At 40.9% G+C, this 288,358-nt stretch overlaps 4 protein-coding genes and 3 long non-coding RNA genes across 24 annotated transcripts; 5 read left to right on the forward strand and 2 right to left on the reverse strand.

The window, feature by feature from the left end:
* Window positions 1-33,898: 33,898 nt before the first annotated feature.
* On the forward strand, window positions 33,899-44,080 carry meox2a (mesenchyme homeobox 2a). Its single transcript, XM_028580334.1, has 3 exons — window positions 33,899-34,892; window positions 40,265-40,437; window positions 43,249-44,080. The coding sequence occupies exons 1-3, from the start codon at window positions 34,331-34,333 to the stop codon at window positions 43,465-43,467; spliced, it is 954 nt and encodes a 317-aa protein (XP_028436135.1). The 5' UTR covers window positions 33,899-34,330; the 3' UTR covers window positions 43,468-44,080.
* Window positions 44,081-47,187: 3,107 nt separating this feature from the next.
* On the forward strand, window positions 47,188-111,863 carry agmo (alkylglycerol monooxygenase). The gene is made up of 13 exons (XM_028580711.1): window positions 47,188-47,627; window positions 52,979-53,109; window positions 53,942-54,093; window positions 74,535-74,638; window positions 76,169-76,264; window positions 78,850-78,916; window positions 79,245-79,310; window positions 81,331-81,410; window positions 81,832-81,966; window positions 87,097-87,213; window positions 90,350-90,432; window positions 93,312-93,417; window positions 111,621-111,863. Exons 1-13 carry the CDS (start codon window positions 47,508-47,510, stop codon window positions 111,699-111,701), a joined length of 1,338 nt encoding a protein of 445 aa, XP_028436512.1. The 5' UTR covers window positions 47,188-47,507; the 3' UTR covers window positions 111,702-111,863.
* Window positions 111,864-115,663: 3,800 nt separating this feature from the next.
* On the forward strand, window positions 115,664-229,874 carry dgkb (diacylglycerol kinase, beta). 12 transcript variants are annotated; one of them, XM_028580246.1, is made up of 31 exons: window positions 115,664-115,798; window positions 121,034-121,131; window positions 130,244-130,270; window positions 130,856-131,010; window positions 132,034-132,177; window positions 134,180-134,272; window positions 136,297-136,524; window positions 136,690-136,962; window positions 139,676-139,807; window positions 145,180-145,256; window positions 146,730-146,877; window positions 153,013-153,150; window positions 160,741-160,790; window positions 162,879-162,953; window positions 163,186-163,305; window positions 164,922-165,039; window positions 166,246-166,334; window positions 166,688-166,804; window positions 167,098-167,196; window positions 168,202-168,303; window positions 173,805-173,878; window positions 174,489-174,563; window positions 178,898-178,983; window positions 179,638-179,727; window positions 180,257-180,417; window positions 197,130-197,194; window positions 217,251-217,341; window positions 218,400-218,595; window positions 224,570-224,690; window positions 225,030-225,090; window positions 229,712-229,874. In XM_028580246.1, exons 9-31 carry the CDS (start codon window positions 139,711-139,713, stop codon window positions 229,817-229,819), a joined length of 2,358 nt encoding a protein of 785 aa, XP_028436047.1. In that variant the 5' UTR covers window positions 115,664-115,798; window positions 121,034-121,131; window positions 130,244-130,270; window positions 130,856-131,010; window positions 132,034-132,177; window positions 134,180-134,272; window positions 136,297-136,524; window positions 136,690-136,962; window positions 139,676-139,710; the 3' UTR covers window positions 229,820-229,874. The 12 variants fall into 12 exon arrangements, with proteins under 12 accessions (XP_028436047.1, XP_028436041.1, XP_028436043.1 ...); XM_028580240.1 differs by lacking the exon at window positions 121,034-121,131; XM_028580242.1 differs by lacking the exon at window positions 121,034-121,131 and having other exon boundaries at window positions 136,840-136,962.
* LOC114557027 (uncharacterized) lies at window positions 127,294-128,638 on the reverse strand. Its single transcript, XR_003692761.1, has 3 exons — window positions 128,590-128,638; window positions 127,443-127,519; window positions 127,294-127,339 (listed from the first exon to the last, which is right to left on the reverse strand). It is a non-coding gene; the product is annotated as an uncharacterized LOC114557027 (long non-coding RNA).
* On the reverse strand, window positions 171,714-177,525 carry LOC114557026 (uncharacterized). Its single transcript, XR_003692760.1, has 3 exons — window positions 177,102-177,525; window positions 174,439-174,588; window positions 171,714-172,013 (listed from the first exon to the last, which is right to left on the reverse strand). It is a non-coding gene; the product is annotated as an uncharacterized LOC114557026 (long non-coding RNA).
* Window positions 229,875-238,060: 8,186 nt separating the features above from the next.
* etv1 (ETS variant transcription factor 1) lies at window positions 238,061-261,626 on the forward strand. 7 transcript variants are annotated; one of them, XM_028580308.1, is made up of 15 exons: window positions 238,061-238,171; window positions 238,715-238,852; window positions 239,147-239,379; window positions 239,649-239,760; window positions 240,225-240,315; window positions 240,645-240,692; window positions 245,384-245,437; window positions 251,061-251,190; window positions 252,561-252,749; window positions 253,738-253,985; window positions 256,531-256,602; window positions 256,704-256,772; window positions 256,882-257,051; window positions 258,456-258,557; window positions 260,611-261,626. In XM_028580308.1, exons 3-15 carry the CDS (start codon window positions 239,351-239,353, stop codon window positions 260,830-260,832), a joined length of 1,536 nt encoding a protein of 511 aa, XP_028436109.1. In that variant the 5' UTR covers window positions 238,061-238,171; window positions 238,715-238,852; window positions 239,147-239,350; the 3' UTR covers window positions 260,833-261,626. The 7 variants fall into 7 exon arrangements, with proteins under 7 accessions (XP_028436109.1, XP_028436111.1, XP_028436112.1 ...); XM_028580310.1 differs by having other exon boundaries at window positions 256,534-256,602; XM_028580312.1 differs by having other exon boundaries at window positions 238,062-238,171; window positions 239,147-239,369.
* Window positions 261,627-264,025: 2,399 nt separating this feature from the next.
* On the forward strand, window positions 264,026-278,957 carry LOC114557890 (uncharacterized). Its single transcript, XR_003692860.1, has 3 exons — window positions 264,026-264,198; window positions 274,351-274,433; window positions 278,795-278,957. It is a non-coding gene; the product is annotated as an uncharacterized LOC114557890 (long non-coding RNA).
* The last annotated feature ends 9,401 nt before the right edge of the window (window positions 278,958-288,358 follow it).

A 288,358-nucleotide genomic window follows, 5' to 3' on the forward strand; every position in this document is an offset into this window, starting at 1 on the left:
GGGCAAAAAGATATAGTTAGATTTTTTTTAAAGGGTTCAGTAATTTCCTGTAACAGCTGGTCATTATAGTTTTTTAGCAAAAAAGAGGAAATAGGGGCATTTGTTAGGGACTAGTTTAGATCGCGGATTCATCCACGTGTGGTGCTCTAGTGAGAATTTGTGGCAGAATTTGTGAAAAATGGATGTTTCCTTTTTGTTTTCTAAAGACAGGAACACCTGAGAGCAAGAGGATGAAACTGAGGGAGGCTCAGGTGTTTCAGGTGTTTTCGACCGGCACATAAACTCATGAAAAGACCGGTTTCAGGTTACCATGGAGACTGTAACTGTTGGAGAGTCGGCCAAATCACTGATTACCTGGAGGAGAGAAAAGTCTGGATGGAAGACCTTTATCAATATATTAACTGATGTCTGGATTAATGATCACATGTGAGGCAGTGGTGAAGATGATGCATGGTGTATTTCTTTGAGTACAGGGACACCTGGTGGACATCACGGTTAATACATCTGGTATGATGAGGTGTACATTCTTTCTCCACTAGAGGGCCATATTGGATTTGTCTATACAAGGGCTTTACCTGCTAAGTGTACCTGCTACTTTGGCAGATTTTGGATAGTGTTTTGGTAAGATGGAAGCTTCTTATGATGCTGAAACAGACATTTTCTTTTACTTTTGTTGGGGTGGTATGTGGTGTAACTACACTGATTATTATGTTAGTGAAAGGATGTAAAATACAAATCATTAACTGTACTTTAAATACTTCGGTGGGGGAGTGGGGCTAGAAACAATAGCCCAAATTAGGCTTTATCTATTCTATTTTTCATGTATGGAAGTAAGTTTAGTTTGTTTATCAATACACTTTAAAAGACGTAAGATAATTACAGAAAGAGAAATATAATATATATATGCATGTACATATATTTTTTTGCTTTTTTGCAAAAATACACGTTCAAACAACAATTAAAGTTGTATTGCTTATTTAACAGCTGTTAATAAGGAACAAAACCTAGAACAAGGTAGACATTATAGTTTTCATTTCTAAGTTGTAATTGTTATATAGGCTATGCACTCACATACCAATGCATATTTATATTTATACTACTGCCCACACTGTATATATATGACCTATATACACTGTATTTATATCATACCTCCAGCTGTTTATATTCTCACTATTGCCTTGATTGTACTTATCTGGACTATTTAGCAGACTTATATATTGTATTGATTCATATCTGCCCATAACAGTTTATTCTACATTTTATATATATATATATATATATATATATATATATATATATATATATATATATATATATATATATATAACAGTGGGAAATGTTGACCCAAACTGTCTCCCAATTAATTATGTTACCCCCAGGGTTCAGCTCTCGCTCCAATTTCTTTACTATTGATCCACATTTAGTCTTTTGAAGATATTCTCCCAAATGACAGGGAACAGAGAGGTCATCTCTCCACTGTCAAATCTCATATAAAAGCATACAAAACCCTCTGACCTATGATTGTCATCCTTCCAAGACAAAGCACCAATTTGAAATTCTCTTGGACGTACAAACGTATTACCTTCTTCATTTCCTAAACCTGTGATTAACCCTGAAATGCTGTGGTTGTAGGTGCTGCCAGATGGTTCAGTCCTGGTTGTTGTAGCTGCTGTAATGTCTTCTGTCTGGGGGCCAAGCTAGCTTAAAGCTAACCAGAGCCACGGGCCTTGGCTGATACCTCAGACCCAGGTCCTGTTTAGATAGCGCCACAGCTGGTGCTGCAGGGAGCGAGACCAAAGCCAGATGCCACAGTTTGACTGTCTGTAGGTCTGCCAGGCTCAGACGGCACGTCGTCACCCCGGCCAGCCTGCCACAGCTCTGATTACAGCCTTAGAGTGTGTGTGTGTGTGTGTGTGTGTGTGTGTGTGTGTGTGTGTGTGTGTGTGTGTGTGTGTGTTTGCCTTTCCATAGATACACATTAAATGCACTTTTCCTGGGTTTTAAATGAATGTGACATCCCTAAATTTAGATTCCAGCGTCCAAGTTCATCCTGACCGAAGGATTTCCGAATCTGGATCACAATAAAAGCGGCACGTCCACGCCAGCAACGCCTAACACACTGAGAGAAACCAAAAGAAAGCACTTCTTCCTGGAGACTACAAAACAAACACAGCCTGGAGGTTAAAAAGAGCAGACGAAGAATATGAGGACTTTGGATGGGTCAGGAAGCTCCGTGAGGTGGGAATGCCAAGTACAATAAGGTGGCCCATGAATACAGGAGGGAAGGTGTTCAGGAATGTGACCCTCATGAAGTCATCGCGAGCCCACATTGTCTGGTATCCTGCAGCATGAAGCTCACTCTGATTTTGTTGGACATCAATGGGATTGAGAGTCTGTTTGTGTTGCTGTAGCACAAATGATGTCAGGGTTGGATTTCCATGGATTCCCACCAATGCTAACAATGAAAACATAAATGTTTGCAGCACTGGAAGTCTCTCGGGATTAGAGCGGCCAACAAATGGCACCTGAATTCAGACGGGAACATATAGTGCCATCTGGTGGACATTACTTTTGAATTTCATGCTGGATTTAAAACAAATGCTCAAGAGTCTTAACCACTAAAATCTAAGCAACTGTATGCGCATTTGGTGTCTCACATACAGCCACAATTGCTGCAATAAAGGGTGCTGTAAAATTCCGATTAAGCATCTACCCTAAAGCTTCATCAGACTACGACAACAGATGGATGTTGGAACGGTCATAGTGCAGAGAAGCTGCAGTGTAAACATGTTGGGAGTGATGTCAGTTTGTGGAGAAATTAGTTTATACAGAATTTGGGGGGTTAAACTGTGATTTTGGTGGTCTGGAGGAGGTTTAGAGACCAAGTCAGTGTGGGAAAATCCAAGAAGGGTAATTTAATGACACATGCTCCTCTTGCTGAGCATCCAACACTATGAAGATGTTGAGAAAAGCACCTAAATTGCTGGAAAAGTGAAGAACCTCAGTAGTCTGTGATACATGGGTACATTTACTGACCAGATCAGGTTTTATGCTGCCTTCATGTGCTCCCTAACATCCCGGTTTGAGTTTAGCTGGGACTTATGTCTCAGCAGGATTTGGAAAAACTTGTCCATGCTTTTATCTTCAGTAGACTCGACTACTGTAAACGGTGTCTTTACAGGTCTCCCTAAAAAACCAATCAGACAGCTGCAGCTGATTCAGAACGCTGCTGCTCGAGGCCTCACTAAAACCAAGAAAGTGGATCACATCATTCCTGTTCTGAAGTCTCTACACTGGCTTCCTGTCCCTCAAAGAATTGATTTCAAAATACTCTTGCTGCTTTATAAATCACTAAACTGTTTAGGGCCAAAATACATTTCATTCAGACCTCTAATGTCGTCTGGTACAGGTCTACTTGTTGTCCCCAGAGTCAGAACTAAACAGGGAAGAAGCAGCGTTCAGTTTTTATGCTCCACATATCTGGAACAAACTTCCAGAAAACTGCAGGTCTGCCGCAACTCTCAGTTTGTAACTGCTCTTTAATGTTTTATGTAAAGCACTTTGAATTGCCCTGTTGCTGAAATGTGCTATACAAACAAAGCTGCCATGCCTTGCCTTGCCTTGTGTCACTACCTGATGTGAGTCAAGTGCAGATGTGAGTTGCGCATGCTTCACTTTGCGACAGACGCAGATCTGTTTTGCTGTTAACCACAGAATAATGACATAGGTACGTTACATTAGCCTGACAAGCCAGACTCACATCCAGATGTTGGGTCTGGGGACTCACCACTGACAGGGCTCAATCCAAGGGTTGGGATAAACGGTTGTCTTTCAAATTCTCTTTGCACGTAATAGGATAGCGTTACAACCAGGCAGAGCAACGAAGAAGGTAGCGGAGCTAGTTAATAGATTAAACTTTTGCCGTATCCGGTCGGCAAAACTCCGAACACATCTTCCTTTTTTAAGAACGACTTCAGTGCCGTTCTTTGTTCTTTTCCTCAAAGAAAATCTTAACTCCAAGTCTTCCAGAAGACCGCTGTTCCCAGCAGCAGCAGCTATAAGCCCCGCCCACCAACTCTATACACAATGTGATTGGCCTGACTAGAGTTTGGTTTTTCCAGCTCGCAAGCCAACGGAGATTGCCTAGACCCCCCCTGGCTGCAAATAAAATTTGCTGCCGCTAGGGTGCGTCTAGATTTCTAGGCTAACATTACATAGCAGTAATTTATTATTTAGTGTAAGGCATCACATTTTCACGGCATGATCCCTGACATCAGTTCTAGATTAGAGGCTGAAGTAGCCTAGAAGAACCTGCTGATGAGAGACTTCTGTAATGTAAATACAATACAAATTGACCTACATAACGAAGTTCGTTCACTGTTGGCAACAAGTTAGCAGTCAAACACAACAAAGGCTGTCACTTGAATGGCGTTTTGTGCGAACGCTAATCATAGATAGTTAAAACGTTAGCAATCAAACAATCATAGCTAGCTAAAACGTTTTTGAAATAATTTCCATCTTCTGTTATTGTTTGTAATGAGAAAACTTTATTATTTTATGGATTTCACAATGCAGCCGGATCTGGATCCCTTGGCGTTATGCCGTAAACCGTTCAAATCTGAACGTGCGCAAGTCACATCTGCACTCGACTCACATCGGGTAGTGACATCTTGTCTTAGAAAAGTGTACAGTACATGCAAAATGACTTTTCAGGTCCTATAAATTGTGTGCAAATTAAAGCCTCTGAACACCCACACAGGTATTTTCAGTTATTCTGGCTGATTAGACTCTGCTCAGGTTGTAAGTGGGCCGGAGCTTGAATGGGATTTAATTAGATCACAAATATTTCCTACCAATAAGAATAATAAAGCTGCCATTTGTCCTTACCTAACAGGAACAACCAAGCTAACAGAGACTCAGGAAGATGTCAATCAATCAGTCTATACTGCACCCACACAGTCGAGGGAAGAGGGCTAATCTGATAGATTAACTGGAAACACCTGTGTGGTTGTTCAGGGCCTTTAACAATATTTGTAAGTAATGTTTATGTCTATCATATATCTTTTTTTGTTAATGTCATCTTATAAAAAAATGAGGGAACACACACTCCTGTTGCTGCAAGGTGCTAGATTGCAGACATGAAAAAAAAGAAAGGGAGGGGAGAAAATGGGAGATTTCAACTGAAATACAGCAGTCATCTGATCAACCTGCACAAACCATAAAAAAACAACTTACATTCAAATAAGAACATTGTGTGTATTATTTGTAACACCTGTCATAAAGTTGATCTTTTCTCTTAAGAAAAAAATCAGTTTAGGAATTTCTCGACTGTTGCTTCTTGACATATAATCAGATTTTATGGGTTTTCAGTATGTGGTGTCAGTCAATATCAAAGCAACCGATCCATTTCACGTTGGGTCACATTCTGTACACACATGAGCATGAGACTTTGCTTCTCTGCTGCTGGTGTGTGTGTGTGTGTGTGTGTGTGTGTGTGTGTGTGTGTGTGTGTGTGTGTGTGTGTGTGTGTGTGTGTGTGTGCAGTAAACCTGTTTAGGTAAAATAAATCAAACAGTACACATTAAGTTATTAAAAGTAAAGAAAGGTTTAATGTTTGGTATACTGATGTTACTACTTGGTATTAAATCAACAAAACATTTTTTTTGTGGAATCTGCCCTTAATTGATTTAGTCTTTTTGTAAGCTGATCAAATATAATTTGATCTTTTTTGGAGCTTTGTGAGGACTCCTACATTGCAGTGGAAGTTACTTCACATTTAAACTTTTGTTTTAAACAATGTGCACATTGTTTTGTCTTGGTTTTCAATGTAGGGGTTATGGAGATAAAACTGGTTGTATGGTGAACTATTTGGAAATTTACAATAAAACCAAGTATTATATAGCAGAAACGAGAGAAAATTAAGAAATGATCATGTCATGATTCAAATTTATTTACTGAAACTGAAATAGCAGCGGAAATAGAAATACATATGTAATATGTAAACAAAATACAGATTCTTGACACAGAATGTTAGTATACAGGTATACCTGTAATACTACTATACCTCTCATGTATTATATAGTCTATGTTTAATCGTTGGTTTCTTCAATGTTCTGTCCATGATTTTGTTAGTTGGTGTCCCAAAATCCAAAATTATCTCCACAGTTGTTTTCAAAAACACCAGTAGGTAAGCTGGAGGGGAAAACTTGAATTCAGTCTTGCATGGTTATGTTCAAATATCAAACAACTGTAGAAATTATTTATTTCTTATTGTTCTGTCTTCTCCGGCCCCCGTACCCACTCCCACATATTTCCTCCGTCCCCGATGGGCCAAATGAATTCCACATTTCTCCCCTCTTGAGCTGTCACTGGTCCACACACAGCTGAGGCTCGCCTTATAAATGAGCCTCAGCAGGGCTCTCGCTGACAGCTACGTCTGAAACAACCTGCTGAAAATGGAGATCCAGGCGGTCGACTAGCCAGCCAGGGTGAAGCCTCTTGTGCCCGCTGCAGCCTGGGAAGGGCCCCGGAGCCCACGGTGTGGGGCTGCGGTGGGCCTCAACTGTGTGGCGAGCAACTGGTGTTGAGTGGCAAAGTTGTGAAGATGTGCCGCCCGCTGCTGAGCATCGAGACTTGCATGAGGTTGCATGGTTTGCATGGTTTACATATGTTAAAGTGAACAAATATTCACAGTAACATGCATGCACTTCCAAAATCTACAGTAAAAGTTTTAATTTTGAAGAAGAGTAGTTTTTTAGAGTGTGATCAAACCTTATGTCCACTTTAATTCATGTAAAGAATGAAAGAAGAAAGGTAGAAAGAAAACAAAAGAAAGACATTGGAAATATTTACACCCATATCCAACTACAGCGCCAGACAAAGTAATAAGGATGCATAGTATGTAGAAAGTAAAAGTAAAAAGGATTTCTCTGTGACATATAAGCTGCTGACACACTGACCAGATGGCCGACCCTCGGCAGAAAAGGCAGTTGGACTGATCAGTCTCCCCGAGTTTGTCAAAAAAGTGCCTCAGAACACACCAAACCCACGAGACGTAATACGTCTCCATAACAGCAGGTGGCGCTAATCTGTATTGTTGCCCAAAAATGAAAACCGGCAGCTGATTGGACGAACGCGTCACGTGGCTATTGTTTCTCTGGAAATTCAAAGACAGACTGTCATAGCGGCTCGTTCAGAATACGATCATATTGTACTAAAATAGTTCACCGAAACTTGTTTCTGAGAACATTTTAAGAGAGAAATAGGCCGTGCAGTTGCTGAATCTGTCTTCATTTCAGATCAACAAAGGTCAGTTTAAAAGATTTTCGTCAGATTTTGAGAGACTCTAGTCAGTCAGTTTCCAGGTTAGCACTCTACCAATCAGATGGGTCATTGGAGTCTGACTGCCGGCAGTGCACGCCCCGCCGATTATACATGTCAAATCGGCCAAAATGAAGGCCGACGGCCCCTCGGACGGATGACGGCACGGAACACACCGAACAGACTCAAGTCACTGACCTCGCCAGACTGTCCAACGGCCGATAATAGGTTCTATGTGTCCGGGCCTTAATGGAAGAAGTAGGAAGCAGAAGTCTCTAAAAGTATAAATGCCAAAGTAATATACCTCAATACTGCACTTAAAGCTGCATTCATTGATTTTTGGCCACTAGTCTAATGTGTCAAATATAATATCTATCGAATGATAACACCTGGATACAGCGTTCGAAGCAGAGCCCCGTTCATTCCTATGAGAGTTGCTTAGTGGCGCATGAAGCCAAAAAAGTTTAACATCCACATGTAAAATTACCCAGATGATCGGAGCTGCTTCCGCATTATGGGGCCCATAGAGCAGGCGCACTAGAGATTGATTTACAGACGTCTCTTTGGCCAAGTAAGTCAATGGAAAAAAGTCTTTTTGGGCCCCATTGGCATCAGGTGACGGACACGGAAGTCACAATTCCACTGTTTGAACAGTAAATGTACAATAAAACCAATATAATGAGCTAAAAGAGGCTAAATTATTCAGTACAGTAGATTCATCTCCTTTAACATTGTAATGTAATACTGATATGACAATAGCCTCCTAAAAAACTGATTTTTTTAAATACACTTGAATAATGTACCCGATTACAGTACTTTTCGCCTCTACATAAAAAAGTCTAACATTAGAAGCTTTCTGGTGTTGTAATCTCTGCAAACTCCTTCACTCAGCAGCACTGAGATCCAACCCTTGTCTACATTACCGCTGCCAAAGAAGTGGATTAGATGTAATAGAGAGTTTAGTACAAGGATGAGTTGGTCCAAATTAGGTCCAACAATTATCTACAATTATGGCGCGGGGAGGACACATCAGAGCTGATTATTTGTGTTTGGAGGCGACCGGGTGCTGTGGGTTAATGGGTGCTCCATCATCGGTGGAGAACAGGAGGGAATGACTCATCTGAATTTGAATGTGTGTCTGTTTGAGTTTTCGACTTTGTGCTTTTTGCTGTAATAGTCTTTATAAATGGAGGATGTTCCAAAAGCACATAACACAAGACAGTTTGGAGCGTTAAGGTGAAGAAAGACTGTGGAAAACATTTATTATGTATGAGGAAAGGAAGAAGGGATAAAAAAAAAAATGGAAGTGAGGGATGGAAAGAAGATAGGAAGGAAGTCATTAGATAACAAAAGATAGGGTTGAGGAAAGAGAAAGAAAGGAAACAAACAGGTGAGAAAGAAAGACAGAAATTAATGGAGCATAAAAATAAGAAAGAAGGAAACAAGCAAGAAATGAAAAAGGGAGGATGAAGCAAATAAATGGAATGGAAAGGAAGGAAGACATTGAAAGAGAGAAGAAGTGAATAAAATAATCATACATACAGAAGAAAGGTAGCAGAAAATGGAAGGAAGGAAGGAGGAAAGAAGAAGGATGGAAGTGAGGGAGAAGCATAAAAATGGAAAGAAAAAAGAAAAGTTGGATAGAGCAAGAAAGAAAAAAAAGAAAGAAAGAGAAAAAAAGAAGCACGGTTCAGCTACTGAACCCCTCGCTGATAGAAGCTGATAAAAAAAGGAAAATGAGATTTAGTACAAAAACACTGATGTCTTATCTTGAATTGTGAAATATGACTCTTTGTTGCCAATAAAGTTCATTGAATCGAGCTGAAACTGAGAAAGAGGAGTTAGTTGGAAGCAGCTGTGGAGTTGGCCATCGGTGCAACATGTTGCAGCTCTGCTGGTGATTCAGACGCTGACATGTCAGCAGAGCTCAGCGTCTCCTCTCTGCATCCAGCCTGGCTGCTTTCCTCCGCTCCTCCACTCCTCTGCTCCTCCACTCCTCTGCTCCTCCACTCCTCTGCTCCTCCACTCCTCTGCTCCTCCACTCCTCTGCTCCTCCACTCCTCTGGCGCCGATCAATCAAAGGCCAGCTCCAGCGGGCCAGACAGGACGTCCATCCATTACAGCTCACAGCCACACAAACAGTGAGGCACACACAAGTGAACACACACTTCTGTAAAGTAAGGATCTACAACATTTCTTCATTAATAAATGTTTGATTAGCAATTCGCTGTCAGTGGTGGTCAGTCTAGTGTTCACAGTTAGGCACGAACAGTAGAAGTAGCCTATTAGCTTTTAAAAATTCAGGTTTGACGTTTTGGAGGACTTGCTCGACAGTGCAAACACCTCACCTCCCTCTTTCAATCCTTCAACCACCTTCTTGCCCGAAAGATGACTTCTTAAAGGTACAATATGTAACATTTCGGCATTAAAATGTCTAAAAACGACCATACCGCTACCATACCCATAGCGGCCAGGTGCTTGTTGTGTTGCAGCCATGGAGCACAGTAAGCGGCTCTCTAAAGTGTGGCTGAAGAAGCCTGGTAAAACTGTAAATCATCACTGAATCAAAATGAAATGTTCTTCATATCTGCGCATGTGACCCGTTTCAACTCCACCCTTCAAACAAAGAGTAGAGAAGTAACAAGAGGCGAAACTCAATAGAACGTTGTGTTGCGTTCAGTCCAAGATGGCGGAGCTGCACTCTTTAGAACGTTCCATTGCAACAAACACACTGCCTGATGTGAGTCGAGTGCAGATTGAGAGTCGCGCATGCGTCACTTTGCAACGAGAGCAGATGTGAGCTGCACATGCGACAAGTAGCCTACAAGATACTAACGGTTGACTTCTGTCATGTCAATACAGTAAAAATGGACCTACAATGAAGTTCGTTCACTGCTGGCTACAAGTTAGCAATCAAACACAACAAAGACTGTCACTTGAATGGCGTTTTGAGCTAACGTTACAGGTGTCAGACCGGCTCTGTTTGAGCGCAGACGTTAGTTGCGCATGCTCAGATTTAAACGGTTTACGGCATAACGTGTCATACTGAATTAAACTATGATTGTTTGATTGCTAACGTTAGCTCAAAACGCCATTCAAGTGACAGCCTTTGTTGTGTTTGATTGCTAACTTGTACTGTTCAACGTTGTTGGTTGAATGTGAGCCAAGAAATGTAATACTTTCAGAATTAAAACATTGCAGGACTGCAATGGGGCAAAAACAACCATACAAATTCAAATAGAATAAAATACCCAGCAACGATATAAGATAAAACAATATAATAAAACTGATAAGACCTGTTGGAAATGTGTGATAGAAGCGATTCAAAAGATGTCACTGATCCTGCACTGAATTAGCTTCTTCAGGGAATCCAATCACCCTCCAGCCCCCATGAAAGTACTTGACTTTGAAGGTTGCCAATACCAGTGTTTAAAAAAAAAAAAACTGAACATGTGACCAACTTCTTCAATGAGATAATATTTCGAAAAGATCAGTTTATGGGAGCAGAAATGGAAGCTGAGTGTAAATGTGAATGCCAAAATAAATGATCTGAATTACTGTGAATACATGCTCAAACTCAGCTGCCTCTCTCTCTCTCTCTCTCTCTCTCTCTCTCTCTCACACACACACACACACACACACACACACACACACACACACACACACACACACACACAAACACACAATAAGTACACTGTAGAGACAAATCCCCAGTTGATCTTTCCCATGAACATGTCTCCCTGACTCAGGACTCTCCCCCTTCAGCAGGCCCAAGCCTCAGCTCCCTCTGGGCCCCGGTGAAGCATTGTAACTATTTTCTCCGCAACGAAAACCTCAAACACAACAACAGCAAGTTAGTCATCGCGACCTGCCATAACATCTTGATTTGTGTTATAGTGTGGGAGCTGCGATGCGCGCACACACACACACACACACACACACACACAGCTCTCAGCAGCACCCTTTAAGGGATCAACTCATCAGTTGTGCATGAAAAAGACTCCGGGTTCTGGAAGCTCCCTGCGTCTTTCCCCCTAAAATGATTTATGAGGCCGAATCATTCACCGCGCTCACTTCCTGTCAGTGAAATCTCCAGACGTCCTCCTCTGTTTTATACTGTCACGTCCCATCTAGATGGCTGGCTGTGGAATTTAGTGCATGGCTGGATTACTCTTGTCTGCACATGTGTTTCGCTGCGGGAAGCTCTGTACCATTTGACTGTCCTCGTTCAGTTTTAACGCCTTTTTTCCCCCCTTCTCTTTTTTACGCACAGACTCACTTTGTGTTTTCTTTATATTTCTTAATCATCTCTTTGGCAGTCAGTTAAGCATTCGTACTGACAGAAATACGGTGTCCTGTAAGACTCTCAGGCTCCTAAACTGTTCAAAACTTTGGCTTTGAATTCATGGCTTCATGGGTTGGCTTGATGACTTCCTGTGATTTTATTTTTTTTACAGCCTTCTGCTGAGACACTTGAAGATGCTGAAACACTTGTACAGAAGTAGACAGAGGAGAGAGACAGAAAGTGGCCGGTAATATTTCAGTGACTTCAGCATTTATCCTGAATGAAAGATCCACTTTTGCTTTTTTTTATTGCAAATTAAGCGTTGGCCTCTAGGTAGCGACATGCTCGGGTGATATTTATTGATATGCAACAGCCCCCGAGCGCCTAATTGGCAGTTTTGGAACTGACCCGACCTGCGATGGCTCCCTCAGCTGCCAGCTCTCCTCCCAAAATGGCTGCCCCCGACCACAAGCCTTCGGTCGGCCCAGCACTTTTCATAGAGCTCAGCTGTAAATTTTCTTTTCCCGTCGCTCTCCTCTTTCGCCTCGAACGTCTTCATTACCCAAGTCATTTTGTCAGCACACCATTGAGCGTAACAGAATACCATACTGACCAACATTTAGGTCATTTCCTGCTCTTAAGAACAGATATTGCGCTGCCGCAAAGGTAGCCATGTTGCCAGATTGGAGGCCGGGTTGCCAGATTGGGGACCCGGCTAATCTAATTAGAGAGTGAGGGAAAGAGGCCCGAGGGGCCCGCAGGAGTGGGACTGTGGTGGAGCCAGGACTGGTTCCCCCTTTTGAAAAACTATGCGCCGCAAAATACAATGTGGTAATGTCTGCGGGCCTAATTCTTCCGGAGGGGAGAGAGCCCGACTCTGTCCTGCAGACAGCCACATCCCTCGCTTCAGAGGGGCAGAAAAAGAGGAAGGAGGGGGGCAGAAAAAGAAAAACGGAGCAGAAGAAAGCAAGTCCGAGGATGATTTATGTCCTGCTGTGCAAAGGCAGAAATAAATCCAGCGACCTAGCGCAGAAGGGGGAAACAGGCTATAAAGCACAGGATCAATTCAGAACTGGTTCCCATTTTTTATTTTTTTTTTAAAAACCCCAAATGAGCTAAAAATCTCCTCCCATGTCAAAGCCAATAGCTTTGTTTTATATCATCAAGGCCTTTTATGATAGTGTTGCCATTCTTACGAAGGAGGCGTGGCTGTCCGTCCTGCCGATGACATACGAGGTTCAGTCTTTGGAGTGAACTCGTGGCTCTCGGAGCTGATAATTAGGGTCTTCGGTGGCAAACGTGGTGATAGCTGTGTGGGAGGCCTCTTTTTAAAACGCACTGCTAATTTGAGCCGTAGAAGTTATTGGGGTTATTTCTCCTCCAGCTCTCAGTGGTGCATGGGACCTGCACGGTGTCTGAGATGTCACAGTGCACCTCCAGGTGGCCCAGAGCCGTGCGTATATTTCACACCCACTCTGCTACGATCCATTTCACCTCCTCGCATGCGTCCAGTTAAGTGTGCAACTTTTACAAGGGAGAGAGGGATCAGTTTCAAACTCCCACCGAATTCCCAGCTCCTCTATTAAATGGACCTGATGTTGACCAGTAAAATGATCACTATGCTGTTTGACCTCTTAAATCTGCTCGGACAAAAGGACGTAAAGATAGAGAGAAAAACAGGGGAGTGACAATATTTTATTATAAAATTATAAAACTACAAAATATGAGTGTTAAAGTTATACGATCTTTGAAAAACTGAAGAAAACAAGTGAATGTTAAGAGGCTTTTTAAGAAATTAAAAAGTTCTTTCGAAGAAGAGCAATGAGAGCAAAAACACAAACACAATTACTGTATGTCTGAAACCACACCATGAATACAGTCATCATCCAAAGTCCCAAAAAAGCGTGGCTTATTTTGTCTAGTTTTACAAGAAAATGATTCACATTGTTTTATGTTGTTTGCAAACTATGTAGGGAGAAAATTCATTACATTTGAAGCCTCGAGTTTAGCCATCTTGTTTTTTTTTGCAACCGGATGTGACAATTTTTGACGTGAGGTTGGAGCTGGGGGAGGATGACACGGCCAAGCCAGTATTGTTTATGGTTGCAATGGTGCTGCTAAAGCTCTAAGTATCACTTGGAGAGCAAAAACAGAGCTAAAAGGAGCAGGCAAGGAGAGTAAATATTGGAGAAACATGAGTCTCGCATTGTCAGACCTCCCTCCACAGCGCTGCGGAGGAGGGTCTGGCTAGTCCACACAGCAGTCCGGGATGGGAGAAAAACATACTCTGGTTAATTGGCATTTCTTTAAACCAATCACAATTGTGTTGGGCGGCGCTAAGCCCCGGACAGAATGACGGTGCCTCTGCAAAATAGCCTCTGGAAGGAACTTGTTTTGGTGGAACGTGTGTACGTTCAAAAGTTGTTTTAGTCGTGCAACAGAAAACTCAGATTGGACAGATAGTCTAGCTAGCTGTCTGGATTTACCCTGCAGAGATCTGAGGAGCAGTTAACCATAGTCCTCAGAAATCCACCGGAGTTTAGAACGCCAACACAAAGAAAGCCGAAGGTAACGGACATCCGGCCTAAAAAGAGGGATCCCGGGAATCCCGGAAGTGGAACGTCATCGATATAGACTAGAGAAATGGTAACAATAATATTTAATATTGCACATGGTCCCTTACAAAATAATAAAATCTGCTAATACAACTTCATAAAGTGTCAGATTTGATCTTTTCTGCTTGTTTCTGCTGCCTCCTCGCTAACAAGATCAATGAATGCAGCTTTGATAGGAACATAATATATTTGCATGTTTTATTGTTTGAAAAATGAAAAATGGTTAAGTTCAGCAACTGTATCCAGTTGCATTATCTTCAGGAAAAATCCCATAAAGAAATGAGAAAATGGAAGATTAAACCAGGGAAGGTCCATTAGTTTGCCAAAAAAATCATTCCCCTTCAACACTGATTTCAACACCACGGGGGACATTTCACAAACTTTGATTAAAGTGACTCAAGTAGATTCTAGTTTTTTAAATTATAAACCACACACATCCGTTGTTTCTGTCAGAAAATTGTCAGTTTGCAGTGTTGTGGATATTAATTTACTCATTATAATTTCATTAAACAGGGCCCAAAGGGAAACACATTTTCAGCAGGATACAAACACCCGCTCTTTCTCTCTCTGTCTTTCTCACACGTTGTAAGTCCTGCACAAAAGCCTCCATCTCCTCTGACGTTGACTAATTGTGCTTTGTTGTGATTAAAGCCACCAGATGCTCCGAAAGGAACCAGCCAAAACTTGCAGCTCTTTTTCTATGGCCTGCTCTTTCTTGTGGAGAGCAGCAGGAATGTCGGCCATCTTCCCGTCCTCACGGGACACCACATCGTGCTCGTTTTTAAAAGAGCGTGTTTACAGTGAAACGTTCCGCTGATGTGGGATAGATTTATTACTTATTTACTCTCCGGCTTGGCCCGGGCCTTTTGTTGGTCCCATTTCTGATCACTTTCGATGCCTCACGCCAGACCACGAAGTGATGGTGGCATGTAAACACACCCGACACGAGCTGGAATCCAGGAATGTGTGTGTTAGTGTTTGTGTGGGCGTGAGAACGAGGCAGGGAATCTGTGTATTTATACCCACGCCTAAGTGTGTGTAGATACTTTGTGTGTATCTTTGCAAGGGTGTGTTTTGGTGTGTGTTCATGCATTTTGCAAGAATGTACGTGTGTGTTACCTTTTTAGGCTATTATGTGAACAAATGTGTGTGTGTGTGTGTGTGTGTGTGTGTGTGTATGTGTGTGTGTCCTGTGGTGGGACGTAACTAAGTACATTTACTTAAGTATTTGAGTAACTTTAACTTTACTTGAGCATTTTAATTTCAAGCTACTTTATACTTTTTAGTCCACTACATTTATTTGACAGCCAGAGTTATTGTACAGAAAAATATTTTACAAACAAAACATATGATCAATTTATAAAATATGATACTTTGTTCAAAGAATAATCTAATAATAATAATATAACTCTCTGAAAGGGACCATTCTGCCCAACAAGTACTTTTACTACTTTAAGTACATTTAGTTGTTAATACTTTTGTACTTTTATTTATATATGCACTTTTTTAATGTAACTTAAGTAACAGAGTATTTGACAAAGTAGTATTGCTACTTTTACTTCAGTAAAAGATCTGAGTACTGCTTCCAACACTGTCCTTGTGTGTCCTCTTAGTTGTGTGTGTCTTTTAACTGTGTTCCTACAAGTTTGTATGTGTGTGTGTGTGTGTGTGTGTGTGTGTGTGTGTGTGTTCTGTCTCCCCCTCAGCATCGTGTAATTAGTCGGTTGTAATCAGCGCCTTATAAAGGCTCAATCAGGTGTAAGATAAACACGGCCCGGTTGTGTAACACACTCCATTAACAAGGAAAATGGAGCTGTGTGATCACAGAACATCGTTACAGTATTTACACTAACGTCTGCACTTTTTTAACATTTCTAATGTTGGAATCAAAGACCATTCTACTTTTACACTCTTTAGTTTAATCAATTTTCCAATTGGATTGTCTTAAAGTATAACTTTGGTTTATTACAAATTCAAATTTGGCTCACATTTTCATAGTTTTGGCAACACAGTCTGGCAGGACAATAAATTACTTCATTTATATTTTATTGGTCTATATTTTAGCCCTATATGTTAGCTTGCACTATTTGTTTTGTATAACTCCGATTCTCCACTGGGCACGTCTGGGCTGCGTTCCGGTTTTTTTTCCGTTTTCCGCCACGCGCCATTCCACACCGGGAGTGTCTCAGAAGTGGAGCGTCTTGCTGCCCGACTTTTTATTGACATTTTATTGTCTCTACCATCACTTTACAGACAAAGTACTTAAGCAGGTATCTACCTTCCACTCCAAACACTCCTACAGTTACGCTCCATGCCTTCTCTTTTCTGGCGTTGTCCTGATAAAAAAGATCTGTGATATCGTTATGTTATGATATGTTTTTCCACCTCGACGATGAATCTCTCGTCATCCGTGGTGTTGTAGAGGAGACATATACGATATTGGGGGGGGGGGTGTCTTTTGGTAAAGTGACTGGGTAGCCTCGCTGTCTCACTTCCTGCCCGGCAGTCCGAACGCCCCGTGGCTCGCGTGAAAATAGACCTGTGGGCGTATCTTAGGCCCGTTTCACACTGGCTGCGTGGCGTGAGCGTGTGTCCGTTTTTATTTCGGCCCCCATGTTAACAGGCTCCAGCCGCGCCGAAAACAAGTACATGCTATAAATAGGACCTATTTTTTCAGGCAAAATGGAATACGAAAGATGTTCTTGTTTATATGACACAAATACATTTAACAAATGACATGTTGATGTTTGAAAGTCTCTAGGTTTTGACATAAATGCAGACATAAATGTAATTAAAAAAAAAATAGCAATAAATAATTATCGATTTTCAAATATTGCATCTGTCAATACAGAACGAAATATTCTGTAGCCTATTTTGCCGTCAATACTGCCGACGTTGTCTTTGCTGTAATCAAATCAGTATATATTTATGTTTAACATGAAGTATACTGCTGCTGGAGTGCAGTAAAACACGCTATTATTTCATTTTATCAATGGGAAACATACATGTGTAACGCCATGCAGCCGCCACGCAACTGACACGCAACAGAAAGACCACGGTCACGCCACGCAGGCAGTGTGCAGGGGGCCGTAAGCGGAGCGGAGAGCCGCTTCACGCACCCTTCTGGGACGCGCCGTGGTGCGGCTGGTGGATTATCAAACATTGACTTGAATGGCTGCGCTTGCTCGTGGGGGTCACGACGCCTCCGGAACGCATCGCAGACACGCCGGTGGAAAATAGGGGTTAGATTCAGATTTAACTTTGACTTTTTTTTAGAATTTTCTTTTTAGTTATTTAATAAGCATTGTTGGAGTTGCTTGAAGCCTAAGATTTTCATTGCCAATGACTTCTGCTGTTATTGCTGTGCACATGACCAATAAAGAACCTTGAATTCTATATTATGACCTTATAGGCATTATGATGCTATTTTTAATTTGAGTATATTTCCTGCTCACATAAGACATTTAAAGAAAAGCACAGGTGTAAATAATATAATTAATTACTCATTTTCCTGGTATTGTGCATGCAAGCTCACTGTCAATGTCATGGCTCACTGGGACGTTTAAATAGAACAGAGCCACTGTTACTGTTATTACATGTCTAAATGTCTGCTGTGAAAAAAAAAAAAAAAGCTCTATTTGAAAGAATATTTTTAAAAAGTTGCCCATACCAGGCTCACTGCAGATCAGTCAAGACAAGAAGAAAAGTTTCACTGCTGTCTGTGAACCTTCAGCTGTCGGCACACTGCAGTTTATGTTAGGGGAAGGATTCCAAAAAGCTGTCCATAAAAAATCCTCTTTTTTGAAATGTTTATTCTCTCTTGTAAAATTCAAAGAACATGTGCGGGGACAATCGCATGTTCAAAAGCAACAAAGATCAAAAAAAGGTTTATGGTGAATGTGTTCTTACATCATGCAAACACGTGGTGTACAGTAGGGCCTCCCAATCATCTGAGACAACAGGGTTTTGTAATCAGCCCTGTCTCCTACAAAGTTCCGTTCCTGAAAACTAAACTGCATTCTAGATTACGTTTTTACCGGGATTACAGGTCCCTGTACCAATCACAGGTGAACGTTGTGAAACGTCATAGTTTTAAACACATAACGTGAATTGAAACAAAACTACGTGGTTTGGTTTAGAAAAAGAATGTGGTTTGGTTTAAAATAGGTTTGATTGTTACATTAGTTAAAGGTCCAATGTGTGGGAATTTCTCCCATCTAGCGTTGAGATCATATATCGCCATCAACTCTCTCGCACCACGCAGTTCAAAGTACGTATTACAGCTACGGTAGCCTTCACGCTTCAAAAAGTCGGTCTCTTGCTCTTTTCAATATGTTTTTTTTTTTTTTTTTCTGGGCGAAGAAGAAGACTCCTGTTAATGAAATTTGGATTTTGAATACATGTGGTCCTCTGTGTTTCCTTCTTCAAACTTGCCGGGCCGGGAAGCTACGATACCCATTAGCAGCATTAGCAGCAGCTGTGAGTTTATCATGTGACAGCGAAAATGCGAAAGGCGGAGCAGTATGTCCTGTACGTCCCTTACCGGCTAACGTATTTCACGTTATGTATGTTAGGTAAGTTAACTTACATGCGTAAGTTAAAACAAGTCAAAGTTGACTTTTGGTTTTACACAGGACACAAACAGCCATCCCTGGTAGAAATTCCCCTTTTTGTTTGACCCATCCATCAACTCCAAACTCATCCGTATGTGAACTTTAAACCCGGACTATGATTAGAAACAAATTTGTGATTCGGCAAAAACGATGTAATCCGGGACAATTCTCAATTACGTTTACTGGAAAGGATTTAGAGAATTTAGTTGCATTTATTTGTATGGGAACATGATTTTTAGGAGATAGGGCTTTTGTAATTATAAGAATATCCACAATTTATTAAATAATGACACATTGGATTGTAAAATATCACATGTATCACTTTCTTTTCTTTTACAGTTAATCACCAACGTGTAGTCTGTATCAACGACGTTTCATCAACGGGATAGTTCAGGTGCTGCTGGAGATTCAGCCGGATGCCGCTTATTTTCGGCGGGATGTCCGAACCTTCCACTTATTTTGTGTTGGCATTTTAAACTCCTTTTTACTCCATTTCTGAGGACTATGGTTAACTGCTCCTCAGATCTCTGCAGGGTAACTCCAGACAGCTAGCTAGACTATCTGTCCAATCTGAGTTTTCTGTTGCTCGACTAAAACAACCTTTGAATGTACACATGTTCCACCAAAACAAGTTCCTTCCCGAGGATATTTTGTAGCGGCACCGTTGCTCAAAACATCTGTTTTTCTCCCATCCCAGAATGCTGTGTGGACTCACCAGACCCTCCTCCGCAGCGCTGTGGAGGAAGGTCTGGCAAACTTCTCTACTAAGACACTATAATATCTGAGGCCATGTGTCATGTTCACCAACATATAACTTCTCTCTGTATTTAGTATTTGTACAGTGTAATTTTGGACAAATGGCCTGGAATATTCTTGAATTGATAAACAATCAAAATAAGCAGCCGCAGCTGTTGTTTGTACACTTGGCAAATAGCTGTGAAATACGCTGCAAAAACATCCAACTGAATTTAAGCCATGGAGTTTATTTATTTAGAGTTTATTTATTCAGTTTACAGAACATTGATAACGAAGCCAAGATCGCAATAACCCAAATTTTTGGTTCAAAAAGATCGTACTCTTTGTCCAAATGTGCATTATTTTCTTCAAAACACAATGATTTTACAGTTGATTTCTTATTCAGTTCCGTTCCCTTACTTATAATAAGTCTTTCGAACAGTTACGTGGTGTGATCTGACAGTTTCGTAGCGAAAAATCATTATCATCTCTGGATGTCAGTGAAAGTGTTCCCTTTCTATATCTCTTATTTCACTTCTTTTCCTGTCATTTACATTTTTTTTCCTTGGGATTATTCTCTGTTCACAGGAACATTATCTGTTTTTTTTTCTTTGTACAGGAAAATGTAAATATAAATCAGTTTTATGGAAAACTGTCTCTGGTCCAAGTGGCCGTCGTCCCACACCGGTGCCTGAGTGAGTCTGTTGCTTCAGACCGACAACATCCCTATTGTTTCCTGCTGGATGATGAACTGCACTAATGCAACTGTGGGCTCCCAGGTGTTGTTCTCCTCTTCGCTCTTTGTATCTTAATACCGAGTCATGTTGTGCGATCGCTCATGAATTTCATTTTTATCTAACAAAATAACTGCAAGAGAAGGGAGTTGATGCCATTGTCTATCATCACCAATGACTCACGGATTACTTTTCCCGTGCTGATGTTTCTGGCTCTCCCTTTCTGGCCAGCAGCATCGAGATGCTATCCAACACCCTCGCAAGCTACTCATTATCCAGTTGTCATGCTTAGCGGTGCTACATATAAGCAATCACTGTTGCAACCGTAGATTGTAGAACGAATGTTCACGTAGCAACTGCCATGTCACAAAGACATAAAAACATGGACGCCTGCGGTAAAGAGTATCTTTGGCTTTCCGCGAGCACCAGAAACATAAAAGTGCATCAGTTTAACCATCTAAAATAAACATGAATCAACAGGACATATCAAATTCACAGTAAGAGAACTCATTCTTCTCAATGTGGAGCATTTTAGCCCCTTTCAGTTAATTGTTTTGGTTTTCCGCTCTTATCACTGTTGTGTCCAGCAGCAGTATCAGCTAACAGCTCTTATAAACCTACTCTACACTACCTGCTCAGCAGCAGCAGGCAGACAGACAAAGTTAGAGACTACAGCTGGTAAATTGAATGAAGCATTTAGCAGCTAAAGATACATTTATTGTTCTGGTGTTGGTGGAGGCCAAAACAGAGCTAAAAGAACTGTCTTTGTCTTCGTCACCCATAGGTTTCTAAAAGAGCCAAAATAAAAGCTCAAAGTGGACGGCTTCGGGACGTCGCCATCTTGGTTGTGCCTAGTCTATGTTGACGACGTTCCACTTCCGCGATTGTTCAGTTGCCGCTGGAAATTTGCAGAGCCACCGTCGCTGCATCCGGAGCTTAGCGCCGCCCAAGATGATTTTGATTGGTTTAAAGAAATGCAAACAACCCAGAGCGTTTTTTCCCCCCTCCTATTCTGGAACGTATGTGTGGTGTAGCCAGAGCTTACTCGAAAGCGCCGTGGAGATATGTCTGGCAATGCGAGACTACTTCCGCATTTGCTTAATTTTTCGGCACCAGAGGTTGCCGCTAGATGGAAACCTGGCTAATGGGATGCTGTTGCAGTTCCCATTGGTCACCAATAGAGGTCGGTAACGGTCACAGGTTACTTGAGGAGAGAATAATCTGGCAACCCTCTGACAGCAGGTTTAAATTGCAGTAAATTGCTCAGAATAGACGAGACAGGCTGTTACAGCACTGCTGCGTGATGGAGAACCTCTGTAATAGATACGCATGATATTGCTATAGTGTGACTGTAGACCTTCTGTCCACAATAAAAGTTGCAGTTCCTGCGGGGTCACGGTTGGTCTGTAACGTTCCAACAGGAAGTCCCACCTCCTCCTCCTCCTTGTATTTCAATGAAGCCCCTGGGAGGTTCTGGAAAGCCCTGGAACTGAATATGGTCCATCCCGTCCAAACCGCCGCCTCCTCTTCAGTCCCAGCGAGCTTGGACCAAACCCTTCTCTGCCTCCTGCACACGGACCCGTCGCCACGGCAACTGCAAACAGGGCGGGACAAGGTCCTGCTTAAAAAACAGCTATGATTTCAACAGATGTCACGACACACAGGCAGCAGAGACGCTCAGCTGTGGTCAGTTTATAGCGTGACTCTGCGTGGATCTGATCCACAGGCAACACATTTTATATATTATCAGGGTTAGAGCTCCAGATTTGGGTCATCGTTTATAGTAGCTGGCTGAAGGTGTCACAACATAAAATTCAGGATATCAACACTACACTGTATAACAACTTATCTAACCCTGTCGGCATGACAAAGGGGGGTATTTGCATCCATACAGCATGCGCCTGTATCCTCCTATTGTCCCGGCCATGCGTCATGATGTCCCGTCTCCTGATTGGGCGATGACTTGGGATTGTTCTAATCCACAGTCGGGGGAAATGCTTGGGAACTCCACTTCCCAGCGTGAGAGGAGACGGAGAGCAGAACGGTTCCCCGGAGGCGCAGCCGATGACCCCGCTGAGTGCAAAATATGCAGAGGTCACCAGATTCCTATTGGGCAGAAGCTAAATATGACTGACACCGAGCAGCAATAACCCTTGACTCCAGAGCTGCTGGGGAGACACGCTATTTATTTGCAGGCAGAAAAATGTCAAGCAAACGATTCGGGATTTCAAACATGCCTTCAGTAGAAAACAATCTGGGATGTAAACTGAAGGAGAGAAGAATTTCAGCTCAATCAGAGCAGCAAGTAAAAACAAACAATAAAAGAAGTTGTGGAGGCACTTTTTGTAGCTCTTGAGCCATCTTTAGCTGGACATATTTATTAAAATAACTAATACATCACTGTATCCTCCACTTTTGGAGTTAGTTTACTTTTCTAAGTGGTGGAAAGTAACTAAGTACATTTATAAGTACTGCACTTTTACTTGTCTATTTAAATATAATGCTACTATACTTGCACTCCACTACATTTATCTGACATCTGGAGTTACCAGTTACTTTACAGATTAAGATTTTACAAATCAAATCTATGATCAATTTATAAAACAATGATACTGTGCTATAGATAAAACTATCCAACAGTATATGAATAAGTTAAAATATGCTCCACTTTCACCAGCTGTAACATTAAAATACTGCTTACATGTTAAAGCATCAGTATAAATATTCCAATAATATCATTTATCGAAGAATATAACTCTCTGAAAGGGACCACACTGTCCAGGTACTTTAACTTGAAATACATTTTGATGTTAATACTTTTGTGCTCACTTATCTGGTGCAATAAATGTAATGTAAAATAATAGATGGATAAATAAATAAATACATGATCTCAGATGAGGATTTAATCCAACCTCGACATGTATATCCTGTTAGGAGACAGAAATGACAGTGCAAACTGAAGATTACGCATTCAAGTTTCAAGATAATGGAAAATAAAGACTTAAAGCCAGATTTTAATATTGTACTTCAGTCATGTAAATACTTAACAAGACTGTAACATCTTGGTAATCGTCGTTTGCATCTTTCACGAGTAGAGACCATTTCACAACCTCACAAGATTATCTACAAACCTTTAGGATAATGCCAAAACTGAAGCACGAAAAGTTCCTGAAAAGTTGACATTTGTGAGCTAAAAGTTGTTCACCTGGGAAAGATTAATACTGCATCCTTCCATTACTGCTAGCTTCTGTCACGTGTTTGGTATAATCTTTACTGAGGACCTTGTGTCATGATATTCATAATCATTTTAAACTTAAGCAAGGAGCAGATTTTGTATCTGAAGATAAATTAGAAATTGACAATGAACCAGTATTTCTTTTTGATTGTATCCACGTTTAACAGGTCACAGGTCGAGCAACAAAAATCTATTGCTGCATTAGCTGTTCTTACAGGCTTGTACACACGCACGCATGCACACACACAAACACACACACACACACACACACACACACACACACACACACACACACACACACACACACACACACACACACACACACACACACACACACACACACACACACACACACACACACACACACAATCACACATCCCTCTCATCGCCTACCAGTGGAGGTCACTGTTCTCCTGCTGCACACTGCACCTCCTGTGACCTCAGAAAGGGTGGTAGCAGCACCTTTAGGTGCTCAGGTCACAGTGTGGAGAGCTTCAGCAGCAGAGATAACAGATCACTGCCACAACTTCAGAAAACACCACAAGATTATACAGCTGGTGGTCATACAATGAACACCTGAGTGATAGAACAAGACCAGAGCGGGCAGAGGAACAACATACTAAGGCTAAATCTAAAGCGACAGACACTGAAGCTTTAACGCAGTTATGTTAACAGTGAAATTCAATTATAGTACATAGAATGAATTGGATTTCAGTATTTTTTTGAGTTTGAGAAAATGCTAAGTGAGTATTTCATTGGGTTGGGAAAGGCATCATGTGTCAACATTTATACCAAAGTCAGTGATGGATCGTGCCAATAAAGCGGTTGTTATGGCAAATACAACCCCGACAGGGTGATCAGGACCCTGTCGGGTATATATATATATATATATATATATATATATATATATATATATATACATATATATATATATATATATATATATATATATATATATATATATATATATATATATATATTAGTCAGCTGCAGCCTCGCCTCAATAATCATGCCATGGGTTCTGTTTTGGAGAGAAAATTTGAAAGTTTGTGGAGTCACGTTTTTAGGTAAAAATACAATCTCTTAGTATCCTGATCTGACTTCAGAAAGGTTGAATTTAAAATGAAATCCTGCAGACAGGCTAAATACTGTAGATCAAGGTACCAGAGATGTTCCTAAATCCTAACCACATTATTTCTAATAAAATTACTTTCTAATAATTTCAGTTTTGTGTCATCTGATATTCTGGGAGGTAATTTCAGCTTTGTTGCTCTATTAATTAATTATTATTAGTGGTAAGTGGTGAGTAGTTGTGGTAATAATACAGAAGCAACTAAAGAAAAGAAAATCTTAACAAGACAAAAAGAAAAAAAGAAAGAAATGCATGTGGGTCTAAAAAGGAGTAAAGGTCGATTCACAATCAAAACAGATATAAAACAATAATCAATATATATTGGATTAAAAAGTACTAATAATACTATGGTTACGGACGAACATTTTATGAAATTAAATGTAATGCTCCTCACACCCACAGAGGTGTTTCCAGTTACTTTCTGATTGGACATCCACTCAGGCTGAGATCATGTGAAGGCCGTGTGCTAATAAGAATGATAAAGGTGTGATTTTATCCCGCCCTAACAGGCGCCACAAAGCCAACAGGAAAGTGAGGGAGGTGTCAATCAAGCACAGTCCCGCCCATACAGTCTTTAAAAGAGATTTCAATCAGGTGCAATAAGTGAAAACACCTGTGGAGGTGAACTGTGGCTGTGCAGAGCCGTAAATAAAACCCTGGTGGATATTGGCCTCACAGACAGACAGACAGACAGACAGACAGACAGACGACAAACAATACAAGTGGTCTACTGAAGACTTCTGCAGGATAACAAGAAAGTTGCTTGAACCAAAGCACAGACATTACAAATTACAACCAGATATTAGATAGTATGGTTATATATTACTAAACAGTTTTCCCAATTTTGTTGTGATGAGAAAAGTAATTGCTGGATTATGTCTAGAGGCAATGTTTTCTTTGAGTGAATGAAATGCTATATTTACAGTACATGTGTGGGAACTCTGACACCAGAGTCTGGGGTTTCGCGTGCTGAGTCCCACGTGTGGTTAAGTTTAGGCACCAAAAGCACTTTGGTTAGCAAAAGCTTGTGTTTTCGGTTAGATAAGCAAGTTGTGTCTCAAGTCTCTACAGACTTCTTCTGTATTAAACCAGACCACAATCGAGTGCTGCTAGTGCCTATACATAAGCATGCAAAAGTTTAAAGGTGCACTATGAGTTCCTGCATGGTTTCAACGCAATTTAATTTTTGTCTCAAATCGTAGGCATCTCTCCTTGATCTGCTAGCTGCCTGCCCCCTGACTACACTGTGAAAAAGCCCGGTCTCGGGAGACAACAAAGGGGTCGTAAACGTCAAACAAACACTAGGGGCACAGGCTGTGCACCAAAATACAACAAACCACGTTCCAGCCAATCACCGATAAAATGGTTGGGGGAGGGGGTGGGGGTTAGTGACAATTAGTCAGTTAGTCGTGACAGTTACGGAAACATGGGGGGAGGGGCGAGCTTGCTCTGTTTTGTTTGAAATTTACTTGGAACGTCAACAGAAGTGACCATGCAGGAACTCATAGTGCACCTTTAATAATGCCATGGCCATTACGGGCAGATATTGTTATGTAAGACTGGATGTTTTGGCCAAAAAAAAAATAAATGAAATAGGTTGTCAGGTAACACTTTACTGGTACGTTCAATATCTACATTTTGCAACTTGCCAGATACGTTATTACCATTTCCTCATTGTGTGAATGCTGCAAGCATTCACATTATTGTAATCCGATTCTTTATTCTTCAAAATTCTTTGGTAACCTCTAACTTCAGTTACAAAAACCATTGAAATATCAAAATGATTAGCCTTTTAAGCACATGATGGGACTTCTTCAACTTCTTCCCCGCTATTTATACTACTACTACTAAATATTAAGCTTTTTTCAATTTTTATTTTACATTTAAGTCAATGGAGCAATGTCCCAAAATACTCTTCAGGCTTCTTCCTCTTTGAAATGCTACTCCTCCCACATACTTTTACCTACAGATAGCATTCAAACTTTAAACTGTTCGCAAAACCTTTTAGCTATTAGAAAATGGTTTAGCTTCATGCTATCTTGTAGTTTTTGTGTTATCACTGTTTAAGTTTAGTGTTTCATTCAGGCTTTTTCTGTGCTTATAATGGAGTGTATATTGCATGACAGAGTGGGTGATGTTAAGCTTTAACAATTCAGCTTTTCAAGTATTTTCTGCAGGAAATGCATTTTCTAGTTACAGTATGTTGATAGAAAACGTAAAGTGGGCAACATTACTTCAAAACATATTTTCTGCATATGAACATCATTTCTAGGGGACTGCTCTGCAAATTCAAACACTATCACTGACCCACGGAGGTATAACTGCATGACGACGCTAAGCAGAAATCAAACTGATGACGCTGAGTCTGTATTAAGTGTTAATGAGATTCACCAGCCCCAACACATTGACTTAACACTAGTCAGAAAGCAGACCGGTCCCCTGCACAGTAACCCAATGGAATAAATGCTCTGGGAATCATCCAGAAAACTCCCAGGGACCTAAAGAGAGAAGGAAACCGTAAAATCATAAAAGGTTGACTTCACTCTTCTGAATGATTCGCCTTATTGGAACAGCATGTTGAAGCTGGACCATCAGAGTGATGCAATATGGCCAGAGCTCCTCCAAAGCTATTGGACGGAAAAGTTAAGTGTTGTGGAGCAGGAAGTTCAGCGTGCACGGTGGGTCTGGGTGGATGGTCGGTGGGCGGGCGATCCAATCGAAGAAATAAAAATCACTAATGGTGCCGTTCACAAATTGAGAAGTCTGGAGTTGTTCCCCCCGCCTGGCACCCAGAAGGGGGCGAAGTGAAGGAGGGCGTTCACAAATTTAATCTGGAAAGGAAACGGGCTTAGCACTGTGGCTGGCTGGAGCCAGTGGCGCTTTTGGTTTTTTGGCGGTTGTACCAGGTCCAGATCTAAATGGAGGTTTTAGTGTGGCGACCCCGGGCTGTTTGAGGTGTGGTCTGACTCGGTGCGAGGCCCTGCAAAGCATCAACGCTCGTCTACTCAGGCTCCAATGTCTTCAAGCTGGAGGCGGAGGGGAACCATCACACCAGGCAGCTCCAACCGCCCCCCATTATAGATGATGATCTCACCCAGCTGTCCGTGGCCATTACAGACACAGAAAATGGCCACCTAAGAGCTGTACTGCTGGCTCAATGTATTAAATGACTCTATTAGAGTGGAAAATGAGGCTGTTAAGACACTGATTTTACAAAGATATCATGAGATGAGAGCTGTCATAGCTCTGAAATATCAACTTTTTAGAAAGAAAAACAGCTTGTTTTTGGCTTGCTGTAGATGAATATTTCTACTTTTCTCTATCCAGCCGGATAATCCTTTAATTTACACAGCAAATTACAAATATTGTACTGCAAGGTTTTTAATGATAAGTTAAAAATGGCAACTCGTACACAAATAAAAGAAGCAAAGTGCGATTAAAAAAGAATCTTATTCTCAATTTGAATGTTTGAACTGCATTTAAAAACAAGCCACACTTTAAGGAAGACAAACTTTTCTCACAATTTTAACAACTTCATTTTTTTTACTCTTATGCAAACAGCAGATAGTTGAGTCTCATGCAAATCCCAGCAGAGTAAACACACAAATGGTTTTGTCCATCTCAGGCTGCATGAAGTGAGTTTAAAAATAACAAATGCATTCAAAGCTGTCAACATTTTTCCTTTATGCTTTCATGCTGACACTCCCTGTTCCCCTCATGTAATCGGGACGCAATCAGAGACAACGTTTACTGTCTCCCTTCATCATACATCACTGACATCCCACTATCGTTCATACGGACAATTTTCCTGACAGCTGCTGTAAATCTGTGGCTGAAGCCTGAAAGGAAACAAGCAGTGATGACAGTTTCCTTGCCGCCTGCAGATGTTCATCTCAACACTGCAACACTGTCACTGTTATTAGTCGCAGGATCGAACCAAGGAAACATGTCATTTATCTCTGGAGCTGGTGTGCACGCTCACATATTCCAGAATAGTCACATTATAAAGAATCCCAATTAAATTTTCAAATGTTGAAATTCCCTTTTGCTGCTGTCCAACAGTCCAAATATTTCCTGTTTGTATATTTCCTGTGTATTTTCCTGTGAAATGTGTCTATTCCAGTCAAAAAAAGCAGATTACAGATATACTTTTGTCCTCAAACGCATTACTTGTAGGCAATGCTCTTTAGATGATATCCTCTATAATTTAATTCTAACTTTCACGCCAGCAATTGTTTTATTAGAGCAGACATTTGGGTTTTTCAAAAGGTGGAAATATTATATCTGAAGAGAATTTCCTTCACTTAATTGAAAATCAAATCTCTGCTGTTAAAGGTTTTGGTGCAGATTTCTGTTTATTTACCAGAATGACATTTGCTATTATGCCGGCCATCTAATTTAGGAAATACTGGGTTTCTAATTCTAATCTTACTGTGGCTACATTCTTTATATATCATGAGAGAGGCTCGCTGAGTGTTATACGCTCTGAAATGTTTCCATATTAGCAAAGAGAGAATTTAAATTTTAAAAAAAAGAAGGAAAAAGTCTAGCAATGATTACACACACACACACACACACACACACACACACTGGGCCTTTTTAAAAGCTCATATTATAGTCAGAGGCCCAGAGCTACATCAAAGCTTTCTGCTATAAAGCATAAAACACATCGGCGGCTGTTAAATTTAGGGAAGTGAGTGCACTGAGATTGGCAATGAAATGTCATCATACAGTTTGTCCAAGACTGAACATATTGTGCTATTATGCTGGCGTGATTTTTTTATTTTGTTACTTATCATGGTCATTAATGCCTCTACTTATCAGATGCTGTTTTTTAAAATGTAATATCTACGGTCTCTTTGGGTAACACGCACACTTTTATAACACGCTATAATGTAGTTGGAATATTAGGACATTTTAAGTGTTTATTAATACACAATATTTGTTGACTATTATAATTTCTCCCATGTCGGCATAATTGATATTTTCACAACTGTTTTACTATTGTATTAGCTGTTTATGCACCAGCCTTCACTTACTGGTGCCCACAGGAGTTATAGCTGTTTAAAGTTTTTTTTTGGTCATTTTTAGGCCTTTATTCGACAGGACAGCTGAAGACATGAAAGGGGAGAGAGAGAGAGAGAGAGGGGGAATGACATGCAGCAAAGGGCGGCAGGTCGGAGTCGAACCCCGGGCCCGCTGCGTTGAGGAGTAAACCTCTATATATGGGCGCCCGCTCTACCAACTGAGCTGTCCGAGTGCCCATGGAGTTATAGCTGTTTAACCCTCTGAGGACAAAAGACGCACCGGCGCGTCCAAACAATGTTTGACAAAACTCCTACTCAAACAAAACACTAAATTTAATTTCAGACATTTATTTACTATTTGAATCATATATAACCTAAGACTTTTGGGAAACTCATTTCAAGCACAACAACAACAATTCGTACAACACAGCATAAGTTAAGGGTTGTTTTCAAATGAGAGTTGGAGAAAAGCCAACATCAACGTTTCAGCTTTAGTGGCAAATTATCTCTTTTTTACACATGGCTCTAGAAAAAAAATGCGGGCCTCACTATATGGAAAGCTGAGTTTGTTCTGAACATTTTGATATGAAATACATGGGGATCAGTTTTATGCAAATACCTTAAAAAGGTCAATTTAACAAGATATGTGCAAATGCCCTTAGACCTCAGAGGGTTAGTAAACACTTGTATCTGCTCACATACATTCTAATGCGTTATAAACCATTTATTAAATGTTTATATTCTGCTTATTAATGCAAAATGAAGGGACTTAAAGTAAAGTGTTGCTATTTGTTTCAAGTTTTAGGAGCTTTTCAATACTCCTGCGACACGTTAAAGCCAAGGCCGCACTACTTTTTCTGTGGTATTATCTTTTTCTTAAGCTCTATCGCTGCTGTAAGAGGATTACATCTCCGCAAGAAAAAAACTAAATCCAGGAGTGCATGTTGCTTATTTTCCAAAGAAATCCAAAGCGTGCAGTAAATGACAGTGTAAACTTGATCTTCATGTGAGAAACAGACTAAAGTGGCAGTTGCGTGTTTGTTTTGGTGACAGTGGCAATGAGCTGTGTTTGCTGTAACCCTTCCTGCCTGTGTGACTGACAGCCACAGGTTGAGCAGCAGGTCTACCTTCAGTTTCTGTCTACTGCGGTGAAAAACGCGCCGGCCCGTCCTCGCCATCAGAAACACATAGACACCGGGCGGCCTCTCCTCTCCACTGACTCCTCTTTCATGAGTTACACCTACTCGCCGTCATAACCTCTCCTCTTCATTTGACATGCCATTTACATCAAACTTTTAACCCTCAACTGAAAGTTTCCATTTCAGAAATATGGGTTTCCTTCAACCACACTGCCCAAAAATAACATTAAAACTAATCAAATGGTTTGAGTATCCTGACAAAACTTGTCTGTGATAATCCATCAACATATGTTCCTCTTGTCTTAACTACTACTTTTTTTTTTAAACTCAGAATTAGGTATGATTTCATATAAATGAGGTTTGGTGACCATGAATTCCAAAAATAAGTGTGAAACTAGTGGTACAAAGTTGGAATGAAGTTGGCTTAGGAGATGTTACACAGAATTGGGTGAGAATTTATACTTTATGAACAGACAAAACAGACAGTTTGGGCATTTGGAGGACAACAACAAGTGCATGGTCGAAGGAAAGACAACACAAGGGTTAACAAAGATGTTCTTTTCAGGCCAATACTGTACACACAGAATTATGTCATTGATGATTAGTGCAGAGATATTCACAACATCTTCAAATTAGACCATTTTAATGTCCAAATAAAATATTTCCGAATGGGATTCTATTCAATCCAGACTGGGAAAAGCTTCTGAAACAGCATTTACACCGTAGAGGGACCGTGAAACTCTTCACTGAATCTGAAGTAATGACGTTTATTTTGGGATTAGCAGCTCTTAAAGGAACCACTTGTATTCAGTGGTAGGGAAGACATACAAGGATACACTAACATGACAAATAAATATCCCAAATTAAATTAATAAAATGTGTAAAGAAAATAAAATGTAATTGTTGGATGTTATGTGCAACTTAAAAAATGACTGGGTGACAACCTGTTTTTCACAATAAAAGTCCAGTTTCGGTCCCATATATGTAGTGTAAGCCACACAAACACATGCACACACGCACACACTTATTCACACAGTGGGATATTTTGCCTCATATAGCCCACGAGTGGCGAAGACTAGGATTGACTGAAAACACCCACCCCACAGGCCATCACTGCTGCGAGACCAGCGACAGAATTGGAAACACGTGTGTATTAATACCTGCTCAAGGCCCTGAGAAATATATAGCCTGGGCTAACCTGCTAATCGCCTTAATTTGTAAGGTAAACAGTAGAAGAGTTTGACACTCACTCACCTAAGGTGGCTTTCCTCTGCTGCGCTGCCTCTGCTGCCTTCGGAGGCTTTGGAGGGACTGGGGGTGGGGGCTGAGGGGGGTCGGCAAAGTTACAGCCTGCCTCCACCATGATATCTGTTAAAGTCATTTTCTCTCAAAGAGGAATTAATTTCCTTTCTCAGGCGGCCCACGCCTGTGGCACAGCCTGTCGTCCCCCCCACCCCGGATCCCCAGAGTGTGGAGTTATTGTGACTGTCCATCTGTAAAAACCTGCCTTGAGCCACGAAAACGCTGCAACGGCTACACATTTATAATTTGATGATATATTGTTTGATTTTAAACCTGAACTGTGTGCACTTTTAAATCTGTGCCATACACACTGTACAGTATTAGTCACATTGTTGTTTGGGATTTTAGAGATTTGGAGGAAGAAAATGTGCGCTTGAATGCATATTTACCTTTTAAATTTGAAAGGAAGTATGTATTTACATTACCTTAATTATGTTATCTGTATAAATAAAATAAATGAGATATTTTAATTGCAAAGACAAAACAAATGTCCTCATAATTTTTCCATTAAATTCCACAGACCGTGATCATTTCTCATATTTTATGAGAAGATCAAAAGATATATAACTGAGTTTAAGGGAAAATACATCTTTAGTTTTATTTGAGCTCATAATAATAATAATAATAATAATAATAGCAATAACAAAACTAATAATAATAATAATAATAATAATAATAGAAGCAGAAGAAAAGATGACTCTTCTTTCACTCCCGGCTGTTTAGCTTCTTTTTTTTATTCATACTTCACTTCTGGAAAATGACAGTTTTATGGCCAAAATGATTTAGTGAGACAGTGACAATGTGCGATCAGTGTTTGATGTATGTGGAGGTTAATCCATTTCCGGGGGTTCATTTCTGGTCACTCTCGAGGCTGCCTACAATATATTGTTTTCTGTCTTGTTTTCTTATTTTCAATAATGATAAAGATTAGCCAAAGGTTTTGGTTCCCTTAAAGTATTATGCGTTTTGAATCCATGTTCATTTTAAAGGGGACGCTCTTCTGAACCAAAATGAGTTGGTTACTTCAGCTTCATGACCTCGTATTAAGGGTCAAACTCGCGTCGGCGTATTTGGATTTGACGATGTGAGGTGTTTCATTTCAAAATGAGATAAAATCACATGCACAAAAAGAACCCCCCACTCCTAAAAAAAAAGATTGGTTAAATTAAATGAAAGTGTGGTTGTTGTTTTTTTAATAGTAGGTAACTTTCTCAGAAGATAAAATGTACAGACTTGAATCCTTTATGCATTGCAATGAATGTTTTTTTTTAAGTTTCTGATGGTTATTTCGTAATAAAACTTGTCCTTTAGAAGTGGCGGAGATTCAAAGACGACGAAGTAAAGCTGAGGCAGACGAAAACAATGTGCAAAGGAAACCATTAGAAGCATTCTTTCACAAGACAGTATTTAGCAATAACAGTGTTTTAAAGGGTCAGAACTGGCAAAGACAGGGTGACACGCTGAGTTAACCCCTGACACCTCGCCCACGTATCTCTCCCCACTCCCACACCACCCCTAATACCCCCCCACCCACCCACCCACCCTAGCCCCACCCATGAACCATTAGAGCTGTTTTCTTGCAGGGAAAAAAAAAAAAAAAGATGGCCACCGGAGGTCAGATCCAAGTCCAAAATAAATTGCCCCTCTTTCCTGAGGCTCAGCCATTTTAATAGTACAGATTTATTGTGCTGTGCTTTTTGGAGGGTGATCATATGTATGTGGTCAGTAGCGCGTATGCAGTCTGTGACCCAGCCTCCCTCTCACGTTACACCCTATTTATAACATCCCCTCCGCCGGCTCCCCTCGTTCTGCAGTTCCTAGGAACCACCTCCTGCTTCCAGCCTCGAGCTCCGGTCCCCTGCTCCTCCTAACATCTGAGAGGCTCTGCTGCAGCTTATCCTGGGCTAACTGTTTATCCTGTACAGCCTGGCAACTGGCCGCACGCTCCGGATTACCACAGGACACCCATTTCAAAACACACTTTTGCTTTCTGCTCTGACTAATCGAGAGTAGACTATTTGCATTTTTTTTTTAACTGGAGTTTTGGGATAGTCACAGGAAAAGAGAGAAAGCATCTTGGATATGTGCTTGTGATCTTTTTTTTTTTTTTTTTTTGGGAGTTGATTTAGTAACTTTAACCTCTTTTATTTGCCCTTCTCACCTTTCCTGGAGGGCCGTGTGTGCTTGCACGCGATGGATCACACACTGTTCGGCTGCCTGCGGAGCCCCCACGCCCCGGCGCAGGCCCTGCATCCAGCCTTCACCCAGTCCCCCCTGACTCTGCACGGACGCTCCGACCACGTCTCCTACCCTGACCTGGCCTCTTCGTCCTCCTCCTCCTCCACCTCCTCCCCCTCTCCCTGCATCATCTCCAGCTACCCGGTCGACGACGGCCTGTTTCCCGGGCAGCACCACCACCACCACCACCCTCACCGCGGCCACCTGCCCTCCCAGCAGCATCACCACCCGCCTCAGCACCATGCGTCTTGGCATATCCCACAGATGCCGTCACCTGGCGGTAGCACACGCCACAACCTATGCCACCCGCACTCCCACTCGTCATCCCATGACAGCGGGACAACAGCCCCGGACCTGGGCCACCCTGGTGGGCCAAGTGTGTGCGCCAGCACCCCAAGTCTGGGCATCGGCAGCACCCCTACAGGGGCCTCCTGTGTGCCTGCCGACTTTGGCAGACAGACTCTGTCACCTGCTGAGGCTGAGAAGAGGAATGGCAAAAGGAAAAGTGACAGTTCAGGTAAGAGGCACTGAGATCAGAGATTTTTTTACTTCAGATTTTAGAGCCACTACTCTCTAAACGGCAGAGATTTTATCCCTCAGATATTCCTTTTACACATATTATGAATAAATAAAGCTGTGTGTGACTAAAAAACGTCATGTAACATTCTGTGGACACCTTTCCAATGTCTCTTTGTTCAGTCTTTTTGTAAGATAAATATCAGCGTTTGAAGGAATTCCACGCAAGAGCTCTAGAATTACACAAACATCTGAACATGTCATTCTGAATCTTTCAACAGCTCTTAAGCGTTGAGATTTGTGCAGCTCTGATAGGAAAACAAAAAAGTGTCCGAGAAGCAGTTTGTAGGTGTCGGCTGACACGCGGGGAGGCTGTTGCAGCGGGCGAAATGAAGCGTGGAGCAAAGGCCACATCGTAACCAGTGTGGGCACATCTGACTACTGCCATGTTTTGTTTAAAAATCACATCTGGTTTGTTGCGACGCTCTTCAGAAGGCAGAAAATGAGGCACACAGTAAAGAATTAATGTCATGGATTGTAAAAGCCTACACCGGCGCCTCGCGTCACACTAAACACCCGACAGACGCAGGCTTTTCAGCCTTTTTTCTTAGTCTAACTCTGGTAGGAAAAATAAATTAGTCAGATTTCCTGAAGAAAAAAAAAAAATGATTGCAAAGGTCCATTTCAAGTATCTGTGTACTAATAAGATGTGATATTGATTTTATTGATTTATTTTATCTATAGAATAAATGCATCTTTTTTTTATTATAAATTCTTTTATTACCACAAGTATACCGTAATTATGCCATGTTTACTTGTTGCTCTGAAATACAGATTTATACAATGGATTTATATTTGCATAAATAGTCAACAGTTGTACTCTATGTTCTGTACAGCAAAGTGCACCAGGCTGTGAGCTTCAAGGCCACTTTCTTTGTTTTTAGGAAATTTGTGACTTTGTAAAATTTGTGACTCGGCACTTTGAGGCCGTTGAGGTGTTCTGATCCTAGCCTCTTAAAAGTTACTGACCACTGTGTAAAGTTTTTGAAGATAAACTGCAAAGTATGAAGCTATATTTAAGGCTTTACACTGCCCTCAAATTATATAACATGTAAATTAATGATGTAGCCTACACACATTTTTTTTTTTTGCACATTTATGAACAAATCCCTTATTTTCCTGACTGTACTCAAATAGGTAACACCTTCCTGATGACCTGCGGGACATTTCCAGTCACCACAATAATCAATCACGGCGTGACAAACTGCCGGGGTCGGGTCGTGGGAGTTCTCGCAGGGAACGTGATATTAGTGAGAGTTCTAAGTTTTCCAGGGAAAGTGTGCCCGCCGTTCTCTCTGTCCATTTGAGGATTGTGGGCCCTCAGCGACGCTCCCGTCTTCCCTTTTAAAGGCCTCTTTGTATGCACAGCGTACCACCTGCACTTGACCACTGACTGATATTCCTGCATGTGATTAGTTTTCGCTCAGGATGCTGGTGGTCGCCTCAGAGAGCGTCTATCCCCTCTGACAGGCCGGTTGTTGCTGCAGTTTACAGCCACAGTGTGCAAAATATTCAAGGACTGTCTGTAATTAATAGACAGTGTAACTGCACTGGAAACATGTATTTGTAATAATTCATGTTATGATACCAAATACTGGAAAGCGCAGTTCAAATTTACATTACTCACTGATTTAGCAGGAACTCCAGATGTCATGGTTAAATTAAAGATTCATCCAACACCGAATATGCCAAATTGGTGTAAAACAAGAGCTAATATTATCCTCATGCAAAATGTTGCAATAGTATATTTAAAGGAGAATTCCGGTCGATTTCAACATGTAGCTCTGTTGTTTGTAAATTTGGAGCGCCGTCAGTAGCGAGAAAAACGAAAACAATCGGTGCTGCCGTGTTATCCTCCTGCTACAGTTTGTACCCAGGAGACTGAAACCGGGCAAGTTTTAAACGTGGTTTTAGCCTCTTAACATGTTCAAAATGTCATTACAAGTGCCTGTCCATGTGAAGTGATTCCTTCCGAGTGAAAACGGTGAATGTGACTGCAGTAGATGTGAAAGAAATGCATGAAAGTTGTGGTTATTCAGCTCTGCTTAGTTGCGGTGTTGAGACGGCAGTAAGAGAGTGCTTAGGGACCGTCTACAAACTACAACACCGAAAAGAGATACAACAAAAATATGTATTAATTTAATGATTAAATAAGGTGTCTCCAAACTTGCCTCAATTATAACTTGTCTCCTGCTAATTGTACTACAACACTTACTTTTAAAAAATAAGCATATGCATATTTTTGAAAATATTTTTGTATCTCTTTTCGGTGTTGTAGTTTGTAGACGGTCCCAAAGCACTCGTCTTGCCGTCTCAACACCGGAACTAAACAGAGCTGAATTGGCACGACTTTCATGTATTTCTTTTCAGGCACTTTTAATAACATTTTGAACATGTTAAGAGGCTAAAAGCATGTTTTAAACTTGCCCGGTTTCAGTCTCCTGGGTGCTAACACTAGCAGGAGGATAACACGGTGTAGGCAACACCAATTATTTTCTTTTTCTCGCTACTGACAGCACTCCAAATCTACAAACAACAGAGCTACATGTTGAAATTGACCGGAATTCCCCTTTAAGCCACAAATTCAACACACCACCTCCTATTTCCTTTCCTCCTTTGTCAAATCATTTGGAAACCGAAGCCTCTGTCTCCCAATCCCATTTCCCCTGTAACAATACTTTACTGCATACTCATTACATATGTGCCGTGCATTCCCTCCACGCTAACACCAATCATGCTGATTATTGGGCCTAACTATGTTGCTGACTCAATCAGCTGTCTAAATATCACACCGCTGCCAGTTGCATGTGATAGAGCCCCGATCAGGTTTCAACCATCTGGAACAGAAAGTTGAGAGAAACCTGCATTCAGATACAGAAATAATAACAAAACCTGAGAGCTCATTTCCATGCTAGGTTTAGCTCAAATATGAGACATCTCAACTTTCTGTGTCTAATACTCGGTTGTGATTGTTTCCTCAAGGAAGGCCGCAGGGTGGGCTAATGAGATGAGCCAGCTCCTTGGTATTTTGGGTGTCTGGTTTCTGCGGAACCGGCTCATTTTTTGTGGTCAAGCCGGAGAGTTTTAGTCCTATACAGTGTCGGTTGGTGCACTTTGGTTGAGTTCACGGGTTATATTTGCATAGACTAATGCTGTCAAGGGAGCGGTCGTCCTTTTAAAAAGTTACTAGGTTTTCTGCGTGGAACAATAAAAGGTGCTTGAAGTCTTATTTTGTTGAGGCAGTGTTGTAAAAAAGGAGGAGCGAGGTGCAGAAGGCCTCTCTCTGGCAGACACTTTTTTTTCCTAAAAGCAGCTTTAGAAAAACATTGCGGATGTGTCGGTGGATTTGACTTCATTCTTGTGTGTGCCGCCGCGATATTATTTTACCAAAGGAAAATAGAAGAATCACAACTTTCACTGAGGGAAAACAACGAGCACGCAATTTTTCCACCATGAGGGGAAAAAAAAAAAAAAAAAAAAAGAAGTCCCATTTCTTTCCGTCCATTCTTACTTTCTTAAGAAGAAGACATCATTTTTGACAGGGTCCCGTTCGCACAGAGCTCAGTTCATTTGGGCAAGCCTTAAATGACGTGCCCCGTCTGGCTGCGTGTATTTTTCTCATATTATTCCTCCTTTTTTGTGGAGAGATGAAAGTTACAGCGGGGACCTAATTGCTGTGGTGTAGTGGCTGTGTCATAAAAGCCTGCCGCTCGTTTTAACTTCAGGCCTGCTGCTCTGAACCAGCTGGCTGTGTTATTCTTTTATTTCTCTCTACACAATGTCTGTGTTTACCAGAGAGAGAGAGAGAGAGAGAAAGCGGATAAATACGTCTTAAGCCCCGCTTCAATCAGCCACACTCTGTTTGGAGCACTCGGTTTGAAATTACAGGGAGGGAGGGAAAGGCAAGGTCAAGGGGGAGCCGGACACAGGCTGCGGGTCAAGCAATGATCTGTTTCATTTCATAAAATTCATGTGGGAATTCTTGCAGTTTATATACCCGTTTGTCTTTGGCTCTACGACGGAGCAAGTGCCACACAAATATAACTTTTGTAGAGCAGTTTCAGTTTACCCTATCTACTCATCAGCCTCTCAAGGGAGCCATTTTTTTCAGAAAAAAAACACACACTTAATTAGAAGGAAGATCCTCTTTCTGATAGAAAAACAGAACTGACAGGGCCCCCTCCCACCTCCCCCCCTCCCCAGGGGTGGAAATCTTAGGTGAAGAGATAGTTGTTTCTCTGACGTGGCTTCAGGCTTCGCACCATTTGTGAGCCTGGCTCTGGGCTGCAGGACTATTTACAGTTTGGCTTGACGCAGGCCTGCTGGATTAACACACACTACGGAACAGGACCACAGATGAATTAGCATGCAGTCGCTGCTGCCTTCGAGTGCAATGTGCAAGTGAGGCGCGTCCAACAGAGAAACCACAAAGGCTGCTCACAATAGGAACGTTTCGGAGGGCGAATTAACCGTGCGTGTTTACTTCGGAAAGTTTGTGGAAATAACCAAACTAAAAGTACTTTTTCTGGGGTGATGAGCAGAAGTGGAGACAACACATGCTGGGGATTTTTTATTAACTTTTTTTTCCCAATATGCATTTACCACATTTTTGTGAAGAAAATGCACAATATGTTGCAAGTACCAGCCTTGCATTTGGTGCTCACACGGTTTTTTAAATGGTAATACATCATTAGATTTCCCCCAGCATTCTATCTATGACCCTATTATCACATTTAATGTTACGTAGGCATAGCTCTTTCTTTGCCTGCAATTTTCCCATTTAAAAAATGACTGTACGAAATGTATTATTTTACTGGCGTTCCGACATCTGCAGCGAAAATGTGAATCAGAAGACACAAAGCTGAAAAAGGAAAGAAAAAATAGTGGTACTTTTGCCACCAAATGAGGAGCAGCCTGTGAGTTCTAAAGTAAAAAGAAACTAGGATATATATCATGCATCCTGCAAAGCTGCTTTGTTCCATTTGCTTGGTTGCAGCAGCAGATTCCTTCAAGACAAATTAAACCAATGCTGGCAGTATAAGGGCCAGCCTATTGTAACAGCACAGCTGCCACAAAGTCAGACACACATGTATGTAGCCGCCCGTGAGTCCTTCCAGCCACTTAAAGTGTTCATAAACAATGAGTGAACAATAAAGTGTGATTGACAGCTCCCATTGTTTCTCTTACCTCGCCTCTTTTCTTCCCCTGCTGACTTGCACCTGCCACATAACATTCGCTTTAATTTTTCTTTTTTCTTTTTCTTTGCATATAAATCTGAGTGGAAACAGAAACCTGTGTGGTGTTTGGTTTCAGAGTCCCAGGACGGGAATTACAAGTCAGACGTGAGCAGCAAACCCAGGAAGGATAGGACGGCGTTCACCAAGGAGCAGATCCGGGAGCTGGAGGCCGAGTTTGCCCACCACAACTACCTGACCAGACTAAGGCGCTACGAGATCGCCGTCAACCTCGACCTCACTGAAAGACAAGTAGGTTCCTACCCACCGCAGCTTTGTTTCCCCCTGGGTTCAGATAATATGCCCCCATTAGCACATTAATGCCATGTTGTGAAAACAGAGGCGGCCTCGGGACGACAAGGAGGCTTTTCAGCTCGCTACTGTGTTTTTGTAATTTCGGTGCGAGGCCTATTGTGCTCCAGATGTGGCTGTGTGACGGGACTATCATATTCCAGATGTTCCTGTCTATTCTTTCAAGCAGGCCACAGCAGAGGCAGGGAGAAGGGTTTGAGGAAGTGCTGTCTAGCAAGGCACTTCCTCTCTCCCACTAACCCTGCGTGCATAAATTGGTCTCTGAGCTTGGGCCGGTTGCTGTAAAATGCAGGCACATGAAAAAAATAACAGGAGACAAATGGTTGGGGGAAGGAAACGGCTTACAGCCTGTTGTTCTCTGACACCCGTTTGGAAGCTGTAAGTCACACTTAGTTGACACCTTGCCAGTGATATTTGCAGTGTGATACAGTGTGGATTGAATGTAAAGAACAGACGGGAGTGAGAAACGCGTAGAGAGCTCCAGGTGGTGCCACAGATGTAAATCACAACTTAAGATCCCAAAGATATACATGTGTGAGCCTTAAAGATCATGTTTATGTAGATCTATGTATCTTATGTCACACTAAACTATACAGATTGCATGAGTACAATATATGCAAAACTACATATCATATCTCACTGTGGACATTTTTGATTTAAAAAGAAGAAAAAAGAACAGGCTCCATACCATTTAGTACCAGGGCCCTGTTTTTCATTGTGCATGCTGGTTCTTACTGAGAGACCTAAATGGAACAGAACCATCATTTATTATTATGTTATTAGCTACACCTGCTTTTATGGCAATCACATAGAATGTCTGCCATGAGAAAGGTCAACAGGCCTTAAATGTCTCAAAATAAAATCTGTGGTATCTCAGAAACTAAAACCATTCTGCTGAAGCTGAGAACGTCAGTAATGTTGCCAGAACTTGGTTGAATTCCCACTCGGCTACCCATGCTAAAATTGTTTAGTACTTTGTAAAGGGTTTCAGATAAAAGTGTCCATCTAAGGAATTCTTCCCAGTAAATAAAAATGTCTGCAAGTGTCTTTTGAGGGCCTCTCAAAGTAATGCGAGTTGTAAACCCGCATAGTCACATTTAGGTTCTTACTCAATCTGAGAGCAACTGGAAACGTGTGACATGTAAAGTGATAAATGTGTCAAGTAATCCTCTGCTTTTGCTTCATATTACAAAAGGTGTAAAAAAAACAACAACAAAAAAACAAACATTGAAGGGCTCGTTCTAAATTCCCCCATGTCAGGCAAAAGCCCATTTAACTCCACAGAACCACCAAACACAGAGTTTGCCATCGTAATTCCACTTCAGACTTCTCCCAGACTGTTGCAATTAATCTTTTTGTGCCTCGAAGCGGCATAAAATGTGCATGAAATTTCTTCGGCTCATGCAGCATTAGTGTGACCTCAGTTTTGTCAGGGAAAATATACAGCAGGAGATACTGAGGCAAATATTGGCAATACAAACACTTGGCCACAGCACTTGATTTATGCTGCATGAGCTGTTTGGAGAAATGTGATGGATGTTTTATGTCTTTGTGGGCCTTGACACCTGGAATAGGTTCAAAGATGGCAGAGTTGGAGGTACAGGGCCAAAACTTTTTTGAATGTTTGGAGTTTACAAAAGCATAGGAAAGGAAACAATTCTTTTGACATTTTAAGATGTGTAAAAATATAGCCCAGTTTTAACCGAAATGTATCGACATCTTTTGACTAGAAATGAAATCACACCAATTCAATGCTTGTTGTATTATTTTAAGCATGTATTTCACTTCATATATATATTACACATCACATATATATTTCATATTTCATTATCAGTAGTGTGTTATGCCCATTAGTGCTCCAAGAATGCCTAAACGAGCCGTTTTGAATCAGTGGATCGGCAGTTCCTCGAACCTGTCAAATGGATATAACTGGACGCTGAGGTCAGGACTCCTTGGTGCAATGTGTTGTGATGAGTGTCACTATCGGTGTAATATCAAGCAGTGCAGGTACAGTGCTTGTGAGTGAGTCTGAATAAGTGTGTGTGTGTGTGTGTGTGTGTGTGTGTGTGTGTGTGTTTGCACTTAAGCCTTGAGGATCACATGTTTGGTTTTGACATTAGAGCCTGGCGTATATAAATGAGCCTTTGCTGGCCCCTGGCCCCCTCTCTCCGGCTCTCAGAAAAGGCCCTGAGGCTCGTGAAGAATCCGAAGTGATACTCAGCACGCCGTACGCCCCTGACGTTTAAGACAAACGTTTATGCTGTCAACTAACTTCCTGACCATGTGACCGCTTGGTCCCCTCGGAATGACACTCCCCAAAAATAAACCCACCCTGCCCTGCGTGACAGCGGCGGGCCTCCCCCCCTCCTCCTTCTCCCCCTCCTCCTCCTCTACCTCCCTTTAGGTGCATGTGTCGACACTCAGGGGGCCTCTGCTGCTACTTGACGTGTAAACCGTTTTAAGCAACAGCTTAATCATCAATCTGAGAGACGTAAATACGGTTGAGGCTGTTGAGTCAGGGAAAAACAGGTAGACGCCAAGTGGCAGATGGAACAGTACATCCACACATTATTGCTGCTGTAGAAATAGCTGCCAAACGTTTAGAGAAAGTTGCTGTTAAGCAGGAAGGCTTCCATAATTGCTTCCCTAATTGTTTAACTTTTTGTTCTCACCGTAAGAGCAATGAATTTGACATTTTCTGTCACACCCCCCCCCCCCCCCCCCCCCCCCCCACCCCCCCCCACCCCGTAGGTGAAGGTCTGGTTCCAGAACAGGAGGATGAAGTGGAAACGAGTGAAGGGCGGCCAGCAGGGGGCAGCGGCTCGAGAGAAAGAACTGGTGAATGTGAAAAAGGGGACGTTGCTGCCGTCAGAGTTCTCTGGCATCGCAGCGCTCCACCAGTCGACAGACTCCTTAGCCAATGAGGACAGTCACGACAGCGACCAGAGCTCCGAGCACGCTCACTTATGATGCACACACACACACACACATACACACCCCCACCCTCAGAGGATAGGCCCTGCTCATCCTCAGGACCGTCCTTAGAAGGACTGCTGTTTGCTGATTCGCCATCGTCATACAACGATGCTAAATAAGTGTACAAATATACAGAGGAATGACGCGTGGTAGATAACGGAGCCATCATGCAGGCAAAATGTAAATTTCAACAACTGAGCACATATAGGAGGATGTTGACATAGTTTTTAAAGCGCCATTGGTTAAAAACTAAACTTAAGCGTTAATATAAATGTTGAAATGTGATGTTTTGGCTACACAAATTCACTGAATATTGCATAACATTTTGGAAATCATACTTAGTCAAAATGTTGTTAACATTCCATGTTGTGTGCCTTGAGAGAAGCAGGCTTTGATTTACAGTCTGCACCTCAGTCAGTTTCTACTGTATAAAATGTAAAATACGATGTAATTGAGTTTTTGATCAAATCAAGTGCCAGGAAATCAAATTTGCCTAGCTAATATAAATGATCTGTAAATAATTCTCTGTATTGTCTTACCTTAACAATAATTTTATACCCACACTATTCAGCTCAGCAGCAATAAACACTGACAGTTCTTTAATCAACACTTTTCTGCCTGGAGATGACATTTTGTAAACAAATCTAAAAACCTGAAAAAAGTTGCAGATTGAATCAAATTTTAACCAGTGGTAAATTGATTTCAATATGATTCAATAACTTTTTTTTTCCCATCTAGCCTATACGCCATCCATCCGTACGTGTGTTGCGTCAAGTGAAGCTGAAATGAATTTAAACATTGCACAGAGTGAAGAAAGCTGGTGATGGGGTTGCATGCTAAATTCACCTTAGCCTCGGGGCAGGGTCGGGACTCCTGCCAAGACTCGGAGAGAGAACCCACAAAGGATCAGATTCTCTTACAAAATTCAGTTGAAAATAATTTCTTGACTTGATCTCGTCTTTCACCACGTTGTGATTGCGCATTCTAATTTTTTGAGGAGGCACTTCACATGCCGTGTGAGGTTTTTAATTTTCTTTTTCTTTCCCCTCCACAAAGCAAACCGCAAGATGAATTTGATCCTTTTTTTTTTTTTTTTTTTTTACATTGCAACTGAAATAAGTGCAACGTATTCACAGTTATTTACAGCACACTCACCTCCAAATACAGTCTTCCCACTTCACCTGCAGTGATCAACTGCTGTCTGATTCCTGATTCTTGACTGTAAAAAACAACAGAAAAGTAGGCACATTTAGTCTAAAAACCTTCAATATGTGCATTAGATGTAATGTGTGAAGAGAGAAACAGCTGTCCTGCTTTAACTATTGACCTACTACAGGCCAGTGTCTGAGGGCCTAATGTATTATAACAGTATGCAATAAAAAACTGGGCTATGTTCTCTGTCTTTATGAACTCCATATGATCATCAAAGCCATTAATGTTAGCATTTTCTCCTAAAGTAAATTGACAGTTAACAATCCACATGTGCCAAAAAATTGGTGAGCATTTCATGATGTTTGCTCTTTGGATGCTTTTATACAGACCTTAGTGGTCCCCTAAAACTGTATCTGAAGTCTCATTTACATAGACCTTAGTGGTCCCCTAATACTGTATCTGAAGTCTCTTTTATATAGGCCTTAGTGGTCCCCTAATACTGTATCTGAAGTCTCTTTTATATAGACCTTAGTGGTCCCCTAATACTGTATCTGAAGTCTCTTTTATATAGACCTTAGTGGTCCCCTAATACTGTATCTGAAGTCTCTTTTATATAGACCTTAGTGGTCCCCTAATACTGTATCTGAAGTCTCTTTTATATAGACTTTAGTGGTCCCCTAATACTGTATCTAAAGTCTCTTTCCCGAAATTCAGCGTTGGTTCAGAATTACAGCCACTAGAGCCAGTCCTACAATGAGCTTTCCTTAGTATGTGCCATTTCTGTGCCTGTAGCTACTGAGGAGGAGAGAGGGGGGGCAAGGTGGAGGGTGGGGGTGTGGCCTTGACCAACTGCCACTTTGCTCTTTGAAAGCCATGATGTCTCTCTCTCATGGGTGGGCCAAATTCTCTGGGCGGGCAAAGCAGAGAAAGGGGAGGTAACCTTGCTCCTTATGACCTCATAAGGAGAAGATTCCAGATCGGCCCATCTGAGCTTTCATTTTCTCAAAGGCAGAGCAGGATACCCAGGGCTCGGTTTACACCTATCACCATTTCTAGCCACTGGGGGACCATGGGCAGGCTGGGGGGAACACATTTTAATGTTAAAAAACCTCATAAAGTGAAATGTTCATGCCATGGGACCTTTAAGCCCTGCAGGGTGCATCAGGCTGTGCCATCATAAATTTATAATAACAGGTGACACACTTTCTACCCCTGACCTATCGTACCTTAAAACTGTCCTTCAATCGGACCCTCACACAAACAAACAAACCAGGCCTCATTGCTTTATTGTAGTATCTGCTTAGGCTAATCTACTGTACAGAGGCCTAACTGACTGTATGGGCAGATTCACCTGAATTCCTTGACCTTTACAAAAAAAGTTTTCAATATGAAGTTCTGTGTGTGAGTGCAGGCATGTCTACAGGGTCACACTATCAGGGCACCCTCTCAATAACTGGTTTGAGTTTCCCGGGACCACCTCTTTCTTTACCTGCACCATAGATGTATGATGAGCTGGATACGACTCAGCCTTGCAGACATTCATCTAGCTGAGAAAAGTGATTTAAAAGTCTACGGGCCGAGCGAGAACTCGTGGGCGGGGCCAGCGGGAGAAACACTAGAATAATACTTTGTAATATGTGTAATACATGCTTCACAAGAGTAAAATTACTGCACTACTGCGCATAGTCAGCCATGAGTCAGCCGCATACCCAGGAAGTAAACCCAGAAGCAAAAAACTTTTTTTGGCGTAAATGCAACAGGTGAGCAACTGACTGAATCGGCACCATCTTTGGGTCCGGTATCCAGTTCGTACTATACATCCATGACCTGCACCCACCATGGCACCCACACACTCTACACAGCCCTCTGAAGCGAGCTAACACTGTTTGGCTGAGACATGCTACTGCTAGCACAAGGCTTCTACTTGCCAGCCATCAAAGCAAGTGAACAGGCTTCACACGCCCACAAACATGTCTTTGACGTGGATAAGCAATCAACTAATATAGAACCAAGCTAACCAGCCTAGCTAAGTTAACTACAGCAATGCTATGCCAGCCAAGATATTGCAAATACTGGCAGCACGCAGCCTAACCAACCACAAACCAAACCAGCCTCCTCAGCTACAAAGCATAACCCTCTCAATGGCTAACAACATCAGCTAACAAATATTTTACATAACTGTTGCTGGTCAAAATCTGGCATCTCAAAATGTTTGCACAACTTTACAGTAACTTGGGACAGCCTTGTTTTAGCTCAATAACATGACCTTTAGTCATCAAAATTTCCAATAGGCTTAAAAATGAGACATCCAGTGGGGAGGGTCAGGGGGAATTCCCTGTTGAGTAGCCTGCATTTTATTCTTTTCATACTCAAGCACATCTTACATTTAAATAATTTATGAACAGCACACAAAACAGTAAGAGTGTGTGACCCTGGATAACTGGCTGCCAAGAAAACATTGGCAGTGGCACTGCACTCTGCAAAACTTGTGTGCAAAACACACAAACAGCTGTCACCACAGAGTCTCGCGAGATAAAAAAAAAAAAAAAAGCGACACGAAGTGGGACACCTACCTACCAGCCTGAGCTAACCTCGCCTGCTGTAAAACGAGGCAGGATATGTAGGTAAATGTATCACAGTAACTGTAGCCTGTAGCTTTAATCTGTCACGGACTCGGTTTACTGTATGAAGTTTCCTCCTCAGCTGGCAACGCTCTCCATTTCGCAACTGACTGACCTACTTAACTTACAACAGAGAAAAACAAAGTTTCTAAACGGCGAATAGAGAAATTCAAAGGAACGCCCCTCTCCCGTGAGAGCTAAATACTTGCACAGGTACACACCACCGACCGGGAGCGGCGGTAAACACGGTGCTGTCTGCCAATGGCTGGAGCTGTGGTGCCCGGCTCGGTGTCCGCGGGGCTCCGGGCCATGTTTCTCATGCTCACACCGAACGAATCATCCTTTCAGAAAGTGGAAGATGTTCCTCAGTATGTGCAGCAGGTGGGTACAGCCTCGGTGTCACTCACTTCCATCAATATGTTCATAATTTGTTGTGTTGTGTAAAAGTCAGACGACTTGGAAGCCTTACCACATAAGAGACATACACAAGTGCTGCATTCAAAAAGTCACATCAAATAAGTAGGCTACTCAAGTAGGCTATTAATTAGAGCTTCAAAGATTACAGAAGCAATTTGTATACATCTCTGAAATCATCGCTTCATTTTTTGATTATTATTATTTATTTTTTGACAAAATCGATAAAATTGAAAATGAAAATAGCCTAATCGTTAGTTGCAACCATAGTATCAACAGTTAGTCTACTAATTATTATATAGTGGTATGAAAATGCCCCCCACCACCCCTCCCCCCAACACACACACACACACACACACACACACACACACACACACACACACACACACACACACACACGCACACGCGCACACACACACACACACACACACACACACACACACCATAATTGGAGATACAAGGATTTTGAGCGACAAAGTGAAAAACCTTGCATCTCCAAACAGAGCTGTAATGATTATTTACAATATTGATTAATCTGCTGAATATATATATTTTGTTTTACCCCTTTTTATATGAAATGTAATAACAAAAAGTGAAAAGGGGTCTCCAATTTCTTGTTTTGTCTGACTAACTGACCAAACCAAATTCAGTTCACAATACAATGATATAAAAAAGAGAAAAGCAGCAGATCCTCCCATTGAAGCAGCTGGAACCAAAAATGTTTTACTGGAAAATGCCCAAAACGATTACAGTAATTGATTATCAAAATAATTGCATATGAATAATCTGGCAGCGGACTAATCTACAGCCTTTTTTCCAGACATCCTGAAAAATGTAAATGTTGGCGATACAATTATATTATATAACTATATTATTATATAGGTTATTATTAATTTGCTAACTTTGGTAGGTTAAGCTTTATAGTCTTATTGAGATTAAGATATCTTCAAATCTAAACAAATCACATATGGACTCTGACACAGACACACTCATTAAAACAGTAACAGATATCAATTTCATATCTTGTGGATATAATCTTGGGATTTTGACTATGTTTTAGATACCAGTCGGACTTCAGATAGACAACTAAATGCTCCTGAATGATTTTCCACTTCTACGTAATGCACAATTTAAAAACAAGTTTGGGGTTTCTTCTTCTTCTTACTGACAGTTTACAGTGTCTCAGTTGCCAATTACTTGTAGCACATGTTTGTTATGAGGTTTTATGAGGCACATCAGGGCAGGAGAACAATTACCCTCACAGCAGGAGTCCGTATAATCCACTACCAAATGTGACTAAACAAATTTGTTTTCTGCAGGGCTTGATGGTGATAAAAGTTTGCATGGGTGCGTGTGACTTAGTTTGTGATGTGTCCATTAATTATTTTGTTCTCTGATCCCAACAGATTCCCAAATTAATTAGAAGAAACAAGACACAATATTCTAATTTTAGAGTTGTTCAGAATTATGGGTTTGCTTGTTGTTGCCAGGTCTCTCAGCTATTTAGTAATTTGAACGCAAACCGTTTTTGTCAGACAGCAGTGAGAAAAGTGTATTGTCAGCCTGCATGTTGTCAGCCAACATCAGTCATCCGTGACCTTATAAATAAAAAAGGCTGTTTGGGGAAAATGCAGACATCTGGTTTGCAAATGTCATCTTCCATGCGAGGCCTTTTCAAAACGAAAAGAAAATCAAATAATTAGATGCCACAACAAACGGTCTACACAGGATGTAAGTATGCTGCAGAATAAAATAGTTAATAAAGTTTATTTGTAAAAAGATAAACACAATTTTCTTGCATGCACATTTTCAGTGCAAGCAAGATCAAAAAGCGACTATTTAGCGGAAGATATCTCACCGAAACAAAGGAAAAACAAAGATGGATGACAAATTACTTAAACTAAGTGAAGAGACATGAGCAAATAAAATGTAGACAGTGTTGAAAGCAAAGACAAGCCTTTGTGCCTTGCCTTCCTTTTTTGCACAGCATGAGAATCAACTTGCCTTGCCAATTAATTTGGTCCCGACCCTGTCAAAAAACGTGGGGCTGCGGAGGTAAAACTATCTGCTAGACAGGAGAGGAAAAAACGAAGGGAAGGTTTTAGACTGGCGTCCAGAATGATAATCTCTCTCTCAGCGGGTTTGGAGGAGGTCTGCCTGCGCTGCGATCCCATTTGTTGGCTGCCGCTCTGCAGTCTGCTGCCAGATGTTGGGAGCGTTGCGTGTGATCGCAGGTCCCTGGTGGTGCTCTCGCCTCTGCTTGTGCACACACACTCACATCACACACCTGCATGTTAAAGTGGAAGCATTCACATGTGGATATGCACACACATGGTTATACACATGTACTCTCTCTCTCACACACACACACACACACACACACACACACACACACACACACACACACACACACACACACACACACACTTCCTCCCTCCCCACCTGCAGATGTGCGGTCTCGTCACGCCCTTCATTCCTCGCTCATGGCGGGGCCATGTGTCCCAGTTACGACTGCAGTCACTTGGTCAATGAGCCTTCAAGCTAAAGCTAACCAGCAGGTCCGACACGCCGCTGAAGTCGCAGTCGTGACCTGTTTGCTAACCCCGTTCCTCACTAATTTGTTCCATGTTTGACAGACCCATTAAGAGGTTATTACATGCTTCCAGCACAGTTAGAAAGCGAGGTCTGTCACTGTCTGTTTGCTTAGTGCTTACCATTTGTTTTCTCATAACTAGTTACTAAATGTAATTCATTCATTACAAGTTTTGGAAAGTAGGATGTTGTCATTTGACACTTTTGTTTTCGCCAGAAAAAAAAAAAAAAAAGATCATGCAGCATCTTGTGTGCAAATAGCTGCTAATTAAAATGAAAAACATCCCATGCATGTTTTGATGGAGCACACATTGGTCAGCCATATTGCGCACCATATATATTTAAAGTTGGAAATACAGAAAAAAAAATCTTATTTTTGACAAAGAGGAACTTCTTAATTGAACTTTAATCACTTAAATTAAAGTAATGATCTCAAAGATTTTTTATTTATATAAATGTCTTTTAAGTCACTATCTAGCCTATTACCGAACTAGGTAACGCAATGGCCATATGGCCCACTCATGAAAGCCCTTGCATTTGCAGTATTTCAAACTGGGTGTCAACTTTAGATACCCGACATGTGTCGTCATCCAAAGTTGTCTCTGCAGTTTAATGGGCATTAACTCTGTCTGTTAATTAAACACTTCATTTCCTGCATTCTGGTGAATTTGTATGCACCTATTTCTACCTTTTTCTGAATCAATGTATGCTGCAAATATCTTCATGTAAAGGGAAACATAGATTACAATCCAAACATAAAAACTTAATGGAATATATTGAAGTAAGGCTCTGAGGCATTCTGTATTGCTTTCAACTATTTATTCTCCTTTGGATGGACTTTTCTAATTATATCTGAGACAGCACACATGTAGCCTAGGAATCATTTACTCTTCCCTCCTGTTTTGCGTCTTTTGTTGTTAATGTATTAATAAACCCCTGGACTGTAATATTTCAGATGTGTTTGAGCAATGTCCAAAACTTTGTGCACATTCAAAATACAGTATATCTGTGTTCTCTGTGATTTGCAACAGTCGTGATATTTTGAGAAAAATAAAGTTATAGGCTATTAGAAGAATAAAGTCACTATATTTCCAAAAATAATCTAAAGTCTACCTGCACCATAGTCTGCTGTGCATTACGTGATTGCTCTGCTGATACGGTAGATCTCAGACCTTCTGACAGACACAGAGCCCCGCTTCGGTGTCTGAATGAGACAAATAGTTTAGCTGGGGAAGTGGCTGTACGCTGCTATACATCGGAGGTGGAAACCCAAAACTACTGCAGAAATACACGGAGCACAAACGCAACACATCTACCGCAGCATGTCCACAGCTGAGCGCATCCATAAACCTGAAGCTGCCCAGCATTTTACAGAGAGAGTGGACATTAAACAGGACTGCTTCAGAGCTCCGTGTGTCTGAGTCTGAACCGTAAACTGGAAACATCACGTCACAGGAACTTCAAACTAAATCATTAGTATTGCGCTCCTAAACTTTGTGTTGATGGCGTCAATGTATTAGACTGATTTGGCTATAATTCCTCCGAAAATAACACCTTTCACAGCTTTCCTCACGTAGAGACAGTGATAGCAACAAATACAGCATGGTCGGACCCCGCACGTACAGTAGCTGCCCCTTCTATTCGCCTCGGAAAAATAAACTGGACAAAGTTACATTCGGGGCTACACTCAAAAGATTCGCGGCTGAAGCCCCGGCAAAATCGGCTCACGCCACTCCTGGTGTAAACCGGGACATTTTAGCGTCCCGACAGGCTTTTGTCGGGACTCGGGACAAGCAATTCAAAATCGGGACTGTCCCGGTCAAATCGGGACTGTCCCGGTCAGACCGGGACGTCTGGTCACCCTATGCTAACAACAACTTTAAGCTGAGGATTAAACTTTAGAAACCTGAAAATACATTCAGCAGTTTTAAATCAGTCTAGCTTCGGTTCTGGGTCAGAGTTTGATGAATTTGACAATGTTGCCGCTGCATTTTGTTTTGTTCCCAATTTGAATGACAAAACATTCAAAATTTGGTGGCTGAGGCTCATGCCATTTCAAACTTGCAATTGGGAAGAATTCTTCCAGAATTTCAAAAGCAGTGTGCCAAGCGTAACAGTCCCAGCCTTCTGGAACAAAAAAATGGTAATTAGCAAACTTGCACAGCAGAGAAGGACCTCTAAGTAAAAAATAAATTAAGATAAATGTCTCTTTTTTTTTTTTTTTTTTTTCCTTCTTAGATTTAATCATTCTTAAAAGGTCAGCTAGCAAGCTTTACCTGCTAGAAAAATGTCATTTTGGCTACTTAAGCTAACAGACTAACTTAATGCTATCTCTATTACTTTGTTTTGCTGTACTTTATCAGTGAACATCAGGACAACTAACTTTCATAGTGTGGTTAGCACTGATGTTTAAAGCAACCAGTGAGATCATTTCTTCCACCAGTGCAGTTCTGCTCAGAAAAATGTTTGTGATCGCCAATATGCTGTGGCTTGACCAGTTGCTCCAGTCTGGTACAGTGAAACAAACAGCACGGATCACAAAACATGAAAGTCCTGCAAGCTTTTAGCTCATCTGCCAAGACAAATATCCAAGCTCAACACAACTGCTAAAAGCAACAGTGGACTTGAAACTGTCTTGTTTTCACAGTTTGTAATAGTGCTGAATCATGATTCTTTGTGTGTGTATGTGTGTGTGTGTTTGTGTGTGTGTGTATGTGTGTGTGTAGGCCACTCCTTTCTTTGTAGGGCTGATGGTGCTGGAGCTAGTGGTGGGCGTGCTGAAGACAGGAGCCTCAGTGGTCACCATCAGTGATGGAATCACCTCAATATCTGCTGGAATGATCTCCAGACTCCCACTGTGAGTGTTTAGGCAGCTCATAGTCGGGTCATACTTTAAAAAATAAAAAAATAAAAAAGTAATGTGCTACTCCATTTAATCTTTTTTTATCACACATTTGTGTCTTTATCGTAGCTGCCTTTCCTGTTTCCAATGAAAAATAAATGGCATCTGCGTGATTCGTGTAGATCAGAAACGCTTTTTTTGACTGTTGTAACTGCTGTTATAAGGACCATACCCTTGTCCATAGTGAGGTGATGTGATGTCACCAAGTGGTACATTGTGTTATTCAGTTTTCATTAGTAGCATTATTGTGGAAAGCACCATAACCAATTTCATCATAATTTGTTATTTGCTGGTATGATTTAGATTTATACAGTACGTATGCAGGAAATAGCATACTTAAATGTGTGCTAGAGCTGCAAAGAATAATCGAATAATCGATAAGTTCTCAACTATTAAATTAATTGCAAACTATTTTGATAATCGATTCATCAGTTGAGTCCTTTTTTTATAATTTTTTTTTTTTAACATTCTCTGATTCCAGCTTGTTAAATGTCATATGTTCTAGTTTATTCTCTCCTCTATGACAGTAAACTGAATATCTTTGAGTTGTGGACAAAACAAGACATTTAAGGACGTTATCTCGGGCTTTGGAAAACATTTTTTCTAACATTTGATAGATCAAACAACTAATTGATTAATCAAGAAAATAATCAACAGAATAATCAACTATGAAAATGTTACGTTATTTGCAGCCCTAATGTGCTACAGTACAACTGTAACATGAACAGCATATTGTACTAACACACTGTGGACTGACATAGAGCTCTGACTGTCCCTCCCCCCTCAGTTTGTTAATGAGAGGCTGTGAGCTGACTGCTTACATGTACTTGTGGAACCATTACCGCCTGGTGGAGCTGCCGTGGGACTCTGCCTGGACCTGGTGGTTCACCTTCCTGAGCACGGACTTCTGCTACTACTGGGTCCACCGCTTCGCTCACGGTACCAGCACAAGACACTCACACTGATGTACAAAACCCACAAAGCAGGATATACTGTAGGTATTCACAGTAGTAGTTATGTTGTCAAGTATCAGTCACTGTGTGGTTTCTGCACTGCGTATTAAGCCCAGTTCAGACCAAAGATTTACGCCAAGACAAAACCGTTTCAAACGACGCAGGGAAAAGTTGCAGCGGTCTCAGCTCGACTCAAGCCAGCTGATGGCGTTGCTTGCGACTCAGCTTGTCGAGTCACCAGAGGCTGTTTTAGAACGTAAGGGACGTCACCTGTTTCAACAGCCAATAGCGAAGTCAGCTACTAACCATAGAAATAAAATTATCCATAATCCATGTTATTTCTGTTACAAACCGTCAACTGGTCGAAATCGCAGAGTTTTAGACAGAGGCTCAATGAGCGCCCTTGAGCAGGGAATGTGGTTAAGCGAGTTAGAGAGTGATTAAAGAAAGGGAGCGACGTTAGAACAAAGCCGTGAAGGACTTCCGGTGGCAACATGATGGAGTAAGTCGCATTTCTCCTCACTCCCATCCTCTTCATTTTTGACCTTCTTTACAGTCCAGCCAAAGCACTGCAACTAGCCCTTTATATTTAACTATATTTGGCAACACCTCGCCACGACAAGAGGATGTCCAGCAAGTCGAAGAAAGACGACCCAAAGAAGGGTGATTCGCTGCCGATTGCTGTGGTATCGACACTAACGGCTATGCTAGCTGAGCACAAGGCCTTGCTTTTGGCTGAGTTCAAGTCTTTCTTCCAAGCCGAATTATACTATACTATATTGGATCACCAACAGTATATTTCGTCATTAGAGACATTCGCCAACACCACAAGCCAAGACATGTAACCGTGGAGGCCGAGCTAGCTGAAACGCCAACTCACCTCCCCTAAGGCTGCTCAGGATTTCATCTCTTCTCACTAACACTGGCCCCACTAAGAGCGACAAGATTATGGCCCACTTGCAACAGCTCAAATGTGACGTATTTTTTATCCAAGAGACCCACTTCCGCAACAGAAAGGTCACACGGCTAAAAAGGGGCTGGGTTGGCCACGTTTTTCACTCAAGATTTAATAACAGGGCTGGGGGCACCGCCATTGTGATTCGCAAAAACGTTATGTTTGAACCAGGAAAAACAGTGTCGGACCCTGATGGCTGCTTTGTTGTAGTCGCCGGCAAACTGCAACACACACCCGTCATTTTGGTCAGCGTCTACGGCCCCAACTGGGATGACTGGTCATTTGTATCCAAATTTTTCACATTGCTCCCAAACATCGAAAATCACCATATCATTGTGAGGGGAGACTTTGATCTGGTCCAAGATCCTATACTGGACAGATCGTCGAATAAACTGTACTCTTTAACTAAATCAGCCAAAACTCTGCATGCTTTTGCCAAACGACTTGGGCTCACTGATCATGGAGGCACACGTTTCTCACGGCTAAAATCATTCTCTTTTTTTCCCCATGTGCACCACACCTACATTTATATAGACTTTTTCCTCCTAGATTATATGCTGCTCTCCAAGATCAAATCCAGCAACTACCACAGTATCATAATATAAGATCACGCAGCAACCTCCCTTGATCTCTACTTTCACGCTCAGTCTAACCCCTTCAAACAACGGAGGTTTAATTCCTCTCTACTAGCGGAGGATCACTATAAGCATTTCCTACCCTCCCAAATCACTCTATTCTTTGAGTGGAATGACTTGCCGGACAAAAACAGAGGCGTACTATTGGAGGCTTTGAAAGCTTATATCAGAGGACAGCTCATCTCCTTTGTCTCTAAATTTAAAAAGATTCAAAATGTCCCGAACGGCGGACTTGCTACGGAAAATCAAGGACGACCCGGACCCCACCCTTTACAGAGAACATCTTAGGCTACAGGCAGACTTTGACATGACATGTTATCTAGGAATAAATCCAAGCTTTGTCTGATCAAATCTAGACAGCTCTTTTTTGAGTCAGGGGACAAAGCTGGGAAGCTCTGGCTTATCAGGCCAGAGCCGAGGCAACCTCATGGCTAATTCCTGCCATTAGAGCTAACTCAGGCAAGATCCACACTGGTCCTGTCAACATTAATGAAATATTTGCCAAGTTTTTTTTTCTTCAGATTATTATATTCATCCCCGATGGCCTCACTTCAAACTAACGACACAATGTCACCCCTTTTCTCACTCCAGAGAGGTACTAGACAGGGCTGTCCTCTGTTGCCACTCCTGTTCGCCATTGCAATAGAACCTCTGGCCGTGTGGCTTAGCTCGGAGGAAGGTTTTGAAAGCATCACATGATCTGGCACAACTCATGAAGTCTCACTGTATGCGGACGACCTGCTCCTGTACATCTCTAACCCAGCCGTCTTGTTTCCTGTGATTTTAAACATTCGGATCGGTACGTATTTTGGCTAAAAGCTCAACTTCCAGAAAAGCGAGCTCCTACCAATAAACTCTCTGGCTAGGCAGCTCCCACGCTCTTTATCGTTGTTTAAGTGGGCAGATTATTACGGCCGTATCAGACATGTTCCGCAAAAACTTCTGAAGTTAACTGTTGAGTAACGTCTGATTTATTTTTTAACACAAGCATTCAATCAGACGGACAAAAATACAAAATAATCATATTTAGGCAAATTATAGTTCATCCAATCAATTAAATACATTTAAATTAATTAATTAATTACAAAATAGCTTAAATTAAAATAATCCAGGTAAATTCAAGTACTTAAAAAATAAAATCAATAAAATAATAATACATAAAAAATAAATAAGCACAAGTAACACAAATTTCCAACCTTTTACACTTTTTTTTACCAGGCTCTGCAGGCAGAACTAGGACAAGGTAATGTAGCTGCTTTTTGGCACTTTTACTAAGGTAAACATGCTTTCAATCACAAAGGTGGATCACTTGTTATCGGGTTCAATCCCCGTGGTAACTTATGCTGGACGCCTAACATGTTCGGCAGCATGTTATGTTGGAGATCAGAGATCAACTGGTGTAAAAGCATCGCCTACTGACCAATCACTACTCCACTGATAACGGCTTCACCGTTCTTAGAAGATCAGGTGAAGCTCGGTGCGCAGAGAGAGAGAGAGGGGGAAGGAGAAAAAGAGAGGGGTGTGCTCATACAAAAAACATGTAGTGACTGACAGCCCCGTTAACATTCCCTGATAGGTATATTTGCCGTGTGTAATGCGCTCAGCGGTTTGAATTATGTTTATTATATTTTTTATTTGCTCTCACGATCGCTTCCACTGCCAGGGTTGCAACTGAAATAAAAGGCTAAAGCAACGGCAGTTTATGGAAAGTACAAGTGTAATTATGGTCAGATCTTGTGCCTGACTGATGGGGAAGTGATATTGATAAGAGTTGTGCGCATCTACAGCGTCGGCTATTTTTTTTTTTGCCAGCTGTCCTCCTGTTTTAGGAAGCAGTGACTGTATTGCGTTTTGCCTGTAAAACTGTGTCCGTGTTCTTCGTATTTATGTAGAATTATAGTTTGCTCTTCTTATGTAAAATATGTGGCTATTGTTGGTCATGTTGTGCAAACATCACCTCTTTTATGTGAACACGCGCCACTGGATTGGGAAACCCTGGGTTGATTGAACTAGTTAACCACCGGCATGACATAGCCTGCGGGACCGCGGTGGTTAGGTTAGGTGAAGCCGGGTAACTGAAAGAGATCCAGGTCATGTTGATCTGGCCTCTGGCGTGTTCCTCCTCGGCTGATTCTGACATTGCCATTTTTGTTTTGCTGCGACTGTACCCGTCCCGCCGCTGAGTTTGAGTATGGTGACGAGACGAGACTGCACAACTACGTTTGATCGGTGAAACACAGTCACGTGGTAGAGCCTTTAGCGGAAGTCTCTCTCTCTCTGTCAACATAAAACATTAACAGGAGGCGTACGCGGGGGGATAAAAACAATGACGCGCAGAATACCAAAGAGGTAAAAAGAAAAGTAACGAGCTCGTTGTAGCCTAATGTAGCGGAGTAAGAGTACAGTTTCTTCTTCACAAATCTACTCAAGTAAAAGTAAAAAGTATAGAGATTTAAAACTACTCCTAGAAGTATAATTTTTTCAAAAACTTACTCAAGTAAATGTAACGGAGTAAATGTAACTCGTTACTACCCACCTCTGGTTTCAGAACGTTGCAGACCGGCACATTGCAAGTAGTTGCAAGTTTTACTCGTCTTATCGCGAATCATCGGTCTAAACTGGGCTTTATATAAAAACAGGTAGGCACCTCCGGAGCTTTAGTAGCAAACTCAAACATTTCAAGCATCAGCAATGTAACTTTTGTAATAAACGCTTTTGTTCCTGGAAATAGCCTGGTCCCAAATAGTTACCTGTTAGCAAACGACGTGTATACTCTGGCATTGCTAGGGGACACAACTATGTCAAGGCAGGTGTATTGCTCAGGAGCAAAGGAAGCCCAGTGTCGAGCGTGAAGTTGTTTGCATGAGAAAAGCTGCAAGCAGCAATAATGTGGGCCAAGCAATCGGCCCGTTGTGAACAGACCTGTTTTGAACGGGAATGACACTACTACTAACAAAAAACTACAAAGCCAGCTGATGATAAATGGATGCAAAATCTTGATTTAGTTGCCATCCCTGCAGGGAGGAGCACACAAGATAGCACACACATCATGCTGTCTTGGAAGTTGCGAAGGAAGCAATTATTTTTGAGTTACATGCAGCTGGTTTTGAGCTGTGCAGATGTGAGAGGCCGTGGTCTCCAGAGGGCTATGGTCTTAACCCTGAGCTCTCACAGCAACAAGCTGTATATAGTCACGACTTTAAAGCAGCGATGTCCTGCAGCATCACTATAAAAGCAGGAATAAAAAATATATACCGGATACAGTATTTTGACAGTACTAGCTCGACATCTTTTAAAAAGCACTCTTCCTGTGTGTGTTGGCTTAACTGATGCAGGTGCCAGATGCTCGACTGCCACACAGCACACCGGAAGAGAATTATTTATTTGTTGAAAATTTCTTTATTAGGAGTAACCCCTTGAGATGCAGCATCTGGTTTTCAACGGGGGCCTTAATAATAAATAAATAAACAGTACAATCATCATTAGACACAACAAAATGAAAACGGACACAAAAACAAATATCATAATCAGTCAGTCATAATCAAGTTTGAGGCAGAGTAAGAATGAAACTGTATATTCATAATATTAGAAGAGGTGTTCTCATGGTATCGTAGAGGATTACGGACAGGTACAGTTGGTACTGTAATTGGAAAACAGGGCATTTTTAAAGGATGTTTACAGGTAGATTACTCCATTATTCCAATTTGGGGTCTGCACTGATGTTTATTTGTGTCAGTGGCACATCAAGCCGTCCGCCGTCTAGTCCACATAGTTTTGGCTGAAAGTCCAGAATCTGGCTAAACAGAAGCTGTGTGTTTAAAATATCTCGCCAAGAACTGCCCAACATGATTTTGAGGTGACTGAGAACATTGCCTTAGGATGCTCTGTGAGTTGGAGCCTCTATAGAGAGCCGAAGTCCCTCCCCTACCGGTGGACCACCATTGGACTTTATTTCTTAAAAATATGTGTGGTAGGGAATAGGGAGAGAAAAATAATTACATTGATCCAGTTTGAATAGAGCCATGGATTACACATACTGTATGATGTTGGCAATTTAAAAGATAATTATGCAAGTAAAGAAAGAAACTGTTTGTCTTAAAACTTGAGACTGTGGTAACACGTAATTAAAAAGACAACACATTTCAAAGTCCCACGGGTGACATCTCCCACAAGCTACGATGTCTGTGTGTTTTGTACCGGGATGTAACGGTACTCAAACAAATAACGGATCTTGCTTGTTCCTGATAAAAAGATGCTGGATCGGGGCGGCCTGGAAGCTCACTTTGTTGAGCGTGCGCCCCATGTACTAAGTCTCGGTCCTTACTGCAGAGGCCCGGGTTCGATTCCGACCCGTGGTCCTCTGCTGCATGTCATCCCCCTCTCTCTCTCTCCCCCTTTTCCTGTCTTCAGCTGTCCCATCAAATAAAGGCCAAATAAGCCCAAAAAAAATTCTTAAAGAAAAAGACGCTGGATAAAACACATCAAGTTAGATAACGTTACATGTGTTGTGGAACGTAAGCTAAGCTAGCTAGCTAGCAAACAAGCCGAGCATCAAACAGGGTGACGTAAATTGCGCGAGACGAGATATAGTATGTAGTTCACTGAGCGGTTTCACACAAAACTAAGTGGTACTGTGTGACAAACTTACGCCAAACTGTGACTTTCTTCACTTGCAAAATGTTCTTTTAAATTGACGGACATCCTATGTGTAATTCACGGCTCAATTCAAACAGGATCAGGGGAGCTCCTCCTGTGTCTCTGTGCTGGCCTGGTAATGTCCTTATATGTGTGTATGTGCAAGACAAAGACCAAGGACAGTGAATGGATCACTTGTCGTGCATTGGCATTAACAAATCAATACATGTAGCTGTGCGCCCTTGAAACCAAAACTAACTGAAAGTAAACTCAATATGAACTTTATCGACTTTTCGACAAATAGTTTCAATCATAATAGAAAAGAAAAAAAAGATACCAATACATTGAAGTCGTTGTTGCTAGATTAGAATTAGTAGACTAATTAAGAAAATCCCTGTACTTCCTTTTGCTTATTTTGTTCGTTTTGTGTATCTGCATGTCTTTTTGTTTAATATTAGATGTATTTGTTTTAGTTTTCTTGGTGAATATGTCAAATTGTGTAATGTCTAGGTCGTTTTGTGACAGAATCAAACCAAACGAAAGCCAATACCTCAGTTGGAAAGTAACTTGGCATGCTGCCGTTGAGGCAAACTGGGGTGGATCCCTTTTTGTTAGTCATCCGTCATTAATTTGAGTCTGATTAATCATGTAAACAAAGCTCCAGAGTTTTGATAATCTAGGAAACCAGGCTAGGCAGCACACATTGGTTTTCCATGTGTGTGACCTTATTTTTAGAATTCCAGCTGTAATGTGTGTCCCAATGAAGCGTGTGTTCCTGCCATTCCTGCCCTCATTGTCTGACGATGCAGAGGAATGACGCTCACAGTATCACGTATCCGCTCGGTTTATTTGGTCGGAATTCTTTTATTTTTGAACTGCAGAATCATTTTTACATCTAAAAAAAAAAAAAACGTTCCACTTACTTTCATTTCCTCTCCTTCCAGCCCTTTGCCGTTGTTATTATGGAACTTTTTGGGCTCGCAGATAATTGTCTAGTGCTGAGTGCCCGCAGCACTCACTCAGGATATAAGCTTTTCCCCTTGTTACCAAACTGAAGCGGTTCTCCACCGAACCGCAGGACAGGCTCAGCACGGTCCTCACTCGTCCCTCTGGTCAGCCGAGGTCACATCGGTCAACTTGATTTTGACCTCCGGCTTTTTCTAGAGCACGGTTCAACCAAAACCTTCCAGTGTGTGGGATGGATGTTGCCTATACTGAAGCACTGAGGAATGAGGCAGATGTAGGATGAGGGTAGAAAGTATTTTTCAGCAGTTTAATGAGTGTCAAATTGTCATGTAACACTGCTCTAGGAGTCTTATTTTATTGCACTCATATCTCGGAACAGTTTTACAAGCTTGCCGGTTTTTGCCTCAAAACAGCAGGAACACTGCTTCTATAATCCTTTTGTGTCAAAACATATGCGTTATAAATCTTAAAATTGCATAATAAGGGAAGGATTACGATAGAAAACTGCAAAAAGAGGCAAAAGTGACATCCTCTGCAGGGAAATACGAGCCCTTATTAGCCTCAGTGTAGAATATCATTTTTAGTTTGACCAGTTTTATGGCCCTTTGTTTCCCTCTCATGACTTCCACATGAAAGGACAGCTCGAAGATAATTAAGTGGAAAGTGCTTTGAAAGGTCGTCACGGAGGAGACATTACCGCTTGGCCTCGCTCTTGCCAGACGCTGTGATCTTGGAGATAACGACAGATTGAAAGGAAAGGGGGCTGCCCATGTCTGCAGGCTTTTGGATGGAATTCAGGATTCTGCACTGACAGAAATATTAGCAAAAAGCATGTGACTACACCATATTTGTGGCCTTTGTTTGGCATTAGGGTCTGCATAGACAGACACCAGAGGCAAATGAGGCTCCACACTTCAAACATTCGAATGATCTTTGTGCACACAGAGGCAAATGAAGTGCTTGTTTATCTAACCTCTTTATATCAGTAATTGCTTAAACTCTTATCACTGGTGCATGGCTCAGAATCAATAAACTGCAGCTTTAGTGAGTCCTACTTTCATAATGATCCTTTGTTGCTGCGGGTTCTTTTTTCTTGTGTAAGTTTTCATTTTGCTGACAGATTGCTAGAAAGTGTATCTCCTCTAACCCCTGAAATAATATGACCCTTGCTCGTATTTAACCACCACTTAACCACATTTTCTAAACACAGTGGTTCAATAACCTGGTGACTGACGAAAATAGAAAATAAATTCCTATTTTGCCCACATTTTGTCTGCTGCCTTCCCTGTCAGACAGACTATATATGTCCAAAACGTTCCTATTCTGAACCGGCCTGGAACCAGATGGTGAGCAGGAGGCCGACTTGGTTCGGATGCGGCCATGTTGTTGACAGGCCTGTTGATTCTGTTTATTCTACCCTCATATCGCAAGCGCCACTAATAGCAGCTCTGCTCTCGGGCAGCATCTATATCCAGGCATGCCAGCCAGGCTGAGGCCATTAATCAGCCAGTCAGCTGTCCGTACTCTGATTATATGTGAGGTAATGCAGTTACGCTGCAGTCGTCTCCCCACACTGAATGCTGCTGCTCTGTGTTACACTTATAGCTCAGATTCATCAGAGAATCACTTAAAGGCTAGGGTTGGGCATCGTTTTGATTTTAACAATTCTGATTCCAATTCCGATTCTTCCTTTCGATTCCAGGTCCTTATCGATTCTCGATGCTGATTCTTTGAGGGGTGGTGTGTTAATGGGTCACATGCATATTTCACAGATAAGAGTAGATTTTTAATTTGATTCAATGGTGGTTTACAGGTTTACCGGGCTTTTTCAATGTAAAGTAAAGCCACACTAGAGAGACTCCATGGCTGCAACACAACAAGCCTGGAAATATGGTGACTCCTACGGAAAACATGCGCATGTTCAATTTGGAACCCATGATCGTATTCAAAACCAAATTTTTCCAAACAATTCCAATAAATAAACGATTCCATTGAAATCGTAATTTTTGAAACAATTCCAAGATGGAACCGGTTCTCGATGCCCAATCCTATTAAAGGCCCTGTGAAATGGTAGCATTACTTCCTTAATGTGATGTGTTGAAACTGGATAGTGAGGGATTGATTTAAAGTGTAAACCAATCGGCTGCTAGTTATTGAGAGTAAGGCAGTTTGATCCGACTGGAAAGGCAGAAATCTGGGATTGTTGAAAAGTTTGTGATGCCGTTTTGTTTTGCTTTACCCGTCAGTGCAGATTGTTGACGGTCATGAGAGGAACATGGAGAATTCTTTGGACGACAATCAAACACTGTGGTCTAAGTTTGTACTCGAAGACACATCGGCCAATTTAGAGCTTCAGCGATCAAACCCAGGCTCCATCAAAATTTTAAACCCAAATCCCACACTGTGACTGCTGCCGACCAATAAGAATACAACATGAAATAATGCAGAATACTCTGGAAGTTGACATAATGCTACTTCTAAAAACATTTTCCCTCTTTTCTCGCAGTGACGTGCTTCATAGTCTCCTCATCCTCTTTTAAAGGTCCCATGACATGGTGCTCTTTGGATGCTTTTATATAGACCTTAGTGGTCCCCTAATACTGTATCTGAAGTCTCTTTTATATAGACCTTAGTGGTCCCCTAATACTGTATCTGAAGTCTCTTTTATATAGACCTTAGTGGTCCCCTAATACTGTATCTGAAGTCTCTTTCCCGAAATTCAGACTTGGTGCAGAATTACAGTCACTAGAGCCAGTCCCACAATGAGCTTTCCTTAGGATGTGCCATTTCTGTGTCTCTAGCTATTGAGGAGGAGAGAGAGGGGGGCAAGGTGGAGGGTGGGGGTGTGGCCATGATGTCTCTCTCCCATGGGTGGGCCAAATTCTCTGGGCAGGCAAAGCAGAGAAAGAGGAGGTAACCTTCCATAACGGCTCATCTGAGCTTTCATTTTCTCAAAGGCAGAGTAGGATACTCAAAGGCAGAGTAGGATACTCAGGGCTCGGTTTACACCTTTCACCATTTTAAGCCAATTGGGGACCATAGGCCCACATATTAATGTTAAAAAACCTCATATAGTAAAATTTTCATGCCATAGGACCTTTACGACTCCTCAAAGCGTAGCAAGGCATCGCAAGTGCCAGCGCTATAGCCGATGTTGGGAAAGTTCACTTTCTACATGAACTAGTTCAGTTCATAATTCATACTTCAAAATTTTGAACTAAGTTCACAGTTCCAAAAATGAACTAGTTCATAGTTCTTTTTTTCCATATGTTGCTGCGAGCTATTATTTTTCAAAATTGAAAGGCTGGCCGGGTGCTTCAGTTCAATGCGCCGTTTCAGGTTTTCTGTGGATGTGACTGAAATGTGGATTTTCTTTTTGAAAGCCGGCGGGCAAAGTTTGTACAGAAATATTGTAAGATTTTTCCCATCCTCACCGACCTTGTCATACAACTCGTTTAAATGATAATACGAAGCCTCCTTGCTGCTTCGTCGCCTCCACGCTGCTTTTTGTATTGATGTCACATGCAGCGGTGCGACACTGGTGACTGGTGTTGCCAGATTGGGTGTTTTTTCCGCTACATATTAAGGCCTGTTTACGCCTGGAAGGCTCAATAGAAATCTGGTACCCTATTGAACAAAGTTAAACTGAGAGAGCGTGCCGTTCACAGACACCAGAATGAACGAGTTCACAGTAACGTTCTTCAGGCAGTAATACAGTACGTTCAGTTCACGTTCGCCCAAAATATGAATGAGTTCATGAACTATCGTTCAATGAACGCGTTCAGGCACAACACTGGCTATAGCCAACAATTATTGATTGTTTCCCTACATTTTCAAAACACGGAAGCAGTGCTGATAGATGACTCCAGTTGATGTCTCTGTTTGAATCTGGGTATTATTTTTTTTAATCGCATTGCTACGACAGATTATTTGACATGCCTCTAAATCTATATCGTACAGTCCAAAATTGTTGTTATCACACAGTCTGAAAGGGTTGAAAGTCTGTTTAGTGTATTTTGTCTTGCTGATTCTTTCTTGTCATTCCTCTCCTGCACTTTAGTTCAATTCCTCTTAAGATTATTATTTCTGTTTTGCCTACACAGCCTGATTGTTTTCTATGTTGCCTGTGATCCTGATGTCAATATATATATATATATATATATATATATATATATATATATATATATATATATATATATGTGTGTGTATATATGTATATGTGTAATAGGGGTCTCATGATACCAAAAATTCAGTAGACGGTGCCAATACCAGTAAAATAACACAATTCTCTATGCCGATTTCGATACCATGGTTAACTTGGTACGTTAACTTGAAATTTAATATTTCTTTATTGAAATATTTGAAAAATATCAAAATGTCATAACCAGACATACAAAACATGTGCAATAGAGTATAGAATAACAACTAGTGTCCCCAGACATTCATTCATGTCATTTCAACAGTCGTGTACTCACATTGAATTATATAGCTGGAGTACCCGAGTTGGTTACTTGCAAAAACAATTGAGACACTGCCAGTAAAGTGATCCCGACTGGTCCTGGCTCACCGTGGCTAACATCGCCATGCTAACCCTGCTAACGGCTAAAGTTACCAGAGGAGCAGGCAAGCGAGCCACGGCTGTTTACGACGTGTAGCCTGTTCAGCGGCCGTAGCCGACAATGGTGAGTTATTTGAAGCTAAGACAGGGGGGATGTTAATCAGGAAGAGAGGACTGTGAGTTTGCACTGAACATGCCATTTTGGTTGGGTAGAGTTGACTCTCGTATGTACTGGAAGTAGAAAGACGTGACTTCGGCCACTCGTCTCCTTCTGATGGATCGACTGGAGCACTCTGAAGCGTAACTGCCCCCATCAGTTCCGGAAGAGGCGCAGCACGATGCTGCTAACACTGTCATCGTCGCTAACGGTGCCTACGGTGCTTCAAAAAAATGGCCATCGTCGGTGTTTTGTAATTTTAGAACCGGAAGGTATCGGTAGTATCGGTTCTCGTGACATCCCTAATTTGTAATATATAAATGTATTATATATTGATATATTCGTGGGAATATGCAGTTTTAAATACAACAATATACAACAATGAAAATAGAAATCGGGAAGGTGGCGGCCAAAGAAATTAATATAAAGCTAATATATAATATAAGTGACATCAGTGGCTCCCCTTCTTTCAGAATACTAGCTCTGTATATGATATGTGAATGAGTTAAAGTTAATAACAATTGTGTGACAGTGGTGAAATAAGTTGTTTTGGGCAATATAAAAGCATATGAAAACATGTACAAGGACAGGAAGTTCCTTCAAAAGTTTAAAAATTGTAAAAACCTATTCCAAAAAATTGGAGCAGAAAATAAGGTATATCCACAGAAGTTTTGCAAATCAGTGTGTCCCTGTTGAGATAACCCTCAGCTCCCTCAGGTCCCACTTTTTTAATGCTATCTAGCACCTTACTACATCCTCTATATCTGTTTGCTGATGTATCCACACCCCTCCCAGTCCTTTGGCATTGCAGACAGCAGCAGTTATTAAGACAAACAGATGTGCTCAGCACTCCTCCGCTGTCCTCCGTCCCCGAGGAGACGCAGCCGATGTGGATGTTATTGTTTAAAGCTCCTCCCGGCTGTGTGGCAGGGCGGAGGTGGTTGGGGGCAGTGGGGTTTAACCTGCCCCTGGGCGGCCGAGGCTCCATAAATCTTTACCGTGACGGCGAGTTCCTGGCCCGGTGCAGGTTGCAGTGCCGACAAAAGAATCCGGGCCCCCACTGTTTTTGCTGGTTCTGTCGGCATGGTTGGGTCAGGATGTGGGGTTCTCGCTCACGGCAGCAGAAGAGACCAAGTGAAAGGCCGCATGGGAGGCAGAGATAACATCAACAGTGATCTATAGGTCACTCTGCTCTCACTCTCTGTCTGCTGTGTGTGCGATGAAAGAGAGAGAACGTCTACTGAGAGAGAGAGAGAGAGAGAGAGAGAGAGAGACTGGTCTGTTTGAACCTAGACCACCTATGTCCACAGAGCTTGTGTACACTACATTTAAGCAAAGTGTAGAAAAGAAAAGTGTGTTATGATCATTGAGAGGGTCGCTGAGCTCAGCAGAGGCCGCAGTCCGGCTGTCTGCTGCCCTCGTGTGCTCCCCTCGCTACACGGACAGACTTTCCTCTGTCAACAGCTGACAGACAGACAAACCTCCACTGATTGGAGGGAGGAAGTGTGAATATGAAGGATGAATATGAGTGGTAATGCCTCACATGTGGATTACTTTAAGTTACACCGTTTTTTTTCTGAATCTGTTCTCACCATTCATCATTTAACCTTTTTATTAAGCAATGTTAACTGGTGGGCTCTATGGACGAGGTAGCACTGGTAGAAAGGAAGTTCAATAGGTCAAGGAATTATCACAAAGGTTGTAAACCAGTCCCCAGTTTTGCCAATAAAATCCTAATTGGAAAAAGTAAAATTACCATCAAACTATCTTTTGTAAACATCTATTATTTTTTGTGATTTTGCAGAGCTAAAGTACTTTCTGTTACTGTAATTGTTAGAACATGAATGCACTAATTGTACTGGATGTTTTGGGTTTAAAATTAAGCAGAATTTGGAAACAGAGGTAACTATCTTAAAGACTCCTTATTTTAGACTTTAGACTAATTTTTTTGGTGTTTCTAAACATCACTCTCCAGTACCACTGTGTACTATGACACCTTTCCCCTTCCATCTTCTTTTTGTGAATTTTGAATAGTTTCTGTGGTTTGTTCCGTTTGTTTTGTCTGTTCAACAGAGAGGTTGCGGCCCATGCCGACTACCTGGTTCTTTTCTTCCATATTCTAATGTAACTACTGCTGTCGCCTCTGCTGGAGTATGACAATCTGTTGATTTTTTATCTATATATTTTTTATCTATATATGTTTTAATTATTAGACAGTTATTGGATACAAAAAGCTAAATTATTGCCCTTTTGGCCTTTTTTTTATTTAATTATGACACAGTGAATGCATACTTAAAAAGAAACCTGTTACAATGGGTGTTGTTTTTCACCTTATTTCTTTGTTTTTATTTAGGCATTTTGAATCTTCCATAAACTCTGGGTTCTTATAGCATCAAATGATGATTGCTTCTTTGTCTTTGCAACAGAGAGCAGTAAAAGAGAGAGCAAAGAATAAAACCGTTTCATATCTATGAGTGATTTGGATTTCAGTAGGTTAGAATTATTATAATGGTTAGTGATAGAATGTTGTTTATATCAAAATATAATAGAAAAAAGGCCATTTAACGTCACCCTACATAGTTTTTACACCCTGTTTGTGAGAGCTGTAAGTGGGCCTGACCAGGGTTAGTGTGTTTAGTTTAGTGTGTGTGACTGAGCTGTGTGGACAGCATGAAGTATGGCAGCGGCAGAGGGGAGTTGGCCGACTGTCCCACAAAGTCCAGCGTGCGCTGTTTGGGTTGGCACCCCATCCAAGAGCCCTCCAATCCAAACACTGGAGGGCTGTTCACAGGCCATTAACGCTGTGATTGACAGGGCGGCCCACCACTCAGAGGGCTGCACATGAAGGACCCCGTGTGTCAGTGCCAGGAGTTTGTCGCTGAGGGTGATGATTTGGCAGCTGATTGATGTAAATGTGAAAGCGTTTCATTAGCTTTTGGTGGCTAAAGAGAGTGGTTTTGAACCTTCTTCTATGCTGATTATTTTTCTTTTTCACAAGTCATACTTTCTTTTTATGGCAGCATTATCAAGGCACAGATCGATCATAATCGGCACTCACTGTACTGCAGACCCACTGGAGCTGAATTTATGGAGCTCAATAGGACTTTGCTTTCTTGCGTTTATACGACTCTGGTTATGTAAGCACTGCTCCTGACAGGGTTGAGGTGGACGTAAACAGACTCTGTTAAAGTCTAACTCAGTCACGTAACATGACTGATGATGACTTATAGGCCTTGATTATGTGTCATGATATAATTCAGCAGTTTGACCTGAAGTCTGCTGTCAGACCTCTTCTCGCAGCATGGTGAATCCTGGCGGTGAATACCGGAACAACATGACCAGTGGTGGAAGAAGTATTCAGATCCTTTACTTATGTAAAAGTACAAATATCACACTGAAAATACTCTGTTACAAGTAAAAGTCCTGCATTGAAAATGTTACTTAAGTAAAAGTATGTAAGTATCATCAGGGAAATGTAGTTAGTAAGTAATTATTAAAAGTAAAAGTACTAAATGCAGAAAAATCCTCACATTTTAGAAACTGGGATCAATCCAAACAGTTCTGTCATCAACCAAGTATTTAATCGTCTAATCATTTCAGCTAGTTTATTTATAATAAAACATAATGTTTTTAAAAGTACATGTGTTTTGTGTTTTTTTTCAACTCTATTTTTTTATGTGTTTGTGTCTAAGTGACTGATGGGTACAACAATCTTTGACATTGGTCCAGTATTAAGCGAGGTCGCTGCAGTCTGCAGTAGCGAAACAAGCTACAATGTAAGTTAATAGGGCAATTGTCCTGCTTGTATTTACCTTCACAAAAGTGCTCGTTTTGCCACTGACAGGCAGATTAATATTCTAAGTGTCTGACAACAAGGATTTCTAAGGAGGTCGACCTTTCTGTTAAAGGGTAAGATCCTTTTTTAAAACATAAAAACCTCTGCAAAATTGCGTTCGCTAAACCCACCAGACTCCATGTAAATAAACAATAAAATACACTTCATTCCAAATTGACAGAAACTAAATTAAACTATGAAACGCTGTTTTGGGTCGCCTTTCCACTTTTCTAACCATCACAACTCTAGTTTGGGTTGAAATAAACACATAGTTTACCGATTTACATGTGAAAAGATGTTGGCTCTGTACACGCTAAAAGTATTGCCTTTTTAAATGGAGTCTGGTGGGTTTAGCGCTAGCGACTTCAGAGCTGTTTCTGGTTAAACAGAAAGGTCTCAAGAAGGTTTTAAAGGTCTATCTTTGTAGGGATCATTTCCATAATGTTGTCAGACACTTAGAATATTAATCTGAGCCTGTCAGTGGCAAGACGAGCACTTTTGTGAAGGTAAATACAAGCTGGACAATTGTCCTATTAACGTACATTGTAGCTTGTTTCGACTACAGCAATCTCGCTTAAAACTGGACCAATGTCAAAGATTGTTGTTCCCATCAGTCACTTAGACACAAACACATAGGATGGTTGAAAAAAAAACAGTTGTTACCCTTTAAGTACAGTACTTGAGTAAATGTACTTAGTTACATTCCACCACTGTACATGACAATATACAATGCTTATACTACAGCCATTTACCATAGGAAATTGTCATCCAAATTACCCTAAAGGTATCTGCCCATGCTGGTATTTTTGGTTTATTAGTCTAGGTTTTGAGATATCTACCTTCACAAAAACAATGGAGGTGAATGGAAAAACAACATTTAAAACGTTCAAAATCTATTTCCAGAAACAATGTCCCCGTTGCTCTGGATACTGATGCTTTTGAATTTAAGTAAGTCATTTTTCAATGTCGTGGGCCCTGCTGAATCACCACCCACATTGCCGATTTGTTCAGTGGTTCATATAGGTGTGGTGTTGTACCCATTGACGGCTGTTTTACTCCAGTTAGAGGAATAGCATGCATAGAATAACATACATGTGCATGTACACCTACCGTACATTCATGAAAAATAGCGGAAGTGTGGAGGAAATAGACGCAGCTGTACCGGTTGTAGTAACTTGATTTACATAAATATCGACCCTTAAAACTGACCTATTTTTTCATTGTGGAAAACAACTCAGCTACAACCTCAAGCAAAGCTTCTGTTTCAAATGAAAATAACGTCAGCTGGACACACACATTACTTGCTACTGATTTGGTTACTGGATACTAGATACCCGAGATTGGTTTGGATAAAACAAAATAAATGACCTCTCATTGAAAGTGAAGTGAAACAAAAAAGCAAGACAAAGAAAATTCCAGGATGTTTGTTTTATCCAAAATAGTTTGTCAGTGATTCACACGGCTGTTTTCCCGATCTGCCAGCGCTATGGTTACAATCTGGTTGTTCAGGCACACAATTGGTAGGAAATTAAATGAGAAAAGAATCCTGTAATGTTAAAGTCGCATGCACTGACCTTCTCCTGAAAAGGTTTTGCGTTGCTAAAACAAGGTTACCGCTACTTCCACCTTTGTTCCAGACAGACAACAGTCATAATTCACACAACCACTTGAGGTCCTTAAAATGTAAACACAAATGTAGTGTTTTAGGGATTTGAATAATTGACTAATGCTGTCGTTTTTATTATCAGAAGGGTCTCATATAAGAAGTCATAACTGTCTACCACCTGATTAGCGTGCACTCAGGCTTGTTATTCCTGAGAAGGAGTGATTTGAAGCTCGCTGGATGCCAGATGGAAGTGCCGTCCTCAGCGTTTCTCTGCTCTTGCTGGGAACGTGGACTCTGTGGCATTGGTTCTCACCATTAACGGGGCTTCCCTTCTGAATAGGCCCTGCCAAACTATGCAGTGTCCCGCCGAGTCCAGAGATGAGGACATGGGCTTGCAGTGAAGCCTAGCGGTTTCTACTTCCTATCAATGACATGAAGCATCAATCTTAGCCGCCCTTGGTCCTGGACCCTGCCAAGCACGATTCCAGTGAGAAGTAAAAAAGCAAAAGACTCTGTCGGAATTAAACAAAGGGTGGATTATCCCCGCAATATGTCTCTTAGCAGGACAGTTCATCTCTGAATCCCCCATGGTTCAGAGCGGAAGAAACGTCATAATTTTAGTGCCTCACTGCTGCAGATGCAGTCAGTCTTCTTTTGTTTTTACCCCTCTCCTCTCACACTCATGCCTTGTCTGCAGACCCTGTTGCTTCCATTTCTCCTCAATCTAAAATACACCATTTGACACTGGATGTGACACTTCCAAAAGCATTCCCTGTGACATGTATTCTCTCACACCCGCTGAAACCCAGCAATAACCCCGTTAAATAAGCAAGGTGTGGAGTATATGTCTGGAGCAGTAGTTTGCTCTTGGAGTTCCTCTGGGTTTGCCCCAAACACTTGAGGAAGTCCACCTCAGTTTCACTGATTGGAAATGTGTCCGGACAGATCGTGGTGCTCCTCTGCTGCTCACACTGCACACCTTCATTTCTCAGCAGTGTGTTTGTTCAGGTGCAGTGGACCATCGGCCCATCGGGTCTGTCGACTGCCTGCCTCGATACAGTTCACAAGTTTATTAAACGGCAAGAGAGGAGTTTGAGATGGGGCTTTTGAATGATTTTCTCTAAATAGCCAAATTGCTGGACCCCACAACTTTAAAGGGCTGCTTGAGGGTTAAGACTTGGTTTAAGGATTAGTATTAGGTTATGGTTAGTAGCGGTGGGGGAAAAAATCGATACAGCATAGTATCGCAATATTTTCCGTGGCAATACTGTATCGATACACAGACGCCAAGTATCAATATATTATTATATATGTGTTGGTCAGTTTGTCTGCTTGACAATCCCATTTCGCAGCAATACATTGAAGTGAGATGAACAAACAGAGAAATGTATCTTTTTAGATACAACAGATGTTGACAAAGTTTCCTTTTGGGGACATAATTTGAAATTGGGAAAAATGTAATTAATTGCAATATATCACAGAATATTGCAATATGTTTAAAATCGCAATAATATTGTATCGTGACATAAGTATCGTGATGATATAGTATTGTAAGGCCTCTGGTGATTCCCACCTCTAATGGTTAGGGTAGTTCAGGTAAGGGTTAGGGTTAGGCATTTAGTTGTGATGGTTAAGGTTAGGGTAAGGGGCTAGGGAATGCATTATGTCAATGACGGGTGACCACAAAGATAGTGCCACGCACTGTGTGTGTGTGTGTGTGTGTGTGTGTGTGTGTGTGTGTGTGTGTGTGTGTGTGTGTGTGTGCATGCGTGTGCTAGCCTGACTCCATCCAAAAGTAACAAAATCAGCTAATAAGCGCCTCTCAAGCTCACTAATTAATCAATTGTAAACCATGTTTTTTTTCCGTAAAATGTAAAAACGATTTTTTTTTTTATTGGTTGTCAATCAACCAGTGGATAGTCGAGGAAGTAACAGAACTGGGCCAAGAAATAATCTGGCACATAACCCCCCGCACATTTTTACTCTTGTGTTTTTGTACTTATTGAACAAACAAGATGCAACATATTTTGTGTTACTTTTAGACAGAGCTAGGCTGGCTGTTTCCTAATGTTTTCAGTCTTTATGCTAAGCTAAGCTAACCGGCTGGTGGCTGTAGCTTCATATTTACCGTACTTGCATGCTCTCCTTCAGAAACCGAATGAGCAAACTTCCCAAAACTTCTCCTCTAAAGCAAAAGGCACTTGGGATGATAAAAACCTCATCATCAAGCTAACACACACATTCATGCATGCCATGTGTAATAATAGAAGTTTAATTGCTTGATAATTGACCCCTTAATCACAAATCCCATCACGCATAAAGGCTGCTTCATAAAACTTAAGCCTCATTTAATAACGGGCTGCTTTTATTATAACAAATACATCACTATACATAGTGTATATGGAGCTTTGTGGTTCTGCAATATTCGAAGGTTACTGTTCTCTCTTGTACGGCTGCAGAGGCCAAAGTGGACGGGAGGTGCCAAAAAGCACAGACTAGACGGGGTGGTCCGGAAACAGCCCAATATCCAGTGAAACTTAACAAGCATGTTCCCTTTGGATGTTAAAATGAAGTGTAACACAGATATTAATGTAGCAAGTATCACAACACAGCAGAGGAATGTAAACTGGAGCACTGGGACATCAGGCTGGACGCTAACCAGCTGCAGCCAAATACCCCCTCCGTCATAACAGCCCCCTCCCCCTTCTCCTCGTCCAATGGCCAGCTACACTCAGCCTCAACTTTTCATCACGGCTGGCCAGGAGCGGGACCCAAATGACTCCTTCTGGGGATGAAAGTATCTAGTTACTCATGTGGGGAGGTTGATTTTTGAGATAAATCACTTGCGGTGATGTAGAAGCAGCTGAATGTGTGCGAGGGTTCAAGGCCTGTATATATTGTATATGAACAGTTACATGGCTGCTGTTAGATCTGCAACACATTAATAAGTAGGTGAATGAAGTGATAACCTCAGATGAGATTTGGACTTGTGGACTCCTGTTTTATGTTAGATCTGTGTGTGTATGTGTGTGTGTGTGTGTTTGTGTGTGTGCGTGTGCGTGTGTGTGATTTTTCTCCAGAGGTGTCCATCCTTTGGGCTGCTCACCAGGTTCACCACAGTTCAGAGTACTACAACCTCACCACCGCCCTCAGACAGTCCGTCACGCAGCAGTTCACATCATGGGTAACATATTATTCATTCTCTGAAATGATAAGTCTGTTGACATATTAATGGGAATAATTCGTAAATGACTCCTACTACCAAGTGTTGTGTCAGTGTAGCCAAAGACTGATACATCTTATTCCTCTGTGCCTAATGCCGGGTTCAGATTTCACAATATTAGCCCGATAATAGCCCAACCCGACAGACGTAGGGAGTCAGAAATAGAAATGGACAAACAATTTAATTCAAGACCTAACAATTTCCCCAAGAGCATGCATCATAGTTGACTACTTAACTAGTGTGACAAATTCCACAACACGTCCTCTGACTTTGTCCAATAGGGTCAGACGCCATTGTTTGTTTACATTCTTGTTCCCAGAAGTTGTTCCCTAGCAACTCCTTCCCATTGACGTCAAGCTACGATTGGTCAGAGACCAACGTGTAGTCTGTCATGTCTCTTGGCTGGGTCACGCTGAGTACCACAGACAAGGTAGGACATTATTGAGAGACGGACTAATACATTGTTTGTTTGGCTCTTTCCATGGGATTTGGTGACCAAAACAAAAATATGAAATATTGCCAGCCTTATCCTTTAAATGTACTCTGTTGTGTTTTTGACCACTAGTGGCGATGTAGAGCAATGTTTTAATGAGCAGTTTTGAAGTCCCCATGTTGTTCCTATTAGAGCCCGACCGATATATCGATGATTTTATCGGCCGATATTAGGCATTTTTTAAATATTCATTCATCAGAATCATTTATAATCACAAATAAATGATTCTGATAAATGAATATTTTAAAAATTAAATATAAAACAGAGGAAACCCCCTGTTGGCGTTGCATAGTTTGTCCACCAGACAACGAGTGTTGCCAACGTCCCTGTTGGCAACACTCTTTTGATTTTTTTTTTGTTATTGTGTTTTTGTTCAAAGGACTTTAAGTTTCATATCGTAAGTTTGTATTTTTATACATTTTATTTATCAGAACTAATAAATTTTGATGTTCCTTTGTTCTGTTGTGACAATAAAACAAACAAGTTTATTTTTAAACTGCATTGTCATATTATTTTAGTGAGGACTCATAAATAACTACAAATAACTAATGTAAGGGAAATTGTTTGTTTTGTTACGCATTTCTGGATTTAAAAAAAATATATATATATATCGGCTGATATATCGGAATATCGGATTTTTAAATCACCAAATATTTGTATCGGTATCAGCCTTAAAAATCCTTTATCGGTCGGGCTCTAGTTCCTATCAAGTGCTTTGATCATTTCAAAGTCACATTTCTTACTTGAGATTGTATATGAAAATTGATCTCATAAACCTTTCCTGATGAAGGCAGGATAGAACATGTGTTCCATCAGCATGCTCACACTGTACTAGTGATGGTTTTAGGTTTGTACATCAAAGTTAAGACTTTTAGGATGGAAACGACCTACCCGCTGCACATAAAATTGCTTTGTGTGATCACATTTTATTCAATATGTTAATAAAAGAGGACTTTGTCAGACGTGTACTGCATTTACTTCTCTCCTCTCCTCCTCAGATTTTCTACCTGCCCATGGCTCTGGTTGCACCCCCCTCGATCTTTGCTGTTCACATACAGTTAAACCTCCTCTACCAGTTCTGGATCCACACTGAGGTAAATATTTAACCACATGTTATATATTCTGTAATCCATTTGTTGTGAAACACACTGAAACGAAAAGGGTCAATGTTGGAGGGTGTATGGAAGATAATGGTTTATGTGTTAAAACATTTGATTTGTTGGACCCATGCAGTTAAACTGTCCCCTAATTTGCACATTGCATAGTGTCTTTGGGTGAAACGCTGACTTTTTACCTGCATGTGGAGTGTCAGGAAAAGGTTACGATAATGTGCAAAAAATGAGCAGTTACAGCTTCTCAAGTGTGTGGATTTTCTTGATTTTCTCAATTTTGTGACGCTTTTAAATTTGAATACATTTGCTTTTTTTTTGGACAAATTAAGACATTGTTTATGGCTTGAGTAACTTGTGGGCATTTGCATGCGTTTGCCATTTTTCATGGATCTCTTTAAACACTAATCTAAAAAAAAAAAACATCTAAATCTCTTGGAGCTATTTCAAAATATATATATATATATATATAATATAATATAATTGTATAATCAGTCAACATGTAGCACATGTAGCTGTGTATGAATCTACTCTTCTATTTGTTGTTGCTGTGCAAAGTTAAAAGGTTAATCTGACTGAAGAAAAGTCTGTAAAGTTATCTTTCTCTCTGTGCCAATACTAATCCGTCTGCTAAGTCGAGCCTTTGTGGACTCAGTGTTGCAGTGGAACCTGTATTCAATAAAAAATAATGAGATTTTATGAAATATTCCAAACAGAAGCATGCCCACTCGCTCTGCCTTTAAAAAGACTGTGAGTATCACTTTTACAATCCCCACAATCTTTAGAGGGAATGAATGGATTTGGAACGCCTTCCATATTTTAGTGCACTATTAGTGATCGTAATAGTCACAATTTTCTGAAGGGATGTAATTTATGCCTCCTTTATGGGCTTTTTTTGATGTCCTGTAATTTATTGGCACGCTATTTGCTGCGCCGCTCCAGCCTCCGAGCCGGAGTGAAGTGGTGGAGACCCTTTTCATTCAAGATAAAACTCTCACGCTCGGCTGCCAGACGCAGCCATTACGTGGAAATAATGAATCACTGAGAAATTCTGTCCAGCCGTGCACATTTCTCCAGACTGAGAGGTCTGTCGTATCAAACATCAAAATATCTTAGAGTTGAAGCCCAAAGAGAAACATGAACTGTGTGAAATATGCTCTGTGTGACCTCTGTAATCTTTAATGACTTCACTGTTGCATCTGTTTGATATCTAAAAGAGAACATCATTTTATAGTTGATAGTTTTATGCACAAAATGTACTCATGATGCATTTAACTGCATCAATGTTTATATCAGACTAGATGTGCATGTTTTCTGTATGTGTCTGTGTTAATTGGTTTAACATTATCAGAACTGTTAACGTCTCTGCTCTTGGCACTTTTTCCTCATCCTACCAGTCCATGCATACAGTTCTTCATTAAACAATTGAACTCGTATGAGCCCTAAAATCAGGGAATCAAACATGAATATTTAGAAATGTATGAAGGAGATTTGGACAGCTCACTTTTTGACACCTATGAACTAAAGTGATATAACTAAAACCGTGAAACTATTCAATTCAATTTTTCTATTTAAGTCAAGACCCAACAATTTTCCTAAGAGCATGCATTTGGTGCAACAGAACACAAGGAAAGCCCTCCTTTTAACAGGCAGAAAACTCTTGTTGGGCTGCCATCTGACGCAACCGGTTGGGGGGGAGAGAGAGATACCTAACTACAATAAATATAGAAATATGACAATTTTAGCAGTGGGTAAAATGAAAAGACATGATGTACAGTGGCAATTATAGTAACAGTGAAGATAATAGAACTATGACTAATAATAATAATAATAGTAGTAGCTGTGGTCGGCGAGCCAGGTGCAACCACAATCCAGTACAAGTGTCCCAGTAAAATAAGTGTCCCAGAATGCATCCTTTCAACAGTTATCCATGGTAATCTTTGCTTTTTGTTTTTGTCTCAGAAGGTTGGCCAGTCTAACTTTGGTACAAAACAAGATATGATCTGAAATGATAGGCAATCAACTGGTCTGACTCACAGGATGTAGGCCGCCTATTCAAGACGAAATTCTCTTCCACTATTTTGCAAGGGCACCATCGCTGCATCCTGGGCTCAGGGCAGCCCAAGACAATTGTGATTGGTTGAAAGAAATACAACCGACCCAAAAAAAAGGTTCACTTAATGCGGGATTATGATGCTTTCAGCCAGGCCTTTCTCCAGCGCTGCCACAGCACTTAAACAACGTGTGGAGACAGGACTTGCTATGCGAGACTATCGATCAATAGACATTAAATCGTTAACTAATTTCGGATTGTAACTATTGATTAATCGCTTAAGTCAGAAATTTTCCCTTCTCCAACATTTTTTCCAAGAAAATAAAAAATGTACCTTTTCCTATTCCATTTTGGACACATGGCCTTTCATCTTGTACCACCACCAGGCCAAAATGTCAATTCTGCACATATTATATCTCATAATCTATAAATCAAGTTGTGATAAGATTTACTGAACACATTCTCTATATGAGGTATAAATGTCATCGTATTGCATTTTATTATTATTCTATTTCAGCTGATCAGAGACCTTGGACCTTTGGAGTGGGTCTTTAACACCCCAAAACATCACAGAGTTCATCACGGTAAAACAAGCTTTATTCTATAAAGAAGACTGACAATCAAATGTTCTTATTTTAGTTTAAGTTTTACGGATATATGTTTTTGCCATGCGTGAAACTTTACATCAACATGTCCAGCAAGAGCAACATTAAACATGTGATATTTATGCGATATATTGTGTCTGATTATATTTAAGTTTAATTTTGTCTGCTCAGGTTATCTTTGTGCAGATTAGTTAGAGATAATGCAATGAAAAGGGTATCTAGGGTCAGAGATGTTTTTTTTCTTTCTTTCTTTTTTAAAGAGTTTAAATGATTTTTATGGTCATCTCACAAAATATTATCCCAACAGGGAGGAATAATTACTGCATTGACAAGAATTATGGAGGGATTCTCATCATATGGGACCGATTATTGGGTAAGCTAAAAGTTTAAATGCCTCCTTTTAGTCACTGCTAGCTATAGCTAAATATACAGTATGTGCTTATATTGGTATGTGACAATGTTCTTTACATTTCATTAGATCAGTGAGTTAGTGCTGGCTAGATCAATACCAAACCTGTGCTCACATGTAGCCCCACAGAACGCCAAAGTTATGGATTAAAGTGACTATATGTAACTTGAATGTTTCTGAAACTGTGTAATTTTTCATCTGATGATCATAAATGACCTGTAACAGCAAACTTAACAGTGAAAAGAACGCTATTTTTAAATAGTTTTTATTAATGCCTTTGCCCCAGTCCCATGAAGTCACAAAAGTATTTACGGCAGATAGACGGGGCTACAGTCACACATTCTGATGGGTCACAGATTTTGGCGAAACACTGAAAAGCCTTGGTTAGGAGATTTCTTTATATAGGCCTAATTGTATTTTCAAAGTTATTGTTGTTGTAGTTATGGCTGATACTGGGGAAGGACCATCACAGGAAAGAAGGAAATTAACGAAGAACAACTAAAAGCTAAAAGGGAAAGTGAAAGACGATGGGCAAAACCTGAGTCACACTCAGACGGGCTTTCAACAGATGGAGACAATTGCGGGATTGTAAATTATTCAAAACCGACCCCGAATTAACCCTCAGGTATGTAATATGTCTATTTCATTCATAAAATAACTTTAGACGTGGACGTATTAATCCTTTCAGTCCGTGTTTGTTTTGGCTTACTATTGTCTTTCCCTTGTCCCCCTGTACTTGTGTAAAGCGCCCTTGGGTTTCTTGAAATACGCGATATTAATCTAAGTTATTATTACGTTGGTTGCTACAACAAACTCTTATTGCTTCGGCTCGTGACACAGTGACAGTGATAACGTTACCTGGTTTAGCTCACGAGACATCCAGGTGACCGTATGCAACACATAAAATGCAACGATGTATCCGTAACGTATTCTCTAAGATTTTCTGCCTGAGCAAAACATTCATCGCAACTATATGACCACCCGGTTACACTAGCTCAGTAATGTACAGTTGGTAATACAGCACCGTAAAGAAAAGACCTTTACGACAGCAGGCGTGGTAAAAACACTACCGATGTTGTCCAAAGGAGCCGCTAGAATCAACACAAACTGAAAGTTACATATAGCCACTTTAAGTTGTACAGTGTAAAAATGTATATTTTTTGTTATTACTGATGTTTTGAATCACCTTTATATTAACTTTTTCATAGAGTGTTCAGTGCATAAAACATTGACGACTCAAAGAGATATTAGCAGCCTGTGATATCAAAGCGCTCCGTAATTATACTGGTACAAGTCTCACTCCAAATTTATGTGTACAATCCTGTGTACAATCAGAAATTGCTGTTTTTATCTGTACTGGTGTCTGTGATGCCTGCCCTCTTATTACTTGATATTGAATGGAAACCACTCACAACAGAACGAAGGGAAACAGTGACTCTATAAACTGTAGGTTTGCCTTTAGCCTTTTTACTCAACTCAGCAACTTTGCACCAAACGTCAGCAAGAGGTAACTGAGTAAACTCTCTCTCTCTCTCTCTCTCTCTCTCTCTCTCTCTCTCTCTCTCTCTCTCTCTCTCTCTCTCTCTCTGTGGCTGCAGACAGTTTTAAGAGGTTGATCCCAGAAGCTGTAATCCCAAGTTTATTAATGTTCTTTTGTAGCACGTTTTATGTTTTACTCCTCCGAATATTCTTTTTGGAGTTTTTATGTCACCAAACGTCGGGCAAATGTATATGCTTTGATTAGCTACAGCCAGCTATTTCCCCTCATGAGTTGGTGGAGACCAAAAAAGAGCTAAAAGTAGAGTGAATATTTGACTTATAATTGGCAGGTGGACACAAACGAGACTTCAGGTGAATGACAATGTTACAGAGTGTCGGCTGGATGTGTCAATATGTTGTATTTACAGCTTGTAATGCTGGACCCAAGAGGGATTTATTCATATTATTTAGTTTTGCAAATAAAAACTGTACATCTCCTTCTCAGGTACCTTTGCTCAGGAGACAGACAAAGTGGTGTACGGGTTGGTGTTCCCTATCGAAAACTTTGAAATCCTCTACGTTCAGGTTGGTCCTATCTTCCATCGATGGCGTGACCACCGCCATAAGTCTCACCTCCATCCATCGGAGTATAAACACCTTTTTAGTAGATGAGGCGTGAGCTCATGTTTCCCTTTTGCTGGCTGAGTGGCCATTTGGTAACCATAACATTATTACTCTACTCCAAACAAACTGCCCAGCTGAGGTGAAGAGGGCCAACGAAGTGAAATGCCAGGAGGTGGATGTTACGATTATTTTTGCTGACCCCGCTGTTGGCAGAGCACAGCGTGAGCAACGTCCTGCCCAATGAAAGCAGAAACATTTCTATACTCAGGATTAGTTATTGCAGCTTCATTAACATTGATCAGTTAAATGTACTGTAGCGTTTTGATTGTGTATTGATGTTTAACTTGTGTTTTTTTTTCATTCTTTTTTTTCTCTCTTTAAGTTACACTACTATTGGTCTTTGTGGAGAAAGTCCAACACTTTTGATGGTATCGGCGACAAATTGTCAACTTTCTTCAAAGGTCCGAGTTGGAAACCTGGTAAACCTCGGCTAGGCGACCATGACGACAACCCCAAGGTTAGCAAAAAGAAAATCTGTTGTTTTCATAATTTTATAGGATGCATATTTTCAGAGCAAGGCCCTCAGGCTTCATTACCCATCATTTTGACACACGGAAAACACAGGCCTAAATGACTCAGAGCATTCCTTATTGAAGGATTCACATATTCTACAACTTTTACAAGGGACTGCCACATCAAATAAAATCTGCAAAGCCTTTGTAGAGGGAACACAATAAGTTCATTTTCACCGTCGTCTTTAAAGGCAGTCTGCGGGATTAAAACCGCATGCAGTTGTGTGTGTGTGTGTGTGTGTGTGTGTGTGTGTGTGTGTGTGTGTGTGTGTGTGTGTGTGTGTGTGTGTGTGTGCGTGCGTGCGTGCGTGCATGCTCAGAAAGAAATACAGGCTCCAGTTGAAGGCCCCGGCGGTAAGCTTTGAAATAGCGCTGATGGTGTCACATATTTAGTTCCCTCATGCTTCACACTAAAAAAAAAAAAAAAAAACTCCCCTTTGCCTTTGCAATTAAATTGGCCCCTTAAACCCAGCGGGGCGATTCTAAACACGGACAGAGCTGGAATTGAACCGAAATATCTTAAAAGGCTTGGTGTAGACGGCTGCTCGTTGATATCTGCCGGTGAGGGAAAGAAAGGAAAGAGAGGGGAGTGAGAGAGGACAGAAGGTTGAAAGTGTTTCAGCTCTTTGAGAATAAGCAGAGCAGCGTGCTGGAATACCTACAGGCCTGGGGATGGGATGCGGGGGCAACCCACATGTGGCGGTTTGGTTCCTCGGGATCCTGGGAAACCCCCTGAATGAGAGACAGGCATCTATGATTGGCCTGTTTTTTTGTACTTGATTAGCAAAAAGGAGGCAGTTTCCAACACAAGGCCCTCAGGCCTAATTACTCATCGTTTAGAAGCAGACAAAAACAGGTCAAATGACTCAGGCTTTTCTTAGGAAAGGACTCCTATATTACTGTGTGTTTGGGGGAAATCGCTACACACAATAAATACCGGATGACTTTTTAGATGGAACACAACAAACTAACTTCCAACAAAAGGCTGTTTTTACTTACGAAGCAAATAAACACATAAGAAGTAGAAAGGATTTGAGAAGAGAGAAGTTTGAACATAACTTTTATGAGTTCAATTATGGCATTTTATTTTTATTTTTAAAGGCCCAAAACATTCTCACTGACTCACTTTTGTTTTCTGTTGTTTTTTTCCATTTCCATTACTTCCTTTCTCTAACTTCTGCCCTAACGTTGTTGTTCTGTCATTAGGGCTTTGACTCTGAACTTCGTTATTTGAATATAATTCGAATATTTAAAAAAGTAATGATATTCGAACGAATGTTAGGCAGCCCTTAATATTTATTTTAGTTATGGGCATTATTTTTGTAAATGTGTTTGCTTGTAAACGTTTTCAATTCAGATTCCTTTTTTCGCACATTTCAAAATATAACCACACGTCGCGGCGACGCACGTCGTTCGGCCGTGGCATTCCTGCTACCGATGTCTCACCGTGGTCAGAAAGAACAGGGGAGACGCTTTGTTCCTCTCACTCTGACTCTAGAGTCGCTACTCGCTCTGAAGCTACCGGTAATCACCTTCACTCTCTCACTCTAACACCCCCCCCCCCCACACACACACACACACACACACACACACACACACACACACACACACACCGGCTCGACGCACACACCAGCGCACAAGTATAAACTTCAGACCACTTACGTAGGCTACCGTGAAAGCTCCGAACTTCCTGTCGAAAGCATACCGTTTGTGTTTAATCCAGGGTCTGACTTTTAATATAAAAAAAAAACAGTCATGGCAGTGTAGCCTGACAAGCCAGACCCACATCCAGATGTTGGGTCTGGGAACTCCCCATTGGCAGGGCTCAATTCGAAGGGCGTGATAAACGGTTGTCTTTAAAATTCTCTCTGCACGCAATAGGATAGCGCTACAACCAGGCAGAGCAACGAAGAAGGTAGAGAAGCTAGTTGATAGATTAAACTTTCGCCGTATCTGGTCGGCAAAACTCCGACCACATCTTCCTTTTTTAAGAATGATTTCTGTGCCGTTCTTTGTTCTTTTCTCAAAGAAAAGCTAAACTCCAAGTCTTCCAGAAGACCGCTGTTCCCAGCAGCAGCAGCCATAAGCCCCGCCCACCGACTCTATACACGATGTGATTGGCCTGACTAGAGTTTGGTTTTTCCAGCTCGCAAGCCAACCCCTTAGACCCCCCTGGTTGCAAATTAAATTTGCTGCCACCGAGGGGGTAAGCTTTGCTTCAGAACTCAAACCTCCTATGGCGCCATTTTGATGCTACAAAGAGATCACCTCCCGTTAGCATTTCACTGACTAGCATACATTTTGGCGCCACTTTGACAGCGAATAACTTTACATCTGAAGCGTTTAAAGACTCTATTTGTCCGTTGTTTATTTCTAAAGAAACATGACTATGTATTAAAGGTTCCATTACCTTGTACCTCACGGTATGGCTCCGTAGCAGACGTTTCAGTAAAAATAAACTAATGATTGTGTCATATCCAAGTGACTTACTGTCGTACAGTAGAGGAATTACCGTATAGTACAGGAGAAGCTCGCAGGCAGTTTCGACTTATGTTAGCTGTTTAGGTTTAATTACTAATGTTAACTAGCATGTTAGTTAGCAATAATTAGCCTGTGCCCATGTTATCTCCTTACATATACCTACACTCTCCGTCTCTGTAAGATTGGGAATGATTGAGATTTCTCTTGTCACAGCTACCAGAAGACTTACAACTTTCAGACACGTTGCTCACGTCACATTTACGTTGTCTCTGTCAGTTGGAGGCTGCTCAGTAAAGCAAGAGATCACCGGAAAAGTGCTTCTAATAGCCTTCACTGGTCTCCGTCCAGAGCAACGGGGTCTATTGGTCCATTATACAGTATATATGTCAATGGCTGCCACTAGGGTGCGTCTAGATTTCTAGGCTAGTGGCAGTGTGTTTTTCTTCTGAAAACATCATTGCCTGCCTATTGACATTGACTGATACACTGCCCTCTGGTGGAACGAACATCTACAACTTAAATATAGGTCTTACTGAAGGCATTTAATGGTCAAAATATTATTAATAAATATTTAAATATTAATTTTAATAAACAAACAAACTTCAAATGTGATTTTTGGGCAAAAGTCAAAGCCCTATCTGTCATATAATCTTTCATAATCTTTTCATAATATCAATAAGTAAATTCTTCAATACTATATATATATATATATATATATATATATATATATATATATATATATATATATATACTATTTTGTTCAGCAATCAGCGTAGTTGCATTTTGTCTGTATAGAAGTTATTTATTGTCACATGGGATTAAAGTTGTGTGTCCAAGCACAAGAGATTCACAGAAGAGATTCACAGGGCGGCATGCATGCACACACTGAAAGTGATTTGGAAGAGGAAGTGTAGTTTTTGCTTCTTTATTCCTCTTTATTTAAACAATGTGACATGATGAATTCTCTCAGCTCACAGTTTATGTGGCTGCGTTGTTAATATATACACCTGTTGCTCTTCTTCTGTTGCATTTCTGACAGAGAAGACACTTTGGGTGTTCTTGCTGCCCACAGTGGTCGATACATGTGTCCTTTCAAACAAAACTCTGAGGACCTGCGTTATGAAAATGCACATGCCGTCAACCAGGGCTAAAATCTTGAGGATTATCATTTAAATGTGCTTGAAAGGCAATCATTAGCCATGTTTCCATTCACATATTTTGATATGTAGATTTCATTTTGAAGTATTGCATTAGATTCGTTGAATTGAAATGGCAAAATTTAATAAAACTTCCTTTATAGGGGAACTATGCAGTTTTTTTTTAGCTTAATTTACTTTAACTGAACAGCTTCGGAGTCATTGGAATGGTTATATGACTTTTTTTCGGGTTGAATGGTGGTCGTCTTGCTCCCCCCTAGTGCCTGTGAGCGGAAGAACCACCCTTGCAACTTTCGGCTGGCAAGCCGGCGGCCTCAGCGTCAGGAAGTATGGCATGATATCAGGTCTTGCAATGTAACGAATTGCTTAACGGCACTGCACACATATGCCCATTCAGGAACCGGCTAACAAGGTAGCAATGGAGTTTTTTACACTATTGTCATTGCTGAGCTGGCAAAAAGAAGCAGAAAGCTAGGAAAGCATTGTCGGAGGAACAGAGAAAGAGGAAACGGCAGACTGACCGAGCAAGGAGTCAGACACGAGTAAACATAGGAGCTGCCAAATATCTATCCTGAAGCTGTAGGGGGAGCTCTATAGAGAAACCTGCAAAAGCAAAAAGCAAAATTGCCAAAACTGCATATCGCCCCTTTAATTGCAAAAATGCAAAAAGGTTTTCATGCTTGCTTGAGGTGGTTTTTGCTTTTGTCGAAAAAGAGATGATGTGCTAAATGGGATATTGAAACGCCACATATCCACATATTTTTATTTTGGGGGGAAAGTAAACAAATGAGATTACAAATTGGTGTGAGGCTGATTTTTAGTTTATTTAATGTAACAGGGCACGACTCCAAGTGTAAAACCTGAAGGCCACCTGCTGCGTTGATAGTGTGTGGAAAAGTGAGAAGTTGAAATACTATAATATGTATTTATATGCATTAATGGTCATTAAAGCTATAGTGCATAGTTTCTGTCACCCCCATGAGGAATTCTAACCCTCAATTTCCACCAGGCGTTTCTTCGCTGCATGTCGCGTGCCCTGCGAGCTATCATGGTCATTCAAGTCAATGTTTGATAATCCACCAGCCACGGCGCGGCCCCAGAAGCGTGCGTGAAGCGGCTCTCCGCTCCGCTAAAGATACACGCCATGACACGGAGGATTAAAAAAACAAAAAAACATGATGGACGCTTCAGAAGAGGTAATTATCTTCACTCCAGTTTCTGTGTGCGAAAGTCGCCGGACGACACCATCTTCTGATCAACCATACTGTCAAACTTCTATTACTATAAACATGAGGTTAAACTTGAAGGAGTCGTCGTTATGTAAGCGCAGGCACACTGTCTGGTGTGAGAATCTGTCCAGAAACTTACTCTCCTTACAAAAAAAAAAAAAAATTAGAGGGATCTGGGAATTGAACATGTTTTATTTTCCACATGCAGGTTACCGGACAGGAAGTGCCTCATGATCCCAGCTGGTCGCTGCCTTTACAAGTTTATGTGGTCATACATTTCCTGCTGGCGCTGGGGACTTACCATGATCTGTTTGAAAACAAGATGGTATGTATGGGTTACATAAGGAAAAACTGTTAGAAGAACAGAGGGTTTGTGTTTTATAAACTTTATTGGAAGGTTTACTGCCTTGCTCAGAAGTACTCTGACAGTCCATCTGAAGCAGGGGAGAGCATTTTACATTCCTATAGGGTTGAAGCCGTTCAATTTTGAAGGTCACACGCTGGCTACTGTTATGTTTAGGCTACCGTAATCGCTCATATAATGTACGACAAGGTGGTCCAGGGCTCTTAATTTAAGACTGAGTGCTGCGTGTTTGTTTGCCAACATTATTTCACCCAATTATGCAGTTTGTTGTGGCTGGTCCATGGTCGAGCAGAGTCCTCTACTTAGCCAGCAGGAAAAGACTAACTCTGTCTAACATCATGACAGAATGACTGATCGGCATTCCCCTTTAGAACAACCTTTGTCTATTATTTTCCACTCCACGAGCCAAAAGACCCCCTTCCTCCTCCCGTCAAAAAAAAAAAAAGAAACAGGTCTCCTCAGCAGTTATCTTTGGAAGCCTTTTTTCCCCACGCATAGTTTTGGTTAGCCAAAAAAGTGCTGTCACGCCCAGCCCCTTCAAACTCCCAAATAAAATGGTCTGTCTTTTTCTGATCGCTACCTCCGTGGTGCTCCTTCAGTTGTGGTCCCTCTCACACACACACACACACACACACACACACACACACACACACACACACCTCCCCACCAGGGTCGAGGGTTCCCCTCCCTCTCGACGAATGAAACACCAGCTGGTGGTCCAGCAGTGAACACAAACGCCTTAATTGTCGAGTCAACCATTTCCCAACCCAAATAGCCTTCAGGATGCAGCAATCAGGACTTGGAGGGAAAATAACAAAGTGAGCGCTCTGACCCAACAATATATCATGTCACTGTTATGTATTTATACCCACATGTTCGCTAGGCGCTTATTTGGCTTGACAATTGATGATACACTGCCGGGCAATTTATGGGCTCTGCGTTAATTTCGAAGCCATGAAAACATGAAATGAAGCTACTCTTCAATTACGTCATCAGCAGGCCAACGTGTACGTCTTATTATAGGTTTGCAGTTACGGTTACTATTAGAGGCAGAGAGTGAGACAGAGTCGTCAAGTCTTATCTCAGAACAACTTTCCATGAGTGTGTTCATGATTGCAACATTTAGACTTTAGTACGTGTTATGATGTAAGAGCAGCAAAAGACCAAACATCGCTCTGAAATGGGCCATTCAGCATAATAAGTATTTTAATGCAAATACTAGCAAGTACTTTTATTTAAGTACAATCTTTAATGCAGGACTTTTTAAAGATTATTTTCAAGCCTTTATTTGACAGGACAGCTGAGGACAGGGAAGGGGGGAGAGAGGGGGAATGACATGCAGCAAAGGGCTGCAGGTCGGAATCAAACCCGTAACCGCTGCTATAAGGACTGAGCCTTTGTACATAGGGCGCATGCTCAACCAGGTGAGCTACCCAGGCGCCCCATGCAGGACTTTTACAGATACTAAGTTTACACATGGTATTGCTACTTCTAAGTAGTTCTTCTTCCACCCCTGAGCGGTGGGGGACAGAAGCAGCAAAGATTGCACAGATATGTGATTGAATTATGAAATAATCTGAAATAATGCCAAAATTTCTGTGCAAGATGAATACACATGTATAGTTTTTTTGAAACAGATTTACTTTATAAATTATGAATAGTATAGGCTGTGTATTATCTTTGTAACTTACTGTAACATTTCACCACTGGTGTATTTGCCCCCAGCAGGAACTGTAACTGTCCAATGAGCCCTCATGAACTTCATCATAATACCGGCTGCAATAATGAGTTAATCTGCTTTGTCTCCAGGGACAACAGAATAACACAACCAGTGCGCTGCCACCAGATGTTAACTTTTATTTCTGTCCTCCGCTGTTATTGCTGCAGTTTGACACTTGATCACGTAAAAAAAAAAAATAGCACGATGAAAGAAGCACGGAACGTTTCCCCTTTCCCCCTTTTGTTTTAAAAAAACGTTCTGTAAATGGGACCCCACCTGACGACTCGGAGGGATTTGTGGAGGATTTTCTCTCGAGCGTAGCGTCTCTGATAGTCAAAACAAAAAAATGATCCCGTGACCATGTGCGTCTGGTCCGCCGAGGCCCCTGGGTTATTGAACACAGATAAGTTCACATAACCTTTGATACCAAAATAATTCTGCTCTCATTACACCTCTTACTAAAAATAACTGTATCTGTAGCCTTTGAACTCTACTGCAACGATCATACAGCTTTAATACACTCTGACAGTCTTGTTCCTTCACTTTGATTCACGGAAAACATAATCATATCATCCCTCTATGTTCCCATGTGAGGGGTCAGATAATATAGTTCTTATGGGGGGTGGCTTATGGATTCCAGCTCTTGGATAAACATAAAGACATACGTTTTTATTTTATCCTGTTGATGGGTTGATTTGATGTTTACTATATATGGCCTTCTGGGTCAGTACAGTATGGGAGCAGTTAGTGAGATTTGGCTGTTAGGCTCTGTATTGAGTGTCGGAGAAATATAAACCTAAGCTGACAGCCCACGGCATCCTCGGGAGACACTAGGCTTCCAGTTGCTGCCATCAGCCAAGTCCGTAGGATAGAGAACAGGAATTAGACCGTACATCACGTTCTGTAATGTTCTGTACGGGTCTGTTTTTTTTGTGTGCATCCCAAATAGCTCTGAAAAGGTCAGCGAGAGTCTGCATGGGATTTCTGCTCCGATGTTGGTTGTTTTGGCTCCGTTTAGGGGCTATCGGGATTCAAACTTTCAGTCTCTTCTACTGTGGTCAAGTCCCCCTTCAAGACCCGTCTGGGATGATTAGAGCATCTACGTAAACTAGGCATGTCAGTGTAAAGTAAGAGGCAAATTACATTTGCTGCAGGATACTGCAATATGCCAGTACACTTATTCTGAAGGCCAGACATGTTTTGGTTGGCATTGCCAAGTAAACAGTCCAACAGCCATGCGGTTTATGACTGCTCTCCCAGTAAGGTCTCCTGTGATCATAACTTAACCAGCCATGATATTAATTTAAGGTTTGGATTGTAATGTATTTTTTCCCTGAACAGATTTCTCATGGCATGCGTACGTATCTTGATTCCTAGATGCTGTCACAGTTAACCATTCTGGGGATGGCCGGCTACATTCTGCTCACTCTCACCTCCCTGGGCTTCCTCATCGACCAGAGGTACAGTACTGACGTTTGCTCATGTATTGGTTTTTATGCAAATATTTTGAATATTTAATTAGACAGACTAAGACTAAGCGCTCTGCGGCAATCAGACCAATCAGAGTGTCATCTCCCATTCCCTGTAAAAGCCAGGCGCGTTTGTACCTTAGCGCATTGCTATTATGTTGGTGGATTTGCACCTTATATTATTATCTTTTGCATTTGTGTGTGCTGCTGCGCGTCCCTGTGTGTGTAACAAGCATAGTGTGTGTGCACTGTTCACAAGCCTAGGCACATTTTACTAATGCGCTGTTAAAATAACAATGAAATGCTGCGTTATTACCTTTAGACCAGGTTTCTGTTGGTCAATGGCGCGATCACTTTCTGCTGCCTCAAGATAGCAATACGCCAACAATGCACCTGAACACACCTCCCTGTAAGACCAGCACGCCCATGGGTGCAAAGATGGGTGCGGGTGCATTTGCTATTTAAATGATGTGGACACTGACACACTGGACACTTGTGTCTGGCTTTGCGCTGCGCTGTGCCGCGCCGCGCCAGGTGCAAGATAGGGCCCTAAGAAGGAAGAGACAAGGCTCTGGTTATTTATGTCAGTGGTTCCCAAGCTGGGGGTTGACACTCTCATAGGGGTCGCAAGAGAAATCTGAAGGGCCACAAGTTATTGAAAGCTAGAGTGCGGAACTTTTACAAATAAAGGAATGTCAAGTCACATTTAAGCCCTTGCCAAGCGAATTCACACAATGCTGAATTAGCCTATCGCCGCCAAGGAAAGCTCTCTGTGTTTTTCAGCACAGTTGTGGGGTCTGGTATCTGTGGCAACATTCTCGCACTGGCGCACCGAATGTATGCCGATGCAGCTCATTTGTTAGTTTATTACCACAACGACATGATTATATTAGCAGCACACGGGGTGCCGTCAACCAACTTTGCTCACTCACTTAGTTCTTTACGTCCTTCGTCCGGATGTCCATCACCTTCCACTTTCTTTGTGTTGGCATTTTAAACTCCGGTGGATTTCTGAGGACTATGGTTAACCGCTCCTCAGATCTCTGCAGGGTAAATCCAGACAGCTAGCTAGACTATCTGTCCAATCTGAGTTTTCTGTTGCACAACAACAAAAACTTTAGAATATGCCCATGTTCCACCAAAACAAGTTCCTTCCAGAGGCTATTTTGCAGAGGCACCGTCACTGCGTCCTGCGCTTAGCGCCGCCCAAGACGATTGTGATTTGTTTAAAGCAATGCCAATAAACCAGAGCACGTTATTCTCCCATCCCAGAGCGCTGTTTGGTCTAGCCAGACCTTCCTCCGCAGCACTGTGGAGGAAGGTCTGGCAATGCGAGACTAGTCTAGCTGTATTAACAAGTATGTACCTTAACGGACAGGAAGCGGGGAGAGACCACAGCGACACAGCGTTGTTATGAATCCCACTGCTTTTCTCAAGCACATCGACCATGTTTGTGTAATTACTCTCAGTGCAAGAGGGGGGAGACAAATGGTCTGCGCTCCAGCTTTAACAAGATAAGAAACAATAAAAAAAACAGACTTCTGCTGCTAGTGCTGAACTTATTGTTAGTCAATTAGTCAATCAACAGAAAATTGACAACATATTTGAGTGACTCACCAAGCAAAAATGCCAAATATCCTTTCCAGCTTCTCAAATGTGAAGCTTTGCTTCCTTATAACATTGTAAATTAAATATTTTCTGGTTTGTCATATTTGCTCTGGAACAATTGTAATAATTGAATTCAACATTCTCAGTGTATAACTGCAACAGTCAGTCTGTTTGCTATCTTTGTAAAATGCATCTGCCTTGTAACATTAGCTTGACATTTAAGTGAGGCAGTGGAGGTACTACAAATGAACGGTATCCCCTTTAGAATCAGGATTTACTGGCACACTGAGACAAAAAGCAGCCAGAACACGTAAAAGCGCAGGTAGGGAGGTGAAAATGGAAATTAAACTGGCTGAACATTGGAGAGCCACCCAATTTCAAGTGTCAGATGTGAGTTAAATCTGCGTAAAGGAAACAAAATGTTGGCAAATACTTCTTGCACCCTCCTCATAGAAATGAATGGGCAGTGACATCTGATGTAACGGCAGCCTTACTTTAGGATACAGCTATATGGGTTGTGTTTGAATTAACTCAAACAAATTACATGTTAGTTCAAATTAGTTCAAATCAGATTTTCTGTAAGTGACAGCCCTGCTTTTGGTTTTGAATTGTAGCCTGAAAATATAAAGGCCTACACAACATTTCTCACTATTTTCTTACATTTTATATATTACATGATTGATAGATATTATACATATTTTGAGAAATACAGTATAGATCCATCTCTTTAGGCTTTTAAAGATTACGCAACAATCTGAGAAGGCAAGTCACTCTTTGGTTGAACTGCTCACAAATCTGTAGAAAAAAAAACAGGTCAGAGTCATGATTTGGACAGTCAACTGAAATGTCTGTGTTAAAAAAAAGAAGTAGTATTTAAAAGGCAGAATATCTGACATTATAACAGAAACTTAATGAAAATTAAAATATGCACTTAATGAAAAGAAGAAACATGTAATAAAACTAAATGATCAAAAAGAGGCATGTAATATTAAAACCACATTCACCCGTCTGCATGGGGCTTCAACATCTCTTGCCGTTGTTGTATATTTACCATGTAGCAGTGGCATAATCAATGCCAGGGCTCAAATCTATTTGATCTCAATCAGCTGTGGAAATTGAACGTTCCCCTATTAAATTATTATTCCTGTAACATCATCACAGCAAAAATGGGCCCTAGAGGAGAACTTCAAGAGGGCATTAAAGGTGGAGTTATCCAGCTGAGATGTTGTTAAGCCTCTGTGTTGTGTCATCCTCATGTTCAGGCCAACGGCGGCTGTCTTGGAGATGCTACGTTGCGTCGTCACGGTGACAATGCAGAGGTACGGCTTCATGAAGCCCCTGCTGCCTTCCCTGGCTGTGCCCACAGAGGTAAGACGACCTGTAGCGAGTTACAATGCCGTTTAAAGTGTCGTGATGACGGTCTAGTTCATCCATTGACAAATAGACCTATATATATATACATATATACATTTTAAGATTCAAACTATCATATACTGTCCAAGCCAGTCTTTCTAAATATAGCCCTGAAGTCAAGGGCATAACTTTGGGTTCAACATTGAGATCTCCACTTTTGAGCAAAGATGAAATTTTAAACATATAAAACACTTCATTTCCTGCATTCTGGTGTTTTTTTTCTGCAACAATTTGTGCCTTTTCTGCATCGATTTATGGTGCAAATGTCTTTATTCATGTAAAGGAAATTATTATCAGATATTTGAGGAGGTTGCACTGGCCATCTTTGATTATTATATTTCATTCCCCCTGTAAATTACGAAGTGACATAAGAACCTAAACACCCTTAAATGACCGTTTGAAACCAGTTGCAAATCATTTTTTTATGTAATGTGTCACATAATGACAAATTTTGGAAATTGTTTGTTGCCCTTCCACACTTCATTAAAATATTGTTGAGCGTGAACCAGACAACCAATATGTGTCTAAAATACAACGTGTGCAACATTGAAAGTGTCTTTGTATTTGGTAACAGTTTCAAAACCGACAAGAACGACAAGACTTCATTAGCCTGCTAGTAGCCCAAGTGTATAGATAGCATACAGTATGTATGTTGGGCCAATTACTGAATGTATGCCTTTTTTGAAAAAAAACATTTCACATCTTGGTAACTGTGGAAGGTTAATTAGATACTTTCTTTAAACTGAAGGCAATATGAAGAATAATGCATGTATATGGTGGTAATAAGATAACTCCGTGATGCCAGTAATCATTGTTTGGGAAAAGTGTGTAATTCAGACATTAAAACTGTGTCGGAAACGTGTATATGAAAATCTTCATATATATGACAGCTCATGTTTCCCCAGTGTATGTGTGTGTGTGTGTGTGTATAGCCTGTGATCGTGTGTGTTGTGTGGTCTGTTTTGTTGGTGTGAAATGTGTGTGAGCTGGGTGCTAAGTCCAGCCCTGCAGCCCTGTGATCTATGAGTCCAGATGCGTCGCCCAATTGACCATAAAATTGGCGTGCCTTTCAGGCTCTGGCAGCCCAACTGTAGATGGCGGCTGACCTCTCATTACTTGCCCTCCCTCCCTCCCTTCGACCGCCTCCTTTTTTTTTTTTTCTGCCCGCCCTCGCTGCTTGCCATCTCAGCCAGCGTGAACGAGAGCAACACTTCTGGAACCAATTAGTGCCGTCTGCCGCTAACTATAGCAGGCTGATGAGATTTGCACGTGAGCGCTGAATCGCTGCTTTTATTGTCCTCTGACTCCACATCTGTGCTGCTCAGGTGTTCAGAAGACAACTCGAGGCTTTCCCACCTTTTCACTTTTTTTCCCACCGTGAATTGGAATAAAACTGAATGAATTATATATCTCTTGAAGCTGTGTCTAAAGTGAAGTGCATAGCAAATGAGCTTCAGACCAAAAGACCGTCTTGATTTATGCTGCACGCGCTGCGCGGCTGTGTCACTTTGACAACGCTGTAAGTTTAATGCAGCCGTGTCTTTAAGTGAATCATTAGGCCTCATTTCAAGTCCCAGTACATCAAGGTTGAGCTAAATAAATGTCTCACTTGCAGGTGGGGCTCATTGAAAATCCTTCAAATGTACTTGAATTTGATCCTGACATATTTGTGCCCTTTGCTCAGAACTTCAGCAAAGGAAAAAAAAAAAAAAAAAAAACGTGAAGCCACCCCCAAACTTTTAAGGTACTTTAATGATATATGGGTCTGACGCTGGAGGTGAACGGCCAGCTCTTTGTTGCAGTGGTGTAGGGGGGGTGGGGTGTTTTGAAGTCGGGCCAATCAATTAACAGTCACTCGAAATGGAGGAGGGGAAATTCACATTTAATTGTATTCAGGCTCATGCGACTGTACAGTTGGAAAAGGAGGGGGTGGGTGCGGGGGACTACAAAAAAAAATACAAAAACTAGGTCGGTTTGTGGTCCTTCAAACCCAGTGGTGTGATATACTGCACCCTTAAAGCTCTCAGTGGTATTTATAGTGGCTCTGGAGATTTCCCTTGTAAAGCTGCAGGCTTGACCTGTAAACCAGGGCTGCCTCTCGCTACCAAGCCGCCCACTCGAGAACCTCAAATGAGGTCTTTACAACACAAGAACAAAGCAAGGCTAGTCTGACATTTGGAGAAGTTTCTCAATTGTTTGTGACAAAGGTGGAAACGAACTTTGTTCGTTGTGACAAATGTGCAAAAATACCAGTCTACAACGGACACAAATCCGGCACCTCTGGGTCGAGGCGACACACCTGCTCTGTTCTCCCCGGTCAAAGTAAGCTGCTTTTTTTTCTCATTATTATTAATAGCCTATAAAATGACGTGTTTTCTTATGCGGGACGGGAGAAGACACAAAATCAATGCATCTCTATTATTGTGCGGGCATAAATTCTCAGAGTTTTGCGGGTGCGGGCGGGAGTGGACATACACATTGCGGGAGTGTAAAGGCCGTTTAACAATCGCCGTAGCCGAGCTGGCGCGCGCCAATGTGACGTCAAAATGGCGTAGATCTCGCTGGTGCGCCAGGATTTTGAGTGCTTTTACTCTATCTTTTTTTTTTCACGAGAAAGCAGAAACAGGAAGCATGAACGAGCTCGAGGGTAACCGGATACCAGTACTCTCAGAGTGACTGCAAGTCTGTCTTGTAAACTTACCGGGTTAAGATGAGTTCTTTTATGGCGAATGAAAGGCTTGATCCGATGAAGTAGGTCATCCAATCAAATCGAAGCATTGACGGCAATGCTGCTGCCAGTTCTGGCGTTGTTTACCTTTTTCTTCTTCTTCTAGTCCGTAGAAAGAGCAAAGTTGGTAGCCTTTCCTCATTAGCGCCACCTCTGTTCAGGAGAAGACTGCAGCTACTGTCGCGACCACGCGCGAGTATGAACAGTTACGGCGAGTATACCCCACGTTTAAAACACACGTTGCAGGCGCAGGCGGTAATGGTCAGAAATTCGGCGGCAGCGGGATGAAGAAAACAGTCCCGCGCAGGGCTCTACTACCAACCTCTGCTTGTGTCGTCATGGAGAATTGAATGCACACAACACAAACAATATTAGCTTTTTGGTGCAGATACTGAGATCGATATTTAAGAGTTAGTAAATCTAATATTGATACATTAGTCAGTTATTTTTTTCTTTTTTTTTTACCATAAATACATAAGATGAACAAACATTTTTGTGACCAAAACATACAGAGTGGGGACATTTAAGAGTAAAAAATAAACTTGTCAACTCTCTCTTGTGCACAAACTGTGTAATGGGGACAGTTTCTAAATAAGTTGCTGTACAGCAATTGTTACTTATTGGCCAATATATGCCAATATCTATAAATCAGTGATATGCAGTTATCGGCTTGGCCTATTCATTGAAATGTTTAAAATTTTAAACATTTGTGGCCATTTACCTCAGTTGGTAGAGCAGGCGCACATATACAGAGGTTTGTTCCTCAATGCCGAAGGTCCATGGTTCAAATCTGACCTGTGACGGTTTTCCTGTATGATTTACATGGCTGTAGACCCATTTAATAAAGTGGTCATTTATAGTAAGTATCCTACAAAGATATCTTGGTTATTTATAGCTGTAGTGATACATGCTCAGTTGCCAGCTTGTGAACTTTTATCACTACATTTAACAACTTTTTAGACTTCGACATCAATTCTCTGAGACCAAGGACTGTAGCACATATCTAGAAATGATTGGCCTTTTAAAATTACTTGATTGATTAATTGATTATTAAAATAGTTGATCTTCAACATGGCTGACAGAAGATTAATTATGTCACTTTTAAGCCCACCTCGATGTTAACCAGTGTGTATGTGGGGTTTACAACATAACAGGAACTACAAGCTCAGCAGTTACTTAAATCAGCACCTTTCTGACAATGTGTCAACAACAAATAGTTTTTATTGCAGGGCTGTTGTCCCTGATTGCATAATTATAATGTCTGTTGGTTTACTGTCTTTGTGTGTGTGTGTGTGTGTGTGTGTGTGTGTGTGTGTGTGTGTGTGTGTGTGTGTGTGTGTGTGTGTGTGTGTGTGTGTGTGTGTGTGTGTGTGTGTGTGTGTCGAGTATCAGGGGGGTGCTGGTGCAGTTTGGACTGTAATGATGTAACACATGGTTGTATTACTGTGTGGGCCCCGTTTGCCTGAAGGCACAGGGAAACATGCTGCGGAGCAGAACTGTATATCCCAGAGTAATTAAGCAGCTCTTCTCTCAAAACGGCCACTAACTGCTGGTGAAGTCAGTAATTTTAGAGGAGAGCTCATAAAAATGCACCTGTCTTTGGTAGAGAGAGAGAGAGAGAGAGAGCTTCCTGTTGCCTTGAGTAAAAACTGTTTTAGACATTTTGGGTTAAAATCCACATAAAGAAAAGTATACATGCTATTCCTTTTTTTTTCAAATTCTTTGTCAGTTTTACATTTTTGTAGTTATGAAATAAAGCAAAAAAAATTGCCCAAACAGAATAATAAAAAGCCTGAGTACATTGTCTACTTTGCTTTTACTTTACAATATGACTGGAATGTGTCCTTGTAATAAATGAGTTCAAGAAGTGGTACATTGGCTCATGCAAGTTTGACACTTGAGAAGCAAATCTAAATCTGTGTAATCCAGTCGAATCCAAAATATATATATAAAAAAAAAACATTTGTTTTAACACCCCACTAGATTTTCATCTTTTCATCCCTGTGCTGATAGTGTTTTTCAATCTGAAAAGAGCCCTTTTCTGTTGGACGTTCAATGGAAAAAGAAATGCTCCATGGTCAAAAGAAAAGGGCAGAACAATATTATGAATTTCACATACAAAGGCACAAAGTGGCTTTATCTTGAACACATCACCTGATTTGTCTGGAAACATTGCAAATCCACCCCGTTTCCCGCTGTTGCAGCCATGAGCCGGCAGATAAGACAGCAAAGGGTGAGAGGTCTGCATTATCTGAGAGCGTCGTTTCCAGCCATCAAATCTCAGGTGCGAGAGTTCAGTTGCCTTTTTATTTGAAGCAGGAATGTGTGGTAGCAAGAAGCTGCGCTGAGGTTAACAGGATTGTTTGGAGCAATGGAAACTCTGTGAGCATGACATCATCTGAGAGCTCGCAGGAATGGAAAGGAAAGGAAATCTCCTCCCAGGGAGAAAATGGAGGGATTTGAAAGAGAAACGCTGGGTAGGACTGTTCCGTTGGAGTAAACAGCGGGGTGGTCGACTGTACACAGTGTGAAATATTATCACTCAATGTGCAGGGGATCGTGCCCGTCAAAGAGTAACCGCTTGGTTTATGTTGTCAAACCACTTGCCAGGTAAAGCTATGGAAATCTAACAGCAATTGGCCCTCTGGGGGTTCTCTAGCAGTGTTTAGTTTGGCTTTTGGGGGCTGAGTCTATGTGGCCAACGTTGACTTTCTTTTGAATTTGTCTTCCTATTTGTGCTTTAATTCATGGGTGAAACACAACAGTCATCCAGTTTATGATGCCGCCGCAGAGCCAACACGTGAACCTGATTGAACCTAACAATGGTATTTTTTTTCTTACACTATTATTTCTCCCTCGTCTGGAATGCGCATTACACTCATTTCACAGAACTGTAACGCCAATTTTCAAAATCCAAAACATAACAAATGATAAAAGACTTTCATAAAGCTCAAATATAAATAAGTCAAAAGATTGTAACTGTAAAATCAATCAGAGTAGTTCTGAATGAAGGCTCGCCGTATTCATTTAGCTATCTTTATTGCAGTGCAAGCTTTCATCACTCTCCACTCAGTTTATTAATCTCTCCCTCCGCCACGCTCATTGGCTTACTGGTTAACAATCACACGTCTGATATTGTAGTTAAATGAAATTCCTCGTGGTCCTTTTTCACAACATTTCGAGCTACAGTATCTCGCCTGAAGTGAGCTGGAAAATGTCTACTACTCCCTACTGCCAGGATTTGTGAGCAGTAGGGGGTTTGGACACACTGCAAATCTATGGTTGCAAAATTGGATGTGGCCATTATTACATCAATGATAAAATGTTTTTACATTGATAAAGAATCGATTGACAAGTCCTAAGGAGAAGGTCCAAATCACATATTTCTTGGGAAGACAGGGTGTACAAATAACAAGGTCACATGAGACACAGCCATCTTCTAACCGTATACATACTGGGAACTATATTCTCAGAAAGGCGAAGCACTGCTACTCTCTGCTCTTCACCACGGGGCTTCTCAAGTGCTTCAAGCAAATCACTCCGCCCAAGTAGCAGGAGTAGCAGTGCTTCGCCTTCTGAGAATATAGTACACAGTATACACGCTGTGACTATACAAATCACAACATGTAAATAGGAAAATGTTGCCGTTATTTTGTCACTTTTTGGGAGCAGTAGGCTAGATGGAGCTGGTTACCTCCAGGAATTATACTAAGCTAGGCTAGTGCTGGGGCCTCTGACAGAGTTACAACACGCACGGAGATGAGAAGGGTATGTATGGACTTATCTAACTCTGGGGGATACGGTGAATAAGCTAAAGTCCCAATAAGTTGGCGTGTTCCTTTAAACTGGATCAATCACATCATCCAACCCTAACTAAGCTCAGTGTCTGATACTGATCCAGTGTATCGATCGGTGCATTTCTAGCCTTTCGGAGGCCTTTCAGAGACCTTCAGCTGCTCCCGGACACTATTGACATTATTTTCTTTGTGGAGCTTAATGTCGAGCTCCAGTTTTGTTTGGCCTTCTCTGCCTTTCAAAGTAGCAGAGTGTGGGATTTAGTGGCATCCTAGCGGTGCGGTTGCAGATTGCAACCAACTGAATAGCTCTCCGCTTACCCCTTCCTTTCCAAGCGTGTAGGAGAAAGTACTAACAACATGAAAGGTCCTCTCTTGTCTTGTAGTGTTTTCTGTTCTGGGCTACTGTAGAAACATGGCAGTGCAACATGGCGCACTATGTGGAAGAAGACCCGCTCCCTATGTACTGTGGATATGGAGGGCTCATTCCAAGCTAACTAAGACACAATTATTCTTAGTTTCAGGTGATTATACACTAATGAAAACATTAAAATTAATATTACGGTTTTCGCGGTGGCCACTGCAAACTTGCTTGAGTACGCTCAAAACTCTACAATTACGTATTTTTGGCTGGCTCAACATTTGAAACTTCACAGTCTACAACCTAGATTGCTCTGTTGGTCCATAGTGCCCTTGACCCAGTCACCTGCTTTGACCCCAGCCCAGAAACGCATCGGCAGTCAGATGAACAAGGAGGCGGGTGGCAACAAACAACACACAACGCTGCACAACGGCGACACGCATCCCCTTCAAAAGTTTTAACAAAGAACCTGTGGAGCTGTTCTTTAAGGCCGGTTACGTTTCTGTTGCGTGTCATTTGCCTGGATCTTTCTATGTCTTTACACACCAGAAACACGGCGCTGCTGCTGCTATCCTTGTCAGGACACATGTATGTTTCCCACTGATAAAATGAAATACCATGTCAAACATAAATATATACTGATTTGATTACAGCAAAGACAACGTCGGCAGTATTGACGGCAAAATAGGCTACAGAATATTTTGTTCTGTATCGACAAGTTCAATATTAGAAAATCTATTTATTTTTTTTAATTACATTTATATCAAAACCTAGAGACATGTCATTTATTAATATGTATTCGTGTCTAAATGACACATAAACGTCTTTTCCTATTCTATTTTGCCAGGCATGTCACGCAGGCAGTGTGTAAGCTCTAACCTAACATTGGAGCCGCGGTGACCATGCTGAGTCCTTAAGATTCTCTACCTGACTGTTCAAGAGGCTTTGAGTTTAGGTGCACAGGCATCTGAAAGCTCAGTGATCTGTCATAGGAACCTCTCTTATATACATATTTCGTTCCCTCTCAGAGGTCTTGGGCTCCGGGGCACAATATATAACAATAATATGGACTCCTGAGCAGAGGTGTCAATTCCAGGTCCAGAAAGTAAAAGTCCTGCCATGTGTTTATTCCACCAATGAACTCAGCCAGCTGATTTTACTAATTAGCAGCTGATTTCACTAATTAGTAGTGAAATCAGCTGGCTGAGTTCATTGGTGGAATAAACACATGGCAGGACTTTTACTTTCTGGACCTGGAATTGACACTTCTGCTCCTGAGGAAACTTACTCACACTGCCTCATGTCCTCTCTACTTTGCTCTTGTGGGTCATATCCTGTGAACCTTATATTCTACCTGAATGCTCAAGACCTTATTCCCCCTCACAAAACCATCTCAAGCCTCTTCTTTCCTGACCTGCCTCTCAGAACAGACATCCTTTTCTTTTATAAGCAGCAACATTGCTCATTTTTTATCTCTGCACAGAGTCTGATTGCTGCCTCATGGCCACCCTCCTCAGCCCTGCACTTGTCAACCAGCCTTTTGGTTGAATTATTATCTTTGGAGCAACATTTTGTTGATGAATGGGTTCATCTGATCCTGTTTCACACTTTGCATTTCATTGTGGTGGTCAAACAAATGTAACTTGGTACATTTAGCATGTTTGTTGTTGTGCTAACACCTTGGAACAAGCTGGAAAAGATGGCAATTTTCTTTCTCCTTGCTGAGCTGATTACAGCCATACCACCTGTGCTGCATTACTCGTTGATTACTGCCTCTCTGGACTTGTCAGAACAGTTGGCTCCAGACTCCTCAGTAGGTATTCAAAATATCAGTAGGTAGATGATAGGAGTCTGGGTAAAGACGCACCTCTTACAGGCCTTCTTAGACCCTGTTTACACGTACATGGTTATTTTTACAAACGGAGACATTTCCCTTCGTTTGTGCCCTTCGTTTACACGCAAACGGAGAATTTGCCTCTGAAACCGAGTCTTTCTAAAAACTCCGGCCAAAGTGGGGATTTTGGAAATCTTCGTTTGCACGTTAACTGAGACAAACAGAGGTTTAGGCAGCCGAGAGAGAGAAAGAGGACGTGATTGGTTGCTGTTGTTGCTATTTTGGGGATTCTGATTGGCTAACGTGGGCTTGAGCTTCTCGTTACACTGCCACCTACAGGTCTGGCATGCTCTTGACGGCATTGATGGCATATATACACGGGTACATATAAACGAACACTTTTCTGAAAACGGAGGGGTTGAAATGTCCGTTTATGAAAATAGCCGGCCACGTGTAATGTAGACTCATTCTTCTGTACTTTTCTAAGGAATTCCATTGAACTTATTTACCCATCTTCTCTTTTCTCCATGTAAGTACAAAAAGGGGCTTGATTTTGCAAAAGCAATTGCATCCTCCTGCCCACTATTTTGTGTTTTTCTTTCATCCCTCCTTCCTAGATGCGTGCCCACTGCTCTGCCTTCCATGTTTCTGCCAACTAGTGCGCTCTTCACCAATCGGTCCACCATGGCCACCCAGGGAATTGGGGGTCTGCTGGGGTCTGAAGTGAAGTAAATGGTTACTCTTAAGGGTTTGTCTTGTGTTTTCAGTGAGGCATTATGGTCTGAAAGAGTTGTTGTTGACCTTCCAGCAGACACATGGTAAAAGAGAACAAACACCAGATGTGAAAAGGAAAACCTCTAAACAACTATCATTCTAGACCGCTTTGTGTTTTGCTACACTTTCACCGTGCAGCAACTGCTGTTTCACATGTGTTTTTTGTGTGGCTCAACTGTGTGTGTGTGTGTGTGTGTGTGTGTGTGTGTGTGTGTGTGTGTGTGTGTGTGTGTGTGTGTGTGTGTGTGTGTGTGTGTGAGAGACGCCGATATTTCACATGGCTGTGCTACAGAGCAGGCACTACGCTGACTCTCTGGTGGGACATTAACCTGCTCAGCGTATCCTTCCTGAGTCTGCTCAAACAACCCGCGCACAGAGACTGAATATCTGCTCATAATGAACAGACAGGAAGTCCTTTTTTGTGTGTGTGTGTGTGTGTGTGTGTGTGTGTGTGTGTGTGTGTGTGTGTGTGTGTCGGTGTGTCTGTGTGTGTGAGTTTGTAACATACATATGTTCCTGTGCATGTGTGCAAGTATACTTGTGTAGGATTGTGTGTCAAGTGTTGTGAGTGTGTATGATGTGTGTGCTGGTGCACCTGTGTGCTCTTAATGCACATTACAGTGTTAACTATCTGTGGCTGTACATGCACGTGTGAGTGTGTGTGTGTGTGTGTGTGTGTGTGTGTGTGTGTGTGTGTTTGTGTTTGTGTTTGTGCATGTTCTTGTATCTTGTATTCTTGTATAATGTTACCTGTACTTGTTTATATATTTAAATAAGGCTTACCTTTTTTAAAGGAGGAAATAAGAAAGTGATTTCCCCCCCCCAAAGTTGTTTGTAACTACTGTACAAAAAAATAGTTTCCTTTATCTTTTACAGTAGAGGCCTGTCACACAGGAGCTCTGAATATGTTTCTGTGAACAGAATGGTAAAAGAAAAATAGATAGTAAACACCAAGAAATTGTTTAATAAGCTGCTGATTATCCAGATTCTCTTAAAGAAATGTAATAGTATACAATCAGTGAATCTACAGACCGGTGCTACTTAGTACTTTATTGTCACAGTGCTGGTGTACAGATACAGTAAGTGAGCAGTGCAATTTTCTATCACTGTCTCACTTAAAGTAGCTCCACATTGTATCTTTGGATCAAACACCATAACTTATATTTTGTATGGTTTATTTTCACCAATTTAGTCCTGATGCAGTGAACTCAACCCACTCTGGCGCTGCAGCCAGGTTAAAACAAAAAGTTATTTTCCATCACAGTTCAGTCCAGGTCTGGTGGACTGTAGGCAGCCATATGGAGAGGGAGCTCTGGAAACATCCCATTACAGGTCATATATCACACGTCTGACAGCAGCCATTCTGCCTTGTTTTCATTTCAATCACGAGTGCAGCTGCAGCTTCAGAGCAGCGAGGCTCTGCCATGTTAACCCGCTGAAGGCTGGAAGATAGAAGTCGCCAGGGGCACCACAATGCACTCTGGGTGTTGAATGTTTCTGCTTAATGCTTTTTATCCATCAACAGCACACACAATGACTCAGTTCAGTGTGGAGTTGACCAGTTATGTTCTAAAGGTCATTACATATATTTTTATGTTGGGGCTGCAGATGGCCGTTATTTAATATTTTTATTTTTGACCATGTTTTAAATTACTGTGGATGCCCTGAAAGCCAAGGAAAACATTTAGAATGGTGTTGACACCATCTTGGGACCCTAAAACGTTTTGTTTAGATAAACTAGTATTTTTTGTATTGGCAATTCAACCATATTTCATTTGGGATTGAGGATATCTGAATATTACAGTATATTAGGCTTGAAATGCCTTTTAAATGTCTAATCTGAATGTTCATTTTAAAAAGGGGAAAAAACGTTGCTGTTCTAAGATCTAGAGCACGGCAATATGGCAATATAATAAATAAGTTTTCTCAAGCTTTGCAGTGATTCACTTTTTTAATCGACAAGACAAGACAGTTGAGCAGGAAAAATGGACTGTTAGTACCAGATGCTTCATCTGAGTAGAGCACAGACATCCACTTGAATAATCAGTTTCAGCAGATACAGTCATGTGAAAAAATTAGGACACCCATGCTAAACTTGACTAAAAAGAGGAACAAAAAAATTTGGAAATTGATCTTAATGCCTTAATTTAAAAAATGAGGAAGATATCCAACCTTTAAGGACACCAATTTTGTTTGTGAATGAATAATGTATCGTAAATAAATAAATGTTCTTCCTTAAAATACAGGAGGCATAAGTAAGTACACCCCTATGTTAAAGTGATGGTTCGGAGTAATTTCACCCTAGGGTCCTTTGCACCATGACCTCGAGCCAAACACCCCCCCCAGAAGCTTTTTTCAGCTGGGTCTAGCATTGGGAGAGTTAGCGTAGCAGCGTTATCAGCTGAATAGCTTAGCGCAGGGGCTAATGGACACACGTTTGTATCTCGTAAATGACCCCACTAATAATGCCCAAAATGATACCAAACTTCTACACTAGTACAAATAGGTTATGCACTCATAAGACGATGGATTGGAAAGTTTGTAAGTACACCAGAAGTTTATGAACACTTGCCTGCTCTCTTCTGCTCTCTGTTGCTGCTGCTACCTGCATCTAGACGAGTGCTTAGGGCCGTCTACAAATTACTACACCGAAAAGAGATATAACAAAAATATTTATTAATTTAATGATTAAATAAGGTAATGTCTCCAAACTTACCTCAGTTATTACTTCTCCCCTGCTAGTTATACTACAGTACTTAGTTAAAAAAAAAGTTAGCCCTAAGCACTCGTCTTACTGCCGGCAGCAGCAACAACAACAGAGAGCAGAAGCCAGCAGGCAAGTGTTCATAAACTTCTGGTGTACTTACAAACTTTCCAATCCATCGTTTTATGAGTACATAACCTATATGTACTACTGTAGACGTTTGGTATCATTTCGGGCATTATTAGTGGGGTGATTTACCAGATACAAACGTGGGTCCATTAGCCCCTGCGCTAAGCTATTCAGCTGATAACGCTGCTACGCTAACTCTCCCAATGCTAGACCCAGCTGAAAAAAGCTTCTGGGGGGGGTGTTTGGCTCCAGGTCATGGTGCAAAGGACCCTAGGGTGAAATTACTCCGAACCATCACTTTAAATTCCCATAGAGGCAGGCAGATTTTTATTTTTAAAGGCCAGTTATTTCATGGATCCAGGATACTATGCATCCTGATAAAGTTCCCTTGGCCTTTGGAATTAAAATAGCCCCCCCACATCATCACATACCCTTCACCATAGACTGGCATGGGGTACTTTTCATAAAATCATCTCTCAATGCAAATCAAACTAGCTATTAGGCTAACTGGAATAAAATCATGGAACAAAAACCAAACAAAAACGGCCGCACACTAATTCATCTGCTTCTGCTGTTTGGGTTTCTTGACATCAGCCTGACATCGTCAGACAGCTAGCTAGCTAACATTAGCTACCTGAACACATGCATGGACAGACGCCGGCTTCGTGTCTTGTAAAAGATATGATAACTCACCAACAACTACAAAGCGAGAGTCTGTCTCTCTCGTAGATGGTAGATAGCCAGAGCTAGCTCACCACTTGCAGTCACAACAGTCCTGTAAACTGTGTGCAAACAGTGCATCTATTCTCGTCACAGTTTACGGGACTGTTGTGACTCCAGTCACCTAATATAGCCAGCCAGTTGATTTTTTTACGATGTAGAAATGTTACACTTCCACTCAATGGAATTAATTTAATACATCCAGTCCTACGTGGGTCTTTACCATTAGTGGGATGAAAAAAACATAGAAGTTTGGCCTAAGTGTGGCGAAAAGCACAGCCAGTATCCTGAAGAATGATGTCCATATTGGACGATTCTGAAACCTCACAATTTACATCCAATGCCAACATGCAGAAAGTAGTGTGCCATTTATGGAGCGAGGCAGAAAGTGGAGGTCTGGGTGTGGATGGCTGTGTAGTACTTTCGTTTAGGAGACCAAAGTGTGCATCCCTTCACAAACCTGCAATTAACATTTGCCTTCTTATTACCCGTAATCACAATCACTCCCTAACTTCGATCCAGTGTAGAGTCCTAAACATCTTTTACTTGCCATAACTAAGACCTTCCCCCTAACCGTGACCACACAATAGTTGCCATCCGCGGGTATTGTAGAAAGTGAGAATATTAAGAACGTTGGCATTAGACTATATTGATGTTTTTGTCTGGCAAATAGTGTTATCATAAATCTTAATGACCTTAGTGAACTCTGAGCTTAATTTGAATCTCACATGCTACCATGTTAAAGTTATTTAGAAGAAGTGTTGGCCAGTGAAAGAGCTGTCTCCCCTGAATCAATAAAGCTCGACAAAGAGTCAGAGAAAATCTACAAAAGCCACATGTCCGTGGCTTTTTGTATTAATACTCTTAACAAAGTACCTACTACCCAAAACAAAGTGAGTGTGAGTCGATTTGCTGAGATCTCTACTTTGGGAGCCGCTGCTGTCCAGCCGTAGTGCTTATTTGTAGACGATCAAACCCGCTTCCTTCCACTATGTAATCTGTCCCACATGGATTTCCTACAGAGTCCATTAAAATGCAGTGCAGTGGGACTGAATGAGGAGAGAATGGAACAGAGAAAAATAGGTGCCCTTCTTTTGCCTCAACATGCGGCTTTGATAGAAACTTCTGTCATGTTTCGGTCGGTTTGAGTGAATTGTGATTTGCGAAGTTCCTGCCAAGCCTCTCGATCCCAATCCGTCTCCAAGATAGACGCAATGCAACTTGGAGCATTTGTAATCTTCCATCTGGTTTTCCTCTAATGAATTAAGACTTCTAGCCATCATGTTTAAATTGCATTGAGTGGATTTACCAGGAGCAGCAGGTTGTGAAACGACTTTATCCAGTAAGTTCCAGTAGAAGCCGAATGTCAGTGGGATGTTTACTTTGGGTCTTAGTCCTGATTTTCTTGTTAAAAAACTATACTACCCACAAACCCTAGTAAACCTGTTGGAAAGGTTAATGTTACCAGGCTGTAAAAAACATTGAATAAAATTGATAAATGTCGCTTCACTTTCTGCTGGTTTCAGTCTAAACCAGATTCTCAACTGGTGGGTCGGGAACCTGAAGTGGAACGTGGACCCTTTCTGGGTGGGTCGCGGACAGCTGGTCAAAAAAAAAAAAAAAATATTTAATACACATCTGATTTGGACTTTTATTTATTTCATTTAGAAAAAACATATTTTGACGGACATGCGTCAGATATGTGCTACAGTTTAGCGCCGTAGCCATGGGAACCATCATTTGATTAACGTTCACTTTAAGTTTGTGTTGATGTTCAGAGGCAAGATGGCGAAACGCAAATATGACCCGGAGTATTTCAGATGTGGATTTTTGTACATTGAGGATAAAATGAATGTCTTATTTTGTGCAGTTTTGATATTTCATTTATTTTAGTCAATTTTGTCCATGCAGTTGTCATGTTCCTCCTCAATTTCTTATTAATGTGCTCTGAAATGCACTTTGCACATGTAAATATGTCTATTTATGTTTTTTTTAAAAGATGACGTACTCGTGTTTTCGAAGGATATTTTTTGAATAATGAATTTGCTTTGTTTAAATTCTATAAAAGTGGGTCGCAACCCCTGGTCTAAACAGCCTTTGTCGGGTATATTAACACATGGAGTTGTAAAATGGATGTTAATTGAAATGCTCTTTTTTATTAACTATGAGATAGTGAAATTCACATTCATGATGAATATTGAAAAAAGCTCTGTTGTTGCTTTTGTGTCCTAATCTTTTGCCAGTGTAGTTTTGTTTAAGAAAAGATGCTTCATTGCCTTACTACATTACTATCAGTGTGTGTGTGTGTGTGTGTGTGTGTGTGTGTGTGTGTGTGTGTGTGTGTGTGTGTGTGTGTGTGTGTGTGTTTTCTCTGGCATTGGAGGAAGTATTCAGATCCTTTACTTTAACTTTAAGGAGCAATACCAGACTGTAAAAATATTAAATTGATAAAAAAGTGTGTACAGTATCGTTTGCAAAATATAGTTAATCTGTCAAAATAAAAGTAAAAAAAATTTAAACATAATTGAATTATTAACAATTTAACATTTTTAGGTTGTTGCAATGTTGTGGTTGAGGTAATTCTAACTATTTTTGCAGTTTATTCTATTACATTGCTTACTATTTCATAAGCTCATCATATTTTTATATATGTGAAAAGTAAGTAGTAAATATAGCTTTCAGATAAATGTGGTGGAGTAGAAAGTATAATATTTTCCTATAAAATGTAGTGGAATTGAAGCAAGGAATACAGAGACTAAAGTACCTCAACATTCTGACTGTATTTAAAGTAATGGGAGTCAGGAGGGATGGAAAAACGTACAATAATAAATATAGTAATAATACTGTACGTCATTACTACTGGATGGTTATGGGATCAGCAGTTAATCTCCTCTTTGAAAGTATTAAGGACACCACAGTTCATTGTTATTTAGCATCTTTTCTATGGTGGAAAAAAGTATTCAGATCCTTTCGTTAAGTAATCAATACCACAGAAACTTTCTCAATTTCAAGTAGAAGTCCCGCGTTTAAAGTGTATTAAAATGACCAGTAAAGTTTATTTAAAGTATTAAAAGTACTATTGATACAAGAGGATGTCATTGTTATAATATTGGATTATCATAAACGACTGCGTAAGCAACATGTTAATGTTGTAGCTCGGCTGGCGTAGTGGATCAGTTTTAACTGCTTTATATGCTGTTGGGTAGTTTGAAAATACACATTTTGTAAACGCATTTCTTTTACGTAAAATCTCAGTCTGTTAAGTAAGCTGTCACAGAAGTAGTGTTGTAAATGGTACAATATTTTTTCTCTGAAATGTAGTGAAGTAGAAGTACAGCATAAATTATCATCAAATGGAAACACTCAAGTAAAGTACAAGTTCAACAAAATGTCACTTGTGTGCAGTACTTGAGTAAATATACTTTGTTACATCCCACCACTGATCTGAATACTCTGGCTACTAAATGTCTGGCAACAGTAGAAAGAGATGTAGGTACTTTAATGATCAGGGCCACTAAAAAACCTTTCTTTGTCTCTTTGGGGAGGAGGTTGTCAGGTAGTGTGAGTTAGAAATGCAGAGCAAGGTCTATGCTCTCTCTTTCTCTCTCTCTCTCTCTCTCTCTCTCTCTCTCTCTTTGTGTCTCTCAGAGGAAAACAGCTGCCATGTCCAGGAGGAAACGTTGCTTTTTTTTCCCATCAGGCTGTTCTGCCTGTGATGGACAGCAGTCTGTTTTTGGCTTGGGCCGCGATGTAGTATGCAGTTTATGGGCCAGAACGCAGGGAGGGGTGGAGGCGAGAGCGGTTTCTGGCAGAGAGCACCACCCCCCCACCCCCCTCTCCCCCGATGACGGTGACCCCTTTGACCCCGTCGTGAGAGCATCATGGGAGAAGACCTGCCCATTAACCCCTGAGTCCACTATCTATATCACCCTGAGACTGAAGGCGCTCACTGTTTTCTTTCAATTAGGGATTCACTTTCACCTTGCCGTTCACCGGTCAAACATAAAACCTGTTTTTGTTTTTTTTTAAGATTGTGACAATCTATCTCACTTTTGCTCAGTGTAACATTTTGCAACGTACTAATTCGAGTAGGCTTCTGTAGTCGACCCAGCAGCTGATACTGAGGAGGACAAGTATCCGATCAATAGTGCCAAAATATTCATATCATACAATATGAACATGACGGAGGTCACATTTAGAGGTTTTCAAATTAAATTGAATATCTTATGTAATAAATCTAAGTGAAGGAAACATGTAATTTTATTTTAGGAAATGTCAGGAAGCTCCTAAAGTCAGGGTGAGCCTTCTCTCTGGGATAAATCAGGGCTTTATTCAAATACTTATTTTGGGAAACAATCGATTATAATGAAATGGTTCCACAAATGCAAGAAAAAAAAAGTTCATGTTTAAAAAACTACTGTTCTGTAGGTATAATACGTCACTTGTCTATGTTAAAAGTGGTATAACTTAAAGATATCTTGAATTGAAACAATTAGTTGATTAGTCAGAGAGGTAATCAACATATTTTCTTAAGCAAAAATGTCCAAATTTCACTGGTTCAACCTTCTCAAATATGAATATTTGCTGGTTTATATGATCATAAACTGAAAATCTTTGAGTTTGGGCTGTTACCCGGATAAAATAAGCAATTTAAATATGTTAACTTCTGCTTTGAGAAATTGTTATGGGCTTTTATTTTATATATTTATTTTTTGTACTATTTTCTGATATTTTATAGACGGATCGATTAATCGGTTAATTGGCAGATTAAATGGTATTGAATTTGAATCTAAAGATATTCTCAAAACATTGGTTATTCAATATATTGACAGAGCATTGTCTATCTTTGTACTCGAGCTGTCTGCTCGTTAACACTTTAAACATCTTCTTCTTATCAGATTTTCAGCCTCGCCCAGAGAACAGAGCAGCTATTGTCGGCTTTTAATGCTTAAAACAACACTTAGTGTAACTACACTAACACCTCAGCTTGTATATCTTTTATTCAGAGTCTCTACATGTTGTCGCATCCATCATTATGAAAGACATACTGTATCTGATCCTAACCCCTTCTCTCTCTCTCTCTCTCTCTCTCTCTCTCTGTCGGTGTTGTGCAGGCCTTTGTCTCCCTCTCTCTGCTTTACTGGGTTCTGCAGGGCTTCTCTCAGCTGCTCAGCATCAAGAGGAAGGCCGACTGAGTCAAGACAGAAAGAATCATCACACACAGTCATAAACGTACCTGTTATAAAACAAGTGGTGCTTATACTGATGCCTTTCAGTTTTACTTTTGACTTGCACAACCCTGTACAGTACATTCTTCATTTCTCCTTGCAATAAAACATTTTTAATGTTGTTCTAAATTTCTCCATTTATGATTTGTCTAAAAATGCACACAGTCCAGACAGAAAATAAAGACAAAATGAAGCCCTGAATGTTTGTCGAAAGGGCAGACTGTTCGTATAGATTCTTCCTCCAGATCTTCAATCCACAGCAGATGGTGCTGTTATCAACTGCCAAAAAGTCTTTTAAATCAACATCTTGTTTACAAGCGGCACCTGTGTTCAATCAAACTCACACATCAGCGTACTAGAGAGACATTAGGGCGCATGTTGAAGTTCTGAGATCGAGCAAAAACAAAGGAGACAACTGCAAGAAAATCTCTTCTGAAAAATTAACGGATTATAATTTCAGATTTATGGCAGGGTAAGATTTAAGTGCTAGGTGTAAAGCAACAAATACAATTCTATGTCATTTATGTATATTTTAATATAAAGTATTGAGTGTGAGATCGCTCTCCACACAAAGCATCAAAAGGTCTTACAGAATGCACCTAAATACACTGACCATTATGCAAGTAATAATTTATTAAGAAGAAAAATAAATAAATAAAACGTTTTGGTCTCAGACCTGAAACGTTGAATTTTTCTACTTTTGATCATATCCTACGCACCTGCCCGACAAAAGAGGGGTGCAAAAAAGCTTTCCTACGTTATAATGTAAAATGTAAAAATATGTATATCAGTGTGACCTATAGTAATCATTATGAAAACATTGCATTATGCAGAATATATATGAATATTCATGATGTGTCTTATTAAAGTGATGGTTCGGAGTAATTTCACCCTAGGGTCCTTTGCACCATGACCTCGAGCCAAACACCCCCCCAGAAGCTTTTTTCACCTGGGTCGAACTTTGGGAGAGTTTGCGTTATCAGCTGAATAGCTTAGCGCAGGGGCTAATAGATCCGAAGTGTCTCTTAACATTACCCCACTAATAATGCCCAAAATGATACCAAACGTCTACACTAGTACATATAGGTTATCCACTCATAAAACGATGGATTGTAAAGTTTGTAAGTACATCAGAAGTTTATGTAAATAACACTTGCCTGCTGGCTTCTGCTCTCTGCTGTTGTTGTTGTCGCTGCTGTTACTACCGGGCAGTAAGAGTGCTTAGGGCCGTCTACAAATTACAACACCGAAAAGAGATGCAACAAAAATATTTATTAATTTAATGATTAAATAAGGTAATGTCTCCAAACTTACTTCAATTATAACTTGTCTCCTGCTAGTTATATTACAGCACTTACTTTAAAGTTTAATTAAAAAATATTTTTGTTGCATCTCTTTTCGGTGTTGTAATTTGTAGTCGTCCCTAAGCACTCGTCTTACAGCAGCAACAACAACAGCAGAGAGCAGAAGCCAGCAGGCAAGTGTTGTTTACATAAACTTCTGGTGTACTTATAAACTTTACAATCCATCGTTTTATGAGTGCATAACCTATTTGTACTACTGTAGACATTTGGTATCATTTCGGGCATTATTAGTGGGGTAATGTTAAGAGACACTTTGGATCCATTAGCCCCTGCGCTAAGCTATTCAGCTGATAACGCTACTCTATGCTAATTCTCCTAGTGTTCAACCCTGGTGAAAAAAGCTTCTGGGGGGCGTTTGGCTCGAGGTCATGGTGCAAAGGACCCTAGGGTGAAATTACTCCGAACCATCACTTTAACAGGTCAACAGATGGCATCACTCTACTGTACATATGTGCAGCACGCTCATGGTGACTTCAGAAATACCAGACATCTTATCAAATGTGTTCACTTGACAGATGCTCATAACATCTGTGAAGAACAGTCCACAGTATGAGATAATTTGTATGTGTTTGCCATTTTAAAAAAAAACAAGTAAAAAAGATATCACATCCACAAAATACAATCCTGTGGCCGGGTTAGCTCAGTTGGTAGAGCAAGCGCGCATATATAGAGGTTTACTCCTCGACGCAGTGGCCGTGGGTTCGACTCCGACCTGCAGCCCTTTGCTGCATGTCATTCCCCTTATCTGTCATGTCTGACCTTCTGCTGGCATATGGCATCGACATTGAAGATTTAATAGTATTGCCACAGAATCCTTTATTATCAGACCATTTTCCCATGACATGGTGCTCTTTGGATGCTTTTATATAGACCTTAGTGGTCCCCTAATACTGTATCTGAAGTCTCTTTCATTTAGACGTTAGTGGTCCCCTAATACTGTATCTGAAGTCTCTTTCCTGAAATTCAGCCTTGGTGCAGAATTACAGCCACTAGAGCCAGTCCCACAATGAGCTTTCCTTAGGATGTGTCATTTCTGTGTCTGTAGCTATTGAGGAGGAGAGAGGGGGGCAATGTGGAGGTGTGGCCTTGACCAACTGCCACTTTGCTCTTTGAAAGCCATGATGTCTCTCTCTCATTGGTGGGCCAAATTCTCTGGGCGGGCAAAGCAGAGAAAGGGGAGGTATTGAAGTATCTTCAATGATACAGTTATAACAGTTAGAGATAAAATTCACTTCTAATGGTTCACCTTTAAACTACAAGACCTGACATATACTTAGACTGCTTTTATCCTATAGACCTTCAACAACTAATGTTAAAGGTCTCTTCAGCTAAGCCATCTACCTGTCTCTAAGGCTGCGTTCAGACTGCAGGCAAAAGTGGCCCAAATCCGATCCAAATCTGATTCAGCATGTTTCCTTGAACTAGGGTGGCACCTAAATCATGGTTGCAGCTGCTCCGCGCCCTGCTATGACCCGCTACGTTCTGCAGTACCCTGCTACATCCTGTAATGGCCTGTAGGGCCCTGCTATGCCAGGAACTACTACAACTATTATTTCTGGTCATTTTTCCAGTATCTTTATTGTGACTATTATCGCCACTGTTCATCACACCCCCAACCGGCACCGTCAGACACCACCTACCTCCGAGGTTTCTCCCTAAAAATAAGTTTTTCTCACCACCCGAGGTTTTTTCCTAAAGTGAGTTTTTCCTTACAACTATCGCACTAAATGCTTGCTCTTGGGGGAATTACTGTAATTTTTGGTTCTTTGTAAATTATAGAGTGTGGTCTAAACCTACTCTTTCTGTAAAGTGTCCTGAGATAACTCTTGTTCTGATACTATAAATAAAATTGAATTGAATTGGAAATTGAAATTAAAGGCCTATACAATACAATATACAATATCTGTTTGAGTGTGCCTTTCCTACGTGGAACTAAAGCAGTTATATTGCTCTTTTGAAAGCCACCACAAAACAGTAATTTTACCTCTCAGAACATGAAAGTTGCTGCCTTGATCGGTTAGTTTGTTTGTTAGTTTTGTCATTTCCTAACCCTTTTAAAACACAGAAGTCACACAATAAGACAAACTAACTAATCGAGGCAGCGGTAGACCAGCAACTCCCTTGTTCTGCAAGGTAAAATTACTGTTTTTGTCAAAGGAGTCTGGTGGTTTTGAAGAGAGCATAGATGTACACAAAGGCATCAGCTCCCTGTCAAAAAGGGCTGTCTGACGGCAAGGTAAAGTGGTGAAAAGATTCTAAATATACCTAACACTTGAACAGATATTGATTTTTTTTAATGGTCCTTTTTTTAGGTGGCTAAAATCCATTTAGCTGCTTCCCCGGTCAACAGCAATAAGCTACATTGCTTAGCTTTGGTGTCGGTACTCGTGCCTGCTTCTCCAAACTGGAAGCATGCTGACTTTTTATCTACTGTATGTAATACACTGAGTATGGAAAAGTACCTCATACAACCCCACTTTAAAAGAACTGAACTATCCCTTTAAAATTCAGCAACTGTTTAAACCGAACACCTGCTGTGACATCACTGATTAGGGTTTGGCCAGACATTCAACATGCCCAGAGCTCAAATGTTTGAACCCATGAGGGTATTACCAAAGAATTTCTAATAAGACTGGCTTTGACTGTATACAAAGAAAAATGGAGTAACCAACAGAGAATACCATTAAACAGCATCACGATGTGAGTATCATGACTGAAATTACATTTCTGGTAAGTTTGTTCCTTTGTGTTTAGCTAGCAGCACTTGCTAATGTCATTAGCTATACATGCTAATGAACAGACCAGAGGCAGATTATGTGTTTGCTTGGTGACAGTAACATGTAGAATCTGTCTGATGCTCCTCATGGTTTCAGTATGATAAAGAGCAAGAGCTCACTGTGATTCAGTGTGGACTTGCCCTTCCCATACTAAGTTTTTGGTAGGGGAAATTGGGCCTTTTGAATAGAAAAGTTCATTTAAACCACCACTCTAAATTGATGAACACAACAAAAAACTTAATTGCAGGTCACAAAAGGATGCTTCCAGCTCTTCTGTCTGATGCTCCTCATGGTTTCAGAGACCATAAAGAGAAATGCAGTGGCAGCTTTCTGCTCCGTGTGATTCAGAGTGGTTTCAAGGCATAAAGACCCGAAACTTTGGGGAGACATTAGTTCTTCGAATAGCAAGTTAAAGGAGCAGTATGTAGGATTTAGGTGGATTTATTGGCAGAAATGTATTATGATATTCATAATTATGTTTTCATTAGTGTATAATCACCTGTAACTAAGAATAGTTTGGGGCTGTTTGGCAGCAAATAGTTCATAGTCAACTGTTCAAAACGTCAACCCAAACAGGGTTATGAGTAGAGTCACAAAAAGAAGCTTACATTTATCATATGCCAATATCAATTCTGATTGGCTGTTTGTTTCCAATTATGAGTTTTCTGTTGCACGACAAAACAACGTTTGTACACGTAACGTAGACATGTTCCACCAAAACAAGTTCCTTCCCGAGGCTATTTTGCAGAGGCAGCATTGCTCTCTCCGGAGCTTAGTGCCACCCATGACGATTGTGATTGGTTTAAAGAAATGCCAATAAACCAGAGCACGTTTTTCTCCCATCCCGGAATACTGTGTGGACTAGCCAGACCCTCCTTTGCAGCGCTTTGGAGGAAGGTCTGGCAAAGCAAGACTAGATGTAGGATGACACTGTTTTCACCTGTATCTGTTAAAGGGGAAAAGTTTGTGCTCATCACAAATCTTAGTTTTAAGGTATAGACACATGTGGAGCACATTCACATATGAGCAGGATTTGTGAGATGAACTGCTTTATTTAAAGTTCTCATATTATGCTTTTTGGCTTTTTCCCTTTCCTTTATTGTGTTATATATCTTTTTTGTGCACGTTATAGGTTTACAAAGTGAAAAAGCCCAAAGTCCAACCCAAAGGGACTTACCATCTCCAACAGAAAACCCTGTTCACAAACTGCTCCAAACAGCTCTATTGTAGTCAAGCCTTTACTTCCGTGATGAATGTGGGTCACTTTGTAACACACGTTATAATGCTCGCCTAGCTGCTAGCGTGGCACGCCCTCATGCTCTGCTTCTGACTAGCTTGTAGTGCTTACTTAGCTACTGTGCATGTGACTCCCAACAAAGATGGAACAGAAGTGTGATTCCTCACTCTGTAGCTAAAACAGAGAGCGCAACACACAGGGTGAAAAGAGGAGCTGCAACAATGTGCAGTACAACCAAAAATATGGTGTTTTTTGAAAATTAAACCATGTAAACCTATTCTCATATAACCTCTAAATAGGCCTGTCGCAATAGTCAATAAATCAATTAATCGCATGATGAATAAAACTGAGCTTGATAATTTTTCCGGCCGTGATAATTTCCATTTGCATGCTTGTTTGTTTTCCTCTGCCGCGACGGTACCAGAAATAGAGCAGACGGACCGCTACAGTTTATTAGAAAATAGCATTGTGGACACTGAATTTGATGAATTTAGTGTTTATCAGACCCCAGATGAGACAAGAAGCTAACATTAGCGAACGCCGCGGTGACAATCCCTCTGCTTCTGACTCCCCGCTGCAGGAGACGCTGTATTCCTCCGATACGCTGTATTAACGTTACTGTTTTAAAAACTTTTTCCAGGTTAGTGGGGGTACATACCGCTCAAAACCAACATGAAAACCGTAGCAAGTAATGTTCACTCAGCGTTTTGTTTTGTTGTTAAACTGTGTGTAAAATGAGCGATGACGTTAAATCACCGGTTTCAGGTAACGGCACCGTACAGACTACGGTACCGTCTATTTGCTGGATGGTTTCAAGCTAACGGTCGATAGCTAACATTAGCAGATAAGCCTGTTGACAGCGACGGTATTGTTCATATTTTGGCACAATTTTTCTGACCGTAGTAGTGCTCATAGTGACTGAAAATGTGATGTGAGATGCTAAAAAGAAACGCTGTTTTCAGTTAACGTTAACGTTTTGATTGGGTTTGGTTTTTATTCCAGTGCATTTTTTGTTAACGGAGACTGAGAGTCCATTTTATTTATTGTTTTTGGTTGTTTTGTTCATTTATTGTGGATATTTAAAATGTCTTCAGTTCCAATGTTAAATATTCTTTAGAAATAAAAGTTTATTGATCTTTGAAAAGGTGTACCTGCATTATTATGCCATTACCATTATGTTAGATGAAAATGGTCTCTCAACGACAATATTATTGTTTATCGCAATCATTTCTGGGACAATTTATTGTCCAGCAAAATTTGTTCTTGTGACAGGCCTACCTCTAAATACAATTTATGAACCTGAAAATGAGTATAATATGAGCACTTTAAGCCAGTTGGTGTTCAATATGCAACTTACAGTACAAGTGAGATGTGGAAACCTTCAGTGTCCATTCTTAGTGAAGCATTGTGTCCAGTAGTTCAAATTCTGCATAGCAGTCGTGCACTTCCAAATACCATTGAAGGCAGGTGCCGGGCCCCAATTACTTCTAGAACTAATTACTGTATATTTCAACATAATACTATTGTATTTTACATATTTGATACCAAAAATTGTTTACAAAATTAGGATGGGTCTAAAAATACCTATGGTATGTTTTTTTAAAAGGATAAGTTCAGTCTGTTTTAATCCAATTCTCACATTTTTTGGTTGTTGTAATTATTTCTCCTGTTCATACTAACCATTACGAGATCCTTTCCTAATACACTTCCAGTGTAAGTGATGGGGTACAAAATCCACAGTCAGCCCTCTGTGGAGCCCTTTTCTCACACTGGATGCTCAGTTGACTAACCGTATTAACTCCTTGATATTTTCAAACTCATTATCTGCAGTCCATTTATTATACCATGACAATTTTATCTGTGACCTGTTTTTCTAAATCTTCTTTGGCAAAGATTAACATCACTTCTCTGTGCTGCTCTGCCCATATTCTCTGCTTTTTAATGATCGGTTGGGTTATTGAAGCGATCCAATGAAAGGTTGAAAAGCTGACATACAGTATTGATCTAAGTGTGGAAGGATATGGCCTTCACCTTTTACATGAAATCCTGCTAATAGGCAGTGAGGGAATTCTGCCCAGGGTCTCGCTTAAGGGAACGAGGAGATGTAGCTCAAGAAAGAATCAATGAGACAGTCAGTGTGAATTAAATCGCGCTGTAATATAAAAGGGAGCCAAAACAAACCAGCAGTTATTTCATCCTGGGCAGCTATTTAACAACCTCTGAATCATCTGAAAAAAAAAAATGCAATTGTATTTAAAAAAAAATCATCTAAACATTTCCTGTAATTAACACTGTCACTTAAAGGATAAGGAGGGCAATATTCTCTCAATTAGTCTACCGATACTTTCCGACTTCTCTAACCTGTCAGTGGCACTCAGGCCCAAGCCCATTGGTTCCTAACATTGACAGAATTATTTTCAGCTATATAGTAGAGCTGCACGATATGAGGAAAATATGAGCTAACGTAGTTGAATGTCGCCATAACGATATAACTTGCGATAAATAAACGGATATTAAAATTTTCTCAGTTCTGCCTTTCTTCTGCTTTCAGTATTCTGCTAAAACATGTGAAATTGCTTGTTGAATTTAAAAGAAAATCATTTCCAACATTTTATTGAACAAATTGAATTGAACATAAAATGCGATATGTCGCAGTGTTTCGTTTCGTTTTATTGTGCAAGTTGATATCGTGATAACGATAAAAAAAACCAATATATTGTGCAGCCCTGCTATAGAGACCAAAACCATTTTTTTGTACCAGGCTGTAAACATGTTTATTTCTTCTGTAAAACTGGGCATGTCAACGTGGGGATCTATGGGGATCCCGTTCAGAGCCAGCCTGAAGTGGCCACTCGAGGACCTGCAGTTTTTGGCACTTCTGCATTGGCTTCTTTTTTAGCATTTGGGTTTAACTCAACTAATGCGTTCATTGCAGGGGTGCTGTGTGTGATTGATTTGACACATTTGATGCTCTAGTGAGTATTTGGGGCAGCATGTTGGTGTACTGTTTGTGGGATTGAGTCAAAAGAAACTACAGTGTGTGTGTGATGATTTTTCTGACTTTCCCTTTAGCGCCACTATGAGTTTCACCTTTGTGATTTTGAGTGAAATGTCTCGACAACTATTCAGTGTGTAGCTAGTCTGGATCAACAATGGTTTATTTACTGGATAATCGCTGGATGTCCCTTGCCTTTCAGGAAAATTTAAGCTAACAAGTTACAAGCTCAAAATGGCAAGTTTTGAAGACAATTTGGATCATGCAACAAGGCTGGTCTGCTTGTTTCTTTTGGGGAATGGTTGTAAAGATTTACAAGAATATGTTTACGTAATTTACTCTCTAACTGGGACGTTTTGGAACTGAATAGCGGGGACTTGCTATGGACAAAATACACGCTGCAATGCACTGGTAAGAGCAAATTACATTTAACCATGTATTCAGCTAATTTAAATAGCTCACGTTACTGTATTGTGTGACGATTAACTTAATTTAATATTTTATGGCATTTTCCTTTAGAATGTAGCTAACATGCTAAATTAAGATGGTGTACATTGTAAATATCATACCTTGTACACCAACGCCATGCCAGTTGTCACTGTGAGCATGTTGCCCTGCTAGTGTTAGCATTTAGCTCAAAGTACAGCCTCACAGAGCTGCTAGCATGCCTGTAGACCAGTCTTGTTAATAGTTCTTGGACAACAATGGAGATTTATGGCACAGAGGAATACACTTCTAGGCTTTTGATAGACAGGCAGTAATTTTGGTCTTTTCATTAGATTTGTTGACAATAACAAATGTGGAATGTCACCACACAAACACACAACACTCAAATTAGGAATGGAATAGTGTCACTGTCAAGAAGATGATGGAAATTGAAATGAAACAAAAAATATTCAAAGGCCTCTCTGTTTTCCTTCACACAGAGAGAGACCGAGGATTGCAGTGCCTCTGCTGCTACCCACAAGATGTGAATGAAGATATTCGCATGCCAGTTTGATATCATCACAGCACTTGCGCTAGCGTAAGAATGTGTTCTGCTCACTGGGTCGAGTACAAATCACATCAGCAGTGGTCAGGAAAACCTGCGAACGCCTGAATGAACCAGACAACCACCAATATCACCTTTCATGTGCTGCTACAATAGTGTAAATGCATGATTGTGCTTCCCCTCATTAGTAAATCTGCTATCAAGTGCATCTACAAGATTTTGACGTGAGGTGTCTTTGAGATAAAAGCTTTTTTTGAAAACCGTGGCATTCATGTCAATTAGTCATGATGAGTTGGAGGGGCACACTTTTTAAATCTCCATGTCATGGTTTATATTTACTTACCACAATAAATAAGGTTAAGTAAATCTGTTTTATATTGATCCATGGTAATACTTTTGGTTTAAAGGTGCAATGTGTAATACTGGCAGCTAGCGGTTAAAATAGTTACTGCACTACCAATTCAAAATACTGGAGAGTCGTCTCCCCCGCCCCCTCCTGCCCAGACTCGAAGTTCACGGAGGTTGCCAGGCTGAGACCGCAGCATTCACAACAATGTAGCTGGACGCTTTTCTCACATAGCCAGACATTACTCCACAGCACAGCAGAGTAGCTAACGTTAGATGCTAGTCTCACATAGCCAGACATTACTCAACAGCACAGCGGAGTAGCTAACGGTAGATGCTGGCTATATTGACAGTCATAAAAGCCCATGCTCACGCAGAGCTCTGTAACCAACTGACAGACACACTTTTTCGGCTTAAAATTACAGTATGAACCGCTAAAAACACAACAACCTTACGGTCCTCTCCACACGCCAGTCAGGCACACTTCCCCGGCTTAGAAATACAATACGAAACGCTAAAAATACCACTACCTTGCCGACGGAACACACTTCATTGGCTTAGAATTACGGCAACAATCGCTAAACACACTGCAAACTCATAGTCTCCTCTTTCCGATTTACAGCCCCCCTCTCGTGGCTTAAAATAACTCACCGTTGTCGGCTCCAGCCGCTGAAGAGGCTACACTCTGTAAACAGCCGTGGGCTGCCCGGTAACGTTAACAGTTAGCAGGGTTAGCATGGCGGCGTTAGCCAGGACCAGTCGGGATCACTTTACTGGCTATGTCTCAATTGTTTTTGCAAGTAACCAACTCGGTTACTCTAGCTATATAATTCAATGTGAGCACACAAATGTTGAAATGACAAAAAATGCCCGTCCCTAGTAGCTGTGATAAATTAGCGTGAAGCTAATGCTTACCGGTTCAGGAGAAATAAGCCAACTCTGCGTCCTTTTGGGCTCTAAGCTGTCTCCATCTTTCAAATACATCTCCAATATTTACCAGGGGATTGTTACGTCTCTGGTCATGCAACTGTTAGAAACATGCTGTTTTCTTTTTTTATGTCATGTAGAATATATATCCGTTGATCCTGTTCGTTTGTTTGCTGCTTTCATGGCTGTACTAACGTTACAGCTGTAGCGCGCTGTGTTTGCGTTTTTACAGATATATCTGGCAACCCGGCCTGCCTGTCAAACTGGGCCGTTGATAACAACACACAGATCAAAACATAAACATAAATTCCGTCACGGAATGTAAATTTCAAAAAGAAAAAAATACTGAAATTAGCATTGTTGTCAGAAAAGATAGTATTTCAGTTTAACATGTTTCCTTAATATCTGATGAGGCATTGGTGTCATTTTTGGATTTATTACAGTACAAATATTACATATTGGACCTTTAATACTGATGATAGAATGTTTTCATTCTGATTAAATAACTCTTTTTGGAATAAGAATTTGTGTATGGTTTTTCCACAAAGGGCTTTTCTTCCTCATTGAAAACAAAGTTTGGAATTTATGACCATGTAAAAATAGCAAGAGTTAAATGACATGATTGATATCACACACAGACTAATCTCATGAAGTGGCGTACGTATGCCATTTTTGGCGTGTTATCAAGACGCATACTTGGTTTAGAACTTACCTGCTGGATAGCAATTCTTTGTGTGCATTGGGGATTTTGTCTCGGTCAGAATGGCCATTATGTGTGGAGTTCCCCAAGGTTCAGTTCTTGGGCCATTATTGTTTAATCTCTCCATGCTCTCCATGTTATAAAGAAACACAACATAAATTACCATAACTATGCAGATGATTCACAGCTGTACATATCCTTATTAATTGTATTTATGATATCAATATGTGGATGTCAGAGAACTTCTTACAACTAAACAAAGATAAATCAGAAATACTTATCTTTGGTGCTAAGGCTCAAAGACAGAAAATTGCGGCTCATCTCAGTTCTCTCTCTGGAGAGCAAATTTGAAGCTAGAAATCTGGGTGTAATATTAGACTGATTTAAATTTTAAAGGAACACGCCGACCTATTGGGAATTTAACTTATTCACTGTAACCCCCAGAGTAAGACAAGTCGATACATACCCTTCTCATCTCCATGCGTGCTGTAATGCTGTCTGACGGTTCCAGCATTAGCTTAGCCCAGCACAGATCCTGCAGGTAACTGGTTCCAAGTAGCCTACTGCTCCGAATTGTGACAAAAGTGACAAAATAATGCCAACATGTTCCTATTTACATGTTGTGATTTGTATAGTCACAGCGTGTACAAAAAACAACGTAACATTAGACACAGCTGTCTTCTAACAGTAAACAAACCGGGAACTATACACTGTTAGACTTTTTATTGTATATTTGCGGTAACTCACTGGCAACGTGTTGCCAGTGAGTTACTGTAACTAACCCATTACAGTACCATAACTGTACATGTTATTTACAGTATGATGCCCTTACCGCAGTTCCATTGTACAGTATAATACCCTTACTGTAACTTAGTTTTACAGTATAATACCCTTACTGTAACTTAGTTTTACAGTATAATACCCTTACTGTAACTTGGTTTTACAGTATAATAACCTTACAGTAATTGTACTGTAATTACAATTTCCTAAATTATACTGTAACTGTCATGATATATTATAGTTTTACTGCAATTGTGGTTCACAGTATATTACACAATTTGGCATTGGTAGTACAAACTATTGATTATTTTACATAAATGCTATTGAATTTAATAAATTCCAAATAATTGACTTTAGTCCATGTACAAAAGTAATACATTTTTATTTTTGTATTAAAACAGGTACAAATACCAAGACCAAGATAATAAAAAAAAAAAACAGACACAATTTACACACAAGCAATACTACAACCATGTTTAAGTATCGCTAAACAATGGGCAGCCTTGATGTCTGAGCAATGCAGTTACCATTTGATTTGACTCAAAGAAAACACATGCACATTTTTTTTAATTAATAACCTAGCCATCAGTTCATCCTTTATCTCGGCAGTTGTTTTTTTCTTTGAAATCCTGAGTATGTTTGAAAAATGTGGTATGGTTGTTTACCACAGAGGTGAAGTTGTTGGGCATTTGGTTGGGGAGGGAAGGAGAAGCAGTCTGTTGAGAAGCATTTGTTAAGGACGATGAAGGGCCGGACCCATGATACTCATGCTTGCTGATCCACATCTGCTGGGGTGGTCCGTCCTGGACTGTATGGGAAGCAGAGAAAGGTCATGAGTTTATCTCATCTAAACTGTTAACAGACTTACAATTTCTGCAAAAACATAGAATATGACAGTATAAAAAATAACACATCAGTGATCAGTAGTAGTAGTTTACAGGGTTTTTCCTCCCCAGATAATTCAAAGGTCTTTCTACTTTCTTTTTGCTGTCTGTCGGTCCCAGCACAGTTAAAAAAAATGTTTTGATTAATTTTCTAATTTCAGAATTCATACACATTTTTAATATATTTTCATGACTTTTCCATGTCTTTAAGGCATATCTTTATGACCAATCCTCTCAAACATCTGTATAAACATGAAAAGTAGAAATAAAATAAATTACAAAATTTACCACAGTATACAGTATATCCTAAAGTTTACCTTTTTTCAACCTGGACCCTATTTTCCTATGTTCTTGTGTCTAAGTGACAACAATCTTTGACAATCTTCTGACAACATTATGGAAAGGATTCCTATCGAGGTCAACAGTTCTTCTGTTAAAGAGTAAGATCCTTTTTCTAAATCATAAAACATCCCCAAAATTGTTATTGCTAAACCCACCAGACTCGGTGTAAATAAACAGTAACTTTTGATCGTATGGTGGGTTTGGTGATGGTGATTTCAGGGCTGTTTCTTGTTTAAACAAAAAGGATCTTCCGCTTTTAACTAAAATGTCTATCTCTGTAGGGATCCTTTCCATAATGTTGTCAGACACTTAGAATAATAATCAAGACGGTCAGTGGCAAAAACAGAACTTTTAGTGGACGAAATTGACGACGCACATTTGCCCTATATGATTACATTGGAGCCCGGTTCAAGCTGCAGGTCAGTGTTCTTGCTCAATACTGGACCAATTTCAAAGATTGTTGTTCTTATCAGTCACTTACACAAAAAAACATGAAAACTTTAACTAGAAATTAAAACAACACTTTGTAACTTTTGCTGAGTAACTGTGACCGAGTAACTGTGCATTTAGTTCTGTCAATGTTGGAGCAGGCAGGGTACAGTCGCACTGTGTAATCATTTTTCTGATGTTAACTATATTACATCACACAATAAAATGCTTACGTAGTTTGATGTCTTCCACTCAAACTCGGTGAGCCGTTGGAGGAAGGTGGTGACTTGGGAGCTGATGCTTGTCACCTTTCTTTGGACAACTCCCGTATTGCGGCTTGTACCCACTTCGGCCATGCACTTGCTTCCCTCATCTGGGTTGATCCTTAAGATATATAAGATATATCATAATAATCATCAGCAGTCATATTTAAATATACAGTATATATGGAAGTAAACCTGCCAGCGAGCACATTCGGTTCAGAAAGTCACAACGAAAACACATGACGCGTAAGCCATCCTTCTTCTCTCGGCCTCTCTCTCCGATAGAAAGAGACAGGATTTGTGGGGGAAAAGTGTGGTAATTGTAGGTTATATACAGTATATGTGTCCGTGTCACTCTCTCTGTCCGTCCATCGGTCTCTCCCTCCTTGCGCCTAATCATGTGTCTCGCTGTGAGAAGTCAAGACAGCCCAAATCCCCATGAACCTACTGTGGTCTTCCTGTATGTGATTAATCAAGGGGGTAAGCTTCGCTTCAGAACTCGAACCTCCTATGGCGCCATTTTGATGCTACAAAGCGATCACCTCCTGTTAGCATTCCACTGATTTGTCATTGTTTGACATTGTTTATTTCTAAAGAAACACGACAATGTATAAAAGGCTCCATTACCTTGTACCTCACGTTACGGCTTGTAACGTTTGTAAAAATAGGCTAACGATTGTGTCATAACCAAGTGACTTACTGTCACATAGTAGAGGAATTACCGTATAGTAGAGGAGTAGCTCACAGGCAGTTTCGACTTACATTAGCTGTTTAAGTTTAATTACTAATGTTAACTAGCATGTTAGTGATCAATATATAACCTGTTCTTATGTTATCTCCTTACATACACCTACACTCTCCATCTCTGTAAGATTTGGAATGATTGAGATTTCTCTCGGCACAGCTACCAGAAGACTTCACACTTTCAGACATGTTGCTCACGTCACATCTACGTTGTCTCTGTCAGTTGGAGGCTGCGCAGTAAAAGCTGGCCATCACTGGAAAAGTGCTTCTAATAGCCTTCACTGGTCTCCGTCCAGAGACACGGGATCTGGTGGCCCATTCTTATATACTGTCTATGTGAGTAACTGCCTTGCTTGACACATTCTCCGAATGACACGAAATTATTGCTGCAGCTCGCGGGCCGAAGTGGCCGCTCCGTGACTAGTATGAACGGATCGATTGGATGACATAGGCGCTGAAATAAAAATAGCTGCGCTACGCAGGTATGCGCACCGCTTACATGCCCGGTGTGTTTTCACTGTAAGTTACCACAGTAATAGGGCTCTATATACCCAAGTCTTTTTCTCAGTTGTTTTCTCTTTGTCAGTAAGTGTATAGAGTGCTCATATAGTCCAAATATGTACCATTACCTTTTAAATGCTTTATGCAGATAATTACTTACCTTGTACCAACTCCAGTGTAGTAGATGCTGACTCTTGATATTCAAGATTGAACGATAAAAGGAGCCAAAGAAGACGACAAAAGCACTGGCGTTAAGTTGGTTAGCTTCAAAGAGGACCTTCCCTCAATGCTGACCATCCAATGGGTGGAAGACGTCAAACTTCTTCCTAAAAACAAACAAACATCTTATCTCATCTACAGTGTGTCACAGAATACCAAACATACATGGCTAATAAAACATCCTCCTCTTCTTCAAACTATTTCTCGTACCTAGCATGATCCGCCTTGGTGTGGTGGGCAATGTGACCTCCTGCTCAATTGAAATCTCGGTCGAGGTTGGCTGCAAACTAAAAAAAGAAAAGCATCTCACATATTGGAAGTAATTGGTTGTTGTTCTACATATGAAATTATGAAAATTAATATTTTTAAGTGCATGCATGGTGTTATAAAACACAATTACAACAAGATAAAAAAAATGCATGCCATGCATTAGTATGCAAGGAACCAGTATAATTTAGGTAACACAGAATGTTATGTGATGCATTAAAAGGTTAATCACGTAATAGATAGCTAGATAGCTAACAACAACACTATTTTGTGAAGAAAAACTTAAAGCATAAACCATGGTAGCTAATACGCTCAACTCCTAACATCATATTCTTTGAGTTAAACAATATTTGGCTTAGGTCTCATAAACTAAAAAGGATGAATTCAATGATATCACATTACAGAATGCAACAATACTACTGTAACGTTGGGCACTTTTTTGCTGGACATCTTGATGGTTTTAAGTGGCCAAACTCTGAAGCCAAGGGGAAAAAAATGCTATCCACAAATGCTTCACATTAACATTACTTAAAGACGTCTTCCCTGTCACCCGACATAACTTTTTAGAGTGGGTGTTTTTAAAAAGATGTAATGTTAACATTAGGTGCTATTAAAACTAGATGGGCAACTATAGAGGTAACGATTTAATGTTAACTTTACCTCCACTAATGTTAGGTTAATAATGCGGTACATTTTGCTTAATCATGCTAAAACACTGACAAACCAACCCACAGACTCAACATAAGCATAGGTAATGTTAGCCAAAATGCGGCAACAGCAAGCTAAAAAGCTAGCAGTTACTGACCTTAAACTTCTAGGGTTACATTTTAATTCCGACAAAGATAATGGTGGTCTGACAAGTGAAAAAGATGTCCCTAACAGCGCGTGTAAAACAAGTTGTGTTAGCTTTAGGCTACCGAACGTCGTCATTATAGCTAATGCTCACCATGGGGAAAATGAACTATAGTTAACAGTTTGCTCTTGCCTAGCTAGCTATGACAAAGGTCGGTAAACTAAACCTACGTCTCTGCTTGGGAAGGCTTGTGAGCAGAAATTTTAATGTCACAGAATTAGCAAAAATTGGTCTTACCTTAACGCTGCTCCAGCTCTCTTCGAGGAGTGTGTGTGACCCGGGACTCTGGTGCGTACACGCACAGACCAAACCGGGCGGTAGTCCTTTGAGGTTACTCCTTTCAACGCCTTCGAAGTAACTACGCGCTACTCTTCTGAAGTTGTCAGAGTCTGAGGTCAGAGGTCAGAGTTCAAATCTGGCGGTCAAGCATTTATATCCGTAATGGCTTTCTTGTTTCTCTCAATAAATGATTGACACTGCTGAAAAAAATGTCTAAATTTTTTAATTACCTTCACTGCTAAAAGCAAAACAAATTAAGTGTATTTCATTTTATAGTGATATTTTATTTTTCCATTTCATTGCTATGCTTCTATAACATTAGCTAACAATTTTATTTAAAATTCAGTTAGTCTTATTCAACTACAGTAGCACTACTGCTGTTGTTACAGCAGACTACCGCAAATTCAAAATATACAGTAAATCACTGTAAACTAAATGTTATTACCCATAATGCAATGCATATTACAGTAATGAACCGGAAAAGAAAATGATGGTATTTTACTGGGCATTTTGTGGTAAGTAACTGTAGAAATTACAGCTAAGTCTAACAGTGTATTCTCAGACAGGCTTGCTGCGAGCATATCACTCCGCCCAAGTACTATATTCTTCCGCCTGAGAATATAGTTCCCGGTTTGTTTACAGTTAGAAGACGGCTGTGTCTCATGTAAAGTTTGTTTTTTGTACACGCTGTGACTCTATAAATCACAACATGTAAATAGGAACATGTTGGCGTTATTTTGTCACTTATTCGGAGCAGTAGGATTGCTGGAACCATTCACCTGCATGTTCTGTGCTGGCCTGATGCCGCTGGAGCCGTCAGACAGCGTTACTGCACGCACGGAGATCAGAAGGATATGTATGGACTTGTCTAACTCTGGGGGTTACGGTGAATAAGCTAAATTCCCAATAAGTCGGCGTGTTCCTTTAAGCGTCATATCAATCAAGTCACAAAATCAACTTTCTACCATCTTAAAAATATTTCTAAATTAAGGGTCTCTCTGAAAAATTGATTCACGCATTTATAACAAGTAGATTAGATTACTGTAACGCTCTGTTCACCGGCGTCCCGAAATCAGCTGTGCAGCGACTACAATTAATTCAAAATGCGGCTGCACGCGTTCTTACTGGAACAAAGGAGTTTGAACATATTACACCTGTCCTTAGACTTTTACACTGGCTCCCTGGGAGCAGAACCTTAAAATCAATGCTAGCCTTTACTGAGAGACGCTCCCAGTAAAGGGAGTATATAAATAGTATATAAAGCTCTCAATGGCCTTGCACCTCAGTATATTAGAGACATGCTTGTTAGATATGAACCAGCAAGAACCCTCAGATCCACAGGCAGCGGTCTCTTATCCATCCCTCGCTGTAACTCGAGAGCAGGGGAGGCTGCTTTTTCTGTCTATGCCCCAATGATATGGAACACCCTGCCAGTGGAACTGAGAGAAGCCTCCACACTTAAAAAAAAAAAAAAAGGCTAAAAACCTTGCTTTTTACAAAAGTCTGATCTGCCATCTCTTGATTTTACATGGTTTGTAATGAGAAGTTTTTTCTTACTTTTTTACTGTACAGCTGCCTAACGTCGATATTTTTTTTTTTTCTTACCTTATAGGTCGCTTATCAGAGTGCCTACCATTTGGTGAGTTTGAATTTTCATAATTTCATGACAAAATGTTAAGAGCTGCACAGTGACTGTAAAGTCCAACTGAAATCACATTGAGCCGTCCGTCTATGTCAACATGATTTTTAAATGTATTGTTACTTCTGAAGTAGAAGATGAAGAAGAAAACAAATGTTTTTTAAATGTTTTATGATTTCTAGGATTTAATTATACACACATTTTGTTGAGACTCCACAGGACACACTTGAACACAAGCTCCTACTGACAAGCTGAAAAGAAAAAGAAAAGAAACCTAAAGAACACTAGCTACAGACATTCAATCTGCATCAACAGAAATCCCAAAGAAAAGCATGAGTCCCGCCCCCACCCTGTTTGATTGACAGGCGAGCTCTGAGAAGTGCAGTGCAGCAATGAGCATTTTAGCTGACATTTAGCAGATTATCAATTAAACTTACTTTCATCTTTATTTTAAATCAGTTTAATCTACAGCCCACTCTTAGGATTTTATCTTTGGATACAAAATTAAACTAACTTCACACGCTAGCTAAAACATCTTTTTTTTCTGTACTCCTTTTTCCTCCTCTTTTCCTCATTACATGGCAGATGGGAAGAGCAAACAAATGTGATTTGCTCCCTCAGAGCCACAGAATGTTCCAGTGACTCATGCTATGGTAATATAGTCCAACGCTCTGCACCAACTGTCTGCATGGGGACAGAGGGGAGTCCCACTACACACATGCATAAATGCATAAATATGGGTACGTGCAAGCACACGCTAGACGGACATACACGCTGTATGATGCTCTATAATTGCTGCATTGCCCTGTATACTCAACTGTCTGAACCAGAGGATGGTGTGGATGATGGACATAAATTAACTAATCTATCTTTCATCTGAGAAATGGGTGAAAATCTCTGACCAAACAAAGGACTGCTCACTGACGCGTTATTATAGGTAACTTCTAGGAAAGGCCCACCCTAACAAGCAGCTCGATTGGTTGGGGTTAGGCACTGACCTCGAGTGGTTAAAGGTCCCATGGCATGAAAATGTCACTTTATGAGGTTTTTTAACATTAATATTTATAATAGTTTCCCCAGCCTGCCTATGGTCCCCCAGTGGCTAGAAATGGTGATAGGTGTAAACCGAGCCCTGGGTATCCTGCTCTGCCTTTGAGAAAATGAAAGCTCAGATGGGCCAATCAGGAATCTTCTCCTTATGAGGTCATAAGGAGCAAGATTACCTCCCCTTTCTCTGCTTTGCCCGCCCAGAGAATTTGGCCCACCCATGAGAGAGAGAGAGAAATCATGGCTTTCAAAGCATTGCAGTTGGTCAAGGCCACACCCCCACCCTCCACCTTGCCCCCCCTCTCTCCTCCTCAATAGCTACAGACACAGAAATGGCACATCCTAAGGAAAGCTCATTGTGGGACTGGCTCTAGTGGCTGTAATTCTGCACCAAGGCTGAATTTCGGGAAAGCGACTTCAGATACAGTATTAGGGGACCACTAAGGTCTATATAAAAGAGACTTCAGAACACTAATTGATCAATCAGTGAGTCCACACATAGTGGCTTGAATCTTCCGCCTCTGACTTATAAATAACATTTTAGATATTATAATGAAACTGTTACTATGTAGGTGAACAGCCTTGCAGCTAACACATTTTCATTAAGATTGAAGGCAGCAGTTAGTCTTTGAGGTTTTATGAAAGTCAAAAATAATGTCAACATGTTTTAAATATGTTAGTAGTAGTTTTTTTTTTTTTCGGCTGAGCACCGTCAGGGGAACGAGAGAAAAAGTTAAACTTGTGTTCAAGCCACGGCCAGCATCTAAATGGACCAAAGGGATATTTCCAGGGACGTTTATATGCGGCAGCTGACCAGCTAAGTAGCCTGCAAACTGACATTAGCAGGCCACTTTTCCCTGGTGAATGTTTGGTGAAAATGGAGGGGCACGATCATGAAACCAAAAAAAAATCAAATATAAATTTTCTTCATTTTTTTTCTTGAAGGATTACGCAGGACATGCGATTTATACTGTAGAAGACAAATGCATTTTAAGTTCAGGTGGACTAAATATTTAAAAAGGATGCTGGCTTAAAGCTTTGCAACGATTTTACTTCCTAACCTTACAAAGTGTCTCGCAGCCTAATCGTAGCCATCCAAAACACATTTCGTCCAAAATATATTTTTAAAAGCAAATCAGTGTATATGATTGCAGTCGGTGGAGTCTGAGTTGTGTAGGAATATGTGCTTTACCTCAAAATACAAAACATTTGTCTTGTACATGTAGCAATCTGGAATGAAACCATTTTTCAATGATTAGTTCTCCCAGTGCATACAGTCCAAGACATTTCCTGGAAATGGTAGAAGCCTACAGGCTACTACTGTATGAAGTGTTTGTACATTGATGTCAGTCTTTCTGTACTCCTGAATTCTCTTTCGCTTTATCCCCGGGATGTATAGTAACTAAGGGAGACCGAGCTGTCTGTCATCTAGCCAGCATCAGTGGGGTCTTCGCCCCATGGGAAGGAAGACCCAGAGTCAGCCTGTGTGTTGACGCACCGGACAGGGCCTTACATAATGGTCCCATTATGATACATTGTGTTCTACACTAGATTCCACACTCAGCCTGCTATTTATAGCACAGAGGGCTAGTAGTGGGGTAGAATTGATATATGTGCTATGGGCTGCTGTCACAGTCAGGGGGGTCAGGGTGGTGACAGAGTTGCCAGCTCTCTTCTGAGCAACCGGGTGATTTGATTGGATCTTGGAAGTTGAATGTTGATTACCATCACAGTGTATTTATTCTACAATCCGTCTGCCGCTCACAGGGTTGAGGCTGCGATATGTACTGTATGAGAAGTGCTATAATCATCAGTGCATTAGTATCAGCTCTGGCTAATGCTTAGGGAGTCAACACTGTGAGATGTAGTAATCATGTTCTGAGGTAATAATCTCTGACATACACAATTTTACATTCCAGTTACACCCAACATGATCATGTTTTGGCCCTTCGAGCTCTGTCAGCAGCCTATCCAATGAGCTTGGGCCCCTGTCTGCAAGCATGCATAATGAAGTTACAAATCTTAGTGTCTTCCTGGACACTTCATTGAATTTTAACTAACAAGTCAGTCGTGTTGTGAAAGGGCAGCTTTTATCAGCTTAGAATCTTAGCCAAATTAAAGCCGTTTTTATCCCACCAGGACCTGGATCCATGGTTATCCATGCTTTTTCAACTCTCGGCTTGATTACTGTAATTCCCTGTATTTTGGGACTGTAACCTGACCCACATGCACAACAAAACCCTCAGAAATACAGAGCGCTGTCTTTTAGGTCATATACAGCACATTAATATCCCACATGATAAGTGTCTGGTGTCTGAGGGTCATGTTTTATTCCCTAAATGTAGAAAACAGTGGTACAGCAAGAACAAAACATTATTATGAGAAAGTATTCAGATTGTATTTATTTCGACATTCTAAAATATACTGACTGATCTCCATTTATTTTAGGTGTACATGTTTGTTATTGTTTTTTTAATAAGATATAACTACTGTACTGTATCTGTCATTAAATACAGAATTAAATAAAATTGAAAGGCCTTTGCTCATAAAATGTTAAAAAATGCTGACAGCCGAACTTAAAATATGATACATAATATAAATCAAAGTAGAAGAAAACAAAACATTTTAACTGCATCTGGAGGAGAGAGGAGGCTTGATGGAGAAGCTATCAGTGAGGATGCACAAGGATGCAAGTGTATCCTTTTGTAGAAGTACTTTTGGCACCGACGTAGAAAAGACGATATATCATATTTAATTGACTTTTATTTAATTGACGCTTTAAAATGACAGCTCCTGAGCACAGATGTCATTTTGTGAAGTGCCTGATGCCTCGACTCCTATCTCCTCGTGTTTCTTCCTTAGGAGGTAGACGCGAGGAGGCGAGGAAAGGAATCGAGGATTCATCAAGAAATGAGACGAGGGGATCGTCTTCCTCAGGGGATGGAGTTTGCTCAAGTTAGTCTATATCCTTCGTATTCCACTTCCCGGGATTGCGCCGGTGCTGCAGGAAATTCCGCCTTATGCACACTCCCGTTTCCTTCCGCTTTCTTTGTGTTGATATTTTAAATTTGGTGGATTTCTGAGGACTATGGTTAACTGCTCCTCAGATCTCTGCAGGGTAAATCCAGACAGTTAGCTAGACTATATGTCCAATCTGAGTTTTCTCTCACTTGACTACTTTGCAGCGGCTCTGTGCAGAGATTTCCACTGCCTATGACGATTCTGATTGGATGAAAGAAATGCCATTAAACCAGAGCATGTTTTATGCTATGTGGAGTAGCCAGACCCTCCTTCAGTGCGCTTTGGAGGAGGGTCTGGCAAAGCAAGACTATGGATAAATTTACCCTGAGATAATATTGTTTTGTAAAAGTACGGTTTCAAAGTTCAAGAATAAACCTTAATATTAATCATATCATTTATATTTTAATATTAAAGCTGCACTAATCAATATTTTCATAATAACAATACTTCAAATGACTACATGTAATGTAAAAGGGGTCACCCGTAATGAGAAACGCGCAGATAGTTTTCACCCAATCGGCAGTTTCCCTCCGCTTTAAGGAGCAGTTTTGCGACTTTCAAGCCCATCATTTTGGTGGTGTTTAGCCCAAATGCCCTGTAATTACCCACTGACAGTCACATGTGAGGGACATGTCAATACTTCAAATCCTCTGCCTCTCTGATACAAATGTAAACTACACATCCAAATGACCTACATGGACAGCTCAGAGGCAGCACTAAAACAAAAACCCACACATGCCCCCGATATCTGGGTCATTGTTTAGTGATCTTTCATGAAACTCAATCCAGGCTGAGGCTCGTGGGTCAGATACAGCAAATGGTGTTCCTGTAGGCGGAGGGCTACGTAAAAGGTGGGAGCAATGTAAAGGTTATCTAAAGGTGGGCTGGTAAATGAGTTGAAGACATTAGGTCTGTTCCAGGAAGCAGCATGCTATAGTTGAGTCCTTTTTATCTTTACAGCCTAGTCTGAAAGGCAGAACAGCAGGGCAGAAAACGGTTATTGAGTAACCTTTATGTCTCCTGCAGAAGGGTTTTGCTGTGACTGTATGCTCTACAAAGCCATTTATATTGTACCGCAGTTTCACTATGGCTGAAGGTGAAATGTCTGGCTCATGATCTTCTAGACAGTATTCACTGTGGAGAATATTACTTATTTATTTTTAAGACTGTCCTCTCCAGAAAATTAATTATTAGTGTTTTTTCAACCAAACAACCAACAACCAAACATGTTCAAGGTCTAAGGACCGAAACCTATTTCTAAATAATGGTCTATTGCAAATAAATAGGACATTTGGGAATATTCTTTTCTCTCACATATTATGGTGATAGAAGATGTGATTCCGACGACGAAACGTCTCTCAAAACAGTAGTGGAAACAGTATATTTACAGTACTGGTGTTTTAAATTATTGTGCGGTTATATAATTATTTTTATTGATTTTTTTCTGTGTTACTGATCTACTTTATGTTAATGTGAACTATGCTGTAGGTGGGCGCCTTTTTTATTAAAAACTGAGTTGAGTCCAAATTTCTAAAATGCTGCGGGATTCTCATTTTCTCCTTTGTTCTTATTACTTTGCAATTTTTTAGTCCGTATGATCATTCTGCGTTAACTTGTAAGATTTCTTACATCTCCTACGATGCTGTGGCTATTAGTGTTAATTTCGTCAGACGAGATGAGACTAAATCATGCAGCTAAGGTTTTTGATTCCTATACTGTAAAGATCTAGAACAGAGATGTCTGCACATTTTGATGAATTTTTTGATAAGTGTAGCCTACAGCATATACGGGTATTTCAGTGTGCATTCTCTGTATAGTGCTTTCAAATCTTCATGTCTTTGCGTCCCCGGAAAACTAAATGAAGAATTTGTCACACAACTGCAGCATATTCATCTTCTCTCTCTCTCTATTTGTCCCTATTTGTCATCATTTTCCCTCCGTGTGCTTCTGCCCCCCAGCCTCTCCTCCCTCTCTGTCTTCATCTTTCTCTTTTTCCCGCCTTCTCTCAGGGTAGCCCACAGGTTGCTGCACTTACCGCCTGTCGCGTTGAATGCTAATGCGGCCAGCTGAGGCGTGCCACAGTGACCGGAGTAGTAATGGCTTGAAAGGAGGAGAGAGACGGATAGAAAAGAAGAAAGCAAGAAAGCTCAGGACCTTTTGTTTTTATTCAGTGGAGGGAGGGGAAGGTGAGGACCTGAGTGATTGGGGGGAGGGATGTGACGTGAGCGAGCGGGAGTATGGAAAACTGATCATTGCAGGCAGAGCAGTGTTAAGGGTTAATTCTGTTCTCCCTCTTTCCCCCCACTCTCTCTCTCTCTGTCTCTCTCTCTCTCTCTCTCACCACTCCACAGTTCCGGCGATGCTGCTCTTACCAGAGAAAAACAAACACAATCCACATACTCATGCACTCACATGCAGCGGAGAGGGCTGCTGCTCCTTCGTCTCCTCTTTCATACACAGATACTCTGTCTAATTACAAACAATCCACTTCTGCCTCGCAGTTGACTGAAGACCCGGAGGAGGATACAGCAGGAATGTGACTGAGGCGCTTCATCTGAAAAAACATCTGCCCGGAGGACTCCTCCCTCATCCTCTCTTGGTGGTTCCCTCTAGCTCTGCAGAAGGTGAGCTTCATGTTGATGAAACATCTCATTCATGTAGCCGTATGTCGCAGTGGCCACTGCCTACTGTAGCCTATCTGTGTGTCGTGGCATCAGTGGTGTCTTAGCGCAGGTCTTCTGTCAGCGGGCTGCATAGCACGTGGATCCACGCTGAATATCCTCACTGCATCACCAGAGGACAAAATGAATTGGATCTGATGACATTTGTGGAAATGGATTTTGATTGTTGAAAGGATGCCCAGCGAGTCTGGGCTACAGTTAGGCAACACCAGAAAGAGACAGAGGATGGTTACAGCGTAGTGCCCAGCAGGAATATACTGCACACATCAGTGCTGTTTAAGAAATGGTATCCCTGTGTTGGGATTAGACTCATTGGAGATTTAAGATGAATAACAAGACTTCTATCAGCTCCTTTTTTTCTGCTGTCTGTAAAAAACAATAAATGAGTCCTTGCAGCGTTTGAGCGTTTTTCTAGTTTCAGCTCCAGCAGCAGATCAAAGTTTATGCGAGGGAGGTTGATTCCCACGCACCCAGCGTGTTCACACACAAACACTGGTTGCTGCACATTGTGTTGACTGCTGCTTTCCCTTTACTGTCCCTTTGCTTGTGGTCTACTTAAATAATAATAATAATAATAATAATAATAATAATAATAATAATAATAATAATAATAATAATAATAATAATAATAATGACGCTCCCTTCATAATTTATATAGCTTTTGTGTAATTGTCCTTTCATGCTGTGGTTCTTCAAGGTAAAATGTATAGCCTGCACATGTATTCACACATGGCTACACACACACACACACACACACACGTGCATACACACAGTCACACATACACACGAGTCCAAACAAAATTAGACGGATTTAACCCACACTAAAAAGCACATCAGTGTATATTATTTACACACATGCATTCAAAAACACACATCCGTCCTTCACATGAATGAACATTTCCACTTGTTGATCCACAGTATCAGCAATTGGGGCAAACGCTCCACTGGCGATGTAACACACAACACCCACACAGATGCCTGATCGACATCTTCACAAATATACAATTACTGTACGCGCGCACTCACAAGAGGGAAAACAAGGCCATAGAAATTCCAACAGCTGGTTAGGTTGTATAATTTAATTGGTAGCTCTTATGGTGACCTACTGTATTTGTGTTGAACTGACAAATCATCTCAGCAAAACAAAATATTGGTTTCACACTTGGCTTTTATCAAATGGCAAAATATCAGTGAGGCATGTTATCCATCCTTTTTACATGACGGAGGTTTCTCCGTCTCAACAGCTACATAATACAAACCTGTAATACAAATTCACTTGATTGATGACTCTCTCTTTGATAAAGTGTCTTAAACATTGGCTGCAAATCTGCTGCTAAAATATTTAGTTTCTCCGTGATGGTCTAAATTTTGTTTTAATAGGTTCAGTCAAAAATGCTCTTCTAGCAGGAACACTTGCTGCTTCTAATTTACCTCCAGTAAAATGCTAGATATAGAACTCTGTTCAATAATACAAGTACGGGCCTGTAAAAAGGTGATTTTTAGCTTAAACTCAATCGTATTATCATCATAGCAACCAGTCAGGCTGATGCAAGGTAATTTGGAAAGCAGCACCAACGCAGCTTTGAATGCCCAAATTAAGCTTTTATTTTCACACAGGGACCCTTTCACTTCCCTTCCACTTGTTGCAAACATTTCTATGATGCTTCAGTCTGAGCCAATTAGTTGAACGGACATGTTTTAGTTTTCCCCCGAAATGAAACGGGTACTTCACACTCTCATATCTCTTTTCTTATCAATCCCAAATCTGTATGTATACCATAAATGGTCTGGATAGTGTTATAAGTGCTATAAAAGATAAGATTACTTCAAAAACCAAATGTGAATGGTGGGTAATATTTCATTTTTTTTCCGATGTTGCAATGACATTTCTAATGTGACATTAGAGCGTAGCATTAATATTGCAATTCCTAGGTTTAGGGTTTTATTCTCACTCGAGCAATCTGTGACTTTTTAAAAATTAAACAAATCAAATAAACACGTTTTTTATTCTACTATTATTTATTAATACTAATTTTAAATACAAAATGTTGCACATACATCTGGACATAAACATAGCCTCTCGATACATAATAATGAATACGTAAATAAATAAAAAATGTATGTATATATAGTCAATTGTTATTTCCCTCGTTATATTTTTCTCATACACTTTGCTGACATTTGTTTCTATCTATAAAAAGCTCTCCATCAGTCTCTAATTATGGTACATGCTGTACTCTGGCTTCATCCTAAACTGGCTGACAAACATGATTGCCTGAAATGTCAAGTCTTTTGCAACTACTCTGAGAAATACGGCGATCAGGAGACAGAGGACCATTTGGCCAGCGTTGAGATGACAGCTGCGGAAGAAAAGGCAGGAAACCAGGGAAATATGACATATCGGTGTTATGGGAATTGAGGCAAAATGACATTGTTATATCTTTAATGTAGTGACATACAGTATATCAGTATTGCTGACCTTTTACAATACAGAAACAACCACAGCTTCTAATTGCAAACCAGCGTCTCCAGCTTCAATCTAGCCACATATTTGGTGCATTTAATGTGCTTTGTCATTTTCACAGCAATTAAGTAAAACGAGATGTCTTCAGCTGTGAATGGGGCAGGTGATCTGATGTCTGTTGTTGTTTTCCAGCGTGTGACACCCGGCTGTGTGTTGCTGCCCGGGGAATGCTCAGCGGACGAGGTCTGAACACAATGAGCGGCCAGGACAAATGGGTCACACTGACCCCAGCTGAATTCGCACTGCTACAAGAATACACTCAGTGTGAGTAGTAGAGGTACTCTCTGTTTGTGTCTGACTGTGATAAGGAGAGTCTGTATTTTTCTAGGTGTCTCTCTGTACGTGTGATGTGATTCTGTTATTTAAGAACATGTCCTTTTCCAGATGATACGACACGCTAACTACTCCTCTTCTTCTGGATGGCTACATTCTTAAAGCTGCACTAATCAACACAATGGATCAAAACGTCATGTGAAAGTGGTCACTTGTAGTGACAAACCCTACAGAGAATTATCAGATAAATCTGCAGTTCCGCTCAGCTCTACGACGCGTTTTAGGTTCTTTCAGCTCATTCTTTTGGTTTTTTGCGGCCCGTTGCGTACCGCGTACGGTTTCTAACTGGTCGGCTCGGTTTCCAGCAGCAGCAGGCAGCTGTTTTTAACAAGAAAACTCCAATAGCCTACACCAGCTGTACGCTATCTGTCAAAACGGCGGAAAACGGCCGCCAGACAAAGTGACAAGTCATTTAAATACTTGTTGTTTCCTCAATTATCACATTTTTATTACGAAATTAACGAGAAGTCTCTGGACTGACTCATACAAGTCAGGCCAGGTCTTCCTTTGACCTAACTATACTATAATGCTGTAATCTGAATGATAGTATAGTATAGTTGCTGGGGAAATCACACTCCAGCAGCTGCCTCAGGATCTTTACACAAGTTGCTGTCCAGGTGAACATCCTCCATTTTAACACCTGACAGTGAAACATCGCCAACTCTCTCTGTGAGCCGCTTGACCTTTTTGCCTCACGGATTGCCAAGTTCATGTCAAACCACAATGGGCGTTGACAGCTAAAACTGATTTTCTCATTTCTCATCGAGCCTCCAGAATCTTTACTGGTGAGTGACATTTTTGTAAGTAAAACATGCGCCCAAATGTAATGAAACAGGTATCTGTAACTTTGGGGGGGCGTTGATTGCGTGAATGATCACATTTTACACGTGTGCACCTGCTCATGAACGGATGGCATCCATCAAGATGAAACAAGCTTATTTACGACGGTTAAGAGAGTTTGCTGAGTCTGAGTTGGTGCACTCGTACAAGCAAACCTCCAAAAAAAGTAAGAGGTTTAGGATAAGATTACAGAAAATATTTTGTATTTCAAACTTTTGCATTGTTGGTCATTTTAGTATCAGATCATTTTCTACTGTTTTCATCGCTGCTTAGTGCTTTTCACAGTTGCGAATACACAGAACTACGTAGTTTATCTTCCTTTGAAAAATAGCATTTTGTGAATTATACTTATATTTGATTTGAGTTTTTTGAGGCAAACTTTCAATTCATCAATTTTGGAAAATTGCCATGAGTTGGATCTCTGCTTTCATATCTTCAATAATCCTCACTTTAACATAAGAAGTAATACATTCTCTCTGATAGTATCAATCCACTGAGTTAACAATACTAAGAATGTTCCTCTGCACTATAATTCAATTCACTGTGGTTAAGATCAAACATCCCTTCTTTGTCTAATGATAAAACCTTCACGTTGTAATTGCAAACTGTGTGTTCGTCTTGCTGATGTACGAAGCTCAAACTGCTCAAGCATTTAATCTGTGTGGTGCCACTTTGGCTCTGAATCATTCATTTGCCACCCAACAAATGGCTCCCCTGCTCACCAGACTGTGCTCTGGATGCCTGGAGTTTATGTTACACTCCAAGATGTTGACACATTTCATCATTTGAGTTGGTACCAGGGATGGAAAATATTACGATGCCTGGCAGGCTAACTGCAGGATGTTGCTCACCACCCACCAACTTTTTGATCCAAAGTGCTTTTTGTATCCGGTTGGACAAAGAGCTGGAATATATGTCAGAGCTATTTTCAGTGTCAAACACGACATCTTCGAGCCAACCGCTGCACCAAGCATGAATCTTAATAATTAATGCGTTTCACCCAGGATCTCTTGTTCCACCAGTTTCACATTGTAATGACATTTCTCCCTTTAATTGCTCAGTGCCTGGTGACATTGTTTCTTACTCCGAGGAGCTCCCCTGCTCTCTCCGGCGGATGCTCAAGAGCCAATCAGGTTCTGGCTTTTCATTTGTGTTTTATCAAATGTTTGCTTTGTGTGTGGCTAAGGAGTTGTGGTGTTCAATTAGCAAGATGTTTCGTGGACCGTGAGGCTTAACAATGTAGTTTAGAAGTGGAAATAGTGGAAATAAAAGGCGGAATGAAAAAAAGCAAAGCAACGAGAGAGAGCTAAAGTGTGCATGTGTGCGTGCAGGCAGAGTGTGCACGCTAGACAGATTTGGATAATGTTTCAATAAGCTCCGGGCGACTCTTTGTGCACTTTGCAGCTACAGGTCATAAAATATCCCATTCTCTGAGCAGCAACAATGGGCATCACCTTCACTCCTCATCTCGCCCTTCATCTAGCCTCCTACTGTAGCTCTCCCTACCTTCTCATTAAAGTGAGCCGAGCACAATTTCATAACATTTTAATAGCTGTGAGCTGAGTCAGGCACCTAAGCTCTGACGCACAACAATTAGAGTTTCTCTTTATGTGATATAATCACTAATGTGCGTAGAGTAGCAGAGTGCTGCTTACAAAGGGGAAAATACTTTTAAAGGTAAACTTTATGACCCTAAATAAACATGAAATGAGTCATGTCATCAGATTACTGTGTGCCACACAATGGTTAAATCATTAGCCTGATTGAGAAAATACATTATACGAATGTGACAGGCAATCAATAGATACGTAATCACTCAGAGCATGCTAATAAAGGTGGTCAATAATGATGACACACGCTCAGTCGAATGTAAAACAATTATTTCCAGTCACTGTTGGTAAAATACATCATGAGAAAATCAAAGGTCCAAAGCCATTAGGGCAGGAGGGGAAGCACTGTTACACCATAGACTGTATAAAATAGGTTACAACCAACAAACTGTCAGGAGGAGCTCAAATGCACATTTTAATCAATACAGAGTGAGTATTGTGTTAAAGTTATTAATGGCTGATCATTAATAACTTTAACACAATACCCACACAGCTTATGTCTACTAACTAATGGACCTATAAGAACAGATACATCTGTATAAAGTCTGATATTTTAGGGATATTTGGCTTTCAATATGATAAAAAAAAAAAAGAAAACTAATGTATTGCAATGTATTTGTGTTTTCTCAGTCTAAGATAAGACATAACGTACTGTAACATTTATAATAGTTTTATCAAGTTTGACTGGTTTTAATAAGAAAAAAATCCAGTAACTACACGTTTGTTTTTGATGCCAAACACACTTGCTGATTGTCAATCCGTGACATGTTGAGGGGTTTCATGAACAATGAAGAAAGATAATGGCAGGTTGGAGTTAGCAGAACGGCTCGAGAAAAAGACCTAATTTTATCAACTGTAGGAGTCAAAGATCCAAATTTTCTTGTGCAAATTAAGCCTGTGAAAAGGTGAGAGCCAAGGTAGCTAATATGACGCACTAACTTAAACGAGTATCTCTGTAAAAGATGAACCAGGCCCTCCAGTGCATATGAGAAAATGGTTCTTCTAATTAACTTCTGTAACACAGAACCTGGTATCTGTGGCGCAGCAAATTGATTTAGCAGCAGGGCCCATAAACGCTCTGCAGCATGCAATAATTATCACAGCAAATCTCTGTCTGATCAAGTTATTTTTGTCTATAACTGAGTAGTAAAACCACCCCCTATTTCTTTTCCGTTTAATTTTGCTAGATTATCCCAGTTAGTTAATCCTAGGGTTAGTAGTTGGCCCAAATTCAAATTAGCTGCATTGCTATAGTTAGCTGTTGACCTTCCAAAAAGATCAGTGCCATGTTGGTATTTTTGTCTAGTTTAACATTTTGGGCAAGACACATCCGATAATTTTCAGAGAGTGAGAAGATTGATATCACTCTATGTGTTAAGTCGGGATGGAGTTAGCCTAGGTTAGCATGTTGTCGTGTTGCCAAATGAAGTAAATTTTGGTCTCTACAGGTTGAACAAAGTATGAGATGCAGTGTGTTAATTAGTGAGCTTTAGAGTTATTGGTCTGTGTTTAGTTTTTCCCCACTTTGGGCAGAGCCAGGCTAACGTTAGCTGTTTACCCATGCTTTCAGTCGTTAAGCTAGGCTAACCATGTTCTGTCTCCAGAGGCCTGTACTACGAAGCTAGATTTGGCGTTAACGAGGTAACTTCAGGTTCACCCAGGGTGTTGTGTATCACGACGGTGGATCACTTGTTACCGGGTTAAATCGCCATGGTAATTTATGCTGAACACCAAACCTGCTCGGGAACAGGTTATGTTGGAGATTAGAGATCAACCGGTGTAAAAGCACCGCCTACTGACCAATCAATACTTGATTGATAACAGCGTCACCGTTCTTAGAAGATCAGGTGATTTTGTGCCTGACTGATGGGGACGTGATATTGATATTGAAGCGTTTTTGATTTACGCATTAACAGCGTTGGATATTTTTTTTGCCAGCTTTCCTTCCTGTTTTAGGAATCAGCGACTGTATCGCATTTTCTGTACCGTGTCTGTGTTCTTCATATTTATGTAGAATTATAGTTTGCTCTTCTTATGTAAGATATGCAGCTCTGGTAGATGTTTGCGATTGGTCATGCTGTGCAAACACCACCTCTTTTATGTGAACGCGCACACCGCTGGATTGGGAAACCCTGGGTTGATTGAACTAGTTGTTGACCACCGTCGTGACACAGGTAATGCGGGACCGCCGTTGTTAGGTTAGGTGAAGCCGGGAAACTGAAAGAGATCTAGGGCATGTTGATCTGGATTCGTAGTACAGGCCTCAGATCTCTATTTAATGCAGAGATGTGAGATTAATGTCAATCTTCTCCTCTCACTCATGGAAAGAAAGCAAATAAATATTTACCCAAAATATGAATGGCCTTTCATTATAATTTGATTTCCTTTTATACATGTGTTTGCCTCTTAGCTAACCTGAGCTGCTAACAGCTATTGTTTTTAGCTGCACTTTTTGAAGTTTAAGTAAGCTTACTAATTTTCCAAGCCTCCAAAAGCAGTTGATAAAAACCACTAAATGTTTGAAAGATTATGGATAATATCTGAAGTTATGAAGTTTTATATATGAGGTCCGCCTCATTTACTGACCTCGGTAGTCCGTAGCATAGGCTACTTTCCTACAACTGGTGCTGCATCCACACACCTAATATGTGATCCTGTCAGGGTGCATGCAGCTTCTGCAGCTCTTAGAGGTGCTGACAAAGTCCAGAAAATCCATATCAATAAATAATAAAGACTGAATTTAAGCAAAACAAACTTAATTGAATGTTAAATATCAAATATGCAAGAAGCCAAATATTGGAAGCATAAACAGATCATTAATACACTTACTTGGCCTCAATTTGTTTCCCTCAGACTCAACCAAGAAGCTGAAGGATGTGCTCCAGGAGTTCCATGGAGATGGTGTGTTAGCTAAATACAATCCAGAGGAGGTATGTACAGTTTATATTCTATTACATAACAGTTTATATTCTATTGAATTCAACTGTGGTAAAAAAAAATAGACATCATACTTGTTTTTACAAAAATAGAAAAGCGGGATTTTTATGCAATAAATGAGTTTGATTTTAAACACATACTGTAGCTGCAGACGATTAAACATAAAACTATTTCATATGCGTTTGTTTATGTGTCATGTACATTTTCAATTCCTCTGCACACTTCACACATTTTTCAAGAATATTTTTACAGAGCTGAACTGTAAGCAGCCATTTAGCATTCAAAGTAATTGTATATCCCCATAGTAACAGTATTTCAAGGTTGGCATTTTGTATTCAGCTTTGAAGGTTGTGTGGTAGTGTTGATGGGGTTTGGAAAAGAAATATTTTTCACTACATATAACATTATTCACATATACACACAAACATACAAAAATAATGGATTCCCAATATGTTTTTTGGGAAAAGGGAGTAAATAATTACCAGGATCTCAATTCACAGTAATCAATACAATGTGTTTGATCCACTATGCATGTATTATTAATTGTTGCATGTTATAATACCCTTAATGTAATGGAGGGTAATCAACTAAAGACCTATACATTCACAGACATCTCTTTGTGGTTTTTACATGCACATGTGTAATACGGACATTAAGCACATTTAACCGCATGATTCATCCATGAACATATTGGCTTTCTTTCTTTCTACAATGCTGCGGCTTTAGAAACAGGACATCCTCAGCCAGGTATTTGCTATCTCTCTCTTGTTTTGCTAAATGCTTACATAGTTTCTAGCTGAATTAACTCAACATTCTTCTTCCATTTTAACTGTTTTTTTAAAGTTGCACTGTACAGCACCTTGTAACCATGGTTATGAAAGTTGCTTTATAAATAAACGTTGCATACTTACTGTTGTTCTGACGCAGTGGTGAAGTAATAATAAAAGTTTTTAATGAGAAACTAAATTAAGGGCACTTCACAGAGGATATGCAGCTATTTACAGGGAAATATTACTCATCCAAAATGTGTTTGTTGAACTGGTAATAACGGTGTTCATTAGCAAAATGTAAGACAACATTAACAACTCGCAGATTCAACCAATCAGCCAGCCAAACAATCAAAAGCATGGACAAAGCTGTGAGCCTAAATGGATAGTAGAAAAGACCACAGCACGTACACAGAACGCAAAGGTAAAAGCTGCAAAAACATTGAAAGCACTCTAAAATAGATCTTCACCGCCCACAGCACAAACAACATTTGAGGCATCTTTCTGAGTGCAGAAATCTGCAACATGAATTCTGCAACATTTTCACAAACAATCCCAGATTTCCCCCTACAAAAGTGAAACATACCAACATGCTCTCTGCATATTGAAAATCAACTTTGTTTCCTTAAAGCCTTTAAGAAGATGACTGCAGCTCACCACGACAAACAACACACTCTATTTCTGTCCGTGTTTTTTCAGGAGATTGACTTTGAGGGCTTCAAGGTCTTCATGCAGACGTTCCTGGAGAGCGAACTCCCCGAAGAGTTCTGTCAACACCTCTTCATGACGTTTAGCAACAAGGGACCCAAACCCAGTCCCTCATCTTCTGACAAACCCAGAGTCTCTGGTAAGTGTAGAAAATGAAGTCTTTATCATGACAAACCCTCACGTTGTAAACACAGCGTGTTGGTGTTTTGTAGTTACTGATGCAACCAATTTGTCACTTATTGCAAGCCCTCACAGCATTCCTCAGTGACTCATTCTTGTCAATGCGCTACTTTACCTTCTTTGCTGTTGCTGATGTGTAAAAGCAGCACCATTTCTGTTTATCTGTTTTTGTGCCACCAGATAACAGATTTCCTGCCAAGTTCAGTTCGGTGGCACACAATGTAAACTGTAGTAAAGCGGCTGCCAATTGCCTTGGCAATTGAGTTTGTTTACAGCATTTATACTAATATCTTATTCTGGTGTGGTAATGAGTTGCTAATATTGAAGCCAGCATTCCCCAGCACTGACGCCTGGCTTCACACTTCTCTGACTGCCTGATAACTCAGGTGAATAATAAATCCTGACATCTACCTCATTTGACCTGTGATGTAATGGGTTTTAGATATCAGCATCCTTGGACACTTGGTTGTGTTTTAGGCAATAAGAGCTTTTAACATTTTGTCCAATGCCGGCCTCTGATGAAAGCACATAAAATTAGCGGTCATGTTACAAGTGTCTTTGCATGAATAGATGATTTTGGAAATGGGACACAAGGAAGGCCTGAAAACAAAATGATCATATCTCTCAAAGGCACATGAAAACAATCTTGGAGGTGAGGATTCCTCAAATACCTATACGCAAAACTAAAGCAAGTGTTTATATTTAGCTGAATGGAAATGGATCATACATGACTAAATGCTTGTGTAGGTAAAATTAGTATCGCCTGAGTCATTAAACTGAGAGTTCCATCGTCGGAGATGCCTGGCAAGTTATCAATAATTCTAACATATTGTAGGTTTCTTGCAAACACAGTAATCTTGTGTAATTTTTGCTCATTAGTTTGATAACTGCTGCAGGCTTAATGAGCTACAGCTGAGCATGTAGTGTTCAAACAAACCGAGTAGACGTTGATCCAGGAAAAGCACAGAAACATTAACTGAAATAATGGAATTGCCTTTTTTAATGCTTTTTTGTGTGCATTTACTCAGGGGTTACTACAGCAGAGATTGCCTTGTCTTTGAACAGCAGGATTAAAAGACTGTATTATAAAATAATGTTCCCCAGTTGCTGGCAGCACTCAGTGGCAGGAAATTGAAGAAACTTCCTTGAAGGGATTGAGCGGTACTGAAGCACATTTGCAGTAGTCTATATCCACGACGTTCCACTGGCATTCCAAGCTCTGGTTGATATACAGTATGAGGACTATGGTTAACTGCTCCTCAGACCTCTGCAGGGTAAATCCAGACAGCTAGCTAGACTATCTGTCCAATCTGAGTTTTCTGTTGCACGACTAAAACAACTTTTGAACGTACACATGTTCCACCAAAACAAGTTCCTTCCCGAGGCTATTTTGCAGCGGCACCATGGCCGCGTCCACCGCTTAGCGCCGCCCATGACGATTGTAATTGATTTAAAGAACCGTATTTTCCGTACTATAAGGCGCACCGGATTATAAGCAAGGGGGTAAGCTTCGCTTCAGAACTCGAACCTCCGATGGCGCCATTTTGTTGTTACGTAGCATTCCGCTGACCGCCATTTTCTTTTTACGTCACTTGACTGCGAATAACTCACTCCTGTTTTTTTCTTTTACTTCATTTGTGCCGTTGGCATTATATATATGGCCGTTGCGTAGCTGGTATTCTTCTGCTACTGTGTGTGTAGTAATCTAGCTCATTAGTGCCTCAACTGGACTGGAGTGGTGGTGCTAGAATCAATCAGGAAATGAGCTACCTAGACCCTATCCCAAACGAGACCGAATGTAACCGTGCAACCTGCCGGCCCGCTCGACTCTAATGTAACCGTGCAACCGGCCGGCCGCTCGACTCTAATGTAACCATGCAACCGGCCGGCCGCTCGACTCTAATGTAACCATGCAACCGGCCGGCCGCTCGACTCTAATGTAACCGTGCAACCGGCGGCGCTCGACTCTAATGTAACCGTGCAACGGCGGCGCTCGACTCTAATGTAACCATGCAACGGCCGGCCGCTCGACTCTAATGTAACCATGCAACCGGCCGGCCGCTCGACTCTAATGTAACCATGCAACCGGCCGGCCGCTCGACTCTAATGTAACCATGCAACCGGCCGGCCGCTCGACTCTAATGTAACCATGCAACCGGCCGGCCGCTCGACTCTAATGTAACCATGCAACCAGCCGGCCGCTCGACTCTAATGTAACCGTGCAACCGGCCGGCCACTCGACTCTTATGTAATCAAGCGGTGTCTTGGTTCTCGGCAAGTTTGAGTTATTAACCGAGCCTTGTTTCTGGTGCATCTTAGAGGATTGTGTTCACGGCAATTCACACATTATTGATGGGGAAGTATAGTACATCACATACAAATACACGAATGTTATTTTGGTAGTTATGTTAAAGTGATTGTTCGGAGTAATTTCACCCTAGGGTCCTTTGCACCATGACCTCGAGCCAAATACCCCCCCAGAAGCTTTTTTCACCTGGGTCTAACATTGGGAGAGTTAGCGTAGAGTAGCGTTATCAGCTGAATAGCTTAGCGCAGGGGCTAATGGACCCAAGTTTGTATCTCGTAAATGACCCCACTAATAATGCCCACAATGATAGTAGAAATAGGTTATGCACTCATAAAACGATGGATTGGAAAGTTTGTAAGTACACCAGAAGTTTATGAACACTTGCCTGCTCTCTTCTGCTCTCTGTTGCTGCTGCTACCTGCAGTTAGACGAGTGCTTAGGGCCATCTACAAATTACTACACCGAAAAGAGATACAACAAAAATATTTATTAATTTAATGATTAAATAAGGTAATGTCTCCAAACTTACCTCAGTTATTACTTGTCTCCTGCTAGTTATACTACAGCATTTTTGTTGCATCTCTTTTCGGTGTTGTAATTTGTAGACAGCCCTAAGCACTCGTCTTACTGCCGGCAGCAGCAACAACAGAAGAGAGCAGAAGCCAGCAGGCAAGTGTTATTTAAATAAACTTCTGGTGTACCTACAAACTTTCCAATCCATCGTTTTATGAGTACATAACCTATATGTACTAGTGTAGACCTTTGGTATCATTTCGGGCATTATTAGTGGGGTCATTTACGAGATACAAACGTGGGTCCATTAGCCCCTGCGCTAAGCTATTCAGCTGATAACGCTGCTACGCTAACTCTCCCATTTTTTGAGAAAATTAAAGGCTTTTAAGTGCGCTTTATAGTGCGGAAAATAAGGAAATGCCCTTCTTTTGCAGCGCTGTGGAGGAAGGTCTGGCAATGCGAGACTATGTGTGCAGTAAAAAGTGAGGTTGCTAAGTGCAACTCAAGTTAAACTTTTATTAAAGCAGTTCTTCACCTGCAGTGTAGCACTGAATAATATAATCTAGAGTTGGTTCATCATCATAAAAGCAAGTAATCCATTTATAAATCCATCATTTGGACCAATTTGATCAATTTAAGAATTTTAATTTGATTTAATTAACTTACGAAGTCATTATATTACACATTATATCCAGAAAGAATTTACATGCACAGCAAGTAAGTTTAATTACACCGACACACAAAAGACTGTGACACCTTGATATTTGCTTGACAAGCATGAAAGTGACAAGCAACTTTCTATTTTTTTATATCTTCATCTTGGTGAAAACTATTTAATGTATACATATGCATATTTTCATGAAAAGTAAGATACCCAAATATTCTATGCATTCACTGTAAATTGAATTTAGCAATCTAATATCGGACTAAAAGCTGCAAAGCCTAATGATTCGATGAAAATGCGGGTAAACTAAGGACATCAGCTCACACGATGCGTCCTCATGTAGAAGGTTCTCTTGTGTGCATTAAATATTTAATGCACATTATTTTCCGCCAATTGCCTCATAGAGCATGTGAAGTACTGAATCAGTGAGCCTGCTATACCCTCCCACCACCCCAGATCCTCATCTGAGTACAGATAGGAGAACTAACACATCCTGGCATTCACCATAAACTGCTGCCATCTGCACACCAGAGCCTCTCTTTTTATAACATTATTAAAGGCTTTATTCCCCCACACAAGTACTTTTAGGAGCAAACAGCATAATTACTTGTTTGAGAGCAGAGTTTATGGCTGCTGTAGCCGGATCTATATTGTACACTGACTTTATGCATAGATTACCATGTGGTGCACGCCAAGGTTTTCAGAAGTTTGCTGGCTTTTACCATCTCATAAATTAGAAATAACTGCTCACTTTCCGAAATTTAGTGTAGTAGTAGTATATATTTATACTCCATATCGTTGTCATAGATGTTAGGCCAATCTTCCTTCCATCCATCCATCCATTTTCCAACACTTACATCCTTCTCCTTAGCCATGTCCTCCAGCTGTTCCTGGGGGATCCTGAGGCATTTTCAGGCGGGGTGCAATACATAATCCTTATCGCACCAGCGTGTTCTGGTTCTGCCATTGGGTCTCCTCCCAGTTGGAGATGCCTGATTAACCAACGCAAAGAAGAAGCAGCTCTACCACGAGCTCCTTTCAGTTGTTTGAGCTCCCCAAGGTGTTTCTGAGGAAGAACCCCAGCCAACCACCCGGTGAAAAAACAAACAAATTTTAGTTGCTTTTATCCACTTATCCATTTATTGTCATTCTTGTCCTGATTACCCAAAGCTCATGACCGTAACTTAGGGCTGGAAAGTAGATTGACCACTAAATCCACACCTACGCCTTCAGTCTCAGCTCCCCTCTTCACCATAACGGTCTGCACTGTTTATAGATGCAAAACACTTGCAAAAGCACCCAAAATAAAACTTGCATTCTTATTGTCATGGTCATGTCAACCATTCCTACAATACCCAGTATTCTCTGCAGTTCACCGTGTGTTGTGGCCTGGAACACAGAATGATGGTAGAACATCCAGGTTATTTGTTGTGTAATTGCCACATTGGTCACGAGAGGGTTAAAATTGTTGCAAATTGTCAATATGTAACTCTATACCAATTTACTTTGGATTTTAATTGCCTTAAATTACTAACTTTGGCTGACATATAGCATCCATGCTTGTTTGTTTTCAGGCACTTCGTTAGTGCCCAATCTGATATATATGAGTTTTCAGAAAAATCCTAGTTCCCTAATCGGAATTACAACTAAAATTTTAAATTAGAAAAGTTAGAAGCAGGTAATTACCATAACACCCATCCCAGCTAGGACTGCTAGTCTAATGTTTTAGCATGCCAGCATATGTAAGTGCTACCTTGTTCGTGAGAAAGAGAAAAAACATTTGCGTACTGCATGTACCACTGGACTGGAGGTGCTGGCAACTGCAAGATTGTAATTCCCTTGAATTATTTTCAATGTGTTTTGCTATTTTGCCATTGCTAATTGCCATTGCTAATTGCTATACAGTACAACTGTTTTTCCATATTCAAGTCATTTAAGGCCTGTTGCATGTTTTCATAAGCCTGATGAAGCGCTTGCTCTTGTCCATGTTAATAAAAACATCCTTGAATATATTGGAATGGGTTGAGTTTGCAATCTCTATACCACAAATACTTTGTGATACCTTGTGTAGGTCTTACATTACATTACATGTCTTTTAGCTTTTATCCAAAGCGAACTTACAATTACAAATGTGAGAACACAGTATTTCATATACCAAAGAGCAAACCGAGTGGCCACAGTGCCACTGAAAACACTGCATGTGGTATTGAGCTAGAAACTTGATTTGATTGCTGACAACTAGCTGGTTGGCCAGTTATATCTGCTAACCAGAGTGGGGAATTGATAGCGGCAGCGTTAATGACTTTACATCATGTATTGATATTTACTGTGCTTTTTTTTTTTTTTTTTTTTTTTTAAACCAATGAGATAAGGTTGAAACACTGTAGTAGAGTATAGATGTTTAATCCATTTAAATCACTTGCAGGAATACAAGATCTTTGATAAAAGGCTTAAACTGGACTATTTGTTTGTTCTGCTTGTGTTGAACTGGACACCACCCACCATTGATCAATCTGACTGTTTGACTAATGTCAGGCCAGCTTGTTGTTGGGCTAACATTTAAAGTGTCCTGGGGGATGTTTTGACCTTTCATCTCCATCTCCCTCCAGGGTTGAAGCTGATCAAAGGCAACGCAACCCCTCTGAAGACGGCCGCACTGCCCCAACCTCTGGATACGGTGCAGCTAAAGGACATTGTGTGTTACCTGTCACTGCTTGAGGGCGGGCGTCCTGAGGACAAGCTTGAGTGTGAGTGTCCTCCCCAGATCACATAATTTGTGGCTTCTTTGTTCGTATACTTTATGCTCTACATATGTATTGTCCTGTTTTACGAGGACTTAAAGCAGTGACACACCAACCAACCAACCAAGACTAACCCGGAAATGACGAGAGGCATGAGCGTGACTAAGCCTCTCCAAATCTGACGGAAATCTTTTAAACTGACCTTTGTCTATCTGAAATGAAGACAGATTCAGCAACTGCATGGCCTATTTCTTGCTTTAAATTATTTTAGTAAAATATTCTGAACAAGCCGCCATGCCATGATGTCTGGCTTTGAGTTTCCGGAGAAACCAGACCCACGAGACGCGTTCGTCCAATCAGCTGCCGGTTTTAATTTTTTGGGCGACAATACAGATTAGCGCTGCTTGCTGTTATGGAGACGTATTACACGCTCAAGTCGGCGTCACTTCGGTGTGTTCTGAGGCACTATTTGGACCTCGGGGAGCCGACTGATCAGTCCGACTGCCTTTTCTGCTAACGGTCGGCCATCGGGTTACTGTGTCAGGGGCTTTAAAGGATGTACTTTTTACAAAAACGCCCTCTATTTATGATGATTTCTTCTTGCTGGATGATTATGATAAACTTAGTTGTGCTTCGAGAAAGGAACATTTTTTGTAGCAGATTCCATTTGCCAAGCTTGGGAGAGAGTTCATTAATAATGAACAGTAAAATAAAATGTTTGAACACTGCAACTGACATTTTGGGTTGGGCACTCTGGGTGCAAGGCACAAATATCAATCAAAATCAATCAATTGATATAGAACAAGCGTTTAAGACCCTCTTTACACTTGGTTTTAAAATGTGTCTTGTGATATCGAATCACAAGTGGACAGCGTGTTAGTGTGAACGACCACTAAGACACATTGGGATCCGATCTCTCAAACCACTTCGTCCCCAGTGGTCTGGGACACATTTGACCACATATCTTTTGTAGTGTAAACGCTAATGCGTCCTGATGCGTCGCCGACATCGACATAACAGAAAAATAACATCAATACAGTGGTGGTTGTTGTAGTTTGCCAACACTCTATATCTCGCCCATTTTACAACGTTAGATGAAGTCCATCGTTTTGCCTGTTGGAAGGAGATGCGTTGGACAGATATCTCAAGCTTTACCGACGCAACCGCTAACAAGACTGGCAAGAGTGTGGACGTAATAACTGTGCGCGGGGCCCTTTGACCTTCTAGCGGAAGTGACATAGTCAGTAACAAAATCCAAACACAAAAGGTCAGCTGGAGAAGCATGATAGGTGTGAACGGCAGTGTTTCTCAGCTGTCCACTGTGGTCGGATCACCGAAACCAAACAGGGCATACAACAAACGAATAAATAAAAAGAAAAAAGAAGGAAAATAATGGATAAAGTACACAACCAGCCAACTGAGCCACCAAGAGACAGAAGTAATGTCTCCAGGCAGTTTTTCAGGATCCATCACACTGAAGTCCAGTGAAAAAGACAAAGGGTAAGAGAGGACAAACCATGAATCTTTGCTCTGCTGCTTTGTGGGAAAATGCATCATGCCACAATAGGTAGCTGATCTTTCAAGTTTTAAATAACCATGGTAGCCTTTAACTGTCGCGGTAAGATAATCTAAGAGCTGCCTCTTGCCCTCTTTTTGTTTTAGGAAAAAGCCAAATATCCAGATTTAAGACTCATTCGGACTGGATTTATTTCTCTAAGGGAGGTGGGGTAGTTTTAGCATTACCTCTGATGGTCAGTGGTTTTAATCTCCTCATCTCACCCTGTAATATTAATCTGGTCCAAATGGGGTTTTAGACAATTGAGGTGTTACTGGATGGACAATAAATCAATAATATTTAAACTAAGATCTTTATCCTCACAGGAATCCTTCTTCTTTCTTTGCAACAACGCCCCACTTCTTATCTGTTTGATGTTTAATGTGAGAGATGAGACACGATGAAGAGTCCTGATTAGAGCTGAATTGATAACTAAGTCAATGACTAATGATTAGTCTCTAGACAGAAAATCAATCGGCGAAAAGTTACTAGTTGCAGTTTTTCAGATGTAGATTTTCTGCTTTTCTCTTTTGTATGTGATGGTGAACAAAATATCTTTTGGTTTTAGACTGTTAATAGGATAAAACAAGGGTGACCAGACGTCCTGGTTTGACCGGGACAGTCCCGATTTGACCGGGACAGTCCCGATTTTGAATTGCTTGTCCCGAGTCCCGACAAAAGCCTGTCGGGACGCTAAAATGTCCCGGTTTACACCAGGAGCGGCGTCAGCCGATTTTGCCGGGTCTTCAGTTCCGAATGTTTTGAGTGTAGCCCCGAAAGTAACTTTGTCCAGTTTATTCTTCCGAGGCGAATAGAACGGGCAGCTACGTGTGGGGTCTGACCATGCTGTATTTGTTGCCTATCACCTAGCAACCGTCTCTCCGTGAGGAAAGCTGTGAAAGCCGGGTGAAGTTCTCAGAGGAGTCCTAGACAAATCAGTCTAATACATTGATGCTATCAACACAAACACAAAGTTTAGGAGCACAATACTACTGATTTAGTTTGAAGTTCCTGTGATGTGATGTTTCCAGTCTACGGTACAGACTCAGACACACGGAGCTCTGAAGCAGACCTTTGGGTCTCTTAGTGTCCATTCTCTCTGTAAAATGCAGCGCAGCTTCAGGTTTATGGATGCGCTCAGCTGTGGACATGCTGCGGCAGATGTGTTGCGTTTGGGCTCCGTGTATTTCTATAGTAGTTTCGGTGTTCTACCTACTTCTCTAGCTAAACTCTTTGTCTCATTCAGAAACCAAACGGGGCTCTGTGTCGGTCTGAGATCTACCGTATCAGCAGAGCAATCACGTAATGCACAGCAGACTATGGTTATTTTCTGAAATATAGTGACTTTATTCTTGTAATAGCCTATAAGTTTATTTTTCTCAAAACAATCACGACTCCTACAAATCACAGAGAATACATATACTGTATTTTGAATGTGCACAAAGTTTTGAACATGAGCAGAAATCTTGCTCAAACACTTCTGAACTATTACAGTCAAGGGGTTTATTAATAAATTAAAATGAATTAATGTATCATTGAGGTGAATCATTTTCATATACACATTTAAGGAGGTTAGTTCCCCAACAAAAGACGCCAAATAGGAGGGAAGAGTAAATGATGCCTAGGCTACATGTGTCCTGACTCAGATATAATTAGAAAAGTCGATCCAAAGGAATATAAATAGTTGAAAGCAATACAGAATGCCTGAGAGCCTTACTGCAATATATTCCATTATGTTTTTATATTTGCACTGTAATATATGTTTCTCTTTAAATAAAGATATTTGCAGCATACATTGATTCAGAAAAAGGTAGACATAGGTGCATAAAATTCACCAGAATGCAGGAAAAACTTTCAATAAATCATTTTAATTACTTTGCTGTTATTGGAATAAATAACACTTTAATAAATCTCAACATAAATCTCACACTAAACTGAAAAAGGCTATTGCTGCAATTTTGTTAATTTCACATGTTGTTATTAGATGAGGAGCCTATGATCAAAATAATGAAGTTACTGTCTATGTCTGACCGAGGCTGGCACATGTTCACGTTAAAAAGTGTGTGCGTGCACGAGCACTACAGTACGTTCATGCGCAAAGTGTCCTGGTTTTAGCCCTAGGAAATCTGGTCACCCTATAAAACAAGCAATATCAATAGCAATAGGCTCTGAGAAATTGTGGTGGACATTTATTACCATTTCCTCACATTATCAGGACAAAACAATACATTTCTGAATCAGCAGGTTATTCAAAAATGAAAATAGTTGTTTGTTGCGGTTATAAATGAGGTGGAAGCTGTTAGCTGTCCATTCTTTTCTACATTGGGAAAAGTTTGTTTGTAGTCAGTTTAACTTACGGTTGCGTCGGTATCTGGTAATGCAGCGTCGAGCAGATCTACTGTTGCTATGGTTACCTGCAGTATTGCAGCATTGGAAACTCCTGCTTGTCTCGTCCTGTTACACTGCCAGCCAATCAGAAGCAAGTTTTGTCCATGGCTTTATTTACTATGAGAGATAATTTTCTGTAATTGTTGTAGAGATATTCTGACTAATCTGACCGGACATTGATAATGACCATCTAACATTACTCTTTAATCTGCATCAGTGCTGGGTCTGAGTCCGGAAAAACTCTTAACTGTGAATTACATCTCCCAGGCGCATAGGCGTAATTTACAGGGGGAATGGGAGGGGTAACAACCCCCCCCAATAATCAAATCTGGCCAGTGCAACCCCCCTAAAAACCTTTTATAATTTCCCTTACATAGACAAAGACATTTGCATAAATTGTTGCAGAAACATTCACCAGAATGCAGAAAATAAAGTGACCTTTGTAAAACAACCCCCCCAATGTTGAACCCAAAGTTACGCCCTTGCACAGAGGACTCGCAACACCTCTTTATCCCACATTTGGAGCCGTAATTGTCTCTGCATCAGGTACAAAAGAATAAAAGGACATGAATTAATGAGATCTATGAATCATTCATTTATTAATCTGATAGTCTATGTTGACCTTAGTTCTCCACTTAGCTTTAACTCAACAATTTGATTATTTATGTCTGTTTCTCCAGCCCTCCTGTCTGCGAGGTTAACATGACATCAGTCTGAACAAGCACAATGCCCTGATAATACAGAGTGCTTATAGTAGCCTCTTCTCAAGCTAATGGTAAACAGATACAGGGTTTTCTATGAGAAATGCAACATTGTATGTCCTATTGATATTTATTTGACATTTAAATATTTTCCAGGTATCTTCTTCTTTCTGTATCTCAGTCTCTTTGTGTGTGTTTTTCTCTCAGCTTTTTATTAAAGTCAGAGTTTTCTCTGGTGTATTAATTGGCTACAAAGCACATTCAATCCATCATTGGTGTCATCTTATTCTTTCCCCCTGGTGAAAACTAATACCTGAAATAAGCTCTTTCAGTTTACAGCCAAAGTTAGTATCCATTTTGATTCAATCATCAAACTTTCTACTCTTTTTTTTTTCTGCTTCATCACTCTTATTATCTTTTCAGCTCCCATAAAGCTTCTCCGCTGGGATGCTTGATGCCTCATGGTCGCAGTTTATTGACATGTCTTCCCACATCTCTTAATTGCATTTATCACATCAAAGTTACATTGCTTAATTGGAAATATTTTCTCTGTGTTGATGTAATTCTCATCCATCTGCTGAATTATTGAGTAGAGTAGCACTCATTAAGCACAAAGAAGACTAAATAATTCAACTGATGCTGCCTGTGTGTGAGCACATCATGGATTTAACTATGGATGATGTCTTATGAGCTCTTTCTCTCCCTCTGCCTGCATCCCAGTCTCTCTCCAACTCTGTGAGCCACACTGTTGTCATTTCTCAGGTGGATGCTTCCCTCTGCTGGTTAGTTTAAGAACCGCTCTGGTTTCAATGAGGCTTGTTTCTGAGCTGATGGTTTTCTTTCGTCAGGAGGATCATTTAAAACGAGCAAATTTTTGCAAGCTTGCACTGTCTGCAAAAAACATTTGTTAATCATTTAAAAAGACTCTTGCTCCAATGCAGTTTCCCTTGTTTCCTTTTTTTTTTTTTTTTTTTTTGTAAAACGAGTAACAGTATCTCCATTGAAACGACAGAGAATAAGGGCAAATCCAGCCCTCGATTCAAGACATTTCTTCAAACATTGTGGTTTGTGTTATAAATGAGAAATGTATTAAAGAAATGTCTTTTTTTTTGTGATTAACAATTTTTTATTTTCATTTTTTAACATCGCCACCCACCAGTATCAATCACCAATCTGGCAACCAATCCAACTGTTTATATCACTTATTATATTATTATAACGCCGCCACCCTAGCCATCTCACAAGCCCACTCCTGGATTGACGGCACCCCTTCAATCTTCCATCCTCTTAAAATAATAAATGTATTTTTTTAACGCTTTAATGTCCTGTTAAGATTATCTTACTTGATATTTTTTTAACCAACGTAAGGTGTCACTGAGAAATCTCAGTAGAGATTTGCTTGAACACATTTATGGAGGATGATATGTTTGTGTTAAGCAGCCATAACTGATTTCAACAAATCTGTCTTGTCAAGCTCATAAATGGGTTTTCATACAGTTAATAAAAGTTTACAAAACAACTGGAAATTGAAAATGAAAGGATGTGAGATGTCTGAGAACAAAATAAGATGCATCTTGAAAAGTAATTGGGTTAAATGGCAAAATGAAATAGGAAACTAATGAGCACAAAAAGAGGAAATCCACAAAGATTTGAACAGTTAACCAGAATAATCCAACAGGTATTATCATAGTGTTATATCAATCTAGAAAGACTTCACATTTATACTAATATTCTGTCAATAGTTCACTGTACCAAAATCCATTTTGATAATCATGAGTTTATATTTAACTACCAAGTGAGTAAATACTAAATACAGACAGTCAGTTGGCTTTTACTTGTGAACATGTTTGCATTGTTGGTTGTTTCCAACTTTCCTGAAACACAAAGACATCAGCCCTAAAATGAAGTCTAAAACCAGCCTCTGAATTGTGATATGAGTTGTCTTCTTATCAATGTTCTCTTGATAGCAATTTGTGTACAAATATTGGAATACTGTCTAATAAAATATGGCCGCAGTTTATCCCAATCAATTTCAGGATCTCTTAATTAGAACCCATCAGAAGATTACTGGTTTTCCCTGAAACTAATTTTGGAACTTTCTTATTCAAATTCATAAACAATTTCAGTTTGATTCAATACAACTTACTTAAACCCTGCAGAGACAATGTTATGTCTTATATTTCATCTCAGTTCTAAGGGAAATTGTAAATCTCTTCCTAAAATGATTTTCTTTTTTTCTTTTTCTTTTAGATTTAGGTGATTCAGAAGTTTTCTTTTTCTTTCATGAGTCATAGTCACGGAGAAAACTGTCCAACCCATTTGTTTTTCATCATCTTTAGCACTTCATTACCTCCTGTGGGACCTTTTTGGGTCCCCACAATCACCTCCTTTTGACCCCCCCAAAGACCACACCCCCTCAGGAAACTGGCACTTAGCTACTCATAAGTGGCCTGATGAACCGCCATTTGACGTCAACCCGCCCTATGCTGCACCTCGACTGCACTCATATGGTAGGCCCGTGGGTGGGGGCGGGGCAGCGGTGGGTTGGAGCACCTCTTAAGTATAGACATTTGTAAGGATATGATCTGCAGCCGGGTCACGTATTTGTTTTGTCACGATTCTGTTACGTTCAGACGCATCACCGTGACGTAAGAGGAAGAGCCAATCTCCGCTGTGATGTGGGAGCTGTCTGTTTCCATGGCGACACCTTTGAGTGGTAATTGGGGGACACTTAAAGTTGCAACAATCAGATGCTCCCAACTGCCGAGATTCAGGTTTAGCTTTGTATTTGCATGCAGTGAGGTACACAGTGAAATAAATGGAGCAGCGAGTGCTCTGGCCTCTGCTGCCAATAACTGCGTTTAATGTTCACTTCAAAGGATGGGAAGGGTGGAGAGTGCAGGGTGTGAATGCTATAGCTTGACATTTAGTTTTTTTTTTTTCTCTCCACAGTTATGTTTCGCCTCTATGACACTGATGGAAATGGGTCTTTGGACAGCTCGGTAAATATTTCTCCTCTTTAAGAACATCTTCCCCCTGAAATTCTTTGTTCAAAAAGGTGGAATTGAAGCTGATCGCACCCACAGATATGTTGCTCAAGTCTTTTTTACTGTTTAAATATTTCAAAATCACTAATAAGTCTTTTCTAATGAGCTTTATTTGTATGTGTGTACTCAAGACACAAAGTACAGATATGAGAGGAGGTATAATCCTGTCTAACTAACAGTTATGCTTATTATCTGATGATTATATTCTAGATTAATCAATTAATCATTTGAATTATAAAATGTCAGCAAACCGTATAAGATGCCGATCAAAATGTCCTAAATCCTAAGGTATTGTCATCAAACTGTTTTATCTGACCATCAGTCACAACCCAAAGATATTCTGTTTCTTATCACAATGGAGGAGCTGAAACTAGTGTTTTCCTTCAACAATTATTTTAGCGATTAATCAATCACCAAAATTGCAGATTATTATTCTGTCAATCGGTCACTCGTATCAGCTCCATGTGTTTGTGTATTTTTTATTAAGCACAATATACAAAGTAGTTGTTGACTATACTAGTTGTTGTCAAGTTCAATATGAAACCTACACAATAAGACATGAGGACATGCGTAGTAATAATAATGGGTAATACTTTACTAAAGTGCTGTACCAATGTACAATTGTGAGGTACTTTACTTGACTCTTTCATTTCTGTCACCGTGTACTGTACTTCTGCTTCGCTGCAAATCAGAGGGGAGAATTGTTCTTTTTACTTCACTACATTTATTTCACAGCTACAGTAACTTTTAAGATCACATTTTATAGGTAAACAATTGATCAATTCATGAAATATACACACAGTAGGTATTGGTTAAATTACTATAAACTTCAAATACAGCTCTACCTTGACAACAATGGGCATTTTGCATAATAAGTAGTTGTATATTAAATGCTTTAGGTACATTGTCGTGGAAGTTTCCTTTGCAGCAGGGGGGTAGAGTTTTTCAGAGTTTAGTGAATTGAAATAAATGAGACAGACTGAGACTAGAACCAAGTTGGGTTTTTGTATTTTATTAAAAACATATATATATATATATTTGCAAATATAGGAGCAACATGATTTCACAAAAGGCTGCAGCCCAGTGTGGAGTCAGTTTCTCAAATGAGTGAACAGAAACACTAGGCTTATATGCATCTTCAGAGTGACAACACACACGAACTTGGATTATTATGACGCTACAATTCTTACAGGGTTTTAGGGTGACCTTGTAGCCCCTATCTGTTCAGACAAACAGTGCTCACATTATGTTCCAGACTGGACACCTCAGCAGTTTAAGCAGAAACTGAGATAAACTGTCTTTCAATAATGTGAGAGAATTAAAGTAGAAATAAAACATAAAGATATAAGGAATTATGCTTAAATCTAATTTTTCCCATTACAACATCTCTCTTAACTACTGTATGTACTGCATGTAAGTATATTAGGGGTAAATAATACAAATGTATTGGGCGTTGGTATATTTATGAATGAAAGCCCACTAGTTCTTATGAGTACATGCGTGGGAGGGGGTGGGGGGTTGGAATTAGAGGGGCAAGGGTGGAGTGGGTGGAGGGGTTTTGTAATGTATCCCATTATTAGGTTCCCATTATTGACTGGGAGAGGGAGAGCGAGGAAAAGAGGACAGAGAGCATACAAAAAAGCACATATTAATTTAGTGTGACCCAGATTTCAGAGAAAATAAAACGGTTGGTAATTTAAGTGTGAACTCTTGATTTCTTCTCAACATCTTAAATAAGTCCAAAGTGCATTATAGTGATTCAGTATCCCACTGGATAATAATATCACCCCTCTATCCCCCCCAAAAAAGGCAACCATTGTAATTAAACCATCAGCCTCAGTGCGCTTCCCACGCTGCCTTTGTTTTTCTCTACGCAACTCTTCTGTGCAAAAGAATGACATTCCCAACCTGTTATTACACGCCGTCTATCAGTCTATTCAGGCCAAAGACACTTAGCGACATCAGCTTGTAAGGCTGCAATATACAGAAAGGTAAATACAGTATTTTTGTGCCTGTAATTGACCGTCTGTGGTCTCACCGCAGGAGCTGGAGCACATTATCTCCCAGATGATGCATGTAGCCGAGTACCTGGAATGGGATGTGACCGAGCTGAAACCAGTAAGAGACATTTCACCTAGTCAAAAGAAAGGATTTGAATTTAATAGAAGCAACCCTCTTGGCTTGTTACCGGACACAGGATTGTTTTTCCCCACAATGATGACACTTCTGTGGCTGTACTTTAACACTAAATGATGACCCTGAAAGAAATTGAAGATGGGCCTGAAAATTCAGTATTACAATTAAGATTGTACACTTCTTATCTTGATGTCTGTCCTTGTTTTTACTGTAGATCCTCCAAGATATGATGCGGGAGATTGACTACGATCACGATGGCACAGTGTCACTGGGGGAGTGGATCCAGGGAGGCATGACCACCATCCCGCTGCTGGTCTTGCTGGGCCTGGAGACGGTGAGTCCACAGAGACACCACTTCCATTTTCTGGTGACACCGGCCTCTTGTAACACTCCTAGAAAGACATTTTTCGAATGGAAATTTCAGAGAAAAACTGGAGCACCTTAATTGATTTGCTTCAGGTTTTGACACTACTGTTTCTTTAACAGTCAAAATGAACAAAGGCAAAAATATCATACATGTATAGTCAACCTAAGATATACGTGTACATACTCAACTCGTGTGTAAACAATTGTTACCATATTCACATACTCAGTTTACCGTTTTAGCAACAAAGGCTGATGAGAAACATCATTATTTCTACAGGTTAGTTTTAAACAGAAATATTGGATAAATAAATTTTTTTTGCGCTACATGAAAAGTCAGGGGATCGCTAAAGTTATTCACAATTCATCCTGACTGCAGCACAAATGTATGAACCAAATGCCATGGCAATCCATTGAATATTTTTTGAGACATTTCACTCAAAAACACAAATGTCAACCTCTTGGTATCGCCAGATGAAGTCAGAGTTTGACTTTAGGATTGATCCTCCGGGCATCATGAACAGCTGTTTATAATGCCATTGCAATCCATCTTATAGTTCATGAGATATTTCAATGTGGAAGTGACAGACCAACATTTCATGCCATACTTAGAGCCTAGTGTGGCTAAAAAAGTAACACTACTCTTAAAGTAATCCAAGTCTAGGTTATCCATTTAAGGTTGCTTTCAGTGTCTAAACGTTTTACAAAAGCACATCTGCTGGACAGAAGAACATAAAAAATAAAGTCTGCACACTAGATAATGCTTCCATGATTGCCATTAGATAGGTTTAAAACATACCTGATGATGTCGTCTTGTGTGATTGTCTTGAGGTCTGATAGTTCAGTTCCTCGAACCATTTGGAGAAATATCACAGGAGGGAAATGTCTGAATTTCTCTCCTTGTTTAACAACTGCCACACTTTACTAACGTGTATTGTGTTTTAAAACTAAGGGGTAAAGTGTGATGCTGACGATAACGACGCTCTCTAACAGCTCACTATGAATGAGTGTAGTTCATACTGTCAGCTAGATTACTAAAATTTCAAATGGGAATGTATTTTTCCTTCTGGGCTGTGCTACTGCATGTTATAATCAGAAAAACACTATAGGCAGTGAATATAAACAAAAGACATTCCTCATTACTAATCCATTTTCTGCTATTCATAAATGATCTCAGCGGTTTCCTGAGAACAGCCTTACACGCGTGTGTATCCCCGCTGCTGCTGTGTGATCCCCAAACTAATAAGAGCGCCATCAGTTCTGCCTTCAGTTCGTCTTGCTTCCACTAGATGGAACCATTTGACCAGCTTCAGCAGAGATCCCTACCAAGTGTCATTTTTTATGAATGAATATTACTAAAAAGAGAAGACAAGAAAACATGTCCTCAGTCTTTTACTGCATTTGGAAAACACAGCTGGAAGAACCGAAGTAAAATACAGACACAAATAAAAATACAACTAGTGAGACAACCAACGAGCCAACTCAGTGAAATGATTAGCTGACGATTCTCCCACCAGAATACAAAATGATGTAATGAAGCAGTTAAATTAATCAAGTGAATCATTTGATGTGTTTCTGTGGCTGCAGAATGTTAAAGATGACGGGCAACACGTGTGGAGACTGAAGCACTTCAACAAGCCGGCCTACTGTAACCTGTGTCTCAACATGCTAATTGGACTAGGGAAGCAGGGACTGTGCTGCTCATGTGAGTAATTCACTTACCATTAAGGGTTCCACAGATACATTGATTTGCACGGACAGATAACATACAAACTCATCAACTGGGCCGGTGTTGTCTTTTCATGTGTTACAGTGACGATATTATGGATGTTATTCTGGGGTAACATTTACAGTGAATGCACCCATGCTAAAGTTGACTAAAAAGAGGAATAAAAAAATCATCTGGGATACTATGCATCCTGATAAAGTTCCCTTGGCCTTTGGAATTAAAATAGCCCCACATCATCAGATACCCTTCACCATATCTCGAGATTGGCATGGTTTTATTTCAGTTAGCCTGATAGCTGGTTTGATTTGCATTGAAAGATGATCTTATGGAAAGTACCCCATGCCAATCTCTAGGTATGGTGAAGGTTATGTGATGATGTGGGGCTAGGCCAAGGGAACTTTATCAGGATGCATAGTATCCTGGATCCATGAAATAACTGGCCTTTAAAAATAAAAATCTGCCTGCCTCTATGGGAATTTAACATAGGGGTGTCTATACTTATGCCCCCTGTATTTTAAGGAAGAACATTTATTTATTTACAATACATTATTCATTCACAAAGAAAATTGGTGTCCTTAAAGGTTGGATTTTTCCTCATTTATTTTAATTAAGGCATTAAGATCAATTTCCAACAGATGAGTTTTTATTCTTCTTTTTATTCAACTTTAGCATGAGTGTATTCACTTATGCTAAGCACTGTATGTTCAAATATTGCCGTCTTATTTTCCACCTGGCCATTTAAAGAAGTATGTACTGTAATTAGTCTGAGGTTTAGCCAAGAGTTTCAAGTGTCAAATGATGGTTTTAAAAGCTGTTTTAAAGAGGCTTTTTTGATACAAAATGCTAACAAAGCAAACAATACTAATCACCTCAAAATATCAGCAGTGAAAAAAGATAACCAACTACCACAGTAGTAGTAGTAGTTGTAGTAGTTCAATTTAAAAATTGTGTTTTAGCTATAATCCTTTTTTTCTATAGTGCACCAACTCTACACTCTTCACAGAAGCGTTTTTTCACAAAATATTGGCAACAAGCACCTTCCGTACAGCTTTCACAAGCACATTACTCCAAATCCCGAGTGTATATCCCTTTATAATTGTATGAAAAGTCTGTATTTTCTTCCCTCTGTGATCCGTCTTTTCCTTGTTGAAAGTCTTAAATTGCATTTTTTTTCCCTCCCAGTTTGCAAGTACACAGTCCACGAGCGCTGCGTGGCTCGCGCTCCGCCGTCTTGCATCAAAACCTATGTCAAGTCCAAGAAAAACACAGAGGTGCGTCCAATTGGAGTTTTTACCAGTCAGCACGATTGGATCAGCGATGCTCCACAGGGCTTAGGATGAGGGCTTCTTGTCTTCTAATGAAATTAAAACAACTCAATCTGCTACTAAGCATTGCTAATTACCATGACAAGCCTGGTTTAAAGACACAGACGGCATCATTTGCTTGGCCTTTCTGATTCTCTGCTGTGCTTCTTTTTTTTTCCCTTCTTGCTTGTTTTCTTTCCATCTTGCTTTCTTTAATTGTTGTGTCACTTGTGCCTTTGTATACATCTTGTTTTTCTGCACCATGTTTCTTTTCTCACTTCTTTTCCCTCCCTGTATGCTGTCTCTCCCTCTCTCTGCAGGTAATGCATCATTTCTGGGTGGAAGGGAACTGCCCCACCAAGTGTGACAAGTGTCACAAAACCGTTAAGTGTTACCAGGGCCTGACTGGGCTCCACTGTGTGTGGTGTCAAATCACGGTAAGCCGCCACCCGAGGAGAGGCAGCCACCTTCTCATTATATTCCCACTGCTTCTTTTTTTTTTTTTTTTTAGGGTTTCGTTTTAGCACCTCGGCTACCTCACAAGTCATCCCACCAATTTACACCCAGAAAACACTTGTTTGGGTTTGCAGGTTAATAGCAAATAAAACAGAAGCCATGACCCATGTAATGCAAATAATGCCTGAGCATATAGCTGAAGATGTGCACCTTCTGATGAATGTACTGTTGCTGTCAAAAGTTGACTGTAAATAACGACTTCCATCTCCTCCAGCTCCATAACAAGTGTGCCTCCCATGTGAAACCTGAGTGTGACTGTGGACCCCTGAAGGATCACATCCTGCCCCCAAACTCAATCTGCCCCGTCGTCCTGGTAAGACTTCACTCCTCTCTGGTCAGCGGTCCCGTGGCTGGGTGAGGCTAACCTTGTTTGACACCGTGTTATCTGAGGATGCAATCATCAGCCTGTGTTCTCCCACTGAGCTCTGAAATGGAAAAACTTTATTTTTCTTTTACCAGATAAAAAAAAAAAAATCGTACTAAGTCTATTTCAGGAGAAAAGACTGCACCTAAAATTGCTCATTAAGTAACTCTAAAACATAGATTAGCCACGTTGAGTAATCGTTTTGACTGATTAAAGTTGCCTGGTATCATCATATAGATCAGGAGGTTTTTCAGACATGGCCAAAAACGCGGCATGCTACAATCAGGGCTAAAGCCAAATTCTCTCTTTTTTTTAAAGGATTTATTCATTTAGTGGAATATAGCAGGTCTATTATATTTTCTGCAACTTTTATTTAAACAGAGCAGAAAGTCCTCTGGAAATCAACATCTGCTCACAAACTAAACCGTAATTAAACCCACAGTCTCTGAACTTTCTCCATTTCCCTATAATTGCAGTTGCACCATGCAGATGAAATAGTTATTTCCTAGTAACTTTCCGAATCATTGAATTATTGGGAAATTACAGCCCCATAAAACAAAGTGATTTACTTTCCAACATGATAGTCTTAATGCTGTTTTGAAGCCTTTGTCACGCTGCCGATGACATTTGGTTGGAAAGATACTAAATCATTTATTATTTATTTATTTGTTCATTTTTGTTGACCTGAAAGTAATAGAAAATACCAACATCAACGGTACACAGCCCTGGTTACAACAACAACTACTGTAACACGTGACAAAAAAGCATGAACAATATACTGTTTGAATAGAAATGCACATATTTGAGTTTTCAGAATAAGCCAAACGAAGTAAAAACAGGAAAAAGAGTTATTAAAGTACCATAACTTCCTTTTAGATTTCTCTCATAAATCATAAAAGTGGAAACCACCCTGGATCCTCTAACACCCTCGCTGTTTGACCTTTGACCCCCCAGGAAAGGCAGTCGACACTCAGGAAAGACTCCCGGTCCAGCCAGTCGAGCCGGGGGAAGATGCAGAGAGCCAACTCGGTCACAGTGGACGGCCAAGGACTGCAGGTGAGTCATTTTATTTTTTATTTTTTTACCTCTGTGTAGTATTCTCCTGCTTTAATGTGCATGGATACATTATATCTGTACCGTACTGCAATGCTCCACAGTACACACAGAGATCACTTACATTTCATCCAACCAATATTAATCTAAATATGTTTTCTGGTGGGAAACCAATCGGCAGCTTGGATTTCAGAAACAACTTTTTAAAATTTCCAAAAGCGTTTAGATAAAATAACATTTCCTAAATTGATGTACAGCCCGGACATATTTCACCAGATCTTCTTACGTCTCTCGATTCTTAATTCGTACATTTACGTTGGAAGCAAAAGTTGTGAAATGAGTCACAACTTCTTCAATATGCCATGGTTGGTTAAGTACGTAAACTTAAACCCAGAGTAACGAGGTGCTTCACAGGTGCTCACGAGGTACCGTAGAATACAACAAGAATCTCAGGGACTGAGATGAAATGTTCTAAAAAAAAAAATAAAATTAAAAGGTTATAAAATGCCTGTCTACTGTGCACAGATTGGGTTTGAAAGCTTGTTAAAATGCGGTGCTGACTCAGCTGACCTGACACTGTCCGTAAAACAGTAAAAACACGACCCACCTTTTGTCTTAAGCCTGGACTTTTCACAATATCTGATCTGAAGCGTCTTGTTGCAGAATAAAGGGTTAAAAGATCTAAAAATGTAAAGTGAAGCCAGACCATGCAGGGATTTAAAAGCATTCAACAGAAATCTAAATTGAGTTCTAAAACGTATATGGAGAGTGACAATGACTGGAGAGATATGCTAGAGGCCTTGCTGCTGCATTCTGCACCAATTGTAAACCGGCAACCTTAACAGTTATTTTGAAGAGAGTATCCATGCATCAGACCTTTTTATTTTGAAATCAACCTCTGCAGTTGGTCTTGGGACATATGATAAGGCTCTGCAGGCCCTGCTGGTAATCAGTATTATACAGCAGAGGCCCGTCCCCCCCGATCCTCTCTAATATCTGTCAGCCAGCATGCTGGCGATGGAAACCTGCCGCTGTCTGTGGCGACTGCTCGTCTACGCGTGGCTGGGAGAGAAATATGATGAATCGTATCCCAGGCACATCCATCTATGCCTCTCGCCGGCTAACCAGCATAATAATCAAGATTATTATTTATAATTACAGGAAGTAATGGATCACTCTGGACTGGACAGGGAGCTCATTAATTCACCCTTGGCCTGCTGGGATAGCAGACAGGGGGAGTTAAGCGCTTCATCTGTGTCAGGGAGAGCACGGGGCGAGTTATCGCAGACAAACTGCACAAGGAGCGATTCGTACAGGGGGCCGCTGGATTAGAGCCTGTTTATAGAGCCTCTGTGAGCTCGGCCTCCGGCACGGCAGGTTGTGTCTGTCCACAGTCTCACTGCCGCGCTCCGAGAAAATCCTTTGCCCACGTCACAGAGAGACAAACCGCCCTGCCAATTAGGAAGCGGTGACAAATAACTATTGTGACTGAATTGGGAATCATGATTTATCAGGTTGAGAGTACACTGTCACAAATTTCCCCATTAAATTACAGTAAAGAGCTGGCAGCTACATTTACCTGCTTTTTACTGTAATGTTACAGTGTACCTACTGTAATTTATAACCACAGTTTATTACTGTAAAACATTTTACGGCGCTGCGCTGTATAAATAAGCTTTACAGTAAAATACTGGCAGCTACATTTACCTGCTCTTTATTGTAATTCTACAGTATACCTACTGTAATTTATAACAGTTTGTAGCTGTAACGTTTTTTATGGTACTGTGCTGTATAAATAGAAAGCTTTACGGTAAGATGATGTCATCTATTTGTTTGCCATTATACTGTTATTTTAGTGTTCCTGTCATCAACTTATTACTAAAATAAGTTCAACTACTAAATCAACTACTTTACTGTAAAATGTGTAGAATGTGATTTTTTTTTTTCAGTATAACACGGCTAAACATTTAAAAATTCTACATTTCAACATGAAAACCCTTCATTCAAAATTGCTTAATATAAAAATGACTTAATCAAGAAATGGCCTTTGGCTGTATTAGGCTTTTATTTAAGCCAATCAACAATCAGACACACCTCATGCATATAAAGAGAATGTATGAATGAAAATTAAATCCATAAATACCATGAATATTACTCAGGCTTATATCGCCATACAAAAATACATTTGTTAAAAAACACATTCAGGGGCGCCCTCTGGCTCACACAGTGGGAGCTGGGCTGGGTCCTGCAGCGGTGCGGGTTTGAATCTGACCTGCTGCCCCTTGCTGCGTGTCCCCCCTCTCTCCCTCTTTCATGTCTATCCACTGTCACTATAATAATAAAGGGAAAATACCCCAAAAAAATAATTTTTAAAGGTCCCATGGCATGAAAATGTCACTTTATGAGGTTTTTTAACATTAATATAAGTTCCCCCAGCCTGCCTATGGTCCCCCAGTGGCTAGAAATGGTGATAGGTGTAAACCGAGCCCTGGGTATCCTGCTCTGCCTTTGAGAAAATGAAAGCTCAGATGGGCCAATCTGGAATCTTCTCCTTATGAGGTCATAAAGAGCAAGGTTACCTCTCCTCTTAGAATTTGGCCCACCCATGAGAGAGAGACATCATGGCTTTCAAACGAGCAAAGTGGAAGTTGGTCAAGGCCACACCCCCCCTCTCTCCTCCTCAATAGTTTACAGATACAGAAATGGCACATCCTAAGGAAAGCTCATTGTGGGACTGGCTCTAGTGGCTGTAATTCTGCACCAAGGCTGAATTTCGGGAAAGAGACTTCAGATACAGTATTAGGGGACCACTAAGGTCTATATAAAAGAGACTTCAGATACAGTATTAGGGGACCACTAAGGTCTATATAAAAGAGACTTCAGATATAGTATTAGGGGACCACTAAGGTCTACTGTATATAAAAGAGACTTCAGATACAGTATTAGGGGAACACTAAGGTCTATATAAAAGAGACTTCAGATACAGTATTAGGGGACCACTAAGGCCTATATAAAAGAGACTTCAGATACAGTATTAGGGGACCACTAAGGTCTATATAAAAGAGACTTCAGATACAGTATTAGGGGACCACTAAGGTCTATATAAAAGAGACTTCAGATACAGTATTAGGGGACCACTAAGGTCTATATAAAAGAGACTTCAAATACAGTATTAGGGGACCACTAAGGCCTATATAAAAGAGACTTCAGATACAGTATTAGGGGACCACTAAGGTCTATATAAAAGAGACTTCAGATACAGTATTAGGGGACCACTAAGGCCTATATAAAAGACTTCAGATACAGTATTAGGGGACCACTAAAGTCTATATAAAAGAGACTTCAGATACAGTATTAGGGAACCACTAAGGTCTATATAAAAGCATCCAAAGATTACCATGTCATGGGACCTTTAAAAAAAAAAAAACACATTCAGATAATACATTTTATTTAATGGAACAACAACTAACTAACTAACCTGGAACTGCACAATCTGACTGAACAGAACTTGACTTAAGAACATGAACATCTTGTGGCGATGGGTTGTCGGCTACATGAAGCCCCACTCCAAGTCCAAGAAGTTTTTGATGAGAGTTGCCACATGGGGATTCACACTAGCTGCCATTTTATGGACCAGCCTCCCCGTCCTCTTTGACACCACCTTCCCCTGGGTGGCCTTTGTTCAACTCTCAGGGTTGATTCCAAGGAGGCGCCTAAAAAATGTAATAACAGAGAAAGCATGTAAGATATTAGATAATTAAAGAAATTAAGACCTGGATATTAATTTCTTAGCCTTAGGCAATAAAGATCAAATAATTCGGCATGCGACTGTTGACAGTGGTAACACGGTTTAGCTAGCCTACTACCTAACGATTAGGGTGCATGCTTGCAAAATAAAAAAATTTAAAAAACAGTTAATACGATGCAAATTCAACCCACAGTGACAAACCAGGGTAAAGCTGAATTTTATAAGAACACAATGACCTTGTGAAGTTACCTTTAGCAGCAGGATGGCTGAGGATGTGCGTTGTCTAGTATGTGAGCCAAGTAGGTGACGCACGCCGTCAACCTCTGTGCTGGCCCGGCAGAGTCACTCACAATTGGGGCAGAATTTCTCTTGTTTCTCTCTTTCTCCTATTCTTATTTTTTGTACTTCTTTGAATTAAATCTCTGGTGTAATATTATATTTTTCCGATTACTCTCTTCTTAAAGTGGTGGGGACTTGATGCCACATGATTTTAAAGAAGTTGTGGGACGGACTCAACCTGGCTACTAAAAAAAATACCGTACTGTACAGTAGCTTGATGTTAATAATTAGTTGCTCAAATGCCTCAACACAGTTTACAGTATTGCACTGTATTTAGGCCTATTCTATTATAAAATCACGTATTTTTACGGTCATTTGTATATTGTATCAGTATATTGAGTGGCTGAGAGATAGATGGGTTGTTTTATTGTACTGCAGTATACCCATGGCTGTCTACTTACTAAAACCAGGCCTGCATCTAATATTATCAACTAGAAATACCTTAATATCTGGTAAAAACTGGAGCAGAAGAATGATATTATTGATTTATTGTGATACATTTTGCTGGCAATATTCAAATTTTTTTTTCTTTTTGTCAACAATTGATCATACAAGTGGTATTGTATGTGTCTATCCAAAGCCTGATATATCTTCTCCCACTGTATCAGAGAGATCCATTGTTATCCAAAAAATGATTAAACACACATCAATGAGCCACACTGTTGCACTGGGTGACATGCTCCTTCATTACCGTGAACGCAAACACTGTACTGTAGTTTATCTTGAATCACACACACCGTCCTGCTGCTGTAAATACCCACCAGGGCACCAAATACAGTATGTATAAATCCGCCACTTAAGTCCCCAACAAATGTACATTTACTCTTGTTTGAGTAAGAGAGAGCCTTTTAAAAATATATATATATATATATATATATATATATATATATATATATATATATATATATATATATATATATATTTGTGATCTGTTTTTTTACAGATGTGTCTTCAGTAAGAATGACTCTGGAGATGAGAGCAGGGTAGTCAGAAAGTATTGACGTACGGACTGACAAATGATTGGTTTTGGTCTTTTCATGGAATCCTTTTAATATACTTGAACCGCTGATCAAAAAAATCAACTTAAAAGGGAACATTTATGTGATCTTAGAAATACATTTTCTTGGGGCTTCATCACTGTTCTGCTTTATAATTAGATATTATAATTAACACAAGATTAAATTTGGACTCGGGCAAAGAATTGGTGAGCGCCCACACTTTGCTGTATCCAGGTGCCACTTGTGCACCTCTGCAATGAAACAGGAAAACGATGAAATGGAATCCGATGACTGGCATTGCTTGAAAGTGCAGTATAGACTCGATAAAACGTCCGAGGGATATGGCTTGAAAGTGAATTCCTGTGAAGCATCCTGCAGTCTCCAAACACCAACGGTTTGTTTTGACATCTCCCATTCAGATCACAACAATAGAGGGCACTCATCCTCTGTTAGTGTTTGTCAATCCGAAGAGCGGGGGGAAGCAAGGAGAGAGGTAAGTACACACTCTGTCTCAACATGCTACAAGAGGCCTCTGAAGCCCGGCTCCTCAGCCGCAGAGGGAAGGAGGCAGCGCGGCCTCTGGCTGTCAAGTGCTTTAGGCTTACTTCGTCAAATAAAAACACGACAACATAAACCTAAAACGCCGACCACCTTCGCCGTCAGCTCATACGTCCCCCCCTCTCTCCTCTCCACAAGACACTCTCCTCGCTGGTGCCTGGCTGGTCCCCCTTCTTTAACCCAGGGCTAATTGGGTTATTACTGAAACATATTCATTCACTTCTTATTACTCCGGCCCTCATTTGTTTAAATTATGAGATCAAAATATGACTTCAGCCAGTTGATATAATTAAATGAATTAGTCTTTCTAATGGTTTTTCCTCGAGGGGACTTTGGGTATGTCCCACCCCCCGCTGCCCATTCCACTGCCTTGTCACGCTCTGATTGGACGCCGGTCTGCGTCGGCGCTTACAGGACAAAAAAAAATCGGACACTGAATCCACATTTCTACATAATCTGTGATATTTGAATTAGATGTTTGCATTGTGAGTTTACCGTTTGTTGTCTCGATGTTTTCTGATCTCTCTGCGTGCTCACTCCTGTAGGATTTACAGAAAGTTCCAGTATCTCCTGAACCCGAGACAAGTGTACAACCTGGCCAAGAATGGACCCATGCCAGGGTAGGTCCTGTGTTCACACCATAGACTGTATGGTTCAAACAGGGAAAGATCACTTCAAGGATAGGTTTAAAACAATAGTCAGGTGCACATACAGTATATACATTAATAAAAAGTTTGTGCTTGCTGTAATCATTCCTCCTGTTCATACTGTCAATTAAGCAGTTCTCATGTCTTTTAATTAAAGGCATAGTGAGTTAGCCTGACAAGCCAGACCCACATCAAGGTGTTGGGTCTGGGAACTCACCATTGTCAGGGCTCAATCCGCTCAACTTTATACACAATGTGATTGGCCTGACCAAAATTTGTTTTTTCCAGCTCGCAAGCCAACGGAGAGTGCCTAGACTGACCCCGGCTGCAAAATAAATTTGCTGCCACTAGGGTGCGTCTAGATTTCTAGGCTAACAGTGAGTAGGATTTTCCCAAAAATAACAATGTATACATAAATAATCCCTCTCGATCCACTTGAGTGGCCATTAGATGTGTGTTGGTGGTGTCTGTATCTGCAGAGACCCTGCCCTCTGCCTGTATTTTCTTATTTTGCTGTGTTCGGGACGTTTCTGGGCGTGAACCTCTTTTAAAACTTAGCCACCAGGTGCCAGCTCGCAAGCATCCAAGAGGTAGCTATGAAAATACACAACACCAAAAGAAACGCAAATTTAATGAGGCAAACACCAAGCAGACAACGCTCGTTTTAAAATGAGATTGAATCTGGGATTGGCTTTCACCCGCTGGCGAGGACCTTAACCTACGTTGAGCCAGGACACGAACCCCGGTCTCCTGGGTGAAAGTCCTGTGTTTGTTTGACCCATCCACCACCACAACCTAGCTCCTTACTCTGAAAGTTGACGCTCTATCGGTATCGCCTCCGATACTGCCTAAAACGCTGGTATCGGCAAGTACTGGAGTTTATGCACCAATCCAATACCACGTAATAAAGCCCTAAAGAAAGTCTACGTTGAAGTAGTTTATTTATGTTCTTTTTCCGTTCTGACTGTCAAATTGGATAATAAAAGAAAGTTCTGCGGTGTTCATTGTTTGTGTTTGTTCATGTTTCACAAAGAGTTTAACCTGAGCCAGGCCATAGAACAAAGATAGAAATAATATCAGATCCATACAGGGATAGTAGTATACAGCTGTTAAAACATAATAAAATATACAAGACACTGGTATCGGATCAGTACTCTGTATTGGCCGATACGGAAGTTCAGGTATTGGAATTGGTATTGGGAAGCAAATAATGGTATCGGACGCCTGCTTTGCTCCCGTCATAACTGCTCAACCGCTAGAGACTTATGTGGGCGTTTCTCCAGGGGAGGACAGTCACCGTCATGGCCACTATGAACGGGATAAAATTATTACAGCAAACCAACACAGTTTTAAAGTTTAAGTACTGTTTTTAAAATGGACTTAAAAAAATGTGAACCGATCCTAAGTTTATCGAAGTCATGATGTCCATGTCCAGTTATTTAAAAAATAAAATAAAAGGTGTTATGGGTCAAATTCATTACTGCTTATTGACAAAGGTGTGCGTGTGTTAAACTTCAATTAAAAGATATTCTTATTTTCTCTATTTTCTCAGCGCACTCTTTGGAGATGCATGTTACACATTACATTGATGAGTGGTTTTAGGTTTAGCAAAATACAATCCAAAATACATTTACATTACATTTCCTATACCTTATTTTACTTTATCTAAAATCAAACAAACCAGTGTAGAAATACACTGCAAAACAAACTGCAATTTATTAGGTGGCAAGATTAAAAATAAGTTTAAAAATGAAAAATGTATCTTCAAATGTGACAATTTTGAGGCAGAATTTTTACATAATAATGTTAATTGTTGTAAACATCGAAATAGAAAGAAAGCCAAATCATACAGTATCTGCTAATCATCTTCTGTTCACAAATAAGGCTGCTGTTGTTGTTGTGCTCTCATATAATAGCCACCATCACATGCAAGAGAAGCCTTTTTAATATTAGAGCCTTCACTCGCCTTCCTCACACAGCACAGACACAAATGAGATGAGTTCACACATAACAAATCCTGGAGACGACGGTATCATGCTGTAGCCTCGGACGAGCGGCGGCTCCGTGTGCATTAGCGTGTATGTGAACGGGCGAGCCGGAGACGCAGATGACTAACGGATGGAGAGGGGTGAAACTCTCACCATACCACATGTGATCACGCATACAGACGAGGAGCTCTGTGTAGGTGCAGGCTGCATCGGGTTGCCTATGGTTCACGTCTGTGATTAAGAAAATGAATGGATCATTTACATGCATAAGGCTCCTCCATCACTTTGGTGGTACATAGCATACAGGAATGCCTCTCTGCCGTGCCGCCACGTTGTTTGGCTTTGATTAGATCTGAAAAACAGACTCTTTGTGGCTTATAAAAAATAAATACACAGCGGCACACGCAGGCTGCCAAAAAAACCAAAAAAAACAACAACCTCCACCACGGGGTTTTCGACGTCTGTGCGAGAAACTGGCGCAACACATTGTGCCAACGCAGCTCCCAAGTTTTCGGGGGCTGACCTCGTGTCCACTGTGTTGTCTCTCTTCTCTTGATGTCCCTGCACGTGGCCTGGAACCTCGCCTGGAGCTGAACCCAGAGCTTCTCCTCAGAGCTGACAGCATTCCAGATAACCTTGCCCCGCTGTAACCTTGTTAATATTTAGTCAAGTGTGCGCACGGCCGCACACATTAGAGAGGTGAGCGGTCAGCGTCGGACACTGCAGGCCGAAGCAGCCGCACGCACTGCTGTCAATTAGCTGCTTCACTAATGCAATTACAGCAAATTAAGTGTTTGTTTCTTGGTATTTAAACATCCCCAAAGTTGCCTTTCATGTTTGCGGCCGTCTGTTTTGCGTCTAATATGGTTTGTGGTCCCAGTTGGAGAGTAATTGAGCGAATCATTTACCCGCCATACGAGGCTCGGAGGCTGGCTCATTCAGTTAGGGCTTTGTTATTGTGAAGGAACGGAAGAAGTTGGACTGAACATTGCCTGTCATGATCCAATTAGCCCTCGAACAGGCAGGCTTGCTCGCCGAATGAATAATTGTCAATGCGACATGTGTTATTTTGTGGGATTAGAGGGGGTTTGCGGTGTTCAGTGGCAGTGGGCTCAAAGAAATGCTCACGACGGCGCACAGATCTATTATGTGAACACTTAACACTTTCTTTTATTGTCAAGAAAGTCTGAGAAAAGCTGGAATGTCCTAATTAAGCTCAATTTATAAACACATCTTTCATTTTCAAATGTTTGTTTAGGGCCAACTCATGCCTTGTCATAAAAATGTGACTTGAGAGAGCACAACAACTATAAATACTTGAAAAGGAAGCAGGAAACACCACAATGAAGTGACATTTCAGCAGCAACGTGCCTTCTTCAGAGCTTAAAAGAGCAACACTGTGATTTTAACTTTTGAATCACTTCCAGAGCGACCAGATTTTCAAAAAAACTCAAATGAATGAAGAAACTATAGGTTTATGTAACAATAAAAACACTTCATACAATTTTATATATATATATATATATATATATATATATAAAAGTCCCAATCCTAACCCTGAACAGCTCAAAAACAAACTCAAAATATTATAATATTGCTTTTAAACATGATCCAGTACAGAAAAAGAATCATTACTTCTGTTTTGGAGTCTACATAACATATGTAAAAACATATGTTATTAAGATGGATTTTCATATGCTCCATATGTCCAGTTGATGTTTGAGGGGAGTCTGTTGTTAGTTTTATAACAGTTGGTTACCTGTAACAAACTCTGTGAATTTCTTTTTGAGAAACAACTGAAATATAGATTTATTTCTGCGTAGCCCATAGAACATATAAAAGAGAAATATTCCCTTATCTGGTGTAAATAACAATGCTTTTATTTTCATGTCTGTATTTTGTCACCTTCATCAAATGTGCAAAGTCAGTTTGTGACAGAGAAGAATTAACATGCAAGTACATCTCTACATATTGGGTCCTAATACAGTCAATAGAAGAATTTGCAATATTATTATTATTATTATTATTACAAACACAACAGTGTGTGCGTCTGTGAGACTCCAAACAATGAGGAAGTAAAGCTGTCAACAAAACGCAGGGTTAAACCCTTCAACCTTCTAGGCAGTATATAGTACATTTCAGGCACTATTGAAAATAGCTAAACATAGAGCTAAACATTATAAGGTTTCACCAGAGTGATGAGAATTTGTAAATCTGCATCAAATGTTTCAAAGAAGACAGCTTATTGTTCAATATACAGTTAAACGATAAAATACACACTGAAAGGTAATGTGCAGCGCATACTGTGTTTGTTTGCAGGCTGAACTTCTTCAGAGATGTTCCAGATTTCAGAGTGCTGGCCTGCGGAGGGGACGGCACCGTGGGCTGGATCCTGGACTTCATAGGTACAGCATATATTATACATTTCATAATATTAGATGTTATCGCAACATAATCAAGAATCATGTCCCATTTAATGATTTTACTCATTACAATCCCCCAACCCTCCAGAGGTGCTTTAGTATATTTACTCATACAGTCTCCTGGTGCTGGTAACGTGCAGCAGAGTTGCACTTAAACACTCCATTTCCATTTTTTTTTTTTGCGTGTGGCGAAATTGAATTTGTTTTCATTAGTTTTCAAAGCCAGCAGCAGCTCTTGTTCAGCGTGTTGTATGGTTTGTATATAAACACTTTTGTTACGTACGAGCCTGCGTATTCAAGGGTGGTAAAAATGGATGATTACGCGAGTGGGAAAACAACATGCTAGTCATCATTTGAGGGGTGGGGGGGGAAATCACCTGGTTTCTCTATTTGGTCTTGAAGATGCGTTACTTGTTCTGGCTCTGAAAAATTGCCTCAATTTTTTATCAATCAAAACAAAGAGGTAATAACCGTGTCTTGAAATAGACTGTACAACTGGACGCTCATATTGACTTGGAGTTTTAACAAGTGGAGCTGCAAAATGGATGCTTTCTTTTCCAAGTCTTTGCAGTGAGTTTGTTTTCTTGGTTTGGCCTTGTTTCGCATCATGTTGTGATATTTGTCCCGCTGCTCCAGATAAGGCCAACCTGGACAGGAACCCCCCCGTGTGTATACTTCCTCTTGGCACGGGCAACGACCTGGCAAGATGTCTGCGATGGGGAGGAGGTACTGACAGAAAATAGATGCATTGCAGTGAAATACATGGCTTTAATTCACCTTATTACATTCACACATACAGTAAGTATACTACTGTATACTATAACCCTCTACTATAATCTGCAGATTATTTTCTAGATTAATTGATTGTCTGTAAAATGCCAGAAAATTGTGAGAATGTTCCCTCAAACTCAGTTTCCCAGAGTTCGAGGGGACATCTTCCCAAGTCTTGTTTTGTCCAGCCCAAAGTCAAAGATATCCAGTTTACACTCATTTAAAACAGAAAAGCAGCAAATCCTCACATTTGAGAAGGTGCAACCAGAGCATGTTTGGAGTTTCTTTTTCACTTTTCTGTAGCTTTAACTTGAAGCATTAATCTGATTTAAAAAAGAATACCAGTCCAATAAATCAACAAACCAAGAAGAACTTGGAAGGTAGTTTTGCACTCACGTTATCATAAGTCATTAAAATTCATCAGCCAAGTAGTACAAGCTCTCGACCCATTGTAACACACAACTTGTGGTTTTGTTTTGCTGAGGCTATGAGGGCGAGAGCCTGCTGAAGATCATGCAGGACATCGAGAACAGTTCGGAGGTGATGCTGGATCGCTGGAAGTTTGATGTCACACCCACAGACAAGGAGGAGCGAGGGGACCCGGTGCCTTACAGTATCGTCAACAACTACTTCTCCATCGGAGTGGTGAGTCACACTTACAGTCAGTAGTCATGGCACTGATGAGGCAGCAGAACGAGGGAACGGGAATCTTAAGTTGTATATACTGTATATTATATAGTCCTTGCGCACCAATTTCAATACTTTTTAGGTACCGGCCAAATTGCCTCTAAAGTCTCGAGTATTGAAAAATGCCTTGTTAGGGATCGTTCGGTATTCATAGAATGGACCACCGGAGGAAAATAGGGGAGGGTCATGTCTTTTTATTCTTTGTTGAGGGGATGGTCACCCAACATTTTTTAGTCTAGGGCGGGGTGATCACCCAACTTTTGTATTCATAAAACAGCAACATTTCAGAGTGGCTTGTTTGGTGCATATTTTTCCATCTAGCTCTTAAGTCTCGAACCTCATTCGCTACCAGATGGGTCTGACCCATGAGTTTGGCTGTGGGCCCCCCCCCGATGGCTGAAACGGGTAATTGCATTGTTTAAAAAATGAGTGGAATAATTACGTCTGGCATGACCAGATATTTTATAAATGTATTAAATAACACAAAACAACTAAATGGTGGTAGGTAATACATCTGATTTCATATACTGCTTTAGTAAAAAACATATTACCTGGCTGACGGTGGGAGCAACAGGACGTAAAAAACGAAAATTACTGTTGCACTATGTCTGGACACCTTTCCATGCCAAGGTTACAATAAAGGTTTCCTAAATGCCATGAATATACATTTGATGTCATATTACTAATTGATTGCGGGTTTTGTGTAGATTTTGACTTTTATACGTTTATTCCACTTTGTTTAAACGGCGAAGTGGAGAGGCCTCGTTCACCTGTTTGGAGCTGGCTGGTGAATGTGACGTGTGTAGTACAGGCCTTGCTGGATACACTGTGACCCTTTTTGTGGATCTACTGATCTCTGTGGATTACTTTTTTTTTCGTGTCATTGGATTACAAAATACGGATATTTTTTCTTAACATTTTATGGTGTGATTGCGCTTGGTTTCTGCGTTTGGAGAGGCATCTCAACAGACTGTAGGTCAAACACTCATTATTCACGGTTACATGTTAGTTGAATTTAGGTGTCGGGGCATTCCGCCACCGTCTGCCTATTGCGTTCCAAGACAGCCGTCCGCGATTGGATTTCATATGGGCAAATTGTTAAATTGTTACAATGTAATTTAAAATCTGCTTTAAAAATAAACATATATGTTTTAAATATAATGTTCAACTTCGGCAGCTTTACCTATGTGCTAAAACATACAATGACTGAGGAAGCCTATACAAGTCCATAGCAACCAGTGTTGAATTTATTTCCCAGTGTCCTTTGCTGAATGGTCTCAATGTTTTGTTGTTTTATTTCATGTGAATACTAGTTTACTAGAGGAGTAAGTTACTATTTGAAGTAATGCAGTAATGCAGGAAGTGTGCATTTAGTTAAAATAATAATTACTTTTTACTTACTAAAAAAAATCATGTAAATACCAAAGATAAAATATATAGCAAAGATGAATTACTGCAAATTAAAAGCCAGATTAATATTAAAGAGAAGTACTAGGATGGTCCCATTTATAACAGACAGGCAGAAGTCATTATTTTCTGTTATCTTGTTTGTTATACAGTAATATCTTTGGTATTGGGTTGAAAGCAATTACATGTGGTCCACTTATTAAATAGCATTACTTTTTTTCTTAAACCTATTACCCACTTTCCCCTGCAAATAATCTAAAGTGGACAAAAATAGCACAAAGAAGGTGATTTTGGTTAGTCATAAACTGATTTGTTGTTGTGCTATCTGTGGAACTAAAGCAGTATAGCTGGAGTACCTCTTCTTGCAAGTCCCACTCACAGATTTCACCTCTTGGTATCATATAACCTTGCAGGATTTTTAAAAGCACACTGGTATCACAAACCATACTTGACTGTGACTGCAGGGTTACACTGCTAGTGGAAGAAGCATACAGTATGGCAGCTTTTCAAACCGTTCACACCAAAGTTACTTTTAATCACGGTGACAAAGATTCTCAGTCGCAGAATAGCAGAGGTGTCAGTAAACAGCTTAAACCAAATACAAACTTGAACATAAAAAAGAAAAAAGAAGGATGGACTGACGTACTGACAATTAAATTCCCTTTGTCAATAATTCTTGGTTCTGTTATTAAAGGTTGAATAAAAACACAATACACAGTACCTGCAGTAACAGCATTATCAGTCAATTTATTAGTTTTGATCACATTCTGGTTAGGCCTTTATTGAGATGTGCTCAAGCCTCAACCACCTCTCATTGATAAACAAGCCTTGTTGTGTCTTTGCATGGTGTTACGCAGCCGTTAGCCCCCCCCCCCCCTGTCCATCTCCACCCTAATGACACTGATTTCACGTAGCTCATGTTAGCCATTACTGATAAATGTCAGGGGGAAATATGGTAATTGACATTTGCAGGTGGCAGAGGAGGGAGCCACTCGTGTTGTGCGATTGGTACAGACTGTGTCAGAGACATAAGTGATGCATGGCCTTACAAATGTTAGTTGAATAACACCTCCAGCCTGGGCCCCTAATGACAATGTTGGAGGATATTAGAAGACAGGTCTTGTTAACATTGTGATAGAGGAGAACAATGGCTGTCATCTGTCTACAGAGCTGAATGGCGTTGTGTACAGGGGGAAGCGGTTACAGTGTGAAATAAATCTCTCAACATTCATGTTTTATTGCATTAATTTCACAGTATAAATGTGAAAAAAAACATGTTTCAAACAATATTTCATAAAAGGATTTAGTACATTTGTTGTGGATAAAGTACAAAGAGCAAGAAAGTAAGCGTAGGAAGGAGGTCGGGGTGGCCGGATGGGTCAAAAAACACAGGACTTTCATCCAGAGAAAGCTGTTCGTCTGTCATGTAAAAGCAAAAGTAAACATTCACTTATTTTAACATACCTTGTTACACAACTTATATACTTAACTAATGCCACGTATCTAAATTATACATATGTACTATTTTAAAGTAACTGAGGAACTTTTAAATGTTTCTTAAACTGTTTAATTTTCCATCTGATGATCATAAATGACCTGTAACAGCAAACGAGAAAACGGTGAAAAGAACGCTATATCAGCAAGATGGCGCTGTGTCGTGCGGTAGCCTGTTGCAGCCTTAGACAGTATATAAACTGGACCAACAGATCCCGTTGCTCTGGAGAGAGACCAGTGAAGGATATTAGAAGCACTTTTCCGGTGAGCGCTGAGCGTTACTGCGCAGCCTCCAACTGAGAGAGACGACGTAGATGTGACGTGAGCAACGTGTCTGAAAGTTGGAAGTCTTCTGGTAGCTGTGCCAAGAGAAATCGCAATCATTCTGAATCTTACAGAGATGGAGAGCATAGGTATATGAAAGGAGATAACATAGACACAGGCTAATTATTACTAATTAAAATGCTAGTTAACATTAGTAATTAAACTTAAACAGCTAATGTAAGTCAAAACTGCCTGCGAGCTTCTCCTGTACTATACGGTAATTCCTCTATGCGACAGTAGGTCGCATGGTTATGACACAATCATTAGCCTATTTTTACAAAAACGTCTGCTACGGAGCCATAACGTGAGGTACAAGGTAATGGAACCTTTTATACATTGTCGTGTTTCTTTAGAAATTAACAATGGACAAATAGTCTTTAAACGCTTTAGATGTAAAGTTATTCACAGTCAAAATGAATGGGAGTCAATGGAATGCTAACGTCAGGTAATCATTTGGTAGCATCAAAATGGCGCCATAGGTTCGAGTTCTGAAGCAAAGCTTACCCCCTTGGTTGCAGCAGCTACTGATGTGTATTTTGTGTGTTTTTTAGTCACTTATTGGTCTTTTAAGTGCATTTCTTTTTTTTGTGTTGAAATGGCTTCTGTCAACTTTGAAACTTTTCTCTTAGTTCTGTTCTTACTTTGGTCGTTTTTTGTAACTGCGAGTTACGCACAAGGCAGCGAGACTATTGTTTACACATGCGATCTGCTGATAGGGCTGTGTCGACCTGTGCTGCTGGCGGGGGGCCAAGCCTGAAATCCCGAAGGAACTACAGAGGAGACGCTGGGGTTGCAGACGTGGATTAAAACGTAAGGCAAAGCAGAGAAAACATAAGCCTGCTGTCCCATCGATCATTGTGGGGAATGTACGGTCTCTGGGAAATGAGACGGACAAACTTGCGGCGCTCATTAAGACCCAGAGGGAGTTCTGCGAGTGCAGCATACTGTGTTTTACCGATACATGGCTGCACTCGCACATCCCGGACCATGGTGTTGAGGTACATGGCTTTTTGACTGTTGGGGCAGACAGGCATGTTATAGAAAGCGGTAAGAAGAAGGAAGTGGGGGTTGCACTGTATGTGAGTGAAAACTGGTGCAATCCCAGAAATGTACATGTTAAGAAACTTAACTGTAGCCCAGACATTGAACTGCTGGCTGTGGGGTTGCGGCCGTACTATCTGCATCCGCCATAGTGATCGCTGTTTACATTCCACCATCTGCTGATGCGGAGGCAGCTGCTGACGCCATTCACGCCACTGTGTCACGACTTCAGACGCAGCAGCCCAATGCATTCATGGTTATCACTGGATTTTAATCAGGTTGCACTGGACAAATCGCTCCCGGACAATATATTAACTGCCCCTATAGAGACAATAAAACTCTGGACCTCCTGTATGCAAATGCCAAGGATGCATACGGTGCCACTGTGAGGAGGTAGACTCATGAGGTTGAGGAGGCACTGCAAGACTGTTTTGAGTCTACAGACTGGGACATGCTCTGTGAGCCACATGGGAAGGACATCACTAACATGACAGACTGCAGCACACAGAATACATACAATTCTGTGAGAACATCACCATGCCCTCACGAACTGTACGATGCTTTCCCAATCACAAGCCATTAACACCAGTGACCTGAACGTTCTTCTGAATGAGAAGAAGAAAGCTTTCAGGCCATGGGACAGACAGGAGCTAAGGAAGGTACAGCACGAACTGCGGGAGAAACTGAAGGGTGATTTATGCTTCTGCGTCGAATCGACGGCGTACCCCGCAGACCCCTCTGCATCGCCGTGAACACCCCCCCCCCCCCCCCCCCTCCCCCGAGCCCTCCGCCGTAGCTTGACGTGCACCTCCAAAAACTAACTTGTAACTTTGCATCGGGGCGACGCAGACCGCAAGGACTGTGAATGGTCAACTCGTCCTGTGTGTTGATTAGGGTTGGGTATCGTTTGGATTTTTACGATTCCGATGCCGAGCCAGTACTTTTAAAACGATTCCGATTCCATAACAGATTCTTTAAAAGCTGAAAAATGACATCAAAGTAAGACTTTTCCGTCTGTTTTGGTGAGCCCAGAGTAAAAATATGGCATTTTAAGAGTAGCCTACATTTACGGTAGCTAGCTAACGGTAGACTACAGAGAAAGTGTGATAATTTTATGTCCGTTTCGGAGCAACAGAGGGAAAATATTTCAGTCAACACATTAAGTGGAACTGAAATTTGCGTTCTAATCCGGTCTGATTCCTACCGGTTGCGTAGCATTCGGTTCCATAGTGGAACCAGGTTTCGGTACCCAACCCTTGTGATGATAGTCGGTGTTTCAAGCAGCCTACTGTGGGGAGTAGCAGCATGCTAGTTCACTGACATCAGCTTTGCAAATAAACTCAGACATATTTTGGTTACAATGACGGGGTTATCCATTTGTAAAATGTCTATATGTCAGTAACGTTTTGAAATTAGCTCTTCGCCAGCAAGCAGTTCTTTGAGGGCAGTTGTGCTAAAGGTTGCTTGCTAATGTAACGTAAACTGGCTGGCAGACACCTCGCAAATGACCTCAGACTTATCGCCCCCTGGCGTTATGGCGGTGAAATGCACCGCGATGCAAAGCAACCCCGACGCAGAATTCCGAAAGGGTCACGACGGCGTAGGAGCGACGGCGTAGCTACGGCGTGGAGTTGATGCAGAAGCATAAAACAGCCTTGAGGTAGTGTACAGACTCCTACAAGTTGAAGCTGGAGGCCAGACTGCAACAGAACAATATCAGGGAGGTGTGGAAGAGGATGAAAGAGATCATCAGGCGTGGGGGTAGAAAAAGACCAACACCAGGCAGCCGTGAGAGAGCAAACGAGCTGAATTGTTACTTCACAGGCATAACCTCCCTCTCTTGCTCCCACACCTCCCCCTCACTCCCCAGTGGTCTGCCCACCCCCCGCCACTACAGCATATTTCATCTCCCCCACAGACACTTTAAGCAAATTCCTGCTATTCAATCACACCTGGCCAGGTGAGGAGACAGCTGGAGAGGCTTCACCAGCGCAAGGCTGCTGGCCCGGACGGCACCAGCCCCAGGGTCCTGGAGACCTGCGCCAGCCAGCTGTCTGCTGTTCTACAGCATCTCTTTACCATGAGCCTGAGCCTGCACAGGGTGCCGCTGCTGCGGAAGACGTCCTGCCTTGTCCCGGTCCCCAAGAAGTCGACTTCATCTGGCCTCAAGGACTACCGCCCAGTGGCTCTCACTTCCCATGTGATGAAGGTGCTGGAGAGGCTGGTCTTGGCCTACCTGAGGCTGCAGGTGAGATCTTCTCTGGACCCTCTACAGTTTGCCTACCAGCCTCGTCTGGGAGTGGACGACGCTGTCATCTATCTTCTGCAGCGAGCTCATTTGCGCCTGGATGGCGGTGGCGGCACTGTGAGAATCACATTTTGGGATTTCTCAGATGCATTCAACACCATCCAGCCACATCTGCTAGGTGAGAAGCTGCAGCTGATGTGTATCGGTGCGCCCACAGTCTCCTGGATCACTGACTACCTGACAGACAGACCACAGTTTGTCTGTCTGGACCGTGTCCTGTCTGATGTGGTGGTGAGTGGTACGGGGACTCCACAGGGGACTGGGCTGTCTCCTTTTCTGGTCATCTAATACACCCCACTTCGTATTTTTTATTTTTATTTATATTTTTGTTATCTTCATTGTCTTGAATATTTGTTCTTGTATTCTATCCTATTTATTATTTCATGTATATTGTATACTATTATTTCATGTATATTCTGTACATGTGTGCTGTGTGTGGAATCAATAAAAATCTATCAATCAATCGATTTTTTTTTTTTTTTTTTTTTTTAAATAGTTTTTTATTAATGCCTTTGCCCAGATTTATCCTGTGAAGTCAGAATATGATTTACGGCAGGAAGACCGGCTCTACTGTAACACGTTCTGATGGGTCACAGATTTCGGTGTAACACTTGAAAAATCTGTGTTTGAGTATCCAGACAGGTAAAAGGTAGCAGGAGATTTCTTTCAATCAATCATCCATCCATCCATCCATCTTCGTCCGCTTATCCGGTGTCGGGTCGCGGGGGGAGCAGCTCCAGCAGGGGACCCCAAACTTCCCTTTCCCGAGCAACATTAACCAGCTCCGACTGGGGGATCCCGAGGCGTTCCCAGGCCAGGTTGGAGATATAATCCCTCCACCTAGTCCTGGGTCTTCCCCGAGGCCTCCTCCCAGCTGGACGTGCCTGGAACACCTCCCTAGGGAGGCGCCCAGGGGGCATCCTTACCAGATGCCCGAACCACCTCAACTGGCTCCTTTCGACGCAAAGGAGCAGCGGCTCTATTCCGAGCTCCTCACGGATGACTGAGCTTCTCACCCTATCTCTAAGGGAGACGCCAGCCACCCTCCTGAGGAAACCCATTTCAGCCGCTTGTACCCTGGATCTCGTTCTTTCGGTCATGACCCAGCCTTCATGACCATAGGTGAGGGTAGGAACTAAAAACTGACCGGTAGATCGAGAGCTTTGCCTTCTGGCTAAGCTCTCTTTTTCGTCACAACGGTGCGATAGATTGAATGCAATACCGCACCCGCTGCGCCGATTCTCCGACCAATCTCCCGCTCCATTGTCCCCTCACTCGCGAACACAACCCCAAGGTACTTGAACTCCTTCACTTGGGGTAAGGACTCATTCCCTACCTGGAGAAGGCATTCCATCGGTTTCCTGCTGAGAACCATGGCCTCAGATTTAGAGGTGCTGATCCTCATCCCAACCGCTTCACACTCGGTTGCGAACCCGATCCAGTGAGTGCTGAAGGTTGCAGGCCGATGATGCCATCAGGACCACATCATCTGCAAAGAGCAGCGATGAGATCCCCAGCCCACCAAACTGCAACCCCTCCCCACCCCGACTACGCCTCGATATCCTGTCCATAAATACTACAAACAGGATTGGTGACAAAGCGCAGCCCTGGCGGAGGCCAACCCTCACCTGAAAAGAGTCCGACTTACTACCGAGAACCCGGACACAGCTCTCGCTTTGGTTGTACAGAGATTGGATGGCCCTGAGAAGAGACCCCTCACCCCATACTCCCGCAGCACCTCCCACAGTATCTCCCGGGGACCCGGTCATACGCCTTCTCCAAATCCACAAAACACATGTAGACCGGTTGGGCATACTCCCAGGCTCCCTCCAGGATCCTTGCGAGAGTGAAGAGCTGGTCCGTTGTTCCACGACCAGGACGGAATCCGCATTGTTCCTCCTCAACCCGAGGTTCGACTATTGGCCGAACCCTCCTTTCCAGCACCTTGGAGTAGACTTTACCAGGGAGGCTGAGAAGTGTGATACCCCTATAATTGGCACACACCTCTGGTCCCCCCTTTAAAAAAGGGGAACCACCACCCCAGTCTGCCACTCCTTTGGCACCGTCCCAGACTTCCACGCAATGTTGAAAAGGCGTGTCAACCAGGACAGCCTCCACACCCAGAGCCTTGAGCATTTCTGGACGGATCTCATCAATCCCCGGGCTTTGCCACTGTGTAGTTGTTTGACTACATCAGTGACTTCCGCCTGGGAAATCGACGACAATCCCCCATTATCCTCCAGCTCTGCCTCTAACATAGAGGGCGATTAGTCGGATTCAGGAGTTCCTCAAAGTGCTCCTTCCACCGCCCTATTACCTCCTCAGTTGAGGTCAACAGTGTCCCATCCTTACTGTACACAGCTTGGATGGTTCCCCCCCCCCTCCTGAGGTGGCGAACAGTTTTCCAGAAGCACTTTGGTGCCGACCGAAAGTCCTTCTCCATGTCTTCTCCAAACTTCTCCCACACCCGCTGCTTTGCCTCTTTCACGGCAGAGGCTGCAGCCCTTCGGGCCCTTCGGTACCCTGCAACTGCCTCCGAGTCCTCCGGGATAACATATCCCGGAAAGACTCCTTCTTCAGTCGGACGGCTTCCCTGACCACCGTTGTCCACCACGGTGTTCGTGGGTTACCGCCCCTTGAGGCACCTAAGACCCTAAGACCACAGCTCCTCGCTGCAGCTTCAGCAATGGAAACTTTGAACATTGTCCACTCGGGTTCAATGCCCCCAGCCTCCACAGGGATGCACGAAAAGCTCCGCCCGGAGGTGTGAGTTGAAAGTCTGTTGGACAGGGGCCTCCTCCAGACGTTCCCAATTTACCCGCACTACACGTTTGGGCTTACCAGGTCTGTCCAGAGTCTTCCCCACCCTCTGACCCAACTCACCACCAGATGGTGATCGGTTGACAGCTCTGCCCCCTCTTCACCCGAAAGTGTCCAAAACATACGGCCTCAGATCAGATGAAACGATTATGAAATCGATCATTGACCTTCGGCCTAGGGTGCTCTGGTACCAGGTACACTTATGAGCATCCCTATGTTCGAACATGGTGTTCGTTATAGACAATCCATGACTAGCACAGAAGTCCAACAACAAACAACCACTCTGGTTTAGATCAGGGAGGCCGTTCCTCCCAATCACGCCTCCAGGTGTCTCCATCATTGCCCACGTGTGCGTTGAAGTCCCCCAGCAGAACAATGGAGTCCCCACTGGAGCCCCATGCAGGACTCCAGTCAAGGTCTCCAAGAAGGCCGAATACTCCGAACTCCTGTTTGGTGCATATGCACAAACAACAGTCAGAGTTTTCCCCCCACAACCCGCAGGCGTGAGGGAGGCGACCCTCTCGTCCACCGGGTAAACTCCAACACAGCGGGCGCCAGCCGGGGCTTGTGAGTATCCCACACCCGCCCGGCGCCTCACACCCTGGGCAACTCCGGAGAAGAAAAGAGTCCAACCCCTATCCAGGAGTATGGTTCCAGAACCGAGACTGTGCGTAGAGGTAAGCCCCACCAGATCTAACCGGTAGCGCTCCACCTCCCGCACCAGTTCCGGCTCCTTCCCCCACAGAGAGGTGACGTTCCACGTCCCCAGAGCCAGCGTCTGCTGCCCGGGTCTGGTCCGTCGAGGCCCCTGACCTTCACTGCCACCCATGTGGCATCGCACCCGACCCCAACGGTTCCTCCCACAGGTGGTGGGCCCATGGAATGGAGAGGGAGTTGCCACGTAGCTTGTTCGGGCTGTGCCCGGCCGGGCTCCGTGGCAAACCCGGCCACCAGGCGCTCGCCGACAATCAATCAATCAGACTTTATTTATATAGCACTTTTCATGCATAAACATGTAGCACAAAGTGCTTCATACAAACCCAAACCACAATATTTCCCTAAACCTACTGGAAGTACTTCTGTTGCCTAAACAACAGACTTGATGCACAGATGCTGTGATTGCTTGTGTTACTAGACATTGGTAGGTTAACACTCAAAAAAGTGTGCGTAACATTTCATTCAAACAAGATATCATACAAACCATTGTATGAGGATATGTTGAGAAAATCATTTTTTATTGCAAATGATTTATGAGGAGCGAAATGTATTCAGCACATAAATTATTTAGCGTTAGAATGTAAACAAACGTTTGTCTATTTGGACATCGGGATGACCATTCAAGCTTGTAAAAACAAATTGTACAAGAATGATATGAAAGTCTTGAACTTTAAGAAAGAAGGGGGTGAATTTTTTAGATCCAAGACAAAGGAGACCGAAGATGAAATGCATTGGTTTTAGAATCACTTTTCATTTTACTATTGTTGGCTCGTCCCGTCTTTGTTTGCAAAACTAATGCAGTTAACTAAAACGACAATACCCTAAAAAAGAATGCCTTCATGGGCCCGGTCGATTCCTTCTTGCTGAACCACAGAAAGCAGCTTTGGCCCGGCTGGTTCATAAAGTCACTGTAACCCCTACGGCCTCTGCTCTGTTAGTGGGATTAGCACCTAGCAGGCGTGATGATGACAAATGAAGTTGTTTGTGGGGATTAAGAAGATTTTGAGCTCTCTATAGATTTGAGTGTGATATAATATTTTTACATCAATTTTTTTTGCTTTCCGTTGAATGAAAAAAGAATTACAATAAAGATTACGCGACAAGTCAAGCTCATAATTACCTCAGAGATTATGCAGATGGGGACTAGATTGTTTCTGTAATGACACTGTCAGAATCAAAAGATCAGCAGTTGCCGAGTGTGACCAATGTGTGCTTGAATCTGAAGTCATTTAAAGAGAAGTTCTTTATATCTTTACAATATTTGATTGCACTCATACCTCTCAAATAATTAGTGTCGGCAGCTGAGGAACAAACTGAAACATTCATTTCAAGTCATTTCAGTCCAAGAACTCAGGTGATTCTCCTTCAAAGATCTTTTTTTTTTTTTTTTTTTGTAAATTCATCCAACCTAACCTTCTGCCACGGCCCAGTTGGACTGAGAATTAATGGTCGCCATTCCTTTGGGAGGATGTGGAAGTGACGTGAAGTGTAATGATCTCAATCAGGGCCAGGGGTGAGAGACAGAACTAATCACTGAGGGCGCTCCACTACCATAATGCAGTCAGTCGCCCTAATGACCCCGGCGCTCCTGTCAAAGCCATTACTCTCCCCCGTAGTGAAAGGCACATCAAACCGCTGGGGCCCACTCATAATTGGACTAAACTTTGAGCTATGAGAGGACATTACACATGTCCTGTATTAATTTGGGTGCCAGATTTTTACATTGGTAATTATTTGAGGGCAGCTAGGGGGAGAGAGAGAGTGAGTGAGTTGACGGCGTCCGACTGCCGCGAGGGGATCAAGGCTCCAAGATGTGAATGTGTCCGACGTGTTGATGGTACGACTGACCTGTCCTGTTATTTAGCTTTTACAATTTAGTTTTCAAATAAGGCTCCAGATGAGAGTAAGGTATTTAATGATTTGACTTAAAAATATGTATAGTCCTTGGCCACAAAGGTCCATTTAGTAGATATTTTGAAGCTTTCAATCATACCACATACTCTTCATCAGCAGATGGAGATTGCCCAGTTATGGAATTGCAAAGCACCTGAAGGACTTTTTATCCATGTTGGCTTAAAGGTCCAATGTGTAGGAATTTCTCCCATCTAGATCATATATCGCAATCAACTCTCTCGCACCAACCAGTTCAAAGTACGTATTACAGCTACGGTAGCCTTCACGCTTCAAAAAGTCGGTCTCTTGCTCTTTTCAATATCCTTTTTTCTTTTTCTGGGCGAAGAAGAAGACTCCTGTTCCTGAAATTTGGATTTTGAATCCTTTTGTTTCTCCATGTTTCCTTCTTCAAACTTGCCGGGGCCGGGAAGCTAAGATACCCATTAGAAGCATTAGCAGCACCTGTGAGTTTATCATGTGACAGCGAAAACGTGAAAGGCGGAGCAGTATGTCCTGTATGTCCCTTACCGGCTAACGTATTTCAAGATGGTGCATGAATATGGAGCGTCTAAAAGCTTTAAAAGCTGAGATTCAAAGTTCATTCTCACCCTTCAAAGGAGCAGTTAAGACTCGCCAAAAGGTCCATTTAGTAGCTCTTCTGGAGCTCTCAATTATATCATATCATCTTCATCAGCAGATTCTCAAGAGTGAATTTTGAACCTCAGCTTGTAAACCAACATGAAAAGTGGAGTAAGGACTGATCATTTAAAATCTACAGATTGCATAATGTGATCAAAAGCTCCAGAACGATTACTAACTAAGACCTCGTGGTGATATTATTTTCTCAACTGCTGTTTTCCAGGTCAGTTATAAACTTTGAACCTGATAAATGTTTAGTAGTCATATTAAAAATTTATTTTCTTGATTTGAGGACCAAATTATCATAATACTGGAACCTGATAGACCAAAAGCAGCAATGTATCAAACTGAAATGTGGTCAAATCTTTTTAGTGGACAATGTCAAATTCTACAATCTGTCCTGATTGGACAAAGGTTGGTACATCTTTAGTGAAGAGACTCCGGATGTGTTCTCTCCTTGGAGTTGAGGAATTCAGAGAAAATTAAATAATTACAGTCACTCTAAAAAAAATGTAACATGCCTAAATACTTGAGATCACACATGAATAAACATGAAAAATAATATCCTGCTTCAGAGTTTCTTTCTTTGAAAAGCTCAGTATTACAAATTTCAAGTCTGCACCTCTAACTACACCTAATGATCTCATGATGTACCGACACACCCTGGAGTACACCTCTGTACTCTGTACTTCTATCACTGCAGCAGGGTGAGAAGTTAAGCAACTGGAGGAGAGAAATAACACTATTTTAATTGCTGTCGGGATGTTCTTTATCATGGAGCTGACAAAGAATTTTATAATTTAATTTAAATAAAAGATGTACCACTTATTTTATATATCACAATTAAGTGGGGGGAAAAAAGTTGTTTTGTAATTTATTTTTATAATTTTTTCTCTAATTGTTTTAACTTTTTTTCTGTGATATACTCATCAGTCATTGTGTGGGCTTCTAATTCCAAGCACATGGTAATTAAAAACTAACTAAATAAATTAAGTTTTTTTTTTTCAACGTGGATAGAAATTGATCAATTTTCTAATTGTGTAAGTAATTTGGCGTATCTGCCATGTTTATGGATATATGTCCATATTGAAAGAAAATCATAAAATATTAATCTTGTGTGATGTTGATTTCAGCTACATAGCCGTGTTAGGCTGGTTTATTTGAAAGGTTTTACCACTTAAAGCACACAAACGCTGCATCAATGTGACTTGAAATCGCCGTCTACTGTTGCAAAAGCCACAGCTCCACTTGTACAGATCTCAGATAATAGACCCCAAACCAAATGGGAGACAACCTCTCCTCGCTTTTGCACCTCTTGTTTGCAGCTATTGTCCTGTTTGTAAGAAAATCAAGTTACACTCTCTCACATATATCCATCATCTCACCTTTCTGGCTCGCGTTGGAAGCGTGAGGTGAGTCTGCGGGGAACTTGAAGAATTCTTTTGGTCTTCTGCTTACAGCGTCTTGAAGAGACATCAAGAGAAGCTCCATTGATTTTTTTTTTTTTTTTTTTTTTTTCCTCTTTTGGCTTCTCCTACATTTTTGTACAGAGAGCTAGCAGGGGGTCCTCCCTGTACGTGCTGTTTCAATAGTGCCACTCAAAATGGAGTGGGTCAAAACAGATTGCTTCAGTGGAGGGGAGAGGGGGAGAGAACTTTCCTGAGATATTTTCAGAGCCGGACAACTTTGTCAGAGTTTGGTCTGTTTTTCCACAAAGGCCTTGCCAGCATTTTTGTAAATTTTTGTAAATAAAAGTGTAAATTAAAGGAAAATTTCTCTCTGTAGTTCACAATCTGCATCTGACATAATTGATCTCATATATATTTAGTTTTCATGTTACTGTAAAGCTGGGGTAGACAGTTTTTTGTTTGAAAAACTTCTAAAACAATCTTGATAATCTTCAAGATGAATTAATAATAATTACTAATAATATTCAGCATATTGTAACTCTAGTGTGCTGAAAGAAAACTAGACTTCTGCCCCTCTCTTGGCTCGGTTTTTAGGCTTTAGGAAATCTAGCCCGTGACAGGAGACTTTGACCAATCACAGGTCATTTCAGCAAGAGGCCATTCCTATTGGCTGTATATGTATGTAATCATCCCTCCTGTTCATACTAGCTAATTTTGCTTGAGATGAGCAGGAAGAGGTCAAGTTAGGTGCTCTTGTCTTTGCTGACCTCCAGTGGGTTTACTTAAGACCCTGCTGCTACGATGTACAGATCTACTCCAGGACCACACCCATCAGTGGTGCTGGGTGTGATCAGAAGTGAAATAGGCTTCAAAGCTTCAACCAGAGAGGGCAGTGAAACATCCTGGTGTTAAATTACTCTTTAAGAACTGCTCAGATTGCATTTATACCTGGCTGAGATCAGGAGGCGAGTTTTTCTGAGTGTAAACTTCAAACTCCATAAATCCTCAGTGCAGAGCTGAGGCTGCCGTGTGGCATGGTTCAGTACTTCTGCTATCTCATCAGTCAAAATCGGGATAGTTATTATATATAAATATAAAATATATAGACTGATTGATGGTGTCTTCACTGCTGCATATTTCCGACATGTTCTCTTTAAAAACTCTTTCTCTTCTCATCACTTGCTCCACAACATTGTAAGCAAACCATAAAATTATGAGCCATGGTTTTCTCGTTTTTGTCATCCGGTGCCACTGGTCAGCCTGGTACATTGGAAACAATCTAACACTGCAGACCAGTCTGAAATATCTTTTGTGAAACCTGATCACGACGCGAGCCCAACTATCCATGCAGTCTGCGTGCATTTACACCTCCCTGCCTGATCCCGATCAAATACACAGAAAACATGTAAATAAGATGTACACATCGATGTGTAAACAACAGCATTTACTCTAAATTTACTTTACTCTGTAAGTTAATTCTTAAATACTAGATCTTACAGTCTTACCAGACTGAGATGGTGTTAATACACTGGTGAAGTGTCTCTGTCAATCACACCACCCTAACATATGTTACATGGAGAGAGAGGGAGAAAGAAAACAACTTGGTTGCCGTGGTGTCGGCAGCATCCTGTAGGTTAGCTGGAAGCTGTGATTACTCACAATGTGTGTTTAATTAATTAGCCTGTGTGGAGAGAGCATGCTGTTCATCAGGGTTTCTGTCGATACGTCTCCATCCCAGACTCAACCCCGCTGAAACCTGCTGCACACAGCGTCTTTCATCCTATAGAAATGCTGTATGCACAAGGGACATGCAATGTACAACTGCGCTGTTAGAGAAGTTTGGGAAGTTGGTTAATGAGGAAGTAGTTGCCTTGGATGTAGTCTCCGTCCACAACGCTGCTGGAGGAGGGGTCTGGCTAGTCCACACAGCATTCTGGGATGGGAGACAAACGTGCTCTGGTTTATTGGCATTTCTTTAAACCAATCACAATTTTCTTGGGCAGCGCTATGAGCCGGGCAGAGCCACGGTGCCTCTGCAAAATAGCCTCGGGAAGAGATTTGTTTTAGTGGAACGTGTGTACATTCAAAAGTTGTCTTAGTCGTGCAACAGAAAACTCAGATTGGATACGTAGTCTAGCTAGCTGTCTGGATGTACCCTGCAGAGATCTGAGGAGCAGTTAACCATAGTCCTCATGAATCGACCAGAGTTTAAATATCCAACACAAAGAAAGCGGAAGGTAACGGACATCCGGGCGAAAAGAGTGTGATCTGGTGGATTTCCCGGCAGCAACATAGCAATCCCAGAAGTGGAACGTCGTGGATATAGACTACCTTGGATGTAAAGGCAAATAGTTATACTTGTGTTGTGGTTGGTGAGTAGCTTTACATGTTAGCGTCTCCAAAGGTCTGCAGGACAGATATTTAATCCCAGATATAAAAAAACACATATTTGACATAAACTAAAAACAGCAGATCTCTAACTTTAACACCAGGATCTAGAATAATTTGGGCAAGGATGCCCAAACTGCAGACTTTTAGTTTGAGGAGATGATAATCACTTGCAACGAATTCAATATTGTTCGCAGTACGTGAGCTAAAGATTTGATTCTGTCTTTCAGGATGCATCCATTGCCCATCGTTTCCATGTTATGAGAGAGAAGCATCCGGAGAAGTTCAACAGCAGGTAAGTTTGTTTCTTTTTGCTTTCAGTGTAGAAAAAGTTATGTACTAACCCATTGGTTCCTAACTGCTTTAGCCTCAGGTACTAGCCTGACAAGCCAGACCCACATCAAGATGTTGGGTCTGGGAACTCACCATTGGCAGGGCTCAATCTGAGGGGCGGGATAAACGGTTGTCTTTCAAATTCCCTCTGCACTCATAGCCAACCAGAGCAACGCTAGTTGATAGATTAAACTTTTGCCGTATCCGGTCAGCAAAACTCCGAACACATCTTCCTTTTTTAAGAACGACTTCAGTGCTTAACTCTAAGTCTTCCAGAGTCACGGCCTAAGCCGATTCGAAAGACCACTGTTCTCCAGCCGCAGCAGCCATCTTCTTTGTTTTCAAGTAGCAGGGAATTCACACGGAACCGGCCCAACTCTGTCATCCTTATGTTAAGCCCGCCCACCGACTCTATACACGATGTGACCAATCACACAATCGGGACCAGGATTTGGTTTTTCCAGCTCGCAAGCCAACGAAGAGCAAATTACATTTGCTGCCGCTAGGGTGCGTCTACATTTCTAGACTACTCAGGTACCATAAAACCATAAAAGAATTGCGATAGGAGTTAAAAACTAATTCAGGCTACTAATACTATACATAACAGCCTGATTTAAACAACACATTCTCATTCTCAACTTGTCAAATACTAATGCTTGGTCAGGACCCCTTGCCTTTTTAACACTTTACACCTCGGTGTAATTTTTCAACGCACAGGGTAGGACCACCTAGTAAGGGTTAGGAAAAGATCGTGGGTGGGGTTAAAAGATGTACATTTAAGTAACACGAAGGGAACGAACAGGACAAGAACCTCGGTTTCCTTGGTCAATGTCCTGTGTTGTTTGACCCATCCACCACCCCAACCTACCTCATTATGTGGATTTTCGATCTTTTATACTACTCCCATTCTCGCTCTTCATTCTACGTTATCTTACAGCGCCGTGGTCGAGCTGCTGCTCTGCCCGGTGCGTCCCACACAGACGCTAAAGGGTGCCTTGTGCGTCGGTTTCTGCCACTGACGGCCACGGACCAAGCGTCAGTAGTTTTTGAGTTGGGAGTGAGAACGGCTGGGTTAAAGGAACACGCCGACTTATTGGGAATTTATCTTATTCACCGTAACCCCCAGAGTAAGTCAAGTCGATACATACCCTTCTCATCTCCGTGCGTGCTGTAACGCTGTCTGACGGTTCCAGCATTAGCTTAGCCCAGCACAGAGCCTGTAGGTAACTGGTTCCAACTAGCCTACTGCTCCCAATTGTGACAAAATAACGCAACATGTTCCTATTTACATGTTGTGATTTGTAGAGTCACAGCGTGTACAAAAACAACGTAACATGAGACACAGCCTTCTTCTAACGGTAAACAAACCGGGAACTATATTCTCAGACAGGCTTGCTGCGAGCATATCACTCCGCCCAAGTACTATATTCTTCTGCCTGAGAATATAGTTCCCGGTTTGTTTACAGTTAGAAGACGGCTGTGTCGGAGCAGTAGGATTACTGGAACCATTCACCTGCATGTTCTGTGCTGGCCTGATGCCGCTGGAGCCGTCAGACAGCGTTACTGCACGCACGGAGATGAGAAGGGTATGTATCGACTTGTCTAACTCTGGGGGTTACGGTGAATAAGCTAAATTTCCAATAAGTCGGCGTGTTCCTTTAAAATAACCGAGCAAAACAACTACAGTTGATCTACATATGTGCCTAATGACTTGCTTAAACATATGTATTCTTGTGCCAAAACATGCAGCTTTTCACACAAAAATTTAACTTGAAGGGGCACGTTTTGGTAATTTCTCATGTTTTAGGACATCAGAGTGGCCCATTAAGAATCTGAAATCTTCCGCCTTTGTGGCTGATGTTGGTACTGGCTTTGGTCCAGATAAACACCACTTTTCCAGTGGAATTTATTTTTTTCTTCAGAGTTGAGTGTATGTCACTGAATATAATGCTGGGTAATCCTTAGGATCCTTGCATGACATTAATTCCCTTCCTTTTTATTTTGAAACTAACGACCATGATGGAAAGGAGTCTACATTTTAAAAAATATGAAGAAAAAAAAAAGTACTCCCAGTCTAAACAAACCTACAGTGCATTTGCAGACGTTCTGCTTGTCCCCTTCTGCTTGTCCCCTTCATGACAACAGACAGTGTAGCTGCTCTGGAGCTCAGCGTGACGAATGGACCGGCTTCATATTTAGCATTTGTGATTACCTTCGAGGAGATGCGTTCACCTTTGGAGATGAACAAATGTGGCATCTATGTTACCATCAATATTTAACGTCTCCCATACGTCTCCACTAGCGCCAGGGAGTAATTGCAGGCCTAATTGAATTTGCTTGGCTAGTTTGACATCATGGATCAGTCAGACTGATGACACACAGCCTCCTAATAATCCCATTTGTACTCATTATCATATTTTACCCTGGTCTTAGTACAACATTTAGCCAACTCTCTTTCTGCTGCTTGTTGCTCGATAATGAAGATATGCCAGCGGAATGGTCCAAAGGGAAGTAGCAGGGGTTACAAATAAAAGCAGGCCTGTGGTATGATGTTTACCGATGGTTACGAGGGATTTGCCAATTGTAACATTATTGACTCTTTCTTCTGGCTAAGCAAAAAGGGTGTTCTGTTGTCATTGCCATATTATTACTCCAACATGTCTGCATATCCCTCTTACATGTTGGTAACCAATTTCCCTGTTTTCATTAGTGTTTGACACTCACAATTAGTCACTTTCCAGATCTAAATGCAGGACACACAGACTGCATTTCTGTTGTTTTACCCCCATTTTAAGGCTCTTGTGAAAAATGATTTAGATATTTTAAGAAAATGATTCTGTCTGTTATTTGAATTCAATTAATAATTCAGGAGGGGGAATGGGTTTAGGATCTCTCTATTACACACTATCCTTGGCAATTCAATAATGCATGATTATAGTTTTTCAAGGTAGCATAGATTTTGTTAGATTTGTCCAAAGGGCTCGTGTCCATTGGAAGTGTATTGCAACTTATCAAAGAGTCATTTTCCTGCACCTCGAAGCTCTTTCTCAGGAACTTCAGTGACAATGGAGGCAGCATGTCTCTGGGGTGGGGAGATTTTATTTCACTTTAATATGCAATAAGTATGTTTTTGTCAAGAATGAATGAAATTAATCATTTTTTTAATGAATTTTTAACCAGCTTTAAGCACCATAAAACTCACTTAATAATTATAAATAAAGAAACTAACACTAATATCCAAGCTTTTCCGTAAATTCAATTCAGTTTTATTTGCAGTATGAAATCATAATCAGAGTTATCTCAAGAGACTTTCCAGATCGAGTAGATCTAGACCACACTATAATTTACCAAGACCCAACAACTTCCCACGAGCAAGCATTTGGTGCAACAGTGGCGAGGAAACATTTCCTTTTAGGCAGAAACCTCGGACAGACCTCGGCTTTTTGTCACTGCGGTTTGAACACTGACACAAAGAGGCCTGTAGACAGAGACTTACATAATATCAATTAAAACAACAATGGTGACAATAATGTTAATTATTATACCACCTTGAAAACATTTTTGTCCAGAAACATCCGATGGGCTGCAGAATATAGAAATGAAATCAACAACATAAGATGATGAAAATTCAATTATATCTTAAGGAGGAAATTGTTGAGTTATCCTGCATTTTGAATCATTTTTTTCTCACAGGAAAAACATAGAACAGATAGCAATATCACAGCAGTGACACCAAAGCAAATTATAATGAACAGCTTTTTAACATTAACACACCTTCCCTTGTTCCTTTTCCAGATGTGTAATATTAATGTTAACATTTTTTCAATGGCAAACGGACCATGGCTTTATCTAATATTGTTTATTTTCTGAGCTAATAATGGGAAGTGAAAAGATGACCGTCAATGTATAAGCTCATTGTGAGGTCAATTTGGAGCTATTTTATCTTTCAATTTTTTTTTTTTTATTGAGATGATTACGTAGGCCTATTTTAGTTTGTGATTCTTAATGTAAGTTAATTTCTGGATGACTAATCTACATTTTCTCAGGCAATTTAACATCAATAAAAAGTATTTAATGCAAATATTTTACACTCTCTCCACACCTTAAGAGGGATGGCAGTAGCTCAGTCCACAGGGAGTTGGGTTGGGAACCGCCAGTTCAAGTCCCCCGTATGGACCGAAGTACCCCCCCCCCCCCCAACCGCTCAGGGTGCATGTTCAGCAGTCGCAGCCCACTCACTCTGACATCTTTCCATTAGTGCATGTAAAGGACCTGAGCATGTGTGTGTGTGTGTATTTCAGGCCTGTGTGTAGTGTGTATTATAACAACATAGTTTACATTGTAATTTCCCCATTGGGGATCAATAAAGAACATAAATTATGAATTAATTAAATGATAACAGATCCACCTGACTCTCTGACAATCTCTGCATCGGACAGTTATTTTAATATCCGCTGTTGGATGTTGGATATCTCTCTCTGAGAGTGTTCACAGTGTGCAAACCAAATCCATTTTGGAATAATAGCCAGTGCAGAATAATAACAAATAATTTAGCTTTTTTTCATTGATTAAAAAGGCTTATTTTCTTTAGTATTTTCTTTCATAGTTCTAATGAACCTGTGTACTTTTTAAACCTTTCTTTTGCTCTTGAACATGTTTCAAGGTTGTAATAAATAGATAAACATGTAAGATTTTAGTACGACTTGGAAAAAGAAAAAATGTCAAATTTTGAATGATTATATTTTTTAATATCTGACAGCAGTAATGGCTCTTCACTTCCTATATGTACCAAATCTATACATTCTGTCACTGGTGTGACCTTAATGAAGCTGAATATTTAATGAGCTGTAATTACCAACCAAACATCATGTAGCTTGTTGTTAATTATGAAATGAGGGGATTTTGTTGATGAAATGCAGGGGTCATACACTCTCTCTTCCCCCCTTCATTCCTCTCGTCCTATCCATCTTCTGTATTTGCACCTTGGGGTGATTACCATGGCGAAGGTGTGAAGATTTGACACTCGGCAGATAGATTCATTTACTGCCACTGCCGGACCTGGAGGTGATAATGAGGTTGAGGATTAAAAGCAGACAATCAGTCGGCCCGTGACGAGGGCCGCGCCACCTCCTCCCCCATCGCCACTCCTGCTCCACCGCCTTGTTAAAATATACTACTCCCTTTTTTTTTCACCCCGTTTTTTGCTGATCTCCCATGTAATTACACACTAATCTCTGACTCTGAGGGAATGGGATAGTGAGAGAAATGAGGAAAGAGAGGTGGAGCAAATTAAGAACTTTGTTCTGTTATATAGTTTCATTCTTACATATACAGTGTTTTTTTATATATATATATATATATATATATATATATATATATATATATATATATATATATTTTATTGCCCTCTGATGTTCAGATGATTCTTATCAGATTCCTCTTTTTCATACCGTTTCTAATCAATTCTCAGTTTTGTCATACATAACTAGCAGAGTCACACCACCTCTAAGCTTTTTGGGACATTTACTCTACAGTGTAGTCTTGCATTGTTAGCCTTTCTCCACAGCACTGTGGAGTAAGGTCTGACTATACCACACATACATTCTAGTATAGAAAAAAAAAAAAACGCTCTCTGGGTTGTTTGCATTTCTTTAAACCAATCACAATTGTCTTGGGTGGCGCTAAGCTCCAGGCACCACGACGGTGCCTCTGCAAAATAGTCTCGAGAAGGAACTTGTTTTGGTGGAACTTTTGCACCCTGCAAAAGAAAACGCCATACACAATATTAAATGAAGTTAACTGTTGACACAATACAGTAACGTGAGCTATTTAAATTAGCTGGATACATGGTTAAGCGCCATTTGCTGTTACCAGTGTATCTCCGTGTATACTTCGTCCATAGCAATTCCACCAGTCAGTCATAAAACATATTCTTTTTAAATCTTTACAACCATTCCCCGAAAGAACCAAGCAGGCCTGCCTTATTGCACGATCCATTTTCAGTGTGTAGCTTGCTAGCTCAAAGTTTGTTGTTTCCCGAAAGGGAAGGGACAGCAACACACAGAGCGAAAGGTGAGGGACATCCGGCGCGTGGCTCACACATGGCTCAGGCAGTTATCATGGAAATGTACTTCTGTTGGGCCAGACTACTCTACCATGTAACTCATATCCAATACAGTGACATTAATTGTAGGCAGAGGGCAGAGTAACAGTAACAAAAGACATAACTTCTGTATTTGCATTTTGATTTATTGTGCAAAATTGCGAGACTTCAGTTTCAATTTCCAAAATTATCAAATCAACCCTTTCACTTTCTTTCTCATGTGTTGGTCTGTTTGTTAGTAGTAAGATGTCTTTGATCAGATAGCAAGTAGTAAATCTACTCTATCAATATAGGCAAAACCCGATTTTGGCAAAGCAAAATTTCAGCTATTTTGAATTTTCTTAGATTTTTTCACAATCATCTTCACCAAATTGTATACATAATATACAGTGGTGTGAAAAAGTGTTTGCCCCCTTCCTCATTTCCTGTTCCTTTGCATGTTTGTCACACTTAAGTGTTTCGGAACATCAAACCAATTTAAACAATAGTCAAGGACAACACAAGTAAACACAAAATGCAATTTGTAAATGAAGGTGTTTATCATTAAAGGAGAAAAAAAATCCAAACCATCATGGCCCTGTGTGAAAAAGTGATTGCCCCCTAAACCTAATAACTGGTTGGGCCACCCTTAGCAGCAACAACTGCAACCAAGCGTTTGCGATAACGTGCAATGAGGCTTTTACAGCGTCCTGGAGGAATTTTGGCCCACTCATCTTTGCAGAATTGTCCTAATTCAGTTACATTAGAGGGTTTTCGAGCATGAACGGCCTTTTTAAGGTCATACCACAACATCTCAATAGGATTCAGGTCAGGACTTTGGCTAGGCCACTCCAAAGTCTTCATTTTGTTTTTCTTCAGCCATTCGGTGGTGGACTTGCTGGTGTGTTTAGGATCATTGTCCTGCTGCAGAACCCAAGTTCGTTTCAGCTTGAGTACACGAACAGATGGTCGGACATTCTCCTTCAGGATCTCTTGGTAGACAGCAGAATTCATAGTTCCTTTTATCACGGCAAGTCTTCCAGGTCCTGAAGCAGCAAAACAGCCCCAGACCATCACACTGCCACCACCATATTTTACAGTTGGTATAATGTTCTTTTTATGAAATGCAGTGTTCCTTCTACGCCAGATATACTTGGACACACACCTTCCAAAGAGTTCCACTTTTGTCTCATCGGTCCACAGAATGTTGTCCCAAAAGTCTTGGGGATCATCAAGATGTGTTCTGGAGAAATTGAGACGAGCTTTGATGTTCTTTTTGCTCAGCAGTGGTTTTCTCCTTGGAACTCTGCCATGCAGGCCATTTTTGCCCAGTCTTTTCCTGATGGTGGAGGCATGAACGCTGACCTTAACTGAGGCAAGTGAGGCCTGCAGTTCTTTGGACGTTGTTGTGGGGTCTTTTGTGACCTCTTGGATGAGTCGTCGCTGCGCTCTTGGGGTAATTTTGGGCGGCCGGCCACTCCTGGGAAGGTTCACCACTGTTCCATGTCTTCGCCATTTGTGGATAATGGCTCTCACTGTGGTTCGCTGGATTCCCAAAGCTTTGGAAATGGCTTTATAACCCTTTCCAGACTGATAGATCTCAATTACTTTCTTTCTCAATTGTTCCTGAATTTCTTTGGGTCTCGGCATGATGTGTAGCTTTTAAGGATCTTCTGGTGGACCTTACTGTGTCAAGCAGCTCCTATTTAAGTGATGCCTTGATTGTGAACAGGTGTGGCAATAATCAGGCCTGGGTGTGGCTAGAGAAATTGAACTCAGGTGTGGACAACCACAGTTATAGTATGTTTTAACAAGGGGGGCAATCACTTTTTCACACAGGGCCATGATGGTTTGGATTTTTTTTCTCCTTTAATAATAAACACCTTCATTTACAAATTGCATTTTGTGTTTACTTGTGTTGTCCTTGACTTTTGTTTAAATTGGTTTGATGTTCCGAAACACTTAAGTGTGACACACATGCAAAGGAACAGGAAATGAGGAAGGGGGCAAACACTTTTTCACACCACTGTAGCATGCTAGCTTTTTCTATGATTTAAAAAAAAATCTAAGGGTAACCTACTTGACATGAACTGTCATAACTCTTAAATGCATTGTGCAACTCCAACCAAATTTAGATATTGAGTGCTCATATCAACCTCACGTAGGTCTGCGTAATTTGATGCCATTCTGCCAATAGGTAGCCCTAGCAACATGATAAATTAAACAATCCCATCGCCAGACAAGAACATGAATTTTGGAAAATTCTGGAAAATCCCTGCAATGTATTCTTCTTTTTTTACGTCCAATACCAAACTTTTTTTAAATTCTTACTTTCTACAATATCTGCACATGGCAGTCATGTTATGGTTAAAGTTTGGGAAAGATGGATACGGTGAAGGCTTACACCATGTAACCACAACGGCCCCCGACTAATTTCTGTCTGTGGACCATTGTTGCATGTCTCACACTCTCCCCATGATGTCTGACTCTCCACTGTCAACTTTCCGATAAGGGCGATAAATGTTTAAAAAAAAAAAAAGAAGGAAAAGAGGGGCCCCTGGGTAGCTCACCTGGTAGAGCAGGTGACCATATAGAGAGGCTTACTCCTTCAACCCCCTCTCTTTCCCCTTTCATGTCTTCAGCTGTCCTGTATAAATTAAGGCCTAAAATGCCCAAAAAATAATCTTTTTAAAAAAAGAAGAAGAAAAAAGTTTGGGAAAGATTATAGTAAAATACGTAAATCATTAGGTGTTGAAACAATACAATGTGGATGTAATTCATAGGGCCACTGGGGTGATATAATGCACATAACTCTCGTCATAAATCTGTATCACTTGTAGCACATTGTATTCTTATATTATTAACGCCTTTTATATTCCTGCAAATATAAAAAAAATAGGTGTTGAAATAAGGAGGAGCAGCAAGAATACATAATTTCACAATATTAATAGCCATTTCTTCAACGGTTATTAACCCACATTTATTTTCTGTTAATTGCTATTTGTAGCTGCATCAGAATCAGAATCAGAAGGGTTTATCGTCACAGTACGTTACATTTATGTGGAATTTGCCTTAGTGTTTGTACTTCTATGTACATGTAACAGGGACATTCAAATCCTGACTGCCTCCTGTGCCACTGTACAAATTAATTTGGGATGTTACTAATTTACAGCTGCTCTCCAGACAACGTGAGATCTGTGAGGGGAAAACGTCTGATTTGGGACATTTCAGCTGCAGCAGTTTCACCTGCAATGTTTGTTTATTCTGTGGCATCAATCATGGTGCCTTGATGTTCCCATGATATTTGCGCTGCATACCCAGATCTATTTCTGGTCCCGAGACATCTAACACCGTCACGGCGCTCCTCCAGAGCCGCTCTGCCCCCGTGCACCCACAGCCTCTCGCTGTGCTGTGTAACCATCCCGAGTTAACCTTTCCTGAAGGCACAGGGAAGCCCGGGCATGGAGCACTCTTTAGCATAATGAGTATGTTCATCAAAGCCCTGCGATGTGCTGGATGGGGCTGCCGGAATCACCAACACACGCACCCATCAACACACCTAATGCTAATGTGCGTGTAGGCATGTACGTGTGTGCGTGTTTCCTGCTGAGCTGGGAATGGGGCCACAGGTGTTGGCGCTCTAAATTACACATGCAGACACACTCATTTATACACACACACACACACACACACACACACACACACACGCATGCATGGTGGACCTCAGTAGCGGCTGCCCTCAGACCTCATTTGAGGATGAAATCGTTTATGTGACTAAAGTGTCATTTATAATTAATGACCACTTGTGTGTAATTTAGAGGGATCTCACCTGTGGCCCTGTCCCAAGCTCAGTGGGAACACACACACACACACACACACACACACAAACTCAAGTCAACTAACACACACAAGACTCTGCACATGCAGTAGTATGGCTGAGCAATATGAAACAAATCATCACTATAAATTTACAAGTTTACCTTGATAATGATAAATTGAAGGTCCGCTTTTTAAATATATAAAATTATTATTTTTAATGACATCTACTATATATATGTGTGCTTAAAATAATCTGTTAAAAGACTGATTTAAGTCTATCTGCAGTTAAATTACTTAACTTACTTAATGGTTTGTTTTTGAGCAATTACAGAGAGAGATATTACTATATTTTTGTGGTTACATGCATTCCCCCCCCACCCTGTCTGTGCATATACTAGTCCAAGTGCTCTTGTTTCTTTATCTAAGTGGACAGAGAACTCATTTGGATAAAGCCAATCAAATTATTGATACAAGACTTATTTGCAAGGGCAAATAGGTTTCAAAAGTGGGGGCTACACAATGTAGTGTTTTGTAAAGAAAAACTTCATGGTTTTCTTACCAGTACTTTTTCCAGTCCTGAGTAATGTCTGCAGATCTTCCTCCCAGGCTGCGTATGTCCCTAACAACCACCGCCAAGAACATAGGGCAGCCTGTCTAAGCCATTGTAACACAGTAAACTGCTTAAAAACATACCTGCAAATGTCCAGATTAGTCAGTTTAGATGCTAAATGTTGTGATCGTTATTCTTTAACAACAACACTGGTCCTTGGCTAAGTTTTACAAGGGATTTCTCTGATAAAATTATGATGGGCGCCCAGATAGCTCAGTTGGTAGAGCGGGCGCCCATATATAGAGGTTTACTCCTCAACGCAGCGGGCCCGGGCCCTTTGCTTCATGTCATTCCCCCTCTCTGTCCTGTCAAAAATAAAGGCCGAAAAAATGCCCATAAAAATAATCTTTAAAAAAGATTATGAAATGATTGAAGAATTAATATTCACACTCATCTTGCTACATGCTGCTTTTATATATAAATAAAAAAATGAAGAGCGAATCATGTCAATGATGGGTTTTTTAAGGGGCAAATTTTAAAAGTTAATGTGGAATAAAAATTCTCTCCATTGCACTAAAATCAGACTTCCTCCTGCAGATGTGTTGCTGGAGGTGTCATAACAGATAAACACGCTGCTATAACGCCCCAAGCCTTGTAAACAATATGAATAATTATTTCATTCTTTCGTTAATTAACAGCATTGCTTTGTTAAGGTAATTGCAACAGTTCCAAAAATTAATGGTTCTGCGCTGAAACAGTGTCACAAATGAGATTTTGTGTTTCATTCCAGCTTTTACATTATTATACTTGTTTTTAATTGTTCAACAGCCCTTTCACAACACACACGTTAAATTCAGGTACAGGAATACCTTTAACATTCCCTGCCAAGACGTCAACAGCTAGGGTGACCGGGAGTCGCATTTTGGCTCTTCGGAAACCTATGGGTTACATCAAAAAGACTACGTCCTGATTTATACAGTCTATGGTTAAACCACAGTATTCATTATAAAGTTAGCTTAAAGGTCCCATGGCATGAAAAGTTCACTTTACGATTTTTTTAACGTTAATATGCGTTCCCCCAGCCTGCCTATGGTCCCCCAGTGGCTAGAAATGGCGATAGGTGTAAACCGAGCCCTGGGTATCCTGCTCTGCCTTTGAGAAAATGAAAGTTCAGATGGGCCGATCTGGAATCTCCCCTTTATGACGTCATAAGGGGAAAGGTTACCTCCCCTTTCTCTGCTTTGCCCGCCCATGAGAGAGAGAGAGACATCATGGCTTGCAAACGAGTGAAGCATGGCAGTTGGTCAAGGCCACACCCCCACCCTCCACCTTGCCCCCCTCTCTCCCCTTCTCAATAGCATTTAAAGCAACAGACACAGAAATGGCACGTCCTAAGGACGTGCCATTTCATTTCAGGCTCATTGTGGGACTGGCTCTAGTGGCTGTAATTCTGCACCAAGGCTGAATTTTGGGAAAGAGACTTCAGATACAGTATTAGGGGACCACTAAGGTCTATATAAAAGAGACTTCAGATACAGTATTAGGGGACCACTAAGGTCTATATAAAAGAGACTTCAGATACAGTATTAGGGGACCACTAAGGTCTATATAAAAGAGACTTCAGATACAGTATTAGGGGACCACTAAGGTCTATATAAAAGAGACTTCAGATACAGTATTAGGGGACCACTAAGGTCTATATAAAAGAGACTTCAGATACAGTATTAGGGGACCACTAAGGCCTATATAAAAGAGACTTCAGATACAGTATTAGGGGACCACTAAGGTCTATATAAAAGAGACTTCAGATACAGTATTAGGGGACCACTAAGGTCTATATAAAAGAGACTTCAGATACAGTATTAGGGGACCACTAAGGCCTATATAAAAGAGACTTCAGATACAGTATTAGGGGACCACTAAGGCCTATATAAAAGAGACTTCAGATACAGTATTAGGGGACCACTAAGGCCTATATAAAAGAGACTTCAGATACAGTATTAGGGGACCACTAAGGTCTATATAAAAGAGACTTCAGATACAGTATTAGGGGACCACTAAGGTCTATATAAAAGAGACTTCAGATACAGTATTAGGGGACCACTAAGGTCTATATAAAAGACTTCAGATACAGTATTAGGGGACCACTAAGGTCTATATAAAAGCATCCAAAGAGCACCATGTCATGGGACCTTTAAATATAAAAACAGGAGCACTAAGCATTAAACTTTGTAACATGATCTTGTTTTCCATCTAACTTCTTTCACACTGTCACCAACTGAGGAAACACTGCAGCTGTTTGCAAAACTAAAATTTGTGTTAAAGAAAAATACTTGAGCTGTCAAGCTTATCAGTTCATTTCTGTCATTTTAGCAGTTCAGTTTTTGTATTTGTTCCTAAAGATGGATGTTTTTTTTTTTACCAGTATCTGTAGTTTTGGTATAAAAAAAAGCACCTTGGAATCATTGCAGTGCAACAGAAAGAAATACATTTTTCAAACTGCTCGCTGCATCTCTGAAGGCAAGACGATACAACTCAGGTCATTTCTCAAACTGCCAGTCGGAGTCGGAGCGCTCTAGGCGGTGTCATGTTAAACAAAACAGTGCATTGATGCAATGCACAAAGAGCTGGTTATGTCAATGCGATATTTATCACCTCTGATCAAGAAGAAATTAGTGTGAAAATAAGGTCGTAGATCATTGTGGGTTAGATTAAGTGTCAGAGGGGAAGGAAATCAATAGCTCTGTGCCAGGCGTTCAGTGTGGCCGGTAGAAAGTGCATCTAAAGGTGCTGTGGCCTCAGGACAGCGACGCTGCACTGAAGCTTATCGCCTCCGACATCCTTTAATATGGTGACCCAACCAGTGGACGGGTGATGAACACGGTGTATTGTTCAGATTCAGGCCATATGAGCTACATTTGTCTTTCTGTTGCTCACCTGACTTTTTCCCCTTGGTATTAGATGTTTTCGTGAAGCCATTTGTGTTTTTCTTTTTCTCGGCCACACATTTTGTATAGGTCCTCTTCTTTCAGTTTTGTTTTATGATTTGTTTGTGCAAATGTAACGACACCTCAGTAGCTCTGGAAACCTGAGCCACTGTTTTCTTTTGGTAAGCCAGCTGTGACTACTACACTGATCTCACATGCACACCGCTAAAGTTATTATTGCAGTACACTTTGCATCGATACACTGCAGCTACAATCACAGCCGAGGCCTTGCGGCTACTCTGAGAATTGAAAACCTGCTACAGTACATACTTGCTACTGAAAACACAAATCGTTCCCACAGGGAAATATAATGATGTCATTTCTGAGATGATCCTGGAAGGATGCAGGAGCTTAAAGTCAGGCAACAGTTTAAGGAAATGGGCACTTTATGTTTACATTTATTGCACTTACCGTAGTGAAAAGTCCTCCTAATTTACCTTAAAAGTATAATCTTACTCAAATGGACTCCCTATTAATCCTAGCACAGGCTGGATCCTGTTGAAGTCGCTCGTCACAGTCGATCTGTCAGAGAAGTCCAGTGTTTAGCATCGGTCGGCAGATAACAAACGACAATCCGATCAAGCCAATGGGATGCTCCAAATTACCTAATGAACAGGGACATGAGGTGATTTGTTGCCATGGTGCGCTTGTTAGGTTAAGTGGTGGGAATCGACAGGATGGTCAGATGTTGTCTCTTACTGTATCTGTTCTTACAGTGTGTCTTTAGTTTTCTGCATGTGGCTCCAGTTGTCCTGAGTGCAGGAGCTGCTGTACTGTAAACAAAAAAATAAACCTAGAGGTCTCTGTTTAGGATGTTGCTGTTTAGAAGATGTAGCCATGTTGCAAAATGTGAGGCAAATCAGTGGGTTAGTAGAGCTCTTTTGAATGTGAAGTAGGTAATTCTTTCAAGTATAAAGTCATAACAAATGTCCATCTTATGAATGATGTAGCAGATCAGAGACCGCACATTTTCCCCTGAAGAAATAATCTAAATTGATTCAGCAGAACCAGATGTATCCTTTTTTATTACACACATTCCTCTGGTGCCTACATTACCCACAATGCAACTTGACCACCTACAGTTTGGTTGGATATTTGGGTATGTTATGCTAGTAGTAGCTGCTTGTCGAATGCATATGTGTGAGGAGTGTGTCTGTGTTTATCTCTACCTGAAACCTGGAGTTTGTTCTTTGTCACATTTCTGTAGTTTCTCCTTCCCTCTTGTCTGTACATTCATGAAGTGGAGTCTTGTAGCTGTAGTTGGTATAAGTGAACATTAGTCTTCCTTGAAACGGTTTCAACTCGTACAGATGCGTCTTCACCTCAGTTTGTGGCACCTAGAGACAACTGATGTCTTTTCACATCCGCTCGTGACTTTTCCCCCTCTAAAACTTGCTTTGTGTTCAGTTTAACCCTTGTGTTGTCTTCCCGTCAAACTTGAAAAAAACACTTTTTTTTTACACCTTTTTTTCACATTTTGTTTTTGCTTTTTCCAACGTTTTCAATTGTAAAATGTTTTCTTCTACACATTTTCAGCGCTTATTTCTACGTCCCATATTTTATGATATAAAACAAAAATTGAAAACGGATCAATATGACCCGAAGTCAACACAAGGGTTAAACACTGTTTCAGATATCAGAGGGTCTGTAATGTGACAAAAACATACCAAAATCCACTTCAACACAAAAACGAAGAGTCCAAAACATTCCATGTATTGTATCTGGCTTCATTCTCTCCATCACTCACTGACCAGTAGTTTTGAATATGCTTTTAGAAGTAGCCACCTTCATTTGTTTGTTTGCAAAATTGCCAAGTCCTGTGTTCTTGGGTTTGACTACTGGGTTTACAGACTGATGATGAGGATGATGATTATGATGATGATGATGATGATGATGATGATGATGATGATGGGGGAGATGTAGGGATGTGTTGTTGTGGAAAGCCTCTCAGCGTGGCCCTGTCGCACTCCTGCTTCTTCCCACCTCCCTCTGCTCCCATCCCTCTTCTATTGACCATGTTGCACATTATAAATCAACTGTGAGTTGGGCTACCTTGCAAGTACCCTAATGAAAGCTCATTTATAAAGTGGCTAAATGGTCCTGACAAAAGTCCTAATGAGGAAATCAATAATTCAGTGATTGTTACTCTTCTTATACTAATACGTTCCTCTTGTAGCGGTGTGATTCCAGCTAAGAGAAGGCCATTTTTTACTGTGTTCAGTTCTGCGTGTCAGCACTGTTGCAGTTTTTTATTTTTTCTGTCCTTGAAGCTTTGTGATAAATGGCGTGTTGTTGTCTGTTGTTTCTTGGAAAGATTAAAAGGCGAAAAGATTTTTGCGATCTGTGGGATGCTGTGACGCCGCTTCAGTGCTGTGATGCTGCTTCCCCTGACGCATATTGTGATTTCTGTGACGTGGACAACCGCTGGCTAATCTTTCTTCCCCCTTCTACTCTGTTACTCTAAGTCTGTATCGTATTAGACTTGTACGTTTTATTTTCAAATCTTTCCTAGCATTAGGGTTATAGGATCTGTTTCTGCCTTGTTGGCTTAGCTCAAAGCCAATCATAGCCTAGCCCACAGCTAATGCAACCTTACTTACTGTGTTACGATGGTTTCTGTTAACTGTTCTGTTTTCACAGCTCATCTCTGCTAACGTTACCTTAGATGTCACAGGCCCTCGAGATAGCCACAGGCTTGACAGCAGGCTTGTTAGTGATAGCACTAGCATAGCCTCGTCAGCAGATAATGCCAACAAGTCCTCAAAACCATACAACAAACAGGTTGTCTAATACGACCCACAGGAGCGTTTTGTAACTCAGTGCCCATAGCAGTGGCAGGAAATACGACAGACATGCATTTTCCATCCTCCAACGCTCGTGGTTTTAAAAACGTTAGAGTTTGGTTAGGTTCAGGCACAAAAACTACTAGGTTATGTTTAGTCACCAAAACTACTTAGTTAATTTTGCAAAAGATTGTGGTTTGGGTTTAAATAAGACGTTACTTCACTTCTGGTTATGTATGTGACGCTGAATGTGGCATAGCCCCGATTGTGCCATAAAGTAAAAAACAAAAGAAAGTATTTTCAAACAGGACACAAACCCCGGTCTCCTGGGTGACAGTCCAGTGTTTGTTTGACCCAACCACCACCCCAACCTACCTCCTTCCGCAGAAATTTGGGGCTCTTATACTTTGTCACCTTACTTTCTGCTTTGCTCCTGTCAGTATTACTACGGCCACCAGAGGGCGCCACCATTACAAACGTAAATCTAAAAGTCCTAATTGCTGCATGGACAAACAACTTATGTGGGCGTTTTTCGGGGGAGGATAGACTCGATAATGCAGTTTGTCCCTTATAAACAGTGTGGAAAGGTGCGCAAGATCAATTCATCCATCCATCCATCTTCTTCCGCTTATCCGGTGTCGGGTCGCGGGGGGAGCAACTCCAGCAGGGGACCCCAAACTTCCCTTTCCCGAGCCACATTAACCAGCTCTGACATTAACCAGCTCTGGGGGATCCCAAGGCGTTCCCAGGCCAGGTTTGAGATATAATCCCTCCACCTAGTCCTGGGTCTTCCCCGAGAAGATCCATTCAATTCAATTTTATTTATAGTATCAAATCATAACAAGAATTATCTCGAGACACTTTACAGATAAATTAGGTCTAGACCACGCTCTATAATTTGCAAAGCTAGCCGCATGTGTTGCCCGTCTCCCGACTGTAAACCGTACTGACCCTCAGGAATAGACGCCTCTATTTTGTCCAGGAATATTGGCAGGTGTTTACATCAAGTTTGACATTAGGGACTTAGCACTCGGCAGGTCGCAGGTGACTATTAGAGAGCCTGCTAGGCTCTTAGTGCGTATTTGGAGTCCACTAGCTACTTCACACCTTCACAGACTGCAAGTAAAATGATTCCACCTTGTGGTTCTCTGTGGACCACCTGGCCCGTATTCCCAATCTTTAGAAGAATTTGGAGAATTTACCTCACACATTGTTTCTCATTCTGATGAGATTTTAATTATTGATGACCTTTGATCCTCTAAGTAAAACCTTCCTGGCACTATTTGATACTTCGCTGCAGTGGCAACACCTTGACTTGTTTTCTGCTCTGACTGTCTCTCCTGTCACATCCTTGGTGTCAGATCACTATCCTATTAAATTTGAAGCAACATTAGCCTGTCCTGTAATGTTGATGCTGATGTATTCATAACTGTCAGTTTTAACAGGGTGCTATGCAGTTTTGGTAATTTCTTTCCCTTTTTCGCTCGCAGGTTTCTCTTCAGAGTTCCACCTACAGCTTCGGAATAGATATTTGGCAACACTGTGTAAAAACTTGCTCGGTCAGTCTGCCGTTTCCTCTTTCTCTGTTCCTCCGACAATGCTTTCCTAGCTTTCTTCAGCCATGACAATAGTAGGAAAAGCTCCATTGCTACCTTGTTCTTATAGCTACAGTAGCTGGTTCCTGGATGGGGGCGTGTATGTGTGCAGTGCCAAAAGCAACTTGTTACATCACGTGACCTGATATCATACGATACTTCCTGACAGCAGCTCACCGGCCAAAAGTTGCATGGGTGGTTTTTCCGTTCACAGGCACTAGGGGGAAGCGAGATGACCACCATTCAACCCGAAAAAAAAGTCATATAACCATTCCAATGACTCTGAAGCTGTTCAGTTAAGGTAAATTAAGCTAAAAAAAACCCCGGCATAGTCCCTTTTAACTGCACTTGGTGAGGGATTGCCTGTGGTCCAGGCTACCTTTCTAGTGTCCTGGATTCAGTTGCACCTATTTCTACATATAGATCATAAAGGGGATCTACACAGTGGTTTACTGAAGGAACACGCTCTTAATCAGACCTGCAGGAAATTGCAACACAATCTGCATTAATATAATCGATGAGTAAAGTATTGAGGTTCTGTGATTATAACAATAGAATAAATAAAAGAAAATGACAACTTTTCACGTCTGTGAAAATTATTATTTAATTATTTCATTTATGCCCCCCTTTTAAGTAGGGGTGGGAATCACCAGAGGCCCTACGATATGATATCATCCCGATACTTATGTCACGATACGATATTATTGCAATATCATCCCAATTTCAAATGATGTCACCAAAAGGAAACTTATAAAATATACATTTCTCTGTTTGTTCATCTCACTTCAATTTTATTGCTGCAAAATGGGATTGTCAGACAAACTGACCAAGACATACGTACGGTAGTAAAAGATCTATACTTGCGTCTGTGTATCGATACATTATTGCCATGGAAAATATCGCAATACTAAGCTGTATTGATTTTTCCCCCCACCCCTACTTTTAAGGCTCTTACAATTGCTAAATTGTCTTTATGTTATTTATGCCAGTTATGAACTTGTACAGTCTCTAGGGGCAACCGTTGGGACTTTATGTATGTGATAACAAAGTGCACAGATGAGTAGTTTTTTTATTGGACATTTATGGTCACCTCTTTCTTTTGGCAGAGGAAGTCTTCATTTCTTACTCTTGATAAATCAAACCATTCTCTTTAAAACGGACAGAGCGGGCGCTGCTACCCTAGTTTAAATGGCATTGTTATCAACTGGCCATATAAAAACAAGTGCAAAATCCAATCCATAATTACCCCTCATGGCCTTAATTTCTGCAGGAGACCAATTTTAACTCTTGTTCCCTTTCATTTGTACATGATTTCTTTTCTATTTTTAAGGTTTGGTTTGCGCTGTAAGATGTCTGCTTGCATGATTATCATGAAGACTACACAGACTGCTATCTATAATAAAGGCGGTGGTTGTTTTTGGAGCAAAAGAGGAATGATTGAAAGTGAGCGCTCAGCTTCAATCGGCAATGTTAAAAACAACGGACAAAGCCAGACATCTTTCATCTTTCAACAGCCACATTAAAAAAATTACATAGTCAGCCTATTATCACCTTAAGAATATATCAAGGGTTAAAGGACTTATGTCTCAGCAGGATTTGGAAAAACTCGACTACTGTAACGGTGTCTTTACAGGTCTCCCTAAAAAATCAATCGGACAGCCGATTCAGAACTAATGTTCTACGTAAAGCACTTTGAATTGCCATGTTGCTGAAATGTACTATACAAACAAAGCTGCCATGCCTTGCCTACAACAAATAATGAATACTCAAATACAAAAATAAATTATTTGTGTAGTCATGAGAGAATATAATGTACCATATGTACATAGCAGACAGATGGTAACTCACCCCTGCCAGGTCATTGATCATCAACCTTAGCTATGGGAGTGTGTGCTGTAGGAAGCCCGGGGAGCAGCACCACAGTCCTATGTTAATTGCAGGGGCAGTTAGATTACCCTCTTATACCCCTCAGAGTAAACAGAGGTATATTTCCTGTGTAGTTTAAAAAAATCCTTTTTTCAAGCGTGAATCAAACACACCTTTACAGAGTGGTCTCTTTTTCCTAAGCTCAGCACATAAGAGACAGAAGAGAAGAAGAGAGGCTATGACTTTACAAGCTTCAGATTTTGATGTGGGGAAAACACTCCTATGTTTCCTCTTTTCTTGGTCCCTTTGTAGTTCCCTTTGTCTTGTTTCTTTCAGAACAAAGAATAAGCTGTGGTACTTTGAGTTCGGCACTTCGGAGACCTTTTCGGCCACATGTAAGAAGCTCCACGACTTTCTGGAGGTTGAGGTAAATCAAACCATATACTGTATGTTTGGCTTTTTGAGCCCTATAGAAAAGAAACTAAGGCAAAGATTTTTGAAAGTCACTACTTTTGTTAAATTATTATTTCATAAACTCTTCTATGTGAACCCCAAGCAGTCATACATTATCTGTTTAATTAGAAATATTTGATAAAACCATATGGACACAGGTGCAGATAAGTAATCGTGTAAGAATAATGGTGCTTGTTATAAAATATTCCGGTCCTTCCTTGTTGAAGAAGTGGCACCCATTTAAACCAGTTTTAAATTAACCTAGACAAAGTGTTGATGTGGGATGGCTATCTCTGCACCTCCCCACCCGCTTCTCAGTGAACATCAGTTCAACACACAGGTAATTAGCCCTACATGACCCTGCTGTGTGTGATATTGAGTGATAATGAAGATGGTGTCTATGTAATTCATCTTCCCCCTTCTCAGAGCTATCCACACAGTGCAGAGGTGCTTCATTAATTAGTGCTCAATAAGTACCTACAGTACGGGAGGAGGCATAAAGATCCATACTGGTATAAAAATCCCCTATGTAGAGTGTTACTGGCCTTTTTCAGCTTAATCAGATCAAATTGACAAGAGGAATGGCGGTTCTAGACACAGACCCTGGCTCAGCTCAAAAAGAAAGGCTCATGTTAAGATAGAAAGAAGGGACTCAGACAGAGGGAGACAGATTCAGGCTTAGGCTTAGACAAAGAGAAAGAGAGACATTTTTAGACAGGGTCAGGCTCAGACGGAGAGACGAGTCCATGTTCAGACAGACAGACACATATAAGCTTTGGCTTGGACCGAGGGACAGATTTAGGTTTAGGCTCAGAGAGTTCCAGGCAGAGATGCAGAAACATACAGTATCAAGACTCTAACCTCTGAATAGTTCAGTGTTTTAGTGGATAATGCCTTCCTTTTTCCTTTTTTTTTTTTTTAGGTTTTCGTTAGCCTGTCACTGCTCAAACTCCAGTAAAACGCTAGCCTATCATGAATGTTTGATCAGCCAAATTTAGTCTTTTCCCTCCGTTTTTTTCTTCCTTTTAAAAGTGCGATGGTGTCACTCTGGACCTCAGCAGCATCTCCTTGGAAGGCATTGCCATTCTCAACATTCCCAGCATGCACGGCGGCTCCAACCTTTGGGGCGAGAGCAAGAAGAGGAGGGGTAACCGCAAGGGGGGCAAAAAGAGCCAAGACAAGAGGACACCAGTGCTCGACCCCAAGGAGCTCACGTTTGCAGTTCAAGGTAGCTTTGACAGCATACAAATTCATTCATCACATTAAAGTGCCAATATTATGAAAAAAACACTTTTTCTGGGATTTGGGGTGTTATTTTGTGTCTCTGGTGCTTCCACACACATACAAACTTTGAAAAAAAATCCATCCATGCTGTTTTGAGTGAGATACGGTTTCTGAATGTGTCCTGCCTTCAGTCTTCCAGTGAGCTGTTCAAAATCGGCTCAGACTGTGACATCACAGTCCGAAATGAGCTGGCTAACCACAACCGTTAGCTCGTAGCGTTAGCGTTAGCATGCTAACGCTAATGCTAACACTAGCATGCTACGTCGTTCTCAATAGCAAAGCACTGCTACAACACACACAAGTTCACCATAATCTACAAAAGAACTACTTACATGTGCGCCCTCATTTAGAAGTCTCCCAGCTAATCCTGCCTTGTAACTGACCAAAGTTGGAGAAACAGGCTTTCTTTTTCTGTCTCTAGAGTTAGCTAGCTGACATGATCTACATCTGAGCTACTGAGCATGTGCGAGTGCAATCAAAGATAGTACAAAAGAAGAAAAGAGGTCTCACTCTGTAGCTAAAACAGAAACCAGGTGAAAAGAGGATCTACAGCAGTGAGAGAGAGCTGTGCAGTACAACAAAAATATGGTGTTTTTTGAAAATTAAACCATGTAAACCTATTGTGGTACAACCTTAAAATACAGTTATGAACCTGAAAATGAGCATAATATGGGCGCTTTAAAGTATTATTATTACATATAAATAATATTTTAATTTCCATTCATTTTCATCCATCCACCCAGTTTAATATGCAACTACAATATACGTAGTAGGGGTCCCTACTCAATCTCTCTTTCAGCTTAGAGCACATAACCAACCCTAAAATGCAATTAGAGATATATCATCATGGAAAATACCACTACAAGATGTGCTTTTGTTTCACAACAGTGTGTTTAACCCACGCTAAAATGGGTCTTGGGATATCGCCAACCCACATCTCACATTTCCATTGTGAATGTTGTGATGCTAGCATTTAGCTCAAAGCTTAAAGTACAGCCTCACAGAGCTACTAGCATGGCTGTAGACTCTTCATCTTGTGTTGTGTTTTTAAAAAGTGAGAAAACATGACACAGTGAGGTCATTGGTGAGTCATCAACAGCACTTTCAAAATCCCTGCATATACTGTACTATGGATCGTGATTGATTTGTTACTAGACAATAATACTGCACGTTAAATAGGTTTAACAGTGTGGGAGGCTCTTTCCCCCGAAGGCCACATCAGACACAGACAGCCTGTGTCCTTGCTTCTATCAGATAGATCAAAGACTAAACTTTCGACCAAACTTTTTTTTCCGAGCGCATGAATATTTCACAGGTGACAAGGTGAATCATAGCTAGCAGGTTTTGTTTGCAAAGAAGAGGTACAATCATGTCACTGTTTGGAACTGTCACTTGTGTATTAATGGCCTGTGTAGGCTCCAGTGGGCAGGCTCAGTTAATAGGAGCGGACTGGGGGGGGAGGGGGTTAACCCCTGAATCCATTTACGTCAAAAGGAAGCCTGCAAATGGGGATGTATGAATGAACGAAGCAGAATGAGTCAGCTGCTTTGTGGTAACTGCTGAAATGGTGTGAAAGGACTTATTAACAAAAAGAAAGAAAATACCCCAGAATGCTGTGGTAGAAGTAATGACAATGGCAATTTTATTTATGAAGCACCTTTCATTACACCTATTCCAATCCAATCCAATTTTGAATTATTAGTATAGTATCGTATTAATTTTGATCAGGATATTGTGCTCACTCCAACCAAGCCCAGACTGAAATATTGCAACAACTATGGGATGAGATTGCAGTTAAATTTAGTACACCACAATCATGGTGCCCAGAGGATTAATCAAACCTACTTAAAAAAAAGTATTGCAATCATAGTCCAATAAGTTTAGTGTTGATCAGGATTGTGTGCCAACATCCCCTCAAAGTTTTCATTTAGATGGATTGACATGAAATTCTGTAAAATGAAAACGTGTATTTTTCTCCTCACAAATGAACTATTGCCATGAATTCTGGCTTTTTTTGTGTGTGTGTGTGTGTGCGTGTGTGTGTTTTATTCCCCATCATATCTAACTCCTGTCCGCTCAGGTGTGTTTTTAGGATTCATTTTGAGATGGTGTGTCTATACCCGGGGATGAGCTGGATGTTACAATCAGCATCTGGCTTAAAACATGCGGAGTGAGTGAGGATCTCCAGACATGGCTGCTAGAGATCCCTTATGAGACTTCACTGATCAGAACATGACTGGTGGAAGAAGAAAAAAACAGATCTCTGTGAAGCTGTCCATGAAGCTGTATTCAGGTTTTTTGTCCTGACGTGATTTCATTTTTTGTTTCCTATTGGATATCAGTAGTTTTAACACCTTGAAAGTAAAGCTTGTTAACAAATTAGAGCCCAATTTACAGTAGCAGCATTTACTGTACTTGTGATAAAAGGGAAAGTTGAAAGAACAAGAGAAAGTACTGTTAATCACAGCAGGGGTGGTGAGGGAGCTTAGTCTTAAAATAATCAACCCAATCTAAACAGATGTTCTCCTAACATGTGCTGCTGAATACTGGGATGCTTATAACTTTCCTAATGTGACGATGTGACGGTTAGGGTAGGTGGAATGCAGTGCTGTAGTCGAGTAACCAACCAACTGCAACCAATTACTTGAGTTGAGTCCGAGTCGAGTCACGAATCCGGAGAATAGCGTCTCAAGTCCAGGACTCGAGCACTCCATCACTGCCTATTACACGTGAAAGTAGTCAGAAACTTCATCCAACTTCCGAGGCTTATTTCATAAATCCTCGAGTCCGAGTCCAAGTCATCAGCGTGCGAGTCCAAGTCGAGTCGGGAGAATAGCGACTCCAGTCGGACTTTAGTCTGAGTCCAGGCCTCGAGTACTCCATCAATGGATGAAAGTGCAGTGTGGCACACACTGTGAGGGAGATAGCTGATCAATTCAAAGCCCAACTTTGTTACAATGAACACTCCATTAATTCCTGATAAAAAATCAATCAGTGTGTTAAAAAAAAAAAAAAATGCCACCGTCTGAACCTGGAAAAGCACTTAGTGTGAGTGGGAAGTGTGTATTTGCGTGCCACTACTTCTCTGTGTGTTTGTGTCCATTGGTATCTGTTTGTTTGTTTGTGTGTGTGTGTGTGTGTGTGTTTTTTGTGTGTGTGTGTGTGTGTGTGTGTGTGTGTGTGTGCCCTTGTGGAAGGTGCCCTCGAGGTGAGCAGCCTAACTTGTCAGATCAAGAGAACGACGTATTTAGAGGTAAACACAGGAGTGCATTAGCCCAGAGGGGGCACCGCAGAGCACGATGCACCTATCAAACTGTTGGCAGGGATGTGTGTGTGTGTGTGTGTGTGTGTGTGTGTGTGTGTGTGTGTGTGTGTGTGTGTGTGTGTGTGTGTGTGTGTGGAAGGTGGCTGCGGGATAAAAAAAAAATAACCTGACCTTTCGGGAGCTGTTAAATCGTCCCACTGGTGACGCCAGGAGACAAGCCCCTCAGGTGGAAGGGAATGGCTGCAGAGTGAATTATTTAGAATGAGACTGAGGTTTTTGCAGGGGAGGGGGCATGTGTGGGTGGAGGGGTTGATACATGGGACTGATGCCCCGTGACAAGCCCTGTGACAAGCCCCATGAAGCTGAAGCTTTTATTGGAGGATCAGCCTCTACACACCCTCCTCCTCCTCCTCCTCCTCCCTCCATTCCTCTTTAGTTTAACTTTCAGCCGATCGGCTGCTGGTCCTGCTCTGCTCCCTCACCGTCTTTCTCTTTTATTCCATCCGCTCTCTCCCTGTTGCTCCACATGTGTCAGTGCAGCCACCAGCCTCGGCACGTACCGTATAGTTGTTTGACAGTGACAAGGACAGCATTTCTTATTCCCACACTCTGACGGGAAGACATGGCAAGCTGAGATTAAAGCCTCAGCGCCGCTTTTTTAAATTCTCCCATATGGACTGTCTCACTCAGTCTGTCACCCTCAGTGCCTGTTTGTTTATCGCAGTCAAATATTGCCTTTAACACTCGAGTGGGGCACATGATGTTGATTGTAGCCTACGTAAGGGGTGTTTCAGTTTTTATTTGGCCTCGGGCTGCTTATCATGTGTGTGTTAATATTTCAACATCCTTCTTGTGTAAACAGATGACTCCATTTCTCTCCCAGTTTATCTCTGGGAAGTAAACATGATGGCTTTTTTTTTCAAAATGTGGCAGAGTCCACTTGTGATTATTGTTCCAGATATTTCATTTGCACCTGATATAAGCAATAATGGTTGGTGATTCAAAATGAAAATGGAACTTCACCAGTAAATCATAGTAGATTAAATCTGACTGTCACTTAATTTTGAAATCATGTGTTTGCAGTTTATTGAGATGTATTGTCTCAGGTTTTGCTTAAAACAAGACAGTATGTGGCATCTTAAAGGAGTAGTTGGACATTTTGGGAAATACGAACTGAGGTGTAAAAACAACAATTTGTTGTTTTGCGGGGGGGGTTATGTGGACTAAATCTCAGCAAGAAAATGTCAAACCACACCTTTTAATTAGCTTCACATGCCAATTGTGACTGTTAATGGTGTTTTTGCATCAGTAATGGCTTCAAATAGACGCAAATCTAATTGTATTCTCAGTTCGGATTGGTTTAAAAATTCCCCAGGTCATCTAGGAGTTAATGGTTTTACCCAAAAACATGCAGGTCAAATATATTTTGTTGTGTTTTTAGTAAATACCTGCTTGTACAGAGTCCCCCTGACCTTGTTATATTTAGCAGAAAGGCTCTATGGTCTTTCCAACAGTACTCCTGGCACCCTTGGGAATACAGGATCTTTGTAGCCCCAGGCAACAAGGAATCCCTATCACTATGGTGACGCTGTCCATCATACGTGTCAGCGCGGGTCTGTGTGAGCCGTTTGCATTAACGTGAGAAGTCACAATGGGGGGTGGGGGTGGGGAAGCAAAAGCCTGATGTCAGCAGGTCAACCTGCTGGGTATGTACACACACTCTTCCACTCCGACCCTGGAAAGCACTTGCACTCACCGTCCGGCCCCGAGATAGGGGCAGACGCATGTCCATCACCATGGTGACAGCTGGACACCACAGCTCGGCAGCGACAACAACACCTCGGGACAACTGCAACATTACCCACGACACTCCTTCAGGAAACCGGGTAAACATGACAGCGATGGAGCAGCATCGGTCGCACGCACCAAGCGCCTAAAAATGGGTCTTAGTTTCAATTAGTGTCTGTATGCTCCCAGCAGCGAGGCAGCAGCTTCTTAATTTGTGGAGGGACGAGTCGATGGAGAGTCGGAGGCAGAACGGGCCGCCGAAACAGATGGGCCCTGCGTGACACTGGGCTTCCAGCAGGGGCAAAATCAATGCTCATAACTGCAAAACAACAGAGAAATTAATAATCATAATATCACAAGATTTGCATTGCATTGCCGGTGCAATCTAATTAATAGCTGTTTTGTTTGTAGCTTGTTGTTCTTGTGGCCTTTTTTTTTTTTTTTAACTGAATGTATAAATGGTTCTGAAGTGAGAAACATCACGTCATGTCTTTGCCTCTCATTTTCTTCTTTCCTTCCTCACTTTCTTAGCAAATGTCATTAATCCCTCATTCTTCTTCTCCCTTTGTGTGGAAGTCTATTGGTTTTAAGATGACATCAGCAACATTTACTGTAGGGGCATTTATTAGATATTGAATCATTTATTTAAACATTTTAGCATATTTAGCAGCATAAAAACACTACTTCATAGCTACTGAAATGGTTAGACTTTTACAGTTTGTGCATTCAGTAACAAACGTACGACGCAAAGAAGAATTTTCGCATTTTCTAGTTTTTAAATCTTAATCAGCAGCCATGCCAGCAGCTGCAGCTCTGGTTGATTGGACTTTAAAGTATTTTTAAAGATGTGTTCTTTGTGTTTTAGACCTGTCCGACCAGCTGCTGGAGGTAGTGGGGCTGGAAGGAGCCATGGAGATGGGTCAGATCTACACCGGCCTGAAGAGCGCTGGGAGACGCCTGGCACAGTGCTCCTCCGTTACCATCAGGTCAGTGTTCAACTGGACCACTACTCACTTTTATTTGTCATGATTTTGTCCCTTTTTAGGGAAGAGGATTAGGGCCACATGTGAAAGAATGTATAATACTGAGTTTAAAGTCTTAATTCTTACATTAATGTCAGAATTCTGAGAAAAAAAAGTCTGGATTCTGACTTTAAAGTCAAAACTCAAATCATTTTTTTTCACTCGTGGCCCTAATCCACTTCCATACCTTTTGCTGTTTTGATGTCTTTTTTTGTTAGCATCTCTGCTAGATTTTGTTGGTGCAAAATTTTACAATTAAAACGTTCCCAAAGTTTAATTGTGACATGTTTTCTTCACTGACAGAACCAGTAAATCCCTCCCCATGCAGATTGATGGGGAACCTTGGATGCAGACTCCCTGCACTGTAAGTCATTACAAGTCTGTAGCACCTTTGACGACACCCATCTTCCATGTTTTGTGTCATCACAAGTGTGATCTGTCTGTTACACCTGTAACCACCATGTAAGAGTGATGGTGATGGTGGTGGTGTACTGAGTATACTTCACTACATCGCTGCAAAAAGGTGACAACAGGCAGACAGCAGTTGTTCATAAAAAAAAAAAACTAGAGATCTCTTTTTTTATAGCCGACATATTTCACCTTCTCGAGCAGATCAACTGATCATGGCGAAATCCACCGGAATATTTTGAAATTGCAGATATTTTCGTATTCTTTCCAAGCCTTTAGAGGGGAAGTTTGGTAACCTCAGGTGATTTTCATCAGATCTCCACCTAACTTGAAACTGATTAGAGGACAAATCAGCCAGAATAACTGAAAACACCTGTGTGGACTCTATCAAGAACCTTTACAGACATGAGTGTATAATACAGAAGGAATTTACTGTACAGACTTTAAGAAGTAGTGTCTTTGTATTACAAATTCAGCCTTGAAAATTATTTTTGAGATGTTCCATACAATTGTCCACTAGGGGTGGGGGAAAAAATCGATACAGCATAGTATCGCGATATTTTTTGTGGCAATACTGTATCGATACACAGACGCCAAGTATCGATCTTTTATGATATATGTTTTGGTCAGTTTGTCTGCTTGACAATCACATTTTGCACCAATAAAACTGAAGTGTGATGAACAAACCGAGAAATGTATATTTTTAGATACAACAGATGTTGACAAAATTGTCCTTTCGGGACATCATTTGAAATTGGGAAAAATCTGAAGTTGGAAAAAAGGTAATATATTGCAATATATCGCAGACTATTGCAATATCTTTAAAATCGCAATAATATCGTATCGTGATATAAGTATCGGGATAATATCGTATCGTGAGGCCTCTGGTGATTCCCACCCCTATTGTCCACATTTATTTTGTGATGGATATTAAAACTTGATCTCACCTTGCATTACTTACTTTACTTATTTCTATGGGACACTGCACTATATTTGACATCACTATGACATTAATGCCGGATTTGACCCCAGTCGCTAATTTTTATCTGCAGTTCTGCGGCAGGTTGATGTTAATAATAAGCAACAAACAAAGAAAAAAGACACACATTCAGTTGCGCAATACTGCATAAATGATTTCATTATACCGCAATAATAATAAATAAATGCACCATCCAATAAGGTCTCAAAGCACTGGTTTCAAAATCAAAAGACAAATTGGTATCTAATGCAGTATCTGTTTTTTCCGTTTCTCCTTCAGATCATTGCTTGGTGTTTTTTGTGCAGTAATTTATATCAAATGCAAGTCTACTTCTTCTAATTTGCTTCTCAAACATGTGCTTCGACGAGTATTTGCCCTCTGTCAAAGTCGCTCATTTTTCATAATGAAACTCCTCAGTTTTTGTTGATTATGTTTGTGTTTGGCTTTAATTACAACGCCACTGCAGATGAAGTGCTGCCGAGATTTACATATGGATTGCCCAGGCAAAGCTCAAAAAACCCATTGCGTGACCAAACGGGTAGCCTGCAAGTGTTCTTGTGTCTGCTGGCACAACTCCACAAAGCAAAGTTAGGATCTGACAATCAATAATTGTGCTGCAATTATTTCCACGGCGAGTTACTCATACTGTATGTCAGAGCTGAATTTGAATCAGTCAACCTGTCAAATGCTTATAAAAACACCACAGTTCAAATGGGATGTTAACCCACTAATTATTAACAACAACAACTATGCAAATTCATCTCAGTTCCCCTGCATGCATAACATATTTAACACCATCCAACCATTTGCATTTTGAAGCGACATATGACATGTATCACTGTCTCTAAGATAACTAGGTCTGCAAACTGAAATTTTACTAAATTTCCAGACGTAATTCTGGTGAAATGCCACTGTGTTAAGTCTTAAATATAAGACCCTTTTTTGCTTTTGTAGTTTGGATGGTTTTTGATGGCCAGGGAGTACAGTACATTACATAGATAATTTGTTCTAATTGTTTTTATTTTCTAAGAGCCACATTGCTCTGTAAATGGGGCACTTGATGCATATAAATGCTTGATGTTGCATCTTTAAAACAGAGCTCAGTTACCCTCCAAATATATTACAGGTATTCCTTTAGATCCTTCTCATGTGACCGATGTTGTGCCTAAAAAAGGTTATCATTTTGTAAAGTACATCAGAAACATTAAGCTCAATCACGTTTAATGATAGCCTACAGAAGCTGGTAATTGCTACTGAGTCAAGTACAACAAATGGCAGCTTTCCTTTTGAAGTGAACATGGTCCCTTTAATGCAGATGGTAGCATTTCCTCTCCCCATTACTGCGTTTAGACTTTTAGTGCAACAGTATAATGATATGTGTTTGATATGACAACCCTTGATGGTTGATATTTGTTGTTCCATTGATCTACAATTTCAACCTTTAACAGAAATGGCACCATTGTTGGGAAACTGATTATTGTCAGATATAATACCCATGCAGACTATACTTTACCATAATCCAGCATAACGTATGTTGCCATTCTTTATAAGAGACATAAACCCTAGGGATTCTCAAAGCTTGTCACATTAAGGACCCTCAAAAGTGCACTTATAAGCCAACAGGCCCCATTTGACAAGAATCCATATGGACGCATAGTTGTGGCTGCATTATTGAATTTCATTATGTGGGAAATTGACAATCATCTTTATTTAATAGGGATGCATTCTAGTGATTTAAATTACAGGTGAAATGATTAAAAATGATGTTCCTCATAATGCTTAGAACTCCTTAAAGAAACCACTGATTGCTGCATGCTACATTCGTTAATTCTGTAGCAGTGTACCGACAAAGGCCCTTGCCTGGGAATAGCGTGAAATCACAGACAGGACTTTTGTGTCAAGTGCATGCATGCCTGTCGAGTTTGAGAACATTCATGCTGTCAAGGGTCTTTTGACTTTGAGTGCCACCCTTAGGAGAAAGTTTACATTTCTAGTCCCACTAATGGTACAGCTCGGAACGGTCCAACTGCCAAGTCTCTTGATACTTCTACCGAAGGCCTTTAGACTTTTTGTCTTGTTTAAATAATATATACTGTAGATATGAAGGTACCCTACAAACATGGATTAAAACTCAACAGGCATGCATGCACTTGACACAATAGTCATGTTGATCTTTGGAATAGTGTGAAATCACAGACAGGACTATTGTGTCAAGTGCATGCGTCCACGAGATACTAACAGAACAGGGAACTGTTCTTAAAAGCATTGCTCCACAGCACCACTAGTGGTCAAAAACTCTTCAGGGTACCTTTAATATACCCATCTAAAACATAAAGGTCATTATGTCATTTCTGTGTTTGGAGACACTCCACATTCTGCAACTGAGAAAGGTTAATCAGTTTGTCAAGTCACACCTCTTCTGAGTGAAAACAAATGCAAATAAATCTTTATTCACATGATTCTTGTATTTTAAAGATCTTAAACAGAATTAACGAATGTAGCATGCAGCGTTATGCTGGATTATGGTAAAGTATAGTCTTCATGGGTATTATATCTGACAATATTCTGTTTCCCAACAATGGTGCCATTTCTGTTAAAGGTTGAAATTGTAGATAAATGGAACAACAAATATCAACCATCAAGGGTTGTCATATCAAGCACATATCATTATACTGTTGCACTAAAAGTCTAAACGTAGTAATGGGGAGAGGAAATGCTACCATCTTTTTTTTTCGTTAAAGGGACCATGTTCACTCAAAGGAAAGCTGCCATTTGTTGTACTTGACTCCGTAGCAATTTCCAGCTTCTGTAGGCTATCATTAAACATAATTGATCTTAATGTTTCTGATGTACTTTACAAAATACAAAAAAATGATAACCTTTTTTATTTTAGATAGGGACGAGTATGTAGAGATAGACCTATGCCACACACCACAGCATTTATAGCCTAAGCTAATTTGCAATGCACGTCCTTAGATGGACCCTTTTTTAAATACACTAACTCAACACTTACATTTGGGTGTCAATACATTTGACTATATGTGGAAATATTTACCCAAGGGTGTCACTGAAAAATACTTGGAATGGACCCATTGGTTTAATGAATTTCCATACCAAATTTCATGGTAATCTGGATAGTACAGTAGATGTTGAGCTATCTTGCTACGCCCAAATTGGTAGATCAAGGGAAGGATTGACCCAATAGGCCCCATTGTGGATACTTAGGCTTTTGCCTAACGAATAGAATTATCATGAGTTTTTATTGTGGCACACTATAACCCTGGCTTATTAATGTATTATCAAAATTGCCTGTCTATTTACTAATCAATTAATATAATCAAAGGAGGAAAGAAGGAGGAGCTGGCTGGGAGGAGAGTGGCCTTTGAAAGCTCTACTCAAGTGCGATCTATAATTCTGATTAGATTAGAGCAGGTGGTTCATTAGGCCGCAGTTTCCTGAACCAGAGGAGGAAAATGGGCACAGAAAACAGGAAATGGTACCCATACAACATTAGGTCACTTATTTCTATATATTTCTTTGTAATGCAGCAAGCAGCACTAAACTACATCTTAGCTTCTTTGCTTCTCTCCAACACTAGATTGAGATTGTCCACAAGAACCAGGCTCCCATGTTGATGGGAGCGCCACAATGCCGAAGCTTTTTCTCCTCCGTAATCAGACGAACACGCAGCGAGAGCAAAGACTGATCGGTTCAAGGCCTTTTCGAGTCCTCACAAGCACCTGGAGAGCAGCGAGCCACAAGTTGATCATCACTGCCCATTAGTGGAGGGGGGGCTCTTTGATGCCTGTTTGACAGCCCAGCGCAAAGTAGCAAACTGTAGGTTCAGTATGTACCTTCGGCAGGGTGGAGACGTCACTGAGTAGCCCTTATTTAATGCAGAATAAGGTGTGTTAAGGAATGATGCTTCAGTCAACAGTGTGTAGAGTAGTTTAGCTCCAAAAATACTGAGGCTATTTCGGGAAGTCCAATTTTATAAAAGTCTGTTTTTATTTTTGCTGTTGTGATCTGTGCCATGTGGACAAAACCCACAGATGAATGTGTTTTTTGGGGATATGATTTATTTATTTATTCATATTTTGCTGCTATTGATGTTTTTTAACAGATTTTTGCATTTGCATACCCCTGATGCATGATGGACAGTGAAAGAGGTTGCTGCTGTTGAAGCTGACATATCTGGAGCTCGCAGACGATCTTAGCCAAGCGTTTAGTAAGACGTGAAGTTTCTTTGCTCAGCATTTCATCGGCGCTTCACTCATGAATGGCTTCACGTTGTGAAAAGACTAAGAATCACTTTTGCTTTCTTTTAATGGTTCCTGCAAGTCATCCTTGTCATGTTTTTGATCTATCGTGTTGCTGTTCCGTCAGTGGAAAGATTAGGAATGATTATTGACCTTCATAAAAAATGCATGACCCTCTTTGTTTTACGTCGCACAAGAGATTTCCAGACAGTTTTAACAATTGTGCGCACACTTTGTGTTGCATGAGTGACCAAGATCGGTTTCGATTTGATACTTGTGGAAATTGATTGCTTTTTTTTAATCTATGTCTAAATTGCTGCTTGATTTAACCATATCATACTTTATAAGATGGCTGCATTTTTATGAGATCCTGTGTTTGTTTGTTTTTTAACAGTTACTCATGTACTTTTCCCCGGCTGAGCGCCGCTGTGTTGGAGTTTACCCCAGTGGACGAGAGGGTCGCCTCCCTACGCCTGCGGGTTGTGGGGGGGAAAACTCTGACTGTTGTTTGTGCATATGCACCAAACAGGAGTTCGGAGTATTCGGCCTTCTTGGAGACCTTGACTGGAGTCCTGCATGGGGCTCCAGTGGGGGACTCCATTGTTCTGCTGGGGGACTTCAACGCACACGTGGGCAATGATGGAGACACCTGGAGAGGCGTGATTGGGAGGAACGGCCTCCCTGATCTAAACCAGAGTGGTTGTTTGTTGTTGGACTTCTGTGCTAGTCATGGATTGTCTATAACGAACACCATGTTCGAACATAGGGATGCTCATAAGTGTACCTGGTACCAGAGCACCCTAGGCCGAAGGTCAATGATCGATTTCATAATCGTTTCATCTGATCTGAGGCCGTATGTTTTGGACACTCGGGTGAAGAGAGGGGCAGAGCTGTCAACCGATCACCATCTGGTGGTGAGTTGGGTCAGAGGGTGGGGAAGACTCTGGACAGACCTGGTAAGCCCAAACGTGTAGTGCGGGTAAATTGGGAACGTCTGGAGGAGGCCCCTGTCCAACAGACTTTCAACTCACACCTCCGGCGGAGCTTTTCGTGCATCCCTGTGGAGGCTGGGGGCATTGAACCCGAGTGGACAATGTTCAAAGTTTCCATTGCTGAAGCTGCAGCGAGGAGCTGTGGTCTTAGGGTCTTAGGTGCCTCAAGGGGCGGTAACCCACGAACACCGTGGTGGACAACGGTGGTCAGGGAAGCCGTCCGACTGAAGAAGGAGTCTTTCCGGGATATGTTATCCCGGAGGACTCGGAGGCAGTTGCAGGGTACCGAAGGGCCCGAAGGGCTGCAGCCTCTGCCGTGAAAGAGGCAAAGCAGCGGGTGTGGGAGAAGTTTGAGAAGACATGGAGAAGGACTTTCGGTCGGCACCAAAGTGCTTCTGGAAAACTGTTCGCCACCTCAGGAGGGGAAGCGGGGAACCATCCAAGCTGTGTACAGTAAGGATGGGACACTGTTGACCTCAACTGAGGAGGTAATAGGGCGGTGGAAGGAGCACTTTGCAGAACTCCTGAATCCGACTAATACGCCCTCTATGTTAGAGGCAGAGCTGGAGGATAATGGGGGATTGTCGTCGATTTCCCAGGCGGAAGTCACTGATGTAGTCAAACAACTACACAGTGGCAAAGCCCCGGGGATTGATGAGATCCGTCCAGAAATGCTCAAGGCTCTGGGTGTGGAGGGGCTGTCCTGGTTGACACGCCTTTTCAACATTGCGTGGAAGTCTGGGACGGTGCCAAAGGAGTGGCAGACTGGGGTGGTGGTTCCATTTTTAAAAAGGGGGACCAGAGGGTGTGTGCCAATTATAGGGGTATCACACTTCTCAGCCTCCCTGGTAAAGTCTACTCCAAGGTGCTGGAAAGGAGGGTTCGCCAATAGTCGAACCTCGGGTTGAGGAGGAACAATGCGGATTCCGTCCTGGTCGTGGAACAACGGACCAGCTCTTCACTCGCAAGGATCCTGGAGGGAGCCTGGGAGTATGCCCAACCGGGTCTACATGTGTTTTGTGGATTTGGAGAAGGCGTATGACCGGGTCCCCGGGAGATACTGTGGGAGGTGCTGCGGGAGTATGGGGTGAGGGGGTCTCTTCTCAGGGCCATCCAATCTCTGTACAACCAAAGCGAGAGCTGTGTCCGGGTTCTCGGTAGTAAGTCGGACTCTTTTCAGGTGAGGGTTGGCCTCCGCCAGGGCTGCGCTTTGTCACCAATCCTGTTTGTAGTATTTATGGACAGGATATCGAGGCGTAGTCGGGGTGGGGAGGGGTTGCAGTTTGGTGGGCTGGGGATCTCATCGCTGCTCTTTGCAGATGATGTGGTCCTGATGGCATCATCGGCCTGCGACCTTCAGCACTCACTGGATCGGTTCGCAACCGAGTGTGAAGCGGTTGGGATGAGGATCAGCACCTCTAAATCTGAGGCCATGGTTCTCAGCAGGAAACCGATGGAATGCCTTCTCCAGGTAGGGAATGAGTCCTTACCCCAAGTGAAGGAGTTCAAGTATCTTGGGGTTGTGTTCGCGAGTGAGGGACAATGGAGCGGGAGATTGGTCGGAGAATCGGGCGCAGCGGGTGCGGTATTGCATTCAATCTATCGCACCGTTGTGGATTTAAAAGAGAGCTTAGCCAGAAGGCAAAGCTCTCGATCTACCGGTCAGTTTTCGTTCCTACCCTCACCTATGGTCATGAAGGCTGGGTCATGACCGAAAGAACGAGATCCAGGGTACAAGCGGCTGAAATGGGTTTCCTCAGGAGGGTGGCTGGCGTCTCCCTTAGAGATAGGGGTGAGAAGCTCACTCATCCGTGAGGAGCTCGGAGAGAGCCGCTGCTCCTTTGCGTCGAAAGGAGCCAGTTGAGGTGGTTCGGGCATCTGGTAAGGATGCCCCTGGGCGCCTCCCCTAGGGAGGTGTTCCAGGCACGTCCAGCTGGGAGGAGGCCTCGGGGAAGACCCAGGACTAGGTGGAGGGATTATATCTCCAACCTGGCCTGGGAACGCCTCGGGATCCCCCAGTCGGAGCTGGTTAATGTTGCTCGGGAAAGGGAAGTTTGGGGTCCCCTGCTGGAGCTGCTCCCCCCGCGACCCGACACCGGATAAGCGGACGAAGATGGATGGATGGATGGATGGATCATGTACTTTTAAAGTTAAAAATAGCAACAGAAAAGAGCCTAGTGTTTGATCAGACTGTATGTTGGTACAGTGACTGTAGAGTTGGATATTCACAAGAAGCAGTTTGACCTCCTCTGGTCATTGATTTGTTCTGATGTCTACGGTTGAGTGTTTACAGTCCGCTGCGTATAAAAGCATGCATTGACCAATTAAAGTCTAAATACAAAATTACTATTGACATTTATAGTACAAGCTTGATTTAAAGAATCAATACTGAAAATCAATCCCATCCAATAATTACAGTTTTCAGAGGCATTTTACAGCAACTGACGTGCACCTGCCATCTATAAATTATTTAATAATGCACTTTTCATTCATTTTGAACTGCTTATTTCATTTGAGTGTCCTGTTATATGACATTATATATATTATTATGATTGAGTAGGCTACATTTCGGCATTTTAATAGTATTTATCTCATTCAGTCTCACCAAAGACAAATTTCAAATTTTGGGTGATTTCTTACAGATCTACCAGCGTGACCAACACCTGATAAATGTGTTGTTATTAACTGAATGGCACGCCTGCTTCAGTCTTTAAAAGTGCCATACGCCTGTGGAGACTAAGGTCTGATGAGTCTCCCATCTCATTGTTTTGTACGGTGCTGCATTTGTACGGTGACGTTGTATTTTTGTACATAGTATTTATTTATTTATTTGTCCGCTTACTGCTTTCACTCTAAAACTCACACCATGTTGTTCTGTCTAAAAAAATATTCTGCCTCCCAATGTTAACTGGGAAAAGTGATAATAAAAATAATAATAATAATAATAAAAAAAATCTTTTGTTGTTTGACGCATTGTGCTGGTGTTCTTTGTACATTGACCTTTGACCTCTTAATGCACATTATGGTACTTAAAGTCCAACTAAAATGAATTGAATTCTACTCACTTTTTGTGTGAGGATGTGTAATGATACTGCAGCTATTGTGCATATTTTTCAAAGAGGAAAAAGAATGTTTTTGGACTTTTGTAAGTTATTCAAACTTTCCACTTACTTATGTAGCCTACTAACCTAGCAGCGTGACTCTAAAGTCCGGGATAACAACCCCCCTCCGACCCGATTTTCCCATTTTGCATCTAACGTTACGCTTACATGAGACATCTTTAAAATCTAACTTGAAATGTGTTATCTTGAGGGAGAAATGTAATCCCTCATTTGTCTGGTTAAATACACTTGTGATGACACATTTGATTTAGTAGCATTTGTTGACAATTACTTTGCTGGGTGTTTTTACCACACATTTAAAAATGCCAACACAAAGAAAGCGGAAGGACATCCGGCCTAAATGAGGGACATCCAGCGGAATTTCCAGCGGCAACCTGAACAATCCCAGAAGTGGAACGTTGTCGATATAGATTACCCTACGGTAGACCCTCTACTGTACTGATTAGCTGTCTAACTGTACCGAACAACAGCTAATTAATTAGCTACAGTAGAACCCCAACTGCAGCTACCGAATTAGCTTCTAACTGCAGCTAATTCTGTGGCTACATTATACCCCCTACTGTAGCTACTGAATTAGTTTTCTGACTGTAGCTAACTATTCAGCTAATGAATCTCTGTGGCTGTCTAACTGTAGCGAACAACAGCTAATTTGTTAACTACAGTAGACCCCCTACTGTAGCTAACGAATAAGCTGTCTTTTCTCTTGGGGTCCAGTTGTGGTTATGGAAAATGACCAGAATGTCAAAACCCAATGTAGTACACACTACCTTTCCCTGGGATTTCAATCACGATCCAGTCACTGAATAACGTGTTTAAATAAGTTATAAATTAGACTGAGCAATGGCTTACAATGTCGACTATTTTAGTACCCATACACACATTTGCTCCAATGAAATTACCTTTAACAACATTGTCAGTCGTTACCAAAGATTCATGAAGAAAATAAATGTAGGTGCTGCTATCACTACAGGGGAAAAAATGCTCTTTTTTGGTAATTACAATTTTGACCAAATAAGTATAAAACAAACCATAAGACACAAACCCTAAGACACACTAACAAATGAATGTCAATTTCAGTTAGACTTTCAGGGCACCTGCTAGGACCTCATTAGACTGAAGCACCAGTCTTCGCAACTAAACCAAAATAAATCTTTCAATCCTATTGTCTGGAGTGGCACTTTGTTTACTGCATGTCTCGGTGTCAGATGGGTGGACGCCTGCACTTGAACTGCGTTTCTCCATCCTCAGGGGGGTTCAGCAGGAGTGACACAGTACTTCACTTCACATCCACTTCATCTACCTGGTAATGTAACCCTGCCTGGATCCAAGATGGCATCAGCGTGACCACTGCTGGCTTCCGATATGTCCGTCTTTCAGTCAAGTGTTTAATGCAATGGTAAAGTTCCCTTTGTGGGGTTTATCCTAGATCTGTCCTTTATCAGTGCTGGGGAAATCTTTGTTGATTGTTGCACTGTAGAAACACATTTTAGCCACTACAGTTACAAAACAAATCAAGCTTATGGTAGGGAACATTACTTTTCAATCTGACAATTTACTTTTCTCCATTACTACCTCAGAGTACTTTTAGCTATAACTCCTGTTAGACATACATGTGCCATCAAACCATTGTTTTTTTTATCTTTTGTAAAATGATAAGCTGCTTAAATTTTACTGGTTTAAAAATCAATGCAAGGTATGAGAGAAAGCCATTCAAAAAACAAGTAAAGTCAATTGTATTTAATGTAGCCCAACATGACAAAGTGCTTTACAATCTGTAACATCTACAAAATATGACACCACCTATCTAGATCCGTGATTCAGATAAGGAAAATGTATCACACACACAAACATACATACACACACACACACACATGAACACACTCACAAGTGGTGGAAAGTAAAAGTACATCATTTACTCAAGTACTGTACTTAAGTACAATATTGAAGTCCTTTTACTTTAAGAGAGCATATCCATTTTCTGCTAAAGTACTTTATACTTTTACTTCACTACATTTGGATAAATTGAGTCACTGGTTACTTTGCAGATTCAGATAATACAAAATATAATCAACAAAGAAATGATGGTAAATTACTAAAGATTAAGATTTAGTGATCCCCAAGTGGAAATTCACAATCTGCCCAGCAGTTTTTAAAGTGGTCAAAAATGATGTAGCTACACATTAAAGGACAATTCCGGTGCAAAATTAACCTAGGGGTTAATAACACATTGGGTACCAAGTCGACTGTTCTCTGGGATATGTTTTCATGCTAATCAAATGTGACCAGTTTTATCGCAAACCGCTAATTAGCTTATAACGCTAGTCGTCGGGGCATGCGAAAGTAAAAAGAAATCGCTATTTCGATACCACTAAAAAGGCTCAAAATAGCACCACACTTCCACGGTAGCATAATGAGGGTCCCTACATGTAAACTGAATCATTGAGTTTATTATAAAGATAGTTTATAAAGACAGTATCGTGCGGTATACAGGCAGGCGCCATCTTGGGAAAACAGTGATGTTCGTCGTTCAACTGGTCATGAATGTTATCCCAAGATGGCATCTGCCTGTATACCGAACGGTACTGTCTTTTGCCAAGTTCCAGACACAATTTTTAGCACGTAAGTTACAACTTCAAGTCACGACTCACGACTTGGTAGCGTTCCAGGCAAAGTAACCACAGACCCTTTAGCTAGCTAGCGCTAGCTGATACTAGTGATTTCTAGTCGGCAACATATTTTGGGCTTCGTTTAATAAACATAACCTGTACACACTCATATATGTATTATTTTGATTACAATGTGCGGAATTACTTTACGTTGCCTATTTATGTATATTTATTTTTATTTACTGTTAATCACCGGCGTCTGTACATCTTCAACAGGGGTCGCCATTGTTGTTTATGTGTGTGTGACATCAAAACTGGAACTGGAAGTACAACAATCTGGTACAAGTTCACAAGTAGTAAGTTACGGGTTTGACTGCCGTTCCAGGGCACTTTCACAAGTAGGAGGTTGTGAAAACATGAGTTACAGGTTGCCTGGAACGCAGCATTAATAAACTATCTTTGTAATAAACTGTCTGTACACTTACAAAGTTCTCAATGCTTCGGTTTACATGTAGGGACCCTCATTATGCTACCGTGGAAGTGTGGTGCTATTTTGAGCCTTGTTAGTGGTGTAGAACTAGCAATTTACTTTTACTTTCGCATGCCCCGACGACTAGCTTTATAAGCTAATTAGCGGTTTGCGATAAAACTGGTCACATTCGATTAACATGAAAACGGTCGACTCGGTACCCAATGTGTTATTAACCCCTAGGTTCATTTTGCGCCGGAATTGTCCTTTAATGAATCAATAATTATAACTCTGAAATGGGTCATTCTGCATAATGAGTACTTTTACTTTGAGTAAGTATTTGATTTACTTTTACATGGGTAAAATTTTTAATGCATGGTTTTTACTTATTGTTTTTTACACTGTGGTGTGGTATTGCTACTTTTGCTTTTAAGTACAAGATCAGAGTATTTCTTCCACCTCTGACTGACACACACACACACACACACACACACACACACACACACACACACACACACACACACACACACAGACACACACACTACGGTAGGCCATAAAGTCAGAAAGAAAGCAAGGGTAAGGAATACAACAGTCAGAATGACAATATTAGGTAAGTCATTTTCATAATATTAAGCCAATAATTAAAGGAAACGTGTAACAATATCAAGTATGTTGCTGAACAGTTTTAATAGCCATTTAGAAAACAATTGCAAAAAGCTAAATGTTGTCAAGCTATTAGCATACCTGTTTAGTTTAGCTGACTTAGCTAGTAGGCCTAAGATGGCTATACTATCCAGTAGCTATGATAGAGCAGCTACCCTAAACAGCTGGCCTTGTTTTCACATATTGTTCCATTTATATTTTTCATTTTAAAGCACTTTGCCAGTCAGGAGTATAGTTTGTAATGTAGTTTAAATTTCACGAATCAACAATTCCCTGGCTAACGACTTAACAACCGTTGTACAGTGTTAAATGTAAAACACTAGCTAGCGATAAACAAAAAAACAGCATCATTAAAACTTCCTCCAGTACACTAGCTTAGGTTACGACAATTTATTTATCGGCCATGTGTGTGTGTTAGGAAGCAGTTTAGTTTTTTTTTTTTTTGGAAGCTGTCCTCAGTTTTGCCCGGTGACCTGTGCTTTCTTTCCAGGTCAGTGCCTTCTGCGGTCCCTGGTACTCCCAACAATGTATCCCTTACAGGAGAGGGAAGAGCTGGCGCTTCAAGCAAGTCCCTCTGGAGACTCTTCAAAACACAGTTACCATGGACACAAACTTGACCGGGAGAGGAGTGAGTGTGTGTTTGTGTGTACACAGTGTGTGCGAGGAAAACGAGAGGGTAAAGACAGGACCGTGTGCGTGTGCGTGTGCGTGTGCGTGTGTGTGTGTGTGTGTGTGTGTGTGTGTGTGTGTGAGGGGAGGGGGTGTGCAAGTGCACTGCAAAAGCATGAAAAACTAATGCTGAAGTTCGGTACATATTTTCTGCTATTTAAAATAACTCCAAAGTCCAAACTTCTTTTTGATATTTAAAAACGCTTGACGCATTGATGTTACCATTGACTTCTCCTGTGATCACCGCCTGCAGCCGTGCGTGATCATTGACTGCCAGCAATCTGATCCAGTGAAAGACATTGACAACCAATAGGAAGCGGAGTGCGGCTTGTTTCCGTGGGAGGCCCCGGGAGGCGATGCCAAGCCGCTAGAAAGCAACACAGAGAGCGGGGAGAAGCGCAGGCAGCAGCCGGGACTGTGGAGATCCTGCAGCCGCTCCGTGGCAATCTGCGCGCGGATGAAAGCGAGGTCACTTGGTAAGTGCGTGTGAGTTTTTCCCACACTTCCTCGGCTTCATAAGTTTATTTTATCGTGTAAAAGATTTTTGCTGCGCCCTGCAGCTCACTCGCTCCTCGTTTACGCACGGAATTTTTGCAGATTGTCAACTTAACTTTACAGCATCGCCGGAGGTGTTGTCAGTCATTTCCGTCTTAAAACAGTAGCAATTGGTTTCTAAACTGAGCTGTGCCTTAATGAATGAAGCATCCATTTATCTCCTCTTTCTTTCTGCTTTCTATCAATGTCGCTATTTGAAGTGTGACCGGACTGGACACTCTGGGGACTTTGCAGATCGCTCGTCAATTAAAGCCACAGCGGTGCAGAATGGATAGATTTCACGACCAGCAAGTGCCTTACTGTAACTCCAAAGTGAGTTATCATTGACCAAAACAAACTTTGAAGCAAATCAAATAGCAGATGCAGATCTTTCACATCATCTCCAATTTCTCAGCTTGTTCTAAACGTCAAATATTCTCTCTAATTCTTTTCTGTTTGTTCTGATCTCATCCGTCTTCCTTCCTGCTGCTGGCAAGACTCATTTCTCCCTCAGGGACCATTTAGGTTTCATCTAATAATCAAAGATAAACAGCTAAACAAGGTGCCCACTACTATACAATAATAGTGTTATTGGTCATGCTCCATCTAACAACTTGTTAATTATGCCTGATGAGGTCCCTTTGCATGGCTTTAGAAGTGTGTGAGGCATCAGTGAGTGGCTCATTGAGCTCTTTTTAGTTGCACGTGTGCTGCAGCCAAAAACAGAATCACTGCTCCAATGAGGAAAACAATGAACTGATTTGTGTCTTCTTCTTTTCTTTTTTTTGTTTGTGCAGAAGCCGCAAGAAAAGACAACGAGCTGCGAGAGGCCAGCAAATGACAGAAAGAGAAAATTCATTAAGTCCGACCTGGCTCTGGACACTGAAGGTAGGCAGAGGGCAGAGGCAGAAGTTAATTTCACGGCTCCTAAACATTTAGCAAAATTCAATTGGTTTGTGGCCACCTGCGCTGCTAACTACAGAATCTCAATTACAACACAGTGGCCTGTGATGATTCTCACAAGCCTCTGTCAGTGGTCAGAGACACAAATTGACTTGTTATTAGCTGCACACGTGCCCACTGAGCTTCAATGGCTCTAACGGCATATCAGCCCCCCCGTAATGAAGTCATTTGTTTCTGATACTCCTCCGGGGCTTTGACTGTGTTTTTTAACCGCCATTCAAGCCCTGTTCTCTGCTTCGGTTCCCCCCTTTCAGAGCTCTTCCAGGACCTCAGTCAGCTGCAGGAGACTTGGCTGGCAGAAGGTGAGTGTTTTAAATCTCGGGCAAAGAAAGGAGGAGAGATGGGTAAAAAAATGAATAGGTTGTGAGGGGGGGGAGAAAAAAGCTGCCTGGAGTTACAAGCCTAGCGTCGCAGTCCAATTAAAAGCCTGTGTGGAAGAGGCACCTTGTGTGTCATGCATACATTAGAGACTGTGAGCGAGGGGTCTTGAGGGAGACAGAGGAGGCTCTACCCAGAGAGTGTCATCACAAATTACCAGGAGAAGGCTCTCCGACGCTCACTGTCTCTTCTGCTTTTGGCAGGAGCTAACACGCTGCACGCCAGCAGCCACCACCACCTCCACCTCCACCAGAGCTCTGCTGTAACCATCTCTCTCTCTCTCTCTCTCTCTCTCATCTGCTCTCTCTCTCTCCCTTCTCTCTCTCTCTCTCTTGTCCTCTCTCTCTCTCTCCCTCTCTCTCGTTGCTTCCTCTCAGCACACCTCTCTATCTACTCCAGCTGTACCATCACCTTGTCTTCTTCAATTTCATTTCTTGGTGGCAAAAAAAAAAGAATGGATCTATAATTTTTCTTATAATCGCAGACTTTTTTTAAACACCAGAATCAGTCTCTCAAAGCGACGATTGATTTAAAAAAAAAAGATATTTATCCATTTCTTTGCTTTTTTATATATATTTTTTTCTCTAATGGCAAGACTTGCTCATTGTGGTCTAACTGAGACGTGATGCTTCAGGATTTAAGTGCGAGTGTCCTCTTTCCACCGTGTCTGCAGCACCGAAGTTTTGGTTAGTGGTGAATATTGTTCATCTTATTTTAACTTTAAAATTGCTTTGATGTGCATGTGCATGTTCCACTCTTCTTTGCCTGACTTTTGTATTTGCATCTCACCAAGATACAACCCACTTTGAATATTGCATGTAATCGGAAAGTTTATGTCAGTAAGAGTGCAATTTTACGGTGAAAAGTAGAACATTTTCAGCGTTATTGGAAGTAGTTTTTCATTTGAAATTCAGACGGATTGTAAAGTTGTATAGTGTGAAAACACATAATTGCTTGTAAAGGGTGATTTAAACTAGTTTTTTTCAAGTAAAAAAATCTGAAAAGTAAAACAAATTTCCAGAATTTCCTCTGCAAACCAAAGCACTGATGTAAAAATTATGTTGTTTTTTTTTAATAATTTGTAACAGTAGTAACACAAGAATGAATGTTTCTTTTATTACACTGTACTGCTGTGAACATACAGTGTTATAAGAATCAAATCATCTAACTATTAAATACTAAATGTTGAAAATACTTTTTAAGTTCAAGTGAAAAATGCGTTTGAAAAATCTGTTTTAATGTGTAAAATTTATGTTTTAAATTTGGATAATTAGAAATGATGAGATTAGATCGACATCTGCTGTAAAAAGCCACAAATATGAGCCTGTTTTATTTGTGTAAATAGAGTCATTTAGAATTAGTATTTTTTGTTTTTCTGCCATGGCATTGCAGCAATAAAATGCCAACCTCTAAAGGGCCACTATCTGTTTCAACACATAGTCAGTGCTCAGGTTGTAAAGCCATAATTCTAGTTGTAAAGTAGAACCCTTAAGTGAACAGTATAATTGAATCATCTTCAATACTTTTTTTTAAAATAAGGATTGAGTCGTAATACATCCCCTAGAAAGGTGTCTAGAGAAATTTTAGCTTGCACCTTCACACAGGTGAATAAGACTCTCAATCATTTATAGGCTCCATCTATTCTTTAACACATTTGAAAATGCTCGCAGTGCAATCCAAAGCTTTTAAAAAATGGAAAGTATGCTTTGAAACAGATATTGGAGTAGTTGAGCCGAATCTGAGCAGCAGTTAGATTATGAGGCGGCGCCGCGCACACCGCAGGGCGTGTAAAAAGAATAAGACACGATTTTAATATTTCAGTATCCAAAGTGAGAAAAGAGAGGGCGGCGGCTGATAAGAGGTATTACTGTTAAAGATTACAGTTCTGCCTGTCATGGATCAATGTGATGATGGACGCTTCAAGATTGTAGATTTAATGAATGGCTTCCTGTCCATTAAGATGAAAAGGAATACCTTCCCATTTCTAAGATTTATTAGTTCAGGTAATTGGAACAAGAGGAGGAATTACGAGAGACGGACTGAATTTCCGACTCAAAGACCGAGAGGTTAAGGGTGTTCGTCAGCTGACAGCCGTATGTTTGACTCCCACAAACCACTTCTGCCCTCCACCCAAGTTTTTTTTTTTTTTACACTTCCCTTTTCTTGCCAGGAGAAAAAAAAGGTCTCATTCTTTAGAAATTTCTCTACTTTTTTTTTTTTTGCATTTGCTTACACAATGATGTCTCTGGTGCTGACAGCATAATTTGTCTTTAAAATCAGCGCAGGCAAAATGTTAGATTTGTTTGAAACTCAACCTCGCACACACAGCTGCGTAAGGTTTATGGAACGCCTCCGATATTCTCTCTTGCTCAGGCCTCATGTTTACAACTTCTCTCGTTTTTATCCTCCCTTCTGTACTTTTCCCTCTCTTTTTTGTTCTGTTTTGTGAATGGCGGCAGATTTCCAGCTCTGCCCTTCTCTCCAGGAGTTTGTTGCAGAGATCAGCTGGCTCATTCACAGACTTAGGCCGGTGACTCATCCATCCTGTTCTTCCTTTTTGGACACAGGAACACTGCTGCCTTCTTCTTTTTTTTTTTTTGTCTCATCTCGCCTCACTTTGTCCCTTTCCAAGTTAGGTTCTGTGAAGTTAGTTTGTGTTGTAATCATGAGACGGAAGCTGTTTTCTGGGTTCCACCCTTGTTTTCCGTATTTTTAATTTTTGTGTTTGGCAGATTTGGATGTTGTGGTTTTGCCTACTGAAGAGAAAAAAAAAAAAAAGATTAAAAGTCAAAGCATTGAGGCTTTTAGAAGTATGATTTATAATGTTAGGTCTTTCATAGGTCTTTATATCTATTTTTTTCAGTTAATATATTATTCAAATGTTCACGTCATGGCCCTTTAAGAAAGCATGCAACAAAGTGGAGTAAAACAACATAGTTGTTTTCCAAATTCAACCAGGCTAAAATGCGAATTGTATTTAAAAGAATTGCATTCAATAGACTGTTGATAGCTTTACCCGCTTGACATTGTTGGAAAAATATGGCGCAATTTCTCCTCTAGATCTGTTGATTGTTTACTCTCTCTTTAATTCACACCTCTGGCAAGACAAAAACCCATCCCTAATCATATCAAGAGTGAAAAAAAGGGAAAATCAGGGATTTTTTTCAAGATCTTTCGACATGTCGAAACATGCTACTGAACCTGTGATAATGAGGATCCACCTCATTGTGTGTATAAATAGACGTGCTAATGACACATTTAAATCTCTTTTTGCCTTTTGCCAGAGAGAGGGACGAACTTGAGGGACATGGAGGACTGTCACTGAGTGTACATATGTGTGATATAAATATGTGCATGCTTAATTGGAGCCTGAGCGGAGCATGCTTCATTATTTTAGCATTAGCCTGAGTGCAGGGGCGTTTGAAGCGCAGTTGAAGCGTTGGAAGGTCTGGAACAGACCTAACTCGGTAGGTACAGGTGGATTCACCAGTAGGGAAGAAGCCAATTAGATACTGTTAACAATGGGTGTTTGGCTGCTGGCAAGGAGTGAGAGCCGAGGCTGCGGAGCAGTCAATGGACAAGGCGACCTCAGGAAGTGGATTTAGGAAGTAGATGCTCGACTAAAGCAAAATGTGAAATCCCTCGCGAGCTGGAGTTTGTTGGAAAATACGGTTCATTGTACAACTTCTTTCGTAAATCATGAAAAAACACATTGTTCAAAACATTTCAAGGTTATTTTGTACGTTGATATTGTCAGATCTGTGATTTTGGTGCATTTCCTGGTTGCTATCAGGTAATTGTTTTCTAATATCAAGCCATAGACGTCTAATTTTATTAAAAAATAAGAGTTAAAATCAGAATCTGGTGTCTAATTTTCAATAAAAATCAACCTGTTTTAAACAAAAAATTTAGATTGCGAGTGTCTGTGTGTTGATACAAGACCGTTAAGGCAGATTGTTGCAATAGAATAAAGAAAGATTCTTTGAGATTTAATTTAATTTAATACAATGTTAAGCCAGCATTGACGAGAAGCCCTAAAAGTGTTCAGAAAAAAAAGTCAATTATGACAACTACAACTGGACAATCTTCCTCTGTGGCTGAAGGTTGTGTAACACGATAGGAGAGCACCAGAATTACTACTGAACGGACTTTGTGGGGCGATGGTTTTGGCTGGTAAAATCTCATTTGATTCATGATTTTTTTGTTAAAGAGATTTTTTCTGAAAGGAAAAAGCATAATTGTATTTTTCACTTTGACAAAAATAAGACTTCTAGGATTTAATAATAGACACAAATTACTTCATAAGATAAAGATTCTTCTGTCACGACCCAGAGGCTGTTGAAGCATATAAAACCTTATTGTGCTTTTCTTTTTTTAATAAAGAAAACATGGGCGCCACGAAAAAAAATAAGTACTCCTTGCCCTGATTTCCTGTAGAACATATTTTCCGCAGCTGTGTTCTTTAACCGACAGCAGAAGCAAACAATACTGGGATAAGCCAACCTACTATCCCAGGAGGAGGGTATTGGGCTGTACAGAGCTGTGATCAATGCTGCGTTGTCCATCAACATCACAAACAATCATTCCCTTTCTTCTTCTCTGCTCGTGTCTTTAGCTCAAGTTCCCGAAAATGACGAGCAGTTCGTTCCAGACTTCCAGACTGAAAACTGTGAGTAAGAGACCACGTCGCTTTTTCTCTGTGTCTCTGTGTGTTTGTGTGCATGCGTTAGTGCTTGTGTTTATGCGTGTGAACATCTGTAGTGGTTGTTTTTTCTTTTCACTCGACTGGTGTGTTTGTACTCGGGGAGAGGGCATGTGTTTTTCCGTGTCTCTCGGTACCCTCACCTTTGCTCGCACAAGTGCTTTCTGGAGAGCTGCAGCAGTCTTGCAGGTCTGCAGACAGGTGCATGGGGGGGCTCCCTCTTTCTCTCCCTCTGTCTCTCTCTCTATATATATATATGTGTGTATATATATATATATATATATATATATATATATATATATCTGTCTCTCCGTTACCTCTGTTGCCCATGTACCTCTCACCACCACTGAGATATTATTGCACTTATTATTTATTTGCATAAACATCTGAATATTGTGGTAGAATTTTTTAAGGGGGTTGAAGTGATATTTTTAACTCCAGGTAGGACAAACCGCTGTCAATTGATGGCTGTTTTGAATTTTTTTTTTAGAATAAAATCGTGCTGCTACATGACCTTTCCTCAAAGTGCTTTTTGTGCAAACCATCCAGTGTGGTTAGATTTTCTAAATCCGGCAGTTTAATATTAGTAAATACAACATGTATCCTTTTCAGTTGAAGGCTTGTTTGGCCTCCTGGTATACTGCATGAAAACAAGCATACTTTTATTTCCTCATTTCTCTATTTTTTTTCCCTGAAAGATAACAAATACAGTTTCTAAGAATACTCCCTAAGAGTTTGATAAAAAAAAAATAGTAAAAAAAGTTATATGGCCAGATTTGAGCTGATTTTACACTCGCAGTGATAAAGGATGAGGTAGTTAGTCGTTCTTTACCTGGTTGTGCTTGGTGGTTGCACACGGTGACTGGTGACTTGGCACGGCCCACTTTTAGAGGAAGTAGTGCCAAGGTGGGGACTGAAATGGAGTGAGTGGAGCTCAGTGGGACCCGGAGCGAGCACATGTCTTTCAGATGAGCCAAAATGCCCATGAAACTGTGAGAAAAGACACAAAACAAGTCTTCCCTATGTCCTCAACACTCTTTAACCTGGAAACAAAGTTGGACGAAATGCAGAAGTGAGGAACTAGAGAAACATATGGTATTTGCATCGCTGACCTTTTAGTTTTACAGTAGATTGTAAGATTTTGAAAACATTTCAATAAGCAGCAATGGGTCTGACATTAAGCTATATCACTGACCTTTCAACCCCTTGTGAGCCAGACCACAACCCGAGAGCCTCAGCAGATTCCTGTTTGTTGCCTAGACTAGATTAAAAACTCTGCTTTCTTTCTCTCTTTTTAACAACAATTATCAGACTGTCGTGAACAGTATTGTCATTTTAAACACTTCTGAAAAGTCTTGCTCCTGTGATACAAACTTTATGCACGCCTTTAAATGTCTTACCCCAATTTTGCAGCTTTTGTTGTTGATTTTGTTGATTTTTGATTTGTTTAGAGCTATTTTTGCTCCATAGAATGAAACCATTCATCCTCATCCTCCTTTATGCCCTTGGAATATTTTGCCTTCTCAAATCCTTTCCATTCATCTGGCTTGATTTTGTATTTTAACCACAACAGTAAACTAAGAAAGCTGACCTTTGGGTGTGAATAAGCTTACCCTAAAATCCAAGATGGAGGTAGTACAGTAGAGAGAACCAGAGGTCACCGAGACTGTCCCGTTGTCCTTCAGAGGTAGCCAGGGTGGGTGGCCACGGTGGCAGGAGACTGCTGACCATCTGAATTGTCCTGTTGGCAAACCGGCAGCAGACTGGAGAGGCACTAACAGATGGCGGGAGGGTGAGGGCACCGTGGTTGGGCGCTCGAGCAGGCATCCCAGCCGGCAGCTCTCCCATATGGGTTTCACCGAGCCGAGAGATGGAGTGGCGGACAGCGATGTAGAGACAGAGACGAAGATGGAAAGAGATATAGCTAGAAGGTGTAAGATTAAGGAGAGACAGCAAGTACGTTTGGAAGTAATTACCTGTAGGGAATCTCATTACTGCAACAAAGCAGCTTTGATGTGTACAGGATAAGCCTGTCAATATACTATATTCTCCTTATTGTCAACAAATCTCACGAAAAGACTGAAACTAACAAGAAACGGACGCAAACTAGCATGCAGTTTGCCCCTCTTCCAGAATGTTAACTCGTGCAGCCTGACCCTGATACAGCAGGTCTGGCAATGAAGGACTAGTGTTCATTGTCAATGCTGAAAAATGTCTGTGATAGTAGCATAGTTAGCATTAGCCAGAAAATAATTTTTAAAGGTGTGTTGTTAGCATGATTGTTTGCCAGCTAGTTTTCTATCTCAGCTAGCTAATTGGTAGCGTTAGCAAAAGTAGTGTGCCAACCATATTATGTTTTCATAGTAAAAATTTCTGACAGGAGTTTAATGAATTGCTGAATCTTATTTTTAGAAAACTGAATCCGAATGTTTGCCCTAATTCTCGCTTGTCTATTTGTACTATATTTGTTTACATACTCCATTTTGAATGAGCTGCTTTTTATTTTTACATAAATAGATTTTTACACTGGTAGTTTCACGTCTGCTTCATTGAAATTAAAAGAAATAGTCAAGCAACAGTATTTTTACATTTTTGATACACTGTTCAGTTGACTAGAATGAGAATAAAAGGTGGAAACAGAGGGGAAAAAATTGAAGGAGAGAGGGAGAAAGCGTTGAGGAATTCTGTAGCTTCAAAAATTGTATCAGAAAGGCAGGTTGGAAATTCCTTTCCCTGAGCGTTATTGTATATTTTCATGGCCTCGGATTTATCACCTCTCGAGAAGCTACGGCAGTTTGTCTCAATGTCGATCCATCCGTGCAGCACAGAAGCAGCATGTGAGCGGCCTCGAAGCGAAAGTGTCCTCAGGCTGAAGGAGGAGAAGGAAAATTTTCTTTGTCTCAAACTCCAACACAGATGCTTACCATTAGCATAACTTAGCAGGGAACGAAGGAGTAGAGGAGGTGTAAAATGAGGCCACACGTTACCAGCAGATCTGAGCCTCCGTCATTTAACAGCAAAGGCGAGCACCTACAGTAGGTGAAAATGGAATGGAAGTTTTTTTCGCCGTTGCCAAAAGACCTGTATTTTTTTTTATGAATGGACTGTAGAAATATCTGGCAAACATAGACTCTGGTTCTGCCAAAACACACCATTTGTACCTGAGAATACACAACGTTTGGGGCCAAGAGTTCTTTGATAATGTACCAAAAGGATTGCCAGAAAAATGGCAGTTAAAATAAAATTATCAGAACTAAGTTTTGTAAGCAAATTGTAGAAGATTAAACAAATCGTGGACCCTAAATCTTTGCTTACATGTATGACAGAGCTAAAACAAAGAATTGTTTTTTCAGATTTCTATTAAATCTTTACTAAAAAGACCAAAGGAAGTTGCAGAATATTTGAGTTCATGGCACAGAAAAAAAAACAAAAGCAAAAAACAACAACATTTGCATTCAAAATAGACCCAGTAATTGTTTTAACTGCCTCTACTTTTAAACACCCTACCATCTCGGTTAATCAATATGTAGATAATGAGAGCAATCAAGCAGTGATAGGCATGACATTCTGGACTAAAAAGGAAGTCTCTGTTTTAGTCAGAGGCAATGCCCTCAACTATTGATTTGTGTACCTTGGCACCCCACTGACGAAATCTATAGTGACATTTCCATTTCTAATTTAAGGCCCTGCGCTGCAGCACACGCGGAGCTATTGTTAATAGCTGATGTGACGCATAGAGTTGAACACAGCATTTCTACGGACACGTGTAAATTGAATAAAGTGATGTGGATTCAGTGTTGAACGGAGAAAAGAAATGTAGTCTAGCATGAGGTGATGTGCAAGCCAGAAGCCAGGGGGGAGTTGTCCTGAACTCAGAAAACGAAACAAATGGATGTTTATTGTAGTAGGTGAATACAGTGACACTGATTGTGATCTCGACATTCAAAACTAAGATATTGTTTTGACTCTACGAGCCGTTAACGAGACTCTGCCATGCCAGCATCGTCAAAAGGTCTCCCCTCAGGAAGTGTCTCTTTGACCTGCGATCGATGACCCGGAAAGGTCAGGCCCCCAGCGAGGCCTGCGAACAACCCCGGGGCTTTGTCATGCCGGGCCCGTGTGGCCCGTCCCCCAGGGGCTCGGCTGTGCGTCAGATGGGGGTGTTGGCAGATCGACCCCTGCTCGTACGGCAGCTGTCAGTCAGCAAAGGAAAAACTCCCCAAAACATCCTCCTCCCTCATCTCCTTGCAGCCGTAGAGACCGTCCGGACTCTAGGTGTATTTAAAAGAAAAATACTCCCAAACCACAGATTGGAGTGTTTTGGGTCATCAAATGTCTAGATGTCTATAATTTGGTTGAACCAGGAGTTGATGGATTTCCTTTTCCCATTCATAATTTCAGGTCGTTTTTGTTTCTTAACTCGAGCCGTCTCTCAGCCTGAAACGTAGGTAAAAAACCATTTCCCTCAACCATGGGATGCTGTGGGGCGGCCTCACCGCTGCTTTGTGTGCAGTCGCGGTGAGACGGCGATTGGCGGGGCAACCCGAGCCTGACTTCATTCTGACTAACTGGGTTTTCGTCAGAAGCGCAGCCAATTGGATTAGTGTTGATCATGACTTGAGATGATGGCATGTTAATCAGGACTGATCAGGCACTTAACAGCCTCTCAGATGCACCAGGCTCACTGTGGGGCCATAGGTAGAGAGCACAGACCCCCCCACCACCCACCCCCACCCCCCCTTCAGATCAATGAGCCCTTTTGTTGTCGTCTGGAACGTATTGACAGCCAGCTGAAAGCAGATAAAGCATTTATAGCAGCGCGCCGCACACCCAGTTTTATGATTGTCATATTTCACTAACAGAGTCCCTGTCAGGAAAAAGCCAAACAAATGAGATTTGAAGTGAGTTGTTTGTGTAAGTGATGTCAAAGAGATGTCAAATCTGTTGGTGGACAGATGCTTTGAAAAGCCTTATCTATCATGAATTCTCTTAATTAGTGATGGCCTGGTATTGGCCTGGTATATCTGTACTGTGATACGGCTGCTGCGTGTGGCCCATACTGTAGTACACAGAAGAAGGGTTGGACAGCTTTGTCCTATTGTGAAATACTGTCTAATGGACTGTCACATCATCCACTACAGGTACATAAAGCAAGTGATTCAAACCAGAAGCAAAATGTATTCATTTGATTGTTGTTGGTAATGTTTTTTATAAATGATTTGCAGGATGTGACGTAAATGAGAATAGAGGTGGTGGCTCAACCTGCCATAAACAGCTGCTAATTCTAAAAGTTAAAAATGAATAAAGTTAATCGAGTGAATGCCAGTCCAGTGGTAGTATTTAAATGCTTTTTCAGGGGCTTATTCACCCTGCCTAAAATAATATTCTGCTTAAAAACTTAAAAACTGAACACTGATAAAAAAAAAACTCATCTGCACCTACATTACAAAAAATGATTTGCCCCTGCTCTCAAAAACCCCCGTTATTTGATACCTGCAGTAACAAGTTGCTCTTATAGGGAGGTGGTTCATTGTCATTCAGTGTCTGAATTAGTTTTTCTCCATCTTTCTCCTTCTTTCCCGGTTTGTAGTGGCTTTCCACGGACTGCAGCTGAAGATCAAGAGGGAGCTGCACAGCCCGTGTTCAGAGCTGAGCTCCAACTGTAGTCAGGAACGGCCCTTCAAACTCCGGTATGGAGAGAAGTGCCCGTACAACGTCAGGTGGGCACCGCACGCGGCACCTAAACATACTTCCAGAAGACTTTAAATATCCCTCTGAAAGACAACTCTTTGACAATTTTAAATTGGCAACATTAAAAAGAAGTACAGCCACTATTTGTTATGTGGTTCCACATTGTGCTCTTAATCAGCAACAAGAAAGTTATTGTAAAATGGCAAAAACTTAATAAATTTGAATCATTATTTGAAAATGATGACATTTTTTATATTTTACACTTTGACCGAGTATCAGTTTATTTTAGGCACGTTGAATATTGAACTTCAGTTGTTGTTCTATTCATGTTCAATTGTTCAGCTCTACATTATATTAATGTTTTTTTTATTTATTTATTTATCTCAAAAGGACTTTGCAAACAATTTCATATTAGATGTACCAGAAACTCATGGCATCTCTCATTTTACTTCTAAGTACATCATAAAAACACGTACACCTGACACGTACAGTCACGTAGAGTGTTTTGTTTTAGCTTCAAATGAACTGATTTGATTTGTAATGCATGATATTAATTTTCCTTGCATGCTGGTATAATGACCTTGTATGCAGAGAGAAATGCTTTCACAAGTGATGAATCATATGCGTGATTCATTTGCTCACCTGGTGACAAGAAATGCAAAATCCAACATTTGGCAGAGCTCGCTTTACATAAAAATCTCCACAGTCTAAGCCAAGAGGTGGTGTGGCGTTCCTTAATATGTCCATTGGAACAAGTCAGCATGCGTCTGAGCTAGCGTTTGATTTAAAAAGGACACTGTGGAAGAACAAATGTGTGGCAAACAAAAGAGGTTTAAAATAATGTTACCAAAACTAATATATATATATATATATATATATATATATATATATATATATATATATATATATATATATATATATATATATATATATATATTTAACATGATAAAGTTAACCATTCACTTAGATTTATCTGTCTTTTGTTTGACAGTTTGCTAATTCAAAGATATGTGTCTCTGACATGGTGCCCTCAAGTATTGTAAAGTAAAGTAACAAAATAAGATGCAATTGCCTCAAAAACAATGAAAGAAACAATATTTTTTCCCTCTCTGTTTTTTCTTTCATTTCTCAAATATCTTACTTTTCATCTGTAGTATCTTCCATATTTCCCTCACCTGAAGCATATAAAAAACAGAATCTGCTGCAGAAGTGTATGGACAAAGTCTTATTTCAACTCATGTTAGATATAAAACAAAGCACATGATGAATTCTGTAATTAAGAAATGCTCCATCATCATGAGAGCTCACATATTCAGTATGGACATCTGCAGAGAGTTCAAACCAACAAACACTGGCAGTGCTCGAAGCATATGTGACTTTTGTCTTCTGTTTGCCACAGTGCCTATGAGCAGAAGCAGCCTGCGGGAATGAAGCCCTCCAGCCCAGTGACGCCCCCCTGTAGCACCCCTGTGTCCCCCCTCCATCATGCCTCACCCACGGCAGCCCCGACACCCAAACCAGACAGGACCTACGCCCACATACCGGCCTCGCAGCCGCTCCCTGACAACGCCTACTCTATGGACCACAGGTACTGCAGCCCCGCAGCCTTTTACATTTACATCTTATTTACATCTGGGGCTTTTAGCTCAGAACAGAATATATTATGATGTAGAGTTTTAGTCACAGTAGAATCTCATTGGTCGAGAGAATGTTTAGTAGGAGGACCCAACAAACTGAAACAAATGTTATCTAACGGCTAAATCTGAATGACAAAGATAACTCTATATGCTGGAAAACTAATGGCAATACCAAGGTCTTAGAGTGTCAGCAAGCTACTGGAGCTTTCTTATTTAGAGAACTTAGAATGGCTACACTGCTTTTTTCTGTTGCTGGTGGAAGTGGCTGTAAGGTTTGTAGCCCGTTTGCTGTAACCAGATTTTATTTTACAAGACTGGGTGGTACTTCTGATTAATATTTAGCCATTCATTTTATATATGTTAGTTGCTCTGTCCTTTTTATTTATTTATTTTTTTTTTACTTTTCATTCTTGACCTTTGCGAGTAGTGTATTCAACACAATTATCTAATCTATGAAGCCTTCAACTAAAACTTTAATCATTTAGTTGAATGACAGAAAAATAATCAGCAACTATTAACCCATTATGATAATTGGTTAATAATAAAAGTCACATGTCAAATTCTGTAGTTGCACCTTTTTAATAGTGGGCATTTTCGGCTTATGTGATAGGTAAGTGAATATGTTATTTTATTTTATAGACCAAAAGATTCATCAAGTAATCAAGAAAATTGGTTGCAGCCCTGCTTTCAACCACCTCTCATAGTCATTCATTCATTCTTTAATGAAAGCTAGTAAGTGGGCCTTTGAGCAGCTGTCATTATTTACATATTGACTTATTTCAATCTGATAACTTAAATAATGTCATGTGATCTGTATTATATTGTTCTGACTTGGCCTTCATTTCTTCTGCAAACAGGTTACAGGTAATACAAAATGAAGCCCATGTCTCCTTGTGTCTGTCTAGTAATGAATCCACTTGACTTTGTGGTTCTCCTCAGATTTCGACGCCAGCTCTCAGAGCCGTGCCACTCGTTCCCCTCCCCGCCCACCATGGCTCGGGACAGCCGGCCCATCTACCACAGGCAGATGTCAGAGCCCAACATCCCCTTCCCTCCTCAGGGCTTCAAGCAGGAGTATCCCGACCCCCTGTTCGAACACCCGGCCATGATGGGGGCGCCGCTACCCCACACGTACCCCGCCGGCATGATGATCAAACAGGAGCCGAGGGACTTCACCTACGACTCAGGTAAGAGAGTTATTCAAAAAATAAAATTCAAATAAAATAGTACTGTTGTGCTTGAACTACTCTGGTTAGTGAAAAGGTCATAAAGAGATAGCAGCCTTTCTTTTTTTTTCCTGCCAGAGCGTTATCATCTCAGGAATGGGAGAAGACATGGGAGGAGGGGGTGGCGTTTATTGAGTTTGCCCATTATTAGGGCAGGGGATCTGGTTGTGCCGGGTGTCTGTGCCGGTCACCATTTCCTGTGGTGCTCTAATAGAAAAGAGGAAGGGGGGGGGTGTGGGGGCTATGCCTGGTCACCATCCAAAATCCGCCCTCCCACGCTTGTCCGCTCCCTTTAGTTAGGGAGTAAAGGGACCTAATCATCAGCCCTCGGCCTCTGTGGAGCCTGAGGCTACATCAGGACATGAATGAACATACGTCTGACTGCTGGGTTCATTCACAAGGCGGACAGAGTGGACCCAGGAGAGGCCGAGCTGGAGGAGAGTCTGTGTGACCAGTCAGGGAGAAAAGTAGCTTCTTCCCATGGCGATGGCTTCTAGAAAAACACTGTGGGCCTCTTTCAGGTTTCTTTTACGCCGAGACCTTTGCTTTCCAGCAGCTCTGCATTTTCTGTCGGAGAAAAGCCAAGAAACTGTGATTTTTGGTGTTTGTGTCACTCTCCGGTTGCAAGTTTACTTTGGACATAGATGTGTTTATTGAGTTTCACGACCATGTGGCTTCTAGATACAAAAAAACAAACCATATTTTTTTCTTGACAAACTCACTGTCTGTAGCTACCAGGTTGTGGCCCATTAGAAGAAGTCTCAAGTCTCAAGATTAGGGCTGCAACTAACAATTATTTTAATTTTTTATCTATTATTTCATTTTTTGTATCAATTATTTTGTCTGAAAGGACAAAAAAAATCCCCCTATTAGTTTGTTTTGTCCGACCAACAGTCTAAAACCAAAAGACATGTAATTCATAATGATATACAAATATAGGAATGCTTACATTTAAAAGGCCATTTTTTGCTTGATAATTGGTTTAAACAATGAACCAATGATGAAAATGGTTATCGATTAAGTTCAGTTATTAGCTTATTGTCATTACAAGCATCCAGTAGACTCTAGAAAGGCCAGAGTGCAGTATAAAGATTATAAATGAAGAGAGAGGGAAAGAATATTTTGGTTTATAGTGGCCAAGTCTCCACTACTGCGCTGTCCTGTATGTCCAAGATGGAGCATCAGAGTGAATTTATTAGCAGTCACAGTGGAGCATGTTGACTGGAGCAGGCCTGTTGGAAAGGATGGGAGGGGAGCTGGTAATTTCATTAGCAGCAATTTCCTCTACAAGCCCATTACTTTGATGAAGTTCAGAGAAATGTTTATGGGCCTAAATGAAGGGCCTCAGTCTGTTTATTGAACATTCACTTTGTAACCTGTTTGGCTGTTTTTTGATCACGAGACATGATGGACCGTGATGTCTGTGATGTGGGAGGTTCGGACATTTACAGTAAATGGAATGAGTCAATTTGGACAGTGTTTTAAAGCAAACTGGTGAACACAGGCTTCTTTTTTAGAGAATGATGTGATTAGACACGGGTAGTTAAATGATTTTAGGTACAAAATCTTTCAAATAAGATGATATTTTTGGTTTTCAAGCGATACAGAACCATGTTTATTTCTGCAAAAGATCAGGGAATCTAGGTGAAAATGTGATCTCTTGTTAAAAGTCCATGATGTCAACAAAGGAACAAAAAAGAAACAGATATGGTTAATAAGTCAAGATCCATATTAGAAAGGCACCTCCATTAGTTTGCACGTCTCCTTTTAAAGCCCCTGAAAACGTGGCTTTGAGAAATACGATAAATAATTAGAACTCAATAAGCAACAATCAAAGTAAAACAAAACATCTTTTGGTATTACTTATTATGACTTTGAAACTCAAAAAACTCCACTATCCGGCTGTGTTTTTGAATGAATATATGTGATATATTTTTCCAATGAGCCCCGCCCACTCCAAACCAGTGGGAGGGGCTCTGATAAAAGATAGAAAAAACTGATATCTTTCATGTGAAACGACCAAAAACGGAAAATAGTGTGTTAATGTAAGATCCAGAGAACCTGATTGAGAAAATAAGTTTCCAGGGCCTTTAAACCAAAAAACGACTTTTAGCTAACATGCTGCAGTGACACAATGTCCAGTAAAAAAAAGTCAAAGACGCCTTCAGGTCCCGTGTAGTTTTGATCTAAAAGAGAAGCTTAATGTTGACCCCTCGCATTATGAAAAAACTTACCTCATGTCATCTTGTGTTTTCACACAAGCGGCGTGTTTTCATTCGGTAGTAAATCTTCCTCTGAGTGGAGACGCTGGGAGCGAGTATTAGCAGGGTGATATAGCGAGCTTGCCTGTGGCTGGGAGCCATTGCTGGGGGGCAGATTCTTTAATCAGAGCCAGTGGTGCATTGAGTGAACAGGCTTTGACTGCTCTCAGATAACTGAGATAGTGTTCTTAATGCTGCCTTCGGGCCCTTTAACACCCACTCTCCCATTCTTGCCTGGCTTTCAGCAGAAGTGCCTAGCTGCCATTCTGTCTACTTACGGCAAGACGGCTATCTGGCTCACGCTAACAGGACCGAAGGTACCGACGATGCTACGAGTGAATGTTGTGATTGTGCATGTTGGATTTGTGCTGAATATTATATCAAACGCTCCTTTTTTTTTCCTAATCTTGTTTTCCAGGTTGTATGTTTGACAAAGTGGCGAGGCATTTCTACGATGATACCTGCGTGGTGCCTGAAAAGGTTGAAGGTGAGTTTTCTCCCCACGAGCGCACTGAACGCTTTTAAAATTGAGAACTGCTTCGTGCTCAGTTGTGTTGAAGCGCCATACAGTAATGGTGTGTTTGGTGACCTCTTAGGTGACATCAAGCAGGAGTCGGGCCTGTACCGCGAGGGCCCGTCGTATCAGCGCAGAGGCTCGCTGCAGCTGTGGCAGTTCCTGGTGGCTCTGCTGGACGAACCGTCCAACTCCCACTTCATCGCCTGGACCGGCCGCGGCATGGAGTTCAAACTCATCGAGCCAGAGGAGGTAAGAGAAAAACATTATTATTACTATTTTTTTTTATATTGAATTTCGATAATATTAATAATCAGTTTGATTTTAAGCAACTTTTACGTAACCCAAGGACTGCTTTTTCAGTTTTTAATCACTGTGAACTGAATGTCCTCAGGTATTGAGCTGTTGGTGTGATTAAAAAAGCCATCTGAAGAGGTCGACCTCAGCTCTGGGTAGTCATGATGGCCATTTTTCACCGTTTTATTGACTGAAATATTGATCAATTAAATGTAAGATTATTAACAGATGAATTGATGATGAAAATAAGTTGCAGCTCTAGCTAAGTGTGCTACATTCATATCTGTGCCTGGTGGAAATGTGTATTTTCAGTATGACTTAGCCAAATTTGCATACAGCAAAATAAAAACAAAAACAGGTTGCGGCAAAATAAGACAATGTCGAAAGTCAACTTTTGAAGAGGAATCGATAATGTTCTCTGCTCTTAAAGTGGTAAAGTCGGGCCTGGATCTGCCATAGTAGTTTTTTTTATTTACCTTAAACTCAACCACATTCATAGCAACTGACCCTTAAGGCCAGCGCCTGCTAAATATTTCACAGGATGTATTCCTAAAAATATAACCCATGTTGACGGTTGGGGCTTTTGAAATGGAAACAGAGGCTGGGTCTGTGTGCGCCCACATCACACACAGTGGGGCTCAGTCACTGTTTCTCACCATGGGAGGGTGGAGGAGGATGCAGGTTGCAGGCAGGGGAGGTGGGGGTGTAGAACGGAGGAGATATAGGGGTACCTGGCAGCGGTCCACGCAGCCCGACCGAGTCTAGCGGCACGGGCCAGCTGCAGCTAACAGGGGGGCCCATTCATGCCATCAGGTGACCAAACCCAAACACACTTGCTTTGGGACACCGCAGACAAACGTTAGCTAGCAGCTTCTGCCTTTTCACCGGGCAGGTGTAGCATGCCAGCACAGATTTATATTTTATTTTTATGGTGAAAGGGTCCTAGAAAAGCAGAGAACGATGAACAAAAGCAGACAGCAAGAGAAAGAGTCAAAGCTGCAGAAGCGATGCTGATGAGAGCACTGTGGGGCTGTGGGTTTGGACCGCGAGGCTGGGTGGTGGGCGGTCTGGTAGACAGGTGCTGTAACATCTGCTGCCTCCTCCGCTGGGTGTGTGACAAGCTCCTAATGAACACATCCCCGGTCAGGTCTGCTCAGGCTGGACACACTCTAATTACCGTTATTAGGATAATATGGATTAATAAGTTTGTTTTAACATTTCAGCTGCCGCAACGGTGTTTGTCGAGGAAATCAGGTCGACCGGGCGTGTCTGTGTTTGACGCTGTCTGCATTTTGGCATCCTGCTTCTCTGTTCATGTTTACCGACTGCCTTTGTGTTGTTTATCTGTGCGGCGCAAAGGTGGCACGTCGGTGGGGGATACAGAAGAATCGACCAGCGATGAATTATGACAAGCTCAGCCGATCGTTGCGCTACTACTACGAGAAGGGAATCATGCAAAAGGTAAAAGAAATCTTCTATAGATTTATAGAATAGATACCAACACCAAAAAGTACAGAACTACAACATTAAAGGAGATCCAAATCTCTGTTCAGCTTTGCTTAAAACTCACCGTATTAAGATCAAGAATGTTTGGAGTTAATTTACCCAATATAGCTTGATTGATACCACTTGTGCAGCGTCTCAAAAATGGTGAACCTCATGAAGATCAAGGCATTGAAACCTTGTTCCTGTGCACTTTGTAGTTAAAGAAATGTCTTATTCAGAGCCCCTCTGTGTAATGGACATTCTGGGATGATTGGAGAGATTTTTCTGGCCTTGGTTGTGTACTGTTTTTGCAGTTAGTGCACACAAAAAAAAAAAAAATCAACATACTCCCACTTTTTTTTATACGAACAGGAAATGATACAATGCTTCCATTCTGACGTCAATAAATCTGCAACTTTAAAATGTCACTGACCGTTAAACTTAACAGAGAGACAGCTAAATACTCTCCTAAAACTTCCCGAAGCTGTTTCACCACCACACACGATCAGTCTTCATTTTTTTTTCCAGCTGGGAGCAGCTCCTCCATTTCCTTTTTGCAATGCGTTGTGGGAGAATAGATGACATCAACAACAGATTTTTGAATCCTTATTTAGTCACTTTTCCAGTGTGAACGCACCAAGTATTCCAAACCAGCTTAGAGGTAGTATGTAGTGTGTGTTTTTGGGACACAGATGATCTTACTGATTAAGTTAAACCTCAAGCCGCCTAGACATGATAGGCGGGAAATCCGCTTTGCGCCGGCCGCTTGATTGATTTCCTACGGGGAGAGCGGCCCCTGGTGTCGCGCACTGCTCGGATTTGCCGCTTCGCGCTGTGCTCAAAGTTCAAATTATTTCAGCTTTGACCTTGTTGCTGCTGACCTTTCGAAAGTGCAACCAATGAGATTTTTTTTTAGCAGTGGGGGCAGGTCTGTCCGAACAACAACCCCCATCGTCCTATTAGGTACGGGCCCACAGCGGTGACGTTTTTGGTGGAGCTGTTCATATAATAGTCGACTCCGAATAAAGGTTTTGACAATAAACCTCATCAACACAACAGTACGTGGAGTTAAACTGGACGGGCCCATCTGAATAGTTCTACTTGTTGTTAAATTGCAATGTGAGCAGCAGCCATTATGTCGGTAGGATCATTTAAAAGGCAACCACGACTACATTGTGCGTCTGCCCTATTTCCGATACCGTGGCGGCAGAAATTTTGCCATTGGCGGTCCGCCACTACAAAATCAACATGAACAGCTGTCGTTACCTAGCAACAGGAAATAGCTTCCTTGCCGCCCTTGATGTCGAATACCTGCGCTGCACTGTGCTCTCTGCGCTTCGCTCTGCGCCCTACCTAGCGGTGGGCAGAGAGCAAATCGCTTATCATGTGTAGGCGGCTTCAGTGTGTGGCGCTAAAGAGTTCGTTAGCAATCAGGCAAACTTAAATGAAATTTATTTAAAGAAGGAACTCTTAAAAAGAAAAAAATCTGCCCACTGAGATAATGTCTGCCTCTAAGAGACCAAACCACCATGCTTTGGTCACCTCACGTTGTAAACTATCTTACCTTCATCAGGGTGTCTGAGGCAGCGTACACTCAGAGCTCACTTGACTTTAAGCTGTTTTAGTAGGTTGACTTTGAAATTAGTCCATGAATATTAAGAGATGGAAGATAGAAAAGATTTGAGTGATATTTTTGAAAACTTCGGTTAAAAAAAGAGAGAATTTGTCGCCTTTTACCCACTGATAGGTTCAGATGAACGATTGTAGTTAGTCAGAAAAGATTGCTTTTATATTTTTCTTCCTTTCTCTTGGCCACGTTTGTATCCACTAAGACTAAGGCTATTTTATAAATAGTCATTTTTGAGAAAAAGATGATGATATATTCTTGGTATCCAGGGTGATTTGTCAGTCGTGCCTTAAGTTTATGTCTCGCTGCGTGTGCATTCTCAAAGTTAGAAAAGTCCGAAGCAAAATGTCATTTCTCATCCTAATTTGTTTTTCCCACCTCGTCCTGTCCGTCTCCGTCCAGGTGGCCGGCGAGAGATACGTCTACAAGTTTGTGTGCGACCCCGAGGCCTTGTTCTCCATGGCGTTTCCCGACAATCAGCGGCCGGTGCTGAAGACGGACATGGAGCGGCAGATCAACGAGGAGGACACGGTGCCGCTGTCGCACTTTGACGAAAACATGGCCTACGTACAGGAGGGGCCCTACTGCCCACCGCACCCCTACAGCGAGGGCTATGTTTATTAACGTCAGCCCACTCAAACACACACACACACACACACACACACACACACACACACTCACACACCCCTCCACTCTACCCTCTCCCACCTCCTCCGTCAACACACCTGAGACTGTCATGTCCTCTAATTCACAGCCGCTCCGGGAATAAGACTGAACACACACATGCAGCGGAGCTTCCCTTCTCACATAAACACACACACATCTTTTCTTTTCTTTTTTTTTGCTCTTTCTGACGTTCAAGCCGCACAGCGGGATGGAGAGTGCACTTTATGGACAGGAAGTGCGGTGTTAACCTGCCGGGGGCTAGCTATGTGGTTGGCTTTTTACCGTTGTTTATGTTTGTACATTAATGTGGGAATCATTATGTTTTTTTGTTTTTTTTTATTCTCATGATTTTGAGCATGTGGCGCCCTGGTGAGACAGGACTCAACGGCTAACTCACGGTCACCCAAGGACTGAATCTAAGACTTCATGCAAAAGAAACTCGTCTACACAGGCGCGGCGAAATCGAAGGATAATCGCTCCTGTTTCGACTGGTTTGTCCCTCAAAACAGCCATCCTGTACCTTCACGCTCATTTAAAGTGAATACTGGCAACGTATTGTAACAATGCTTTTTAAGGTGAAGTGACATGATCATAGACTTGGAAAAAGTAATGTGATAATAAAAGAGACGTTTAGCGACCATCAGTGAGAACTGTCTCGCTCGTCAGTTTGATCACGACACCTCTTGCGTGTCAGTGATCTCTGCCCCTCGTCCAATCAAACTGTAGATCTCTTCATCGTAGCTGTTTTTGCTGTTAATGACATAAACCCGTGATTCATTCTCTCAACGGCTGAAAAACCTTGTGGGTTAGTAAAGTGAAGACACAAGGATGCACCTCGAGTGGTGCAGGTGAAAATACAACCTGTGTTTAGGATAATCAATAAAGCTGCAGGCCGCTGTAAAATAACTCATCCACTGCAAACGGCAGTTTTCCTTTGTCTTCTGAAACGCATCAAAGCAGCAGTCATTCGTTTTTCATTCAGGTGTTTTTCAATGAATAACAGGTGAAAGTGTATGTACAGTTAAAGTGGACACAGCAACCGATCAATCAACACCTTCAGAATATTATTTGCATCCCCAAAAATAAAAATAAAGACAGATGTTATTGGCTTAAACAATAAAAACGCTAAAAAAAGAAAGAAAATTAAACACTTCCCTGATCTTCTTTTCTCTGTTTTGTTCCAGGTCAACACAAGGTGTACATTTTGCTTTGCCATTGATGGGGTTGCTTTTTTTGGTAAAAAAAAAAAAAATATTTAGAGTTTTATAATGTGATTAAAAAAAAACATTCATGTTATAACAAAGATTATGTTCCATTGTATAATCAGGTAAATGCACATTTTGTTGCTGCTTCAAGTTCTAAGTGTATTTTCTAGTCTTAAGAAAAAAGAAAGAAAACAAGTGCGGCAGTTACGACCTGCTATTCTGGATTTCTCTTTTTTTTTTTATTTTGTTGTTTTTTTATTTGTTTTTTGTTGTTCAAATTGAGCATTAAAAAAAGAATCTGGTCTGAGTTTTGGTTCTCGATGTTCACATTTTTTGGGACGGTATTGGCAATAGGAAAGATTCTGTAATAAAATAGCTCTGAAAAACAAAGTTATCGCCACTTTTCAGATGTTTTACGTATTTAATCATTACATAAAGGTTTTGTTGTTAAGAACTGTAGTATTTCCTGTCTTGCCAGATTCATGTATTGCATTTCTGAGGTGATATTAACACTCAAACTTTACGTTTATCACTTCATTCTTGGCAGAAAAGAGTTTTAGGTCATACATTTATATACTGTACCCTGTGTGTGTGTGTGTGTGTGTGTGTGTGTGTGTGTGTGTGTGCGTGTGCGTGTGTGTAAGACTATAGATAGAATAGATTATGGACACTTGTCAATTTCCAGGTTGGAGAGAAAACTCCCAACCACAAAGCATTTAACCAAAGTGACACCTGAGGAAAAATCAATGGCTAATTTAAGACACCACTTTTTCATGTAGGTGAATTGTTTCTGCTCTTACAAGACTGGCAGTAATGAAAAAAAAAAAAAACGTAACACTCCTTTAAAGTTATTATTTCCTTCTGCAAAGTGTCACTATTGCTAAAAAAAAATCAATGACTAATTTAAGGAAGCATTGTTTAATTGCTTCCACTGATGGGAAAAATGAAAACGGATGTGTAAGTAATGAAAGAACACTACTTGCCTTAATTTGTCAGAGCAGGTTACAAGCCAACCCTGTTAGAGTCCCCACTCTTAGGTTTTTTTATTGATTGTGTGTAGAGCAGGGAATTGCCCTTAACTTAAAACACCTGATTGCTTCCCTGAGGATATCTAGCAACATCTAATCTGACATGTACAAACCCGAAAACAGCAGTAAAGCTTTTAATATGATGAATGACACTTCTAATTTGGGTTTTCCCTTTTAAAATGGCAGTAATCTGTAGTAATAACCTGCCTGCTGTTCACCACTGAAAAAGTACTGTACACATAATATTACTCGAAGTGCATTATAAAAAGCTGCCAAGCACACAGATAACAAACAACATAATCTAAGTTTAATTCTATCAGTGCAGTTTGCTCAAGGAGGTCCTCACATATTGTACAGTAATTCCTAAAAATCACTTCTAATTTTAATTTTTAACACAATCTCAGATGAAGCTTCTTTTTGAGGAAACTGCGCTTTGTAATAATTGCAACATTTTACAGACTTTCTAGCAGTGGCGTAATGCACATTTACTTAAGTACCATCTGAGGTACTTTATTGTATTACTCCATTACCTTTCAGAGGATAATATTTAAGCAATAGTGGTTTGAGGAGGGAAGACAACGCCCCTCAGCTGTGATATAATCATAACATGTAACTAACTGAAGTGAGCTATTGCTTTTTATAATATGGTCATCAAGTTTGTCAGTACGAAAGTTATAGTCACGTTCACATTTAATGTGTTTTTATGAATAAATGATCATGTTCACAATAAAAAAGGCCCTTTTGGGCTGGCTGCCCGCACATACCGTTGGGCGATATTACGAATCCCACTATGGCCACGCCAAGACCCGCCCTTCAATAGCATTTATTGGCCAGGCGTCCATGCTTACGCAAGGTAACGTTACCCCATTTGTACAGCTCCTATCCCCTGACCAATCGGCTATCGGTAGCTGTGGAACGCAGCGCAGGCAACGTTAGCCTACACTAGCAGCTAGCTAGCTAGCATAGACCGTTTCTTTAGCTTAACGCCAAAGAAAGGCAGGCACACAACTACACAAACAAACGAGACAGCAGTGAACCATCAACTAACCGATTGAGGCAGCGGTGGAACAGAAATTCCCGTTTTCTTCTAGGTAAAATTACTGCTTTTTTGTCAATTGAGTCTGGCGGCTTTGAAAAGAGCAAAGACAACAGCTTCAGTTTAAACCAGCTCCTCTGTGTAACGGCAGTGTGTGTGTGCAGATGAACGGGTTCCCTCCATGGCACCAGCTTTTAGGGTTTTCACGTTTTCTCAGACGCGGAGTGATACCTATTGTGCTTGTGCAAAGGAATTTGAATCCTAGGTGTTCCACGGCTACGAACCAGTCAGATTGCTTGATTTAAGCGATCCTTTTTTTTTTTTATCCAGTTACTAATTACTTAGCCATTTAAGATTTTAAAAACCTTTAACAAGCATAAACAATACAATGCTTTGTTATACAGTAAATTAAACCACCTAACAGTGTATAAAATTATGTGTTATTGTATAAAATCCAATAACATGATACACACTGTACTTTTACTTCGTTTTAATGCAGGATTTTCACTTAGAGTGGAATATTTCTACATGACTTTTCCTTATGTACAGTAAAGGATCTGAATATTTATTCCACCTGTGCTTTTTAGTGGGTGTCTGGTCAGATTTTATAAGGGGGGTAGGGCTACTTTGAGGGGGCTTCACTGCTTCTGAAGCCCTGATCATGTCTGTGTGCGAGGCCTCTGAGATGTGGTTTGACTTTTGCTGTTCAAATGAACTTCACGGTTACAGACGGGACACAAATGACTGCGGTTTATTCAAACTCACATCATTGAAATCTCATGCAAACTCCTTGGTGCTTTAAATATGTGGCGAGTGTTTCATGTCAGCTTTCTGTTGCAGTATTTTTCACCTTTATGTATGTATGTATGTATGTATGAGGGGAAGAGGCCACTTGCAGGATTACTTGTCTTACACCTTTTGAAGGTGTTGTGTCACAAATCACCATGCAAATCCTGTTATCTGGCCCCAGTTCAGGGAATCAGGGCCTCAGCTATCAACATATTTACCATTTATGGACATATGCTTTACATCCTGTGCCACCGGCCAAATCCTCCCCTCCTCTGCTGCACTACCAGCTAATATTCAGTGTATCTGAACTGCGAATTGTGGTCCTCCCCCACTGTAACAAACAGATGGCCGCTCGATCTTGAGTCATCACAAAGCCATTACTAGAGTGACTTGTCCTCAGCCGGGCCGCCTTGATTCGTGCCCGATGGCTCTCGCCAGTGTTTGCTCAGGCTCTTAAGTCATCCTCGGGCTTCGTGACACACTGTGTTTGCTCAGGTTAAATGGCTTGTGTTGCCTCTGGAGTCCCCTGATTGGCTGTGACACTGCGGTGTTTGACGAGTGAAATGACACAGAGCAGCCGCCCGCCGCAGCAAATGTGTTTGGCTGTTTGAAACAAGTTGGCTTTTAATACAGTGTGTTTACACACCAAAAAGCCCTAAGTGTGTTTCTATCTGTGTTGCCAGGGTCTATCAGTGGCCAGACCAGTGAGCATAAATCATTCAGGGGTAATTCAGAGGAACAACAGAGGCGCTGAAAGGAAAAAGCAAGGAAATTATAAAGCCTCTATAATGGAGGCCCCTATTACAGCTGCTGGTCTGGTTTAAGACTGTCTTATAAATGGTTTTATTATCTAGGAGGCTCTATTTTGGCCAGCCAAGCCTGCACTAAGGCTACATCTGTCCAAAATCACTTGGTGAACTCTATTTTACTGTACTCCTAAACACAATTCTGAGTTGTAATCACAAACTTTCCAATACATCCCCATTTTCTTCAGAACTTCCGATTCCCAAATCCAGACTCAAGTCAACATTTTGCTTTTTGTTTTTTTTTTTTTTTTTTTTTTTTTTTTTTTTACAGAACACACCACAATGTGCTGTAGGACACACACACACACACACACACCAGGGTCGTAATTGTTTTCAGCAGCAGTCACTGCAGTGTGTGGATCAAAGGTCCTGGAGAAGCTGCTGACTGCAGCGTCGTCATGGTCTAATTTGGCTGCTGTGTTTTTTTTTTTTTTTTAGGGGTTTCAGGCAACGCCACTGGTTCCCCACTCATTACACTTTTTACTCTCTTGTTGATCATCTTCCTGCTCTGGAGCAGATGAAACACAAAAGCCAACCCCCCCTTCCCTCCCCAATACAAAAGCTTGTGACAGTAATAAATAGCCTCCGTGATCCAGGTTTAGAAAGCTGTGAAATTGGATATTGAGATGCTCTCCGGAGCTGCGGGTCGGGAGTAGTTTCAGACTAGACTGTGGGAATCGTCTAATCCGATCACCGGGAATGTAAGACGGGCTAATCGCCTGACGGGCCCGGTGTCTTGTGCCCACGGGGCATCGGTGGTGGGGAGTTGATGCCGTGCTCGTTTTGAATGGGGATTTATCAAGTCTTTCGTTTCACAGGCACTCGTAAAAACACTTTTATGTCTTCCACTTGTCAAAATGTTGGTGCATTAGAATAGATGAGCGATGACAAATGTTACTGTGTAATGCAGAAGGTCCAGAGCATGAACTGCACTGCAAAAGGGAAAACACAAAAACATAAATAAGCTGTTTTTTTAATTCTTGATACCATTTTTTTTTTTTTTTTTTTATCCAATCATACCAGTTTTGCACACTTTAACACATTTATACAACTTCTCATTGAAGCGGTCAAGAGCGATATAACGGGAAAACAAAAAAAGTAAAAAAGAAATTTGTACAAAGACATAGAGGCTTGATGTAAAGCTGCTTCGAATTCCCTTCATTATTGTAATGAGGTTTGACAAAACCTCATGACAGACTGACACCCGGCACATGGTGCAAACTACCTGCTAACGCACAACTCTGCTGTCGATCTGTACGTACAAACTCGCCTCAGGCAACTGACTTATACGTACATATGGGTATGCATGTACATATGCATATGTGTACTTGCTAAGGCAAACAATTATTCCATTTAAGAGAAGCGGTCGCATTTAAAGTTCTCATTTCTGTGACTTTATAAAGACGCGGTTTGTGCAAACAGCTTTCATCAGAGTGTGATGAAACCTGATGAAAGCTGTTTGCTGTTGTGTTGCTGTCTTAATAAACAGTCGCCCAAAAATGAGAACACAGCGTGGGGCAACTTCACTTTATCAAAAAATCGGATATTGGCCAATCATGAAGTTCACCGCGGATGTGATGCAGTTTCTTTAGGACACAACAGGTACATAAAAATAGCCCCTGTAACACCTCCAAACTTTAAATCAGTGTCACATTTATAGGCAGTAATTTGTCCCGTGTTTCCTGATGAAATGGAATTAATGTTCGAGCATTTTACTTACATTATACATGTGTCTTTCTTAGCAACCATACTTTTGAGAGTAAAAAAATCTATTTTTTGAACATAGAAAATAGTTTTCCTGCTCACAAATGTGACTTTATTTCATCTTGTCAATATGCAAACAGTCTGTATTTACATCATGGGACATTTAAATTAAATCAGCTCTTTCAGGCAGCGTGACTTACAGCATAAATTCAGTGGAGGAGACTCTGGGATTCAATACTACCTTTAAATCAGGAATGAATTAACAAGAAGCATTATTGATGAATGAATAAAAGCTGACAAGGGAAAATGAGTTGTAGGGGAGGTTCAACAAACAGTTTTTTTATGCACCGTGGTCATGGAGATCATCAAATTAACACTGGATTGCATGGACTAATTGAGTATCGGGTATTATTTTTATAAAAGACCATCATCATTTAACTAGGGTCTGACTTTTAGTGCCCCCTGATGCTCTATATTCTGTTTTCAGGAACATTTTGGATACAAAATATTGCATAGTATTTTGGGTGATTTTCCAGGCACTGAATAATACTGAGTTAGGTCTAAAAATATCTGTATTTGGCAACTTCCTGCAGAACTCCCAAATCGGTGGAGCCCTAACCCCGTCTCCCCCGCTCTGGCCCGGCACGCCACCCGTCTCTTCACCTTCCACAATGTCGTTTGATCTTTGCAACGCTGTCAACGCCGCGGATCAGCCTCACAACAGACCTTGTAGCCACAGCCACCCAGTGAGGTGGCCAACCATCTGTCACCGGGGCCCACAGATCTCGGACGGCAAAGGGCCCAACCCCCCCCCCCCCCCCCCCTCCCCCCCACCCCACACTCACCCCCTCCCAGGACCCATTAGCTCTCCCCTAAAGCAGCCACTGTAGCTCCGAGAGGGCCCCCAACAGGCACAAAATGGACTGCTCCTTATCCTCCTTAATTCCCAAATGAGTTCTCTTTAGCGTATACATAATTCATTTCTTGAAGTCACTTACTGGCGCCTTGCACCCGTTTAGCAAATACTTATGTCAGGTTTATCTTTTTTTGTACAACAGTTACAGGTGTGTAAATGGGATTGCAGCTGCTGTAAACCTTACGGAGAGATTAATCTTGGTGGGAAGGAAAATATCTGTGAAACAATGAAAAAAAGAGTCTGGATTTCAGAGTCATGCAATGTGATTTAAATAGCAAGTGAGGAGCCTGCAGAGCCTGGAAAAGTATACTAATGTAGTCAGATGAGGATAGATGTTACAGGGGGTAAATTTAGACCACCTCACATTCATAATACCTAATGCTCTTTAAATAGGCTTAAGAGGAGGACTGGAAATAGGCTCTGATAATGAATTATTTTCAGTACATTTCTTTTTCCTCGTTTTCTTCTTCTTCGTCTGCTTTCCTTTCCACAGGCATATTAATTCTTTCTCTGCGAATATGTGGCAGCCATGTCAAATCTACTAAATAATGCACTTGTTACGATACACCTTAATTTCTTGGAGAGAGGAACTCGTGGGGTATTCGCCAGTTAAATTGAACGCAGGCGGTAATGTTTTAGTAATACTTTTCTTACAGTTATTCTGTTTCCCTGCGCAAGATCAACTATGAAGAGTAATGTGAGGAAAGATGGGGGGGAGAAGGGCAAATTAAATGCGTGCTCAGAAGAGAAAGTATACAGGACTCTTTTTTTGGGGGGGATTTATCAATCAAAACAAAGTATGTAGTTTTGTGAGTTTGTACAAGAGATTAGAGTGGATTTTAGGGGTCACCAGGCATAAGTATCCTGACATAACAATATTCCAAAACAAACATTAGGTCATTTTAAAAACCACAAAAGCATCACATCTTGCTCTTAAATTAGATCGCATATAAAACTAAAATGAGCAAACCATTATCAACATACAGAAGGAGTTCACAGGCAGTAAAAATGCCAGAAAAAGAAACCCTGCTGTGGTAAACAGTCGTATTTAAAGGCTCAATCTCAAAACACACGTCATAAATAGAAGCGTCAAAGATATCTCTGTCTATATCACAAAACCTGCTAAACACACAGGACAAGCACACCCTTCTTCTCGTAAGCCACGTGAGAAACAAAGGCGGAGTGTGATAGCGCAAATGGCACGCTTCCAGGATCCTCTCTCCGCAAGCCGCACCATGAAGAGCCGAGTAAATACATTAGACTCGAGCACCTATAAGCACAGACACAAAGGCTGCAGGAGCAGGGCCGTGGCAGCGAGCTGACCATTACCAAAGCGCTCATGTGAGAAGAGATTCTGCTCTGGACCCCCGTTGTCTTGTTTTGGCAGCAGAGGGCAGGGGGACCGAGTGCTGAGCCAGGACAATATGTTTTTTCAAATGCCCCTCAGCCAATATTTATTTAGCTACAAGCTGGCACGTCTGAGGAGCTCGACGCCGCCAAGACCAGGCGCACAACCGTGATTTTCAAGATGTTACAAACATCAGGCTCCGATATGATTCTGACCTTGCTAATGTCCAATAAATTACAAATTAGTTTTGTGTGTGCCATAACTGCTGCAATACCACATTTGACGATGCACCGTGACCAAGGCAACAAAAAACAATAAATTGACAATTTAGTTATTTACCCGGCAAATAGACAGAATGAAATAGTTTTCTCAAATAAGAAATTGGTTAGTTGCTCGTCCTGGCTCAATTTGAAAGGCCAATACAGGGCAGTAGAGATTCAATAAAGTCCCAGCAGTAATTTTAGTAGCTGGCTGTTGATTGCAAATGAAGAAGAGTGAGGTGCAGGATAATGGCTGAGCTCTGCTGACTGTCGACTGGTGGTAGAGGGAGTAAGTGGGGGAGAGAGGGCTCTTTTATTTATTTATTTCTAGCTTTTTAAAACAGATGGTTCCTTATGTGCTGAGCGGAAGTGTCTGTTAACTCAGTTGGCTCACTATTGGTGGCTGCCGGCCAATGATAACAACGGGATCGGGGAGTGTGAGCAACAGTGCAGTTTGCTTTTCTTCAGATGCTCTGCGAACAGAAGGATGGCAGCCTGCAGATACTGTTGCACGGCCACCCGAGCCTGGCGGTGCCAGCGCCGGCACCCATCGCACCTCACGGCAGCACCCGCTCCGCCTCGCTGCTGCATGTGTGAGTTACAGGACAAACAGAGGCCAAGAGCACAGGTTTGAGTCGTAGTGTCGAACACTGAGGTTGTTTTACAGGTTGTGGACCAGAATGATACTTACATACTAGTGTTGTATTACTTTCACACATATGTTGTGGTTCAAATGGCCCATAATAATCTAAACCACGAGCATGAAGAGTAGAGCATGAAAAGTATTTTCCTTTATTTTCTACGCTGCATCCTTACTCAGCAGGCATTTCCGTCTTGAAAGCTTCAGCTTTAGAAGAAAAGTGCATTTTTATCGAGAACATCAAACTGCAGTGTAATCTCAGATTACCTCTCTTGTGTAAAAAGAAACGTTGGAAGTTCAACAATGGCTGGAAAAAAGTTGGCAGATATAGGTTTTTAAAGGCTGATACCATGACCAAAAGTTTGGGAAATAAGCCTACAATAACCAACAATTCTGAGGTTCTCAAAATGACCTCTTCTGGTCCCAGTTTCTGCAGCATCGTGCTATTTCAGTATTTGCCTCTCTCTTTTTGCTTTGCATGACCATAATAGATTGCTTGTCAGCGCAGTGTCCCTTCTATAAATTATGCCCATTATGTACAAATCTGCATCCCATGATTAACTGTATATCCAATACCAACCTTTCGTACCAGTGCAAGAAGTAATGTGTCCTTTCCGTAGTAGAGGCGGAGAGTAAAGGTGTGGAGAGGGCCCAATGGTGGATTGGCATGTAGTGAATGTGACTTTCATGCAGGAGGACGTAGTTTGCATCACAATTAACCTTTTGCAGTAAATGTAGGCGCACTTTCCCCCTAACTTTCGCAAAGTGTTTTAGTTGCATAGTTTCTTTGCTATAACCATGATCTTTCCCAAAGCTTAGTGTTAGTGTTACCCCAAAAAATTTGCTTATTGTTACTTCACTTGGATGTTTGAGCGTCACTATGCAGAATGATGTACACTACCTCTCAAAAGTTTGGGGTCACTTAGAAATTTCCATTCCACTCCATCGCACATCTGAAATTTTGAATTAAGGAGAATGATAGATTTTAAACGGGGTAATTTTACTTTTTTTCTGGGGGAAACCATATAAGACAAATTACCGTTCAAAGCATAGTAGAGCATGGAGTATTTTTATATGTCGTAAAACATTTCTTTGGGGGGGGTGGGAGGGGGGAGATCTTTAACTGTCTTCAGCCAACATTGGCATTCATGTCTTATCTTCAGCGCTCTGAACTGCCTTTGTGTGTGAACAGTGTTATAAAATCTTACCTTGCCTCATCCTCATCGTCAGAATAATTAAATTACTCATGCACTCTATATGTCTTCACACCAAGAGGTCGGGAGGCGTAATCAGCCTATAGGAAATTTGTCTAATTAACCAGTTGATTAATCCGTATGCTAATGAAACTATATTGATACAGTTCCACGTATGTCTGGTTGGAGGCCTAGCGAGGGATGAGATCAAATTAGAGCAGTGGGACAGTTGCTGTGCTAAAAAGATGCGTTGAATGTCTGGCAATATGTTCCTCCACACTGAGGAGAAAACACAGAAACACGTCTCTGTCTATCCATATGGCTGCGTTTGTAGCGCATCTGGCTCGGCTCAGCTTGCTGTATACAGTTACCAACCTGTTTCCAGTTGTATTCGCACCTCAAGATGCCGCGTGCAAAGTGAAAATTAAGGCAGAAGGCTCGTGTTACAGGAATAATTAAACGGAGGCCAAGTGAAGTCACACTCCTCGTGGCAATCGCGCTCCAACCCTCAATTACTTACAGTGAACAAAGCAATTAAAAGGTCTGTCCAATGGAGTTACCTGGGACTGGATTGTGAGCTGTCTATAGTGAAACCCCCAGGGGCCTAAGGAGCTCCGCTAGCCAGTTCCAGAGCTAGGTAATTACTATTGATCAACTGGCATTAGACCATGTGAAGACACATTGTTATTTTTGCCAGCGCTCTATTTTAGGTGTCCACATCAACAGTGGGCTTGTTTGGTAGCTGATGGTGTGATTAGATAGATAGATAGATAGATAGTAGGGCTGGGCGATATGGAGAAAATCACAATATTTTTGACCAAATACCTCAATATCGATACCGCAACAATATTGTAGTGTTGACTATTGGTGCTTTCACAAAATATTTACACAATGAGATTTTTTATAAATAATCATCAGTAATGTGGATATAATGACTAAGTGGGTAAAGGCAAATAATAACAGTTACAACAGTCTGGTAAGTTCAGAAAATGACTTGAATGAATCACTTTACTGTAATGCAGCCTTTAAAACCAGGAAAAGACTTATGCCATATTATATTACGATATCCAAACTCTAAGACGATATCTAGTCTCATATCACAATATCGATATAATATTGATATATTGCCCAGGTCTAATAGATAGATAGATAGATAGATAGATAGATAGATAGATAGATAGATAGATAGGTAGATAGACAGCTAAAATTGCTAGATTCATTCAAGTTTGGAAGCAGTTTTGGTGAAAAGAAACCAACTGTTGGTGACACACATAGTCCAATATTTTGTTCACCCATCCATCTCGCCTGACTTCCAACCTTAAACTACTTCCTCCTTTGCCATGGCCGCTAGAGGCCTTTCTCAGCAAGCGTGTTTAGTTTTGGTGTTACTCGCGGAAGCAACTGATGCTGTCGTTCTTCTTTGATTTGATTTCACTTAATTATCAGAATTCTTGATTCTGAAATTTGTCTTGCGTCCCAAGACGTACGCCATTTCACACGCATAGCCAAACAGCAACATTTAACCAAACCACAAAGCCAAATATTACAAACATACATTACATCACACATTACAAATAAGTAGCTGCAGTGCAATCAATTTAATCGCTCCCTTTTACATTCAAAGCTTAGTGTTCACATTCTCATTATCATTTGAATCCGTTTTACAGACTAAGCAACAAAATAATCCTTTAACCGGTTCTTGGGAGGACAGTCTCCAAGATTAGGTAAGGCAACTAAAATACTTGATTCATGTTAGGAAAAGATGCATGAAACTCAGACGTGCTACATGCCCAACTTACTTCCGCTTTGCTACATAAAGGGCAAGCTACTTCCTGCATTGGCACTGAATGTTTGACGTTGGACATAAATTGTGAGGCACACGACACTAAGAATGATCTGACGTCTCACCACAATGTAAAGTAAACTTCCTGTGTGAGCATCCCCCCCGTCAATGACTGTTCAACAAACTACAATAAACAGAATACAACCTCTGTGCACTCCTATTAATTGTATACATGTTACTGTCCTTCAATATATTCATTGACTGTATCTGCCCCTCCTGCACACACACACACACACACACAAAATGCTCTTTTATTAACTCCGCAGCATGCTATCCTTCAATAGACTCATTCACACACAAAGATACACATGTATTTCCTCTATCTGACCAGGGCAGTGGCCTCGATCGGGACACGGTACACCCCGTCACCACAACAATACCACCCACGCCTGTCCACACACACACACACACACCACCCCCTCAGACACTTGATTGATTTAGATTGATCGTCCCAGTGTCGTGTTTAGTCCCGAGCCAGACCGAGTCACCGCCGGATCGCACCGATGATGTTTACTTCGTTTGACTACTTGACAGAGCCATTGTCTCATTCACACTGCCTCCTGAGTTATTTTCTTCTCTTGTCACCCACTTCCTCTTTTTTCTCCCCTTCGTTTTTTTTTTTCCCTCCTCTCTCTCTCTCTCTCTCTCTCTCTCTCTCTCTGCCTTTTGTGTTGCCTCACTTTCCTCACTTTCTCCCCTCTCCTGCAGCTATTCTTAGCTGGGAGCTGTGTGCAGTGACTGTCTCTACCTCACAAACAGAACACCTTGAGGGAAGAGGGATTAGAATACAGGTTTGTACCTCAAAGCAGTGAATTTCCCTCTCTCATTTTTTTTTTTTTAAGTTTTAGCGACTCTAGAAGTCCATCCAAAAAGTGCCTTTACTCCAGGTCCTTGGAGGCCTTTCAAAGTGTAATGTGCTGTAATTGAGACTCCAACAGAGGATCCAAAGAGTCTTCCAAGAAATGATCCTCCAGCATCAAACACACCGCCATTTTAGTCTCGACTAAAACTTTCTTCAGATGTTCCTGTTTTTTATTCAAAAAAGCTTCAAACTTTAAAGGTATCCTGTTTGAGTTTTTCTCAAAAGTGTCATTTTGTACAAAGTTTTTTTTAATTTCATGTTTATTATAAATGTAGACTCTAATATGTGCACAAAAGGAGACGATGGAAAAGAAAGGCTGCTGGGTCTTTGTGGTGGTCGGATGACCGATCATCATGACGGGAGCAAAGCAGGAAGTCATGCGACGTGGTAGTTAAGACCTAGAAATTCCGTGTGGGAGTGGAGGGGGATGGGTCAAACAAACACAGGATGTTCACCATGGAGACCGGTGTTCGTGTCCCGCTTGAAATCCATTTGAAAATAAACATGAATGTCGAGTCTTTTTACATTTTGCTCCACATTCGTAATAATGTCATGTACGGACGCACAGGAGTAAAGTAACGTAACACATGTACTGATTTTAACCTTTTTTCAATCTTTTTCTAAACCTAACGCAGTTGTTTTTGTGCCTAAACGTAACCAAACTGGGACCGTTTCACAAGTTAACGTGTTTAAAACCATGACTGATTATGTATGGGGACGGAAAACGCTCCGGTTCTAAAACATGAATGAGAACTCTTTAAAGTGCTCAGTGTAAAAAGGAAATTCAAACATCTACATTTCCACGTCAAACTGGATAAACTCCATCTAAGATTGTGATTGAAAGCTCCAGAACAGCTACTAAGTGGACCTTGAGGTGAGTGAGGTGGTTTGTTGTTTCTCTGCTGTTACTGTAATGAAACAAAAAATGTCGTTATTATGTTAAAGATAGGAAAAGAAAAACAACCTCATAACTAAATGTGAAAGAACACATTTAGATATTATTATACAAAATACCAAAGCTAGAAAACATTTACCAGCTTGTTTCCTGTTCAACGTTAGTCATCAATCAGTGGATCGAAATTAATTTCTTGACTATCAGATTGACTCAGAAACAGCTCTGTCTCTCTGTGTGTGTGTGTGTGTGTGTGTGTGTGTGTGTGAGAGAGAGAGAGAGAGAGGACATGGGTAACAAAATCAAGCCTTCCCCTGAAAAAAAAGCATGCTCAACTTCAGCGATCCTTGGCTTAATTCTCAATTGAAGCCCCAAATTGACATGTCTCCCTTATGATCTTGACATATTATTAAGATTTAATGGTAGAATTATGATCATTAAAACAACATGACTGATACAGGGGGCAGATGATGAGCTATTCATTTAACCTACTCTTCCTGTAATACTATTGAAACAGACAGTCTGCCAGTTATTAGATCATAATTAGCTGCTGCAATCTGTACGGAATCCGAGGAAATGACGCCAAGTTAGCAGCGCAGCGCTGCTCTGCCCACTCTCCGTTTAGCCTGAGAGAGACATGCAGCCGTCGGCAGCCTTTTTCAGTCACTTTCGTGAACTAACTGTACAGTGTGAGAGGAGTCCGTGTTTGAATAACCAGGAATATAATGAACCAGATGGCAGCTAATGAAAATAACTGGCTCTGTTTTAACGACAGCACTGCTGCAACGCAAACACCAGGCCATGTTTTGACTGACGTGGCGTGATGTGTTTGTGTCAGCGGTGGAAGAAGTTTTCAGATCTTTTACTTTAGTAAAAGTACTAATACCACACTGTGAAAATACTCCGCTACAAGTAAAAGTCCTGCATTCAAAACCTCATTTAAGTAAAAGTATGTAAATGTACAGTTGTTAAAGTACTAAAAGCAGTAAAATGTTCCCTGTCAGTGTTTTACTATGATGTTTCTGGATTAATATGACTGCTGAATTAATGTGTATGTTGCATTTTACTGCTATAGATGTTTAGAGTGTGCTAATTTTAATTCCTATATATACTGTTGAGTAGTTTAATCTACAATGATGCATCATAGTGTTTAAAATACTTATAGGTTTGTAGCAGGCTGTCCTGTGAGAACCACATTACTTTTCATGGTGTCAGAAAAACAGTGACGATGCATTTTCCAGCTGATCCAAGAAGAGACTTTATTTAGCTTAAGAAGTAGGAGAATTATTTCAACACATAAAGGAACACTTCATCCTTTAGTTTATCACATACATTCCACGTCAACATATCTCGAGGTACGTGGTTTTCACTTGACAGGAAGGGGATGAAGAACTGTAATCTGAAAAGTAACTAAAGCTGTCAGACCGATGTAGGGGGGTAGAAGTATGCAGTTCCTAAAAATGGAAACGCTGAAGTAAAGTAACTCAAATTTGTACTTAAGTAGAGTATTTGAATGTACTTAGTTACATTCCACCACTGGTTAAAACAAAGTTTAGGTGAGGGATCATCTTTTTTTGTCCTCTTTCCCTTCATTTCCTCTCTTTCTTCAGCTCCCCATACATACAATAAACACATGAAGCTCTGTGCTTTTCATGCATGGCTGACAAACACCCTGGCTCTCTGATTACCATAATGTGTGTGTGTGTGTGTGTCTGTGTGCGTGCGTGCATGCGTGCGCACCTACATCATCTGTGCCAGTTTAGCGATTGGAAATCTGCACCCTCAGCTGTTTTCTCCCTCTTGCGCAGAAGAGGGAGAAACCACACTGTAGGCGTCCCACTCTCTCCTACAGTAGCTCCCCCCTCCGGCATTTCTCCTGGTAGCGTTCGCCAAAGTCGTCCTATTAATAAGCAACATATTTGATTTTCTATGCATTGTCTCAGCCCCCAAACCTCCATAAAACGATACGAGATGGGCTAGGTATGTTTGGGGCGGAATAATTCAGAGGAGTCGGAGAGTGTGGGAGACGTGTCACGGCGCCCTGGGGCGACCAAGATGCTTCGGGTGGGTGAGAACGTCGAGCTGAGAACGTGCAGCTCACCAGATTAGACCCCCCCCGGGTGAGCAGCGAGCTGAGAACGCCGAATCTTGCAGTTAAGATTTCATTTTCCCTGTTTACCACATACAACCCACAGAAGTTCAAACTGTCCTGTAACATCAACAAGTTTGAGGTTTTCAATACAACATTGATAAAAAAAAAGATTAGATTAGAGATCATTAGGTCATTACGTTCAAATATATAGGCTACCAATTGCCTCTAAAGCTCACTAATTAACACCTATTTTGTAAGTGTAAGCCACACAGATGTAAAAACGACAAGTTGGGGTTTTACAGGGACCATGAGGGAACTATTTTTTTCACAAGTGGACTTCCTTTTTTTGAACTTTGGAGAGAGCCAAGCTAGCTGTTTCCCCCTGCTTCCAGTCTTTATGCTAAGCTAAGCTAATTGCCTTCCGGCTCTACTGTAGCTCCATTGTTAATGCATAGACATGAGAGAGGTAATAATTATAGCAATAATAATTGAATTTAAACTTTATCTATAGAGCACTTTTCTAAACAAAGGTTACATACAGTAGCATAGCAAAGTACTTTGGGGCTTAAAACGAGAACAGGCAACCACAACAGAGTAATGATTACAAAATATGAATAAAAGAGGAATAAAACCAGATCAGAGATTCACGAAACGAGTAGCGAAACGAAAGTAATGAAACGAAAGTAAATCAGGGAAAACTATAGCTTACAGTGTTGATTTCTTAGCGAGAAAGTAAACAAGTGTATTTCCCAAAATGTTTCTTTAATGCGTAATGGATTTTTTTTCATGTTGAGTAACTTCATTAGATACCTTTAGAGCTGGCGTTTTAGCACATTAAACAGAAATGTTAGCATTCCATTAGCTAGACTTGTAAGTTAGCAAAGCACCTAGCAGTGATGTGTTCACCAAATAACCTGCTGATATTAAAAAACAGTGAGCTGATATAGATTTCAATGAGGTTAATTAGACAGTGCAACGCATTAATGCATTCCTTAGCTGCTATTGAGCTAACATTGATGGTTAGCTAGCCCACAGCGTTAGCATTAGTTGACATTGACAAGTGATTCAAACTGAAACAGTAGTGTCAGAAGACTTGAGTCTTCGAAAGCAATCAATAAACTATAGGGACACTGAGTTTTGTTGCTGGATTTGTGTACATTTTAAATAATGTTTTCCTTGTGACAAAACAACTAAGGAATTCATTCATTTTTGCAGGTTTTTGAACTTTATAATTAATAATTAGGTGTGATTGTACTAAAAAATGGTTTATTTTTCCTTGTTTGTTTCCATTTATTCCCACACACAGGTGCCGTGCTTCTTGATGAGCCTAATGAGGATTATCTGGGAGCTGTCTCCACACCTGTAACGTGTTGCCCATTACTGCTCCTGCAGTATAAAGGTGTGTGAGTGTTTCGCTCCTCTGTTTGGCATTAAGATCTGAGAGATGCATGCACTTAATGCACCTTTTTTTTTTTAAAGCACTTTATGTTCTGCACCTTTTTATTCTTTATCATGGCAAAGGTGTGTAAAATTTCAAATATCATGCCAAAGACGACCATGTGACACTGTAATAAAAACATATAAGACTTCCAACAAGAGCACGTCTCGGAGTCACAAAGTTCAGACTATTTGCAGACAAAACAATAACGTGAGATGGCAGCCTGCTGCTCTGCCCATTGCTGCCCTTGGTTAGGGAGTGTTGAGCAGCGGTGACTGTGTCCTGTGCTGATTACAGTACTGATGGGCCTCCGTTTGTCACGGCTCTTGCTAGCTCCAGCACCGAGCAGCGGGGTTCCCTGATTACTTAATTGCTTGTAAGAGCTCATTAAAGCTTCCTATCCATCATAAGTCGTATGGCGAGTAACAATTTCAGAGGGAGAGAGAGATGCTAAGAACTCTGATGAGCAATTAGTGACGTGAAACGCCTTTTTGAATTGTTGTAGTTTTATTTCTTCGGGAAAATGTGTGGAATTCATCACATGGATGGATGCTGCTGTGTTACCAAGTGATAAACACACCCCTGATTTCTCTCTGCTACATCTCCTGAAAGTTTCAGAGTGAAGACACTGGGAAAACTGGATCTTTTTTTAGAGACAATGGAGGATAAAGTTTGTGTGGATCTATGAAAACAAAATACATTTTTTGATATTTTTTTAGAAGAAGTGGCATATTGTGGCATATTTCTACAGATTTATTTGTGTATTAGAATAGACTTATGTACAACACAAACTTATACACAATGAAACTTTGCTGTGCTGTACCTGAATATAAAAGTAATAAATACACAAATACTTTTGACATACACTTGTGCAGAGCCATCCCAGTCAATAAATATATGAATAAGCATTTTAAAAACATGGAAGCATATTGCAGGTTGTATTATTGCACACATAGTTCATGACACCAAGGATCACATTGTTGCATGACGATAAAAGATCCCACACTTTCTCTCTTCCAAACTGTCCCCAGCTAAATTCTCTCTACACATCTGAAGCACACACAAACAGCTTTCTAGCTAAACGGTCATTTTCATGGTTTCCACTGATGCTGGTCTTGATGGGTTATGGACTTTTGCCATCTTTTTTTTTTTTTTTTTCTTTTTTTTCTGCTGTGATCCCAAAAAGGGAGGGGAGAAAACATGCAGTAATTTGGATCCATAGCTTAGAAGAGCTTTACAAGATACTCACAATCTTACCAGGTGCAAAATTAGAATTGGATGCTGTTCGTATTAATTGGTGATCATTTGCAAAGCGGGTGGAAAAAACGTCTTTTGCCAAGAGCAAGTCTTACAAGCCCCCAGCTGGGGTTGTCAGGGGCAGGCTTGTTGGCATTGTGGCAGCATATGTTTGGTGCCAAGAACACCATTGATTTGCATTTCTTTTATATGAATTTTACAAAGCAGAAATGCTCTTTTGTGTAGAAGTGATCCCAAAAGTGAGTGTTGCAATTAATCACAAGTGAAATTTATCGGCTGATGAAAAGCCATAATTCTACTTGCAATCTTTTTTTCTTTTTTTAAGAAAAAAGTGGCAGCATCTGCAGTGCACTCACACTCGCTTTTTGATGAATGTGCCTTTAAAGCTATGCAGTTTGGCTCCATTTAAAACTGGCTTGAAGGAAGAAAAACAGCAGTGCGATCTTTGAGATACTGCAAATGCCATAAGTCATGAAAATAGTTCTTCTGTCTCAAAAACAAGCACTGCATAATGTCGTCGAGTGACGCAAACTCGAGAAAGTGCTTTCATGATTGAAATGAGATTGTGACACAAGCAAATTAATAAAAAGTACGATCTGAAAGTTGTCTAGAATTGTCTCAATATCGTGTGACGGAGATGCAAATAACTCCCAGCATTCAAGAATCCTGGATACAACAACCACACAGTCCTTTCAAATATTGATTCAGATTTGATTCATAATTATGTGATGCACCTACCGCACGTCATCAAGACCTATTGGGACATCTAATTGATCCAATTAAGCAATTAATTCTTTGGTAGGATTAGAGACGATCAGGCTTGTATGTGTAGAGACGAGGCCGGCCCTGCCAAGAGATGGACAGGCTCCAGGTTTTTTGCTTCATCTCTGAGATGGCTCCAGATGGGCTGGGGGCTTGAGACTCATCCGTGGCCAACTGGTCCAAACCTCACACTGAGACTTGCCTACAGTATCATAGACACACAGTCCCTGAACAATGCTCTGCAACATATCCCTGCATCTTGTTGTCAATATTGGAAAATCATTATTAAATGATGCATTTCCCTGCTGACCTCTCTCCTCTCAACAAAACCCCCAAACATTCTGTGTGCATCCTCGAGGTCTAACAGACATGTTAAATGCTTCCCATTAAATATTAGCAATATTTTTTATCCACCTTTGTTTATACATCCGTGTGTACAGCATAGACTGTATATAAAAATTGGACGACACGTCTTCACTTCCTCGCACTGTAAAAAAGTGAAGCCAAAATATCTCTGATACGGGCGTTCCCATCTTGTAATTTTGGAGCCAGAGTCTGTGCAGTAGTGATCGGGCGGTGAAGCTGCAGTATCGAAGTCCTGCCCATACACACGCTCCCAACCAATCGCGAGTCAATCCCAGCTGTCAATCATGATGTTTCACCTAATTTTTATAATCAAATAACTAATAAAAACCTAACTTATTAGAAAATGAACACTTGAACAAACAGCAGCATAATCAGAACTACCTAAAATGACAGAAACCATCTTTGGGAAAATGTATGTGTTAGTACTTGGATTTTTATTTTGGCCCATGTCCCATGGATTTATGACCTATACTGCAGCCAGGCACCAGGGGGCGATTCCGATGTTTTTTACTTTCAATTATACAGACTATGCATCAACCCCTGGTGTACGCCGGCTAGCAGTATTTTCTTCTTGCCTTTTGCTGGCAAAATAGAAACTGAAAGAAATATTTTCATCAAAACATTGCTCCATGGCGCCACCAGTGGTTACAGAGTACTTTTTTAAATAGCATGCTAGCACTTTGCGTGTCTTATCCCTCAGTAGGCAAGTGCAAGAAGAACAACTTTACTTTCTCTTCCGAATCTTCGGCACTAGCTGTTTTTGCGCATTTGCACATTCGTTTGCATCTTGCGTGCGCCATTTTTCCCGAGAATACCTCCACATGGAAAAGGTGAACTCCGCCATTGACAGTGAAAACTATAATACCTGTACATCAAATGTTTTTTCTTCTTCTTTTAAATGGGCTATAGCTAGTATCAAAAAGGGGTTTGATATGATAAAAAATTTAATTTATTTAATTTTTTTAAAGGCTACCTCATTTCCTATCAGGACGGTGTTTGTGGGACTGATTTTAAAATACAGTAGGTACATATTCATTGTAATTAAGAAATGTCACCCGGTGCATGTGACGTTTTTATTTTTTATTTTATAATTTTTTTATTTTATAATTTAATATTTATAATTGTTTTTGGATTCCAATGCTCAGTGGAATGAGACTGAGACGTAAACAAACAAGTTTTGGGGTAGCACCCCGATGCTTTTCATGAGATTAGTTGACAATTAAACAAAATACTTAAGTAATATTTTAGATTTCCATTAAAAGAAGGGAAGATCCATTGTTATATTAATCACTGATCATTGTATGACATTATACACACTGCAGGAGGCAGACGAGGGGCAGCAGATCACTCGATTGGAAAAAGTATCCGATGTTTGTGTCACTTGTGAGAAAGAGTAAAACTGCTGGTCCAACAAACTTTCCCAGCCTCTGAGCCTATACTTTGTGTCCTCCAAGAGATCCCCAGTGATCAATATTAAAGAGGGGAAGGACAGAGTTCCACCAAGGGCTCCGTGGATAAAACTGCACCCCTCCTCCCCCGATTGGAGCGACTCTGAGAAAGCCTTGAGTTATATTCCTGTAATTAGCTAAGTATCCACACCGGCTCTCACACAGAGCTCCTGCGTGAGTCCCTGTCGGCTCCATATACGCTCATCCCTGTAGATAGAAGATGCAATCAGAAAAACAGCAACACGAAAAAAAATCCACACATCAAAAAACAAACTTTGAACAATGACCTTACTTCTCGTGTGCAACTTTTTCCCCTTACACCTTGCATTTTTTCTTCTGTCACGGGTATAAGGGGCAAGAGCAATGCATCCCCTTTTTTCCCCTCTTCCAAGGATAATGATTTACAAAATGCCTCTCATCAAAGAATTCATTAACAACGCACGTTAATTAAAAAATAAATGAGTAAACATCAATATCAAATCTCAGCACTGTGGAAGGGAATACATTATGCAGAGTAATGATGTTTGAAAGGGGCTTTAGCACCTCTGTGGGACTCTTTTAAACCCCTTACCTCTTAGGCAGTTGCTTATTTTGCAACCCTTTGTTGTTTAACAACAAAGAGAATGGGCTCTCATAATGTTATATTAATCAGCGGATTAATATTTCAATTTGATTTGCTTTATAGTTGAGGTGCTGTTGGCATTTCCATTTTCCCTCCATATGTGCAGCGATGTTAAGTGGTATCATTACCATTTTCTACCTGGGGGTTCGGGGAGATAACAGGCACCAGTGATAGCTCTATTCTGCGGAGGGAGAGGGAGGTTTTTGGGGGGCACTCATGCATTTTTTAAAAGGCCGTGTTTGGTGTGCCTTCACATCCATTATTCTCCAATGTTGCATGCAAACAGCTGAGTCACAGCCTTTCTGCCCGCCACAGGACAACATGAAACAATGACCTTAAGATTCTAAATGAGAGTGCCCGGTTATGAAGGTGTCCACTGACATACAGTCAAAGAGGATTTATTTATTCTAAAGTGTGTGTGACGACAATTGTTCCTGCAGGAGTCTGCAGATAAAGTCAAGTAATGAGTTAAAACTGAACAGGACACCTGAGTGAGTCATAATCATGTTCAGATGTGTCCTTCTATGGGGTGCATGTTTAGAGAAGAAAAAGTGTATTTTATTTTTATTTAAAAGGTTTTATTCTTTGCGTTTAGTTGCAATGTAATTAATAAACAACTCAACTCACCTCAACTTTATTTATATAACACCTTTTTACGCAGGAACACAGCCCAAAGTGCTTCACAGAACAATATTAACACAGATGAAAACAAAAGAAAACAAACACAGGGCAAAAAATTAACAATAAAATAAAATAACAGGAATAAAAATACAACAACAATAACAACCTCAAGAGTTTCAGTCCGCTCAAAGTGCAACGTAATCAGTCTACAACTGGAAAACCTGAAACAACAAAGTTGTTGGTTGGAGAAGACCGACGTGGACATCTGATAGCTGACTGTCCCTTTCTACTAGAAAAGCATTAATCCTGAATTCAGGGCAAAGTGTGGCGTGGGCTGATGTTCTTATTCAGATGTATTTATCCATGTGTGTTGACTGGTATGACGGGTCAATTAGAGAGAATATTGCAAGCAATAAATGTGCAACAGTTAAGAGTTATGTTTCCTTCAAAAAGGTGGTTGTAGACAATGTGTTCCCCCTTAGTCCCATTAAACAAGGTTGCTGATGTTAAAGTGGTTACTGGCAAAACTATTTTCACAAGGTGTTTCATTTCACATTATGGTTTGAAGCACATAAATCAAGCCCATCATCAATTCACCAACTGTTTTTAAACTAATAGGAACTGAGTAAATGTAGACCGTCAGCCCCTGATGGTATTTTTTTTCTGTCGGGTGGATGTACCTCCAGATATTCAGAGCTTCATGACGATCAACACAAGTCCAGTCACAGCGTTGAGGAAATGTACACAAAAATGATATACAGTATATGAATATTTATTCCTGTGGCCTTAAAGCTATAGTGCGTAGTTTCTGTCGCCCCCATGAGGGGGCGACATTTATTATAATGATAATAAAACTGTCGACTCGTCCACATGATACAAGCCTTCCGTGATCGCGCATGCGCCTCCACCCCTCCTCCACACAGTTGCTAGTAGCCAAGGAGGACACGGAGGATTAAAAAAACATTGACTCTTCAGAAGATTTCTAGGCGGGAAAGTCACCAGACGACACCATCTTCTGAACATAGTCATACTGAGAGATACAGAGAGAGTTGTGTGGAGCTGATAGTCTTCATTAGCTTTGTAGCAACTCATTTGGCAATGGCTTGAACGTAACGGACATTCATTAATATCAAAAAGTTTTAATAAAGCTTTAATAATTGGAAGTTCACTTGAAAAACAGAAAAAAATATATTTACTGGTCTGTTGTGAGTTTGTGGACATTGGCCTGAATTATTATCCCAGTCCGGCCCTGGTCATAATAAATCTACTGTATCAGTCAGTATGAGGACATGGAAGTTGGTTTGTAGCTAACAGTTTGTGACACCTCAAAACAATTCACAAATTGCTGTTGGGTAACACTTTTGAACAGTCTTTTCCTGTGTTGTCCCACTGCAACGTTGCCTCCATAAATATGTTAACAAGTAGCAAATTTGCTCTGACTGCTGCAAAGTTGGATTATTGCAAAGCCCAAATCTGTGGATGGGTGGAGAGGAAATGTGTAAATATATCTGTAGTGTTCTCGTAATCATGAGAAATGTACAAGTGGGTTTGTTGAGATCACAAAATCTTTTTTGTTTTGTCTGAACATAAGAAACTCATCCCAAATTCACAAACTGTAAAAACCTCCGTCAACTCCATGAGATGATAAAGTTTCGTCCTTGCAGTATAACCATTACATTCGTCCTCTCAGGTCTTCCATACTATCTTCTCCTGCACTGCAATGTTGATTTTATTTCTTTATTTTACTTTATTTATAAGCTTCAACTAACTTTGGTTTAATGCACTATAGCTGAAGTAAGGTGTAAGTTGTACAGCCTTAGTTGCTACAAAATGTCTGCAAACTAAAGGATAATCTAGTTTGGACTCAAAGAGCTCCTACAAAAACAACACAAAAGCAGTTCCCAATATTTGAAACAATCGTAAAAGGCTGCCCTCTGCTGCTAAACTTAACCTGTATGATCAGTGTCAACTTTGCTTTACTCTTCAGCCTCCAGCTAATCACATCCCTTTAGCAGTACATGTCTTAAGGAAAACAGACAAGCAATTAGGACACAGATTATTTGTCATAAACACCGTTCACCGCAATGCAAATGCAACATAATTGCCCAGCCGACCTTGAGTGACAAGTCATTAGATGATTGTTCACAACGGTTGATTACGATGTGACAGGCGTGTCTCGCTGGATACATAACTGAAGTTAAGCGTTGACATCATTTTTAAAAGCCTTCTGCTAATCACATCCGAACCCTCGATAAACAGCAAGGTTAACACAGCGCAAATATTTCCTCTTTTTGTTTTTTTGTTTTTGCAACATCTCCGTGTTGCAGTCAGACACACAGTTCAGTTTGGAGGATATGGACAGTGCACATTGGATTGGACTTTGAGGTTAAACTTCTGACTCTCAGCTTGTGTTTGTAGTTGTTCTCATCCTTACTACAGGATTTACAGTTCAATTTGTACATAGTTAACCAATCTAAGGAGAACGCAGGAGGACAGAGCTCGAAAAATATACAGGCAAGGCAACCGAGAAGTTTATTTATGGCCAATAAGAAATTATAGTGCAACTATAGGCCTATATATATTATAATAGTGCAAATTAACATGCACTTTATTTGCTTGATACTAGCAGAAACAGAGTGTTACTAACTATTTTTTACCCCAAATATCTAATTATTTCACTTTATTTAACTTGTGGAGTGACCTACTGAGTCCTAGAATGTGTGCACTGTGTATAACAAGCTTAACTGTAACCAGTGGTGGAATGTAATGAAGTACATTTACTCAAGTACTGGACTTAAGTACATATTTAAGGTACTTGTACTTGAGTCTTTTCTTTTCATGCCACTTTCTACTTCTACTGCGCTACATTTCTGAGAGACATATTGTACTTTTTACTCCACTACAATAATCTGACAGTTTTAGTTACTAGTTACTTCACAAATTAACTAGTCCCGCAGCAACTCTGAGGACCCCCTAGGGGCCCCGGACCCCCTGTTGAAGATCTCTGGTTTAGACTGATGATGATTAGACAACTAAACACTTGACAGTTGATTGACAGAGCTGCCTTGATCGTTTCCAGTTTCTAATGTGTTTGTATTGAGTTCTTTTACTTTTAATACTTGAAGTATTACAATATAATGTTCCAGATGATACTTACATACTACTTGCTTAAGTAATATTTTCAATGCAGAACTTTTACTTGTAACAGTGTTTTTGTTTTTTTTTACAGTGTGGCATTAGTACTTCTGCTTAAGTAAAGGCTCTGAATACTTCTTCCACCACTGACTGTAGCAATCGTATGATGTGAATGTAAACACCCTAATTAAAGCTTTTTCACAGCATACATTTCAACTAGTCTTAGTAGAAAAAGCACAGGTGTTGCTAATAGCATTAACAATGGCTCTGTTCTATTAAAGTGTCCAGCTAAGCCGTGACAGTGAACCAGCATGCACAACACCAGGACTCTGAACCTGAAGCAGCGAAATGGATTTCAGCCATCATTAATATTATTATTTACACCTATACTTTTACTGTGACACACAACGTGTTCTCTCTCTTTTTATTCATTGCACTTTGCAAACTGCTTTTACTTGTTTATAGTGCCTTTGTTGTTGCCGTATGTTCAGTATGTTTCTTATTACTTGTTGATAGTGTGTACTGTACGTTTCCCATGTTTTCTCTTTGTTTTTTTTAAGATTATTTTTCCCTGTATTAGTGACCGTGGATAGACAGGAAAGTGGGGAGAGAGAGAGCGAGAGAGAGGGGATAACACGCAGCAAAGGGCTGCAGGTTGGATTCAAACCCGGGCCGCTGCAAAGGACTCAGCATACATGGGGTGCACGCTCTACTGGGTGTACTAGAGGTCGCCCCGTTTTTTTATGTTGCTTCTGAATTGCCCTCCGAGGAAAATAAAGATTTATTGAACTGATTGAATCCATGAAAGAGGCCTATGACGATCACAAATCCTGTATGCTGGAGTACAGAGCCCAAAAAAAATGCTAACTGTGTCTTAGTCCAAATATGTGCAGTATATACTGTATACTGTATGTAAATTCATTCAGAATATATATATAATGAAATAAACGTGGATTTTAGGTAGATAGAAGTTTCTTAATTCACTTTCCAATTTTGAGCACATGACTTATTTTTTTATTTTTTTTCCATCTCGATTTTAAAAAGCAGAAGTTTGTGCTGACAGACACCAAATAGGTTCTGTTTTCCATTGATTATTTGACACCGTTTGATTTTTTAATTCTTTCTAATAAGTGTTTTGTAAAGGATTCCTCAGGGTCACCGTACACATCCTCCTCCAATAAATCCGTCATTCTTTCTGAATACCGCAGTGACCCCTTATGT

The sequence above is a fragment of the Perca flavescens genome, chromosome 6 (assembly GCF_004354835.1).
Source record: "Perca flavescens isolate YP-PL-M2 chromosome 6, PFLA_1.0, whole genome shotgun sequence".
NCBI classification, from domain to species: domain Eukaryota; kingdom Metazoa; phylum Chordata; class Actinopteri; order Perciformes; family Percidae; genus Perca; species Perca flavescens.

What these genes read in the sequence shown, in the direction of transcription:
- etv1 (XM_028580308.1), top strand. Translation starts at nt 239,351, where the DNA reads ATGAAAGCGAGGTCACTTGGTAAGTGCGT. An exon ending in AAGTGCCCGTACAACGTCAG is followed by an intron (nt 251,191 to 252,560) that starts GTGGGCACCGCA and finishes TGTTTGCCACAG; the next exon opens with TGCCTATGAGCAGAAGCAGC. An exon ending in GGACTTCACCTACGACTCAG is followed by an intron (nt 253,986 to 256,530) that starts GTAAGAGAGTTA and finishes CCTGGCTTTCAG; the next exon opens with CAGAAGTGCCTAGCTGCCAT.
- meox2a (XM_028580334.1), top strand. Translation starts at nt 34,331, where the DNA reads ATGGATCACACACTGTTCGGCTGCCTGCGGAGCCCCCACGCCCCGGCG. An exon ending in AAGGAAAAGTGACAGTTCAG is followed by an intron (nt 34,893 to 40,264) that starts GTAAGAGGCACT and finishes GTTTGGTTTCAG; the next exon opens with AGTCCCAGGACGGGAATTAC. An exon ending in TCGACCTCACTGAAAGACAA is followed by an intron (nt 40,438 to 43,248) that starts GTAGGTTCCTAC and finishes CCCACCCCGTAG; the next exon opens with GTGAAGGTCTGGTTCCAGAA.
- dgkb (XM_028580246.1), top strand. Translation starts at nt 139,711, where the DNA reads ATGCTCAGCGGACGAGGTCTGAACACAATGAGCGGCCAGGACAAATGG. An exon ending in CTAAATACAATCCAGAGGAG is followed by an intron (nt 145,257 to 146,729) that starts GTATGTACAGTT and finishes GTGTTTTTTCAG; the next exon opens with GAGATTGACTTTGAGGGCTT. An exon ending in TGACAAACCCAGAGTCTCTG is followed by an intron (nt 146,878 to 153,012) that starts GTAAGTGTAGAA and finishes ATCTCCCTCCAG; the next exon opens with GGTTGAAGCTGATCAAAGGC.
- agmo (XM_028580711.1), top strand. Translation starts at nt 47,508, where the DNA reads ATGGCTGGAGCTGTGGTGCCCGGCTCGGTGTCCGCGGGGCTCCGGGCC. An exon ending in GGTCCACCGCTTCGCTCACG is followed by an intron (nt 54,094 to 74,534) that starts GTACCAGCACAA and finishes ATTTTTCTCCAG; the next exon opens with AGGTGTCCATCCTTTGGGCT. An exon ending in AGTTCTGGATCCACACTGAG is followed by an intron (nt 76,265 to 78,849) that starts GTAAATATTTAA and finishes ATTCTATTTCAG; the next exon opens with CTGATCAGAGACCTTGGACC.